At 43.1% G+C, this 243,793-nt stretch overlaps 3 protein-coding genes across 6 annotated transcripts; 2 read left to right on the top strand and 1 right to left on the bottom strand.

Moving 5' to 3' along the window:
* The first annotated feature begins 1,811 nt into the window (after positions 1-1,811).
* On the top strand, positions 1,812-79,785 carry LOC129708379 (protein phosphatase 1 regulatory subunit 7-like). The gene is made up of 17 exons (XM_055654076.1): positions 1,812-2,089; positions 15,729-15,849; positions 17,206-17,283; positions 19,955-20,085; positions 24,017-24,069; positions 26,787-26,929; positions 28,638-28,724; positions 43,919-43,990; positions 44,094-44,149; positions 51,302-51,425; positions 51,681-51,760; positions 55,435-55,486; positions 58,001-58,064; positions 61,572-61,659; positions 65,211-65,269; positions 69,582-69,651; positions 79,514-79,785. Exons 1-17 carry the CDS (start codon positions 1,827-1,829, stop codon positions 79,569-79,571), a joined length of 1,599 nt encoding a protein of 532 aa, XP_055510051.1. The 5' UTR covers positions 1,812-1,826; the 3' UTR covers positions 79,572-79,785.
* Positions 79,116-121,886, bottom strand: LOC129708380 (splicing factor U2AF 65 kDa subunit-like). 4 transcript variants are annotated; one of them, XM_055654081.1, is made up of 12 exons: positions 121,662-121,886; positions 120,548-120,655; positions 103,740-103,926; positions 102,128-102,231; positions 101,852-102,007; positions 98,707-98,819; positions 97,940-98,123; positions 96,268-96,347; positions 89,955-90,077; positions 88,070-88,156; positions 82,595-82,843; positions 79,116-80,184 (listed from the first exon to the last, which is right to left on the bottom strand). In XM_055654081.1, exons 4-12 carry the CDS (start codon positions 102,147-102,149, stop codon positions 80,053-80,055), a joined length of 1,146 nt encoding a protein of 381 aa, XP_055510056.1. In that variant the 5' UTR covers positions 102,150-102,231; positions 103,740-103,926; positions 120,548-120,655; positions 121,662-121,886; the 3' UTR covers positions 79,116-80,052. The 4 variants fall into 4 exon arrangements, with proteins under 4 accessions (XP_055510056.1, XP_055510052.1, XP_055510054.1 ...); XM_055654077.1 differs by lacking the exon at positions 120,548-120,655; XM_055654079.1 differs by lacking the exon at positions 120,548-120,655 and having other exon boundaries at positions 97,985-98,123; positions 121,662-121,885.
* A 10,443-nt stretch (positions 121,887-132,329) lies between these two features.
* Positions 132,330-171,557, top strand: dhrs7cb (dehydrogenase/reductase (SDR family) member 7Cb). Its single transcript, XM_055654075.1, has 7 exons — positions 132,330-132,529; positions 138,765-138,922; positions 156,998-157,110; positions 159,558-159,768; positions 164,331-164,423; positions 166,119-166,274; positions 170,113-171,557. The coding sequence occupies exons 2-7, from the start codon at positions 138,769-138,771 to the stop codon at positions 170,319-170,321; spliced, it is 936 nt and encodes a 311-aa protein (XP_055510050.1). The 5' UTR covers positions 132,330-132,529; positions 138,765-138,768; the 3' UTR covers positions 170,322-171,557.
* Positions 171,558-243,793: the final 72,236 nt, after the last annotated feature.

The following is a 243,793-nucleotide window of genomic DNA, read 5'->3' as shown; positions in this document are numbered from 1 at the left end:
AAGAAACTGGATTGACATCATATCCACTGTGCTTTAACAATTTTGTATCAGCTGTAAGAAGGTAAAAAATGCACATACATGAATAATTCAAACCTGAATTCTTTCACACCACTCCTTTTACACCCACTTAAAAAAAATACTTGCTTGCTATAACTTGGAACAGTCTCTGGCATTTCAATCAACTGACAATACTTTATGTGTAGATTTATGCATGTCTCTCATTTCACATTGTTTATAGTTGTCTATGTGGATAACCTACAGCATGAAATATAGATTTTATTAAAGTTACTTTAGAAACGATGTATAAAGAAGCAGCAACCGTAGAAATTAATAGATCCCTGATTGACAAATAGGTTCATGTTCAACCGATGGCTTGGCTGGCTTATCACCTTTCCATGAACGATGCATTAAAGTATTTTCTGGTATTGTTCTATCCATCTTTAAAATGTCAGTATTTTTTAAAATACCCAATGACGGCCTTCACAGCCTTCTGTGGAAATGAATTCCACAAATTCACCACTGTCTGCCTAAGGAAGTTCCTCCTCCTCCTCCATTATAAAGATATATCTTTTTATCCCGAGGCTGTGCCCTCTGAGACTTTCCCACTAGTGGCAACATCCTCTCTACATCCACTCTACCTAGACCTTTCATTATTCAGTATGTTTCAATGAGATCCCCCTCCACCTTCTAAACTCCAGCGAGTACAGGCCGACAGCCGTCAAAATCTTCACACACTGTACATTAACCTAATCACCCCCGGTTTCATCCTTCCTCAGAAGTTTCCCCAAAACAGCTCACAATATTCAAAATGTGGTCTGACCATCGTCATATCAAGCCTCAGCATTTCATGTGTGCGAAGGATCTGCAGCTGCCGACTTAAACAGAAGATAGACACAAAATGCTGGAGCAACTCAGCAGGACAGGCAACATCTCTGGAGAGAAGGAATGGGCTCTTATTCAGACCCGAAACGTCACCCATTCCTTCTCTTCAGAGATGACCCTTCTTCAGGCTGAGCGCCGGGGGAAAGGGAAACGAGAGATATAGATGGTGATGTAGAGAGATATAGAACAAATCAATGAAAGATATGCAAAAAGTATCAATGATTATTTTTACTTAACTTTTTTGCAGTTTTCTTTCAGGAATGGGTGACATTTTGGGTTGAGACCCTCGTTCAGACTGCATTACTTTGTATCCAGACACCAATGGTGAGTAGAGTATTTGCATCCCTTTGCTATATTTAGGAGGGAGTTAGATGTGGCCCTTGTGTCTAAAGGGATCAGGGGGAGAGAAGGCAGGCAGAGGATACTGAGTTGGATTATCAGCCATGATCATATTGAATGGCGGTGCAGGCTCGAAGGGCCGAATGGCCTACTCCTGCACCTATTTTCTATGTTTCTATGAATCCAGACAATAATGGTGCGCAGAGCATCTGCATCCCTTTGTACCCAGACACTAATAGTGAGCAGGGTATCAATAACCCATTGTACCTAGATACTAATAGTGAGTAGAGTATCTGCATCCCTTTGTACCCAGACACTAATAGTGAGCAGGGTATCAATATCCCATTGTACCTAGATACTAATAGTGAGTAGAGTATCTGCATCCCTTTGTACCCAGACATTAATAGTGAGCAGGGTATCAGTATCCCATTGTACCCAGACACTAATAGTGAGCAGGGTATCAATATCCCATTGTACCTAGATACTAATAGTGAGCAGGGTATCAGTATCCCATTGTACCCAGACACTAATAGTGAGCAGAGTATCTGCAAGCCATTGTATCAGTTTGGGAAGTTAACACATTGCGACCCTACATTCTGCAAGGGATGCTTATCACCGTCTTTGCTAATCACACGCGTGCGCACGTTGCCCCAAAGGCGGAGCAGCTTCCCATCATGCTCGGCGGGAGTTGCGGACGGCGCGCGTCTGTTGCCAGGCAACGGCGCCAGGGACCGGAGCCCACCCGCTCGCCGCCGCCGGATCCAGGCACAACCAACGATACTGGAGCAAGATCTATGATCTTTGGGCACAACGCTCCGTCTCGGGCAGCAATGGCGAAGAGTCAAGTTGGAGCCGCGTCCTCAGTGGAGTAAGGCAATCGAAATTCGGAACCCGTATATTGGGCAGTGGGGAAGAGCAGTGGAATTCGGTGGGATAGGGTCGAGGGCCAATACTGTGTCTTGATGGATGGTATGGGGTGGAGTGGGCTGGAGGGCAAATGCTGTGTCCAGGATCGTATGATGTGGATTGAGTGTGTTGGGGTGCCAGTACTGTATCTAGATGGATGGTATGATGTGGGTGAAGTGTGTTTCAAAGGTTTCAAAGGTATTTTATTAGCACATGTACCAATTAAGGTACAGTGATATGCGAATTACCATACAAAAAAAAGCACAAGACACACAAATACATAAAAATTAACATAAACATCCACCATAGTGGATTCACCACATTCCTCACTGTGATGGAAGGCAAAGAAGTCCAACCTTCTTCCTCTTTATTCTCCCGCGGTCGGGGCAGTCGAACTATCCGTCGGGACGATCAAAGCTCTCTCAGCCAGCGGTCGAAGCTCCCGCATCGGGCGGTCAAAACTCCTGCGGCTTGGAGTTCCCAATGTCTCTGACCAGAGACCGCGGGCTTCGTGAATTTAAGTCTACAAGCACCCACCCTGGCAAAGGGATCACGGGCTCCACGATGTTAAAGTCCCGCAGTGGAGCTCTCGAAATCGGCCTCTTGCAAAGAGGCCGCCAACTCCTCGATGTTAGGCCACAGTGTGGACGAACATATGAAACGGAAAGAAATTGCATCTCCTTCGAGGTAAGAGATTAGAAAAAGTTTCTCCTGACTACCTCCCCATAAAACAAGCTAAAGAACACTAAAAACATACATTTAACACATACTATTAAAAACACGGCAGACAGACTCTTGGTGAGGTAGCCATTGGAGTGCTTGTACCGTGTTTAGGTGGATGTATGTATGGAGTGGGTTGGGGGGCCAATACCGTATGTAGGTAGATGGTATGGGATGAGGTGGGGTGGAGTGTCAATACCGTGTCTGGATGGATGGCTGGGATGTGTTTAACCTTGTGTCTGGGTAAATGGGGTTGCTTGGAGTGCCCATCTGTGCCTGGGTGGTGGGGTGAGCAGAGGTGGAGTGGCAATACTCTGGACGGGGTGTGCTGGAGTGTCAACATTATGCCTGGGTTGATGGGATAGGTTGGTGCCCAGACTGTGCCTGGTTGGGGGGCTGCCTAATACTCAGATAAAATGGAATTGCCAGAACAGTACATGGCAGGAATGGAGTACCATTAATGTGCAAGTGAGATGGTGTTTGATCTTGTGCCTGGGGAGACATGGGACAATACTTTGCCGGGCTGATTCCAATATTGAGCCCAACTGGAGTGGAGAAAGGATTGTGCTAATGGGAAGTAGGGTGTGCAGCGTCCGTACCACAACCATTTGAGGGAGTGATGGTGAGCCCACAGCATATCTGGATAGGCCCAGTATTGTAGCCAGGTTGGAATGGTAGTTTATTGGTGGATTTATTATTAACAAATTAGGTAAGCCAAATGCCATGCTTGGATGAGACATATTGTACCTGCATAGGAAGTGGGCTTGATAATAAGTGGAAATTTGAATAGGCTAGACCACGACTATACCCGGATTCGCACAGTAGGCCTAATGTTGCGCCTGTTATCTGATAGGACTAACATAACATCTGGTTGAAAGTCAGCTCCATACTGGTTGTTCATGGGCTATACACATGGTTTGGATGAAGTACCGTTATGGGGGGGTATAATTTGGGCCCAGTACAGTATGGGTTTGTGTTAACCCAATACTGTACTTGGTGTTGTGGGATAATGGTTGGATTTAACACTGTAACCAATCACGCTCTGCTCAGTACTGCATTTGGATGGGTAGATGAGCAGGGGCCACAGCATGTCCAGGTCAAAGTGGAGGATGGGGCCAATACTGGGATTGTTAAAAGGAATCTTTAGTTAGCAAGACGGTTCTAGGGTGGGTGCGTAGCTCATTTTATGGACCTGTGTTTGGAGCGTAGTTAAAACATAAAAGAAGCAAGAGTGGGTCATTAGATTCCTTGAGCCTGTGCAATCACGCTGTAAGATCATGGCCCGGTTCATACCTCAGGTTTTGTTGGTTGTCATTTGTTCTTGAGTAAAACCATGACCACTAGTCTATGGTGATGCAGTATGTTCGGAGATGATCCATTGGTAGATAATTAGACCAATATGGGCTTAAAAATTCCTTCCACACTGTTAACAGAGGTGTACAGCTGCTGTACTTTCATTTAATTTAAGTTTAGAGATACAGCGTGGAAACAGACCTTCAGCTCACCGAGTCCACGCCAACCCGTACACTAGTTTTATGTTATCCCACTTACTCATCCTACATACTAGGGGCAATTTACAGAAGTCAATTAACCTACAAACCTGCACCACTTTGGACTGTGGAAGGAAGCCAGAGTACCCGGCGAAAACCCATGTGGTCACAGGCATAACGTGCAGACTCTGCACAAACAGCACCCATATTCAGGATCAAACCGAGGTCTCTGGCGCTGTGAGGCAGCAACTCTATTACTGTGCCACTGTAGCGCCCTGATTTCTTGATTCTAGTTCTTGATTGATAAGATTCTCTTTTCTACTTTATTTCCTCCAGTCTAGTTTCCTCATGTTAGCATGCACCAGTTTATATGTGGGGTTCGCTAAACAGCTTATTACTCTACTCACAGCGGTGTGTGTCAAATGTTGAAACTCTTCAGAGATGTTCTCGGATAATCTCTGAATCTGTTTCTTTCCACCCCATGATCGTTTACCCTCAGTCAGCTCTCCAAAAAGTAGCCGCCTCAGTATTTTGCCATCAGTCATTTTCCAGACTTGTCTTGCCCACCTGATCTGTGATTTTTTCAGTAATGTGTAGATGCAGGGGAGGTTTGGCTGAATCAGAATCTGTGTTTCTGGCATCCTGCCTTGCCACATGCTGTGAAGCATTCTGTACAGACAGGTTGTAAGGAAGTGGTTAACCTGTCTGGTATGTCTGCTGTATATTTGCCATGTCTCGCAATCATGTAGAAAGATGAGTATGACAACAGCACAATATCATCTTGGTCTTTAGGCTGATTCCTCTTTGTTCCCACACTTTACTTCTCGGTCTTCCAAAAGATAGATAGATATAGATAGATATGCCATTTATTGTCACTATACATGTACAATGAGATTAAAAGCAGCTCGTACTCAGTGCATACATATAATTTAGTACAAAAAACAAGAAACAGAAAACAAAACAAAAGGGGGAGGGGGGGGGGAGGATAGGTGCACAATTCTGCGGCGCTATATACATATCTATAAAGGCAAAATGGTGAAGGATGAATAGGTAGTATTCTTAGGCAGATGTTTAAAGACTATATTAAATATTTTTTTTTAAATTAAAAAATATTAAAAATTACAGTTACAATACACATTACAGTTCCAAATTTCAGTACGTGGATAGAATAGATGGAAGTCCGGGTGTTGGGCTGTGAAGTCAGTGCATGTGTGAATTAAGAGTAGTTATGACTTTCGGAAAACAACTATTCCTGAGTCTATTTGTCCTAGATTTGATGCATCTATAGCGCCTTCCAGAAGGCAGCAGGTCGAACAGTCCAAACGCAGGATGGGAGCTGTCCTTGATGATATTCTTTGCCCTGCTAAGGCAGCGGGAGGTGTAAATATCCATCAGGGAGGGGAGAGGGCAACCAATGATCTTCTGTGCTGTCCTAGTTACCCTCTGAAGCCTCTCCCTGTCTGCCATGGTGCAGCTGCCGTACCATGCTGTAATGCAGTATGTCAGCAGGCTCTCGATGGACGAACGGTAGAAGGTCAGCAGCAGGTTAGAGTCCAGGTTGTGTTTCCTCAGGAAGTGCAGCCGCTGCTGAGCCTTCTTGATGACCACTGAGTTTTCAGAGATAGCAGAGTTTTCTATCATTTCTTTGACTTCATCATCCGTGGTGATTGATGTTGTGGGACAAGGTTCATGAACTTGTTCACTACTAAAAAACCTCTGACCATTCACAAAGCTGTTTGGTTCTGTATACAAGATGTCTGGTATTGGTTGGGGTTAGTTTAGTTTCCGAGCAACAGTGATGAGATAGAGTTTACATTGAGGGCACAGTTTTCATAAAGAGGAAGTCCCTTAATGAGGTTTCTCATATTTTGGTTTTGGTTGAGTCTCCTTGGGTTAAAAAGAGCACCGCCAGTCTTGTTTCTAAGGTTCATTACATCTTCTTAATCAGGGTAGGTATCAGACAGCATTGCAGAGAACATCATATTAAACTGTATGTCGGCAAGCACATCACCTTGTTGCGCCTCACTGATGACTAGGAACGGGTCTGCAGACATTCTGTTATCCATTACTCTGGTCATCATACTGTTGAGGAATTGTCAGACAATTGACATGAACTTTTCGGTGCAGCCATCCTTTGCCATGATATTCCATTAGCCCTCATGACAAAGAGTGTTGAAAGCTTCTGTGGGATCGACAAAGATGGTGAACAAGTTGAAGTTTTATTTTTGTTACTTATCTTGGAGTTTTCTTGTTGTGAAGAGCATGTCTACTGTACCAACACTTTATTTAAAGCTTGCAGAGGATCTCCAGAGATGTTGCCTGACCTGCTGAGCCAATTCTGCACTTTGTGTCTTTTTTACGTAAATCAGCATCTGCAGTTCCTTTCCTCTATATAAAACCCACATTTGTTTTGTGGAGTAAGGAACTGCAGATGCTGGAAGTAGGTCTCCCTCAATGTGAGTGATCAGCCTATTTAACAGGATGCTAATAAGAATTTTACTAGTGATAAAAAGTAAAGAATTGTCTCTGATTATCACAGACGTTATGGTTCTTATGCTTGTATAGATGGGTAATTGAAGCATCCATAAAGTCCTGGATTGCTATTAATATGCAACATTGTAAAGGATAATTATGGATATGTTCAAGGATCCAGTGGAGTCAAAGGAACTAAGGTTGAAAGTGAAGCAGTAGAATTATAATGGATGGAGCTGCACAACAATAAAGGGCAGAAAATGTTCAAGGAAGAGATCCATAGGTCTCCAAACATAGTAGTATTGTCGGCCAATGTATAAAACAAGATATTTGGGGTACATGCAATAGGATAAAAGCATAATCATGGAGAATTTTAACCTACATGTTGAATTAGCAGTTGTGGTGTGAGGAATATATGTGTAAAAGATGACTTTCCACATTGGTATGTTGAGAAATATATAAGGAGACCTAATAATGGACACCCATAAAGGGTCGTAATAATCTGATATTTCAACACCTCGAGGAAAGTGTCACCATAATTTCATAGAATATTAAAATCAAAAATGAAAGTGATTTAATTCAATCTGAAACCAGATTTTAAATCTGAACACGTTAAAAGATGTGAAATGGCTTTTGTAAATTTGGAAACTACAATAAAAGACATAGTTATAAACAAGCAATAGTTAACAATTAAAACATGAATCCTTAGTTTACAACATATATCCCTTGAAGACACAGTTCAAAAGGAAAACAGGTCCAGCTGTGGCTAACGAGAAGTTAAGAGCTATTATTAGATCAAAGGGAAAGGCTTAAAAAGTTGCCAAAAGTGAAATAAGCCTGAGGATTAGAAACAATACAATACAATACAATATTTATTGTCATTTGAGCCTCAGTGAGGCTCAAACAAAATTCCGTTTCCACAGCCATACAAACAAAGACAATTTCCTACAGACATACACACAATTTAATTCACACAAACATCCATCACAGTGAACCCACTGTGATGGAAGGCAAAGTCTTTTCTCTCCCCTGTTCTCCATTTCTCTCGTGATGTCCAAGCCCCAGGCGGGCGATGATAAGTCCCACGGCCATTTTAGGCCGTGCCGGGCGATTTACGGCCCCGCTCCCGGTCTAAAAGTCACAATGTTGGAGCCCCCGGCGAGCGCTGTAATGTCCCACGGCCATGAAGCCGCGCCGGGCGATGTATGGCCCCGCTCCGTGTCGTTCCAACTCCGCGACACGGGCTGGAGAAGTCGCGTTGCGGGAACTCCGGAAAGCGGTCTCTCCACCCGGACCCGCGAGCTCCCGATGTCCCAGTCCACCGGACCTGCGGCTGCGTTGCTGGAGCCTCCGAGCCCCAGGAGTCGAGTCGCAGCAGCGAGTCACCGCCGCTCCCTACGCTCTGAGGCCGGCCAGATGGTGAGTAGTCCGCAGCTCCGCAGTCTCCCGAGCCCCCGGGTCGTTCAGGCTGGAGACCGCTCCACGGTGCTAGGCCCCAACGACAACGGAGACCCGGAGACCCGACAGGGAAAAGGTCGGGTCTCCCGGACAGGGAAGAGATTTTAAACAGTTTCCCCCTCCACCCCCGCCCCCCACATATACACATTTAAAACCAGTATTAAAAAAACACCAACACTACATTTAACTAGACAAAAAATTAAAAAAAAAGACAGACAGGCTGTAGGGGCCGCTGCCACGGGTGAGTCGCGCCGCCTATGACTTTTATGAACATTTATGTATTCACCAAAGGATAAGGAAAGGGAAAGTAGAATATGTGAGTAATTTAGCAAGTAACATAAAGTAGACCGCCAAAGCTTATTTTGGAAAGATTAGCTAAGTTTAACGGAGAGGAGAAATTGTATTACGGAAAAGCTAAAAAGCTAAAAGAAGATATGAGGTTGCTTTGGCAAGTAAGGTGAAAGTAAATCCAAAGGGTTTCTACAGCTATATTAATAGCAAAAGGATAACGAGGGATAAAATTGGTCCATTGGAGAGACAGAGTGGACAGTTATCTGCAGAGCCAAAAGAGATGGGGGAGATATTGAACAATTATTTTTCTTCGGTATTCACCAAGGAGAAGGATATTGAATTATGTGAGGTAAGGGAAACTAGTAGAGTAGCTATGGATACTATGAGGTTCAAAGTAAAAGAAGTACTGACACTTTTGAAAAATATAAAAGTGGATAAGTCTCCAGGTCCTGACAGGATATTCCCTAGGACATTGAGGGAAGTTAGTGTAGAAATAGCCGGGGCTATGACAGAAATATTTCAAATGTCATTAGAAACGGGAATAGTCCCCGAGGATTGGCGTACTGCGCATGTTGTTCCATTGTTTAAAAAGGGTTCTAAGAGTAAACCTAGCAATTATAGACCTGATAGTTTGACTTCAGTGGTGGGCAAATTAATGGAAAAGATACTTAGAGATAATATATATAAGCATCTAGATAACCAGGGTCTGATTAGGAACAGTCAACATGGATTTGTGCCTGGAAGGTCATGTTTGACTAATCTTCTTGAATTTTTTGAAGAGGTTACTAGGGAAATTGACGAGGGTAAAGCAGTGGATGTTGTCTATATGGACTTTAGTAAGGCCTTTGACAAGGTTGCTCATGGATGGTTGGTTAAGAAGGTTCAACTGTTGTGTATAAATGCAGGACTAGCAAGATTGATTCAAGAGTGGCAGAATGGGAGAAGCCAGAGGGTAATGGTGGATGGCTGTTTATCGGGTTGGAGGCAGGTGACTAGTGGGGTGCCTCAGGGATCTGTGTTGGGTCCTTTGTTGTTCGTCATGTACATCAATGATCTGGATGAAGGTGTGGTAAATTGGATTAGTAAGTATGCAGATGATACCAAGATAGGGGGTGTTGTGGATAATGAAAAGGATTTCCAAAGTCTACAGAGTGATTTAGGCCATTTGGAAAAATGGGCTGAAAGATGGCAGATGGAGTTTAATGCTGATAAATGTGAGGTGCTACACCTTGGCAGGCCAAATCAAAATAGGACGTACATGGTAAATGGTAGGGAATTGAAGAATACAGTTGAACAGAGGGATCTGGGTATAACCGTGCATAGTTCCTTGAAGGTGGAATCTCATATAGATAGGGTGGTAAAGAAAGCTTTTGGTATGCTAGCCTTTATAAAATCAGAGCATTGAGTATAGAAGCTGGGATGTAATGTTAAAATTGTACAAGGCATTGGTGAGACCAAATCTGGAGTATGGTGTACAATTTTGGTCGCCCAATTATAGGAAGGATGTCAACAAAAATAGAGAGAGTACAGAGGAGATTTACTAGAATGTTGCCTGGGTTTCAACAACTAAGTTACAGAGATAGGTTGAATAAGTTAGGTCTTTATTCTCTGGAGCGCAGAAGGTTAAGGGGGGACTTGATAGAGGTCTTTAAAATGATGAGAGGAATAGACAGAGTTGATGTGGACAAGCTTTTCCCTTTGAGAATAGGGAAGATTCAAACAAGAGGACATGACTTCAGAATTAAGGGACAGAAGTTTAGGGGTAATATGAGGGGGGACTTCTTTACTCAGAGAGTGGTAGCGGTGTGGAATGAGCTTCCAGTGGAAGTGGTGGAGGCAGGTTTCATTGGTATCATTTAAAAATAAATTGGATAGGCATATGGATGATAAGGGAATGGAGGGTTATGGTATGAGTGCAGGCAGGTGGGACTAAGGGGAAAAAAAAGTTGTTCGGCACGGACTTGTAGGGCCGAGATGGCCTGTTTCCGTGCTGTAATTGTTATATGGTTATATGGAAGAGAAGAGCAAGGTATCGGGTGCTGTTTGTGTTCAATTCTTATGTTCTCCTAGTTACCTCGTAGGTTTTCTCCGGTTTCCTCCCATATTCCAAAGACGTGCAAGTTTGTAGGTTTATTGGCCTCTGTAAATTGCCCTTAGTATGTAGGACACAAAAATGGGCCAGCATAGAACTAGTGTATGGGTGATCGATGGTCGATACAGACCCGGTGGGCTGAAGGACATGTTTACACTCTGTATCTCTACAGGGCTCTCACTTAACCTTTTTTCTCTGTTTCCAGCCAGGCAACCAAGGCAGCTTTTCAGGTTGCCAAATGACAGTTTAAGTGGTCATTTAAGACGGCTTGCAAGACGCGTGCGATAATGTGCTTGGACGAAGTGGTAGTTACAAGTCGGAATTATGCGTAATGAAGCATTCACATATTATTTCTGCTTCAAATAAAGTCACAAACCAAACATATTCAACAATCAAGACATGATATATACCACAATGACATGCAGCAAAATTAATACAATATCTCAACTCTATTTACACGTTGCAATTAATGCAATTTCTATTATTTCTTTCCACTTCCAAACAAAAATGTGGTTGGATTATTCAGCGTATCAACAATCTCGGTGAGACCAAGAATGAGGACATCTCCAATGCCCTGGTGTGGAACACCTCATCCTGGGTGCTGATGCGGCGTAAACGGAGGAATTGTGAGTAAGGGATGGAGTCCTTACAGGAAGCAGGGTGGAAAGAAGTGTAGCCACCCAGGATGAGGTGTTGCACACCAGGGCATCATTTTTCGGGGAACGAGGGTGCCCCTCTACTACGATAGAGGCTCTCACCGGGGTCTCTTCTATACCCCGTAACTCTGCTCTCACTCCCCATTCCCCCCCACTCATAACAAGGACTGAGACCCCCTTGTCCTCATCTTCCACCCTACCAGCCCTCACATACAACAAATAATCCACCAACATTTTCGTCACCTCCAACGGGATCCCACCACTGGCTACATCTCCCCATCTCCTCCCCTGTCTGCTTTCCGCAGAGACCACTACCTCCGTAACTCCCTGGTCAATTCGTCCCTTCCCACCCAAACCACCCCCTCTCCTGGCACTTTCCCGTGCAACCGCAGGAAATGCTACACTTGTCAATTTACCTCCCCACTTGACTCCATTCAAGAACCGAAGCAGTCTTTGCAGGTGTGGCAGAGGTTCACCTGCACCTCCTCCAAGCTCATCTATTGCATCCGCTGCTCTAGATGTCAGCTGCTCTACATTGGTGAGACCAATCGCAGGCTTGGCGATCGCTTCGCCCAACACCTCCGCTCGGTTCGCATTAACCTACCGGATCCACCGGTGGCTCAGCACTTCAACTCCCCCAGCCATTCCGAATCTGACCTTTCTGTCCTGGGCCTCCTCCATGGCCAGAGTGAGGACCACCGTAAATTGGAGGAGCAGCACCTCATATTTCGCTTGGGCAGTTTACACCCCAGCGGTATGAACATTGACTTCTCTAATTTCAGGTAGTCCCTGCTTTCTCCTCCCCTTCTCAGCTCTCCCTCAGCCCATTGTCTCAGCCTCTTCCTTTCTTCTTCCCCCCACCCACCCTCACATCAGTCTGAAGAAGGGCCTCGACCCGAAACGTTGCCTATTTCATTCGCTCAATAGATGCTGCCTCACCCGCTGAGTTTCTCCTGCATTTTTGTCTACCAATTCACACAAGTTCTGTTATCCTCACCCACTCACTACACATTAGGGGCAATTTTGCAGAGACAAGGTAACCTACAAAGCCAATGCGTCTTTAGGATGTGGGAGGAAACCCATACGCTTGCAGGGAGAATGTGTAAATTCATCACAGACGGTGCCCGAGGACAGGATCGAACACAGATCTCTGGCATGTGATGCAGCAAGTCCACTAGCTGTGCCACTGTATTTTGTTTTCCAACACACAAAAAATTATACGTTGATAACTTTGGTTACTAAAAAAAAAGAAATTATCCATTTTCAGTCTTAAATCACTAAGTGACACTGTCCCCCTTTACAGCTACTGTATGTTTTAATTCAGTTCAAGACTATGGGGCAGTACATTGGCCATAAAGTTGCTGCCTAAAAGTGCCAGAGACCCATAATTGATCCTGTATATGGGTGCTGTCTGTATGGAGTTTGCTCCTTTTCCCTTTGATGGCATGGGTTTTCTCCGGGTGCTCTTGTTACCTTACACATTCCAAAGGTTTGCAGGAACTTTTTTCAGACCCAACCCAAAACGTAATATTTTCCTTTTGTCCAGAGATTCTGTCTGACCTGTTGAGTTACTCCAGCTTTTTGTGTCTTCAGTTTACACCAGCAACTGCAGTTTCTTCCTACGCACACGAGACTATACGATAGAACTTTATTAATCCCAGGAGGGAAATTGTGTGTGTGTGTGTGGGTATATATATTATACACACACACACACACACACTCACACACACACACATATCTATATTACTAAAAGTAAGATCTTGACCGCTTTTGACTCACTGCGATGTGATTTCCAAGAGAACGGCGCCACATACAGCCGTTATTTTTGGCCACCACGCTCAGAGCCCCCCTCCGCCGGACTGGACCAGAGGATTTTTTCCATTGATGAAAAATCAGTGAGACATTAATGTTTTTAAAAAATGTTGCCATTCTCTCTGCTGCCCCTGCTGGTGGGAGGGGGGAGGGACTATAAAACCCAGAAGTGGTGTGCCTTACTCAGTCTCTGCAAGACGGAGGAAGCGAGAGGGTCATGTCTCTGAGCTCTGAATAACACTGAACACATGTCTACTCAACTGTGAGTGCCCTTAATGTGGTTTGAAAATGAAAATATAGTTGGTTTGAAGTAAAAGGCATTGCAAATGGTTGTTTCGGGAGGTTGGGTTTAAGTAAAAAGGCACTGCAAATGGTTGTTTCGGGGTGGGGGGTTGGGTTGAAGTAAAAAGGCACTTCAAATGGTTGTTAGGGGGGTTTGGGGTGAAGTAAAAAAGGCACTGCAAATGGTTGTTTGGGTTGAAGTAAAAAGGCACTGCAAATGGTTGCTTGGGGATTTTGGGTTGAAGTTAAAAGGCACTGCAAATGGTTGTTTGAGGGTTTTGGGTTGAAATAAAAAGGCACTGCAAATGGTTGTTTGGGGGTTTTTGGGTTGAAGTAAAAGGCACTGCAAATGGTTGTTTGTTTAAACTTGACAACTTCCTGTTTGCACTATATTGATTTTAGATAAAACGCTACCACTTACGGCTATGATTTTTGGCCATCTTAGTCCCCTGCTCATCAGATGCAGAGGATTCTTCCCATCAATAAAAAATAAAAGTGTTATTAGTGTTTAAAAATGTTGAGAATCTCTCTCCCGTCAATCACGCCATTAAGGCCACACCTTCATTAATTTCAAGGGGACTAGAATATAAAAGCAAAGATGTAGGTTCTGTGTGGTTGACTGCTGTGGAAGGTTGCATTGCATGGGGTCCAGTGAGAGCTAGATAGCTGGATAGTGATTTTTTTATTTTAATTGGTTACCTAAAATTTTTTAATCTTTGAATTTGATGTCTGTTAAATAATGGTAATTACAGTAAGTGCATGCTGCAACACTAGTGGAGATGGACATGAATGATTAAGGATGGGGTATAAATAAGTGGGCCATTTTGTTCTGGATGATGTCAAGTCTGCTTGAGGTTCTTTGGAGCTTTCAAGGAAGCAGGAAATATTCCACTGTGCTCCTGACTTCAGCCTTGTAGATGGTAAAAATACTTTATGGTGTCAATCTTGACTCACAGAATGTGGATGTTTAGTGCATGCAGGCATGACTTTTATTTACTGAGGAATTACAAATTGGGTGGAATTGGACATTACGCAATCGCCAGCAAACACTCCGACTTTGAGGACAGGTGAAAATGTTTAAACCTGGAATGCTGTCCTGAAGACCTGTTGCCTGGGCAGGAATGAAAGAATAATAACAATCATCTTCCTTTTGACAACCACAAAACTAGTTCCCCCTTGATGCCCAACGAAATGCAATAACTTCCTCTGGACTGGAATTCTGCTCTTTCATCCATTTTTGGACCTATGTTGTAGTGAAGTCTGAAGTTGATATATTCTGAAAAATCTTAAATTGGACATCAGTAACCAATTATTAAAATAAAAGGGGCCACTCAATAACAGTATCATGTGACAACATGGGCGGCACGGTGGCACAGTGGTAGAGTTGCTGCCTTACAGTGCTTACAGTACTAGAGACCCGGGTTCGATCCCGACTATGGGTGCTCTCTGTACGGAGTTTGTACATTCTCTCCATGAACGCGTGGGATTTCTCAGAGATCTTCAGTTTCCTCCCACAATCCAAAGACGTACAGGTTTGTAGGTTAATTGGCTTGGCATAAATGTAAAATTGCCCCTAGTGTGTGCAGGATGGTGTTAATGTGCAAGGATCGCTGGCCGGTGTGGGCCGAAGGGCCTGTTTCTGTGCTGTATCTTTAAACTAAACTAAACTAATCGGCAACAAATCTTCATCCATAACTATGCTCTCTGTAAAGATTTAGGTGATAGATTCTCTGGGCCCAGATGAATGAAGGTATGTGGGAATTGCAGATGGCAACTCCAGGTGGCTGGATGGGTTCAGCATGATATTAAAATGATTAAAAATAAATTAATCATATAGAAAATTCAAAACAAATAATTTAATTCACCTGAAACTTTATTATTTTCCTTTTACCCATTTCCTCTGCATCAGAATAGGTTGATGAATATGCATAAAGTTAGACCTATAGTAAATTTAGTGAGCTGATTTGTAAGTGTAGCATCTGGGAAATTGCATGACATTGTTGCTCTGCCACTGGACTCCACAGGAAGTCCAACTTCCATATGTATTTGGAGTGACTGCAGATTCAAGACTTCTGCACCTCTGAAAATATCTGCTGGAATTGTTTTTATTAGCCAGCTTGTCTCTCCCTGCAAAATAAAATGATTACCGCAGGTCCAATGTGTATGATTGCAGTAATTGTCTTTTCTCTTCAAGAGGCAAGGAAGGGTGGTAAATGGGAAGGTCAAATAAACAGAATAAGATCTTGGGGCTAACTATATTGTCTGTTAACTCTGATTTCTAATTAGTTTCAAAATTAATGTTGATGTATTTTATGTATTTCCAAAAAGCCAGACCAATGTGAAAAGAAAATATAGCACTCATGTTACACGATCAACCAATTCTGGAAGAAAGTCTTCTGCTTCTGTTAAAGGTGTTATGGCAACCAATAAGGATAATTCAAAATGCCAGGTTAGTGGAATGTTATTACAGCAACATTTGAACATTATTATAATTCATGTGCCTGTAATAATACCTGCATCTACCTGTAGTTGTCCTACACAAATTCACTATACTGCTCAATATGCCTTGCCTATTTCTTCCTGTCATTATACTACATTTCTGGTGGATCTATCTTGTGAGTGGAACAGGGCCAGCACAGAAATTGTGGTAAACAGCGCTTCTCCGCTCTCCGTGGCCCCCATCTTCGCGATGTGTTTGTGTGTGTGTGTGTGTATATGCCGTTGGTGGCAAAGATCCTATAGGATCTTTGGTCGGTAGATGCAGCTCATGCTTCGGTCGATCCAGGTCGAGGCTTTCCAGGCGAGTGACCAATACCTCCGGCGACCTCATGGAAACATTGGGTCGCGGGCAAGGTCACCAGAGTTTCCGTTCAGGTTTCCTAAGTGGGACAGGGGCATCAGAGGGTATGGAGAGAAGGCAGGTACGGGATACTGAGTTGGATGATCAGCCATGATCATATTGAATGGCGGTGCAGGCTCGAAGGGCCGAATGGCCTACTCCTGCACCTATTTTCTATGTTTCTATGTTTCTGTTAGTCTGGGCTTCAGCATAACTGGTCTGGTCTTCTTCTTGCATATGGCGTGCACAGCCTAAAGTTGTAGGTTACACAAAAAAGCTGGAGAAACTCAGCGGGTGCAGCAGCATCTTCACTCCATAGATGCTGCTGCACCCGCTGAGTTTCTCCAGCTTTTTTGTGTAACCTTCGATTCTCCAGCATCTGCAGTTCCCTCTTAAACACTAAAGTTGTAGGTCAACTTGTTTTATTTGATCTATTTGTTTGTGCACGTTGGGTTGATTGCATTAGTTGAAACAGGGTGGACCACGTGAAGGTTGCAATCTCCCACCCCACTGGTCTGGTAACTTATTCACTGTATAACTACAGATACACACCATAAAATATTTGATTACCAGTGCACACATACTTTGAATGGTGGCTGCATTTGGATTTGCTCTCTAAGCCAATTATGGTAGACAGAAAATCCTAGCTTTATAGCTGTCTACTGTAATTCTTTCCCTGCAGCTAATGCGTTCTAACAGCTGTTTTCCCTCCAGGCTCTTATCAGCAATGTGAAGGACATCTGTTTCTAAGTGAGATTGCCAATTAGGACGCTTTCATTCTTTCGGATACCGAAATGTAAATCCCAAACCCATTTCGTTTATAATCCTTGTGGCTTGTATGTTGGTGAAAATGATACAAAAAATGAAAAATGACTGATTGATCTGCTATATCCAGATGCGCTCTCAACTGTAAAGAATAATATTTAATTAACAGGCTGGTTGATTTTTTTCATGTTTTTGACACAGCAATTGGGTGGATGTGAGAGCACCAATATATTATATCTACATGGAAAAGGAATTAAGAAAATACAGAAGTTTGATATTGTAAGCTTTCACAACTTATTTATTATTCATGACTGCTTGTGAATTAAGTGTGAACTTTGGAATTATGGTTACAATTTTAAGTACTAATTTTCCCATAAGGAAAAACGCAAAATGCTGGAGTAATTCAGCAGGTCAGGCAGCATCTCTGAATTGGAGAATTCAATGTTCTGAAGAAGGGTCTCGATGGGAAACGTCACCCATTCCTTCTCTCCAAAGATGCTACCTGTCCCGTTCATTTACTCCAGCTTTTTGTGTCTATCATTGTATACCATTGGGTTGTAAGCGCTCAACCCAATGCTACTTACAATCCAGTGAACACTGAATTCTCCAATTTTAGATAACACCCCCTCTCCCTCCACCCTTCCCCTTCCCTCCACTCCCTTCCATATATTTGCCTTCCTCGTTTCATATTTCACTACTCTTCTCTCTTTATCTTACTCCCTTTTGTCTCCTTTTTATCTCTAGTTTTTGTCCACCCATCTGTCAATAAAACCTCCCTCACTTATATTCACCATTACTTGCCAGGTTTTGTCCCACTACCACCTATTTTCCAGCTGTCTCCCACTACTACAATCAGCCTAAAGAAGGGTCCAAACCCGAAACTCCACCTATTCATGACTTCTAGGGATGCTACCTGAGCCGCTGTGTTACACCAGCACTTTGTGGGGTTTTTTCTAGTTTCCTTTCACAAATTCACAAGGCTATTTGGCCCATCGAGTCTACTCCGCCATTCAATCATGGCTGATCACTGCCTCCTAATCCCATTTTCTTGTCTTCACCCCTTGACACCCTTGATATCCTTGGTAGATTTCTTCCTATTTGGGATGAAAAGATCCCGTGGCTTCTGAATTACTCTCGGGAAGTCCAGCCATTGCTTCTCCACTGTCATTCCTGCTAGGGTCCCCTTCCAATCAATGTAGCCAGCTCCTCCCTCGTGCCTCTGTTACCGTTGCTCAACATAACAGTATTACTGATACATCCGATTTCATCTTCTCCCTCTCAACTGCAGGTTAAATTCTACTATATTAGGATCACTGCCTCCGAGGAGTTCAGCTCCCTCATCAAGTCTGGTTGTTTACACAACACCAAATCCAGAATTGCATTTTTCCCCGAGTGGGCTTGACAACAAGCTGCTCTAAAAAACTATCTCATAGGCATTCTACAAATTCCTTATCTTGGAACCCTGTACCAACCTGATGTTTTCCCAGTCTACTTGCATGTTGGAATCCCCATGACGAATGTACCATTGTCTTTCTTACGTGCCTTTTGTATTTTCTGATGTACTTTGTGCCCTACAGCTTGACTGTTATTTGGCCTATATACAACTTCCATCAGGATATTATTACCCATCAATTTCTTAACTCTACCCAAAAGGATTCTACATATTCTCATCTTATGTTGTTTCTTGCTAAGGATTTAGATTTTGTCCCTTACCAACGGGGCACCCCACCCCCTCTGCCCACCTGCCTGTTTTTTCGATAGGATGTGATTCGTGGATAGTTAGCTCCCAGCCCTCTGATCCTCTTTCAGCCACGCCTCTGTGATGCCCACAATGTCGTACCTGCCAATTTCTAACTACGCTACAAGCTCATCCACCTTGTTTTGTACACTACATGCATTTAGATATAACACCTTTAGCGCACTATTTACCACCACTCTTCTCAAAATGGTTTCCACATTGCCTAACATTAGATTCTTATCCCTTTTTAAATTTCCAATGTACATTTCTTACACTGGAGACATCGGTAATCTCTGCTACGCTCTCCTTTATCCATATCTTTCCAAGGTGTTGAACTCCCGCCCATGCCATTTTGTATAAAGCCCTGCTTCCAGCCCTGTTTATGCAATTCACCAGGATCCTGCTCCCTGCATGGTTCAGGTGGAGTTCGTCCCATCGGAACAGCTTCCTCCTTCCCCAATACTAATGTAAATGTTTCACAAATTCAAACCCACTTCTCCCATACTAATCTTTGAGCCACACGTTTAACTTTCTAGTCTCATCGAATTTATGTCAATTCATTCGTGGCTCAGGTGGCAATGCAGAGATTATTATCGTTTTGGTTCTACTTGTTAATATAGTTTCTAGCTGCTCAAATGCCATCAGCAGAATCTTTTTCCTCGTTTTACCTTTGACATTGGTACTATGCCCCTGCGTCCATTCCCCTGACTCTACTGTCTCCAATTACAACTACGTGTCTCTTCTGCACCCTCCTCCCCCCCCCCCCCCCCCCCCCCCCCCCCCCCCCCCTTGAATGACTCCCTGATCCACAGTGCCATGGTTAAGTTGCTCATTCTTCCTGCAACCCCCACTCTTTTCCGCACAGGGTACAAGACCCTCAGATCTGTTAGACAAGCTCAGAAGAAAACAAAGCTACAGTAATCTTAATTTCATAAATGCATCTTATCATGTTTTATATGCCTGTCGTTTTATTACCAGTATTCCATATATCATAATTGTTTGAAGTTTTTCATGCCCCTGTGCTGCAGCATCTCTGTGATATTCTGAAATTCCTGTTTATTTGTTAATATAGACTGGAAGTAGGCTGATGTGAATAAATTATTAGTCTACGCATGTTGCAAAATTTTGCATCTAATTTTCTTATAACAGGCTCTGATAAATAAATTTAACTGTACTCTATATTCTGAAATCCTGTTGTTTATTTTGATGCAGTTGAAAGGAATAAAGATATTGGACCTTTCCTGTAACTTCATTGAAGAAATTGAGAATTTAGAGAATCCATGTGAAATTACTGAACTCAAACTATATGGTAACTACATCAGACACATCAAGAATCTAGACAGGTTGGTGTCAATGATCATAAGCATTATATGATGTATGGCTTTTTTGCCATCTCTCATTGTTTAAATTGCATTTATAATCTTAAATATTTAATCTGATATGATGTGACAGGTGGTCTTTAGATATTTAAAGGCAGCTTAAACTACACTGTATTTCAATGATGTCTATTCAGAAAACATTTGATGTACAACATGAGAATGTCATTATTTAAGACATAAATGACATTCCAATAAAATGGTCATGTATCTACCTGGATGTGGAAGCTGCTGGCTAGAAACAGAGGGGAATGGTTTGATTGCAAGGTTTTAAATATTTTTGAATATATTCCATCGTAAAGCATGACACTTTTACCAGTGAGGTAGGACATCTGATCATCCAGGAATATATTGCTATTTCTGGCTGAATCTCTGGATGCTTGCTATTTTAATTACAGGGGGAAGGGGATTTGCATCAAACAAAGAGAGATTTGCTCTGGTACATCATTAGCGGAGGGGGATCAAAGTTTATGAGAAGGCTAGAGTATGTGGTTGAGAGGAATGAATAGATCAGCCATGATTGATTGGAGGGTCGATGGGCTGAATGGCCTAATTCTGCTCCTAGTGTCTTATTTTAAACACACAACAGATGTTAAGACAAGCCTATAAATCAGAAAGCATATAAATGTTCTGGCAAGGAACGGGAGCTTGGCACCCACCCAGTGCTGGTGACATGTATTATTCCATAATTTGACCCATCCTTCATATTTTCTATTTACAAAATGTACATCTTATTAATTAATTGGTTGCAGATTTATATCCTACAATTTGATCACGTTAATGAAAAATTCACAGGGATAATAATTTTCAGGAAATGTCTTATTCGGTGTATTGAATGCTAAATATTGAGAGTAAAAAGGGAGATACATCACTATATCCATGATGTTTAGGAAGAAACTGCAGATGCTGGCTTACACCAAAGACAGCCATAAAATGCCAGAATAACTCAGTGCATCAGGCAGCATCTCTGGAGAAAAGGAATAGGTGACGTTTCAGGTCTGAAGAAAGGTCTCAACTCAAAACATCACCTATTCCTTTTCTACAGAGATGCTGCCTGACCAGCTGAGTTACTCCAGCATTTTGTGTCTATAAATGATGTTACATTCATAGTCCTTGTCCATCCCGCCCTATTCATATCTCTGAATGATAACGTTATCTCAATGCTCATATATTTTGAAGAAATGTGCTGAGAGCATTTGCACAAGATTACAAACATTGATAAAATTATTTGTTACATTGGAAACATTTGTTGTAAACACAGTGTACATAACATAATATGAATCATCTTTTCAATTATCCTGAAGACACGAGTTCCACGGTCGCTGACATGACTTAAGTGGTCATTATTCATATATTGAATTAAACAGCTTAACCAAGGATGGCTTTGAACCTGAGCCTGACCAGGTTGTTAAGCCTATGGGGCAAGTAAGAACAGGGTAACGCTTTGCAAAATATGCTTTTTAGAAAATAAATTCACTGGGTACAATTCAGAAACTGGCAAGCAAATTATTATTTTTTGCACTTCAAGAGTTAGTGGCATAATTTAAACATTATGTTACCATGACTGCTGCAATCAGATACAGCCATTCACTGTAAACAAATGTAATGTTTTTGCCGGGTTTTTTAAAGTGCCATATTAGTTGGTGCTTTGGCCTTCTGGGTTATGATAAGCCTCTCAATTGAACAATGTTGGTGTACTAGTGTTAGTGGCGGCGCCTAACGGCAGCGGCTCGACTACAGTCGTCTGCCTTTTTTTATTTTTGTCTTGTTAAATGTATGTCTTGAGTTAGTTTTTATTATTTTTTTTAGCTGTGTATATGTGGGGGGGCTGTGGGGGAAACCGTTTTAAATCTCTTCCCTATGCGGGGACCCGACTATTCCCTGTCGGGTCTCGTATGTCGTTGGGCCTAACATCGTGGAGCCGGCGGCGACCTCCGGCCGGGACTAACCTGGGGGCTCCAGTTGCAGAGCCTGCGGAACTGAGATCGCGGAACTGGCCAACTTCGGAGCGGGAAGAGCTGTGGTGGTGCGCGGCTGTGACCCGACCTTTGGAGTTCGGAGGCACTGGCCGCAGACCCGGTGGACGGGAACATCTGGAGCTCGCAGGTCCCTGGTGGGAGACCGCTTTTCCGAGCTCCGCAACGGCGACTTCTCCCGCTGGAATCGTGGGTTTAAGGTCATGGAGCCGGGGCCTAACATCGCCCCGCGTGGCTTAAACGGCCTCAGGACTTACCATCGCCCGCCGGGGGCTTTAACATCGGAGCCCCAGTTCGCCTCGACACAGCAGTTGGACTGCTGGACCACGGGAGAAGGAACAAAGGGAAGAGATAAAGACTTTGCCTTCCATCACAGTGAGGAGATGTTGGAGACTCACTGTGATGGATGTTTATGTAAAGTGTGTTAAGTGTGGGTCTTGGATTGTTTTGTAATGTAAAAAACTGTAGAAATGATATTTCGTTCAAACCTAGGTTTGAATGACAAAAAATTGCATTCTATTCTATTCTACTTGCTGCTCTGACTTGTCTCTCTGTGCCAGATTCTATAACTTTTGTGGTGCAGTAAAACAAAGTAACTGTATGTCACATAAATGTGGAGGGCTAGAATGTATTTATTTGTATGCAAAGTGCAAAATATTTAATAAAGGCATAATTGAATCCTTATTTTAGGGTTTTGATGTATTTTACATATCTACATATAGTCACAAGATCTTTGTATTTTATGTTTCAGGTAGTTATGCTTAATGGGCCCTAAATCTTGCTGACAGTTTATTATCTAAACAGGTGGCAGATATAAAGCATAAGAACATGGGAAATGAGAGCCGACATAAGAATTCTCTGGGCATATTTTGCCATTCATTTGCATCACGGCTAATCCTCTGCTCAACTCAATTTTTCTACACAATCCACACATCCCATGATTCCTTTCATCCAACAAAAAGAATCAGTCTTGGGTTTGTATATACTCAATAACATATCTGCGATAAACAATCCTCTGCTTGAATAAAGTTATTATTTTTCCCAAAAAAAGGATAGCTTCTAATCCTGTAGCTATTCTCACATCTGGTCAGACAGATGAAATAACCTCTCAGCAAAAGTCTCCCAAGTCCTCTCAAAATCTTGTTTGCTTCAATGGAATTGCTAAAGGTTTCAATGTGTTTTCTTTATGATTGCACGTTTTCTCACAGAGAGTGGTGAGTCTGTGGAATTCTCTGCAGGTTCTCTGGATGCTTTCAAAAGAGAGCTAGATAGAGCTCTTATAAATAGCGGAGTCAGGGGATATGGGGAGAAGGCAGGAATGGGGTACTGATTGGGGATGATCAGCCATGATCACATTGGCTCGAAGGCCAAATGTCCTACTCCTGCACCTATTGTCTATTGTCAATTGTCTATAATGTATATGACTCTGGACAGATCTTCAGTGATCATGACCATGAACATGAACTTATCGATTCTCTTCACCTCCAATCTATCAGTTCCTTGGTCTTGCGGACGTTGAGAGTAAGATTGTTCTGGCATCATTCAATCAGATTTTCAATCTACCTCCTATACGCTGTCTCATCATTACCCGTTATTCATCCAACAAAAGTGGTATTGTTGGCAAATTTTAAAATAGCATTAGAACTGTGTCTGGTTGCACTGTTATGGGTATCGAGTAAGTAGAGCATGGGATTGAATGTACAGCCCTTAGGTGGTGCTGTACTGATGGTTGATTAGGAAGAAGTGTTGGATAAATGGGAATGAACACACTGAAACTTAAGTTTAACAGATTGGAATTCAGAGAGGAAAAATAAGTTTTAAATAACTTTGTGGGATATATAATTTGTGTTATTTTTTAACGGTTTAAGGAGATGAAAATATGATTGTAACCGTTCTTCATTCCCTCATGTTTTTATTTATAGCCTTCAAGAGCTCCGTGTTCTTCAGTTGCAGTATAATCACATAACAAGTATAAGTAAGTAAAGCCAGCAATTTTCAGGGTCAGGAAAGGCAAGGAAAAGGAGGGACTGGTATATGTTTTAAATTAGGTTAGATTTTCAGTCACAAGTGTAGCAAATGTGCACAATGGATTGCATCTTGGGCTCAAATAATTCCATCAATGTAGGTCTTATACCCAATGTTTGTATTTGTGTTTGTGGTTAGTATCTAAATGAAATAACGCAACATAGACCTCCAAGAAAACCTAAGACTAAAGACTAATGCTCCCTACAATTTAGATTTCGGATTTCCCAATGTCATTTGCAATTAGAGTTGTTCTGTGTGACCTCTAATGTCCATAAACAAAAATATTAGCGAGCTAGCTGTAGAGCCAATCAAAACAAACATTTCTCATGGACACAAAATTAAAAAAAATTGAAGTAATTAAGTGTAATCAATCCTCACATATATAATGTTGTAATTTTATGGCAGACGATATTGTTAATCTAAATTAGATTTAGAATTAGATTTTTGGAACTTGCAGCATATGCATCAACGAATGTCGTTTTATAATTTTGGATATTGAGAATACTATGTATATATCTGAAATCCTTGTCCATTCACTAATGTCTTTAGATCATGCGGAGAAAAAGGAAATCCTGGACAGAAATTTCAGATTTCAGTATTAACTGCAAATGAGTACACTGCAGAAGTTGTTGTCAGACTCTCCCCATTATGGCAGCGGGTTCATAACTCCAGTATTGTTTCTTGTCATAAACTATGGGCTAAGGAGATTTTTAAGATGTTAACTCATCATTACTAGGATTCAGATAAATGTATTAATCAATTAAACCTACCTTTAATAAGCCGATAAGGTCATAATTATTTGGAACCAAATGATTGGAAGTGTGAGATCTTGTAAGAAAAATAAAAAAAACAGGTTATTATCCAAATGGAGAGTGACTGCACGTGAGTGCAGTATAGAGGGATCTAAGTGTTCTAGAGCATGGATCACAAAAAGGTGACAAGTAGTTGAGAAAGCAAATGGGATTTTGGCCTTCATTGGAAATGGGTTGGAATTTAAGAATACAAAAGTTTTGTTGCAATTGTACAGAGTGACAACAAGGCCTGGTTGGGAATAGTGTATACAGCTTTGGGCCCTTATCTAAAAATGGATGTAGGAACTTTGGAGGTAGTACAAATAAAATTTACCAGGCTATTCCTGGGATGAGAGGGTTGTCCCACAAAGGGAGACTAAATAGTTTGGATGTTTATTCCTTGGGAGTTTAGAAGAATGATAGTTGACCTTATTCAAACATATAAGATCCTAATTGGGTTTGATGTATGATTCTTTTCACGGACGGGGTGAATCTCGTTTCAGTTTTCAGCCTCAGTGGGTGGGGGATGCTGGATCATTAAAAATATTAAAAGTAGAGGTAAACAAAAATGTGATAGACTGAGAAATAGTATGGAGAAATTACACAGGCGATGAGTTGAGGCCAGCATTGATCAGCCATGATCATATTAAGGGTGGGGCTGCACCTGGTCCTACTTTCTTGTATCATTTCCTAGACTGCACCCATGTATTGTGTATGCAGTATCTACCTTGAAACCGTGCAATTCCAAAATAAGAACATTTGAAAGATTTTTTAAAGGAAACTGTGTATTAAAAAATATCCCTTGATATATTCAGGAATGGTAATTTGCTGACATTTGATTCATACATAGCATTTTAATCCAAATGTCTAACCCACCACATCTCAGTAACCTGATTATAAATTAGACATTTTTTGTTACCTTTGCTAGTTATGCTATAGTTATTAGGCACATTTAAAACAAGTATTCACAGCTAGGTGTCCTAACACCAACAAAAGGCTTACTTTTAAGAACTTCTTAATAGCCTGGAAATGGACAGTGAAAATGGACATAGTGAGAATTGTGATTACATTGATCAGAGGCATCACCAGTTTTGATAATGGAATAAGCTCTTATTGCATGTTTTTTTTTCAAAAGCTGGAAGGATTGTGAAAATTAATTTAATGCTGAATGCAATTTGCACCTCTTTCAATTATTCTTTTTAAGCCAAATACTGATGAATGTTAAACAAAAATATGGGTCTTAACAGAAAGTACGGTTCAACACAGTCGAGACTAATGAAATGTGCATGTTTTCTCAAAGAAGAGATTTTTTGGATTGAGAATGCCATGGAACAATTATTTAGGTGCTATGCAGTTGAAAATAGGCTTAATCCAGAGAAATGCAATATTGCCCTCACTGATGATTAATTGTGACTCCAAGAGTCACCATTGTTGCATTCCAGATATAAAAAGTCTATGGGGGCAACAATTGTTGTAGGCTTGTAGCTGGGGCATCACAAGATGCCCCATGATGTAACAGAGGTCCTGGGAACAGCTCAGGCTCATTGAGCCAAAAGGACTTGTAATTATGGATATTGTATGATGGAGAATAGAGAGTGTGTGAGCAAATGGAGCAGTGAGAGGAAGGCCAGGATATATCTTGGACTATTTTCAGGACAAGCTATGCTCTGTAATGGCTAATGTGTTTTCTCCAATAATTATATACCTTTAAAATTATCTCATTGATTGTAAGATACTTACTTGTTAAGCTCTTGTTGGAGCCCCAATGAGCATTTTTATTTATGCAAACAGTACTGAATACAAGAAATTCATTGCTGACTGCAGTATAGGATCAAGTATAAAATGTCATTTGTTCAACATTCTCTTTCACATTTAGGAAAAGGTTTGCTCAAACTCCGGAAACTGCAGAGATTGAGACTGGATAGTAACCAGCTGATATGTGTGGAGTCACGGGAGTTTTCAGGACTAAGTCAATTGACATCTCTGGATATCAGCCATAACCAGCTAACTGACATCACTGTAAGGATGACCAAAACAATGCAGGAGTCTGGCAAATGGTTTAACTTATTCTTCTCATCTTCTGACTTTTGTTTAGATATCACAAGTACATTTACTGCTTTTCAGAGGCTTAATTGATTTGAAGTTCACCAATCTTCATCAAGAACATTTTAAACCGATAATTGGAATTTAAGAAACATATTTTTGGTGTTTTAAAAACCCTGACCACAATCAATATCTCATCTATTCATTCATTCATTTCCATTTACCTTGCTACATACAGATAGGCCATGTCGCCCATCTAGTCTACACTGGGTCTCAAAGCAATTCCTTTCCCCTACTAATTGTCATGGTAATGTATTCCTCACATTTTTATTCTGCTTCCAAGAAAGGCAATCATCTTTCCAACTTGCTTGTCTTTGGGATGTGGGAAGAAACTGCAGTATCCAGAGGAAACCCATATGGTCGCAGAGAGAATGTGCAAACTCTGCTAGACAGCACAGAAGGTCTATAAAAGTGTCCAGAAAAGGAAACCATGAAGAAAAGGATATCTAATGAACAAATGTGCATTCAGTCGAGAAAGGCAATCCCCTCTTATGGATTCAGTTTTATCTATCCTTGTGCAATCCCTCCACCCTTTTTAAAATATTTATTTCATTTGTATTATTATACTCATCATGTCCCAGGATCTCTCCTTGGTTTCGTACTCAACCTAGATGAGTTTAGACTACTGACAGCAGTTATCTGGATCTGGCCTGAAGGTTTCATCAGCTTTGAGGTTGCATCTTTTGCTAAATCAGGTGGGATGCATACTAGACTTTTTAATTCATCGTGAGCTGAATCTTTAACTCCATACCTGAACAGGCACAAAGATGAACTGAACTAGCAGTCACGTATGAATTCCATGAATTTGTTAGAGACAAATCATGTTGAATATATTTGATAGTTTTTTGGTGTACCTGGAGAATTGATGTGGGAAATGCAGTTACTATTATTAAAGTACTATTATGATTATGAATATAGACTCGCAAAAAAAATTTGATAAAGTGGCATGTAATGGTCATCAATATTAAATCCATGGAACAAAGTGATCTAAAATAGCAAGACAGAACATGGGCTAAATAACAGAAAACAATGAGCTATAAGGAAAAATTGTAAAAGTGCAATGTTACCAGCTGCACCACTTTTCTGCCCACAAATTCAATGGTAGGCTTTAAAGGGAAGTTGTGTATGTATCTAAATTAAATGAATATGGTGAGTGGGCAGCATAATGAGCTTCAATGGATTTGATAGACTCTATAACCTCCTTCCATGCTATACTATTTTGTGATTGCAATAGTTCTCTGAAAACCCCTACAATATCCTTTCATCCTTTTTCTATTTTTATTTCATCTTCCCCTGCTGCAATCTTAGTTCAGGTTTTCATTTTTTTCTGGATTGTGTTCCCCAACTTTTGCCCGCCTGCCTACCAGATACATTCTTTATCTTCATGTCAATGTCCATGAGTTCATGTCATGTCAATATAACATGATCATTAACATGAATAATATTAGCTCCAATTTAAAATGAGATACACCTATTGGGTTTTTGGGTATTTCCAGGTTAATTTAAACCTAGTCTGTGTGGGAACAAAAGTTAGTCAGTGACCTCATTTACGTAACGTGCAAAAATCAAGTTTTGTAGAAATGGCATTTCACTGATAGTCATAAGTAAATTTTCCTTTATTCAGGCTGTGAATGGATTGCCCTGTCTCGAGGAGCTGTTTGCATCCCACAACAAGTTGTATGGGGTTGTTGATCTCAGTAGATGTAATAAGGTCAGTAGTGAAAGTACAAAATGCAAAAAAAAATCTGTTTATTTGTTTTATCTTAACTGTGACAATAACTGCATTGATAAATTGCATTGATCTGTTTGCAGAAGGACATTATGCAATTTTTGACCAGCTCATCGATATAATTTGAAGCCAAAGAGCATTTCAAATCATTTAACTCTGAATTAACCCTTTAATGTTCCAAGAGATTTATAAAGTATTCTGTGATTTTAAGAAGGTAGCCTGTCCAGTCCAAATAATCTCTGTCCTTAAATAGATTATGTAGGCCTTTCTTGGTAGTTAGTTATGGTTATGATTCTAATATATGACTTAAATACAGTAAACCCACAATTTAACAGACCCTTTTACAACGGACTTTGGTTATAGCGGACAGACTTGCCCACGCCATTCACAGTTCACACCACCTCCCCACCCTCTTCCAGCTTTGGCCACCCCCGGCCTGCACGGTCAAGTTGACGCAGCTGTTTTTGTGGCTCACATGTAGCCGCTGGGGACTACGCTTTCTTCAGGCCTTCGCCAATAACAGAACACCTCAGTCAGCGTGGGGCTTCATCCCCTCCCACCTGCTGCTGCTACTTCCTGTCCGTCCAAGGTCACTCCCCACTTCAATTCACCTCATCCTCCACCCATTGCTCTGATGACTCAGTCACTTCCGCCACCCTCCCCTCCACTTCTGCCTCTCCTCCTTCTTCCCCGGAGTTGCCGATATACTTCACTTTGGAAGATGTAGGTGACTGCAGGGGAGAAGGAAGAAAAGACAGCGGTGGAGCAAGGGGAGAGGCTGGATGGACAAAACAACGCACGAAGGAGGCGGTGGGGGGGTAGTGGTGGGTGGGGGGGGGGTCGTAGTGGGGTGGGTGGGCGGGCAGAGTAACAGAAAAAGGGTGCGGAGGGAACATGGAGCGAAGAAATCGTGAGGGAAGGAATTCCATGGTGACTGAGCATGTCCTGTCGGTGGCAGTGGCCAGAAGAAAGCATTGTACCTAGGGGCTACAGAGTGAACCGCAATAACAGCAGCTTAAACGGATGATGCGGTAACTGGTGAAGAAGGGCTTGCTGATATAGGTTATATATCCACTAGGGGCGCTGCCCTGGCAGCAGCCTCTACCTACAGCCTGTATGTCATTTCTATCTTTTTTATTATTTTTAGTTAGTCCAAAGTCTGTTTTAAGGGGAAACTTTTACTTTTCTATGTGGGGGAGGGGGGCAGGGTAAGGGGGAAACTGTCTCCAAGTCTCTTCCTGGCGGGGACGCGACTATTTCTCCGAGTCGCGTCCTCGCCCCCCACCTCGAGGCCTACCAGCTGGATCGGAGCGGCCTTTCCTGCCGGGGACCGGGATCCGGACCAGGGCTGCTACAGCGGCGGCACAGCGCTGGAGTCACCGCGGAGCGGGCGATGCCTACCTGGGTCGCCGTTGGAGCTCCGGAGCGTTGGGCCGCTGCTCAAACATCGTGGAGCTCTGGTGCGGAGAGCTTCCAACGCGGGCGGCGCTGAACGGCATCGTGGAGTCTTGGGGCGCCTTGCAGAGGGTCTCCAGCAGCAGTCTCCACCCGGCGCGGCCTGCGGACTTTGGAAGCCGCCAACTCCGGTAGGAGGGGGCCGACTCTGTGTCCACGCCGCTGAGGACGTCCCGCAGCCCCGAAGTCAGACTGGTATCATCCCGGCGTGCGGTCCTGGTCATCGGGCCGCCCGTAGCTGCAACTGCGGAGGGCTTGGGGAGACCCTGACCACGGGGAACAGTGGAGGAAGAAGACTGACTATGGTGCCTTCCCACACAGTGGGAAACTTTGATTCTGCTGTGTGGGGATGTTTTGTGTTAAATTCTATAGTGTGTTGAGTCCTGTTTATTTTTATTGTATGGCTGTATGGGAATTCATTTCACTGTGCCATCTGGCACATGTGACAATTAAATCTATCTTGTATCTTGTATCTTGCTGGCGCAGTCCAACAGCATTGGCACATAGTTTTAAGGTGAAAAATGCTGGAGTAACTTAGCAGACTGAATCAGTCTGAAGAATGGTCCCAACGTCACCTATCCATGTTTTCCAGAGATGCTGCCTGACCCGCTGAGTTACTCCAGCATTTTGTGTCCTTTTAACCAGCATCTGCAGTTCTTTACTTCAACTACATGCAATTATAATACCTTACTCAGTTATAGCGGACAATCGGCAATAACGGACACCATTCCCCTCTCCATGGTCTGTTACAAGGGTTTACTGTACAGTCAGGCGAAGCAGTTGTGCGTGCTCTAGTTTCCTGCCAGGTGAGAAACTATGCCAATGAACAATTTCAGTTTTGCGTGTCTTAGACTTCTCATGATTGATTCCTTGGCTGCATGAAGTACCTTCAAGAAACATGGAAGCCTGATATAGTTTCTCCTGAGCTAGCCAAGAGTGGAAATATGCACAAGGTGCCACTCAATACTTGAATGGTTCACCCAAACCTGGACCTCTTCTAAATGATGCCAGCAACCACCAGTTATTGTAACATAAAGATTCTTCAAGGCTTAACAATGTGGATTCTGAAAGGATGTTCGATCTAGAATTAAGAACTTTATAAACTCCACCATCAATAGTGTCACCTCCCTCAAACGGGTGACCATATTCCCGAATCAGAAGCCATGGATGAACAGCGAGGTCAGGCTACTGCTGAAAGCATGGGACACCGCTTTCAGGTCAGGTGATGCTCGAGCCTACAGTTCATCCAGGGCTAACCTGAAGAGGGGCATCAAGAAGGCCAAGCACTGCCATAAGCTCAGGATTGAGGACCACTTCAACAACAACTCCGACCCCCGACGCATGTGGCAAGGCATCCAGGCCATCACACATTATAGATCCACCAACGCCACCCCCACATCCAGCGACCCTCCTTCCTTGAGGAGCTTAACCACTTCTATGGCCGCTTCGACAGGGACAATCTAGAGACAGCCATCAAGGCCGTGCTCCCTGCTGATCACCAACCCCTCACTCTCACCCCCTACGACGTGTACGTGGCACTGAGTAGGACTAATGCACGTAAGGCTGCTGGCCCTGACGGCATCCCCAGGCGCGTCCTCAGGGCCTGTGCTGCGCAGCTGACAGACGTCTGGACTGACATCTTCAACCTGTCACTTGCCCCAGCAGTTGTTCTCACGTGCCTTAAAACCACCTCCATCGTGCCGGTGCCAAAACGCTCCACTGCGGCAAGCCTCAACGACTTCCGCCCAGTTGCACTTACCCCCATCATCACCAAGTGCTTCGAGAGGCTGGTCCTGGCACACCTCAAAAGCTGTCTACCCCCCACATTGGATCCCTATCAGTTTGCCTACCGCAAGAATAGGAGTACGGAGGATGCCATCTCAACGGCACTTCACTCCGCCCGCTCCCACCTCGACAACAAAGACACTTACGTAAGAATGTTGTTCATCGATTACAGCTCAGCATTCAACACCATTATACCCTCTAAACTGATCACCAAACTCGGTAACCCGGGCATCGACCCCTCCCTCTGCAACTGGATACTGGACTTTCTAACCAACAGACCCCAATCTGTTAGGTTAGACAAGCACACCTCTTCAACCCTCACCCTGAACACCGGCGTTCCACAGGGCTGTGTGCTGAGCCCCCCCCTCTACTCCCTCTTCACCTACGACTGCACACCTGTACATGGTACTAACACCATCATCAAGTATGCAGATGATACAACGGTGATTGGCCTCATCAGCAACAACGATAAGTCGGCCTATAGGGAGGAGGTCCAGCTCCTAGCAGCATGGTGCGCTGACAACAACCTGGCCCTTAACTCCAAGAAGACCAAGGAGCTCATTGTAGACTTCAGGAAGTCTAGGGGCGGCACGCACATCCCCATCCACATTAACGGGACGGAGGTGGAACGTGTTTCCAGCTTCAGGTTCCTGGGGGTCAACATCTCCGATGACCTCTCTTGGACCCACAATACCTCAACTCTGGTCAAGAAGGCTCACCAGCGTCTCTTCTTCCTGAGGAGACTGAAGAAGGTCCATCTGTCTCCTCAGATCCTGGTGAACTTCTACCGTTGCACTATCGAGAGCATCCTTACCAACTGTATCACAGTATGGTATGGCAACTGCTCTGTCTCCGACCGGAAAGCACTGCAGAGGGTGGTGAAAATTGCCCAACGCATCACCGGTTCCTCGCTCCCCTCCATTGAGTCTGTCCAAAGCAAGCGTTGTCTGCGGAGGGCGCTCAGCATCGCCAAGGACTGCTCTCACCCCAACCATGGACTGTTTACCCTCCTACTATCCGGGAGGCGCTACAGGTTTCTCCGTTGCTGGACCAGCAGGTCCAGGAACAGCTTCTTCCCTGCGGCTGTCACACTACTCAACAATGTACCTCGGTGACTGCCAATGCACACCCCCCCACCTCCCCCCCCGGACTGACAATGACAATTAAAGTTGAATCTGAATCTGAATCTGAAGAGTGCAATTTCAGAATAAGGGTTTGCACATTTTGGAGAGGCAGAGGAATTTCATCCCTCAGATGTTTGTCAATCTTTGGAGCCTTTTGTCCTGGATGCTAAATCTTTGAATATGGTTAACATTTAGATAGATATTTGGACTATAGGGTAACCACCAATTAAGAGAGCAGGCAGGAAATTGGAGCTGTGGCAAAATCAAATAAGCCATGAATTTATTAAATAGCAAAGCAGCTCAAGAGGAGATATGGCCTTCTGCTCACTCATATGTAACAAGCTGCAGGCAGCTACTGGGTGTCGCTAGGGACCTCATTGACGAAGACTATGGTACTCCATAGTTGGCAGTGGCTTACAAATGCTTACAAATGCTTACAAAGGAAATAATTAGGAGGGGCATCCAGGGCGAGTAGGTGTTTGGTAAAAGATTAGTGTTTAAAATCTGAGCCGTGTTTAGAGAAGCAGCTATAATATCACTTATACCAGCTCCACAATCAGGTCTTTATCTTTTAATGTTCCTTGGCAGTGATCCATTTTAGAACAATCAATAAGTGGCATGGCATATGTGATACCCTTGTGAAAAAGGGGAGAAAAACATAGCAGACAACTCCAAACCCGTCAGTTTAACCTTGGGAGTGAACCTTTTAAAAACAATAATAAAGGAAAAAATTGATAAGCGCTTAGAGAAGTTTGTGTTAAATGAGAGCCAATGTAAATTCACAGATCAAAGGCAAATTATGTTTGACTAATCTGATTAAATCTTTTAGGTAACAGAAAAGGTTGAGGCAAAAGTTGTTAAATTTTACAAAGGCAGTTGGCTAAACCCCACACAAAAAACTCCACACAAAAAGACCACGAGGTAAAAAATGAATTGTCAGCTTAGATAAGGAATTAACTCAAGGTCAACATGCAATGTGTCGTTGTAAATCATTGTTTTTCACACAGGAGCATAGTGGAAGTGATTTTCCTCGGAAGTTGGGGCAATGAATACAACTTATCAGATGTGGGCACAAGAGACTGTAGATGCTGGAATCTTGAGTAAAAAAACTGTTGGAGGAACTCAGCGAATCTGGCAGCATCTGTGGAGGGACATTGTCAGACAATGTTTTGTGTCCGGACCCTTCTTCAGATTGATGAAACATCCCAACCCAAAACGTTGTTTGCCCATTTCTCTGCACAGATGCGGCCTGACCCACTGAGTTCCTCCAGCAGTTTGTCTTTTACTTGTCGCATGTACTGTATATTAATAACTTCTATATGGATGTACAGGTTAAAAATTTGGAAGTTGCAGATGGCATTAAGCTGGAAATGTGTAGAAGATTAAAAAGCTTGTCCTCATAGGCCAAAATATTGAGTATAAGAATGAGACATCATGTTGCAGCTGTGCATAGCATTGATTAGACCGCACTCAGAGTAATATGTATAGTGTTGATCACCGCGCTGCGAGAAGGATCTGTTCGCAATAGAGAGTGCAGAAGAGCTTCACGATTATGGTCTTGAATGGAGGGCTGTTGCTTTAAGATACAAACATAGAAACATAGAAAATAGGTGCAGGAGTAGGCCATTCGGCCCTTCGAGCCTGCACCGCCATTCGATATGATCATGGCTGATCATCCAACTCAGTATCCCATCCCTGCCTTCTCTCCATACCCCCTGATCCCTTTAGCCACAAGGGCCACATCTAACTCCCTCTTAAATATAGCCAATGAACGGGCCTCAACTACCTTCTGTGGCAGAGAATTCCACAGATTCACCACTCTCTGTGTAAAAAATGATTTTCTCATCTCTGTCCTAAAAGACTTCCCTCTTATCCTTAAACTGTGACCCCTAGTTCTGGATTTCCCCAACATCGGGAATAATCTTCCTGCATCTAGCCTGTCTAACCCCTTAAGAATTTTGTAAGTTTCTATAAGATCCCCCCTCATTCTTCTAAATTCTAGCGTGTACAAGCCGAGTCTGTCCAGTCTTTCTTTATATGAAAGTCCTGCCATCCCAGGAATTAGTCTGGTGAACCTTCTCTGTACTCCCTCTATGGTAAGAATGTATTTCCTCAGATTAGGAACTGTACGCAATACTCCAGGTGTGGTCTCACCAAGACCCTGTACAACTGCAGTAGAACCTCCCTGCTCTTATATTCAAATCCTTTTGCTATGAATGCTAACATACCATTTGCTTTCTTCACTGCCTGCTGCACCTGCATTCCTACTTTCAATGACTGGTGTATCATGACACCCAGGTCTCGTTGCATATCCCCTTTTCCTAATCGGCCACCATTCAGATAATAGTCTACTTTCCTGTTTTTGCCACCAAAGTGGATAACCTCACATTTATCCACATTATACTGCATCTGCCATGCATTTGCCCACTCACCCAACCTATCCAAGTCACCTTGCAGCCTCCTAGCATCCTCCTCACAGCTAACTTTGCCCCCCAGCTTCGTGTCATCCGCAAACTTGGAGATGTTGCATTCAATTCCCTCATCCAGATCATTAATATATATTGTAAATAGCTGGGGTCCCAGCACTGAGCCTTGCGGTACCCCACTAGTCACTGCCTGCCATTCTGAAAAGGACCCGTTTACTCCTACTCTTTGCTTCCTGTCTGCCAGCCAGTTCTCGATCCACATCAATACTGAACCCCCAATATCGTGTGCTTTAAGTTTGTATACTAATCTCTTATGTGGGACCTTGTCGAAAGCCTGCTGAAAGTCCAGATATAACACATCCACTGGTTCTCCCTTAACCACTCTACTACTGGACGCCCGCAGCAACGGCTGCGGAGGGTTGAGGTCCCGACCAAGGGGGAAAATGGAGGAGGACTGCCAAATTGTGTGCCTTCCACCACAATGATGAATGCTGTGGTGGATGTTTATGTTAAATTTTTATTGTGTTTTTGTGTATGTTCTTTATCATTGTACCGCTGCTGACATATTCATTTCACTTGCACTTTATGTGCAATGTGACAATTAAACCGTATTGTATTGTATTGTAGTTACATCCTCGAAAAATTCTATAAGATTCGTCAGACATGATTTACCTTTCATAAATCCATGCTGACTTTGTCCAATGAATTCACCACTTTCCAAATGTGCTGCTATCCCATCTTTAATAACTGACTCCAGAATTTTCCCCACCACCGATGTTAGACTAACTGGTCTGTAATTCCCCGTTTTCTCTCTCCCTCCCTTTTTAAAAGTGGGGTTACATTACCTACCCTCCAGTCCTCAGGAACTACTCCAGAATCTAAAGAGTTTTGAAAAATTATCACTAATGCATCCACTATTTCTGCGGCTACTTCCTTAAGTACTCTGGGATGCAACTTATCTGGCCCTGGGGATTTATCGGCCTTTAATCCATTCAATTTAGCTAACACCACTTCCCGGCTAACCTGGATTTCACTCAGTTCCTCCATCTCATTTAACCCCCGGTCCCTTGCTATTTAAGGTGAGATTGAATAAGCTAGGTCTATTCTAGAGTGAAGATGGCTGGGAAGAAACTATACAGAGGTTTATAAGATTTTAAATTACATTGACTTCTTTGTTGCAGGTCAGCGGAGTTTAGAACTAGAGGGCACAGGTTTAAGGTGGAAGTGGAGAAAAATAAAGGTGCTCGGAGCAATAAATTTTTCACACAAAGGGTGGTGCTTAACTGGAATGAACTGCCAGGTTTAGTTTAGGTTAGACATAAAGCGTGGAAACCTACCTTTCGGCCCACTAAGTCTGCACCGACAAGCACTCACTGCACACTAGTTCTATCCAACACAATATGGACAAGTTTTTTACAGAAGCCAATTAACCTACAAAACTGCACATCTTTTGAATGCGGGAGGAAACCGGAACAGACTGCAAGAAGCCCATAATGAGAAGGTGGTCATGTGGCATTTAAAATCTAATACTTGAAGTGACACATTATGGCAGACAGATTCAGGAAAGATAAGATAGACTAAGAAGCATTGTTCCAAAGCGTGTGCAGTCACAGAGGGACTAGTGAATGTGAATACTTTTTTTGAAAGTGACAGGCATGATGAGAGAGTAGACAAAAATGCTGGAGAAACTCAGCGGGTGAGGCAGCATCAATGGAGCGAAGGAAATAGGCAACGTTTCAGGTCGAGTCCCTTCTGACTGATGTGAGGGTGGGAGGAGGGGGGCGGGAAGAAGAAAGGAAGATGCGGAGACAGTGGGCTGAGGGAGAGCTGAGAAGGGAAGGAGAAAGCAGGGATTACCTGAAATTAGAGAAGTCAATGTTCATACCGCTGGGGTGTAAACTGCCCAAGCGAAATATGAGGTGCTGCTCCTCCAATTTACTGTGGTCCTCACTCTGGCCATGGAGGAGGCCCAGGACAGAAAGGCCGGATTCGGAATGGGAGGGGGAGTTGAAGTGTTGAGCCACCGGGAGATCAGGTAGGTTAATGCGAACCGAGCGGAGATGTTGGGCGAAGCGATCGCCGAGCCTACGCTTGTCTCACCGATGTAGAGCAGCTGACACCTAGAGCAGGTGAACCTCTGCCGCACCTGGAAAGACTGCTTGGGTCCTTGAATGGAGTCAAGGGGGGAGATAAAGCGACAAGTGTAGCATTTCCTGCGGTTGCAAGGGAAAGGGACAAAATGACCATGGAGTTACAGAGGGAGCGATCTCTGCGGAAAGCAGACAGGGGAGGAGATGGGAAGATGTGGCCAGTGGTGGGATCCCGTTGGAGGTGACGAAAATGTCAGAGGATTATTTGTTGTATGTGATGGCTGGTAGGGTGGAAGGTGAGGATGGAAGGGTAGAAGAAGAGTCCTTAAAGGAAGCAGGGTAGAATCCTTACAGGAAGCAGGGTGGGAAGAAGTGTAGTCACCCAGGATGCTCCATAGATGCTGCCTCACCCGCTGCATTTCTCCAGCATTTTTGTCTACCTTCGATTTTCCAGCATCTGCAGTTCCTTCTTAAACATGATGAGAGAGTGTTTACTGAAGCATATGGAAATCTTGGCTTCATAAACAGAGGGCAGAAAAAGCAGGAAGGTTAAGATGTAGCAGTATAACATGGCAAAAATTCTGGTCTTCTCACGAAGGGAAAATGTGAAGGTCTTGGAGAGATGGAATGGATTCACCAGAATGGTTCCAGGGATGAGTATATATATTAGAGAAGCCGGGCTTGTTGTTTTTGGAGTAAAGAGGATTAGGTGGAGTAAAACAACAAAATGTGGAGAAACTCAGCAGGTCGGTCAGCATCTGTAGTGAGAAATGAACACTTTTCAGGTCAGACATTTCTTCAATTCAATTCAGTTTAATTCAACTGTAATGTCATCGCACAAATACAAGTATGAGTACAACGAAATGCAGTTTTGCGTCAGTCCGTAGTAGTTGTGCATAAAGAAATTTAAAAAATAGAAAGAGAGAAGATACAGAATAATCAAAAAATACAGAATAATTAAACAATGGGGATGGGGGGACCAGAGAAATCTATCGGCGGGACTCCGAGTTCAGCAGTGTAATTGTATTATTGTAGAAGCTGTTCCTCATCCTACTAGTACGTGACCTGAGGCTCCTGTACCGCCTCCCTGATGGGAGGAGGGCAAACAGTCCATGGTTGGGGTGTGAGGGGTCTTTGATGATCTTCCCAGCCCGTCTCAGACACCGTTTTCGGTGGAGGGCATCCATGGCAGGGAGCGGGGCACCGATGATGTGCTGCGCGGTTTTCACCACCCGTTGTAGTGCCTTCCTGTCCGCAGCAGTGCAGCTGCTGTACCATACCGTGAAGCAGGTGGTCAGGATACTCTCTATGGTACAGCGGTAAAAGTTGGTCAGGATCCGGGGGGACAGGTGGGCTTTCTTGAGCCTCCTCAGGAAGTAAAGGCGCTGCTGTGCCTTTTTGATCAGCTTGGAGGTGTTGAGGGACCAGGACAAATCCTCCGAGATATGTACTCCGAGGAATTTATAGCTGGAGACGCGCTCCACCTCAGTCCCGTTTATATGGATGGGGGTATGACTGCCTCCTCTGGTCTGCCTGAAGTCAACAATAATCTCCTTCGTCTTTTTGGAGTTGAGGACGAGGTTATTGTTGGCACACCAGGCTGTCAGGTGCTAGATCTCCTCCCTGTAGGCTGACTCATCGTTGTCGCTGATCAGTCCTACTACCGTGGTATCGTCAGCAAACTTAATAATGGCATTGGATCCGTACTTTGGGATGCAGTCGTAGGTGAAGAGGGAGTAGAGGAGAGGGCTGAGCACACAGCCCTGTGGCACTCCGGTGTTCAGTGTTATAGTGGAGGAGGTGAGGTTATTGACCCTAACAGACTGTGGTCTGTTAGTGAGGAAGTCCAGTGTCCAGTTGCAGAGGGAGGTGGAGATGCCAAGTCCACTGAGCTTGGTGATCAAGCTGGCGGGGATGACGGTGTTAAAGTCAATGAACAGCAGCCTGATGTAGGAGTTGTTGTAGTCCAGGTGGGTCAGGGCAGAGTGTAGGGCCGCCGATATGGCGTCCTCTGTAGACCTGTTGGTCCGGTAGGCAAACTGATGGGGGTCCAGTGTGGGGGGGGAGGCAGGCTTTGAGGTGAGCCAAGATCAGCCGCTCAAAGCACTTAGAAATGACAGGGGTGAGTGCCACTGAGCGGAAATCATTGAGACTCCCTGTAGCTGACTGTTTGGGCACTGGCACGATGGTTGATGTCTTGAGGCAAGTGGGGACAACACCCTGGGCCAGTGAGAGATTGAAAATGTCGGCGAGGACTGGGGATAGTTGTCCAGCACATGCCCTAAGCACCCGGCCAGGGATGCCATCGGGGCCGGCAGCTTTGCGCTCATTCACCTTGCTCAGTGCATCTTGTAAAGCAGAGGCGGAGAGGCTGAGAGGTTGTTCATTCGGGGGTGGGGCAACTTTAATGGCTGGGGTTTTGTTGTCCCGGTCAAGGCGAGCATAGAAGTGGTTTAGCTCATCAGGCAGGGTGGCGTTGTCTGGGGGAGGGGTGTTAACTTTCTGGTAATCGGCAAGGGATTTGATTCCTTGCCACATGCGCCTGGGGTCAGAGTTGTTATGGGAATGCTCCTCAATACGCCGTTTATGATTGAGTTTAGCCATCCTAATTCCCATTTTCAGATTGTCCCTGGATGTGCTGTATCCCTCAGCGTCGCCAGATCTGAAAGCGGCATCGCAAGCCTCCAGTAGGAGTCTGACCTCCCTGCTCATCCACGACTTCTGGTTAGGGAAGGGCTTTATCTCCTTGTGGGTAGTGACATTATCGGTGAACAGAATTTTATATAGTCCAGAACTGTTGAGGTGTACGAGTTGATGGGCTCCTCCTTTGTCACTTGTGAATTGAAGGTGGACTGAAACGTTGTAGCAAGATGAGACTCCAGCCTTTGTCTGATTCTGAAACTGCTCCAGTCTGTCTATAAAGTCAGAGACACAGCCCCTCAGGCCAAACCTTCACTGTCCTCATGGTAGGTTTCACACGTCTGATCAGAGGTGTGTATTTGGGGAGCAGGAACAGGGAGAGGTGGTCAGACTGTCCAAGGTGGGGGAGGGGGAGGGCTTTGTAGGCTTCAGTAATATTAGTGTAAACTAAGTCCAGAACATTGTTTCCTCTGGTTGGGCAGGAAACATGCTGATGGAACCTGGGGAGTACAGTTTTAAGGTCGGAGTGGTTGAAATCACCCGCAACAATAAATGCCCCCTCTGGGTGAGCAGATAGATGTTTGCTGATAGCAGCTTGCAGCTCTTCCATTGCTAGCCTGGCATTAGCGTCCGGGGGAACATAGACTGCAGTGATAACAGTCGATGTGAATTCCCTGGGCAAATAGAAGGGCCTGCACTTTAACATCAGGTATTCCAGGTCAGCAGAGCAGTGACTACCAATCTTAACAACGTCCGTGCACCATGTGTTATTCACATAAATGCATAGTCCGCCGCCCTTGGTCTTACCGGAGTCCTCCACTGATCTGTCGGCACTGAAGACAGTGCGTCCCTCCAGCTCAATGGCGTTGTCTGGGATGTTGTCCTTGAGCCATGTTTCAGTGAATACCATGGCGTTGCAGTCGGCGATCCTTCTGTGTGTGGTGATCCGCAGCCTTAGTTCGTCCATTTTACTCACGAAAGACCGGACATTCGCGAGGAAAATGCTGGGCAGAGCTGGCTGGTGAGGATTTGATTTCAGCCTAGCTCTATGGCCTCCCCGCTTCCCACGCCTTTGTTTGCGGTCCCTGCGCCGCCTCCGGGTACTTCCTGTCGGGGGCGCAGACCCGCTAGATCACGGTGTCCTGGCGATCTCCGGCGGCAGTTGAAAGTCGCTTCTGGGGCTCGTTGTGCAGAGACGGCCGTTCAGATCTTGTGTACCAAGTGATTTGCAATGAGGAATAAAAATGTAGCAGTTACTAAAGTAAAGCATATCACTAACATGATTTCATATCATGGTTTAAATGTCATAAAACTATGCATATCAAGCTGTTTTTCGTTGCATGTAATGAATATGCCTGATAACTTTTGCAAATTTAAATTTTGTTGAAGACATTGAGAGATATGAGGAAAGGAGGAGTATATGACGTTTGGACATAGGTCAGCTTACCTCATTGAATAGTGACAATATATCAGATTCAGATTCAATTTTAATTTTAATTGTCATTGTCAGTGTACAGTACAGAGACAACAAAATGCATTTAGCATCTCCCTGGAAGAGCGACATAGCAAATGATTTGAATAAATAATAATAAGTGTCCGGGGGGGGGGGGGGGGGTGATTGGCAGTCACCGAGGTACGTTGTTGAGTAGAGTGACAGCCGCTGGAAAGAAGCTGTTCCTCGACCTGCTGGTTCGGCAACGGAGAGACCTGTAGCGCCTCCCGGATGGTAGGAGGGTAAACAGTCCATGGTTGGGGTGAGAGCAGTCCTTGGCGATGCTGAGCGCCCTCCGCAGACAGCGCTTGCTTTGGACAGACTCAATGGAGGGGAGCGAGGAACCGGTGATGCGTTGGGCAATTTTCACCACCCTCTGCAATGCCTTCCGGTCGGAGACAGAGCAGTTGCCATACCATACTGTGATGCAGTTGGTAAGGATGCTCTCGATGGTGCAGCGGTAGAAGTTCACCAGGATCTGAGGAGACAGATGGACCTTCTTCAGTCTCCTCAGGAAGAAGAGAAGCTGATGAGCCTTCTTGATCAGAGTAGAGGTATTGTGGGTCCAAGAGAGGTCATCGGAGATGTTGACTCCCAGAAACCTGAAGCTAGAAACACGTTCCACCTCCGTCCCGTTAATGTGGATGGGGGTGTGCGTGCCGCCTCTGGACTTCCTGAAGTCTACAATGAGCTCCTTGGTCTTCTTGGAGTTAAGGGCCAGGTTGTTGTCAGCGCACCATGCTGCTAAGTGCTGGACCTCCTCCCTGTAGGCCAGCTCATCGTTGTTGATGATGAGGCCAATCACCGTTGTATCATCTGCATACTTGATGATGGTGTTAGTACCATGTACAGGTGTGCAGTCATAGGTGAAGAGGGAGTAGAGGAGGGGGCTCAGCACACAGCCCTGTGGAACGCCGGTGTTCAGGGTGAGGGTTGAAGAGGTGTGCTTATCTAACCTCACAGACTGGGGTCTGTTGGTTAGAAAGTCCAGTATCCAGTTGCAGAGGGAGGGGTCGATGCCCAGGTTACCGAGTTTGGTGATCAGATATATATAGCCTACTGTTCCTATGTTTGTTTTTAATTATTTGTGTGTGGATAGAATTTTTAGAACAAAGTGATTTGCAACCAGTGTACCACTATTTTAACCTGTATATCTATATATGGACATTTCATATGCTAATTTTGTTCCAAACAATTGTTCTGTTTTCGATAAATGAGAATAACTTGTAGGCCTGGATTTTGATTAATTCTATCTTTTTGATTGTTGGTGGATGTAGTGTGAATTCTGTATGAGCTGCAAACTACATGTTTTATGCAGTATATCTTCACCCTTTTCTGTGCAACCTAATTTGTATTCTATTTAATCACTGTGGCTACAATCTGTTGTAAACTATTAGTTTAGTTGAGTTTAGAGATACAGCGAGGAAACGGGCCTTTCGACCTAACGAGTCTGAGCCGACCAACAATTACCCCATACACTAGTTCTATCCGACACTTTGGGACAATTTACAGAAGCCAATTAACCTACAAACTCGCACATCTTTGGAATGTGGGAAGAACCCGGAGAAAACCCACGCAGTTATGGGGAGAATGTGTGAACGCCGTACAGACAGCACCCGTAATCAAAATCGAACCCCGGTCTCTGGCGCTGTAAGGCAGCAAATCTACCGCTATTCCACTGTGCCATCCCGATTGGTATAGAGTGTAATACCATTTAACAATCGCCAGTTCCTGTTAACTACTCATGATTATGTTGTGTGATTGTGCTAAAATCTGTAGTCAAGATATTCCACTGCACATTAAAGGATATGTTGGAATAGTGTTAATACCATGGAATAACAACCAGTTTGGTTGTGGTCACGTTGCATGAAAATTCACATGGCCAAAGTCTTTGTCACAAGATACTGGGTCTTGCACATTTCACATGTGAAAACGTGCCAGCCTGTACTCCATTCTTGAGATTGGATGTGGTTGTCTGTGATTGGTGAGTGTTACTTGGGGTGTGTTTACCATCATCAGGCGGTTCTGTTTTTTGGAGGTGAGATAGGGGATGGCAGGTGATGTGAATAGGCCAAACACCTGTGTGATGGGGAGAGGACTAAGTATAATGCAAATGTAAATTTTTATTCTTTACCTCATCTTTTAATGATCTTTTTCACATCAGTTACAGGAACTGGATTTATCCAACAACAAAATTTCAGAGGTCCATGGACTATCTTTGCTGGAAACTTTAACTGTAAGTGTTTGTAAAAAACTGTTATCCCATTGAAACAATTTCCATATATGTTGACAGACCTATCACTGTCGATGTGAATTATGATTTGTTGTCCTTTCCACAGTCCGTAGATCTGTCCAGCAATGTCATGTGCAGTACTGAAAGGCTTGGAATTTTGAGGTTTGTGGATTTATTCTATAAAACTATTGAGAAAACTTGGATCAAGAAAAGGCATCCTTCGTCCACCATCTGTGGTGTTGGCCTTAATCGTAAATTCGATTATCTTTCTCCCACATCTCTCACCTTCACCATGCCCCACCTAACACAAACTCTGAAAATGGTGGATCCAAATCAGTTAGAAAAAATCATATCAGAGAATAAATGCTACCTGTCCCGCTGAGTTACTCCAGTATTTTGTATCTACCTATCGAATATATTTCTAACTAAATGTAGCAAAACTGTAAAAATGTTTGTATATAATGTTGATTATTTGGATGCCCTTGTTGTGCAAGTGAAATATCCACAAGTATCTTAAGTCTCCCATTTTATTTTTTACATACTTATTGATCCAGTCTCTCTTCCCAGTGCAGCTGTTTATGTTTTAATATTATGTCCAGTCTTAGTATTTAATAATATTTACTTGATGGCATAAATTAATAGTATCAACTAAATAAGCTAACAAATCATTATTCCATCTCCATATTGGTAATTAGTCCACAGTAAATACTTGATATTGGACACATTTGTCATACTACTACGAGCCTTATCCAATCCTTATATACATAATAAAGCAATATTAAATTATCAAGAGTCCCATGATTTTATTTCAGGCATTCAGCAAGTATTATTAAAAAAACAATTATTTGAAATGTATTCCCCTTCTTGAGCTTTAATCTCCCCTATTTGATGTGTGCACCAGATGGAGGATTGGTAGATAATTAATCATCCTGTCCTCTGGCAGCCCCAGCTGCTTGCTGATGTACTGTTAGAAAAATTATTCATGCTTCACTTTACATTTCTTTCATGTGTCATAATTCTGGACTGAGGAGGCTGATGAACAAGCCAGAGGATCGCCACAATTGTTCCCGCTGTAAATTGTAAATGATGGCACATTTACAGAGTAAATGATGGCTACATTATACAGAGCATTTTTCATACTGCTTAAAGATAACCTATATTTTTAGGACAGATTTATCATTTGATTTGATGTAGAAATTTAGGATTTGTCTTCTAAATTGAGGTTGGTGAAGTGCAGCAGGGGTGTAAAATAGGGTAGAAGTTGAACATTGAAGCATTTTAAACAATCGGCGATTGGAAAGAGTGCCTGGTCCCCTCCAATGACTCGCTTAAAAGGTAATTGTTGATTGGTATATCCAGATGGTGATTTGATGCAGTATTTAATACAAACAGCCAGATTGAAACCAGATATTCACTCATGACTTCCCATTCCCCGCCCATCCTATGATGACTCAACAATCTCCAATGTTCGCTTTGTCCCATCATATGGATTTGGCTTCCCCCCCACCTCACTCTCTCCTTTCTCCCTTTTTCATTTTCATTGTTCTCCCCACACACTCTCCCACCCATCCCCCTCGCCCACCCACCTCCCCCTCGCTCTCCCACCTGTCCCCCCGCTCTCCCACCCCCCCCCCCCCGCTCCCCCATGCCTCCCCCTCGCTCCACCCCTCCCCGTTCTATCAATCCTCCCCCTCGCTCTCTCACCCCCCTCATTCTTCCACCCCCCGTCCCCCCACTCCCACCCCCTCCCCCCTCTGCCCCCCACTCTCCCCACCCCTCCACCTCGCTCTCCCCCACCCCTCCCCCTCGCACTCCCCACCCCTCCCCCTCGCTCTCCCACCCCCCTCCCGCGCACTCCCACCCCTCTCCCTCACTCTCCTCACCCCTCCCCCCCTCGCTCTCCCACCCCCCCCTCCCTCTCGCTCTCACGCCGCCTCTCCCTCACTCTCCCACCCTTCCCCTTTCATTTCCCCCTCTCACATTTCCCCCTTCGTATATCCCTCCCTGTCCGACACTCATTTCCCTTCCTGTCCTTCCTTTTTTTAGCTTTCCTCCCCCTCATTCTCTTGCTTCACAATCTCTCACCTTTCTCCTCTTCTCCCATTCGCCTTCGTCCCCTCTAACACTCGTCCCCATCTCCCCTCTTGCCTTCCTCCCCTCGCATTTCTCCCCCTCCCCCCCTCATCTTTCTCCCTCTTGCCCCTTCCTCCTTTCAATCCCCCTCTCGTCTTCCTCCCTCCCTGGTCCCTTCCTTTCCCTTCCCCTCTCCCTTCCCCCTCTCCCCCCCCCCTCTCTTCCCCTCTCCCTTTCCATCCTCTCTCTTCCTCTGCCACCATTTCCCTTCCCCCTCTCCCTTCCTCCCGTCCCCTCCCTTTCAACCCTCCCTCTCTCCCTCCCCACCCTTTCTCCCCAACCCACGCTCCCTTGTCTTCCTTTCTCTCCCCACCCCTTCCTTTCTCCCCCACCCCTCCCACCCCTCTCCCTTCCTCCCACTCCCCTTCACTTCCTCTCCCACCCCCTCCCTTCCTCCCCTCCCCTTTTTCACCTGCCTCTGTCCCTCTAGCCTACCTCCTCCCCGTTCACCTTCCTCCTCCCTCGTTCACCTTCCTCCCTTTCCTCCTCGCACACCTTCCACCCCTCTGCCTCGCTCGCTTTGCTTCTCGCTCACCTTCCCACCCCTTCCTAATGCATTTGCTCTTCCTTCCCCTTCACTTGATTTTATACCCGTCCTCTCTTTCCTCACTCACTTTCTGCCCTCTCCTTGCTCTGTTTCTCCTCTCCCTGTTGCTTGCTAGAGCAATCAAATATATTCATTAATAAGAACAGGGACTTGATTCTGTTTCAAGAGCCAAGTACACAAGGTTATATAGAGTTCAGATTCTAATCTCCAAAAACTACACTTTTAACTTTTCTCCCAAGATCCTTTTTGTCTGTTTCAAATGCCAAACGTCAGTGTCGTTGATGTGGAATGGGCAGTGACAATGGGATTATTTGAACTTTGAGAAATGCTTTGAAGTTCATTTTGTTCAGAGTTGTTGCCTTTCTGGTTTCCTTGGTGGGGCAATATTTTTGACTCTCTGTTTGAAATTTTCTGCAGTTTGGAATTGTTAGCTTTAAACTCCAGATATCAATTTGGCTCAAGTTCCAGTTCTACTTGCAGAAACAAAGAACTGTTAATACACAAAAGGACACAAAGTTCTGGAGTAACTCAGCAGGTCAGGCATTGTTTCTGGAGAACTTGGATGTGACGTTTCAATCGAGACCCTTCTCCATATTTAAAGAATGGTCTTGACCCGAAACGTCATCAAACCAGAACTAGGGGCCACAGTTTAAGAATAAGGAGTAAGCCATTTAGAACGGAGACGAGGAAACATTTTTTCTCACAGAGAGTGGTGAGTCTGTGGAATTCTCTGCTCAGAGGGCGGTGGAGGCGGGTTCTCTGGATGTTTTCAAGAGAGAGCTAGGTAGGGCTCTTAAAAATAGTGGAGTCAGGGGATATGGGGAGAAGGCAGGAATGGGATACTGATTGGGGATGATCAGCCATGATCACATTGAATGGTGGCGCTGGCTCGAAGGGCCGAATGGCCTACTCCTGCACCTATTTTCTATTGTCTATTGTCATAATCCATGTTCTCCAAAGATGCTGCCTGAACTGCTGAGTTACTCCAGCACATTGTGTCTATTCCAGTTCTACTTTCTTATTTAATTTTATGATCCATTGAAATCAGTATAACATTTGATGGGGTGCACAGGAAGGATGTAAAGTTCAAACAGAGCATAAGAACGTTTTTGAACAGTTCATTTTTCTCGTTCTATGATGAGCAACGTGGAAACAGTAGTTGTCCAATTTATTTAATATTTCAAATTAATTTCAATGAGAGTCGTCTTCATAATCAAGACATTATCTCACTTTCTTTCCTGTCCAAGATTGTCTTGGACAGAGAAAGGCAGGAAAGCAGTTGCAAATTAAACTGGCAAAGATTCTTAAAAATAAACTGCATTTGTGAAGACTAACCTAAGTCTCTGTGCTGCAGTACCTTGGCACCATTTGTTGATGGTGATGTATTGTTTAAACCTCCATTTATTGTGAAGTCTCTGAAGATTAAAATTTGTTTTTTGTGAATTCAGAGTTGAGAAGTTTAATATGAAATCTGCATACATGTATGAAATGACTGAAGTTTTATCATCTGCAGTCAAATCCCATTGATTTACAGCAACATTTGTTTCCATTAAATAAATATAAGAGCTGATTTCTTGAATATTTATTTGTTAGTTTTCCTCACAAGCTTACAGTTTGTTTTAATCCATTAGTTGATTTACAATTGATAATCTTGCCATTGATATTTCATTTGTTTGAGTTATAGTGGCTCTTTAAGGCATATTGTTCTTTATTATATTATAAAGTTGCTTAAGGGCCTGTCCCACAGGCGATTTTTTTAGGCGACAGACTAGGCTGTCGCCACATGGTCACCGGGGTGTTGCCTGTATGGTTGTGAGTACTCTCCTCAGCCGCCCAAAGAATCAGCGTTTTTCTGGTCACCGCTAGATTTTGAAATGTTCAAAAATTTTCGGCAACAGTTAGCTTGGCACCATTGATGGTAGCTTGACTTCTCCTGATGTAGGTGTAGGTTGTCGCCAGGATGACGTAGGTTGTTGCCAGGTGACGTGGGTTGTCGCCAGTGCTGACTTCGGTGAACTCTATTGGCGACTACCTACGTCAACCCACGTCATCCGGCGACAGGTACCGGCGATTGAATTTCTTAAGTAGTCCTCAGGTGTCGCCGACAAGGTCGAACCTTGTTGTAGCTTGTCGCGGGTTGACGTAGGTTGTTGTAGGTGTGGTCGTAGGTGGACATCCTAATGGGTCGCCGGTTGTCGGTAGTTTGTATAGCAAGCTATAGCTTGACGTCGACTAGGTGGTAGGTTGTTGTAGATATTGTCGTAGTGGGGTCCAGTCGCCGGTTTTTCGGCGACCAGCTACGACTATGACTGGTAGTCGCCGAAAAAATCGCCTAAGTGGGTCAGGCCCATTATGTTGTGTTGCCGGCAATTCAAGTCAAAGTTTATGTTCTGTCTTGACACCAGCCAAAGGATAAGAAATAATTGACAACCTTAGATCACAATGTTTTTAGCCAAGTCTTGGCTCAATCTTTTGCCTTTCTGGTAGATTAAAACCCAACCCCACTTGACAATCTTTGTTCACAATGCACTTCTTTCAGCTCAGTGTCAGTTGCGGTTAATGCTTTTGAGATGTGTGTTGAGTGGTTGTATGATGTTAAAGGTGCTATGAAATACAACTTGTTTTTCTTGTTGTGAGGAAAGTTCTTCTGAAAAGAATTTGTGTTTTCTTTTCCGGTTTTCCTCCTTGTTTGCTTGCAGGGTTTTTCTGGTTCATCATCCCACTCCCCCCAAATATTGCAAAGCAACCATAATACTGCAGAGATTACAAGTTCCGTAAATCAATCAAGATCCAAAAACTGATCCATTATCTCGCAGGATGATGAAAAGCATGATAAAATTATTTTTTTTTATCACTCTCCTGATCCAGGGGAGTTACAAGATGATGAGTTTCTTCATCTTATAAGATCGTCTTTGCATCATCTTTGGGTTCTTTACTTTTGCACACCAAAACCTGGCAGCTTATTACAGCATAATTTCTTTGTGTTATATATTCAGGCAAATCAAGTCTTGGGTGATCAAATTATTTTCAGCTACTACGTATATGTTACTTGTGATATTCATGTGATTAGCATTTTGGGAATAGAAATCTAGGTTAATGATTTTGAAGTATAATCTGCAAACCAAAAACGAAAATCACCCAAATGCCAAATACACAATGTTTTGTTGAATTATCTTTTACTGGCTCAATTTTTAATGCAAATGGCCCACTATGCAGTGCTGCAATGGAAAAATAATGTCTCAATGAATAGTTTTAAATGAATGGTTTTATTTTAAATTTGTAACGGTCACGAGATCATAAGTGATAGGAGCAGAATTAGGCCTTTCGGCCCATCAAGTCGACTCCGCCACTCAATCATGGCTGTTCTATCTCTCCCTCTGAACCCCATTCTCCTGCCTTCTCCCCATAACCCCTGACACCCGTACTAATCAAGAATCTATCTATCTATGCTTTAAAAATATCCATTGACTTGACCTCCACAGCCTTCTGTGACAAAGAATTCCACAGATTTACGACCACCATATTCCTTCTCATCTCCTTCCTAAAGGAACGAGCTTTAATTCTGAGGCTATGACCTCTGGTCCTAGAGTCTCCCACGTGGAAACATCCTTCCTACATCCACTCTATCCAAGCCTTTCACTATTTGCTACGTTTCAATGTGATCCCCCCTTATGCTTCTAAACTCCAGCGAGTACAGGCCTAGTGCCGTCAAACACTCGTTTCAGGGATCATTCTTGTAAACCTTTCTTGTACAACGGTAAATACCATTCAGTTTGGGTTTTGCTTGCATATAGATTTTTCAGCCAAAAACACTTAATTGGTGGAAGGTGGAGAATTGTAGGAATGGTGACCTTGTATCAAATATTGACATATTTGTGTCAGTAAGTGGTTGCTCAAAATGTACTTTGAATACACAAAATTAACCGACATCTATATATAGTTTTTGCTTAAGTGAATCGAGCAGATTCCATGGCACTGCTGGAAGAGCAGGGTCTTCCCTTGTATAACATTCTTTCTTCAATCAATTCCAGAGATTCTGCATTCACATGATGACAGTGAAACTTTGTTGTGTCCAGTTAAGTGATTCATTTCTAGAATAATCATTTTCTTGTAAGTAACCCTGGTAAAATTTAAAGTTGACTAATAAAAATAGATTTTATTTTTAACCATCTATTTGGATTTTTAAAATCAATTTGAACCCTTTTTATTTCCTGATTATGTTATTTTCTTAGAACTGAATACTGCAATTTTGTGGTGCAATTTTAAATTTCTACTTGACATTTCTATCATATCTAAATTACAGAATGGTCCTAAGTGGTGTTTTCATGCAGTGCAATAACCCACAGTAAACATTTTATTGATTTTATTTATCTTTTTTTATGAGGAAGCAGAATATCACAACATTCACTTGTCAATCTATACAATCAGCGTAAAAAAAAACATTATAAAAATCACTTTTCAGATAAATAAAAATATTAAAAGATTAATATTCAATAATGCACCTATAATACATTTGAAAGCTATTAATTTTATGATGTTTGCATATTTATTAAGAATGTACACATCCTTCCTTCCTGTGATTTCTCAGTCTCTTAGCTTTTATTTTTATGACACTCACAGTTGGTGCTTCTCAGTTCCTTGCAGGAGTTGAATCTTGCCAATAATCAGCTGAAGTCTGTTTGTAGCTTTTCCAAACAATTCCCTAATCTTGAAGTCCTTAACATAGCCAATAACTGCATTGACTTGAAGGGCGAACTTGTGAGTATTATTAAATCCTCTTATAGTGTGGGCGTTATAAATAGTTGTTTTATTATTTTAGTTTGCATGTGTGTTTATATTTTCAACCAAATTTGCAGCAAAAATAAATGTATTATGTGCATAGATTTGCATATTATGTAGATTGAAATGCCTGTCTAACGAGAACAGCATTTGACCTTTAAAAAACTCGATAAATTGCAGTTGCTAAGGGAGTGATGAAAGTGAAGTTATTTTTGTCATTCTTCCTTTCCTCAGAGATCGCTGGCACAGTGCTGCCACCTACAGGATCTACATTTAACTGGCAACGCTGGGACTTCCGAAGAAGAACAAAATGAGTGAGAACCATATTATGTACCTGTAGGAACTTTAATTTACTCACAAAGTATTACAGCAAGAATAGCGGCTACTGTATTGTTTTATAATTCTATATTATTTCCTTATAATGGAGCAATACCACAGGAATGATCATGTGTGTATAGCCTTTCATAATTGTTAGCTAGGTTAAAATGTGCAAATGGTTACTATATAATTGAGAATGACTATTATCTATTTCTTGGTTATAAGAGCTGATAGCCCACTACATAAGCTTGTCATAGAATCAGAGAAATGTAGAACCCAGGAGGAAGCCGTTTGTTCCAATGAATCCTTGATGACCAAGGGAATCTTTGTTCCAGAGTTTTGTAGGCTATAACACATTGGGCTCTCACTCAAATAGTGTTTAAATGGTTTCTACCACCTTTTTTCATTTCAGACCTACATCAGTCTTTAGGTGAAAAAATTCTTCAACTCTCCTCTAACCTAATTCTTCAACTATTTACATTAGGGTTATTAAATTCAGGGGCAGGAATCCCGGGGGGGGGGGGGGGGGGGGGGGGGGGGTTTGAGAGGTGGGGGACGATCCCCCCCATTTTATGTAATCCGGATTTTAAAACCCGGTGAAATCTCTTCTTAACCAATTTATCTTCCTGGTCCTAATACATTTGGGGTTTATGGATAGAGATTCTAAGAATCTTTTGCAGTCTTGCCTTGATTGTGTTCCCCAAAAAATCCATCGTGTTTTTCTGGACTGAAGTCCATTTGCCATTTTCATCTTTATTTGACTGGTTAATCAATTTTTTTTCCCCTCCTCACTTTTCAACCATTTCCGTACTATCCATTACATGGCCAGTTTTGATACTGTATGCATCATCTCTGGCATTTAAAAGTGTCATTGATATATACCTCAACAAGCAAGGGCAAATGCATTGAGCTCATTAATCTTCCAGTCAACAAAACACCACTTTTGCTGTGGTCACTATTTCTCTTTGCTTTCGGTCAGTCAATGATGATTTCAAGTTTCCTATTTCTCTTGAATCTGATGGGTTAAATTTTTTATGATCAGTCAGTTACATGGCGCCATACCTAAAGCCATGATAATATCCATGTAGACTACAACTGCGTTATGTTTATTGATTCTCATCATTGCCTCAAAATATTCAATTACTTTAATCAGATATACAAGATACAGATACAAGATACAAAGAATTTATTAGCCAAGTATGTAAGAACATACAAAGAATTTGATTTGCCATACAGTCATACCAAAAAAGCAGCAAGACGCACAACTACGTAAAAATTAACATAAACATCCACCACAGTATTATCTTCTTCCATCCTTTTCTCCCGCGGTCGGGGCAGTCGAACCATCTGCAGCCGGCGATCGAAGCTCCTGCATTGGGGCGATCGAAGCTCCTGTGGCTTGAAGCTCCCGAGGTCGGTCCCTAACCAAGAGACTGCCAGCTCCACGATATTAGGCTGCAGTCGGACTGAGATACGATACAGAAAAAGTTGCATCTCCGTCAAGGAAAGAGATAAAAAAAGTTTCCCCCACCCCCCACATAATACAAAATTAAAGATACACTAAAACATACATTAAACAATAAACTAAAAACAACAAAAGAAGAAAAGGACAAGACAGACTGTTAACGAGGCTGCCATCGTATGGCACCACCCGGTGGATAACCTTTTCATGCTGACTGCTCTTGATATTTGTCTTTCCAAATTATGATTTATATTGTTTCTCAGAATTTTTCAATAAGTTGTCTGACTGATTTATAATGAATCAGTCCATCGTATCTGAATAATACCACGTTTACTGCTTTCCATCCTCTGGCACCAGGCTTTGGCTTTTGGCTGGGGATGACTGAAAAATGATTGTTTTTTTTCCACCCCTGCTTCTTCAGTTAGGGAGATTTTTTATCCTAACCCGGCAATTTATCTAATTTTAAACATGTTAAATGCCTGAATATTTCCTTGCTCTCTATGTTTATCACATCTGGTATTTTTCACTTTTTAATTGCAAAGCCATCTTTTATGTAAATGGAAGTCATTCATTAAGTATCATGTCTATGCCTTCCGCCTACGTACACAGATTACCTTTGGTCCCTAAGAGCCCTTATTATTTCAATTGTTATCCTCCTGCTGTTTATATATTTATAGAACATTATTGGGTTTTTGTTGATTTTATTTGCTTATTTTTCAGATCCTCTCTTTGCCTCTTAATTACCATTTTAGTTTCAACCTTGCATGTTCTATACATCGAGCAACCCTGTAGGTTCAATGATCTCTGGGGTTTAAGAAAAAAGGTGGTAGGGGTGGTCCAGATTTAGGAATATCACCCTTTTTCTCTGAAGGGATGTATTTATTACAAAACTGCTATCTTTTGCTTGCTTGGTTTCTGATACTGATTTACTTCCAGTGCACCTTTGCTGAATTCCTTGCCAGTATATTAAAACTGGGCTTTTTACCAAATGAAAAATGTTACTCCCAGTCTTTCTTTGCTCTTTTCGTATCTACACCAAATCTGCTCTGTGAACATGATCATTGAAATGTGCTCACATTGATATCACTGCCAGCTGCCCAATTCACTAAAACTGTCTCTTTTAGTGTTTAGCCTATGACATGCTGATTAAAACGTGCTGAATGCATTTTAAGATATCTTCAGCTTCTCCAACGTTCTTCCTATTCCAGTTACTGTCAAGGTAGTAGTTGAAATTTCTCACTATTGGTATCTCAGAGATTTTTCAGACATACTTATTCTTCTTTCTTCCACTGATTGTTTGGGGATCTATAGAACATTTCCAGCTGTTAAATGTCTCTTTTAGGTTCCTTTGTTCAACCCATGCAGTCTAATTTGTTGATATTTCTTGCATATCACCCTTCTTAAGAGCCACATTTGCTTCCTTAACCAATATTGTAACCCTTCCTCTCCTTTTATTTTCTTCCCTCTCTCTATCTTGCCTGATAATCATGCATCTGGGAGTGAAAACAAGATGTTGAACAGTTGTAGACATGCTGCCAGCCAGCATCTGTGGAGAGTGAAGCAGTTATCTTTCAGGTTGATTACCTTGTATCAGAGCCTTTACCCTATTCTTTTGACAAGCCATCAACCTGAAAGGTTAATTCCGTTTCACTCTCCACAAATGCTGCCTGACTTGCTGATTATTTCTAACACTTTTTTGTTTAGATTAATTTAGAGATACAGCTTGGAAACACTCCTTTGGACCACGGAAACCATGCCGACCATTGATCACAAACTCACATCATTGGGATGTGGGAGGAAACCGGAGCACCCGGAGGAAACCCATGTGGTCATAGGGAGAATTTGCAAGCTCCACATAGATGGCACCTGAGACCTGGGTTTCTGGCATTGTGAAGTAGTAGCTCTACCAGCTGTACCACTTCTCTGTCCTTTCTCTTTTTTTTTTTGCTTCAGATTGCCAGTAACTCTAGTTTTTGGGGCCTTTAAATGTAACCAGGAGTTTTGAACTACCATTCTCTACTCAAGAGAGCTGTAGATGATCAATCACAGAACATATTTAAGACGTGATGTCTGAACACCATGGGAATTAACGGATAGGGCATAATTCAGATAGACTATAACCTACTTCTTAATCAATGGCAGAGCTGTTACACTGTTACATTTATTTAATCTAATGTAATCTCTTGTTTAATTAATGACTTTTCCTAGGCATCTGATGCAGATCTCCCTTCTCATGCCTCAGCTTAACAGTTTGGATGAGGTATGTTGAAGATTGTCATCATGATTAGATGAAACCTTAAAGTCTCATGAATTTGGATAAAAACTCCTTTTTCAGTTTGCTCTTTCTCATAAAATCATGATGCTGGTTGACCTTGGTTCCAGATGCATATGTAAAACAGAGCTACATCACACATGCATATCAGCACTTTGCACTGATGTACTTTTAATTAACTGATGATTCAATGTGCTGTTCAGTCCCAGTCCCTACAAGCTGTGGTTTCAATCTTTACTCTGTGCCAAAGTTAACCCATTTGATTTATTTAGGCAATTGGACACTGATGCTGACTGCAACTCCATGTGATGGCAGGAAGGGGGATTTGGGACTGCTGCTTATGATCAAGAAATGCTGACAAGGATGGTTGTGTAATGACAGCTGGTTTAGGTTTGACTGCAGTAATTTAGTTAAGTGGACCACATAGAACATACTACAGTACACTACAGGAACAGGCCCTTCAGCCCACAGTACCAAGCACGATGCCAAGACCAACTCTTATCTGCTTGCACATAATCCATATCTCTCCATTCCCTGCATATCCATATATCATTCCTAAAGTCTCTTAAATGCCACTGCATCCATGACAATCACTGGTAGCACATTCCAGGCACTCACCACCTTCTCTGAACAAAGAAACTTTAAACGTTGCCTCTCTCACAAAGCTGTGCCCTCTAAGATTTGATATTTTCATCCTGAGAAAACGTTCCCACTGTCTACCCTATCTATGCTTCCATAATTTTATATACACCCCTCAACCTCCAGTGTTTCAGTGAAAACAATCCAAGACTGTCGAACCTCCCCTTGTAACTATTTCCCCCTAATCCAGGCATCATTCTGGTAAACCACCCTTTCAAAAGCCTCCACATCCTTCCTTTATTAGGGCTAGGGTGCACCAGAACAGCATGCCATACTTCAAATAACCAAAGTCCTATAAAGCTGCATAAGGACTTCCTCATATGCATGCCCTGAACAATGAATGCAAGCACGCCATATGCTATCTTTATCTCTCTATCAACATATCTGGCCATTTGAGAGAGTTATGGACTTGGTTCCCAACATCTTTCTTTTCATCAATGCTGTTAAGGGTGTTAAGGGTCTTGCCGTTCATTCTATACTTTGCCCTTACATTTTACTTCCGCAAGTGCAACACTTCACACTAGCTCAGATTAAACTCCATCTGTCATTTCTTGACCCATTTCTGATTCTATACCCTGCTGTATTCTTTGACAGCCTTCCTCACACTCCGTGACGCCAGCAATCTTGGTGTCATCTGCAAACGTACTAACTGAACGTCTACACTGGTCAAAGTCCTCCAGTCTGAATATTCTCTTCCAACCATAACCATCTATCTTCTATCAGTAAACCAGTTCCAAATCCATACGACTAAGTCACGATTAATCCTGTGCACCTTAATCTTCTGGATCAGCCTACTATGGGGGAACTTATCAAATGCTTTATTAAAATCCATATAGACAACATACACCGTCCTGCCCTCAACAACCTCCCAAAGTTCACCACCTCACACTTGTTCAAATTAAACTCCATCTGCCATTTCTCCACCTATTTCTGTGGCTGATCTATATCCCATTGTATACCTTAGCAACCTTCCTTGCAATCCACAATCCTAGCAATCTTGCTGCGGAATTCCTCTGGTCACAGACCTCCAACCTGAATATTGTTCTTCCACCACAACCTGCTGTCTTCTATCAGTAAGCCCGTTTTGAAATCATACAACCAAGTCACTGTTAATCCCGTGCATTTTAATCTTCTGGATCAGTTTACCATGGGGAACTTGATCATATGTCTTACTGAAATTCCCTCCTTTATCTATTTTCAAATAATAAAAATAGAGGGATTCTCATATTGATAACCTTTAAAGGTTAGTCGCAAAATTGTTTGTACAAAAGTTGACAAGTCAGTATGGGAATGGGAAGAGGAATTAAACTGTCTCACAACCGGAAGCTGCAGTTGGCCCTGGCGGACTGAGTGCAAGTGTTTGGTGAACCAGTTGCCTCGTTTACACTTGGTCTCAGCGTTCATAGAGGAGGCCAAATGCTATAAATGAGGTTAGAGGGGCTGCATGTAAACCTCTGTCTCACCTGGAAGGGCTGTTGGGGTCCCTGAATGGAGGTGAGGGAGGAGATATAGCAACAGTGTTTCACCTCCTATGATTGCAGGGGAAAGTGCTTGGTAAGCGGTGGAGAGGAATGAGCAAATCAAGGAATCATGGAAAGAGTGGTCTCTGCGGAAAGCAGAAATGGGTGAGGGTGAGAAGATGTGACTCGTAGTGGTCATGTACTAGATACCCTAACTGATGAATGCAAATGTGCCAAACACCTGATTCCAATCTTCTCTACATGTTTTACTACTTTCATGGAATTATGTCCCAGCACCTCTTGGTTTCTGTTATACACGTATTTGCAACATTTATTGTGTGTGTTACAGCAGGTGGCAGCTATTGCTATAAGAGAGGGGTGACTAATTGTTGTTCTTTTGTAGGTTATTCTTAACCATTCTAACAAAGAGCAGAATGCTCCAGTTCCAAAAACAGCATTGGCCAATGGTAAGGTACCCTGTAAGAATGACAATGAAGCAAATGCATTTAATACAGTCATAATTTAGATTTAATTACAGTTAACCCCGAAACATTACTGGAGTCTCCATCATCTTTCACAGAACATAACACTTAAATCAGTAAAGCACAAGAACAGGCCCTTCTGTCCACATTAGGTTCAATTGAGTATGATGATAAGACCGTCGCTTGGCTCCCTGCACATAATCCATCTCCCTCCATTTCCTGCATATCCATATGCCGATCCAAAAGTCTCTTAGATGACACCGCATCTTAAGATGATTGCAAGATTATTTGGTGACATTTGAAGTTAACGATTATTTCTTTGGTTTTGTTGATGTTGAGTGAGAGGTTGGTGAGATACCACTCAAACAGGTGCTCTATTTCTGTATGCTGACTCATCACAATCTATGATTCGACCTATAGTTGTGGTGCCTTTGGACCTATGCTTAGTCACACAGTTGTGGGTGTTAAAAGAATAGAGCAGGGAGTGAAGCATGAATCCTTGAGGTGAACTTGTGTTGATAGTCAGTGAGGAGATGTTACCAATTTGCACAAATTGAGGTCTGCCAATAAGAAAGTCGAGGATCGAATTGTAAAGGGAGGTACAGAGTTCCAGGTATCGGATCTTAGTGATGAGTTTGGAGGGGATGATAGCATTGAATGTCGGCCTGTAGTTTAGTTAAGAGATACAACGTGGATACAGGGCCTTTTGGCCCACTGACCCTGCATCGAACAGCGATTCCCACACATTAACACAATCCTACACATAATAGGGACAATTTACATTTATACCAAGCCCATTAACCTACAAACCAGTACGTCTTTGAAGTGTGGGAGGAGACCGAAGATCTCGGAGAAAACCCACGCAGTCACGGGAAGAACATACAAACTCCGTACAGACAGCACCCATAGTCAGGATTGAACCCGGGTCTCCGGCATTGCAAGTGCTATAAGGCAGCAACTCTACCGCTGCGCCACCTTGCCACCCGTTGATGAATAGCAATCAGAGCAGAATGGAGAGCCAGTGAATTAGCATCCACTGTTGACCTTTTGTGGCAATAGGCAAATTGAAGCAGATCCAGGTAATTTCTAAGTCAGGGATTGATTTTGCCATAAACAACCCCTCAAAACACTTCATTATGGTGGATGTAAGTTCTATCAGACAGTGGTCATGGAGATCAGTTGCCATGCTCTTGTTGAGATCCAGCACAATAGATGCCCTTTTGATGCCCTTGCTCAAGTCAGAGGTTGAAAAATGTCCATGAATACTCCAGTCAGTTGGCTACACAGGTCTTTAGCACTCATCCAGATACACGATCTGGACCAGATGTTTTACGTAGATTTACACGCTTGAATCCACCGGGTGGCGTCAGCAAAGGCTGCCTCGCCAACAGTCTGTCCTTTCCTTCTTTGTGTTTTAATTGCATGTGTTAAATGTATGTTTTCGGTGTTCTTTAGCTTGTTTTATGTGGGGGGTGGGTGGTAGAGGGAAACTTTTTCTAATCTCTTACCTTGACGGAGATGGGATTATTTTCCGTATCATATCTCCGTCCGCACTGCGGCCTAACATCGAGGAGTTGGCTGGAGACTGATTTTGAGAGCTCAACCGCGGTCACCTACAGACTTACCATCGCGGATCCCGCGATCCCTTGGCCAGGAATCGACCTCGGAGTCTCCAACCATGGGTGCTTGCGGACTGATCGTAGACCGTCTATGGGAACTCCAAATCGTGGAAGTTTCGACCGCCCCGACGCGTGAGTTTTGATTGCCCCGACACAGGAGCTTCGATAGCCCCGAAGGATGGTTCGACTGGCCCGACTGCGGGAGAATAAAGAGGAAAAAGATTGGACTTTTTTGCCTTCCATCACAGTGAGGAATGTGGGGAATCCGCTGTGGTGGATGATTGTTAACTTCTATGAAGCTGTTGCTTTTTTTTCGTATGGCTGTACGGTAATTCACATATCACTGTATCTTAATTGGTACATGTCACAATAAAAGACCTTTGAAACCTTTCAAGGATGTTCTGACATTGGACGCAGAGACTGAGATCATAGGGTTGTCAAGGACTATCAGGGTTCATGTAAATGTGTAATTGTTGGTTATAAATTGAACCTAATGCAATATTGGTTGTTAACATTGTTTCTGCTATATTTTGTGTTATGTGCTTCTACCATATTTCAGATGAAAGCCATCAACTGTGATCTACTGATTGAAAGTGATGGGTGTGATTTACATAGAAACATAGAAATTAGGTGCAGGAGTAGGCCATTCGGCCCTTCGAGCCTGCACCGCCATTCAATATGATCATGGCTGATCATCCAACTCAGTATCCCGTACCTGCCTTCTCTCCATACCCCCTGATCCCCTTAGCCACAAGGGCCACATCTAACTCCCTCTTAAATAGAGCCAATGAACTGGCCTCAACTACCCTCTGTGGCAGAGAGTTCCAGAGATTCACCACTCTCTGATTTAGGGAAGTATTGATCCTATGTAGCTTATATTTCAATATTGTACCGATACCACAGATAGAAAGCGAGGCTCCTTGCCTATAACGCACACAAAGACTTTCCTGAGTAAAGGCAATTGGAAGTCTAGTTGTGCAGTTGTTGGTTTGATTTGACAGATTTCATCCAGCTCCAAGCCACATAGAGATTTATCTAATACCAACACCCACAGACACACCATCGACTGCCTCTGTACACCGAGCCCCAACCTTGCTGCACTGCACCTTCTGTATGTCTTTCATCCACATGAAGCAGCACCTTTCCATACTGATTGAAAAGCAAACAGACATTTGTCACATTTTGAATGATTCTTGGCTCAGTTATTCAACCTTTTTTTCTGAACTGCAATATGTTTATAATTAATAAATGTAAGCAATTAAAAGATCATTAAAAATCGTTTTTTTAATATTCTGCATTTTTTCTACAATATATTGGTTGAAGCTGTACTCTGGGGGTAAATCTTTAATTCCACCAGAGTCTAAGACAATCCTGGAGATTGTTCAGCTTCATGCCTAAGATAGACACAAAAAGCTGGAGTGACAGCAGGACAGGCAGCATTTCTGGAGAGAAGGAATAGGTGATGTTTCGAGACCCTTCTTCGTCTGTAGCCGCCTGTCCCGCTGAGTTACTCCTGGTTTTTGTGTCTATCTTCAGTTTAAACCAGCATCTGCAGTTCCTTCCTATATATTTTGCCAGCTTCATGCCTGCTGGATTCACACAAAGATTTCATCATTCACACGATCTATCACTTCAGTAATGGCTTTACAATCAGGCTGCCAACACCTTCTGCTCCCTCTGACAAATTCCTTGCCTCATTTCTAACAAGTATATATTTATAATTTATATAGCCATTACACATCAACATCTTTCAAGGTCAGAATCTACTCCATGATTTTTGTAATAAACTTCAGGAAATGTTTGTATGTCTTTGTGCATTGTGGCTTGCTTCCTTAGTTTCCAATTGCTAAAATTAAATATTTTAAAAACACAGTTTCCCTGGAGAGTGTGCAGAAAATCACAAGCTGTTTGATGGATTTTGAGTCTGAAATGGAGGATCTGCAACAATCAATTGTCGGAAGGTAATAAGTCCTCTAAAAGACAGAAATAACTACATTATTCGGTTTTCTTCAAGGAAGGCAACACATTGGCCATACCTGCAGGTTTTGATAAGAGTCCTTCGTAAATAAAGTGACATCGATGAAGAAGATAGGCTGAAGATCACACTCCTGTAATTATCATTGAATGTAAAAAGTTCTATCTGATGGAGGTTGAACAATCAGAATAGGATTTGTTTCCATTGTGAATACTAGAATTGATTGGTTGTAACTTTTTCTTAATTTTACGTTATTATTTACATAACATATCTTGGGATTTGGCATTATCAGACAGCTTCATAAGTGGATCTCAGCAGGCAACATCTCTGGAGAACAACTCTTCAAGGTAGTTTAGTTTATTGTCACATGTACCGAGGTACATTGATAAGCTTTGCAAGGTATGCCTACTTTGAAGATGGGATTTCTGTGAGAGCCTCTCTCACTAGTTCCCCTCTGATTACTGCTGCTCTCTAACCAGGTTCTGACCCAGATGCTGGTTAAGCCTGCTTTACAACCAGGTTCTGACCCAGGCTCGATATCACAGCCACATGTTCCTCAATACTTCCCTACACCGCCATCTATGCCTCGTGGCTTCCAGCTCCAGTTCCAGGACCCAAACCGGATTTCAGGTACCTGCAATCAATCTACTGCTTCTCACAACTGTTCTCCTTCCGTACTATCCATGTTCTCCAGAGATGCTGCCTGATCTGTTGAGTTACTCCAGCACTTTGTGTTCTTTTGCATATTAACCAGCATCTGCAGTTCCTTATTTCATCATTAGTGGACCACTGTTCTCTGCAATCTGGAGTCAATTGCATACTGACCTGAAATGCTAATCCAATTTCTCTCTCAACAAATGCTTCCTGAACCTGCTGCAGCGAGAGTTTCCTACATTTTCTATTTCACATTTTCAGCATCTGCTTAGCAATTATTAACTTTTTATTCATGGTCAATATTTATGCAATAGCATGATGTAGAGCATGCAATGTAAACCCTTGTTCTGTGCACCAGCTTTCACAATCACGGATACCACAAGATGCTGTTGGATAACATGTAATTTGCTGTCCAGATAGTATATAAACAAATAATGCTTAAGATTTGCTAATTTCCCAAATGCCTCCCTTAATGAAAGATTAAAAAAAACTATGCTCCAAGTGGTCTAGTGCAGAGGGGAGAGCCAATACTCATTGGCTCTCCCCTCTGCACCAGACCACTTGGACAATAAAATCACTTACGTCAGCTGTTGTTCATAGACTAAGCTTAGAGTTCAATACTATCATCCCCTCCAAGCTGGTTACCAAGCTCACGGAACTGGGTCTCTGCGTATCCCTCTGCAATTGGATCCTTGACTTCCGCATCCACAGACCACAGTCTGTTCGAATTGGCAGAAATACTTCTTCCTCATTAACAATCAGCACGGGAGCACCTCAAGGCTGCATGCTCAGCGCCCTGCTCTACTCACTCTAGAATCATGACTGTGTAGCTGGACACAGTGCGAACTCAATCTTCAAGTTCGCCAACGACATCACCGTCGTTGGACGAATTACAGATGGTGATGAGTCAGAGTATAGAAGTGAGATCTACAGAGTGATCAAATGGTGCCAGCAAACAACCTGGCTCTCAATATCAGTAAAACCAATGAACTGATCGTGGACTTTGGAAGAGGAAGGATGAGGACCCACAATCCTGTTTATATCAATGGGACAATGGTGGAGAGTGAAAGACTTTAAATTTCTGTGCATGCATATTTCCAAAGATCTTTCCTAGACCCAGCACACTGATGCAATTATAATTAAATCACGCCTCTACTTCCTGAGAAGATTACAGGATTCTGTATTGAGTGAGAACTTCTACAGGTGTACAGTAGAGAGCACATTGACTGGTTGCATCATGGCCTGGTTCGGCAACTTGAACGCCCGGGAGTGGAAAAGACTGCAAAAAGTTGTCACACTGCCCAGTCCATCACCGGCTCTGACCTCCCCACCATCAAAGAGATTTATCGGAGTTGCTGCCTTAAAAATCCAGCCAGCATCATCAGAGACCCACACTGGCCACATACTCATTTTACCCCTGCCATCGTGAAGAAGGTACAGGAGCCTGAAAAATAATGTCCAGGTTCAGGAACAGCTTCTTCCCTACTGTAATCAGGCTATTAAACACTACAACCCCAAATAAGCTCTGAACTACAATAGACATTATTATTATTGCAGTACTATTGTTTGTTTTTAAGTATATAATATATATATATATATATTATATGTGTGTGTGTGTGTGTGTGTGTGTGTACTTGTGAGCATATGTATTACACTGATTTTTTTTTCTCTTTCGTTTATCATATTGTTTACAGTGTGCTATGTTTACATATTCTGTTGTGCTGCAGCAATTGTTCTATCTGGGACATATGACAATAAAACACTCTTGACTTGATTCATTTGCGCACAGGCAGTTTTGCTTCACTTTCCTTTGATGTTTGAATAGGATATGCAAGCTGCTTCCACTCTCATTGTATATGTACCAATGCTCGTCTAAATATACTGTACCATAATAATCATGTCATCTTTTAACTGTTGCTGTGATTGAAATCCATGTTCTTTGAGTAATGCACTGCTGCCAGCGAAAACATTAGAAACATGAAGCACAGAAGGGGGCTATTCAGCTTATTGAGCCTCTACCAGCTTTACAAATGAATTATCCAGTATTTCTAAATTCACTGTTAATTCCCAAACCCGCAATATTTTCCATTTCAAATACAAACCTAATATGATTAAGTATGTGTACTATTGCCTCTGCTTTCACTTTTCTATTTTTTTTCAATCGTAGTGATCTCCAATTTTGATTAATTTATTTAAGGTTTTATTATTTTAAATAGTTATTTCAAGATTATGTGAATTAGATCTTAGTAAATACTGAAGCAAAGTAATTATTATTTCAATTACTCCCATTTGCTGGCTATGATGTTATCTCCAAGTTGTGTAATGAACCCATTCCCATCCTATTTGCATTTCTATGAATGCTGTGTTTATATACAAGCAATGTCTGCAAGCGACATATCAGTTTTATTCAGTAGTTTATCCTGCAGTTATGGAAAATAGTCTTGGTTCCACTGTGATGTAAATTATTATAAAAAAGTTTAAAAATGTATGTAAAATAAAATCACAAATATATATAAAATTAAAGTTAACTTAAAATATTAAACATTTACATGCCTTTAATTCATTAGTGGGTCCTCCAATCCTACATTAAGTTTGTCCTAGTAGAGGATCAGAGCAGTGATTTCCTCAGTATAATACTGGGGAAGTCTGCGCTCTACTGTTGGACAAGGGTAGTAAATCATGAACTTCCAGCAGGTCAGACTAAGTCTTAGATTCACTACAATACGAATGGCTGCATGCTGTTGTACTCCTGTAGAACTACTAATCTCAACCAGCATGATGACACAATTCAGTTCTTTGATCAGCTTCCTCTATGAATTCACACTTTATTTGCTGCATTTTGTCCGTTCTTTATTTGTTATGTTTTATGCTCTCTGAACTCAGGTTTAGTGAGGTGAAGAATTTGCTGGAGACTCTACCAAAGCAGTTGCCATGGAGTTCATGTGAGTAACTGTTTCATTTTTTAAAAACTTCTGGACCTTTATATTAAATGACAAATTCACGAACATGATATATAATGAAAAAAGGGTTTAAATGTCAACTGCAGCCCCAGGTTTATATTCTAATCTTCCTAGCATCATTAATTATTTCATGTACAATTTAACTTTGAAATCTGGCTATGTATAAAAGTAAGGTTTAGGACTTTTTAAAACCTTCAAGAGCAATAACAATAAATGAAAACATCAATTTAGGTAGTCAGAGTTATATATCACCGAAACAGGCTGTTTTGTTCAACTCGATAATGCTAATCAAGTTGTCTAACCAAGCTTGTCCCATTAGTCTGTACCTGGCTTGTATCCCTCCAAACATTTCCTATCTATGTGCCTATCGGAGTTTATTTTCAATGTTATAAATGAACCCCCTTCTACCATTTCTTCTGACAGCTCATTCCAAACTTGCTAATTACAAATTTGGTGGTAAAAGATGCCCTCGCATCCCTTTTAAGTCAAGTCAGGAGTGTTTAATTGCCGATAATGGAACAATGAAATTCTTACGTCGTAACATGGCAGGCCTGTAAACGCAATAAACAGATAATATAATAACCAAAAATTCAATAAATTAATAACCTTCTTTTTGCGAATTAATTAGATAAACAGGGTCTGATTAGGAACAGTCAACATGGATTTGTGCCTGGAAGGTCATGTTTGACTAATCTTCTTGAATTTTTTGAAGAGGTTACTCAGGAAATTGATGAGGGTAAAGCAGTGGATGTTGTCTATATGGACTTCAGTAAGGCCTTTGACAAGGTTCCTCATGGAAGGTTGGTTAAGAAGGTTCAATGGTTGGGTATTAATGGTGGAGTAGCAAGATGGATTCAACAGTGGCTGAATGGGAGAAGCCAGAGGGTAATGGTGGATGGCTGTTTATCGGGTTGGAGGCAGGTGGGTGTGCCTCAGGGATCTGTGTTGGGTCCTTTGTTGTTTGTCATGTACATCAATAATCTGGATGAAGGTGTGGTAAATTGGATTAGTAAGTATGCAGATGATACCAAGATAGTTGTGGATAATGAAGAGGATTTCCAAAGTCTACAGAGTGATTTAGGCCATTTGGAAAAATGGGCTGAAAGATGGCAGATGGAGTTTAATGCTGATAAATGTGAGGTGCTACACCTTGGCAGGACAAATCAAAATAGGACGTACATGGTAAATGGTAGGGAATTGAAGAATACAGTTGAACAGAGGGATCTGGGTATAACCGTGCATAGTTCCTTGAAGGTGGAATCTCATATAGATAGGGTGGTAAAGAAAGCTTTTGGTATGCTCGCCTTTATAAATCAGAGCATTGAGTATAGAAGCTGGGATGTAATGTTAAAATTGTACCAGGCATTAGTGAGACCAAATCTGGAGTATGGTGTACAATTTTGGTCGCCCAATTATAGGAAGGATGTCAACAAAATAGAGAGAGTACAGAGGAGATTTACCAGAATGTTGCCTGGGTTTCAACAACTAAGTTACAGAGATAGGTTGAATAAGTTAGGTCTTTATTCTCTGGAGCACAGAAGGTTAAGGGGGGACTTGATAGAGGTCTTTAAAATGATGAGAGGGATAGACAGAGTTGATGTGGACAAGCTTTTCCCTTTGAGAATAGGGAAGATTCAAACAAGAGGACATGACTTCAGAATTAAGAGACAGAAGTTTAGGGGTAATATGAGGGGGAACTTCTTTACTCAGAGAGTGGTAGCGGTGTGGAATGAGCTTCCAGTGGAAGTGGTGGAGGCAGGTTCATTGGTATCATTTAAAAATAAATTGGATAGGCATATGGATGAGAAGGGAATGGAGGGTTATGGTATGAGTGCAGGCAGATGGGACTAAGGGAAAAAAAGTTGTTCGGCACGGACTTGTAGGGCCGAGATGGCCTGTTTCCGTGCTGTAATTGTTATATATTAAACATAAACCAAAGGATTTTCCAAAAGTATCATGGAATCAGTTACATCCAGCTGAGAAAGCAGGCACTTCCAAAAGAGGGTACTTCCAACTATATGACATATTCTCCCAGGGCTGGAGTGTGAGTTCTGTGATATGGGCTCAACTCTACAGTAATACATTGATCTGCAACTTCCTGATTGAAAAGTGAAAATTCTACGTCAGAACCATGGCTAATGATATCAATGATGTGAATGGTGTTGATCAGGACACTAAAAGTTGTTAGGCTCTTCAAACAGTGGATTAATAGAGATCTAAATTACGAAATAGGTGCACTTGGAAATTGGTTTAAGTGAAAACCTATTGGTTTAGTGTGGAACAATGGCACAGCTAGGAAAGTCGTTGCTGTTCAACCATGACATAGAAACATAGAAAATAGGTGCAGGAGTAGGCCATTCGGCCCTTCGAGCCTGCAGCCATTCAATATGATCATGGCTGATCATCCAACTCAGTATCCTGTACCTGCCTTCTCTCCATACCCCCTGATCCCTTTAGCCACAAGGGCCACATCTAACTCCCTCTTAAATATAGGCAATGAATTGGCCTCGACTACCTTCTGTGGCAGAGAATTCCAGAGATTCACCACTTTCTGTGTGAAAAATGTTTTTCTCATCTCGGTCCTAAAAGATTTCCCCCTTATCCTTAAACTGTGACCCCTTGTTCTGGACTTCCCCAACATTGGGACCAATCTTCCTGCATCTAGCCTGTCCAACCCCTTAAGAATTTTGTAAGTTTCTATAAGATCCCTCCTCAATCTGACATCAGATGCTGTGTGGAATTTGCATGTTCTCACTTGAACACATGCATTACCTTCCACTTCTTGAAGATGTGTAGGTTGGTATGCTAATCAGTGACTGTAAATTGCCCATGGTATAGATGAGTGGTCGAGGATCTAAAATGTTGATGGGATTATGGGGAGAATAAAAATGGGATTGGTGTATGATGGTTCATATGGACTCATGGGTGGAAAGGCCTGCCTCTGTATGATTCTAAGAACAGTCATCATCACTATTGGTTTCAGTCTGGAACATAACTTTAATCAATAATCTTTGACTTGAAAGTGAAAAAAAAACCCAGAGGAACCAAGTCAATCCAATCTGGGTGGCAAAGAAATACATTTTCAGTCATAACTTATTTAATTATCAAGATGAGCTAGTAGAATTGCCACAAAAGTGTCACAGAGTCATAAATCTATAGAGCATGCATACTGGCCCTTCGGCCCAACTTGTCGTAGAGTCATAGTGTGATACAGTGTGGAAACGGGGCATTCGGCCCAACTTGCCCACACTGGCCAACATGTTCCAGCTACACTAGTCCCACCTGCCTGCATTTGGACCATATCCCACCAAACTTGTCCTAAACATGTAAATGTCTAACTGTTTCTTAAACGTTGGAATAGTCCCAACCTCAACTACCTCCTCCGGCAGCTTGTTCCATACACCCACCACCCTTTGTATGAAAGTTACCCCTCAAATTCCTATTCAATTTTTTCTCCTTCACCTCAAACCTGTCCCCTCTGGTCTTCGATTCCCCTACTCTGGGGAAGAGATTCTGTGGATCTACCCGAATTGTTCCTCTCATGATTTTATACATCTCTATAAGATCACCCCTCATCCTGTGCTCCAAGGAATAGACCCAGCCTTGTCAACCTCTCCCTATAGCTCAGACCCACTAGTCCTGGCATCTTCTCTGAACCATTTCAAGTTTGACAACATCTTTCCTATAACATGGTGCCCAAAACTGAACACAATACTCTAAATGCAGTCTCACCAATGTCTTATACAACTGCAACATGACCTCCCAACTTCTAATCATGTTGGCATTCTGCTAGTCCCATTTGCCTTTATTTGGCCCATGTTCTTCTTAACCCTTTTGAAAAAGGAAACGTTTAAGCAAATGAAACACTTCTGAAGGCAAACCCTAGTGCAAAGTAAGATGCAAAGGACTTTAGCTAAAAGAGACTTTCAATTTTAATTCTAGTTCAAAAATCACTCTTTCCATACATACACATAGCACTTTATTCTTTACCATTATTCCTGGAATATTGATTTCCCCAATGTTAAGGATTTTTCAGAACTTTATTCTTTCTGTACTTTTCATATATTTGAGGTCAGCATCCGGTTGCCGGCCTGATTAAAGGTCCGCTCATCCAATTTATTTTGTTTAATAAAGAACCTGGATATATTGTATGTTCCATCGAAAAACACCCGAGAGAATACTACAGCTAATGCTCGTGTTCTTTTTTCATTTAATAACTAGCACTTCCGATCCTTACTGATACAAGCTTTTTCTTGTGTTTACAATTATACTGTATGTGTACAAAAACCTGCAGATACAACAGCACCAGCAAGGTTGACCTCAGTGGAAAACTATGGACCCCGTCCACAGACACGCTGCAGCAGGTAAGGGTCACATTGAGCTGGAAAACACATATTATACTTATACTATATCTTAGGATTTATCTTTTATTATAGTGACTCAACTGGTGTGGTTTACTTACATGTTGTCCATTTGAGAGGCCAGATAGGATCTTGGTTTAATGTCTGTTCCAAAGAAAACAATTCTAATAATGTAGCACTGTGGAAGGCCAAGTATCTGGAGTGGAGCGTTCATAAATTTCTCAAAGTTGAGTTCAAGCTAATCCTTTGTGATGTAATTATAGCCCTGCATAAACCATATATAACCATATAACAATTACAGCACGGAAACAGGCCATCTCGACCCTTCTAGTTCGTGCCGAACACATATTCTCCCCTAGTCCCATATACCTGCGCTCAGACCATAACCTTCCATTCCCTTCCCGTCCATATAACTATCCAATTTATTTTTAAATGATAAAAGAGTCCACTAGCCCAGATTTGATTAGCACTCATTGAATAAATCAACGCTCACTAATCAGAACAGCAATGTAAATGTCTATTACTCATAATTGATATTCTGTCTATTACTTATCACAATCTTTGCTCGAAATAATAAGTTTAATGTTTTCATGGATAGTTCCTTTTTGTGGGATAGTTGTCCTTGCACCCATATTCAGAGACCACTGCACATAGGTTTGTCTCCAAATAAACATGCAATTAGTTCATGTTAAAGTTTTCCTGCTCAGTGGGAGGCAATCTCAGCATTCACTTCAATTGTATAGTCAGTTGGGAGTTACATAAATCATCTCCAGTCACCAGCAGATTCAGGTAGGGCTGTGTATAACCCCTACCTGTTTCAGTCGCTGACATGCTACAGACACGTTCCCCGACTGTGATACCAGGATTCAAACCAGATATTTGGCTGGTAACTAAACAATTGCTTAAATTATACATTTAATGAGGAATCCAGGCTGAGATATGTGCAGAATAAACTGATCATAGTTGATGCCACACTACCATTTGATGCAAGACTTAAAAGAGCAACTAGAAACAGTTCTGCACTCTGATAATGTGGAAAAAAACACATTTGGAGAGAAAGCCACAAGAACAGCATTGGTGACATATCCTACCTTTCCTCTCCACTTTTTTCTATCCCTGGTATGAATTAAAACAGGACCATCTGCCTTGAAACACTTACCTTGCAGTTTAAAACGCAGCTCTAAACGTGAAGCTGAATGGAGAGTGCTCCCAGTATGGAAGCAAAGGACAGGTTTTTGAAAGATCATGGCTAAATTTGCCCAATTGCTCGAGGATCTTTGTTGAGGATCATAACCTTGTTTCCTATACTGTTGTTGTAAACCAAAGTGACATAATTGATAAGCAAAAGCAAAGTGCTGGAATAATTCAGTGGGTCAGGCAACATCTGTGAAAGGAATGGACAATGTTACAGGTTGGGACCCTTCGACCCGAAACTTCATCTGCTTACTCCTCATCAAATACTGCCTGACTTGCTGAGTTTCTCAGACACTTTGCAGATGCTGGAATTGTGAGCAAAAAAGTTTTACATAGTTTAGACTTTTGTGAATCTATGAATTAAGTTACTGTTGTGAGACATCAGATTGAGGAGCTGTGGTGCTTTAGTTGACTGCAGCGCCTCTTGATTAAGACTTGCATTTACATATTGCCTTTGCTTAAAATAAGACAATTCAGCTATTTTGACCTGTGCTGAAATTCAGCAACATTTGGGGTAATTTCCCCCAAAGGCATCATAATTCTCATACCCTGTGCTAGAAATGTACTGAGAATTCTCCTGAATGTACTTCAGAAATTCTCCACCCCTCTGCCTTTCGCTTCAATACAATTCCAGTCAATACTGGTGCAATCAAAATTCCCCGTTAGAGACACTACTGTTATTGAACATCTGCAAATTCACAATTCACTTTGTGCCCTCCATAATGTTTGGGACAAAGAACGATCATTTATTTATTTGCCTACGTACTCCACAATTTGAGATTTGTAATAGAAAGAAAATCACATGTGGTTAAAGTGCACATTGTCATATTTTAATAAAGGCCATTTTTATACATTTTGGTTTCATCATTTAGAAATTACAGCAGTGTTTAAACATAGTCTCCCCATTTCAGGGCACCATAATGTTTTGGACACAGCAATGTCATGTATATGAAAGTGGTCATGTTTAGTATGTTGTTGCATATCCTTTGCTGCTTGAAGTCTGCGATTCATGGACATCACCAGTTGCTGGGTGTCTTCTCTGGTGATGCTCTGCCAGGCCTGTATTGCAGCCAGCTTTAGCTTATGCTTGTGTAGAAGAAATTAATTTAGAGAGAAATGAAAGGAAAAACGAAAAGTTACAGACTATGCAGGTTTGCTTCAAGAGATTTTATTGCATGATATCATGGAGAAATGGCGACAGAAAACTGCTCACCAGTTCTCTGACTTCACAGCAGAATTAGCCGACATTTATACTGTGCAGTAAACAACTTTTGTTTTCGATAAATACAGCTATACGAAAATATACCATCTCTTATCAATTATTTCATTATTCATAGCATACTTTTCACATGTTAATCTTATTCAACAACAGATGGTTAATACAAGTCAAACATTATTCTATCTCACCTTTCAGACGGCCCATGCCACCATCCCCTTTCCCAGCCAAGCCCCCCCCCCCCCCCCCATTTACATTAACATTTCTATGCAACACCTCACAAAGGAAAACAAACTTTCTTATCTCCTCTACTATTTCATGTTTACATTTACCATCCACACATTCCCAGAAGAGGTAATCTTACCTTGCCGATTCCCACAATCTCTTCTGCACCTGGTCAAACGAGAGCTGCCAATTGTCACATCCAAAACACCCTTTTGTTATCCTGTTCAATTCCAATCAAAATTAAGTAAGGAAGGATATTACGTTTCATCCACAGCTTGTTTTGGGCGCTAGTCCCCTTCAGTTTTCTCTTCAGCATATAAAAGACATGCCCAATAAGAGAGTTCAGTATTCCGATAAACGCAAGGAATCATGGGATTTGTCAAAGGTCATTCGGGAAATAAAGCAAACGCAGCGCTGTATAAGCTGTGTATAAATTGTTAACTATTCTACCAATTAATGAATCTAGAATTCTGTCAACTCAATAGCTTCCTTTCTTGTTCTGCTTTTCACACGCTACTTACAGTCCCAGTTCTAGTTCAGTTCATTGATCTGCAATTATGAGATATTCAAAAAGTTAAAGAATTTATTATTCATTTAAACCATAATGTGTTTGTAATGCTAGTGAAATAAGACAATATGACTTGTGTTTGTAACATTTTATGTTTATTCATAATTTATGTGTAAAAATATATTTAATCTGAAGCAGGCAGCAACCATATCAGTGTGATGTGGGCTGATGCTTTACCTACAGGCGGTGTGAATGTACTGTTAAGGCAGGGGTCGGCAACCTACGGCCCAAGGGCCGGATCCAGCCCATAACCCAAAATCATCCAGCCCGCAGGCGTATTTGTTTTAGTGACTAGAATGTTGTTCTTGTCTACAGTGGGACCTTGCCCAGAGTTGTCCCAGTGTTCGGGCAAGGCAGCTCTCTGGGACGGTTTTGACTGGGATGGTTCTACATTGTGAAGTTCACTGTGTCCGAGTTATTGATCAGAGTGAACACCCGCTCCTGTGGACACGTCTCACTGTGGAGTCTGTCATAGACGGATTCCGTCGCCTTTTGATCAATAATTAGATCGATCTCCTGAACTAGTGGCCGTAGAGCTACCGGCGTGTATTCTTTCCAAACTGAACTCACTGTGGAATGAATCCATTAACAGATCCACTCTGCTGCCGTATTCTAAGTTGTTTGTGCCTTCCCTCTGGAACCCTCCTCGTCCCCTCCACTCAGATGCCGAGTTCCCAGAGCCCTGGTTAAACACGGCCGGTCACGGTTAAGTCAGTGAAACCGGCTCCATCAGAGACTGCGGGCAGGATTAATGAAAGAAAGGACCATTCTGCCTATTGTAGCGGGTGGCTGTTCGTGAGGAGTGTGAGAGAGTGGAGTGAGATTTAATTTCCAGCGGCATGTAAATGATGGACCCACAAGGGTTAACACTGCAACAGCAGTAGCGAGAGCGTGTTTCAACAGTTTGTTAATTTTCAGCTGAGTTTTTAAAAAAGCGACCTGAATGATCGCCACATTTACAGCCAATGTCCTACATACTGCCATTGATAGTTACATTACTATACCGCAAAGAGTGAACAAATCCAAATACATCACAGAAAACTGTAAGTTTGTTTGCCAAAGTTCTTACCAGGCACACCAATAACTGCAATGAGCATATAACTGTTATAACAGTGTCTGAAACTAACTGCTATGTTCAGTAGACATAATATTGCTTAAAGCAATAAAACCAACAAAATCATCGTAGTTTTGTACAAATGAACCATAAATATACAGAGTTAATAATTTTGAAAGCAGTATTTTCTTACCTCAAAGAAGCAAAACTGGAAAACATGGATGCAACACATGTAGACAAAATGCATGAATACAGATGAAACGCAAGTAGACAGGTGGATAAACGCAAGTCTATATACACACAGCAACTCAGCTGGCGAGAATGTTTATCGCGAATGACCTAGGCATGCGTAGTTGAAATACCGAACTCGCTTATTCGGTTCAGATCAGTGATTGACTTGGCCACTTAAGAATTGACCATTTTGCTTTGACCTTTGTCGCTTTAGCAGTATGTTTGGGATCATTGTCTTGCTGCAGAATGAACTGCCGACCAATGAGTTTTGAGGCATTTGTTTGAACTTGAGCAGATAGGTTGTGTCTATACACTTCAGAATTCATTAAGCTACTATCATCAGCAGTTGTATCATCAGTGAAGATAAGTGAGCCAGTACCTTCGGCCATTAATACCCCCACCACTGTTTCACAGATGAGGTGGTATTCACCGGAAGTGGCGGCGCTGTTAACAGCTGCGGCTCGCCTGCAGTCCGTCTGTCTTTACTTTTTTCTGTTGTTTTTTTTTGTCTTGTTTTGGTTAAGTTTTAGTTTGTTGGGTTGTGTTAGAGGGGGTGGAACATGTTCTCTGTCTCTTCCTTCGGGGGAATGCGACTTTTTCATGTCGTATCCCCCTTCTCTGCCTCCGTCTGCGCTGAGGCCTAATGGCGGAGCTGGCGGCCTCCAGCCTGTGACCGACCCCGAGGCTCCGGAGGCAGAGCCAGCCAGGACTTACCAACGAGAGGCTGGCCGTCTTCGGGGCTGAGCAGCGGTGGCCCGACTTGCTGGTGCGGCGTTCTGGCTTTCGGCGGCGGCCTGGGGCTGATGCAGCGGGGCCCGGAGCTGGGGCAGTGGCCTGGAGCTGGGGCAGCGGCCCGGAGCGGAGACGGCGGGACCTGGAGCAGCGACTGCGGGACCAGAAGCTGGCGCGGCGGCCTGGAGCTGGGGCAGCGGCCCAGAGCGGAGACTGCAGGACCCGGAGCTGGGGCAGCGACCTGGAGCTGGGGCATCGGCCTGGAGCTGGGGCAGCGGCCCGGTGCGGAGACTGCAGGATCTGGAGCTGGGGCGGCGACCTGGAGCTGGGGCATCGACCTGGAGCTGGGGCGGCGGCCCGGAGCTGATGCTGTGGCGGGCCGTCTCGGAGCGGGGATGGCGTTCCGGCTATCGGCAGCGGCGACATCACCACGGAGGTCCGCTGGACTGGAGAGCGGCATCTCCGGCCTGGATCGACCGCCTCAGCGCAGAGGGAGAACAAGGAGGGAAGAGATGGAAACTAAGACTTTGCCTCCATCACAGTGAGGATGTGCTTGGTGAACTCACTGTGGTGGATGTTTAATTGGTGTTTATTGTATGTTTTGTTATTATTGATTCTGTGTATGACTGCAGGCAACATAGTTTCGTTCAGACCGTAAGGTCTGAATGACAATAAAGGATCTATCTATCTATCTATCTATGCTTAGGATCTTGTGAAGTTTCTTCTCTCCTCCATACTTTGCTCTTGCCATCACTCTGATATAAATTAATCTTCATCTCATCAGTCCACAAGACCCTTTTCCAGAACTGTGGTTGCTCTTTTAAGTACTTCTTGGCAAACTGTAACCTGGTTATCCTATTTTTGTGGCTAACTAGTGGATTGCATCTTGCAGTGTATTTCTCTGTATTTCTGTTCATGAAGTCTTCTGCAGACGATGGTCATTGACAAATCCACACCTGACTCCTGAAGAGTTTTTCTGATCCGTCACAGATGTTTGGGGATTTTTCTTTATTATAGAGAATTCTTCTGTCATCAGCTGCGGAGGTCTTCCTTGGCATGCCAGTCCCTTTGCCATTAGTATAAGCTCACCAGTGCTCTCTTTCTTCTTAATGGTTCCAAACAGTTGGTTTTGGTAAGCCTAAGGTTTGGCTGATGTCTCTAAGTTTTATTTGTGTTTCTCAGTCTCATAATGGCTTTGTTGACTTTCATTGGCACATTTGGTTCTCATGTTGATAAACAGCAACAGGTTTCCAAAGGTGATGAAGACTGGAGGAAAGACTAGGTGCTGAGAGCTCTCTCATACCTACATGAAAGAGGCAATTAAACACACCTGAGCATTTACCAACAACTGTGAAGCCATGCAATGACAAATAAATTGATTCTGATTCTGATGTGTCCCAAACATTATGGTGTCCTGAAATGGGGGACGGGGACTATGTATAAACACTGCTGTAGTTTCTACATGGTGAAACCAAAATGTATAAAAATGGCCTTTATTAAAATCTGACAATGCACTTTATCCACATCTGATTTTTTATATTAAAAATTTCAAAACTGTGGAGTACAAATGATAGGTCTTTGTCCCAAACATTATGGAGGGCATTAATATATTTTGATATTTATTGATACTAGAGGTAATTAATCCCTGTGTAACTAGATCAAAGGTAGACAAAATGCTGGAGTAACTCAGCGGGACAGGCAGCATCTCTGGAAAGAAGGAATGGGTGACGTTTCTGGTCGAGACCCTTCAGACTGATGTCTGTGGAGAGGGAGATACATAGATAAGGAAGTGTAAGGTGTGAAAATAGGGCAAAGAGAATGAAGTTCATGGAAACTAAAATAGATTATTGTTAGCTGGGAGAAGGTAACAGCAAAGCAAGCAGAGATAAAATGTAGTACGAGACAGTAAGACTACATTTAGGTGAGACTTAACAGTAAGGTGAGAGAACTGTAAAGAGGGAGGGATGGAGAGAGAGGAATAGCAAGGGTTGGAGAAGTTAATGTTCATACCGCTGGGGTATAAGCTTCCCAAGCGAAAAATGAGGTGTTGTTCCTCCAATTTGCGCAGGACCTCACTGTCAATGGAGGAGTCCCAGGATAGGGACGTCAGTGTGGGAATGGGAGGGGGAGTTAAAGTATTTAGCAACCAGGAGATCAGGTAGGTTTAAGCGGACTGAGCGGTGTTCAGCAAAACGGTTGCCAAGCCTGTGCCTGGTCACGCCAATATATAGGAGTGCACATCTAGAACAGTAGATGAGGTTGGAGGAGGTACATGTGAATCTTTGCCTCACCTGAAAAGACTGTGGGGGGGGGGGGTCATGGATGGAGTTGAGGGGGAGGTACAGGGACAGGCGTGGCATCCCCTTCGGTTGCAGGGAAATGTACCTGGGGAGGGGGTGGTTTGGGTTCTTTTTGCACAGTCTTTTTTTCTTTGCAGTCTTGCATTTAATTATATATGTATTTCACTGTGCTTGTGCATATGACAATAACCTGCAGATGGGAACCAAGTGTTAAGACTTGAAAATGACTAGGAGGAAAGACTGGAGGAACGTGTAACAAAGATCCTTGCAGTATCCCTTCAGTTACAAAGGCAAAATGTTGTGATTGATTGGAATCTGAAAAATGGTGCAAATGAAAAAGTGCAAAATGATGAGATCAGGCAGTTCTGTGGAACAGAAAAGGGGTAACAATTCAATGATCATTCAACAGGCAGGCTGTAAATTCTGGATAAGCCACTACGCTTTTATTTCAGATTTCTTGCATCCATCATATACTGATGATGTAAAAATATAGTTAGCAATATAATCACAAATTCATTGTCGAAACATAGTTTTTAATTGTAAGTATAAGTTCTTGTTTCATCAAGTTTGTAAAGAGCCCACTGTAATGGTGTCTGCATGTGCTATCAGTGTTAATGACAAAAATAATTCTGATACCTGTACTGTGAATTGGATACAACACAGCTGATGAATTAGGAAACACTATTTGCATTATAAAGACCAAATTGGTTATATTGCAATTTCAATTGGGAACTAGAGAACCACTATGGAAATTGATTAGTAGAAAAAACTTGCAAAGAAAAAATCCAGGAAAAAAAGGTTTCTATGTCATCTCTGGGCAATAATCAGTCACCATTGTCTCAAGAACCGTGTGTCAATTTCACCCAAGTGGCCATTGAAGTTAACAAACAATTCCTTCTATTGATACGTGCAAAGATTAAAAAATGCAATATACACCATTTAGTATTTTTAGCAGTAGCAAATATAAACAGCTAGTAAAAAACCTTTAGTTTTGAAAGTTCTGCAGGGATAAACTTACTGCATGTCTGAAATTCTCTAGCCCCTCGCCCCTTTTATGCAACTGTTTTCTAACGTGATTTTCTCCAACAAAGTGGTTCTATAATCGTGTTATAGCAGAAATACTTGTATTCCACATAAAAGCTGAAACAACTATACTGTACTTTTCTACCATTATATTTTATTTATATTTGTGTCCCAGAATTATAATTAGAAAAATAATCTATAGTTACGTGGTAAAGCAAACTGTGTACTGCTATCAATCAAATCATTTGTAGCTTAGTCCTACACAAGAGTTGTCAAATATGTTAAACTTGGTTTACAGTCGGCTCTTTGCACTCCACTATGTAGATAGCGCGAGGCAAATCTCCACTGTCTCAAATCTGCACTATCTCAAGTGTCATCCCACTCACATCCAACCCACTAGGTCCTTCTGGGAATTTTTCTGTCTTGTGAATGGAGGATATTTCTCTTCCTCAGAAACTGTCAGCTGCTGGCTTTTGAAGCAGGAATTGACGTAGAAGCGATACTACCCAGCACTCACCCCCTGTAAAATGTATTATGCTGTGGAACAAACACATATATCTACATAATCTGTACAAAATTATACCAATAACTAAATGTTTTAAAATTATGGATATTGTGCTCCTTTTTGAAGAATGCTAAACATTAAAAAAACATTTAAAAAAATACACAAAGCGATTGTTTGAAGCAAAGATAGGGTAGATGTTTTGCAGCTACCAGGTGCACTAAGCAACACCTAGAATAGCCTGTAACATTCTGTCATCATCTGTAGTGTCTAAAATACCAATGCCTTGATAAAAAGAGTACACCTTTCTTTTATAAATCATACAAATATATATATCATGATTCTAAAGATTTAAATCTAGGGAACATAAAACAAAACCACAGAAATTCTAGCATAAACACTTAAATAAAAAATGATAGCCAAGTTTGAAAAAATTGTTTATTCCACGGTTGTCAGACACAATGTGGGACTATTCCTCGTTTGGAGGAGGAATACAATTGGACTAATTTTAAATCTGCAAGGTGTTACTTGTTAGTTTGTCCTGTTTAAGAGAGAATTAGATATAGCTCTTAGAGCTAAGAGAATCAAGGGATATGGGGAGAAAGGAGGAACAGGGTCTGATTTTGGATGATCAGCCATGATCATATTGAATGGCGGTGCTGGCTTGAAGGGTCAATTGGCCTACTCCTGCACCTATTCTCTATGTTTCTATGAATTATCCGTTGTAGTGTTCCCACTGCTCGATAGTCTTGGTAGTACAGAACAATTTGATAAGCATTATTTCTGTCCTATTCCAGTAATAATACATGTTTGTTTGCAGTCGCTCCAGAATTGAAGACGCCAGATCGTATGCTGCCCAACACTTTGGGAAGAAATAACACGATCGCTGGAAGGGTTTGTGTCCAGAAGAATAAGAGTCAAAACAAAGATAGGAGAAAAGTTGTTACTGGTCCAGACTACCTTAACAAGCTTTGATGCATAACCAGCACAACGCATTTTCCATTCTAAAAGTTTATTAGTTGAAACCAGCTACAGTGTTCAAATACTGGTTTCACCAGGCTGACTGAATCAGCTATTACAGAATTTGCTGTTCTCCCCCCCCCACCCCACCCCACAAAAGCCAAAAGGCCCAACACTATAAAAAAGATACAATTCCATTTACAAGTTGTTTTGCTATTACAGTTCCTGCAACATGGATCTTCACCCAGAACACTAACGACATCAAGACATTCGTGCTAAAAATAAACGGAATTTGACTACTACAAACTACTCAAACCTCTGCCATTTTATACAAATCCTAGTTGTAACTATAAACAAAGCTTTAGTCAGAAATGTAGACAGCAAGGTGGCTGCATGTTGTTAGAAGTCACGTCTGTGGTACAGCTCTGGGTCATAATACTTAGTTACAACAACTCTGTTGGCAAACTTTCGCCCCGTTAGTGCTTGCATTGCTTTTTGGCAGTCCAGAGGAGAGATAAATTCTACAAATATCTGTTAAAAAAAACGACCAGTGAGCACAATGAACTGGAAATACAATGGTAAATGAACATTATAATAAAAGACGACCCAATCTCAACTATATAAACCCTAGACTTTGACCCGTTTTTTTAAGTTATTGCCCACGATAACGAATAAATTACTGACTGAATTTTCTCCTGTCTCCATTGAATTATTTACTCTATCACTGCTTTTACACAAGGCTCGTTCTCCATTCACCTTTACCCTAAAAACTAAATAATAAAGGCAGCATGCCCTGTTAAAATTAACCTCATCATCTTTAATCCCAAGTCTAAAGCTTGGAGCAGGGTGTGTTGGGGTGGATGGGAAAGATAAACAGTGAAAAGCCATGGATAAGCCTGCATTTAAGATCCAAGACAAAAAAAATCTGACGGAACTAATCAGAACATAAAATTTTTATTTTTATATTTGTATAAACAATATTAGAAAATAAAATGATGACAGAACCTTTTCCCCCAGGATGGAAAAAAAATCAAATACTAGAGGGCAAAGCTTTAGGGTGAGAGGGGCTTTTAAAAAATATATACCCAGAGGGTGGTGAATGCCTGGAACACCCTGTTTGGGGTACAGGTTGAGGCAGATATGACTGGCATCTAAGAGACTTCTGGAGAGGCATGTGGATATGGCAGATATAACCATATAACAATTACAGCACGGAAACAGGCCATCTCGGCCCTACAAGTCCGTGCCGAACATCTTTTTTCCCTTAGTCCCACCTGCCTGCACTCATACCATAACCCTCCATTCCCTTCTCATCCATATGCCTATCCAATTTATTTTTAAATGATACCAACGAACCTGCCTCCACCACTTCCACTGGAAGGTCATTCCACACCGCTACCACTCTCTGAGTAAAGAAGTTCCCCCTCATGTTACCCCTAAACTTCTGTCCCTTAATTCTGAAGTCATGTCCTCTTGTTTGAATCTTCCCTATTCTCAAAGGGAAAAGCTGATCCACATCAACTCTATCTATCCCTCTCATCATTTTAAAGACCTCTATCGTCCCCCCTTAACCTTCTGCCCTCCAGAGAATAAAGACCTAACTTATTCAACCTTTCTCTGTAACCTAGTTGTTGAAACCCAGGCAACATTCTAGTAAATCTCCTCTGTACTCTCTCTATTTTGTTGACATCCTTCTTATAATTGGGCGACCAAAATTGTACACCATACTCCAGATTTGGTCTCACCAATGCCTTGTACAATTTTAACATTACATCCCAGCTTCTATACTCAATGCTCTGATTTATAAAGGCTAGCATACCAAAAGCTTTCTTTACCACCCTATCTATATGAGATTCCACCTTCAAGGAACTATGCACGGTTATTCCCAGATCCCTCTGTTCATCTGTATTCTTCAATTCCCTACCGTTTACCATGTACGTCCTATTTTGATTTGTCCTGCCAAGGTGTAGCACCTCACATTTATCAGCATTAAACTCCATCTGCCATCTTTCAGCCCATTCTTCCAAATGGCCTAAATCACTCTGTAGACTTTGGAAATCCTTTTCATTATCCACAACACCCCCTATCTTGGTATCATCTGCATACTTACTAATCCAATTTACCACACCTTCATCCAGATCATTGATGTACATGACAAACAACAAAGGACCCAACACCGATCCCTGAGGCACCCCACTAGTCACCTGCCTCCAACCCGACAAACAACCATCCACCATTACCCTCTGGCTTCTCCCATTCAGCCACTGTTGAATCCATCTTGCTACTCCTGCATTTATACCCAACAGTTGAACCTTCTTAACCAACCTTCCATGAGCAACCTTGTCAAAGGCCTTACTAAAGTCCATATTGACAACATCCACTGCTTTACCCTCGTCAATTTCCCTAGTAACCTCTTCAAAAAATTCAAGAAGATTAGTCAAACATGACCTTCCAGGCACAAATCCATGCTGACTGTTCCTAATCAGACCCTGTTTATCCAGATGCTTATATATATTATCTCTAAGTATCTTTTCCATTAATTTGCCCACTACTGAAGTCAAACTAACAGGCCTATAATTGCTAGGTTTACTCTTAGAACCCTTTTTAAATAATGGAACAACATGCGCAGTACGCCAATCCTCGGGGACTATTCCCGTTTCTAATGACATTTGAAATATTTCTGTCATAGCCCCGGCTATTTCTACACTAACTTCCCTCAATGTCCTAGGGAATATCCTGTCAGGACCTGGACCAGGATATGAGATGCTCTTGGAAGAGATGGTATACAACTATAAAGTTAGTTGCACCAGAATAAAATCAATAAATAAGTGATCCTGATATTAACAATTTAAATCATCCTGCTGCTTGCCAACTTGATGTATACAGTAAAATGTTGCAATTTGAACATTGAAGCTTCAAATTCTGATTGCCATTCTTTTACCTTGCCACAGCCAGGCACTTCTAGTCCATCCAAAGGTCGAGGGATTTCAATTGATTTCACAGTTCCATATTTGCTGCACTCTTCTCTGATGTCTTCCAAGATTTCCTCATACTCTTCATCATCGATAAGTTCATCTGGTGACACCATGTTTAGCAGGCAGAGCACATCGGTGGGCAGCCCAGTGTTCTGAACTTGCATTGTCGGGAGGCCTGGTACCTGCACTGTCACTGGAGTTTGAATAATGGCATTCTGCAAAAACAACAACAGCAACTCTAAATCTGCAATTGCACATCTGATGGCGATCCCATGACATTGCACTGGGAGGGTGAGATTGGGAAGAAATAGTCTTTATTGCTGCTACTGAATATTCCCAGTAACAATGCTAAAAATAGAAGCGGTTAAAGTTCTGAGATCCATTCAAAGTAAAGCATTCCATTAAGCATCAAGCAAATATGTAACCCTGGTGGGAAATTCCAGTCAACCAAATGATATCTAGCATGTTTTGGGGGAAATTACTTTAATTTACTGTCACATTCAGAAAGTGTTATGTTAAAAATTGACTGGATTGCAAATCAAAACTGTACTTAAAAGGCACATGTTTTACCCGCTAAACTGACAAAGATGAAATGGCTGAAGAAAGATAAATCAAAAAAAACAAAATTGTATTATATTGTGTAACACATTAGCACCAATGGCTACAGTAGTGGGCAAGCTAAAAAATCTGATGAATTTTGATAGTAATCATTTGCCAACTCCTTGAAAGGGCTGTTCAATTTGGTCCTACAATGTTTTGCTCATTACCTGGCTTCTGAAGTTCTCAAGCGATCAGATTCCATGATGGAGGTGGAGTACTGCAGCCCCACCTCTACATGTTTCTCCTTTTTCACCCCCATCTAGTTCTATCAATTTTCAACAATGATCCCTAGGTATCCCCACTTGCCAGAGCAGTTCCCTGCATCCCCCAGCCCAATCAAACTCTTGATGATTTTATCACCATCAGTTTTTTCACAGCCTTCTCTGCAGAGGGAGAAGAGGAGGGAAGAGACTGCAGCCCTAAGATTTTTGCCTCCACCACAGTGAGGTGTTTGGAGGACTCCCTGTGGTGGATGTTAATTTGTGTTTGTTGTTGTTTATTATTGTATTATTGTATGTATGACTGCAGGCACAAAATTTTGTTCAGACCGTAAGGTCTATTCTATTCTATTCTATTCTATTAAAGAATCCAAGCTACTCTGGGCTTGTCACATAATTGGAATACCAATATGGTTTAGAGTACAATACATTGGGTATAAGAGTCAGGAAGTCATGTTGCAGCTTTATAAACATTTGGTCAGGCTGCATTTGGAGTATTGTGTGCAGTTCTGGTTGCCCTATTACAGGGAGGATGTTAAGGCTTGAGAGGGTGTAGTAGATTTATCAGATTGCTGCTTAAATTAGAATGCATTAGCTGCAAGGAGAAATTGAACAAACTTGGATTGGTTTCTCTGGAGCATTGAAAGTTAGGGGGCAACCCAAGTATATAAAATTACAAGAGGCATAAATAGGATACTGTCAGAAACATTTCTCCAAAGTGTAAATTTCAAAGACTAGAAGGTAAAAATATACTGTTGAAGAGGGAAAGTTTAAAGGAGACTTTAAAAAAAACATACAAAGTGGTGAGCACCTGGAACACGCTGCCAGGGATGGTGAAGGTATTAAGATAGTTCCATTTAAGATAGTCACATGGGTATGCAGGGAATGGGAAGGGATATGGATCACCTGCAGGTGGATGAGACTAACAGTATTATGTTAAAGGCCTATTCCTGTGCTGCACTGTTCTGTTTCTCATTCCCGACCCTTGCATCTTATTCAAACTAATTCTCAGGTGAAATGGTAAACAGTACCTCTCACTTCTCGATACAAACTAATTTAAATGGGGTTTTTTCTGCAAAAATTTTTGTTTATAAATATGCTCAGACGAGTTTGACTTTCTTCAAAATAAATATCCTTCAGCAGTACGAGGCCGAAGCTGGTCTTCTGCTGACGGATATTTATTTTGAATAAAGTCAACCTCGGCCGAGCATATTTATAAACGAGAAATATTTCAGAAAATATCAATTTCTTCAGGAGATGCTCTTGGTAGAAGAAGCTGGTCTTCTGCCTTGCTACGTAAAGGTGCCAGATTCCTTACGGACAAATTTTAAAAAACATTTGAGCAGCTGAACGTTATGATACCAAAACTTTCAATTTGGATTGCCACTCTGTGCTGAACTGACAGCAGTCAAAGTACTGCGACATATAACAATTGGCCTTGTTTCTTTCCTTTCCCAGACTTGAGAGTAACAAGTTCCATTACTGATTCCTAACTAGTGGCTTCTTATGAAAGCAGATGTAAACCATGGTCTTCAGGTTACCACATATTGCAGACAAGGAGACAACCTTTTAAAGTGTTTGTAATTAGCCACAAGAAAGTATTAAGACAAATATCTTCTTAGGCCCCCTTCGGTCATGGCTGACCATGGGTGTCTCCAGGGTGCTATTCTCTATATGGAGGATGCCTGTGTGTGACTTTGTTTAACATGGGGAGACTGGTGCACAGACAGCCACCCCACAGTCCTTGACAGATCTGGATCCAGTGCCATGGAGTCCAAGACGACCGGAGACCCTTTTCTGTTGCAGCCTTCATCCACCTTCCCAGCCGTTGGGACGCTCCACTAAGGTCAGCCATCGTCAATGGGCGCAGGAGTAGGCCATTCGGCTCTTCGAGCAGGCACTGCCCATCAATGTAATCGCAGCTAATCATCCACAATCAGTATACAAGCCCAGCCACTCCAATCTATGAACATATGACAGTCCCGCCATCTCGGGAATTAACCTCGTGAACCTATGCTGCACTCTCTTAATAGCAAGAATGTCCTTCCTCAAGTTGAGACCAAAACTGCACACAATACTCCAGGTGTGGTCTCACTAGGGCCCTGTGCAACTGCAGGAGGGCCTCTTTGCTCCTATACTCAACTCCTCTTGTCATGAAGGCCAACATGCCATTTGTTTTCTTCACTGCCTGCTGTACCTGCATGCTTACTTTCAGTGACTGATGAACAAAGGCCCTCAGATCTTGTTATACTTCCCCTTTTCCCAACTTGACACCATTTAGATAATAATCTGCCTTCCTGTTTTTTACCACCAAAGTGGAAAACCTCACATTTATCCACATTAAACTGCATCTGCCATGCATCTGCCCACTCTCCCAACCTGTCCAAGTCACTCTGCATCCTCATTACATCCTCCTCAGTTCACACTGCCACACAGCGTTGTGTCATCTGCAAATTTGCTAATGTCACTTTTAATCCCTTCATCCAAATCATTAATATGTTGTAAATAGATATGGTCCCAGCACGAGCCTTGGGGTACCCTACTAATCACTGCCTGCCATTCTGAAAGGGGCCCTTTTTTTTATGACAATTTTCTATCCATGTCAGCACCCTACCCACAATACCATGTTGTCTAATTTTGCCCACTAATCTCCAATGTGGGACCTTATCAAATGCTTTCTGAAAGTCCAGGTACATTATATCACTGGCTCTCCCTTGTCCATTATCCTGGTTACATCCTCAAAATATTCATCCTCCGCCTGCTCCACCATTGAGGACTTGGTTGGATTGCTCTTTGACAGAGACCTCCTCCCCGACCTTACCGCCATGGGTGGCCCTACCAGGAGCATAGCTCCAGACATCATCGCTCTCAGAATCTCAGGTCCACATAAGCATCTCCACCACGTCAAGGATAAAATGTGGCCACAGAAGTCAATGCAACTCACAAACCAAAACAGCCACGGTTACTAATTTTCTTTAGGTAACTGATTCTACTCAAAAATGTTTACTTCTAATTAATGACTTACATGTATTAATCCCATTTAAATGTGTCAGGTATTCTAGGTTGTATGAAAAAGTAGTATTTTAAGCACCCAACTAAACCAAACAGTGGATTCTAATAAGCACTTGTGTGCCAGTAAAAACGCATGTCAATTGCACGAAACTAGAATTATCAAATGTTGGTCTTGTGTGTACCCAAACACAAGGTTTCTGAGGGTTGCCACCTTGTCATGATGGAGACGTTTGGGCATGCCGAAGATCTGAGAGCTAAACCATCTGGAAATAGCAGGAAGGTTGGAGAGGTTCTTAACTAAAGCGTGGCCCATGCTGAAACAGTGGAAGATGGTGGCTGGCTAGTAGGTGGAACCCCACAACCTCTGAGATGGTGAAAGATGATTGCAGCTGGGAGAGTTTCCCAACTGTCATGGAATCCATGTAGTTGGACTGGATGTGTCTCTATCATGGACTGTGTGGTGGCTGTCCTTGCAGCAGTATCTTCAACATTAAAATATGTCAAGCACAGGGTCCACCTGGAGGGACATATCAAGTCTGTGGCTCCAGAATCGGCCTCTTCAACCTTCAAGACACACAGAAAGGAATCAATAGGAGAACAATCGTTGATGATGGTCGCATGTGTGCCCAGATAAACTTTTATTCAAGTCGACATACATACAAGATGTACAGTGAAATGAAAGTGGCAATGCTTGCGGGATTGTGCAAAAACAGAACAAGTATTTGCATTTAAAAAAAAGAAACAACAGTAATTACTCCCTGGTGAGATCAGTTTACAGTCCTGATGGCTGGTGGGAAGAAACTCTGTCTCGTCCTCTCTGTTTTCGCAGCGTGACAGCGGAGGCGCTTGCCTGGCTGTAGCAGCTGCAACAGTCTGTTGCTGGGGTGGTAGGGGTCCTTCATTATCTTGCTAGCTCTGGATCTGCACCTCCTGGTGTATAGGTCCTGCAGGGGGGTGAGTGTAGTTTCCATGGTGCATTCGGCCAAATGCACTACTCTCTGCAGAGCCTTCCTGTCCTGGGCAGAGCTGTTTCCAAACCAGATCAAGATGTTTCCAGACAGGATGCTTTCTACAGCACCAGAGTAGAAGGATTGAAGGATCCTCAGAGAGACTGAATTTCCTCAGCTGCCTGAGGTGATAAAGGCGCTGCCTTGCTTTTCTCACCAGTGCGGCAGTGTGTGTTGTCCATGTCAAATCCTCTGTGATGTGGACTCCCAGGTATTTAAAGCTGCTCACCCTATCCACAGTAGTCCCATTTATCCCCAGTGGCGTGTATGTCCCCGGTTGTTGTGCCCTTCTAAAGTCCACAATCAGCTCCTTCGTTTTAGTGACATTCAAGAGGAGGCTGTGTTCAGGGTGATGGGGTTGGAGGTATGTTTCCCCATTCTGTCACACAACTTTAATCATTTCTTCATATTTTCTTCAAAATGATTAAAATCAGATCAACCAGTCACAGGGGCAAATGTTTTGCCTTGGCGATGAATTTAAACAAAATAAACATTTTAAAACATAGGAGAAACAAAAGATGTAGATAGCAGGAAGAGCCCAATGGAGAAGACAACCTGTGGCACAACTGCAAGACTGAGAACATTTGGACCACAATTTAGTTACCGGGTTAGCATTCTTTGCACCAACACTGGCCCTCTGTACGATAAGCTTCTTATCCCCAAGCTGCATTCCATTCAATCCTGCAATAGCCTAAACAGAAAATATATTATTTAGGACCAGCAGGGAACAATTTTGTTAAAAAAAAAATATTATCAATTTCATCAGTTTTCTATTTTTAAGAATGAGGCTCAAAGTGTACATAATGGGGAAGATATTTGCGCTACTAATCTGTTTAATAAAAAAAAATCCAGTTTACAATTTCACAAAACATAACAAATCAGCATTCCCAAGATAATCTTCAATTTGATAAAAACCCGATGACTGAAAAATCACAAGCTGCAACAGATATTGCCGACTACAGCACCATGAGCATGAATTATGTTCCATGTCTCAAATTAGTTTTCTACAAACATTAGCAGTTCATTAGATTTTCATCTGCCCATTTTGAATCTAAATTCCCTGCCGATACTCATTGTACCTACCAATAGCAGACAAATGAAACTGTGGCTTCTCTGCAAGGAACAGCTGGTAAGAAGTAGACATACCTGAAGCCCCCGGTGGAGGCCCAGCAGAAAACCGATGAAACTCTTCATGCTCAAGATTGGCAGACTTGAGTGTTGGTCTCCACAGAAGTTTAAGCTTGCAACCAGAGATGCAATGTGATCCCAAGGCTGTAAGAACCAAACGGCTGGCCTCACCAAGCTCTCCTAGAAGCCAATGACTAAGGTATTCCTTAGGATGGTGGTCCTCTTACCTGTGGCCCACAGGAGATATCTGCCACTCCATCTACACAGGCCAGCGCAAAGAAACAAATATGAGCGTGTGCAGGAGTGCGGGAATGACTGGCAAGAGGACATTGCTCAGAGACAATGGCATCAGAAATTAAAACTACTGGCCACAGAATGACAGTAGTTTATGTTAGTAATAGATGACGCAAACAAAATGCATATTAGAGAGCCAGGTGTTCTGAAATGGCCTATACTTATTCCCAAATATTTTTTGTTCGCAAATATCTCTACATAATCCCACAAATTATAAATTATATACATAATGAGAATCCATGGTTATCCTGTGAACCTGCTCATCAACTCATGCATTTTCTCGAAGTATAAATAGCTGGGATTTCAAAAACGGAATTAGGCCCAGCTACACCAGGTTAGCACCATCGGTTTCAAGAGTTATTGTCGCCCATGTTATATGTTGGGATTCATGCAAGGATACCAGTTGCAGTCAGCTTAAATAAAAATGTGTTGGCCAAAAGCAACAAAAGTGAAGCGATACAGAGGGAAAATACCCAACATACAAAATAGTGGGAAGCATCTAGTGCGATCATTTATTACAGAAACCACAAGTAAATGCTGAAATGAAGAGCAGCTATGTAGTTTGGAGAGAAGCAGTGTGCCCAAAGAAAAATAAAAAAAGGTAGGATCAAAAATTCAAAAAGTTAAGAGAAGCACACACAGCATGAAAATTGGCATGCTGCAGCCTTGGAATTATACATTCCTTAATTTGAATAATTTAAATGGAAACATATTTAAAATATTTTCCTTACCTTTTGTATCTGGTACATCCCAGGTTCAATTGTTCATCATTTGGCCTCACTTACATTAGAAAATTACCTCCAAAATGCCACCACCCCTGACCAAAGTCATTTGAATTAGACAAAACTGGTTGTACTATGGGCACAACCACTCAAATTCTCAACATGAAATTACAACCTTTTTCACCGCGCAGGGTCACTGGTCCATGGCCTATACTTTGAATGGTATGCAAAGGGGTTTTCTCTCAAACTTATATTTATCCAATTACTTAAAATTGGATCTTCGATTATATTAATTCAGCTCTGATCTGAATGCCTGTGGCAATTCCAATAATAAATAAATTGTACCTGATCAGTAACATTGACATCCACATATTCACAGAAGGCATAGCCCTTGGACAGAGATGTTGCACTGTCCTTCACTAGGTTAAAAGCTTTCAGTGGGCCAAATGAAGTCAGAAGTTCTTTAACCTGTAAGCCAAAGGCAACAGCAGAACAGTGAATAAGAATCGATTCATAATCTGTTAAAAAACAAAATATGTGAAAAAATCGTAACTCTTAAACATTTGGGTTCATAAAGTCCTTTAAATTTTTCAGAGACGGCATTGAATGTTGGAACAGCCAATTCAAGAAACCATTTCTACCATTGGTATCACTGCAATTGAATTGTTGCTTAGTTAAAATTTCAGTTGTGGGTAGATAATCAGAAGTTTAAGAACAAGCCTTGGGTCAGCTCTTAGCAATTGAAATCAAGGTGAAAAAATTCCCAGCTTACTCAAAGCAACAAGACCCAGCACCAAACAATGTTACACATTTAGATTTGTTAGAACAGCGATCCTGTAATTCCATTTTGAACAAAAATAATCCAAATGCTAAAAATAAAACCAAGAGTTGGCCACCTCTTGCTTGCACATGACAAATCTCTTGGTGCTAAGCAACTTTATTAAAGAAGATTTGCAAGTCAGTTTAAAATAAAAACTATGACCCACTTAAATTATTGAATTTACTAAAAACTAAAATGCTATGTGCTATGCTACTGTGGAAATGCAAAATGAACAGTGCAATTCCACTAGCTAAACCTGACAGAAGTAATTTTCAAAGCGCAGTGAACTACAGTACAGGATTCACAGCAGTAAAGCCCAAAAGATGGACATCTTCAATCCAGCAACAATTATTTTGCCAAATATTTCCTATATGAATATATGTAATTTGATTGCAGACCACTTATTACGATTGATCGAATTAAAAGGAACTTAGGCAATAACCTAATGTGGACTATTTTAAGATATGCATGGACTAGAGGCATAGGAACATCCTGTGACCACAAAAGGGTTTACATGAAACCATATAATCAGACCAGATTTCAATCAGTTCTGACTAGTGAAACACAAACAATCAGAAAATGTTAAGCAACAGTCACCCCCATCAATTCCAACCCCATCCTTATGCTCAAACAGAACTTCAGGCTCCAATATTCTGCACGTCTTCCCCTTTCGCACTCAGCCATTAGCCTACATCAATATTAATTCAGCCAAATTAAATGCCTGACAAAGAGAATCCCACTAAAATTCACAATAGATGAAGAATCTCCATGGAAAACATGATCTGCTAACTAGCTTATACTCTATTTTTTTCTAAACACATGGCCATATCATGTAAAGATCTGCTAACTAGCTTATTCTCATCTTTTTCTAAACACATGGCCATATCATGTAAAGACAGCATAAGACATCAGACAGCATTTTTTCTGAAGGAAAAGCTAGTTTGTTTTAATTCCAGTCGATATCAACTTGGTTAACAATAAAATAGCAACACATTGGCTTCTTTAACAGACATGGCTGCAGTTGCCAGCATTTACAACAGTTATGAGATTCCCCAAAACAGCAGGTTGATTCGAGTTTGCTGCTGCTATTCTTCTCCCAACAGTTCAACCGAATGCATATATTCCATCTGAAGGCCAGCTTAAAAAAAAATTGTTGAAACTTAATTATCTTAATGACAGGGAGGTTGTCTACTGCTCAAGTTACCAGGCTACATACCAATGCAGATTAAAACAATCAAAAATGTAAACTAGCAAGTGTTCCTACAAGTCCTCAGAATCCATTAAAAAATTGAATCTCTTTTCAATATTGTCATTGCCCCAGATGTACTTCATTATTAAGGAAGTATTTCCATAATTATTCTGATCGGATCACAAATTTTGAAATGCAAGGCAAAAGTCATGGACATGAAGAACAAATACATTTTTACTTCACAAACTTATATGATTTCAAAGGGTTTTCATCATGGATCAAATCAAGCCCAGGGTTATCAAAATAAATGGCTTAATAGAAAAGCAAACATCAATCTAGATTTATTTTGTCTTCCTGCACATGCCTTCAACTCCCTCTTCTACACCCAAAATATTAAAAAGATTTTAGGTAAATTCATACTTTTACGGAACTCTGGACTCCAGACACAATTTTGTTTAGTTAAAGAAACTTCATTTCTGGCCTCCAACGATGAACCCATTGAGGACATCAATTTAGTTGAAGAATTTTATATTAATTATGCTATGGGCATTTTATTCTTGCTGTTTTATGCGATGAAACTGGAAAGTCATAACAACGTTCATAAAATCAACCAGCACAAAGTAAACCTGGTTGGCAAAGGGTCAATCATGGCATTTTTAGTTCACTAAGCTCAAAAATATAAAAATGTATGGAGAAAGAACACTGTTGAAGCAATCCTCAAATACAGAAAAATGGTTGGAAAAATCTTACCTCCTATAGGTATATATATATATATATATATATATATACCATAGGTATATGTACTACTTACACCACAACTTTCAGTGGTTTATTCATTTGTACCAAGAACAAATTAATTTGTTTTCTCTTTTTTAGGTGTACCCTCAAAGCCAGCAAATACTCTCAGGTAGGCTGGACAGGTTTTATAGTTGAGGGGAGTGCACAGCAACTGGCTCCGAGGGTATCCGAATGCGGGACATGAGCTCTTACTTGCCTTGTCTTACAGGTTGGCATGGCAGCAGTAGATCAGTACTACTGAACAAACTATGCGCCAAGACTTACGATCTTACAGGCCCCTAGCTGGGGACAAAGTGGGGGAACAAAAATGAAAGAGCCATGAGTATCAACCAGCAGTGACTACAAAGGAGTCAGTATAACACTGGCTCACAAATTTAGAATTAGAAAGCAAAACTCCCTGTTCTCAACAAACCGTGCATTTCAGACTTTCTAATGTCGAATATTAATTACAGATTTCATAAACCCAGTTTCTCCAATTGATTTCTCCGCCCAGTTTAGGTGAGTGTTAAGATAATTGATATAAATAGCTAAAAAAAATAAATAAAGTGCCAGCACGGATCATATCAAGTTTTTGTAATATAATTCAATACCTATTAAAAATTAAAATGAAGATTGGAAAGAGATTGCAGCTTAAAGATGCCACAACTACAAAGAATCCACGATCATTTCAGAATTAAAATAATCAAGGGAAAAAAAAAATGATTGATGCAAGGTACATAGATCAAGGCTTGAAATTAATAATGATGCGGTAAATTTTACATAGTACCAATAGTTTCTTTTTTTTTAAATAAAAAGATATCCTTAGCTTTCCATCAGCCAATCAACAAGTAGTAAACATTAATGTTTTAGGCTGTAGATTCAAGATCTACTTACAACTATCATCCATAATTAATTTACCTATCTATTTGACTGATAATGCTGCAGCTCCACTTTCCGATTTTAATTTATTACAAAAAATATTTTAGGCATGCACGAAGCTATCCTTTGGGAATATCAAATTATTTATGCAATTTACAGTGCCCTCAATAATGTTTGGGACAAAGACCTATCATTTATTTATCTGCCTCTGTACTCTACAATTTGAGATTTGTAATAGAAAAAAAATCACATGTGATTAAAGTGCACATTGTCAGATTTTAACAAATGCCATTTTTATACATTTTGGTTTCACCATGTAGAAATTACAGCAGTGTTTATACATAGTCCCCCCCGTTTCAGGGCACCATAATGTTTGGGACACAGCAATGTCATGTAAATGAAAGTAGTCATATTTAGTATTTTGTTGCATATCCTTTGCATGCAATGGCTGCTTGAAGTCTGTGATTCATGGACATCAACAATTACTGGGTGTCTTCTCTGGTGATGCTCTGCCAGACCTGTATTGCAGCCATCTTTAGCTTATGCTTGTTTTGGGGGCTGGTCCCTTTATAAAAGGCATGCTCAGCTCAGCTTCGGTGATTGATTTGGCCACTTAAGAATTCACCATTTTTTAGCTTTTGAAAAATTCCTTTCTTGCTTTAGCAGTATGTTTGGGATCATTGTCTTGGTGTAGGATGAACCGCCGGCCAATTAATTTTGAGGCATTTGTTTGAACTTGAGCAGATAGTATATGTCTATGCATGTCAGAATTCATTATGCTACTACCATCAATGAAGATAAGTGAGCCAGTACCTTCAGCAGCCTTACATGCCCAGGCCATAACACCCCCAACACCGTGTTTCACAGATAAGGTGGTATGCTTTGGATCTTGGGCAGTTCCTTTTCTCCTCCATGCTTTGCTCTTGCCATCTCTCTGATACAAGTTATTCTTCGTCTCATCTGTCCACGACCTTTCTCTAACTCTTTTAAGTACTTTTTGGCAAACTGTAACTTGGCCATCCTATTTTTGTGGCTAACCAGTGGTTTGCATCTTGCAATGTAGCCTCTATATTTCTGTTCATGAAGTCTTCTGTGGACAGTGGTCATTGACAAATCCACACCTGAGTCCTGAAGAGCGTTTCTGATCTGTCGGACAGGTGTTTGGGGATTTTTCTTTATTATAGAGAGAATTCTTCTGTCATCAGCTGTGGAGGTCTTCCTTGGCCTGCCAGTCCCTTTGCGATTAGTAAGCTCACCAGTGCTCTCTTTCGTCTTAATGATGTTCCAAACAGTTGATTTTGGTCAGCCTAAGGTTTGGCTGATGTCTCTTAACAGTTTTATTCTCGGTTCTCAGTGTCATAATGGCTTATTTGACTTTCATTGACACAACATTGGTCCTTGTGCTGATAAAGAGCAATGAAAGTTTCCAAAGGTGATGGAAAGACTGGAGGAAAGAATAGGTGCTGAGAGCTCTCTTATACCTGCATTAAAGAGGCAATTAAATACACCTGAGCAATTACAAACACCTATGAAGCCATGTGTCCCAAACATTATGGTGCCCTGAAACGGGGGGGGCTATACACAGCTGTAATTTCTACATGGTGAAACCAAAATGTATAAAAATGGCCTTTATTACAATCTGACAATGTGCACTTTAACCACATGTGATTTTTTTCTATTACAAATCGCAAATTGAGGAGTACAGAGGCAAATAAATAAACGATGGGTCTTTGTCCCAAACATTATGAAGAACACTGTTGGTAGCTAAGACTTTAATATTCATTAAAAAAGTCTGAACTTGTCAATGAGATAGTGATTTTAATATCATGGTCAGTGTACACAACTGGATTCAAGTTAATTTTCAGCTTCAGTCGTGTGTCCCCAACGCTGTGTTATTTTTAGTTTAAATTATATAAATAGGACATTATTAATTAGGAAAACAACTTGATATGACCCTTCAAAGGCAATTTTATTGTAAACCAAGCTTGAATACAAATTTATTGAAAAAGTGTTTTAAACACTGCATATCATAAGGTAGTAAAGAAATTGACTGTAATTGCATCTCACCTTTATGTGCCCAACGGTTTGGGGATAAAAAACCTGTAAAAACTGAACTGCTGTGAAAAGAAAAGGGGGGCTAGAACAAAAAGCTTTACCACTGTAAACAAAAAGGCCAACTTGGTGAACTAAATTCAATTAAAAATACCTACTCTATTTTACAACCAAAATCGAAACAATGTAAAAATCGTAAGCCACTTCCAACAGTCCTAAATGAATGAAATAAAGCAAATTCCTACAAAGGGGGAGAAAGGCCCTCATAGGATATAAATTATCTGGTAATGTTGATACAGAATGGATTTCACTTTCTGGTTTCATTTGTGGTGCTGGTTTTGCAGATCTGGATCTTTAAGGCATTTTGTCACCTTTCAGCGGCCCGAGTTGCTTTTTTTCCCCCTTGCTGCAAAAAGGAAGTGGTGAAGTTTGCTTGAACAAATATGACGATTTGTTTAGTTGGGTACAAATTCTCAGCCAGCCATTTTATGTAATCAAGATTTTCACACAAGCAATTTCACCTATTCAAATTTTTCAGGGAGGAAGTGAGGGGATGGGGTTGAGGCGGAGAAAGAACAAAACGAAAACAGGCAATGACAATCTGATTTACCCATCTTCATTGCAAAGTAGACATCCCTTGTTCAGTGTTTTGCCCACAAAAAATGTCTATCTTAGCCTAATTTTAAAGCTTCTCATGAGAAGGACTAGCCCAATTACACTGGTCAATAAGAACTTCAAAGTGGTTTGAGAAAAGCCTTCAAAATTTGCATTGGAAAAAGCGAACTCTCCTTGAACAGTCAACCAACTGCAACATAACCAAGATAACAGCCACGTTTGATCAATGGCTCAAATCAAGGCAGCTTTGGATATATGAAATCGAAGAGGAGAAAATGCAGAACAATATAGTCAGCTTTCTCCAAGTGGGTTATATCCGTAGCTACCTGATCATCATTGAGGTAATTGGGCAAACCGCCAATGAATAGCTTGTGCGGAGAATCTGGAACCACCGTGGAGACAACACCTAAAAGAAAAACAAGAGAAACAAACATGGCAATTTAAACAACTTGAACCAAAAGCTACAAAGAACATAACAAAACTATCTCTTAAAAAATATTTAAAAAAAAAAACAAAAAAAAAAACAGGATCACACAAAGCATCCACTTTGGGTGATAAGTAGGGGATTTGTAATATCTGTATCATCGTGCTACTTGCTGCATAGGAAGACATGCTGCAGGGAGATGAAAAGTAGCTACCATTAAGGAGCAAAACAATCGGTTTCCATGTGGTACACAAGTGCAGCTGAAAATATGATAATAGTCATGCTTGCGGATCGTGTCAGCCAAGACTGGTCCACGAAACCAACTGCAGGGGTACCAGATGTGTATCTTAAGGGGACAAAAGAAGGGTTCAGATAATGGACTTTATTTATGTTTTGCATTGTAGGCAAAAAGGTAAACATGGAACACTTAGGAAGTACATGTTGTCAGTTTTAGTTTGAATGAACTCACCCTTTTTTATGAAAAACAAAATAAAATAAGCAAGCCACATATGGTTCAGAGGCAAGCAGAAGCATAACTGGAAAAACCTTCTAACTTACAGTATTGCGAATGTGGCCCTAGTAACATGTACACGCTCCCAGGCTGGCGTAGAATCTTGCTGCGCCAGCTGCTCCAACCCGGAACATAAAGACTCTGCAGGTTTCCAAAATTCACAAGTGAGTGAACTTTAACAGATGCAGGGATTAAGAACTGGTGAGGATGGAAAGATTAAAATGAAGAAAGTCGAGAAAAATATTTCTAATGGGAAAAAAAATAAAACAAAAAAATGGAGCAAAAGTAAAGGTGAATTCTCAGTGTAGTCTCCCAACCACCCCATCCCCCTCCATACGACTCTAACAGTTTGTTTTTGTTTAATTGCAAACCTTAAATAGAGGCTAATGACTTTTGCATTATAAAAATTAAACATTATCTGAACCCATTTAGTATTATAACTGAATCTGTTCTTATCATTTAAGAGAAAGCATTGGGGCCAAGTCGAATAAATAGTTAAATCTCCTCATGACTTGGCTAAGGGTGCATTGATATACCCAAAGCAGACACTAAGAAATAAGTGCTGCTGGTGTTCTGGGCACTCGAGTTTGGCATTTATAACATTCCTTCTAAAATAGTAGCTGGCAAAATCAATGGCCTCCTGTGATGAGTGCCTCAGTACAAAAGTACAATACAATCTTTAATCAAGTTTTGATCATTGCAAATATAACTACCCCTCCAAAAAAACCCATCAGTTACCTGCTGCAACAAGAACAATGTACATGTTTTCCCGACCCAAAAATATCATTTCTGATGTCAACATAAAATGTTCCTCTTTTCAGGTTGCAACTCAGAATGTCCATGCATTCGAGCAGACAGCGACTGAGATTTTCATCCACAGAATTAAAATTCTGCTGTGCGTGTTCTGACACTGACTTTCCTTGCATATTGTTTGTAACAGTATCTGCATTGTTTAATTTTGTTTTGTAGGATTGAATTTTATCCATTTTAGCCAACAAATAGCTAATACAAATAACATTTTGGTGTCCTGGCACTACATCAGATACATGCAGTATACTTAAACCTGCAAAGGAAGTCCAGCACACAGATGTTGCATTTTTTGACGGACCTGGAACATGGAAAGAAGGTTGCTCAGACATGCCTGGCAGAGGTTGGTAATCATGGGGACGTCGGATCTTCAAAGATTGACCCTGGAAAATGATGCCATCGAATGCCATGGCTTGTGTAGTTTCATCAACCGAACGGAACTAAGAAAACATAATATTAGAAATACCATGAGAAAAATGAAACAGATCGAATGGAATTAAATACAGAGACACAAAATGTTGCATATTTTGATGAAGATGAACTGGACCACAAATCAAGCCAGCTTCCACTTCATGCAGTAACTGGTTCATGACCAGCACTGTCCGAGTTAGGAAACAGTTTGCCTATTTTCTAAAGCCAAATATAGCAATAAACAACCTAAGATGGAAAATGATGGAATTCTTACATTAAAATTGAAAAAGCGATTCTACTAGACACACAGAGAATAAATGCACTTTGCTAACAAATGTATTCATTCATTGCCTATGATATTTTCACCAGCTATCAATGTGTCTGCATAATGTACCATGATACTGCATTTTCAGTATATTTTGTTCTATAATTGGACATACAGATATCCTCAAAGGGTTATTCCAAGCTGTACATCTATATCTCTCTTTGGAAACAAACCATCTTTACCAATCAAACATATTGCTTTATTCAATTAACTATGTCACACCACTCAACGAATTGAACGTTTAACAAAGATGACAACAAATATAGGAATGGAAGACATAAGTTTACCTCAAGAAAAGCGAAATTTTTATCTTGGTTGATCTGCACAGCCAAGACAGGGTTCCCCGGAGCCTGCGACAACCCAGCAAGGCGCATCTGAGCATTAAAGAAGTCTGCCATGGCTTCCTAAAGGAAAAAAAAAAGATTATTCAGTCATTGAAATGCACTAATGTAGTATGAATTTCTACATTCCGACATGTTATCCGCATGATGCCAAAGTTAATGGCAGCTCAGTTTTCTACTAAATTTATACAGTTTTACCCAATGAAGAAACACTTTTGACAACTCCAGGATGTATGATAGTTGTTGTTTAGGACAAGTTAATATCTGCTGATGATGAAAACTTCTCAAATGGTTATCCTGTTCTGAATACCAATTCAATACCAATTTCAATTGCAGTGCATCCAAAAAGGCAAGTGCTAATAAAAGATTCATTCTTATGCCACGGTACTCTTCCACTGATGCCTTACTTAGAGCAAGATAGCATGAAAGCGACACAAGGAAAATGTTCACTTATGCCAAGGTTTGGTTGTTGAGCAATGCAAATAACATGGCTGATTTTTTTTTTTACTGGATCTAAAAACCCTAGTCAATTCTAACAATCACAGTACTAGATGGAGCAGCATAATAATCCATAGAAGAACTTTTTTTTGGAGAAAGTTTAGGACGGTAGCTTTTTTTTTTTAACTGCTTACAATCATGGTGATGTTTTTCAGGCATGAATGTTACCCGTATTATGTTATATCACCACAAACAGCAAAACAGAATTGAGAATGATCACGACAATGACTCACAGGATCAATTTCTTTAAAGTATCAAGTCACATCACTGACCTATACAGGCTCCTTGACCTCAAGGTTATGAATTTGAAATTCTTTACAAATTCTTTACACAAGACAAATCTCTCTTCAAATTTACCCAGCAACTAAGTTGTAAGTTTCCTCAGAGCTAAAAGTCAAAAGTTCAAAGCCCACGACTTAATCAGTACATTAATCAGCAGCGAACTGATATAATGCTGTTAAGAGCCACAGTCCCAACTATGCCGTGTCTGCCTCATGTGCCTAGAAAATATCACATGCCATTATTGAAAAGGACTCAGAAATTCACCGTGTCCAATTTTTATCCCTGAATTAATTTTGACAAGCAAAAATTGATCATCTTCGAATTATAGACAACATCATGGTGAATCTCTTCTGAACTCTCTCCAGAGCCAACAAACCCTTTCTACATCCCAACTGCATGTAGTACTCCAGCCAAGACATGACCGAGGTTCCATAGAGCAGAACCTCCCGATTTCTGTATTCAATGTCCCCACAGAGGTCAGCAGCATGTGTGTTTCCCTAACCACATCGTCTACTTACAATGCCACCTTCAAGGATCTATACTGAGGTTCCAGTGTTCCCCAAATACATCTACCATTGCTGTACATTCTAGCCTCATTAGCACTTCCAAAATACAAATCATATTTGTCTGGATTAAAATCTGCCAATTTTTCAGCCCATTTCATCAAAACTTCAATATCTCTATAATTTAAGGCTCCCTTCCACTACTATTCACAACTCCTTGTGCCAAAGGGCCTGTTTCCACGCTGTCTGACTAGATCCATAAACGCACAGATCTTGCCATCCACATAATTCACTTAAGATTACAAACATCCATTCGAGCACCAATCCTCAAACCAAATGCCTATGACTAGTGAAACAGTAGAATTGATCGGAGGTTTCGAGGAAAGCCAAAATCTTCACAATTTAAAAAGGCATCTTGAGCAAATGAAGAATCACATCTAAAATGCAACAGACAAATAGCTCAAAAATAGGATAACTAAAGCATCTATTTCCTGGCAAGTTAAGATTTTTCCTCTTCCATTATCAAGTTCCTAATGGGGCAGGAATGGCAGCTCGAGGAGCAGTATGCTGGGAGACGAGTCTAATGTCTCTGATTACTTAGTCTGCAGGGAAGTTTGTTCAGCTACAGCTCATCTCAGATCGCATGAATTATTTGCAACAGTGGTTGGACAATGAGGAGCATACAGGAGGCAGTGAGTGTTATAGATAAGAGTTTCAGAGAGGTGACCACATTACAATTTAGACAGCGAGATGGAAGATTGCCAGTGTTATAGGAATCTTTGTGGTTGTTCCCCTCTCAAACAACTGTGTTTTGGAGCCTTTTTTTTGTGTGTGTGGGGGGGAGGGGGAGAGAAAAGAAGAAAAGATGTCCCAGAGAAAGTGACAACAGCAACCAGGTCAGTGGCATCTCAACTGGCTCTGTTGCTCAGTTGGGTGAGTCAAAGACAAAGCTAGCAAGCTTGATAGGGGACTCAATAGTCAAGGCTTCAGACAGGCATATCTGTTGCGACAAACAAGACTTCCAGATGGTGTGTTGCTCTCCGGGTGCCAGGTTCAAGGACGTCTCTGAGTGGGCATAGGACATTCTGAAATGGGAGAGTGAGCAGTCAGAGGTCAAGGAAAAGCTGCCAGGGTAGTTGGTGGAAGCTGACACAAAAGCAATGTTCGAGGCATTTTTAGACTCACACGAGCAGAATGAATGAATGCTTTGTCACATGTGACAAGTCACCGTGAAATTCTTTGCTTGCATACCTTGCCAAGGTATGCAATAGTCACCCAGACAGGCAGTGAATGGAATATAGATTAAGTGCAGGCAGTATTAATTTAAATTGGCATCATGTTTGGCACAGACATGCCTGTTCCTGTAATGTACTGTTTGATGTTCTAGTCACACATACAGAATGGTCACCATGATAAATTTGATTCTCTGATCATCTAATTGCAAGAGCTTATGGTGCACAAATTGGCTACTTAATGCCTTGAGTTACAATAGCCAATACACTTCCGAAGCACTCATTGACTATACAGCACTTTGGAACACCCCAAAGTCGTAATAAATTCCAATAAATAAAATTATTTCTTCCCTAATAGTTTTGTGGTCCTTAGATCCAATTTAAACATAAAATAAGCCACAAATCACCCTTGCCTTTTCCCAATCACTTTTAATTGCAACCTTTAAATTCCGTTGTCCAACTCTAACTCGGTTAAATGAGAATGAAAACAGAGAAGTGTCTTGCAAACACAACGGTAGAATATTTGACAGCTACATCACAAACCAAAAGATATTAGCACATTTCGAAAATTTGCACTTGCCTCCGTGACACCAAAGGGGATGTTGCCAACATAGAGTCGCCTAGCTTGCCTGGTCATCTGACTGCCAATGATTGGAACTTGCGTGGGTGTGATCGTCACACCACCTACTGTAGAGGTTGCCAACAATGCTGTGGCTGGGATCTGTCCTGCAGCTAAAGAAAAACAAAGGTAGAGGCAGATTATTTTCCTTAGTATAATATAGATGCAGTCCGAGTGCATGTCTGGAACTAGTTTTCATTAAACCAGACATAATAAAAACAGGAAGAATTTACCTTGCATTGCCTTGTACTGCATTGGCGTAATGTGCTCAAAACCTGGCGGAGGTACATCCCAGTATCTATAGGGCTTCTTTCTCCGAGAACGACGAGGAGACCGACTATATTGACAAAACAAACACAATTCAGTCTCAGAGAAATGTGTGGTACCAATATCAGAGGCTATACCACACACCAATCATTTATCTGCAATATCATGTATATCCTGTAGACTGCAAATTGGAAAAAAGGTGTATCTTGTTCAAATAACCATACAATTAGGGTAGGAATATCCAAAAACCTCCCCAAGAATTAAAACTCCCAAAATTTAGGCTGACAGAATCAGGTATTTGATACTTTACAATCAAATAATGTAAACTCATCTATATTTGCTATCATACACTCTTTTTCCAAGTATATTTAAGGAATTAATTTAAGTCATAGATACAGCTAAAAACTTAAAATGTTCCAAACTTTCCAGTACCTTGACCAGAGTCCTTCAGATTGGGAAGTTTTGCTGCAATCTGAGAATTGTATCAGTTATCTTAATTTTGTAAAAGATGGTTCTTTTGCATTCATAACCATAATTCCTTGGTTTACCGCTCCTAGCTTCTCCTCAGTCATTCCACAGGCATTAGAAGATTCTACTCTAAAGTGCGTGACAATAAATCCATTGCATATGGACCAATGCATTATATTTTATCAAAGGTTTGCAGTGTTAATTGAAGAGTCAAAACCTGTTGGGAAGGCTCACAGATGTGACAGAAGGCCTCCCAATTTATCAGGATTTGTAACCTACTATGTACATTGAACCATTAAAAGTCAAGAGAGTCAAGAGTGTTTTATTGTCATATGTCCCAGATAGGACAATGAAATTCTTGCTTGCTGCAGCGCAACAGAATATGTAAACATAGTACATAACGGGAGAAGAAAAAAATGACGACGGTTATCAGAGATGTTTATAGTCATAACAACATTGGGGAAGGGGCAGATAATCATCGACCAGACACCTAGTTTCCTGAAAAGATACTCAATTCAGTGTAATTAAAGGTGTCAGTGTAACAGTAGACTACACAAAAACACTCTGTGCTGGCACTGGGTGACAAGCACAGGCAGTTTTGTTTACTGGTTCAGGTAGTGGCGCAGCGGTAGAGTGGCTCCCTTAGATCGCCAGAGACCCGGGTTTGATCCTGACTACGAGTGCTATCTGTACAGGATTTTAGGTTAATTGGGTTTGGTAAAAGTTATAAATCATTTCTAACGTGTAAGATAGTGCTACTATATGGGGCGATTACTGGTCAGCGCGGACAAGGTGGGGCAAAGGGCCTATTTCTACACTGTATCTCTAAAGTCTAAAGGCTCATCTGCAGCATGTTGCACGGAGTTTTATTCACTCGAAAACTACCTCACAGGTAGAAAAGAAAACAAGTATAGTTTATTGGTGAACATAATACTATAATTGCATACTGGTCACTGCAGCCAATTCACTTTCAGCACACTCTGATGCAGCAGTGGGACATCTGTTGGCAATAAGAATATCTCTTGTTGTTTGTGGGAACGCCCATTCTTTGTAAAGATTCTGTATTAACAATCTTGGTATGCAAATGTTTCAGAAATTTATAAAAATTACCTGTGTCGCTTTCGTTCTCGGGAAGTGCTTCGCTTATCTTTGCTTCTACTTCTCCCTCCTCGACTTCTACTTCTTTTGTCTCGACTACGACTGCGTTTGTCTCTGCTTCGACTTCTCCGTTTTTTATCCCGACTTCTACTTCTGGAAACGCTTCGACTCTTCTTCTTGTGACGCTCCCTTTCGCGTTCTAGAAAAAGTATTCGGATATCAGTATTCAATGAAACACTAATTATAATTGGGATATATTACTTTTACAAAATGAGAGTCAACATTAGCTCACGGAATGAAACCAAATTAAGTAATTTTGCTTGTTCCACTGGAAAGTGTTCACAACTCAAAACTTCCAAATGAGGGGTGAAAATTCTCAAAATTCCAATGTGCATGATTATCAGAGTTGTACTGTTGATTGCCAGTGAAGCAGTAAGAATCACAATGAACCTGCACAAGACTTGATAGAGGCTTTCCATGTTGAGGAAACAGACAGACCTCCAACATCCCTTAATTGGCTTTTGTTATTGCCGCAAAAATTCAGTCAGGTCATTCTATTAAATCCATGCCGAATATCTTTGGTTAATCAGTGGCTTTTTAAATGAAGGCATATATTGTTTAACAAAATTAATTTCACTGGTTTTCGTCAACATTGAAGTTGAATTGGCTGTGCTTACCTTTAAAAATTGGAGAGACAAAGGACACGCCATGGTACAACACCGGCAGTCCTCTAAACCTCTGGCATTATTCCTTTGGCCAGGAAAGATTGAAAAGAATACACGTCAGAGACTCTACAATTTCCTCACATATCTTTTAGCAATTTGGGATCATTTTCTTTGAGGCATGCTGATTTATCAAGATTTTCCTTTGTGACCAAAATGTCCAGCTAACGAAGAGATTGGACTCTATTCCCACTGACCTCGGTAAGTTCTTCAGTCACACTTAGTTAAGTGCATTTTAGTTTTGATATACAACGTGGAAACAGGCAATCGGCCCATCGAGTCTGTGCCAACCAATAATCACCTCAACACTAGTTCTATCCTACCCGCTAGGGACAATTTACAGAAACCAATTAACCTACAAACCTGCATGTCTTTGGAATGTGAGAGGAAACCAGAGAAACCCCAAGTGGTCACAGGGAGAACATACACACTCCATACAGACAGCACCCATAGTCAGGAATGAACCTAGGTCTCTGCAGCACTGTAGTATTTCCGGTGCTGCTGGTAGTATTTCCCCGATATTCAAGACAGTGATTTTCTTTTCTGGAATTCAACATTTGGATTAAGGCTGTGATATGCCCTTGGCAGAGTCCGAAATTACATTAGCAAACATGTTATTGATGATTAAGTACCACCCGACAGCAGAGCCGTTGAGATCTTCCAATACTTTGTGGTAAATTAATGGAGGAGCATTTAGTTCAATTGCATTCAATCTATTTTTTGTGGGACAAGGATGCATGCTATTTTTGTATATTATTACATAAAGTCCAAATTATTGGACCCAAACTATCACTTATGATTAACGGATCCAAGCATTAAACCAAGGTAGATCTATTGTAGACACAAAATGCTGGAGTAACTCAGCGGGACAGGCAGCATCTCTGAAGAGAAGGAATGGGTGACGTTTCGGGTCGAGACCCTTCCAAAATGTCACTAACAGTGTCTGGACAATCTTCTGGCGAGAATCACACCTGTCTACTTAGGACTCAAATGTTGTGATGCTATTTGGAAGAGAATCACAGCAATTCTGAGAAGATGATTAATGAAATGGTTAATAGCCAGTTCATTGGCTATATTTAAGTGGGAGTTAGATGTGGCCCGTGTGGCTAAAGAGAACGGAGAGAATGGAGGAACAGCTTCTTCCCTGCAGCCATCAGGCTATTAAACACAATGAATAACCTCTGAACTGAAAAATACTATATTATTATTGCACTATATTTGTTATTTATTGAACTTTTTCTTTTTTTTCCTCTTCCCCCGTTATGTACTATGTTTACATAGTCACATATTCTGTTGTGCTGCAGCAAGGAAGAATTTCATTGTCCCATCTGGGACATATGACAATAAAACACTCTTGACTATGGGTTCAAATGACATTACACCAGATTAGAATTTGTTTGCAGTACGGCTGAGGCCACACGCAAATCTAAGGAACAGCACCTGACATTTTGCTTGGATAAACATACTACCTGACGGTCTGAATTCCCCAATTTTAAACATCTGCTACAAAACCTCCCTCGCCTGTCCCTAACCAACAATGAGCTTATCAGGGAACCTCCTTGCCTGAAGTCATCTGTTGCCGGTCCCGAATTGTCCTGTTGTCTTCATCGTTTCCAGCTAATCTATCTCTCCCTACTAAACCCATTTTGCCCATAACTTCCGACACCTGCACTAATCAAAAATCTATCTATCTCTGCCTTAACAATATTCACTGACTTGGCCTCTTAAGCCTTCTGTGGCAAAGAATTCCAGTAAATGGGACTAACTTAGATGAGGCATCTTGGATGACATGGATGAGTTGGAGCAAAGAGCCTGTTTCGGTACTGATCATTCATTTGTCAAGGCTTTTACAGATCTGTAGCCTATTTGATCTCCACTCACCTGGCAAAGCCATTGTTCCTAGTCTACACTGCCTCTATTGCAAGTACCGTATTTCCCGGCAATGAAGACGCTATTTTTTACCCAAAAAGGCACGAAAATTTACCTGCATCTTGGAAGCCAAAGGTTAGGTTGTTAGCCAAGAAAGATAGACTTGGCTATCCCTCAGCACACCAACATCAAGACCGATGTTGCTGTACTGAGGGATAGCCAAGTCTATCCCTTATTGCTGGCAGCTGATGGGAAGCAGCAGTAAAAGGACAGCTCCGCTGGAGGGTGGGGAGGAGGAGTTCCTTCACAGCGTGTGGGGAGTCTGGCTAGGGGTAAAGTTGTGGGGAGGGCAGGAGCATTGAGAAGGAGGGGGTCGGGGATCATGCCAGCAACTTACTCACTCATCGCTGCCGTGGCACTTCGGGCGTGGAGCCACCCCATTGTGGCCAGGGAGGGAAGTAGCTCGGGTGGCTCGAGCGGCCGCCGGGACCGGACTGCGGAACCGCCCACCCGCCAGCCAGCCACGGTGTCCTTTGTCATATGCGTAACCAGTGGAGGTGGTTGTTGGTGGGAAGCTACTGGGCGTAAGGCTGGCTGTTCCGTCCCGGGCTCTCTCTCTCTCGCTCTACTAGTCCCGGGGCAGACGACCTGGGCGCTACAGCCAGTCCCGGGGCAGGTGATTTGGAAACTGCAGCTAGTCCCGGGGACGCGAGGGATCTGGGAACTGAAGCCAGCCCCGGGGCACGCAGTCGATGTTACCGACCAAACCGATGATCCTGCCCCACCATCCTTTTCTCAAAATTTAACAACTTAAATTGGGGGTGCGTCTTCATTGCCGGGAAATATGGTATATCCTTTTTTAAGTGGAGGCCCCAAAGATGTACTCCAGGTGCATTCTTACCAAAACCCTATACTCATTACAAGAGATTTACTACCAAAGCTTCTCGTAATTAAGGCCATTGAATCTTTTGCTTTCCAAATTCCTTCCGGCTCCTGCCCATTTGGGTTTCAGTGTGGTTTAAAGGACACGCTGGAGCTTTTGAACATCAACGTTACCTAATCTCTCATAATAAAAATAATACCTTTTTCATTTGCTTTGTGCACCAAAATGAATAACTTCACATTTTTTCCACATTATATTTTTGTAGTGTTCTTGCCCTCTAAAATTGACAGCGCTCTGTTGAATCATCATTGCATCCTCCTCCTTACTCAATTCCACTTAGTTATGCATCAGCAACAAACTTGGAGTTACGACATTTTGTTCTCCCAATATAAATTAAGAATGCAAATTATGAATGGCTTGGATTCAAGCACCATAACTATTAACAATGAAACAGAGCATTGGAGTTCAAAACATCAAAGCACAATGTGTGAGATCATGGGAGATTCAAAACAGACTTCCCCATAGGTTGTTGAAGAAACTGAGACCACTCTCTCCCAAATATTATTGAGATTGTGGAGGAACAGCTGAATGTTTTTGACCAAGAATTTAGCTGTAGAAAGCATGTGGCATTTAAACCTGGACATTTCTAAAATACATAAAAAGTGTTAATGTTTACCTATTACCAGGCTTCTGAACAATCCTTTCATAAACTAGGGCATAGCCCGATTCTCCTGTATCTCATTGGACTGTCTCGGAAACAGTTGCGCTACAATGATGCCAACAATATTCTGCGCTCTTATCTTTCTCTTTGCTTTACCTATTGTACGAGTTTGGCTTGGCTATATTTAAGGATTTATGTTTATAAGTTAGGCCACATTTGGTATATTGCATACACTTTATGTCACCCCATTACAGTAAGGATGTGAAAGCTTTGGAAAGGATGCAGAGGTTTACAGAATGATGCTTGGATTAAGGGGTATTAGCTTCAGAGAGAGGTTGGACAGACTTGGATTGTTTTCTCTGGAATAACAGAGGTTGCAGGGAGATCTGACTGAAGTACATAAAATTATGAGAGGCATAGGTAAGGTAGTCAGAATCTTTTTCCATAGATGAAAAAAATCAAATACTAGAGGGCATAGCATTATGGTGAGAGGTGCAAAGTTTAAAGGAGATGTACAAGGCAAGTTTTTAACACCAAGGGTGGTGAGTGCCTGGAACACGCTGGAGGAGGTGGTGGTTTATGCAGATACATTGGTGGCATCTAAAATACTTTTGTATGTGGATATGCAGGTAATGGAGGCATATGGGCTGTGTGAGGGTCTTGACACCATGTTTGGCATATACATTGTGGGCCGAAGGACCTGCTCTTGTGCTGTACCGTTCAATGTTCTATGAAACTTGATTGCCATAGAGGTCTCTGCAGTGACACAAGCAGGACAAATTTCTTTATGAATGCCTAAAACTTAGAAAGTTTGCAAAGCGGTAAATTCCTGGTTCATGTGGACTGATGATACAGTCAGTGAAGTGTTTTTTTCCGCTGGAATTTGCGTGTCTGCCCTAATGTAGCAGTTAGCAGTATTTCGTGAAATGTGGCGGAGAACAGCCATGGCATTCGAGAACTATCCCTCGGTTGTGAACATTAAGTGACGGACTCTGATCAAGGTATAAAGTTGCAGTTGAAGAAGGCATAAATCTCAAGGAGGACAAAGAATGTGTTCATAAGATCACGTGATAGTAAAAGAATTAGGCCATTTGGATATGCAATGGAAGACATTTAAAGACTGCATGGATGAACTACAAAAATTGTTCATCCCAGTTTGGCAAAAGAATAAATCAGGGAAGGTAGTACATCCGTGGATAACAAGGGAAATCAGGGATAGTATCAAAGCGAAGGATGATGCGTACAAATTAGCCAGAAAAAGCAGCATACCGGAGGACTGGGAGAAATTCAGAGACCAGCAGAAGAGGACAAAGGGCTTAATTAGGAAAGGAAAAATAGATTATGAAAGAAAACTGGCAGGGAACATAAAAACTGACTGCAAAACTTTTTATAGATATGTGAAAAGAAAGGGATTAGTTAAAACAAATTTAGGTCCCTTGCAGTCAGAAACAGGTGAGTTGATCATGGAGAACAAGGATATGGCGGACCAATTGAATAACTACTTTGGTTCCGTCTTTACTAAGGAAGACATAAATAATTTGCCGGAAATAGCAGGGGACCGCGGGTCAAAGGAGTTGGAGGAATTGAGTGAAATCCAGGTTAGCCGGGAAGTGGTGTTGGGTAAATTGAATGGATTAAAGGCCGATAAATCCCCAGGGCCAGATAGGCTGCATCCCAGAGTACTTAAGGAAGTAGCTCCAGAAATAGTGGATGCATTAGTAATAATCTTTCAAAACTCTTTAGATTCTGGAGTAGTTCCTGAGGATTGGCGGGTAGCAAACGTAACCCCACTTGTTAAGAAGGGAGGGAGAGAGAAAACGGGAAATTACAGACCAGTTAGTCTAACATCGGTAGTGGGGAAACTGCTAGAGTCAGTTATTAAAGATGGGATAGCAGCACATTTGGAAAGTGGTGAAATCATTGGACAAAGTCAGCATGGATTTACAAAAGGTAAATCATGTCTGACGAATCTTATAGAATTTTTCGAGGATGTAACTAGTAGCGTGGATAGGGGAGAATCAGTGGATGTGGTGCATCTGGACTTCCAGAAGGCTTTCGACAAGGTCCCACATAAGAGATTAGTATACAAACTTAAAGTACACGGCACTGGGGGTTCAGTATTGATGTGGATAGAGAACTGGCTGGCAAACAGGAAGCAAAGAGTAGGAGTAAACGGGTCCTTTTCACAATGGCAGGCAGTGACTAGTGGGGTACCGCAAGGCTCAGTGCTGGGACCCCAGCTATTTACAATATATATTAATGATCTGGATGAGGGAATTGAATGCAATATCTCCAAGTTTGCGGATGACACTAAGCTGGGGGGCAGGGTTAGCTGTGAGGAGGATGCTAGGAGACTGCAAGGTGACTTGGATAGGCTGGGTGAGTGGGCAAATGTTTGGCAGATGCAGTATAATGTGGATAAATGTGAGGTTATCCATTTTGGTGGCAAAAACAGGAAAGCAGACTATTATCTAAATGGTGGCCGACTAGGAAAAGGGGTGATGCAGCGAGACCTGGGTGTCATGGTACACCAGTCATTGAAAGTAGGCATGCAGGTGCAGCAGGCAGTAAAGAAAGCAAATGGTATGTTAGCTTTCATAGCAAAAGGATTTGAGTATAGGAGCAGGGAGGTTCTACTGCAGTTGTACAGGGTCTTGGTGAGACCACACCTGGAGTATTGCGTACAGTTTTGGTCTCCAAATCTGAGGAAGGACATTATTGCCATAGAGGGAGTGCAGAGAAGGTTCACCAGACTGATTCCTGGGATGTCAGGACTGTCTTATGAAGAAAGACTGGATAGACTTGGTTTATACTCTCTAGAATTTAGGAGATTGAGAGGGGATCTTATAGAAACTTACAAAATTCTTAAGGGGTTGGACAGGCTAAATGCAGGAAGATTGTTCCCGATGTTGGGGAAGTCCAGGACAAGGGGTCACAGCTTAAGGATAAGGGGGAAATCCTTTAAAACCGAGATGAGAACTTTTTTCACACAGAGAGTGGTGAATCTCTGGAACTCTCTGCCACAGAGGGTAGTCGAGGCCAGTTCATTGGCTATATTTAAGAGGGAGTTAGATGTGGCTAAGGGGATCAGAGGGTATGGAGAGAAGGCAGGTACGGGATACCGAGTTGGATGATCAGCCATGATCATATTGAATGGCGGTGCAGGCTCGAAGGGCCGAATGGCCTACTCCTGCACCTAATTTCTATGTTTCTATTCAGCCCATTAAGTCTACTCTGCCATTCAATCAGGGCTGATCTATCTCACTCCTAACTCCATTCTCCTGCCCTCTTCCCATACCCCCGTACTAATCAAGAATGTATCTATCTTGGCCAAAAATATCCCTTGACGGCCACCACTGCCTTTTCTGGCAATTAATTCCACAGATTCACCACCCTCTGACTAAATAAATTCCTCCTCATTTCCTTCCTAAAGGAACATCCTTTAATTCTGAGGCTATGACCTCTGGTCCTAGACTGTCCCACGAGTGGAAACATCCTCTCTACATCCACTCTATCCATGCCTTTCACTGTTCATCAGTGGGGAGTGGGTGTAGTCAACAACATGGAAGCGTATGCGTGCAGTTAACAGGAAAGAGAGTGTAGGAAAGATTACGCTTAAACTGATAGGGGAGGGGGGGGGGGGGGGGGGGGAACCAATGGAAGGTGATAGAGGGCCATAAAAGGAGGACAGAAGCAAAAGGTAGACGCAAGATGAGAAAAACAAATCTGAAAGGTTTGTGCCTTAATGCGAGGAGCATTCGTACTAAGGTGGATGAATTGAATGTGCAGTTAGCAGTTAAGGAGTTTGATATAGTTGGAATTACAGAGACATGGCTCCAGGGTGACCAGGGCTAGGAGCTAAACATGCTGGGTTTTCGATATTCAGGATGGATAGATAGAAAGGAAGAGGGGGGTGGCATTGCTGGTTAAAGAGATTCATGCAATAACAAGGAGAGACACTAGGTTGCTTACTGTTGAATCAGTATGGGTAGAATTGCGAAATAGCCAAGGGCAGAAAATGATTGTTGGAGTTGTATACAGACTACCAAACAGCAGTAGGGAGGTTGGGGATAGCACCAAGCAGGAAATTAGGGATGCGTGTCACAAAGATACAACAATTATCATGGGTGAATTTAATCTACATATAGATTGGTCCCACCAAATTGGTAGCAGCGCTGAGGATTTCCTGGAATGTACACAGGATGGTTTTTTAAACCAATATGCAGAGAAACCGACTAGAGGGAAGGCCATCCTTGACTGGGTATTGTGTAATGAGAAGGGATTAGTTAGCGATCTTGTTGTGCAGAGCCCCTTGGGCAACAGTGACCATAATAGGACAGAGAGTGACACGGTTAATTCAGAGACTAGGGTCCTGACCTTGAAGAAAGGAGATTTTGAAGGTACGAGACAGGAATTGGCTAGGACTGGCAAATTATATTTAAAGGGTTGACGGTGGAGATACAATGACAAATATTTAAAGACTGCATTGATGAACTCCAAAAATTATCAAGTCAAGTTTATTCGTCACATACACACACGAGATGTGCAGTGAAATGAAAAGTGGCAATGCTCGCGGACTTTGTGCAAAAAGACAAACAAACAAACAAACAGAATGTAACAGAATCACAGATTCTTTTTCATATTAAATATTGTGGGCGGAAGGAAAAAGGGAAAAAAACAGCGATTTTTAAAAAAAGCAGTAGAGTGGTACAGTAAAGTTAGTCCCTGGTGAGATAGGAGTTTACAGTCCTAATGGCCTCTGGGAAGAAGCTTCTTCTCAACCTCTCCGTTCTCACAGCATGGCAACGGAGGCGTTTGCCTGACGGTAGCAGCTGGAACAATCCGTTGCAAGGGTGGAAGGGGTCTCCCATGATTTTATTGGCTCTGGGGTTGCACCTCCTGATGTATATTTCCTGCAGGGGGGCTCTCTCTCTCTCTCATCTTGACAGCCAGAAGGCTGGCTACGTGAGGATGCTGTTCATAAACTTCAGTTCAGCCTTCAACACGATAATCTCCACCAGGCTGGCCGAGAAGCTACTGGAATTAGGGCTCAACACCTGTGTGCCTGGGCCCTGGACTTTCTCACCGCCAGGCCCCAGGTAGTCAAGATGGGAGGGAATACATCAAAGTCCCTCACCCTGAGCACAGGATCAGGGTGAAACGGGGAATGCGGGTCAACCATGGCTAACGAGGGAAATCAAGGATAGTGTTAAATTCAAGGAAGAGGCATATAAATTGGCCAGAGGAAGCAGAAAACCGGGGGACTGGGAGAAATTTAGAACTCAACAGGACAAAGGGGTTAATTAAGAGGGGGGGGGGTGAAGAGCATGAAAGAAGGCCTGTGGGGAATATAAAAATGGACTCTAAAAGCTTCTTTAGATGTGTAAAAAGGAAAAGATTAGTGACAACTAACTTACGTCCCTTACAATCAGAGACAGGTGACTTTATAATGGGAGACAAGGAAATGGCAGAACAGTTAAATGAGTACTTTGGTTCTGTCTTCACTAAGGAAGACACAAACAATCTCCCAGAAATACTAGGAGACCGAGGATCTAGTGGGAGGGAGGAACTGAAAGGAATCCAGTCAGGAAATGGTGTTAGGTAAAATGTTGGGACTGAAGGACAAATAAATCCTCAGGGCCTGATTATCTGTATCCAAGAGCACTCAAGGAGGTGGCCCTAGAAATCGTGGAGGCATTGGTGATCATTTTCCAATGTTCTCTCGATTCTGGATCAGTTCCTGTGGACTGAAAGGTAGCCACTCATTTTTTTTTTAAAAGACAGGAGGGAGAGAGAAAACAGGGATTTATGGACCAGTAGTGGGGAAGATGCTTGAGTCGATTATTAAAGATATTATAGCAGTGCATTTGAAAAACAGTGATAGGATCAGTCAAAGTCAGCATGGGTTTATGATGGGGAAATCATGCTTGACTAATCTTCTGGAATTTTTTGAGGATGTAACAAGTAGAATGGAATATGGAGAGCCAGTGCATGTTGTGTATCTGGAATTTCAAAAAGCCTTTGACAAGGCCCCACGCAAAAGATGAGTGTGCAAAATCAGAGCACATGGTATTGGGGGTAGGGTATTGACATAGATAGAGAACTGGTTGGCAGACAGGAAGCTAAGAGTAGGAATTAACATGTCCTTTTCAGAATGGCAGGCAGTGACTAGTGGGATGTCACAAATTTGCGGATGACAAAGCTGGGTGGTAGTGTGAGCTGCGAGGAGGATGCTATGAAGTTGGATAAGTGGGCAGATGCAGTATAATGTGGTTAAATGTGAGGTTATCCACTTTGGTGGCAAGAACACGAAGGCAGATTATCATCTGGTGTCAAATTAGGAAAATCTGAATGGTGTCAGATTAGCTGTGAGGCTGCAGGTTGACTTGCATAGGTTAGGTGAGTGGGCAGATGCAGTATAATGTGGATAAATGCGAGGTTATTCACTTTGGTGGCAAGAACAGGAAGGCACCTAATGGCGTCAGATTAGGAAATGGGGAGGTGCAACTAGACCTGGGCATGCTTGTGCTTGTACATCAGTCACTGAAAGTAAGCATGCAGATACAGCAGGCAGTGAAGAAAGCTAATGGCATGTTGGCCTTCATTGCGAAAGGATTTGAGTTTAGGAGCAAGGCGGTCCCACTGCAGTTGTACAGAGTATTGCACGCAATTTTGGTCTCCTAATTTGAGGAAGGACATTATTGCTATTGAGGTAGTGCAACGTAGGTTCATCAGGTTAACTCCCGGGATGGCGGGACTGACATATGACGAAAGAATGGGTCGACTGGGCTTGTATTCACTGGAATTTAGAAGGACGAGAGGGTATCTTATAGAAACATATGAAATTCTTAAAGGATTGGACAGGTTAGATGCAGGAAAAATGTTCCCGATGTTGGGGAGTCCAGAACCAGGGGCACAGTTTAAGAATAAGGGGTAATTTAGGGCTGAGATAAGGAAAAATGTCTTCACCCAGAGTTGTGAATCTGTGGAATTCTCTACCACTGAAACAGGGCTCGAAATTAAGTTGCCCGGGTGCCAATGGGGTCCGAAAGTGCCACGGGGCAACCTAAAACCCTGCCATTTTGCCCGGCTTGACAAGCACCCGGAACACCTATCGTTTAATTCTGAGCGGTCCCCCTCTCTGTCTCTCTCTCTGTAACTCTCCGTCTCCGCCCGCTATCCTTATCCGTGTCCGGGCTGTCGGGTCTCCGTTCTCCGCCCGCTACTCCTCTGCCGGCACGGCCGGCCGCCTTACACATGTGCACTGCCACGGCCTGCACATCCTCCCCTTCACATGCACACAACCACGGCCAGCACATCATTGGCCGCGGTTGTGCGCATGTGCCGCCCTGCACTTGCGCACTGCGACGGCAATTGGTCGGCGTCGGGCACTTTCTCCATCCCTTTGCATTTTGGGAGGTCTGGCTGCCATTGCCTCGCCGCGACCGCTGAAAACAAACGTAGAATCACTCCCTGGAGCTGGAGTAACTCTTGCTTCTTGGTTTCCTGGTCCTCCAAATGGAATTTAAATTGTAATGGACCCACCACCACCAAAATCCAAACTCTGAAAAATAACAGCCTATTGCACTTTATCTGTTTATTTATTGTGTATATACAGTGGCTTGCAAAAGTATTCATACCCCTTGAACTTTTCCACATTTTGTCACGTTACAACCACAAACGTAAATGTATTTTATTGGGGTTTTATGTGATAGACCAACACAAAGTGGTGCATAATTGTGAAGTGGAAGGAAAATGATACATGGTTTTCAAATTTTATTACAAATAAAAAACTGAAAAGTGTGGCGTGCAAAAGTATTCAGCCCCCCGAGTCAATACTTTGTAGAACCACCTTTCGCTGCAATTACAGCTGCAAGTCTTTTGGGGTATGTCTCTACCAGCTTTGCACACCTAGAGACTGAAATTTTTGCCCATTCTTCTTTGCAAAATAGCTCAAGCTCTGTCAGATTGGATGGAGAGCGTCTGTGAACAGCAATTTTCAAGTCTTGCCAGAGATTCTCAATTGGATTTAGGTCTGGACTTTGACTGGGCCATTCTAACACATGAATATGCTTTGATCTAAACCATTCCATTGTAGCTCTGGCTGTATGTTTAGGGTCGTTGTCCTGCTGGAAGGTGAACCTCCGCCCCAGTCTCAAGTCTTTTGCAGACTCTAACAGGTTTTCTTTCAAGATTGCCCTGTATTTGGCTCCATCCATCATCCCAGCTTCCCTGTCCCTGCTGAAGAAAAGCATCCCCACAGCATGATGTTGCCACCACCATGTTTCACAGTGGGGATGGTGTGTTCAAGGTGATGTGCAGTGTTAGTTTTCCGCCACATAGCGTTTTGCATTCAGGCCAAAAACTTAAATTTTGGTCTCATCTGACCAGAGCACCTTCCTCCACATTTGCTGTGTCCCCCACATGGCTTGTGGCAAACTGCAAACGGGACTTCTTATGGCTTTTTTTCAACAATGGCTTTCTTCTTGCCACTCCTGATTTGTGGAGTGCACGACTAATAGTTGTCCTGTGGACAGATTCTCCCGCCTGAGCTGTGGATCTCTGCAGCACCTCCAGAGTTACCATGGGCCTCTTGGCTGCTTCTACGATCAATGCTCTCCTTGCCTGGCCTGTCAGTTTAGGTGGACGGCCATGTCTTGGTAGGTTTGTAGTTGTTCCATACTCTTTCCATTTTCGGATGATGGATTGAACAGTGCTCCGTGAGATGTTCAAAGCTTGGGATATTTTTTTATAACCTAACCCCGCTTTAAACTTCTCCACAACTTTATCCCTAACCTGTCTGGTGTGTTCCTCGGGCTTCATGATGCTGTTTGTTCACTAATGTTCTCTAACAAACCTCTGAGGCCTTCACAGAACAGCTGTATTTAGACTGAGATTAGATTACACACAAGTGGACTCTATTTACTAATTAGGTGACTTCTGAAGGCAATTGGTTGCACTGGATTTTATTTAGGGGGATCAGAGTAAAGGTGGCTGAATACTTTTGCACGCCACACTTTTCAGTTTTTTATTTGTAAAAAAATTTGAAAACCATGTATCATTTCCCTTCCACTTCACAATTATGCGCCACTTTGTGTTGGTCTATCACATAAAATCCCAATAAAATACATTTACTTCTGTGGTTGTAACGTGACATAATGTGGAAACGTTCAAGGGGTATGAATACTTTTGCAAGCCACTGTATATGGTCTATGGTATATAGACACACTGAACTCTTATCTCCTGTTCTGTATTATGTTTAAATGTTCTGTTATGCTGCAGCAAGCAAGAATTTCATTGTCTTATCTGGGACACATGACAATAACTCTCTTGACTTGGACTTAAGCAAAAAAAGGGTTCTTGGGGAAAAAAGAATTTAGTTGCATCTGGTTGGGTAACTATGGTAGGGTGAAGACTATTCCATGCTTTAATTGTGCGGAGGAACTCCATGGAACAGCCAGCATCTCTGGTTAGAAGAAATTGGGTGACGTTTCGGGTAGAGACCCTTCTTTAGATTTCCTCTGGTTTTAGTGTTTTTAGTTTAATTTAAAGATACAGCGTGGAAACAGGGTCTTCAGCCCACCAACCACCCATACACTAGTTCTACCCCACACATTAGCGACGCGTCAAGAGTCTTTTATTCTCACGTCCCAGTTAGAAGAACAATGAAATCCTTACTTGCAGCAGCACAACAGAATATGTAAACATAGTACAGGTACTCTGTAAACAATGTTATAAACAAGAAAACAAAACAATACACGCATATATATATAACACACACACAAACACCCTCCTGGGATTAATAAAGTTATATCATATAGTATTGTGTGTATAGGAGAGAACTGCAGGTGCTGGTTTAAACTGAAGATAGACTCAAAAAGCTGGAGTAACTCAACAGGAAACCATTACGTTTTGGGTTGGGTCTGAAAAAGGTTCCTGCACACCTTTGGAATGCGGAAGGAAACAAGAGCACCCAGAAAAAAACGATCAAATGCAATCAAAGGGAAAAAGAGCAAACTCCATATGGACAGCACCCATATTCAGGATCAATTACAGGTCTGGCAATTTTAGGCAGCAACTTTATGGCCAATGTACTGCCCCATAGGCTTGAACTGAATTAAAACAGACAGTAGCTGTAAAAGGGGACATAGCGTCACTTTGAGATTTAAGACTGAAAATGGATAGGTTATTTTTTTTTTTTAGTAACCAAAGGTATTAACATATAATTTTTTGTGTGTTGGAAAACAAAATATAGTGGCACAGCTGGTGGACTTGCTGCCTCACACGCCAGAGATCTGTGTTTGATCCTGTCTTCTGACACCGTCTGTGTTGAATTTGCACATTCTCCCTGCAAGCGTGTGGGTTTCCTCCCACATTCCAAAGACACATTGGCTTTGTAGGTTAAGTTGTCTCTGTAAAATTGCCCCTAATGTGTAGGGAGTGGGTGAGGAAAGTAGGATAACAGAACTTGTGTGAATGGGTTGACAAAAATGCTGGAGAAACTCAGTGGGTGAGGCCGCATCTATGGAGCGAAGAAAATAGGGATGTTTTGGGACGAGACCCTTCTTCAGACTGATGTGAGGCTTGAGGTGGGGGGGGGGGGGGGGGGGGGGGGGGGGGAAGAAGAAAGGAAGAGGCAGAGGCAGAGGGCTGAGGGAGAGCTGGGAAGCGGAGAAGAAAGCAGGGACAACCTGAAATTGGAGAAGTCAATGTTCATACTGCTGGGATGTAAACTACCCAAGCGAAATATGAGGTGCTGTTCTTCTAATTTGCTGTGGGCCTCACTCGGGCCATGGAGGAGGCCCAGGACAGAAAGGTCGGATTCGGAATGGGAGGGGGAGTTGAAGTGCTGAGCCACCAAGAGATCAGGTTGGTTATTGCGAACTGAGTGGAGTTGTTGTGCGAAGCGATCGCCAAGCCTACACTTGGTCTCACCGAGGTTGATCATGCGCTGAATAATCCAACCAGATTTTTGTTTGGAAGTGGAAAGAGATAATAGAAATTGCATTCATTGCAACGTGTAAAAAGAGATGAGATGCTGTATTGTAATTTTGCTGCATGTCATTGTGGTATATATCAAGTCTTGATTGGTGAAGGTACACAAAAAAGCTGGAGAAACTCAGCAGGTGCAGCAGCATCTATGGAGCGAAAGGAAATAGGCAACGTTTCGGGCCGAAACCCTTCTTCAGACTTGATTGGTGAATACGTTTAGTTTGTGACTTCATTTGAAGCAGAAATAATATGCGAATGCTTAATTGACCATAATTCCGACTGGAAATGGTCCGAGCACATTATCGCACGCGTCATGCAAGCTGTCTTAAATGACCACCTAAACTATCATTTGGCAACCTAAATAGCTGCTGAGGTTGCCCGGCTGGCAACAGGGAAAAAAAGTCAAGTGAGAGCCCTGCTGAATTCACTGGATGTTTTCAAGAGTTAGATTTAGCTCCAAAGGCTAAAGGAATCAAGGGATATGGGGCGAAAAGCAGGAACGGGGTACTGATTTTAGATATATCAGCCATGAACATATTGAATCGTGGTGCTGGCTCGAAGGGCCAAATGTCCTCCTCTTTCACCTATTTCTCCGTCCTAAACTCCAGCAAGTAGAGGCCCAGTGCCATCAAACACTCATCATGTTAACCCACTCATATCTGGGAAAATTATCCTAATCTTCCTCTCGACCCTCTCCAGCACCAGCACCTCAAATAAGGGGCCCAAAATTGCTCACAATACTCGAAATGCAGTCTGGCCAGCACCTTAGAGCCTCAGCATTACATGTTTTAATATTCTAGTCCACTCGAAATAAATGCGAGCATTGCATTTACCATCCTTACTACCTATTCGACTTGCAAATTAACTTTTTGGGAATATAGTATTATCTGATATGATAGCATGCAAAACAAAGCCTATCACGATACCCACTGTACAAGTGAAAATGAGCCTAATTCTAATTCTGCTGCAAACTACAGTAAAACTCCAATAATCCAGCAACCCTCAGGATGAAATGCCAGACTAAAATATTCCAGTCTATAGGATGTCACTCCAATGCTTTGTTGTTACCTTCTCCCAACTAAAAATGATCTATTCTACATTTTCCTTGACCACCATTCTCTTTGTCTTGTTTTCACACCTTTCACTTCCTTATCTATACACTTCCTTATCCATGTTCCCCTGATATCAGTCTGAAGAAAGGTCTTGGACTGAAACATCACCCATTCCTCCTCTCCAGATGCTGCCTGTCCTGCATTTTGTGCCCATCATCACTACAGATCCTGAGCACCAACTGACCCCATTGCATGCATGATTCCAGCACTGGCCACATAACCAGCTCAATGTATTTGGTTGTACACCCTGCTTGTCTTCCCGCTTCCACTTCCACAGTTATTTCTCCCCTCCCCTTGCACCCACACTACTTCCACTCGCTTCACAATTCAATCCTTATCTCACATCTTTTCACCTCTGGTCTTTGTCCTACCATCTGCCTATCACCCCTTCCTTCCTTCCACCTGTATACACTTATCATTTGCCAGGCTTTATCCTGCCTGTTCTCTCTTCCATCATTCCATCTACCCCCCCCCCCCCCCCCATCACTCTGAAGGGTCGCGACCCGAAACGTCACCCATTTCTTCTCTTCAGAGATGCTGTCTGTCCCCCTGAGTTACTCTAAAGGGCCTGTCCCACTTACACGACTTTTCAGTGGACTGTCTGCGACCTTCGAGCTCGGGGGCACTCGCCTGAAAAACCACGAGCAGGAACGACCGTCAGCGCGGAACACACACACACACGGTAAGTCCTTTAAAAGAGCGGGAAGGGGAGGGGAGAAGGGGAGACACTTTTAAGAAGCCAGACAACTTTTAATAAGCCAGAGATACACAGCTGTGAAGTTTAGCAGGCATTTAACATTACCAGTCGGTTTTCCTTGGTTCTGAAAACTCGTGCTTACGTTTTTTTCCCTCCAATGAGCCAATTAAAATGCCCGGTCAGCAAAGGAGATTTCCTACAGCTACCTCGACTACCTACAACGACATGGCGACCCCACTACCACTGCACTTCGTTCTCAAAAGTACCAATGTTCTCCACGGCGCCGCTCTCCACCAATCGCGGAAAACTTTTGAATGGTGAAAAATGTTGCGCACCCATACTGAGGCCGCGAATAGTTACCACCATGCGGGAACTCTTCTCGACCATGAAGGAGACTGGTGAGACTACCTACGAACATGTGGTGACCATATGGCGAGCGCAGTTTCCTGAACTCGCAAATAAGGTCCCCTAAGTGGGACAGGCCCTTCACTTTTTGTGTCTACTCCACAGATGCTGCTGGCCCGTTAAGTTACTCCAGCACTTTGTGTTTTTGTTTGTAAGCCAGCATCTGCAGTTCCTTTTGCTGTACACTGGGCCTCTGTGGCACATATTTTGAAATAACGGGTGAGCCAAATGCCCATCCATCATAATTTGTAGAAAATCTGAGTTTACTTTGAATATTTCTCCCACTATTATGAAACCGATTGCAGATAAGTGAAATAATAAATTTGCAGTCGATTTTTAACTAACTGGTCAAATATCAAGTAACGAGTAGGGTTAGGATTTTGCAAAATGGAATAAGGAGTCTGAGAGGCAGCAAACACTTGTCTCATTGATGGGGCCTGCGCGTCCCGCTCGGCCTCACCCTCCCCCTCTCTCGGACACGAGTTTTAATCAAACATTGAATGGAACCTTTAACGGCCATTTCCCGACAACATCATCTAATTAAAAGGACAACTCCAAGCAAAACGCCTCGTCTCTCGAGCCCACCCGCTCACCTTGCCGGTTCTCCAACAGCTGTTTCTCAAAATCGTCAAAATCTGACATCTGCCTATTCTCACTTGAACGTATCTTAATTGAGAAATAAAACCCGTTATCTTTGTGTCGGATGGTCTCTTCATCCACCGTTAAAAGCGGCGTCCAAAGCCCGTCACCTCCCTCATACAATGGCCGCCTCGCCACCAGCTCCCGGCTTGCGCTCGCCTCAGCCTAACTTTACTTTCTGAGTGACAGCGACGCTGGCCAACCGGTGCCCGCGCAGCTCCTATCGGCGCCGCTCTCCACCAATCGTTGCAGCACGGAGGCGGGACAATGATAGTCACGGTTGGTTGAAGCGCAAGTGAACGCGCAGAGGGACAAACATCACATCTCCCGTCCACCTGCAACAAAGGCGAAATTCACACCAAATTTAAACCCTTATATCCCCTCACATATCCCCCCTCCACGCCAACACTCCACAGAAAATCCCATCGTCCTAGTTACACCTAGAGAGCTGTAAAGATTTTTACCAGGTTTAGAAACATAGAAACATAGAAATTAGGTGCAGGAATAGGCCATTCGGCCCTTCGAGCCTGCACTGCCATTCAATATGATCATGGCTGATCATCCAACTCAGTATCCCGTACCTGCCTTCTCTCCATACCCTCTGATCCCCTTAGCCACAAGGGCCACATCTAACTCCCTTTTAAATATAGCCAATGAACTGGCCTCAACTACCCTCTGTGGCAGAGAGTTCCAGAGATTCACTGTGTGAAAAAAGTTTTTCTCATCTCGGTTTTAAAGGATTTTTCCCCCTTATCCTTGTGAGATTCAAAAATCACAAATGCTCTTGAGCCAAATTCAGACAAAGAAGTGTTTTTATTAATTTCATATTCTGCAGAATAGGTGCCTCTCCTCTGATGTCCCCTAGAGGCACAAAGAAGATGGAGATGCTTTCTATCTTTATACCTTTCTTCACTATGGTCACTACCTCATGTCTCCCCATCGAGTTTCGTCCAATCATAACATAAAGCCCACATTCCCACGAGAAAGTCCAGGAACGTCTCGGACCATCTCCTGACGTCAAAGGCTCCCAAGGCTTCTGCTGAAGTTTTTATCTTTGTTACTTTCTTTATCTAGAATTTCTCTCTGTTCTGTATATTGTTACTTTATTCTACCAGCAGTCTGGCTTCTGCTGACACCTTATTTCTTTCTAAGTTATATTTTTCAGAGTTCTGGTATAAATCAACCATCCTTATTAACCCTTTTCTCACATCCTTAAGCTGTGACCCCTTGTCCTGGACTTCCCCAACATCGGGAACAATCTTCCTGCATCTAGCCTGTCCAACCCATTAAGAATTTTGTAAGTTTCTATAAGATCCCCTCTCAATCTCCTAAATTCTAGAGAGTATAAACCAAGTCTATCCAGTCTTTCTTCATAAGACAGTCCTGACATCCCACGAATCAGTCTGGTGAACCTTCTCTGCACTCCCTCTATGGCAATAATGTCCTTCCTCAGATTTGGAGACCAAAACTGTACGCAATATTCCAGGTGTGGTCTCACCAAGCCCCTGTACAACTGCAGTAGAACCTCCCTGCTCCTATACTCAAATCCTTTTGCTATGAAAGCTAACATACCATTCGCTTTCTTCACTGCCTGCTGCACCTGCATGCCTACTTTCAATGACTGGTGTACCATGACACCCAGGTCTCGCAGCATCAATAATCTATCAGTTCAGTCTTACACTCTTCTATGCCCAATGGAACCTGTCCTCATTCTTAACAACTGTTCATCGGATTCCTCTCACTCTCTTCAAGTCAAAGGTATGCCATGTGCCTTCTCATGGGCCACCAGCAGTTGTAGATAAAGCCTTCACCCGTGTTTCCTCCATTTCCTGCAGTTCTGCTCTTGATCCTCGTCCCTCCAGACAGCATAAGGATGGTGTAACCCTGGTCTTCACATTTCATTGCACCAGCCTCCATGTCCAAAACATCATTCAGCCTGAAGAAGGGTCCTGACCTGAAACTCAATCTGTCCTTTTCCCTCGACAGATGTTGCGTAGTCTTCTGACATCTGCCAGCACTTTGTCTTTTGTTGTGATTTATTGATATTTTATAAGGAGTTACAAAATGATCTACTTCAATAAGCTTTAAATTCAACCTTTTATTAGGAACCAGACTAAGTGTCACACAGGAGGACTGGTCCCCCAACGCAATATTCCACCTCTCCACCAATTCCAATATTGGTGGCCAGTGGGGAGGGGGCTTTCTGAGGTGCTAGTATGGGTGTTGTGGGCTGAAGGGACTGATTTCCAGAGGGCTAGTATGGACATTGTGGGACGAATGGATTCTTGGTCTGGCAGCTCAGTCACTCAAGCCTGTTGTGCTGGCAGCTCACTCACTCACGGCTGGTGGGCTGGCAGTTGACTCACGGCTATTCCTTGAAATTCCACTTCCAGCAGGGTGCAATGCCACCAAATTCAAGTGCAGTTTCATACCATTTCAAGCAAGGTGCAAGGCCATTAAAGACAGCAAGTCGTGACCTCTCCCTCCGCCATCTTGCAGAGACTGAGCCACGCCCACACTTCTGGGTTTTATAGCCCCTCCTACCCTCCCACCAGAAGGGACGTGGTCTTCATGGCGTGATTGACAGGAGAGAGAATCTCAACATTTTTTAAACACTAATAACTCTTTTATTTTACATCGATGGGAAAATTCCTTGACACCTGATGAGCGGAGGGGGACCGAGTAAGATGGCCAAAAATCACAGCCGTACGTGGGAGCATTTTTTCTAAAATCAATATAAAGCACAAACAGGAAGTTGTCAAGATTAGACTTTTAATTATATAGAAGGCAAGGCAACTTTAATTAGACAAGGTAATTTTAAAAAGGCAACACAGCTTTAGCATTTCCAAACCAAAGGCAACCCAGCTTTAGCATTTCCAAACCAAAGGCAAACCAGCTTTAGCATTTCCAAACCAAAGGCAACAACAGACTATTATCTAAATGATGGCCGATTAGGAAAAGGGGAGATGCAGCGAGACTTGGGTGTCATGGTACACCAGTCATTGAAAGTAGGCATGCAGGTGCAGCAGGCAGTGAAGAAAGCGAATGGTATGTTAGCTTTCATAGCAAAAGGATTTGAGTATAGGAGCAGGGAGGTTCTACTGCAGTTGTACAGGGTCTTGGTGAGACCACACCTGGAGTATTGCGTACAGTTTTGGTCTCCTAATCTGAGGAAGGACATTCTTGCCATAGAGGGAGTGCAGAGAAGGTTCACCAGACTGATTCCTGGGATGTCAGGACTGTCTTATGAAGAAAGACTGGATAGACTTGGGTTATACTCTCTAGAATTTAGGAGATTGAGAGGGGATATTATAGAAACTTACAAAACTCTTAAGGGGTTGGACAGGCTAGATGCAGGAAGATTGTTCCCGATGTTGGGGAAGTCCAGGACAAGGGGTCACAGCTTAAGGATAAGGGGAAAATCCTTTAAAACCGAGATGAGAAAAACTTTTTTTCACACAGAGAGTGGTGAATCTCTGGAACTCTCTGCCACAGAGGGTAGTCGAAGCCACAGTTCATTGGCTATATTTAAGAGGGAGTTAGATGTGGCCCTTGTGGCTAAAGGGATCAGAAGGTATGGAGAGAAGACAGGTACGGGATACTGAGTTGGATGATCAGCCATGATCATATTGAATGGCGGTGCAGGCTCGAAGGGCCGAATGGCCTACTCCTGCACCTAATTTCTATGTTTCTATGTTTCTAACACAGCTTCAGCATTTCCAAACCAAAGGCAACACTGCTTTAATATTTCCAAACTATATTTTCTAACCACATTAAGGGCACTGACAGGTCAGTAAAACCACTCACAGTTTTGTAGATATGTGGTCAGTGTTATTCACAGCTCAGAGACCTCTCGCTCCCCCATCTTGCAGAGACTGACTGAGGCACTCAACACTTCCGGGTTTTATAGTCCCTCCGGGAGGGGCGTGGCCAGGAGGGAGAATCTCAACATTTTTAAACGCTAATAACTCTTTTATTTTTCATCGATGGAGAAAATCCTCTTCTACTGCGCAGCGGAGGGGGACTCTGAGTAAGATGGCCAAAAATCACAGTCGTAAGTGGCAACGTTTTTTCTAAAATCAAAATACAGAACAACAGTAAGTGGTTAAGATCAGACTTTTAGTAATATAGATTTCAAAACCAGGAATGTTATATAGTTATATCGTTTACTCCAATCAATATGAGTAAAATAAATAATAATAAAAAGTGTTGGAAATGCGACAACGGGTCAGGCAGCAACTATGAAAAGAAACAGAGGGCATGATTCAGGTGTATCATAACTACAAATATCATGATATTGCTTGGTTCCTGTGATTTAGACTGGTTTCAATTGCCTGATAGGATTAGAGATGGATTTTTCAGTGCATTTTCTGACATTTGCCACACCCTTTTCTCAATTTCTTGATGTTTTTTCCTGAACATATGAATGAGGGCTGTGACCATGTATTGTGGAGGGCCTGGCTGCCTATCCATTTCATATTAAAAAATAAACTCACTCAGGCATCTTTGAAATCTTGTAGATTTAGAGAAACCCTGCAGCATTTCATTTTTGAGTGAAATTTCAAGGCTTTTCGGTATACCATGCAAAGGAATTTGGAATAAACATCCGAATCCTCCTCCTCCCATCAAATATTGAAATTTATTCAGACCATTTTACACCCATTTTTGGATTGTACTTCCTTTATTCCCATTGGCAGTGGAATCATAAAAAAATATGTAAACGGTAGAGGAGGAGTGGATTGGAAGGAGCAGCCAACATTTCTGTTCTAGACTAGTCACAAGGTTTCTGATTTTTCCGAGGATATTTGATGTCAGTTCGATTTGAGTTAGAGACATTTGAGTAGCAGAAAACTGAAAAAGTAAGTTATGTTAAACCTATATAAATCACTGATTAGGCTTCACTTTGAGCATTTTTGTTCGATTCAGTTTGGAGAGTGTAAGAGAAATATACTAGAATGGTTATGATACCATGGATATGATACCATTGTTGTTTGAGAAATATATACAAAATTCCGAATGTCAAGAAAATGTAAAAAGTTTTCAATTGTCGTAGTACCATAACAGAACAATTAAATTATTCCCTGCAGCACTACAACAGGTTTGTAAACACAGTATGTTCAATATCTATATATTACTAAAATTCTCATCTTGATCGTTTGTGAGTGTGTGATATGCCAAAACCCCACCAAAACGGTACACGACTGTGCTACAATTTTTGGCCCACCTTATAACCATATAACAATTACAGCACGGAAACAGGCCATCTCGGCCCTACAAGTCCGTGCCGAACAACTTTTTTCCCTTAGTCCCACCTGCCTGCACTCATACCATAACCCTCCATTCTCTTCTCATCCATATGCCTATCCAATTTATTTTTAAATGATACCAACGAACCTGCCGCCACCACTTCCACTGGAAGCTCATTCCACACCGCTACCACTCTCTGAGTAAAGAAGTTTCCCCTCATGTTACCCCTAAACTTCTGTCCCTTAATTCTGAAGTCATGTCCTCTTGTTTGAATCTTCCCTATTCTCAAAGGGAAAAGCTTGTCCACATCAACTCTATCTATCCCTCTCATCATTTTAAAGACCTCTATCAAGTCCCCCCTTAACCTTCTGTGCTCCAGAGAATAAAGACCTAACTTATTCAACCTATCTCTGTAACTTAGTTGTTGAAACCCAGGCAACATTCTAGTAAATCTCCTCTGTACTCTCTATTTTGTTGACATCCTTCCTATAATTGGGCGACCAAAATTGTACACCATACTCCAGATTTGGTCTCACCAATGCCTTGTACAATTTTAACATTACATCCCAGCTTCTATACTCAATGCTCTGATTTATAAAGGCTAGCATACCAAAAGCTTTCTTTACCACCCTGTCTATATGAGATTCCACCTTCAAGGAACTATGCACGGTTATTCCCAGATCCCTCTGTTCAACTGTATTCTTCAATTCCCTACCATTTACCATGTACGTCCTATTTTGATTTGTCCTGCCAAGGTGTAGCACCTCACATTTATCAGCATTAAACACCATCTGCCATCTTTCAGCCCATTCTTCCAAATGGCCTAAATCACTCTGTAGACTTTGGAAATCCTCTTCATTATCCACAACACCCCCTATCTTGGTATCATCTGCATACTTACTAATCCAATTTACCACCCCTTCATCCAGATCATTGATGTACATGACAAACAACAAAGGACCCAATACAGATCCCTGAGGCACCCCACTAGTCACCTGCCTCCAACCCGACAAACAGCCATCCACCATTACCCTCTGGCTTCTCCCATTCAGCCACTGTTGAATCCATCTTGCTATTCCTGCATTTATACCCAACAGTTTAACCTTCTTAACCAACCTTTCCTGAGGAACCTTGTCAAAGGCCTTACTAAAATCCATATAGACAACATCCACTGCTTTACCCTCGTCAATTTCCCTAGTAACCTCTTCAAAAAATTCAAGAAGATTAGTCAAACATGACCTTCCAGGCACAAATCCATGTTGACTGTTCCTAATCAGACCCTGTTTATCCAGATGCTTATATATATTATCTCTAAGTATCTTTTCCATTAATTTGCCCACCACTGAAGTCAAACTAACAGGTCTATAATTGCTAGGTTTACTCTTAGAACCCTTTTTAAACAATGGAACAACATGCGCAGTACGCCAATCCTCGGGGACTATTCCCGTTTCTAATGACATTTGAAATATTTCTGTCATAGCCCCGGTTATTTCTACACTAACTTCCCTCAATGTCCTAGGGAATATCCTGTCAGGACCTGGAGACTTATCCAGTTATATTTTTCAAAAGTGTCAGTACAGGTGCACAACCTTTTATCCGAAGATCCAAATAACGAAAACCTCCGAATAGCGACATTTTTTCGGTCCTTGAAGAAAGGTCCTTGAAAACGTTCACCGAGGGCGGCCCGCAGAGGTGACAGCGGAACCTCCGGTCGGTCCTCGAAGAAAGGGGAACTAAATCCCCATTCATAAAAGAGAAGGTGAGGGTATATTGCGCGGGAGGGTTAATAATTGACAATATGCTGCTACCTGCCAGCTGAGTTAAAAAAGTTCCCACGGTAGACTCACGATACACAGTGTATCGTGAGTCTTGCGTGGGAACCTTTTAACTCAGGGTGCAGGCAGCAGTAGATTGCCGCTCCCTTCAGTTTCACCCCACCTACACCCCTCTGCTTCCCGGCCATGTGTGTGACCCCTTCCCTCCCCTCTCCAGCTCCCCGCTCATTGCACCGGCGCGGGGGCTTTGTACTGTCTTCACGTCGCGATGCTAGCAGCACAGTGCCAGTCACCAGAGACGTCAGGACCAACGGAACACCGACCCCCAGGCCCACTGCAAGCACGGAGATCCCAGATCAGCAACTCCAGCCCAGCCCCGTTCCAACTCCAGAGGAACACGCTCCCCGTATGGGCAGAAGCTGATGGTGTGCAAGGGGTACGTCTTGTTCTTGGGGTGGCGCAGCTCGGGCTGTGGGCGAACTGCCACTTGTCGCCGTAGCGGCCCATCGGGGAGCGGATTCCTCTGGAGTTGGAGGGGGAGGGGGGTGTTGTGCTGTTTGATCGCCCCCTACTATTCCAGGGACAGGGAGACAGGACGTTCACCGAGGGCGGCCCGCAGAGGTGACAGCGGAACCTCAGGTCGGTCCTCGAAGAAAGGGGAACTAAATCCCCATCCATAAAAGAGAAGGTGAGGGTATATTGCGCGGGAGGGTTAATAATTGACAATATGCTGCTACCTGCCCGCTGAGTTTAAAAGTTCCCACGGTAGACTCACGATACACAGTGTATCGTGAGTCTTGCGTGGGAACTTTCAAACTCAGCGTGCAGGCAGCAGCAGATTGTCGCTCCCCATTCAGTTTATGCTACACCCCTCTGCTTCCCGGCCATGACCGTGACCCCTTCCCTCCCCTCTCCGCTCCCCGTGTCATCGCACCGGCGTGGGGGCTTTGTACCGTCTTCACGTCGGCGATGGCAGCCAGCAGGCTAGTGCAGTCACCGGAGACGTCAGGACCAATTGGACGTCGACCACCAGGCCTCACCGCAAGCATGGAGATCCCTTGGTGAATACCAGCCAACAGCAGCCCAGCAATAGCCCCCCCTCCAACTACAGAGGAACTCTGCAGATATCACGGGGCGCAGCTCTCGGGCGTCTCCCATCGGGGACCGGGTTCCTGTTGGTCCTGACGTCTCCGGCCACCTGCTATCCTCCGGGAACTGTACCGCCCTTGCAGGAGAGTGGGGTTGTTTGCAGTTGCAGAGGGAGGGGGCAAGGGTGGTACAGTTCCCATCTCAGCTCCAGGCCAGGGGGGTGGCCGGAGACGTCAGGACCAACGGGACAGCGACCCCCAGGCCCACGCCATTTAACGGAGATCCCAGAGACCCACAGCCAGCAGCAACTCCAGCCCAGCCCCGCTCCAACTCCAGAGGAACACGTAGGGGCAGAACATGACGCTCTGCCAAGTACGTCTTGTTCTAGGGGTGGCGGATGATGGGGCGCAGCTCGGGCTGTGGCAAACTGCCACTTGTCGCCGTAGCGGCCCATCGGGGAGCGGATTCCTCTGGAGTTGGAGGGGGAGGGGGGTATTGTGCTGTTTGATCGCCCCCTGCTATCCCAGGGACAGGGAGACACAGCGGCGTGTTAGACTGGTGGGCAATCACTTCCAAAGTTCTGCCCACACAGTCAGTACACCTCTCCTACACTGCATTTCATACAAACATTTATGCAAAAAAACAATCTGCATGAAAAAACGACATTGAAGACTCAAACTCGCGACCGAGTAACTGCCGGGATCAAGGCGCAAACTCGCGACCTTGCGGATATGAGCCGAGCACTCTACCACTGAGCCAGCCATTAAAATCTATGCTAAAAAAATTCCATTCCGAAGACCGACAAATTCTGAATTACGAAAAGTGTCTGGTCCCAAGGCTGTCGGATCAAAGGTTGTGCACCTGTACTTCTTTTACTTTGAAACTCATAGTATCCATAGCTACGCTACTCGTTTCCCTTACCTCACATAATTCAATATCCTTCTCCTTGGTGAATACCGAAGAAAAGAAATTGTTCAATATCTCCCCCATCTCTTTTGGCTCTGCAGATAGCTGCCCACTCTGTCTCTCCAATGGACCAATTTTATCCCTCGTTATCCTTTTTATTTAAAAAAACATTGCTATTTTCATTGTGAAGGGGTGGGATAGGTGGGAGTCGAGGAGTGGGTGAGCAGGGGAACAGAGGGAAAGGAGGGGGTAGGGAGGGGAGAGGGGAAGGGAAAGTGGGGGAGATGAGGAGAGAGTGTGGGGGAGGTGGGGGATAGAGGGAGAGGAGGGCAGTGGGGGAGGTGAGATGGGGGAGTGGGATAGGGAAGGTGAGGAATGAGGGAGCTAGGAGATAGAGGGAGAGGAGCGCGGTAAGGAGAGGGGAGGAGGGGAGGGGAAAGAAGAGGGAGGGTGAAGAGGAGGGGGAGGGAATGCTGGGGGATGAGGGGGAATGGAGGAGGATAGGGGTAGGAAGAAGGATGGCGAGGCGCAGTTGGGGGAGGGTTGCTGTGGCTCGCGTCACAAAGGGCATCTCTAGCAACACAACAGGAACCCCTCAGCCGCGCCTGCGCAGTTGGGGGCTATGGGTCAGTGTTGGAATATTGCCTTGGGGGACGGGCTCAACAGGTCCGCACCTGGTCTTGTATAATATAATAACCAACAAAAATGATCAATACATTAAAAAAAACAAAAACAGTATAGTGGGAAACAAAACAAAAGCCTGAAGACCTTTGTGCAACCAGGACAGTTCACAGTTCTAAGTTTACTTAGAGTTTGTAGTGTTCAGTAGCCTGGTGGTTGTTGGGAAGAAGCTGTTCCTGAACCTGGAGGTAACGGTTTTCAGACTCCCATAGCGTCTTCCTGATGGCAGGAGTGAAATGAGAGTGTTATCTGGGTGGTGTGGGTCCTTGATGATGCTGACTGCCCTTTTGAGGCAGGATGTGCTGTAGATTCCTTCAATGGTGGGGAGGTCAGTATTTGTTCTGGATTAGGTACGGTAAATAATTATAGACTAAATAAGGATAATCTCTTTCAAGTGGCAAAAACGTCAGAAATCAAATGCACAGGTTTAATTATTTTGGAACAAAATTAAATGATGGCAGATTTTAACATGATTTTTTACACCAGTAAGGATTTGTGGTTTGCAATGTATTGAAAGAGAGTCGAGAGCAGATTCGGTAGTAACTTTTAAAAAAGGATAATTGAATGGGAAGAATTTACAGGGTATTGGACATAACGTACGATGGAATTAATTGGATACCTCCAACAAAAAAAGAAACAGACGCAATAGGTTTCCCCCCGTGTTCTATTCATTATTGCCAGAACTGACCAATTCAATGCGATGGCAGTTATTTTATACTAGATGTGGCTCTAAATTTAACTGTTCATTTGGAAAAGCAGAGTGATTAAATTAAATAATTCTTGCAGCTGAAAAGCTTTCCAAAGGTTTGCATGTTCATAAGTAGCATGTAGCTGTTTTTGGCTTGTATATTATTAGAACAACATGACACTCAGAAGGGGAGCCAAGGTTGGAATTTGGTGGAGGGTTCATCACAGCTTTGCAGAAATGACTGACTCAGCGTATAGCTATTAAAAAACTTTTAAAGATCTACTTTGGTGCACAGCACACTGGAAGCTGAAAAGAGTGAATGTTTAAATGTGAACAGATAAGCATATCCAACTGACTTTCTTGGGACTATTATTTTTATTCTGCAACAATCCACAAGGGCAATTACTGTATTTTTACCCTTGGATCAGTTACTGCAGTAAGTAAACCTTACAATTATTTTTTAAATGTGCCTGTAGGTTTCCATATCTGCGCAAATAATTCAGTAAAAATACAATATTTCGTTAAATACTGTTTTATGTTGTATTTCGGTTTCTGTGTAAATAGGCTCTTCTCATTTGGGGAAAGATTGTGAATCTATTTTGTAGAGATAAACGGATTATATTAATTAAAAAGTGATTAGTTTGTATTTAATCCCACACTTTTTGCCACTGAAGTAGAATTCTCACTTTTTGGGAGGAGTGGATTATGTCACAAGTTCATAAAGTCCTTGCTAAAGAATACAATAATGCTTTACAAATTAGACATATGAAGTCTGCACATAAAAAATTAGAAAGCAAGAACAGGTGTTTATAAATAGCTTTACATTTCCTTTGCTCTCCTTTCCAGTTCTGACGACCGTCTTTCACCTGAAATGTTAACTCTATTTCTCTTCCCACAGACATGTCTGACCATCATTTTCTGTTTCTATATTAGCTTCTCATGTTCTCAGTATATTCCAAATTGCATTTCAGGCACAAGCATCCCTCTGAAATGCACTGTTTCAATGTGGGAGCATTATCTGGTAAATTATATAAAGCAAGTCCCCAGAGATGCCAACAAGTCCTTTTTCAGCTGTGTTCTTGAGGAATAAATATTAGCCTGAACACTGGTAGATTGCCCCTACTTTTTGAAGATTATTATGAGATCTTTTACTTCCATCTGAGACGTCTTCTGGAAGGGTGGGGTAGGTTTGCTTTTTGTGTAATCGTCAACAAAGTAACTGTTCCAACAGTGCAGCAGACCTTCAGTGCAGCTTGAGTGTCATCCCAGGTTAAATATTCAAACGTATAAAATGATAGATTTAAAAATATATTTGTCTTGTTATTAACATGCATTGATTATACTAACATCAGAGATATTAAGGCAGAGCTGGCAAAAAAAGAAAGCGGAATAATTTAAGGGAGGACTTCAATGGAAATTGTGCACAAAAAAAGGAGAGAGCATTAGAGGTAAGAGCATTAAAGTAAGGTATTTTGACACATTTCAAGGAGTTCACATTTATTTGAAATTCATTTTAGTTCAATTGGTATAATTTTGGCTTTTAATATAAAACTAGACTAAGTGGGACCCGTTGGACCCCATGTTCACACGGGAGGGCTGGTCCCCCGACGCAATATTCCACCTCTCCACCAATTTCAATATTGGTGGCAGTGGGGGGGCTTTCTGGAGTGCTGGTATGGGTTCTTGGGGTGGCAGCTCAGTCCCTCAAACCTGATCTGCTGGCAGCTCACACACGGCTGGTGGGCTGGCAGTTGACTCATGACTATTCCTTGAAATTCCATTTCAAGCAGAGTGCAAGGCCACCAAATTCAAGTGCAGTTTCCAATCACTTCATGCAGGGTGCAAGGCCACCGAATTCAAGTACAGTTTCATACCACTTCAAACAGGATGCAAGGCTGCCAAATTCAAGAGCAGTTTCATTCCACTTCAAGCAGGGGCGAAACCACCATAAAACCACACAAAATACCAAACTCACAGTTCAGTAGACATTAAGAGTAGTTCAGTTGATTCACAGCTCAGACAGTCATGACCTCTCCCTCCCCCACCATGCAGAGATTGAGCCACACCCACACTTCCGGGTATTATAACCCCTCTCCCTCCCACCGGAAAAGGTATGGCTTTCAGAACGTTATTGACAGGAGAGAGATTCTCAACATTTATTAAACACTAACACTTTTATTTTTCATTGATGGGAAGAATTCTCTGCACCTGCTCAGCGGAGGGGGGACTGAGTAAGATGGCCAAAAATCACAGCCGTAAGTGGTAACCTTTTATCTAAAATCAATATACAGTGCAAACAGGAAGTGAGTGCCTTTTAACTTCAAGCCAAAGCACCCAAGCTGCCATTTGCAGTAAGTAGTGCCACCTTTCAACTTCAAGCCAAAGCACCCAAGCCACCATTTGCAGTACGTAGTGCCTTTCAACTTCAAGCCAAAGCACCCAAGCCACCATTTGCAGTACGTAGTGCCTTTCAACTTCATGCCACCATTTGCAGTAAGTAGTACCTTTAAACTTCAAGCCAAAGCACCCAAGCCACCATTTGCAGTAAGTAGTACCTTTCAACTTCAAGCCAAAGCACCCAAGCCACCATTTGCAGTAAGTAGTGACCTTTCAACTTCAAGCCAAAGAACCCAAGCCACCATTTGCAGTAAGTAGTGCCTTTCACTTCATGCCACCATTTGCAGTAAGTAGTGCCTTTCATCTTCATGCCACCATTTGCAGCAAGTGGTGCCTTTCAACTTCAAGCAAAGCACCCAAGCCACCATTTGCAGTAAGTAGCGACTTTCAACTTCAAGCCAAAGAACCCAAGCCAACACTTGCAGTAAATAGTGCCTTTTAACATCAAGCCAAAGCAGCCAAGCTACAATTTGCAGTAAGTATTGCCTTTCAACTTCAAGCCAAAGCACCGAAACAACCATTTGTAGGCAGTGCCTTTTTACTTCAAACAAACCATATTTTCATTTTCAAACCACATTAAGGGTACTCACAGTTGTGTAGACATTTGTTATTCAGAGCTCATAGAGACGTGACCCTTGGCTTCATCCATCTTGCAGAGACTGAGTGAGGCACACCACTTCCTGGTTTTATAGTCCCTCCCCCTCCCTGCAGCAGGTGCAGCAGAGAGAATGGTGATTTTTTATAAACTTCAAGCCAAAGCTCCCAAGCCACCATTTGCAGTAAGTAGTGCCTTTCAACTTCAAAGCACCCAAGCCAAGTAAGTAGTGCAAGCAAAGCACCCAAGCCACCATTTGCAGTAAGTAGTGCTTTTCAACCTCATGCCACCATTTGCAGTAAGTAGTGCCTTTCAACTTGAAGTCAAAGCACCCAAGCCACCATTTGCAGTAAGTAGTGCCTTTTCAACTTCAAGCCAAAGCACTTAAGCCACCATTTGCAGTAAATAGTGCCTTTCAACTTCAAGCCAAAGCACCCAAGCCACCATGTGCAGTAAGTAGTGCCTTTCCACTTCAAGCAAATCACCCGCCACCATTTGCAGTAAGTAGTGCCTTTCAACTTCAAGCCAAAGCTCCCAAGCCACCATTTGCAGTAAGTAGTGCCTTTCAACTTCAAGCCAAAGCACCCAAACAACCATTTGCAGGCAGTGCCTTTTTACTTCAAACAAACCATATATTCATTTTCAAACCACATTAAGGGTACTCACAGTTGTGTAGACATTTGTTCAGTGTTATTCGGAGCTCAGAGAGACGTGACCCTTGGTTTCATCCATCTTGCAGAGACTGATTGAGGCACACCACTTCCTGGTTTTATAGTCCCTCCGCCTCCTTCCAGCAGGTGCAGCAGAGAGAATGGTGATTTTTTTAAACTTCAAGCCAAAGCTCCCAAGCCACCATTTTCAGTAAGAAGTGCCATTCAACTTCAAGCCAAATCACCCAAGTCATCAATTGCAGTAAGTAGTGCCTTTCAACTTCAAGCAAAGCACCCAAGCCATCATTTGCAGTAAGTAGTGCCTTTCAACTTCAAGCCAAAGCACCCAAGCCACCATTTGCAGTAGTAGTGCCTTTCAACTTCAAGCCTTTCAACTTCAAGCAAAGCACCCAAGCCACCATTTGCAGTAAGTAGTGTCCTTTCAACTTCCAGCTAAAGCACCCAAGCCACCATTGTGCAGTAAGTAGTGCCTTTCAACTTCAAGCAAAGCACCCAAGCCACCATTTGCAGTAAGTAGTGCCTTTCAACTTCAAGCCAAATCACCCAAGCCACCATTTGCAGTAAGTAGTGCCTTTCAACCTCATGCCACTATTTGCAGTAAGTAGTGCCTTTCAACATCATATATGTCCCACCCCCTCCGAGTAAGTCCAGCAGGTGCAGCAGAAATGGTGATTTTTTTAAAACTTCAAGCAAAAGCACCCAAGCCGCCATTTGCAGTAAGAAGTGCCTTTCAACTTCAAGGCAAAGCACCCAAGCCACCATTTGCAGTAAGTAGTGCCTTTCTACTTCCAGCCAAAGCACCCAAGCCACCATTTGCAGTAAGTAGTGCCTTTCAACTTCATGCCAAGCCATTTGCAGTAAGTAGCCTTTCAACTTCAAGCCAAAGCACCCAAGCCACCATTTGCAGTAAGTGGTGCCTTTCAACTTCATGCCACCATTTGCAGTAAGTAGTGCCTTTCAACTTCTACCCAAAGCACCCAAGCCACCATTTGCAGTAAGAAGTGCCTTTCAACTTCAAGCCCAAGCACCCAAGCCACCATTTGCAGTAAGTAGTGCCTTTCATCTTCAAGGCAAAGCACCCAAGCCACCAGTTGCAGTAAGTAGTGCCTTTCCACTTCGAGCCAAAGCACCCAAGCCACCATTTGCAGTAAGTAGTGCCTTTCAACTTCATGCCACCATTTGCAGTAAGTAGTGCCTTTCAACTTCATGCCAAAGCACCCAAGCCACCATTTGCAGTAAGTAGTGCCTTTCAACTTCATGCCACCATTTGCAGTAAGTAGTGCCTTTCAACTTCATGCCACCATTTGCAGTAAGTAGTGCCTTTCAACTTCATGCCACCATTTGCAGTAAGTAGTGCCTTTCAACTTCTACCCAAAGCACCCAAGCCACCATTTGCAGTAAGTAGTGCCTTTCATCTTCAAGCCAAAACACCCAAGACACCATGTGCAGTAAGTAGTGCCTTTCAACTTCATGCCACCATTTGCAGTAAGTAGTGCATTTCAACTTCAAGCCAAAGCACCCAAGCCACCATTTGCAGTAAGTAGTGCATTTCAACTTCAAGCCAAAACACCCAAGCCACCATTTGCAGTAAGTAGTGCCTTTCAACTTTAAACCAAAGCTCCCAAGCCACCATTTGCAGTAAGTAGTGCCTTTCAACCAAGTCAAAGCATCCAAGCCACCATTTGCAGTAAGTAGTGCCTTTTAACTTCAAGCCAAAGCACCCAAACAACCATTTGCAGGCAGTGCCTTTTCACTTCAAACAAACCATATTTTCATTTTCAAACCACATTAAGGGTACTCACAGTTGTGTAGACATTTGTTCAGTGTTATTCAGAGCTCAGAGAGATGTGACCCTTGGCTTCATCAATCTTGCAGAGACTGAGTGATGCGCATCACTTCCTGGTTTTATAGTCCCTCCGCCTCCTTCCAGCAGGGGCAGCAGAGAGAATGGTGAATTTAAAAAAAACATTAATATCTCTCTGATTTGTCATCTGCACCCGTAAGGCGGAGGGGGGCTCTGAGCGAGGTGGCCAAAAATGACGGCCGTAGGTGGCGGTGTTCTGTCGGAAATCGCAGCACAGTGGGCCAAAAGCGGTCAAGGTCAGAGATTTAGTAATATAGATATTCCCAAAACTCCAGTGAATAATTTAAGTTGGCAATACGCTTTAGGATTAAAGGTCTCTGCAAAATTAGATGTTCTAAATTAGACGAGGTTAAAATTGGATTCCATTCTGATATATATTAAACATTCTACAGCAGTATTCAAAGAACATCATGGATGTTGTTATAGTATCTTTATCAGTATTCTTACTTTAACTAATACCAATAGGTTAACCAATGGAAATGGTAATTCTGTGTGTTGGGATCACGATGCATGCAAAATGGATGTACTAGGCACGTCTGTATTAAAATTGTGGCAGTGTAAACTAGCTGTATTTAGAATATTTTGAATATTACTAAGATACAAATTATTTTTATTTTCTGACTGAGAACATTTTATAGCACAAAAAACTCTCAAGTCACACTTTGTAGCACAATTCTATAAGCTCTGCACCTATTTTGTTCTATTTGATAAGTGCAGCCCTATTATTTGACTCAACAGCGACTGCTACCACAGATGTCAATCAATCAATCAATCAATCAATCAATCAATCAATCAATCAATCAGTTTTTATTCGTCACATTGCACATAAAGTGCAGGTGTGACGTAGAAACAAGAAATCGAAGCAGTTGTAGCGCATTTGGCCAGGAACCTGCTCGATAAAGCAATGAGATTGCGGCAAATGTACAATTCGGTTCTCTTCCCAATCCCATATCCCTCAATTTCATTGTAGTCCAAAAATCTATTGGATCTCAGCCTTGAATGTTGTAATTGACTGACCACCCACCTTACATAATAGAGTACTGCAAAGATTCATAACTGTTTCTCGCAATAACATTACTGCATTTATAATGTGTATTATAATGTGTATTAATGATACTATTCTCTATGCTTTTGCTAATTGCAGAGAAATGGGTATCCTGGCTTTTTTGATTCTCCCTGTACTGGTGATTGGCATTGCTGGCATTGTTTATATTTACAAGCGAATAATGCGTCTGATGTCCAAATCAGCTGTGAGGAACAAAGTGGTTGTGATAACTGATGCTGTATCAGGCTTTGGGAAAGGTAAGCAATCAAGTGTTCTTTGATAATTGGTCCTAGATTTTAGGTGCTCTTTTCATGCAAAATAAATAAATTATATAACAAACTGCATTCACATACTGCTTTTAATATAATAAATTGTTTTTTGAATTATATTTTACACAATTTACATGTCAACAGATACTAGGATGGATGATCAGAAGTTGGTGTTAAAATCTTCTTAAGGAAATGGGATAGCGTGGTAGAAATGCTGATAGGGGTTACGGGGCATATGGAGGAGAATGTTGTTGAGAGGAAAAGATAGATAAGCCATGATTTAATGGCGGAGTAGAATTACCTAATTCTGCTCCTAGAACTTATGAACTTATGAAATGTCTATAGGTTGTGGGAGAACTTTGAAAGTTTAGAATCCAGAAGTTGAAGGCACGGTTATCAGTGGTGGAATGAGTAAAGTCAGGGATGTACAAGAGGCCAGAATTGCAGGAATACAAAGATCCCAGAGGTTGAAGTGCAGGATGTGTTTGCAACGGTCAAGTTATGGGAAGATTGACACTAATTTTCATAGTCTGGTGTCTCTTCATTTTTTATATCCTCAAATTTTGCATCTTCTTTATGAAATGGTTTCTTCAAACGATTCTCTTAAAAATGTGACCCTTGCCAAGATACTAACCATCTAGTATCAGGTAACCCTAATTATACTAAACCTTTGTTCAGGGAGACAGAAAGGATATGGACGACAGCCCATTCCCACGAAAGGCAAATGCACTGTCGCCGTTTCCTGTAATGGTATGACATAGATGTTGCCGCTGATCGCCATTGGTAAAGAAGGTACATCCCTGTGTGCCATCGACTGGATCCAAGCTTTCAAGCTTGACATGAACGCCTTGATCTACAATGGATCAACTATGGCATTGTCATCTACCACAGATTGTACCACGGAATGTGTGAACAACCTGCGAAAACAGGACGTCGAATGGCACGGGTCCAAAGAGTGTGACCATGCATTCATCAGGTTGCAGGAGATGCTCGCCCAGAACTTGTGTTTGGTCCACTATGACCCATCAAAGCTGATTTTGCTGGTCGCCGATGCATCGCCGTCTGGTCTTGGAGCTGTAATCTCACAAACGGTGCTGAACGGCAAGGAAGAACCAATCGCGTTTGCATCCAAAACGCTGATGACCACCGAGAAAAAACTACAGCCAAGTGGAGAAATAACCATATACAGATAAAGCAAATACTGATATCTCTTCAAAAAAGAACACTGAGGTAAACTCTGTTGATTCTGAGCCTTTAGCAAGAGTTGTGAACACACATAAAAGGCTGGAAAAAAAGAGTGAAGCGAGGTCCAGCCAAATAGAGACGTTCAAACTGGAAAGGGGGAATATGATGTTTGGTGGACTGTGGCGTCAGAGGACCCGTTGCTCCTCCCGTGCAGCAGGTGGCACTGCACAGGACAAAGGGAGATGTTTTGTATATAGTTCTCTCCTGTCCAAAGATACTAGAGGAGCTTTTTTCCTGTCCAAAGATACCAGAGGAGTGCTCCTCTAGGATCTTTGCTCCTGTCTGTCTGTGTGTTTTTTGTGCAGCCTTTTTGACGTCTTGCTGCCAGCATTGAGTAATATATTAAAGACTTCTGTTGTACTTTGAAGACTCTCAGGTTTCATGCAGACTTAGAAAACGAACATGAAAAATATACCCAGGAAATAGATGGGTGCCCACTAGGAAAGGGAGGAGGCAGAAAGTGCAAGAATCCACTGGGGTCATTCCCCTTGACAGCACATGTGCTCCTATGAATACTGTGGTGGGGGTCCAGTCAGGGGAAAGCAGTAGCAGTAGTAGCAGCAGCAGTGCTGAGGCTGGTTTTGAAACACAGTTGGGAAGGGAAATTTCAAACATAGCCATAGTGAAAGGAGTTAGGGGCACACTCAGGAGATTCTGTGGCAGCAAATGAGACTCCAGGTTGGTGTGTGGTCCCGTGGTACCAGGGTCCAGAACATCTCCAAGTGGTTGTAGAACATTCTCAAAGGGGAGGGGGAGCAGCCAGAAATTGTTGTGCCCATAGGCACAATGGACAAAGGTAGGGAAAGGGATAAGGTCCAACGAAGAGGTGACCTGTACAAGAGGGATGGGTTGCATCTGAACTGGAAGGGGACCAACATCCTTGCAGGAAGGTTTGAAAGTGCTAGTCAGGAAGGTATATACTGGAGAGGCAGGGGGGTGGGAACCAGAGCAGTCAGAAATTAGAAGGAGTGTTGGGAAAGTAGAGGTTAGGACTTGTAAGCCTCAAAGGAAAAACAGGTGAAATAATATGGTGACTGAAGGGCTGTAGTGTTTTTCGTTCAATGAAAGGAGAATTGTGGAGAAGGCAGATGAACAGAGCCTGGATTGATGCTTGGGACCATGATGTTGTAGCCATTGTGGGAACATGGTTGTGGGACGGACATGACTGGCAACTCAATGTTCTGAGATTTGATGTTTCAAATGGGATTGAGAGGGAGACAAAAGATGGAGAAGTTGCGCTAATAATCAAGGAGACTGTCATGGCAACACTTGGAGAAGACATACTGCAGGGTTGTTCTGCTGAGGCAGTATGGGTGGAGATTAGAAATGATAGAAATTCAAGCACTCTAAAGAGATTGAACTGTAAATCCCCAATGGCATGCGGGAAATGGAGGAACAGATATGTAGCCAAATTACCGAAAGATGGCAAAGCAACCGGGTTGTTTTAGTGTGTGATTTTAACTTTCCCAATATTGACTGGGATTTGTTTAGTACCAAAAGCTAGGACAGGGCAGATTTTATGCAGTGTATCCAAGAGAGTTTCTTGACAAAGTATGTGAATAGTCCAGCCCGAGAAGGGAACACACTGGACCTTGTGTTGGGAAATGAGGTCTAATAGGTGCTAAATTGGAGTAAGGCAAACTACCATGTTATTGGACATGAACTGTGGGGAGGGGGTACTCTGGGAGCAATTGTTATTGGGTAAGTGCAGAGATGACATGTGGGAGTCGTTTAAAGGCCAGATCCTCAAAACGCAGGATCAGTGTGTACCAGTAAGGAGGAGGGGTAAGGAAGGTCAGGGAATGTTGAATGACCAAAGAGGTTGTAAATTATGGTAAAAGGAAATAGGAAGTGCATGCAAGGTTTAAGAGGTTGGAATCAGTCACAGGTCTTTGAGGAATATAAAGAAGGGAGGAAAGAACAAGTGGGCGATTAGAAGGGGAAACAGGAGAGTTGTATTAAAGAAAAACCCCAAACTCTTTAGTGCTATATTATAAACATGTGAATAACCATGGAGAAGGTAGGACTGCTCAAGGATAAAGGAGGGAATTTGTGCTTGGAATTTGGGGATGTAGGTACGTTAATAAACAAATACTTTACATCTGTTTTCACCAAGGAGAAGGATGTGGAAGCCAGAGAGATCAGTGTGGTGAATATTGGTATACAAGAACAGTTTGAGATTAAGGAGAGCGAGGTGTTAGGATTCTTGATGAGCGTTAAGGTGGATAAATCCCCAGGACCTGATGGGATTATTTACAAATTATTGAGAGAGGCAAGAGAGGCGATTGCGGGAGCCTTAACCATATAACCATATAACAATTACAGCACGGAAACAGGCCATCTCGGCCCTACAAGTCCGTGCCGAACAACTTTTTTTCCCTTAGCCCCACCTGCCTGCACTCATACCATAACCCTCCATTCCCTTCTCATCCATATGTCTATCCAATTTATTTTTAAATTATACCAACGAATCTGCCTCCACCACTTCCACTGGAAGCTCATTCCACACCGCTACCACTCTCTGAGTAAAGAAGTTCCCCCTCATGTTACCCCTAAACTTCTGTCCCTTAATTCTCAAGTCATGTCCTCTTGTTTGAATCTTCCCTATTCTCAAAGGGAAAAGCTTGTCCACATCAACTCTGTCTATCCCTCTCATCATTTTAAAGACATCTATCAAGTCCCCCGTTAACCTTCTGCGCTCCAGAGAATAAAGACCTAACTTATTCAACCTATCTCTGTAACTTAGTTTTATTGAAACCCAGGCAACATTCTAGTAAATCTCCTCTGTACTCTCTCTATTTTGTTGACATCCTTCCTATAATTGGGCGACCAAAATTGTACACCATACTCCAGATTTGGTCTCACCAATGCCTTGTACAATTTTAACATTACATCCCAGCTTCTATACCATATAACCATATAACAATTACAGCACGGAAACAGGCCATCTCGACCCTTCTAGTCCGTGCCGAACACATAATCTCCCCTAGTCCCAAATACCCGCGCTCAGACCATAACCCTCCATTCCCTTCTCATTCATATGCCTATCCAATTTATTTTTAAATGATACCAATGAACCTGCCTCCACCACCTTCACTGGAAGCTCATTCCACACAGCTACCACTCTCTGAGTAAAGAAGTTCCCCCTCATGTTACCCCTAAACTTCAGTCCCTTAATTCTCAAGTCATGTCCCCTTGTTTGAATCTTCCCTACTCTCAGTGGTAAAAGCTTTTCCACGTAAACTCTGTCTATCCCTCTCATCATTTTAAAAACCTCTATCAAGTCCCCCCTTAACCTTCTGCGCTCCAAAGAATAAAGCCCTAACTTGTTCAACCTTTCTCTGTAACTTAGTTGCTGAAACCCAGGAAACATTCTAGTAAATCTCCTCTGTACTCTCTCTATTTTGTTGACATCCTTCCTATAATTAGGCGACCAAAATTGTACACCATACTCCAGAATTGGCCTCACCAATGCCTTGTACAATTTTAACATTACATCCCAACTTCTATACTCAATGCTCTGATTTATAAAGGCCAGCACACCAAAAGCTTTCTTTACCACCCTATCTACATGAGATTCCACTTTCAGGGAACTGTGCACAGTTATTCCCAGATCCCTCTGTTCACTTACATTCTTCAATTCCTACCATTTACCATGTACGTCCTATTTTGATTTGTCCTGCCAAGATGTAGCACCTCACACTTATCAGCATTAAACTCCATCTGCCATCTTTCAGCCCACTCTTCCAACTGGCATAAATCTCTCTGTAGACTTTGAAACTCTACTTCATTACCCGCAACCCCACATATCTTAGTATCATCTGCATACTTACTAATCCAATTTACCACACCATCATCCAGATCATTGATGTACATGACAAACAACAGTGGACCCAACACAGATCCCTGTGGCACCCCACTCGTCACTGGCCTCCAACCTGACTCAATGATCTGATTTATAAAGGCTAGCATACCAAAAGCTTTCTTTACCACCCTATCTATATGAGATTCCACCTTCAAGGAACTATGCACGGTTAAACCCAGATCCCTCTGTTCAACTGTATTCTTCAATTCCCTACTATTTACCATGTACGTCCTATTTTGATGTGTCCTGCCAAGGTGTAGCACCTCACATTTATCAGCATTAAACTCCATCTGCCATCTTTCAGCCCATTTTTCCAAATGGCCTAAATCACTCTGTAGACTTCGGAAATTCTCTTCATTATCCACAACACCCCCTATCTTGGTATCATCTGCATACTTACTAATCCAATTTACCACCCCTTCATCCAGATCATTGATGTACATGACAAACAACAAAGGACCCAACACAGATCCCTGAGGCACCCCACTAGTCACCTGCCTCCAACCCGATAAACAACCATCCACCGTTACTCTGGCTTCTCCCATTCAGCCACTGATGAAAATATTTGTCAAAATATTTGATGAAAGTAGAGAGAATCCAGGGAGTTATAGGCCTGTGAGCTTCGGCAGTGGATACTGTCTATATGTATGTTAGTTAGGCATTTGATAAAGTTCCCCATGGTAGGCTGATCTAGATGATTAAGATACACGGGATTAATAGTGACATTGCTATATGGATTTGGAATTGGCTTACTGATAGAAAATAGAGGATTGGGGCGGAAGGAAGAAATACAGGCTGGAGGTTTGTGACCAGTGGAGTTCAGCAGGAATCTGTGCTGAGATCAATGCTATTTATGATATACTAGACCAAGCCCTCCCTTCACCACCTCCAGTTTAAATTCCATTTGGAATATTTTGGAGGACCAAGAAACCAAGAACCAAGTGGTTTCTTGGTCCCTGTCAGATGCGAGGCCTGGTCCCCCAATGCAACCCGTTCCCCCAACCCAATATTCCACCACTCATCCATATCCCCTAGCACTGGACTTTAAAAAAAAATTCCAATTGCACTTCCTCTACCTCCCGCAGCACTTCCAATCAAGGATTATAGAGGAGCTTTATATATATATTTATAATCTTTGCTTCCACTGCCAATTCCACTTCCCCTGGCCCTTCCCCCCTCAGGTGCTGGCAGGAGCAGGATTAAGTGTTGGCAACTTTGGCAACATTGTTGCAAATGTCAGGGGACTGTGAGATTCCATTCAGGTGAAAACTTGGTGGAAGCACAGAGTGTTCCTGGATCGCAACTTTGTATGGAAGTTTGTTGTAAACTGGGGCTGCAAGGATTTAACAATTAAAATATTTTTAAAGTGACCTTTTTAAACCTTTAAATATCAATAACCCGAAATATAACATCAAATCTGAAGGAAACTTGACAAGGGTGACGACGGGAAAAAGCTGAGTAAGGTTCGTAGATGGGCTGGTTAGTAATTTTGTAGATGCCACCAAGATTGCTGGAGTCGCGGACTATGAGGAAGGCTGTCAAAGTATACAGCAGGATTTAAATCAGCTACAGCAATCGGTGGAGAAATGGCAGATGGAGTTTACTCAAAGCACATGAGAGGTGTTGCATTGTGGAGGGTCAAATCTAAGGGGAAAATCTATATTACTAATAGTCTGATCTTGACCACTTTCTGTTGTCCTGTATATTGATTTTAGAAAAAAACGCTGCCACTTACCGCTGTGAATTTTGGCCATCTAACTCAGAGCCCCCCTCCGCTGTGCAGGACGAGGATTTTTCCCATCAATGAAAAATAAAAGAGTTATTAGTGTTTAAAAAATGTTGAGATTCTCTCTCCTGAAGGCCACGCCCCTTCCGGAGGGACTATAAAACCCGGAAGTGTTGAGTGCCTCAGTCAGTCTCTGCAAGATGGGGGAGCGAGAGGGTCACATCTCTCAGTCTGAGCTGTGAATAACACTGAACACATGTCTACTAAACTGTGAATGCTTTTACTGACCTTAATATGGTTTGAAAATATAATTTGGAAATGCTAAAGCTGTGTTGCCTTTGGTTTGGAAATGCTAAAGCTGTGTTGCCTAATAGTAAGATTAAACGAGTACTTACCAGTACGAAGTTTGATCTGTATTTTATGAGGAGTTACGATGAGGGATTACGTGAAGAACCCACCCAGCGCGCAGGCGCGGCATACTTCCAAGCAGCGGTGTGGAATCACAGATAGACACTAGTTGAAGTAAAGATAGTGAAGACCAACGAGACATTAGTCCGAATTTGATCTATATAATGAGGGTGGGAGCGGAGGGCACGTAATCCCTCATCGTAACTCCTCATAAAATACAGATCAAACTTCGTACTGGTAAGTACTCGTTTAATCTTACTATTTTACTTCGGAGTCACGTGAGTGACTACGTGAAGACTTCAAAGGTCTGTGATTTCAAACCGTGTAACAGTTATATCACTCACTGCCGAAAGATCATCGAGGGAGGAAGTGGTAGCTAGAGACCAACAAGTTTGTTTAGTTATAAAAGAAATATTTATTAACTATAACAAAAAACAAAATAGCTCCCATGGGCTTTAAATCATAACTTTGCGGTTTTTAAAACGGTATCCGCAAAGACGTCCTGTTCCATCAGCGGTTTGTTGTAAAATCGTTGGAATGTCGATTCCCTTGACCATCCCGCTGCTCTGAGGATGTGGTCGAGGGGAACCTGCATCCTATCCGCCGCTGAGGTGGACGCTGCCCTGGTTGAATGGGATTTAAAAACATTTGTGTTAATCCCTGCCATGCTGAGGACCTGTTTCAACCATCTGGATAATGTTTGGCTGGTTACCCGTCCAAAAGGCTTTCTGTGGCTAACCCATAAGGCTTTCTCTCTCCCTCTTAGCGTTTGGGTTGTGTCTAGGTAATGATGAAGGTGGGTCACCACACACAGCCTAGGATCTGGAGGGTAAGCCCGGAAGATCAACGGGGAGTTTGATGTACCTGGTCTACTTTGTTTTACCAACCCCGGCATGGTGAAAGTAATGGTATCTGGGGTGGTCACCATGTAGTTCAGATTAAGCTGATGGAGCGAATGGACCCTTTGAGCTGAGACAAGCGCCATGAGCATGAGGGTTTTGTAAGTGGCCTGTTCCAGGCTCAGGGATCCCACCGGAGGCCAACCTCGAAGGTGTGTAAGAACTACACTCACATCCCACATGTGAGTGTATCTAGGTGTAGGGGGTTTGGTATTAAAGATCCCCTTAAGGAGTCTGATGACTAGAGGGTGGGATCCCACACTATGCTGTTCTATCGGCATGAGGTATGCGGACAGTGCGCTCCGAGCCGTATTGATGGCACTGTAGCTCATCTTGAGGTCATGGTGCAGGTGGGCCAGGAACTCCAGCACATCCGAGATCGAAGTCGTCGTGTAGGATGTCCCTGCGTCCAGACAGTACTGTTCCCATTTCCTGATGAAGGTCAGGTACTGTTTCTTGGTGGAAACTCGCAGGGATGCCGACATGGTGGTGATTGTTCTGTCTGATAACCCCAATCCCCGGTAAGGCCTGTTCAAAATCTGGAAACCAGGAGTTTCAATTTTTGGTGGCATGGATGGCTAATGCCAGTTACCGGGTGAGTCAATAATTGGGGGTGGTGTTGAAGGACCATTGGTGTCTCTACCACCATGTCGTGGAACATTGGGAACCATGGTTGGGTAGGCCAGTCGGGCACGACCAGAATGCCAGAGGCTGAGTCTGCCTGAATTTTCTGGAGTACCCGACTGATGAGGCAGAAGGGAGGGAAAGCATAGAAAAAGAAATTTCCCCAGTCCAGCGTGAAGGCATCTACCGCTGCTGCCTCTGGGTCTGGTTCCCAAGCCACATACATGGGTAGTTGGTGATTTAACCTAGACGCAAACAAATCTATATCTGGCGTACCATATTGCTTGATAATTTTAGCAAATAATTTTGGGTCCAACATCCATTCGATGTTGTCGTTGAATTTTCGTGACCTGGTGTCCGCCACTAAATTTAGTTTGCCTGGTAAATAGGCAGCTGATAGCCAAATATGTCTCTCGACACACCATTGCCAGATTATAGCAGTTAATTTGTCGCATGATACTGATTTAATGCCACCCATGTGCTGGATATAAGATACTGCCGTAGTGTTGTCGATCATAATTCTAACATGCACGTGTCGCATACCAGATGCATATGCTTTTAGCCCATAAAAGGCGGCGAGCATTTCCAAAAAGTTAATGCCCAGTGATTGTAGTAGCGATGCCTCTGAGTTAGTCCATCTGCCACCTGTGCTGTCTTTGGAGTTAGTAGCTCCCCAGCCTAAAGCACTGGCATCCGTCCCAATGGTTATGTTAGGATTGGTTACGGTGGTAGGGACTGTGACTGTGCCAAATATTGTCAACCCACCACTGAAGTTCTAATTTGGCTTCAGCGGGTAAATCCATTTTGCGATCATAATGCCCCCTATGAAGGCGTAATGCATGAGTCCTTGCTCTTTGTAAATTTTGATAATGCAAGGGCCCATGTTGGGCAGCCGGAAATGCTGCTACTATAGAGCCAATAACTCTGGCTACATGCCGTATTCTAGGTTGTGGTGTGGCAATTAAATGGCTACAAGCTTCAATGAGTGAAACTGTTTTGTTTCTGGGCAGAGTGACAGTCATGTGAATCGTGTCAATAGTGAAGCCTAAGTAATCCATGTTAGTAGTAGGCTCCAATATTGATTTATCTGGGTGGAGGATAAAACCCAAAGTTTCAAGGAGTTGTTTAGTGGCTAACACTCCTGCGACAGCTTGTTCCCGTGTTCTTCCTAATATGAGAACATCGTCCAGATAGGCCATTACTAAATGTTTTAGTTCTCTCAATTTCTTCATGGCCACTTTAAGAATTTTCGTAAATAGTCTGGGAGCTGTCGTTAAACCATTGGGCAAAGCTCGGTACTGCCATAGCTGGCCCCTCCAGATAAATTTCAGATATTTAAAGTAATCTTTATGAATGGGTACCAAATAGTAAGCATCTTTGATATCTATGCTTGCCATGTAGTATCCCTTGGAGATCAGTTGTCTGGCAGTGACAAATGTCTCCATTTTGAAATGTTGATACTCAACAGACTGATTGAGTGATGTCAGATCAATAATAATGCGACATCCACCATCTTTTTTGGTTTTGAGAAAAATATTTGATACAAATTCTTGCGGCTCGTGTGTGGTCATTTCTATGATGCCTTTAGCCACGAGCCGATCAAGTTCAGCTTGTCCTTCTACCTTCTCAACTGCCGAGGGAAGGAACACCCTTTGGGGCATGTGCTGAACTGGCGGTTCTACGCCTGGTTTGAATTCAATCTTGTATCCACTAATACTGTTGAGTATAAACTGATTGTTAGTAAGGGAGCACCAAACATGCTTGAAGAACCTCAACCGTCCCCCTGTTAATACTACACCCTTTGTCTGTGTATGTTGACAGGAACCAGACCCACCTACCTCCATGTTCACTTGTGGAGTCGTTTCCGGTGGGTCTGGCCCAAGGTTGTCCGTGTTGGTGCTGCGGTGGGGCGGCGCATCTTCCCACGGCTCCGCCCTGGGCCCCGCTCTAAAAAAGAGCTCTGGGGGTAGTGGGAGGCGGTCACCAGGCTTTCACCAGCTCGGTATCTGCTGGTGGCTGCCGAGGCGTGCGGCCAACTGGGTGTCTTCGCCCTGCTCGGTCCTGGCCCTGCCCTCATGAGGCCTACTGGTTTTGCCGCCTCTTCCAACTCCTTGAGCCTTTTGGCCAGATCCGCACCAAATAGCAGCGCCTGTCGTTCGGGCGCTGGAGCTTTACAGAGGCCGGCATATGTTGGGTTGAGGGCAGGCCTGATGTTGTCCCGCCGTAGGTTGTTTAGCTCATACGTGGTGCTGCACATCAGTGCGAGGGCATCCTGCTGGGGTATGGTCAAGTCTTCATCCCCAACGGACCGAGCAAAGGCGGTGACGGCTGCTGAGTGGAGCTTCAGGACTCGCTGCATTTTGACCTCGTGAGCCCTTATGTGCTGCCCCAGCTGGTTCCAGATCTGCCCATTTACCGTCTTGACCCTCAGCGCCTCGCAATTTTCGGGCGCGATGTAGTTGTCAAGGGCCTGCTGGACAGCCTTGTCCTGCAGCGGGTTGTTGGACAGCCTGTTTATAGTTGCCGCCATTCTGGGTGGCAACACCATCCCAGTTGTTGGTGGTGCCGCATATCGGCCCACTACACCCAGTAGCTCTTCTTCCGGCCCGCCTGGCATGCTGACGATATCCTCCGCCTGCCCTTGGGATAGGCCAGCCCAGTCCTGGCCTCCCTTACTGCCCTCGAATATAGAGGGTACAGAAGGGTGTGGAGAGGAGGAGGCCAAAGCCCGTCCTCCTGGGAGATGCCGCATCTCCTCATTGATCATACGCTCGAGGAGCTGCCTCATGCAGCTTATCCGAGCGTCTCCCCTTTTCGGTGGGGGAGAGTGTTCCCGTTCCTCCGAATCATCGGAGGACACCGGCCGGTCGGTTTTCTGTGTCGCCTTCCTCCCTGTGCGGGGCGTTGAGATCTGCAGCACTGGGGGCGGCTCGGTGTCGGGTGAGCGGGAGCGTTGAAAAAGCTCCTCCGCTGCGAGAGGCTGCCGTCCCGCTATGGACCCGTCCTCGGGTGGAGTAGGGCAGGCAGTCCTCCTGGCTGGTCGCTTGCGAGAGGCCATTATTCTCTCTAGCGCGACTCTGTAACAAAAAAGACACTTACCTGAGGTCTCGTCTTTATGCTGCAGCTGGAGAACCTGGCTCCAGCTGCTGCCGCTGTTGCACTGCTGACGTAATGCCGCGCCTACGCGCTGGGTGGGTTCTTCACGTAGTCACTCACGTGACTCCGAAGTAAAATTAAAGTTGCCTTGCCTAATTAAAGTTGCCTTGCCTAATTAAAGTTGCCTTGCCTAATTAAAGTTGCCTTGCCTAATTAAAGTTGCTTTACCTAATTCAAGTTGCTTTGCCTTCTATATAACTAAAAGTCTAATCTTGACCACTTCCTGTTTGTGCTTTATATTGATTTTAGAATAAACGCTACCACATACGGCTGTGATTTTAGGCCATCTTACTCAGAGTCCCCCTCATCAGGTGCCAAGGATTTTTCCCATCGATGAAAAATAAAAGAGTTATTAGTGTTTAAAAAATGTTGAGATTCTCTCTCCAGTCAATCATGCCATGAAGGCCACACCCCTTCTGGTGGGAGGAAGGGAGGGACTATAAAACCCAGAAGTGTGGGCGTGGGTCAGTCTCTGCAAGATGGAGGAGGGAGAGGTCATGACTTGCTGTCTTTAGTGGCCTTGCACCCTGCTTGAAGTGGTATGAAACTGCACTTGAATTTGCTGGCCTTGCCAGCCCACCAGTCGTGAGTGAGTGAGCTTCCAGCATAACAGGCTTGAGTGATGAGCCGCCAGCCCAAGAATCCATTCGGCCCACAATGTCCATACTAGCCCTCTGGAAACCAGTCCCTTCAGCCCACAACACCAATACTAGCGCTCCAGAAAGCCCACCCCCTCCCTCCCCTCCACTGGCCACCAATATTGGAATTGGTGGAGAGGTGGAACATTGTGTTGGGGGACCAGCCCTCCCATGAGATGCTAGGAGAACCCAACGGGTCCCACTTAGTCTAGTGTACAATTCATGGCCTGACCCTCAGGAGCATTGAAGTACATGATCTTGGGTTCAAGTCCATAATGGTCTGAAAATGGCAACACAATTACACCGAGTGGTAAAGAAAGCCATTTCTTATCACGCTAACTTTCGTATGTCAGGCCATTGAGTAAGGAAGTTATGTTGATTTTTTTTATAGGACTTTTAGGATGTTTGACCACATTTGGAATATTGCATGCACTTCTTGTCGCCCCATTACAGGAAGGATGGGGAATCTTTGGAAAGGATGCAGTTTACAGAATGATGCTTGGATTAGGGGTATTAGCTTCAGCTAGAGGTTAGACAGACTTGAATTGTTTTCTCTGGAATATCAGAGGCTGCGGGGGAATCTGATAGAAGTACATAAAATTATGAGAGGCATAGACACGGTAGAGAGTCAGAATCTTTTTCCCAGGATGAAAAAAATCAAATACTAGAGGGCATAACATTATGGTGAGAGGTGCAAAGTTTAAAGGAGATGTGCAGGGCAAATTTTTAATACAAAGGGTGGTGAGTGCCTTGAACGCGCTGGAGGGGTAGTGGTTTAAACAGATACGTTAGTGGCATCTAAAAGACTTTTGTATGTGGATATGCAGGCAATGGAGGGATGTGGGTTGTGTCACGGTCTTAACATCATGTTTGGCATATACATTGTGGGCTGAAGGGCCTGCTCATGTGCTGTACCGTTCTATGTTCTATGAATCTTGATTGCAAAAAAGGCCTATGTGACACGTGGGACAAATTAACTGGAATTTGAGTGGCTGCCCTAATGTAGCAGTCAATAGTATTTTATGAGATGTGGCGGAGAACGCCATGGTATGCTGGGACTATCCCTAGGTTGTGAACATTAAGTGATGGACTCTGATTTCCAGGGCAGAACAATCAAGGTGTAAAGTTGCATTTGTGGTTGAAGAAGGCACAAATCTCAAGGACAAAGAATGTGTTCATAAGATCATAAGTGATAGGTGTAGAATTAGGCCATTCGGCCCATAAAGTCTACTCCCCAACTCAATCATGATTGATCTGCCTCTCCCTCCTAACCCCATTCTAATGTCTTCTCATAACCTCTGACACCCGTACTAATCAAGAATCTGATGCAACGGCAACAGAATGAGCAAATCCTGTCTTCTCTGCGAGCATATAGGAACAGTTTAGTTTCAGATGTAGGAGTTTGTAAAGCTTACTGCAGATAAACTTTTGGGTTGCTTAAACACTGACTTTAATTTGGGATTTTATGTTTGAATAAAGATATGAAGGCAAATAAAATGTTCAGCAAAAAAATAGGGGATACATTTCTTGATGGATGTAAGATATTCAGAAAGTTAGTCATTAAACCAATTTTGTGTTGGTTGGAAAATTGTTTTGGATTTGTACAAATGAATTTCTATGCCATGTTGTCCTGGAATCATTCTGTTTGAGACCATCCCAGGACTTGATATGTGCAGTTCAGAAAAATTGAATAGAAAAATGGCATTCCATATTTTAATTGTACTGGACAGCTAATTTCCCTTTAAAGTTTTGTCGAGGAGAATCCAAGATAGGATGTTGGTAAACCTATTCATTTGATTAATCCTCCCTGTCCATCTCTCTCTCTCTCTCAGACTTTATTCCTTCATTTGTATGTCAGTCCATGCCACCAATTCAACTGGCTTCCAAAGATGGGCATTTACCTGCTGTTTGGATTTGGTGGTTGTGGACAACCCAGAGAGACCCCTCCTTTCTTCTAATTCCTTTGCTCCACCTTTTCAGTGGTTAGTTTTAAATTTGGAGACGAGGGTTGAACACGTGTTGGCGAATTTGTGCAATGGACAATAAAACACCATGCATGTTATGACCTGCTCTGTTGAGTTCTGCAGCGCAATTAGTGAGTTAAGCCCACCAGTAGTCTATTTTCCCCGACTATATTGGATATCAGGCCATTCGGTAAATGCAGATAGCCCTTGTGAGCACAGATTGCGGCCAAATGCCATGTCATTAATAGATAGTCCCTACTGCCCATTATGGCCATAATGGGCAGTAGGGACTATTAAAGTAGGGACTGTAGTGGCATTAAATATTTCGAAACGGTAGATGAGGGAAATCTGAAATAAAGTCAGAAAACACGGGGGGTGTGCAACAGAACAGGAAATAACTGTGGAGAGAGAAATAGAGTTAAATTTTTGACTAAATCGGCCTGTAGATTAAATTGATTATTCTTTACAATAAGAATATTTCCATAATTTTCTGCTTTTATCATTTTATTTATACAATAATTTTGCAGGACCATTCCAGTTGTTTTAAATTCACTTATTGGTCAGACAAAGTACAGGTATTCTCTGAGCAAATCCATCTCAATTGTCTCTGATTACCTTATGCCTTTAAAAAAATCAAGTTTTTTAAGTGTTCGCTTGAGTGGATTTCAATAATTTGTACTCCATCAAAGTAAAACAAATTGGCCTCTAATTATTTGGTGTGAGCCTGCCTCCCTTTTCATAGGCAGGCTCACACTTTTCATACAATGCCTTTTCATACAATGGTTTTACATTATCAGACCTCTGTACCTATGAAATCACTTCCTATGAAATAGCTAGAGATGATTGAAAAATTGTAGTCAGAGCCTCTTTAATTTTCTTCCTTTGCTTCTCTTAACAGCCTGAGAATTATTTATTCTGGGCCTGGCAAATTATCAATATTCAAAGATTTCAAAGCCCTTAATGCATCCTTTTTTACTAAAGTTACTCTAATGAACATTTCACACTCAATGTCCTTAATTACAATATCAACATCGGCCCCTTATTTTGTGCATCCTATGAGTAAAAATATATTCAAAACCGTACCCGTAATATACCTTCAGGCTTGCCAGTTTATTAAGTTCTTAGTATCTGATATATGCTTGCTAATTTTCCCTTATCTTAAACATTCCAGGGTCTGTAGATTTGGCAGACCAATTTTGTTTTGTGTGGTTTTTACCTTGAACCTCTTCATAAAAACATAGAAACATAGAAAATAAATGCAGGAGTAGGCCATTTGGCCCTTTGAGCTAGCACCGTCATTCAATATGATCATGGTTGATCATCCAAAATCAGTAGCCCGTCCCTGCTTTCTCCCCATATCCCTTGATTCCTTTAGCCTTAAGAGCTACATCTAACTCTCTCTTGAAAACATCCAGCGAATTGGCCTCTGTGGCAGAGAATTCCTCAGAATCACAACTCTCTGGGTGAAAAAGTATTTCCTCATCTCAGTCCTAAATGGCCTCACCCTTATTCTTGAACTGTGACCCTTGGTTCTGGACTCCCCCAACATCGAGAACATTTCTGCTGCATTTAGCCTGTCCAATCCCTTAAGAATTTTATATGTTTCTATAAAATCTTTAATCTTTCATACAGATCATCTTAAATGCCTGATTATAGCTCCAGGATTCACAAGTTTGAATACCAAGATTGAACGCCAAAATTGTTCATTATGATGGTGCCAAGGTTTGAACTAATGCCATACAGTAGTTTAAAAAAAAAACTTGAACTCGTGGGGGGTGAAATTATTTTTGGTCATTGGCACTAAACACTTTGGGAACGTCACATGGTGGTTTTACTCACCTTCTCACTTGCAACCTCATTGAACTCAGTGGAACTGAATATTGAGAATGGATGACAGTATTGCATGTATTTAATCCTTTGGATAAAGACAGAATTCTCTCCCAGATTTGCCAATTTAGTTAATGCCTGTTACTCATACGACTACGTATTAAAAAAGCACGAGAACACCCTTGGAAGTGATATGATCAAAGTCACTGACAGTTGATATCTGTGTCAGCCAGGCAGTTTTTCATCAGCATAAATGGTTTAAAACTATATATAGGGTTGATCAAACAGCCTGTTGGACAGTTGTAAAGCCTATATTTGGATACACAGTCCTCTTTTCCTGCTCATGGCAATCAACGTGTGATGTTTTGTGAATAAAGGATGCCCTAGTCCTACATTATTGTTTGCTTTTATGTATCTAACGTTGGGACCTAAATTGATGAGGTACATCAAAAGGTTGAGTAAACAGTAAGCATGTCTACAAGCAAATAGTGAAGAAACATAATTAGTTTAGTTTAGAGAAACAGGCCCTTTGGCCCACCGGGTCCACGCAGACCAACGATTCCCACACATTAACACTATCCTACACATACTAGTGACAAACAATTTGCAAGTAATTTTAATGATTGAACCAATGGTTCACAAATCGAGGGAGTAGACAGATGTTTGAAGGAAAGTAATAAAAATGTGTAAGTTTCCAGAGTGAGAAATTGTGCTGAAAACTCTTGTAAGTTCACTTGCAGAAAGGCCTTGAAGGATCTCACTCGAAAGATAGCAGGTTCACCAGTCCTTCAATGTAGAGATTGTGTACATAAATATACTAGTTTGGAGTTCTGGACATAGAGACAATGGGAATTGTGAAAAAAAAAAGATTTAGGCGGTGTAAAATAGTCATGAAAGGAATTTCAGCAGGTTTTTTTAACAGGGAGGTTAACAGGGAGGTTCAGGGGTGACCTGATACAAGCATATAAAACCAGTGAAGTGTTCGATAGTGTAGGTATAAATGAAATGTTTCTGCCTTTGAAGAAGGCAAAATAATAAACACACATAAATTAACCATCAATAAATTTGGAGGAAATGTTTTGATTCAAATGTTGATTAAAATAAAAGATTATTAGGTAGAGTAAAAATGAATAATGTTGATGTATTTAAGTGGAAGCTGGGTAGGTGTATGAAAAAGAAAGGAAAAAAAGATATAGTTATGGATAGATGAAGAAGCTTTTGTGGAGCATTAATAGCAGCAAATATCAGAGAAGCCAAATATCAGCCAAATGAGCTATTTTGTCACGTAGACTCTTTACAGCTTCATGGAAATCTCTATCGTGGGACTTGAACCTATAACCTTTGATTTAAAGATGAGTCTGCTAATAATGAGACAAGGCTGATGTCATAGGATTTGACCTACTGTTATCCAGGTACAGAAAAGGTACCAACAAGGATTCAACTAAAACAAACAACACTGAAAATACACAGCAGCTCAGACGGCATCTTTGGAAGAGAAACAATTAATGGAATGGAATGGAATACTTTATTGTCACATGTGACTAGGCACAGTGACATTATCTGCTTGCATACCCAACGTATACAAATGTTTCAGGTTGTCTGAGCCTCCAAAGTTAGAAACCAACATTTACATTGGATTAAAATAAAAATGAACTGTGTTTTAAGTCCATTTTTACTTTGTATCAGTCCTTTGCTTTTTAACACTCAACAGAATGCTCCAGAGTATTTCACAGTGGAGGAGGCCGTGTGGTCTTGTGTGGCAACGACTGGGATAAGTTAGAAGCCCTGCAAGAGGCCCTACTTGATGTTGCAGACCCGAGCCAGGTGAGTATTGTCCACATCTGTCTTCCTGACAATTACAGCATTGATTTCAAACAGCAAAACGCAAAGTGCTGGTGGAACTACAAGAAACTAGGTTATATTTAGATACAAACGTGGCGCGCTGTCATTTCAAATTTATTTAAAAAGAAAAAAACCGAGGTGAAAGGCAAAACTGATTAGCAGGACACTATCACAGATAAAAAGGGAACAAAATAAATACATATCAATATGTTGTGAAGAATGCAGTATATAGAGCCAGATATTTGCAGGGTATAAAATTCAAGGAAACTATGCTGATGTAACAAACTTGTACCACATTTCTGGGTACTATTTATACACAGGTGAGAAACTACTTTAAAGAAATATTTAGAGAATGCCAGCATGCCAGAAATAGCAGGGGCTATGGCAGAAATATTTCAAATGTCATTAGAAACGGGAATAGTGCCGGAGGATTGGCATACTGCGCATGTTGTTCGATTGTTTAAAAAGGGGTCTAAGAGTAAACTTAGCAATTATAGACCTGTTAGTTTGACGTCAGTGGTGGGCAAATTAATGGAAAGAATACTTAAAGATAATATATATAAGCATCTGGATAAACAGGGTCTGATTAGGAACAGTCAACATGGATTTGTGCCTGGAAGGCCATGTTTGACTAATCTTCTTGAATTTTTTGAAGATGTTTCTCGGGAAATTGATGAGGGTAAAGCAGTGGATGTTGTGTATATGGACTTCAGTAAGGCCTTTGACAAGGTTCCTCATGGAAGGTTGGTTAAGAAGGTTCAATGGTTGGGTATTAATGGTGGAGTAGCAAGATGGATTCAACAGTGGCTGAATGGGAGAAGCCAGAGAGTAATGGTGGATGGTTGTTTGTCAGGTTGGAGGCCAGTGACGAGTGGGGTGCCACAGGGATCTGTGTTGGGTCCACTGTTGTTTGTCATGTACATCAATGATCTGGATGATGGTGTGGTAAATTGGATTAGTAAGTATGCAGATGACACTAAGATAGGTGGGGTTGCGGGTAATGAAGTAGAGTTTCAAAGTCTACAGAGAGATTTATGCCAGTTGGAAGAGTGGGCTGAAAGATGGCAGATGGAGTTTAATGCTGATAAGTGTGAGGTGCTACATCTTGGCAGGACAAATCAAAATAGGACGTACATGGTAAATGGTAGGGAATTGAAGAATGTAGGTGAACAGAGGGATCTGGGAATAACTGTGCACAGTTCCCTGAAAGTGGAATCTCATGTAGATAGGGTGGTAAAGAAAGCTTTTGGTGTGCTGTCCTTTATAAATCAGAGCATTGAGTATAGAAGTTGGGATGTAATGTTAAAATTGTACAAGGCATTGGTGAGGCAAATTCTGGAGTATGGTGTACAATTTTGGTCGCCTAATTATAGGAAGGATGTCAACAAAATAGAGAGAGTACAGAGGAGATTTACTAGAATGTTGCCTGGGTTTCAGCAACTAAGTTACAGAGAAAGATTGAACAAGTTAGGGCTTTATTCTTTGGAGCGCAGAAGGTTAAGGGGGGACTTGATAGAGGTTTTTAAAATGATGAGAGGGATAGACAGAGTTGACGTGGATAAGCTTTTCCCACTGAGAGTAGGGAAGATTCAAACAAGGGGACATGACTTGAGAATTAAGGGACTGAAGTTTAGGGGTAACATGAGGGGGAACTTCTTTACTCAGAGAGTGGTAGCTGTGTGGAATGAGCTTTCAGTGAAGGTGGTGGAGGCAGGTTCGTTTTTGTCATTTAAAAATAAATTGGATAGTTATATGGATGGGAAGGGAATGGAGGGTTATGGTCTGAGCGCAGGTATATGGGACTAGGGGAGATTATGTGTTTGGCATGGACTAGAAGGGTCGAGATGGCCTGTTTCCGTGCTGTAATTGTTATATGGTTATATGGTTATATTTACTACTTACTTGAAGTGCATCGACTAAGAGCATTCTTCGTGAATCTGTGCAGTCTGCATGGCAATTGTAATCCTAGTGTACTGTTAGTTAGCAATTTCTTGGATTTTGACCAGCAGTCATGGAAAAAAAAAGATGTCCTCGCTTAGATGTTATGTGCTGAGGGGAATTTCATGGTGATAGAATTTCACGTGCAATTTTAACATGTATTTATTACACTGTATCGCCAATTTGTGGAAAGTGACAGATTCCCTGATCAGCATCTCTGCCTGCCTGCAAATAAAGCCGGAGGAGAAAATAATTATTTAAAATATGTCAGTAAAAATATATTTACCAAATGTAACTGCACTAACATGGGGGTCAGCTGCACTCGTATGCGACAAGATTTTTATATGGAATAAAAGTAAATTTACTTGTTTTGTATTTCGTGATATTTTTTTCATTTAATCAATTTTTATCAAAGTGTAGAAACTCTTTATTGGGATCTTCGATGCTGCTGCAATGCAAAAATAACTAATTGGTGATTTTTTGTTTTGTAGACATTCAGTCCAAAGATAGTGCTTTTGGATCTAAGTGACACAGAGAGCATCCCCGAGAAAGCCAAGGAAATCCTTGAATCATTTGGGTGTGTGGATGTGCTCATTAACAACAGCAGTCTGAAAGTTAAAGGAGGTGCCCTCAATGTCCCTTTGGAATTGGACAAGAAGATAATGGATGCTAATTATTTTGGACCCATTTCTCTAACCAAAGGTATCCTGTTGCATTAACCTTAGTGCCAGTGAGATGATAAAACACCATTTTCTTACATGGTGAAAATAATATTTAATTGTGCTATCAAATCCACAATTTCCTCAAGTATCAAATTGAATTTAAAATAAACATATGGAACCCGGAGACATGCATGGAATATTGGGGCAGATAATTAAATGAACGGGGAAGGTGGAGGGCAGAGATAAAACTGGAAATGAAATAACTCCAACCAGGGAAGCTTTTGGTCAACAAATGGGCTTGTACATAGTAATTAAGTTCCTAGAAACAGGCTGTCTCGGGGCTGGAAGTGAACGTTTAGTTTATTTTAGTTTAGAGATGTAGTTTAGTTTAAAGGTGTATTTACCTGAATGCCAAATGAGTTGGAAATGAAGTTCCCAACTGCTTTTCAGCAGTTAGAAATGTAATCAACTTGGTTTAAACCCTGAAAATAGTAATCAATACAACATTCATGACTACAGGCTGTTGAATAAATACACAGGGTACTGGACAGAACAGATAATGCATATGTGAGATGGTATTGATTACCCAGTAGGTATGTTACAAAACCTACCTGAATCGTCATTGGGAATCTGCCCTCAGCCATGTCGGCGATTTTGGCGCTGTTTGGAGGGGGCTGGTTTAAAACGCGATTTTTACTAGGCTGTACTAATCGCACATGTTCAGCCTAGTAAATCATTAACGAAAAATCGTTGCAAGACCCGGTCGCAAAAGGTATTATTAGTTTTATAGGCCTCGATAATATAGTTCTAATAGTTTTAAAATTACTCTCTGATTTCGCAACCTCTCGCAGCCCCAGGGTTTTATAAAGCAAACAATTAAAGGTATGTACCTTATTTTTACATTAAATGGGGCATATATATAACTCTGAATATCAAGTTATCTATAACGAATAGTTCATTTTGGGCTTTTTATATCCCGCAGTATTTTTCTCGGCATTTGAAGGCACTAATCCAGCGCTATGTCAACGTTCTAAACCAGCGCGTTCCACATGAACCCACTAGAAAGCCGATTTAAATGGGCATTTATTTACAGCAATTGAACACTAAATTCCTTCCATTTGGCTATAAATTAATGTAAATTAGATATAAAAATCATGTTATATTGTGAATTATTTGTGAATAATCTTTGGACACTTAGGCTATTTAAAAATGTTAATCTTTCCTTAAGAAATGGGCGTTTGACTATCCAAGATCACAGCTTTTTTGTAATGTCCATTGAAAATCAATAGGGAACAAGATGCTAATTTCCGAGTATGAAAATGGTCATAACGTTTTTAATACTTGAGATATGAAAGTGAATTTGGTGTCAAATTAAACTTATTGTTATGCTTTATCTGATGGGATAAATTGCAGACTTGATTTTTTAAATCTCAAAATGTTGTAACATTGCTATACCCAGGATGTAGAAAATATGAAATTAATTACTCCGATTGATATCTTGAGTATGAAATGAGAATTATTCACAGTGTAGCGTGGTGATATGCCCAACATGAAGGCGAGGAGTCAGGTATTTCGGGAGGACTTTTATTAGGTGTGGTTCTCTTGTTCAGTAGGGTCTGCAAGAGAAAGATTGCGCCTAAACCCCTGCCCTTTATTCCCATCCCCGGACTAGTCCATTCTCGTGCCGAGGGGTTCGACAGTGGAATGGCCCAAACCTTGGGAGCCGCAACAGAACCCCCCCCCCCCCCCCACCCCCCCAGAACAGGAGGCACGAAACGCACCGACGGGGTACAACCCGGCCGGACCGCTTACGGAAGTCGGCCGACAGAGGGGCCAGCGGAGGCACAGGTGGAGGGAGCCGCGAAGAGGGGTGACCTCATGGCCGAGGCTGGGCAACCAGCACCGGCTGGTCAATGTCCAAATGTGCCGCCTTTAACCGGTCAATCGACACGGCATCCGGCCGGCACCCCCATGTCAAACACAAAGGTGGCCTGTCCGTGCTCCAGCACGCAGAATGGGCCCTCATACGGCCTCTGGAGTGGCGTCCGGTGGGCGTCATGGCACAGGAAAACATAGGACAGTCCCGGAGGGCTGATGGCACATGCGGGCGGAATGTCCCATGGCGGGACGTTGGCACGGGTGCAAGCCTGCCAACACGCTCGTGAAGGCGCTGTAGGGTGGATGAGGGCGTTCCCTGCTGCCCCGGCGCTGACGGTAGGAACTCCCCGGGCACCGTGAGTGGCGACCCATAAACGAGCTCCTCTGGGGATAAGGCCAAGTTCTCCTTATGTGCAGTTCCGATGCCCAGCTCAGAGGTGAACTGTGGCACCCGGTCTGAGGAGATGTCCACCGGACCCATAGCGAGCAATCCAGCGCACGAGCGCACGTAGCTGTCGAAGTATTGGCCAGCGATATGGCCTCCGGCAACCGTGTGAAGTGGTCCACAATTGAGGAGGTGGGCGATGCCCCGGGACGACGGGAGAGGCCCCACAATGTCCACGTGGGGGTGATCGAACCGCCGGTGTGATAGACTGAACTCCTGGAGGGGGGTCCGGACGTGGCGCTGAATTTTTGCCGTCTGGCACAGAATGCAGGTGCGGGCCCATTGGCCAACCTGCTTGCGCAGACCGTGCCACATGGACTGAGCAACCACAAGTGCCGTTGTCGCCCGGATGGATGGGTGAGCCAGCCCGTGGATCACGTCGAAAACCCTCTGGCGCCACGTTCGAAGGGCGGACGATCCCCAAGGACTCCATCGTGCGGACCTCCTACCATGACAGGCGTAGCTTCTCAGGCGGCAGTCAGCGTGCTCGTGCATGGAAGGTTGGGCTGGTAGTCGGTATGAAATGCACCACCCCGTGCTCGGGAGTCGATGACCAGACCTGTGGGGCCAGGATGTCCGGGAACGCGGTCAAGACATGAGCAAAACAGGAATCCACGGACGACAGGGGCGTGCAATCGGTTCACTCAGATGCAGTGTGATTGGTTCCATTGTTGCGGCGTGAACAAGCGCTGCCGCCTGACATCCACCAGGAGGGAGTGAACCCGGAGGAATTCGGCACCGAGCAACGGCTGGGAGACATCGGCGATGATAAACTGCCACGAGAAATGACAGGAGCCAAAAACGATCGGGACCGTGCAAACCCCATTCGTACGGATGGGGCTGCCATTCGCCATGGTGAGGATGGTACCCCGCTTACCGGAATGAATGTCCGCCAGTGAAGGGAGCAGGATGCGCAGTTCTGACCCATCCACGAGGAAGCAACTCCCGGAGTGCCGATCCCAGGCGAAGAGGCGGTGAATCTGGCCGGCAGCGGCGGGGACTATTGGCAGTCGGCACCGGCATTTCCCGGGAACATGCACGGCTGGCAGCATTGTCGTGCTGCAACACCCCAGCATTGGTGGTAATAGCACCAGTGCCTCCTGCCGGTGGCGCTTGGAGCCTGCTGATGTGGGACTGCAGGTGCGGTATCCGCCACGGCCACGGGGGGCGATCACACAGGCCTCCGGAGCGCAGCTGTCACTCCCTCCACGGCTCCCTCGCCAAACTGGAGGGAATCGGGTGCTGCTGTAGTGACAGCCAGCGCGCTGACATCATCCCGGTGCGCCATCCACAGCGCGTCAGTGAACGAGTCGTCAGTGAGCTGCAGGCGGATGTAGGCCGGCAGCAGATGCAGGTACGTGTACTCAAACAGGAGGAACGGCGTGTGCCCATCCAGGAGCGCGACCATATCGTTCAGGAGGCTTGATGGTCATCAGTCATCTAGACCCTCCATGTGCAGGATCTGGCTGAGCCCGTAAACCTGGAGCAGGAGCTCCTTAAGGCCGAGGTATTTCTCGGCCGCCGGGGGGTTCTTTGAAGAACTGAGTGACTGCTCCGGCCGTGTCCTAGTTGAGGGCCCCCACCAGGTAGAAGTAGCGGGTGTCGTCCGCTGTAATGCCCCGCAGCTGGAATTGGGCCTCCGCCTGCTGAAACCAGACGCGAGACCGGGCGATCCAGAACGTAGGTAGTTTAACAGAGACCGCGTCAAGAGACAGGGCCCGGTCGGCCTGTGAGGCGAATGACCAGGCGGCTCTGTCCTTTGACTTCATTATGACACCAATGGAGCATCGAGGTCACCAATGTAGCGCGGTGATAAGCCCGAAATGAAGGCGAGGAGCCAGGTATTTCGGGAGGACTTTTATTAGGTGTTGTTCTCTTGACCAGTCTGGTCTGAAAGAGAAAGATCGCACCTAAACACCTGCCCTTTATCCCTGTAGCTAAGGGCCACCCCCGGACTAGTGCCGAAGGGTTCGATGGTGGAATGGCCCGACTCTTGGGAGCCGCCACAACAGGAATATCACAGAGACCATAAGAAGATAATGGTAGGAGGATCAGACTACACAACCCCGCAATAGAATAAGGATAATTGTGAGATAAGATGAGGTAATTCCATTATGTTATAGTCCTGAAGGAACAGGATTTGAAAGGAGTCAATTCAATCATATTGATGTAATGTTTAACATTTCATTTGTGGACGATGTCACGAGAGACATATAGATTTACAATAAATTCGACACAGATTGTTTTAATCGTTGAACAGCATCTCTTCTTCTTCACAGAGCTTCTTCCACCGATGATCGCTAGACATAATGGTCAAATTGTGCTGGTCAACAGTATCCAAGGAAAATTAGGACTTCCATTCCGTGCAGCCTGTAAGATTTACACAGAATTTGCTCAGTATGTTCATTAATAAAATAAAAAGGAAATATCAGTGCATGCAAATATCATGCATAAGACATCACACTAACTGCATGCAAAACATGGAGCATTCTTCTGACCTGTGGTTCAGTAACACTGAGTTGAAACACATCCATTCTTTACCTTACTGCTCATACAGGAATTTGACGTTAGACACTGTGGAAAATGTAATGACTGAATAACCTGCAGTTTGTTCTTAACTAAGGTTTAACATAACAACCTTGAGTTGTATTTTAGTAGGATAATTCAGTATTACATGCTAACACAATCTTTCACTGCATTTCAACCAAGCTAATATGATCAAAATAATGAATGATCAATTGTGCTTTCTTAAAAATTCTCAAGAGTCAAGAGTGTTTTTTTGTCATGAGTCCCAGATACAACAATGAAACTCTTACTTGCTGCAGCACAACAGAATAAGTAAACATAGTACACTGAAAATAATATGATAAAAGAGAGAGAAAAAAAGTTCAGTGTGTATATATACACATACCCACAAGTACGTGCACACACACGCACACACACACACACACACACACACACACACACACACACACACACACACACACACACACACACACACACACACACACACACACACATATCACACACACACACACGCACACACACACACATACACACACACACACACATATATATATATATATATATATATACAGTACATACACACCCATACTCAAAAAATAAACAATAGTGCAATAATGAGAATAATAATAATAATAATGATTGTCTATTGAAGTTCAGAGCTTATTTGAGGTTGTAGTGTTTAATAGCCTGATGGCTGTGGGGGAGAAGATGTTCCTGAACCTGGACTTTACAGTTTTCAGGCTCCTGTACCTTCTTCCCGATGGCAGGGGTGAAATGAGTGTGTGGCCAGGGTGGTGTGGGTCTGATGATGCTGGCTGCCTTTTTGAAGCAGCGACTCCGATAAATCCCTTAGATGGTGGGGAGGTCAGAGTCTGTGATGGACTGGGCAGTGTTCACAACCTTTTGCAGTCTTTTCTGCTCCCGAGCGTTCAAGTTGCTGAACCAGGCCATGATGTAACCAGTCAATGTGCTCTCTACTGTACACCTGTAGAAGTTCAAGAGAATCCTCTCTGACATACCAAATCTCCGTAATCTTCTCAGGAAGTAGAGGCATTGATGTACTTTATTCATAATTGCATCAGTGTGCTGGGTCCAGGAAAGATCTTCGGAAAGATGCACGCCCAGGAATTTGAAGTTTTTGACTCTCTCCACCATAATAAACAGGATTGTGGGTCCTCATCTTTCCTCTTCCAAAGTCCACAATCAGTTCATTGGTTTTACTGATATTGAGAGCCAGGTTGTTGTGCTGGCACCATTTGGTCAATCGGTCAATCTCACTTCTATACTCTGACTCATCACCATCTGTAATTCGTCCAACAACGGTGATGTCGTCGGCGAAGTTGAAGATGGAGTTCGCACTGTGTCCGGCTACACAGTCATGAGTATAGAGTGAGTAGAGCAGGGGGGGGGCTGAGCACACAGCCTTGAGGTGCTCCCGTACTGATTATTAATGAGGAAGAAGTATTTCTGCCATTTCGAACAGTTATTAAAATCTTGCTGTAGTTTAGAATATTCTGACAATGTTTTATATCTCTTTCAAGATGCTGCTTCAAAGCATGCACTGCAAGCTTTTTTTGATTGCCTCCGGGCTGAATTTGCAGAATATGGCATTACTGTCAACACTGTGAGCCCAACATTCATCCGTTCTTATCATCAAATGCCAGAAGCTGGGAATTGGGAGGCATCCATTTGGAAATGTAAGAACCATCATAATTATTCACTTGTTTTAAAAAGGATCAGGAGATTTAAAAAAAGGGGGAAAATAAATCTATCTGCAAGAAAATTCCTTGCGTTGAAATAGATCCTGCATCCACAGGTGTGACTGAGCCTGAGACTTCAGACAGTTAAGACCAATTTATTTTGCTAATGATTTTACCTTTGCAGAGCAATTGAGTTAATTTCTAAAATAATTTCGCTTTGGTATTTCAAGGAGCAAGAAATTTTACAAATGCAAAATGCCACAAATGCTAGAAAGTGAAATAAAAGAAGAAAATGTGGAAATGTACAAAAAGGTCAGGCAGTATCAGCAGCAAGGCAAATGGAGGTAGCATTTGGATCGATGATCTCTCATTAGAGTCGGGAATAGTGAGAGATTATGTTAATTTTCAGATACAGGGAATGAGGGAGAGATCGAAAGGAAAGGTAATTGACAAGGTTAGGGTTATCAACAGTTCTGCATAATAGTTCTGCTATTAGGAAAATGAGCTGTCTCGTGACTTTGATATGCCACGTCAAATTTATTGTAATAACATAGAGAAGGCTGTAGGGCAGGGATAGGGATCTCCAGGCCAAACCAAACATCTTAAAATGAGTTACTGTGATGTTATTATGCAATTCATTGTGAGCCTTGAAGCCTTCCTCCCTGTCATGAAGCAATACTGTGGCTGTGGAGGTTGGAAAATATTGTGACTCCAGACTGAGCTTTCTTTGTTATTATTAATTCAGCCTTGTCAATATGAGGCACTTCCTTGACTGCAAAATTATATTCTGAATTTATCTCTGCTCATGTTCAACATTTGACTATTGCCAGTGTCCCTTGTTCAAGCTGGGTAACAGGGGCCAGAGATCCAGGGGGCAGGCCTCGTCTGGAGCGTAGGACTGGAGATCAAATGAAACCTGGAACCAGAGATCTGATAAGGCATGTGCCCAAATCCTGAACCATATTCAGCTCTATTCTTAGGGATATAAGATGATGGGCCCAGGTCTATCACTGCCTACATCCAGTTTGTTCCTTTATAACACGGGTACGGTATAGATGGGAATAATACTGTCACTGAATACCACTATGTGACACTATAATAGGGTTCAGATCTTTCACTCTTTAGCAGTACAGTATTGCTATTTACAACACATTCATTGAATAAGGCAGGTACAATATTGCTGGGTATGATCTATCATTCTTTCACACTGGGATAAAATACTTTTCGTATATTGGTGTGTTACTGGGTACAAGTATATTATAGTGTGCAGATAGAGTACAAACCTGTACCCACTAAATCAGGGATACGGTGCTGATGGAAACAGTTACTTCCCCCAGATAATCATGGATTAAGCCAGTGTTACAGATTGGAATGCAATGCCTCCAAGTGCAGGTGTGTCATGGCATAATGCCAGTGTGAGAACAGGACATTCACTTTATAACATTGGGGTAGAATATTGTGTAACACTGGGCTCCAGTATTAGTAGCTACTGGCCTGTCTCTGTACACCATTGGGTTATAGAATTACAATTGATATACATGATATACTTACAGTATCTCATTAATTTTGAAGTTTAGCTGCACTCCCATGGGAACTTTGTTGGAGGTGGATGTAATACTGTGGCATGAAAAATTAAAAACATTGTTGGGGCAATAAAGCAGTCTACTTCAGGACTGCACTCTGCCTAATTAAATGACCATTCAGTTGCCTGTAAACAGCTGGGAAGAAACTGTTCCTGAATCTGGAGGTGTGTGTTTTTGATCTTTGTACCTCTTGCTTGATGGGAGAGAGGAGAAGAGGGAGTGACTGAGGTGAGACTAGTCCTTGATTATGCTGGTGGGCTTTCTAAGACAGTGTGAAGAGTGGATGGAGTCAATGGAAGGAAGGCTAGTTTGTGCAATGGTCTGAGTTACGTCTATAGCTCTCTGCAATTTCTTACGGTCTTGGATGTTCCCAAACCAGGCTGTGATGCATCCCGAAAAGATGCTTTCTAGCGTGCATCTGTAGAAGTTGGTGAGGGTGGTTAGGTAATAGGTACATGCCGAACTTCCTCAACCTTCTAAGGAAATAGAGGCATTGGTGTGCTTTCTTGGCCATAGCTTTGATGTAGCTGGTGATATTTATTCCTAGGAACTTGAAGCTTTCGACCATCTCTGCTTCGGTGCCATCAGTATAGATTGGGGTGTGTGTACTGCTTCGTTTCCTGAAGACATCACAATCTCCTTTATCTTGCTGACATTGAGGGAGAGGCTTGGCACCATGTTACAAGATTCTCAATCTCCTTTTTATACTCGGTCGCGTTATTGTTTGACATCAGCCCACTACAGTGTGTTGTCTGCGAACTTGTAGATTATGTTGGACTGGTATTTGGCTGCACATTCATGGGAGTATCAGGAGCATAGTAGAGGGTTGAGCACGCATCTATGTGGGGCACCAGTGTGAGAATGATTGTAGAGAATGATTTGTCACCTACCCTCAATGATTGTGGTCTGTGGGTTAGGAAGTCGAAGATCCAGTAGCAGAGGGGTGTACAACATTTTATGCGGGGTGCTGACTCTGGCTTCCATAGGTTTGCAGATGTGTTTAGTTGAGATAATGGTTCAGGTCGTATGCAGAACTGCCTTCCCTTCCATCTTAACTAGATGCAAGCTGGATACAATATTTGCACATTTAAACTGTGATTTGCAAAGTCTCAGAGCTAATACTGCAATCAGTCACACCCTGGGATTCAAAGCAATTCTTAATTTGGGAAATGTGGTATTTTTAATAATTACAAACCATTCATAATAATCGCTGTGGATTGCAATACTAAGTGACCAATCTTTCTAACTCAGTAGTAAGACTTGAATTTATTTAGTTGCATGTGATTTGTCAGAGATATATACAGAAATGTTTCAATTTCAAGAAATTGCTTAAAAGTACAATAATGACATGCAAAAATGGGCAAGATTTTAGTTTGTGGAACATTTAACAATGGAATTATCATGAATAACCCCAAGATAGTGTTTTTTTTGAGGAATTAATCCTTTTCCATGCATATGATCAAGGAGATTGAAAATATCCTTTGCTCTTCCATGAATTATACTGCATTATTTAAAATTCAATTTTTAATCAATGAAACAAACATGAAAAATCGCTTTTATGAAGGTTTGAGAATAACTACTGAAATAAAGCACGGGGCTAAGAGGGAAAATTAAATTGGAAGAGATGTTAATTGTTTTTTGATTGATTGTTAATTGAACACCACTCAGTCCGCCTAAACCTACCTGATCTCCCGGTTGCTGAACACTTGAACTCCCCCTCCCATTTCCACACTGACCTTTCTGTCCTGGGCCTCCTCCATTGTCAGAGTGAGGCCCAGCGCAAATTGGAGGAACAGCATCTCATATTTCGCTTGGGCAATTTACACCTCAGTGGTATGAATATTGACTTTTCTAACTTCAAGTAACCCTTGCTTTCCTTCTTTTTCCATGTCTCTCCCATTCCAGTTCTCCGACTGGTCTGACTGTCCCTGATTACACTTTATCTCAGTATGCTTTGTTGTTACTTTCTCCTAGCTAACAATGATCTATTCTACATTTTCATTGATCTTCACCCACTTTGATGTCTCGTTCTCACACCTTACACTTCCTTATTTCTGTATCTCCTCCTCCCCATCCCCTGACTCAGTCTGAAGAAGGGTCTCGACCTGAAACGTCACCCATTCCTTCTCTCCAGAGATGCTGCCTGTCCCGCTGAGTTACACCAGCTTTTTGTGTCTATCTTCGGTTTAAACCAGCATCTGCAGTTCCTTCCTACACATTAATTGTTTCTTTATTTGTTTTATGCTGCTTAGTTTTCTTCAGGAAGTTGGCGTATGGTGTCCACCCAGTGGAAGTAGCTGAGGAAGTGTTGTACACAGTGAACAGAGGCAGCAAGGAAGTGATGATTGGAAATCCTGTTTCAAAGGCATTTGTCTATTTAAGGACATTTTTTCCTGAAATATTTTTTGCAATTGTTGCTGCTGGAATCTCAAGCCAACCCATTACAGAGGAAGAACAATAACTTTCCTTTTTTAAGCCTTATTCTATGAAATTACTTCTCCCTCTCTCCTGCTATCTCTGCCATGTATTATGCTTATTATTTTCTGACTTATTTACCTCTTAACTCGCTTTTAGAATTGCTTTTTACCTAACCATTATCCCATTTCTCCTTTCTTCGTCTGTGTTCTATTCTGACAAATTATGGAGGTTTGGTGGATTAAGTTATGAGGGCAAATTGGATACATTTAGTTTGTATTCCCTTGAGATAAGGAAGTTGAGGGATGATCTTACTGAGGTATTGAAAGTAACATAAGGATTTGGTAGGGGAAAGTACACATTATCTAACTTTTAGTTGGATTATAAAGAAGAAGGGACACAATCTTATAATTAGAACTAAAATAACCAGGAGCAAAATCAGAAAATACTTCCTATATTAAATGTGTCAGGAATCTGGAAGTGTCTTCACCTGACAACATTGTGAATGCTGCAACGTTGGAGCTTTCAGGAGTTAGGCAGATTTATTGTAGTCAAAGATATTAAGGGAAATGGTGCAAAGACAGATAGTGGAATTGAGAAACAAACCAGTATGGTAGATTTGCAATGCTGAAAACCCTACTATGCTCGATCTTTGCATTTTCTATAGTCTCACTTTTATTCTAACATCAGTGAGAGTTAAGCTGCATTCAATCAATCCTATTGGATAATTCACTGTGATATTTAAGTTGACTGATAGACCAGCACTGATAGATCTTTGTAGGTCAGAAGGTCAATCTGGCCTTCCATGTTCAAACCGAACCGTTTGACAATGTAATAAAGGATATACAAGAGTTTTAGGTGCACTGAATGGACTAAAGTGCAAAGACAGAAGTTTTTATTGCTCAGATCTCTAATATATTTTAGTTCTGAAATCTCCAGGAATTTTGCTACTTTTGTCATATGCGAATAAGGTAAAAAGCAAAGTGCTGGAGGAACTCAGCAGGCCAGGCAGCATCTGTGGGAAGAAATGGACACAGTGTCTTGCGTTGTGACCCTCTTCAGATTGATGGAGTAGAGGGGAGAAAGCTGGTAGAGAAGTGAGGGAAGGGGTGGGACAAAAACTGACAATGGTGTGGCAGGTTCAGGTGAAGAGGGGTGATAAGCAGATTGGTGTAGTTGGTAACAAAGGCTGGAGCCGAAATGGAGGCAAAAGAATACAAATATGGAATAAGATAGAGAAGGAGTGAAATGTATATTGGAGGGAGGGATAGTAAGAGAAAGGGAAGAGGGGGAAGAGAAGAGTGGGGGAATGGTGTGGGGGGAGACAAGGTGTGGATAATGTGCTATCACACTTTAGCATTTCCACAAACATGTATCTTAATGCAGTTGGTATTGTTTCATATGGTTTTCATGTAATTGTTGTTCGAGACCAATCATATGAGTCTCAGAACATTGCTGTAGAAGTTTGTTCATCATCAGCTGTATTATCTCTTAAGTTCAGAATGGTGATGTTCACTGTTAGTTGCGTAATGTTCAATTCCATTTGCACCCTCAAATAAAGAAGCAACCCCTTCTAAAGACAAGAGATAATCTGTCCAGAAGAACACCTAACCTCCTATATTTGACAATGAACATCCATACCATCCCTGTCAAATCCCTACCATCAACACATAATGTGAGTCACTGCAGCAGCCACATGCAAGCTGTGGCCCTAAGGTTAAATGCTAGGTATTCCATGGTGAGCAGTTCACCTCCTGGCTTGTCAAAGCTGTTCCATTGTGTCAAGAAAGGAGTGTGACTTCAGTGTTATTACAGCTCCAAAAGCAACCCAATATATCAGCACAATTTAGGATAAAGCAACCTAAAGCAACCTAACCCCATCTGATTAGCACCCATTCACTGCAGGAAACATTCACTTGGTACAGTGCTATGGTCCCATGTACAAAATTCATTCAAGTTACTTGTCAAGGCAACTGGAATTGCAGTCAGCTCTCCTCTGTCACATTCCATCCTGACTTGGAAATATATTGATCAAAGGAAAATGATCAAGACCGGGCAAATGAGAGTAGCATGGTGGGCATCTTGGTTGGCAAGGATGAGTAGGGCCAAAGTATCTGTTCCTGTGCTGCATGGCTAAGACTACAGCTCTAAAGTCTCTATCGAACAACATGTAAATACCTTTACCCGAAGAACAATTGTAGAAGATGGCTGAGGCGTTAGAGAACATTTCTGCTTTGCTGACTATGTACATGAATAATTAAAAAAATCACAGACTTGATAATCACCGTATTAATGCTTGTTGTTTCTCTGTTTCTATCAGATATTTGTTTAAGGCATTATATTTTGGCACCTGTCTTCATATTTGTAAAAATAATCTCAATACAAATGTCATTGTGACATCATATCACAAAATGTGTTATTTAGCAATTAAACTAGGGGTCACAGTTTAAGGATAAGAGGGAAGTATTTTAGGACCGAGATGAGAAAATCATTTTTTACACAGAGAGTGGTGAATCTGTGGAATTCTCTGCCACAGAAGGTAGTTGAGGCCAGTTCATTGGCTATATTTAAGAGGGAGTTAGATGTAGCCCTTGTGGCTAAAGGGATCAGGGGGTATGGAAAGAAGGCAGGGATGGGATACTGAGTTGGATGATCAGCCATGATCATATCGAATGGCGGTACAGGCTCGAAGGGCCGAATGGCTTACTCCTGCACCTATTTTCTATGTTTCTATGTAATTATAAAAAGTATTTTTTTGTACCACCCATGCACCCCTATTTTCTTCATTCCTCCTGATGATGGTGATTCCTACCGATATGTAGTTCTGAAGTGAACCTAGCTGGCTATTCATCTTTTAAAGGTGGCGTGGGTGTATCTGCTGCAATTTTTGACAGTATCCCATGCACATACATTTCCAACTCGCATCATGACTAAATATTTTGCTTCCTTTGGTCCACTGTTAAGTAATTGCATACTTTCACCTTGACTGAGATAAGCCAACACAATATCGTTTGAATATTGAAGCTGAATTTGAGGAGCTTCATTCCACATCATGAAGTAAATCACGTCTCCTATTAGGTCAGAAAACACCTTCCCCATTTTAAAGTCATAAAACATGTCATAAGTGCAGTTAATTATGGATTTTTCAAAATTCCAAGCAGTGATATTAGAGAACAAAACAGGGCATCTTACAGAAATTCCATCTGATAATTTGATGTAAGATTTAAACCACTTAAAATAAATGGGTATTGCGAGCATTTAGAATGGAGCCAGAAAAACAAGAGAAACCGACTTTGCTTTCATGTATTAGTTCTGCCAATTGTGATTTCAATCCACAATGTGTAATTAACTGATTTGCATGCAGTCTAATATAAGACTAAATATATGTAATTTGTGTAGGGAATCTCAATGTCTCAATGTTATTCTGCAAACTTTGGCACTATCACTAATAAAGCAACATACTATCTTAATGACCTTATCTATAAATTATTGTCTTTCTGCTGACTGGTTAGATAATGTATTGTCTTTCTGCTGGCTGGTTAGCACGGAACAAAGGCTTTTAACTCTACCTTGGTACACGTGACAGTAAACTAAACTGAACTGAACTGAAAATGACAGGGAAATAGCCAATTAGTATTTCCTGAAATGTCAACTGGGCTTGTTATACTCCAAGTACAAACAGAAACAATCTGGAAATATGCAATGGATCAAGCAGTATAAGTGGAGAGCTAAACAGTGTGAATGTTTCAGGTTGATTACCCTAATCTGTAGGTACTGTTAATAATGAGTGCTTAGATTGGTGGGAGTTTGCAACAGTTAGTTACATTTTACTGTTATTAAGTCTATAGCACTGGTCTTTAGTTAAGGCAAAGCAGAATGTGACCATGAAACCCTGAGCATATTAGGATTTCTACTGAACTCTGCTCTGCTCACTGACACACAAGCAACAATTCACAACCATAAAGCACAAGGAGAAAGCAACAAATAATGTAGATTGATTGGTCTAACTTCAGGTCTAGTGAAATTACTAATGTTTGCTTTGGCCAATCAGACATGTAATTAGACCAATGTTTACAATACGTTTGCTCAATATTAATGTGTAGGAAAGAACTGCAGATGCTGGTTTAAATCGAAGGTAGACACAAAATGCTGGAGTAACTCAGCGAGGCAGGCAGCATCTCTGGAGAGAAGGAATGGGTGACGTTTCTGGTCGAGACCCTTCTTCAGACTGATGTCAGGGGAGGTGGCGGGACAAAGATAGAATGTAGTCAGAGACAGTAAGACTAATGGGAGAACTGGGAAGGGGGAGGGGATAGAGATGGAAAGCAAGGGCTATCTGAAGTTAGAAAAGTCAATGTTCATACCACTGGGGTGTAAACCCAGGTGCTGTTCCTCCAATTTATGCTGGGCCTCACTCTGACAATAAAGGAGGCCCAGGGCAGAAAGGTCAGATTGGGAATGGGAGGGGGAATTGAAATGCTGAGCCATGTTGATTAAGACGGACTGAGTGAAAGTGTTCAGCGAAACTATTGTCGAGCCTGCGCTTGTCTCGCCGATGCAGAGAAGATGACACCTGGAACAGCGGATACAGTAGACTTCTCTACATTGGCGAGACCAAGAGTCATAGTGATATAGTGTGGAAACAGGCCCTTCAGCACAACATGCCCACACCGACCAACTTGTTCCAGCTACACTAGTCCCACCTGCATGCGTTTGATCCATATCCCTCCAAACTTGTCCTATCCATGTATCTGTCCAACTGTTTCTTAAACGTTGGAATAGTCCCAGCCTCAACTACTTCCTCTGGCAGCTTGTTCCATACGCCCACAACCCTTTGTGTGAAAACGTTACCCCTCAGATTCCTATTAAATATTTTTCCCTTCACCTTGAGCCTATGTCCTCTAGTCCTCGATTTCCCTACTCTGGGCAAGAGATTCTGTGCATCTGATTTATTCCTCTCATGATCTTATACACCTCTATAAGACCACCTTTCAAACTCCTGTGCAGCAAGGAATAAAGACTCGGCCTACTCAACCTCTCCCTATAGATCAGACCCTCTAGTCCTGGCAACATTCTCGTAAATCTTCTCTGAACCCTTTCAAGCTTGACAATATCTTTCCTATAACATGGTGCCCAGAACCGAACACAATATTCTAAATGCACTGACCAATGTCTTATACAAATGCAATATGACCTCCCAACTTCTATACACAATATTCTGACTGATAAAGGCCAATGTGCCAAAAGCCGTTTTGAGCACCTTATCTACCTGCGACTCGACCTTCAAGGAACCATGCACCTGCATTCCTAGATCCCTCTGCTCTGCAACATTCTTCAGAGGCCTATCGTTCACTGTGTAGGTCCTGCCCAAAGATCTTATAGCGAAGCTTCGCTATAAGATCTTTGGTCCTGCCCTTGTTCGGCGTCCCAAGATGCAACACCTCACGTTTTTTCTATATTGCATTTTCTCTGAGATGAAGGCCTTCCACTACTTGATGTAACACTAAAATGCTGCCATGAAGCCTCTGCTGTGTTGCTTGTATTCAGATAGGTCTTTGGCTTGATATCTAGCAATAAGACTCATTACTTCCAAAACTTCAGAAATACCGGATTTGCAGCTGAGAGGAAAAAAGGCTCCAGAACGAAATTCAAAAGAACCGTTTGGTAAGGTCATGCTGAAGGTTGCCATCTACACTTAGTTTTCTGGAAAATTCCTAAACTATTTGACTCAGAGTGTGACATTGAAAAAGGGACTGCTGCAGAATGGCAGAAATGTTGATAGGGTTTGCCACTCTGAAGTATTGCTTCTCAAGTACAGTAATAGCTGCTTACATTATGGCCTAAAGCTGCAATATTATTCATGGAATTAATGATCCTTGAGACACAGGTTAGCTCATGAAAGTGGCTTTCAAAATGATGTTCATGCTATTAAACCTTCTTGCTGATGCTAGAATCCTACAGTAATAGTAAAATAGGGATAAAATGGCAAAATTATATCTGCTTTCTGGGGGGGGGGGGGGGGGGGGGGGGTTATGGTGTGCAAGTATAATCACTACACCCTGAAGAGTTAAATATTCAAAATATTCTGGCTTGAAATTTGCACAGGTATTCTCAATACCAGCAAAGGGAATAGACAGCCCACAAGAGCATAAATGAATGGAAAGTCATCCAATTATAATATGCCTGGATTTCTTAAATCTTTATTGATCATTTTGTGGTCTTTTTACGCAAAGATGTCCGGTGTCCTGAATTTAAGCAGTGTAATGGGTGCACTGCGTGGTCACAGGCGAAGTGGGGTGCAAATGGCTATTTCCATCCATCCACGTTGTAAACGTCAGCACATGAGGCTGTTCACCACAGCCTTTCATAGGCCAGGCTTAGGATGGCTTGCAGCCACAGTCTCAAATGGTTATATACTTTAGTTGAAATTAGTGGAATTGCATGGGATTAAATATCAAAACCCAATCGGCTTATTAGGGGTGACCAACATGACTTTGTACTTGGCAGCTCTTTCAATATGTTTCAAGAATCATTAGAGTCAGGGGTGGTTACAGACGATTGGGAAAATGCAAATAATACTCTGCTGTCCAAGAAGGGAGCGAAGCAGCAGAGTAGAAACTATAGGCCGGTTAGTCTGAATTCAGTGGTTGGTGAGATTTTATTATATCCATTATAGTCCATTATAAAAGATAAGGTTTCTGAGTACTTAGAAGCACACAATAAAATAGGCTGAAGTCAACATGGTTTTGGCCAAGTGAGATCTTGCCTAACGAACCTTTGGAATTCCTGGAATTTCCTGAAAACCTGGATTTTCAGGCGGCCTTTGATAAAGTGCTGCACGTGAGTGCAAAAGAAGATGAGAGCCCATGGTATCAGAGGGAAGATACTGGATGGCAGGTTGGCTGGAGTGCAAAAGGCAAAGAGTAGAAATAAAGGGGGCTTTCTCTGCCAGTGACTAGCAGAGTTCAGCAGAGGTAGGTGCTGGGGCCATTATTCTTCATGGTGTATATAAACGATTTGGCTGAGGGAATTGAAGGCTTTGTGGCCACATTTGCAGATGATATGAAGATAGGTGTAGAGGCAGGTAGTGTAGAGAAACCAGGGACTCTGCAGAAGGACTTGGGCAGTTTGGGAGAGTGGGCTGAGAAGTGGCAGTTGGAATACAGCGTAGCAAAGTGTGGGCATGCATTTTAATGGTAGGAATAAAGACATAGACTATTTTCAAATGGGGAGAGAATTCAGAAATCTGAGGTGCAAAGGGACTTGGGAGTGCTGGTACAGGATTCCCAAAAAGTCGAATCAGTAATAAGTCGAATCAGTAATAAGAAAGGCAAATACAATGCTAGCATTTATGTCGAGAGGGCTACAATACAAAAACAGGAATATAATTCTGAAGTTTTATAATTAATTGCCATATAAATGCAGTGTTATGCATTTGGAGTTTGTGAGCAATTTTGGGCCCAATATCTGAGGAAGGATATGCTGGCATTGGAGAGGGTTGAGAGGAGATTTTACGAGAATGATCACAGGAATGATTGGGTTAACACCTGATGAGCATTTGACGGCTCTGGGCCTGTACTCCCTGTGTTTAGAAGGATGGGGGGGGGAGGGGTGGGGGGGGGGGGGGGGGGAGACCTCAGAGAAACTTACCTACTAAAGAAAGGACTAATTGGAGTGAATGTGGAGAAGATGTTTCCACTAGTGAAAGGCTCTAGTACCAGAGGCCATAGTCTCAGAATAAAAGATCGTACCTTTAGAAAGGAGACAAGGAAGAATTTATTTAGTCAGAGGGTGGTGAATCTGTGGAATTCTTTGCCACGGAATGCTGTGGAGGCCAATTCAGTGCATATATTTATGGCAGAGATAGATAGATTCTTGAGTAGTATGGGTGTCAGGAGTTATGGGGCGTAGGCAGGAGAATGGAGTTGAGAGGGAAAGATAGATCAGCCATGATTGAATGGCGGAGTAGACTTGATGGGCTGAATGGCCTACTTCTGCTTCTAGAACTTATGAACTTATGAGCTCATGTCTCACGAACTTGACTGAGTTTTTTTGAGAGACAAAGATTTGGGCAGCGGATGTTGTATACATGGATTTTAGTAAGGCTTTTGATAAGGTCCTTCATGGTAGGCTGATCCAGAAGTTAAGATGTTTGGAATTCCCAATGGTCCCGCTGAGCCGTAGCTGTGTCCCAACCGCAGGCCTGTCTCACCCGAGGGAAGGCCGCCGAGCCGGGCCCCTGCTCGTCCCTGAAGATGGAGAATCAGAGAGGAGGACAGAGGGAGGCAGCGATGGCAGTGGACTGGATAAAAGGTTCGGTGAGAAGAACCAGGGGTCTTATCTCCACGCCCTCAAGATTGGCTGTGGGAGGTGCCCACTGGGGCACATGGGCCGAAGAGGGCCAGGCCAGGATAGCGACATCGGTTTGTGCGACGACCAAAAGATAGGCAATGGCTGCAATTGGCCTTCGTGGCCGACTGAAGCTCGAAATATAAAATGGCGCCAAAATGACACAGAACCTATTTCCCAGGGTAGAAATGTCTAACATTAGAGGACATAGCTATAGGTGTGAGGGAAAAGTTTAATGGAGATGTGCAGGGCAAGTATTATACACAGAGGGTGATGGGGGGCTTGCACGCATTGTCAGGGGTGGTGTCACTGGATAGTGGCGTTTAAGAAGCTTTTGGATAGGCACATGGAAGTGCAGGGAATAAATGGATAGAGATCATGTGCAGGCAGACGAGATCAGTTCAACAAAGCGTCATATTCGGCACAGACGTTGTGGACCAAAGGGCCCGTTCCTGTGCTGTACTGTTCTATGTTATTTTAGTTTTAGCTTACTTTAGTTTAGGGATACAGCCCTTCGGCCCATCGAGTCCGCACTGACCAGTGATCCCCACCCGCTAACACTATCCTAGATACACTAGCGACAATTTTACATTGTCATCAGGAAGAACATATAGAGGCATACTTAAAAAATAAAATTACTTTAGATAAGCATCAGAATGCTTATTTTTCTTCTAAACAATCCAAATAAATTAGCATTAAATGTGATGTTGATACTGTGCCGATAAGCAGGTAGTTACATTGCACAGACATCTGTGGAATAATTCCAAAGGTGTGTAATTTCCCCAGGTATTTTGTTTAATTTACGCAGAGTTCAGCAGTGGCCATTGCTCAAGCTTTTTCAGTGTTGAACACATTTCAATATTCTATAGTGAACAAATAGGTTAATGAATCATAGCATTTGCCTATTTTATTCATGATGATTTTGGAGTGGGGGAATAGTAACACACATGGTGTAGCACGGAGATTAGTTTAGTTTAAACAGGCCCTTTTGGATTATCCGTTTTTCTGGATCAACTGGGGTCATGCCCTCCGAGAGGAGCCCAACGGGACTGGAACGGTCCGCCTAGGCCAAGATACCGACCCGCAAAGTCAGTCACAGAATTTGGCTATGGGAATGGATCTGCAGGCTCTGGCCAAGCCAGAGTTCCAGAGCTCCAGCCGTAGGGGATAAATCCGACCCACTGATCGATGTGGAACTCCCGATGAGGCCGCACCAGTCTAGATGTCACATATTCGGGGGGGACATCTGAAGAACGAGGACATTTCCGATGCCTTGGTGTGGAACGTCTCATCCTGGGAACAGATGCGGCGTAGGCGGAGGAATTGGGAGTAGGGGATGGAGTCTTTACAGGGGGCAGGGTGGGAAGACGTGTAATCCAGATAGCCATGTGAATCAGTTGGTTTGTAGTGTATGTCGATCAGAAGTCTGTCCCCTGCGATGGAGATTGTGAGGTCAAGGAATGGTAGGGAAGTGTCGGAAATGGTCCAGGTGTATTGGAGTGCCGGATGGAAGTTGGTGGTGAAGTGGATGAAGTCAGTCAGTTGTGTGTAGGTGCAGGAGGTGGCCCCAAAGCAGTCGTCAATGTAACGGAGGTAGAGGTCGGGGATGGGGCCCTGGTACGTATTGAGCAAGGATTGTTCAACGTACCCGACAAAGAGGCAGGCGTAGCTGGGGCCCATGCGTGTGCCCATAGCTACGCCTTGTGTTTGGAGGAAATGGGAGGAGTCAAATGTAAAGTTGTTGAGGGTGAGGACCAACTCCGCTAGGCAGAGGAGAGTGTCAGTGGCTGGGTATAGGTTGCTCCTCTGGTCGAGGAAGAACCGGAGGGCTTTGAGGCCATCCTGGTGGGGGATGGAGGTGTAGAGTGACTGGACATCCATGGTGAAGATGAGGAGGTGGGGGCCTAGAGAGTGGAATGCGTGGAGGCGGCGGAGGGTGTCTGAGGTGTCTAGAACATAGGTGGGAAGGGATTCCACTCCGCCACCATAGATGAGGCTCGCACCAGGGTCTCTTCCACACTCTGTCATCTTTTAGAAACAAGTGCCGTTAGATTGAGATGCTCTTTAATGCTCTCCGAAAGGTTTATAAATAGTTGTTTTCCACCATGTCCCCAAATTCCTCTGATGGCCACACCCCTATAAATGCATCCTTTCACCTTATGTGTATGGTGTTTTTTCTGAAATTGCAAATTATTATGCACATCTGCTAAAGTATAAACCTTGAGTGCCAATAACACTTGGGATCGAGGTGGATCTTAGGGAAATTAAAGCTATAATCCTATATGTTGAAGAAAAATTACCCACAATGTTTCCAAGTGGCCATAGTTTTGATTCAGGTCTGGAAATGGCTAACTGAGGCAATCCATGCACATGCAAAGGCAACATAGCCCACCTAGTGGCAGAATATTGGTACCACGCAAAAACTGCACATAGCAACCTGTAGATTTTTGGGATCTGAGAGGAAACAGGTATACCTGGACGAAATCTAAGTGCTAACAGAGAGAAAAAAAATCTCAGACACTGAGCACTAGAGGTCAGGCTTGAACCTGGGTCCCTGGAGCATGAGTATTGCACTGCAGTCACTGTTGTAATACTAGAATGCCCAAATTTCACTATGACCTAACATGGAATGTCACACTCATATTTATAAATGTGCTGGATTTGAATATAAAGCTGGTGTCCAAGTCATTATTTTCTTTAGAAACAAGGAGAACCGTGGGCGGGTCTTACCGTCTGCACTATCAAGGTCGGCTATGGGAAGTACCCCCCCGCGGGGAACAAGGGCTGAAAAGAGCCAGGCGTGGAGAGAGGCATTGGTTCGCAGGACGATCGGAATGGAGGCGATGGCTACAACGGGTCTTTGTGGCCAGCTGCAGCTGAAACTGTAAAATGGTGTCAAAATGACACCTCTTGCATATGGACCCAGTGGGCTGTTCTGTGCATACTGGACACATCTGAGTGATTGTGCTTATGTATGGTACTAGTTTTGCTGAGCCATTTGCAAAAATTGTATTTCACTGTACCCGGTAGATGTGACAATAAAGAAACCATTGAACCATGGGACCATTGAACTGCAGATGTTGCTGGACCAGAAGGACACTAACTAGTAAGGGGGGGGGGGGGGAAAACAACGGGGGGGGGGGGGGGGGAGGGAGGGGGGGGGGAGGGTGGGGGGGGGGAGGGGGGGGGGGGAGGGGGGGGGGGGAGGGGGGGGGGGGGGGGGGGAGGGGGGGGGGGGGGGGGGGGGGGGGGAGGAGGGGGGGGGGGGGGGGGGGGGGGGGGGGGGGAGGGGGGGGGGGGGGGGGAAAGGGCAGTAGGTGGAAAGCATAAAGAGAGGGAAAGGGGAGACATGGATAGAGGGGGAAGCCGGAATGGGGAGGGAAGATGGAGGGGGATTTGGGAGGAGGGATCAGAGCAGGGCAGGAGGAGGGGGGGGGGGGGAAAAGGGGTGGGGCGAGGAGAGGAGGGCGGAGGTGAAGAGGGGAAAGGAGGATATAGGTGAGGAGGAATTAGGGGGGGGGGGGGGGGGGGGAGTAGGACAGGGAAGGGAGGGGAGGGGGGGTGAGGGAAGGAGGGGAAGGGGGGGAAGAGGGGGAGAAAAGGAGGGGAGGGGGGCGAGATGGCATTCAGAAAAGAAGACAGGGTGGAGGCATGTGGGGAGGGGGCAAGGAGGAGGACATGGGACGGGGAGGAGTGACAGATGAGGAAGAGAGGGAGGGGGAGAAGGGGGACAGGAAGAGAGGGACTTGACAACAGAGGGGGGGATGGGATATTGGCCAGGTGGGAAGGAGATTAGGAAAGGCCAGGAAGAGAAAAGGGAGGGGAAAGAGAGGGAAGAGTAGAGGTGGGTCAAAAGTGGGAGAGGGCTAGGGGAGGGGAAGCGAAAAAAGGGAGAGGAGAAGAGAGGAGGGAGGGAAGAGAGAAGGGTAGCTAGGAGGGGGAGGGGAAGGGAAAGAGGGGAGGGGACCAGGGAGCGGATAGAGGAGAGGAGGAAGAAAGGGGGAAGGAAGGGGAGAAGAAAGGGAAGGGGGGCAGATAGTTGGAGGAGAGGGAAGGGAGAAGGGAGAAGAAAGAAAGGCCAGGAGAAGGGAGGGGGGTAGGGGAGAGGGGGGGGAGGAAGAGGGAGGGGAAGGAACGGGGGGAAAGGTGAGAGGAAAGGATGGGAGGAGAAGGGGGGGAAGGGACGGACAAGAGAAAAGGGGGGGAGAAGAGAAGGGGGGAGGGGAAAGAGAGGGAGAGGGAAGGGGGAGGAAGGGGCGGGGGAAGAAGAGGGAGGGGGAGTGAAGGGAGAGAGAAAGGGGAGAGGGGTGGGAGAATAAAGAGGGGAATAAGGGAGGAGGGGGAATAGGGGATGGATGGGAAGAGGGGAGAAGGCACGGAGGAGGAAAGTCGAAGAGAGAAGGAAGAGAAAGAAGGGAAGGCGAAAAACGCCAGGGAGGGGAAGGGGGTCTAGAAGGGAGGGGAAGAGGGGGGGGGAGGGCGGGAGGGAAGGGGGGGGGAGGGAGAAGGGGAAGGAAGGGAGAGAGAGGGGGAAGAATGGGGGAAGAAAAAGGGAAGAAGTGGGGAAAGGGGAGGGAAGGGAGGGAGAGAAGTAAGAGGGAAGGAGAAGGGACAGGGAAAGGGAAAGGGGGGAGGGGGGGGGGGAGAGAGTAGGAGAGGGAGAAGAACGAGAAGGGACAGAGGGAAAAAAAGGGAGGAGAGAGAAGGAAGGGGGAGAAAGGAAGGAGTGGGATGGGAGAGGAAAGGAGAGAGGGAGGAAAAGGGGGGGGGGGGAGGACAGGAAGGGGGGAAGGGGAAGAAAGGAGAGAAAAGGGGGGAAAGGGGAGGGGGGCGGGGGGAAGGGGAGGAAGAGAGAAGGGAGAAGGAGGGAGAGGGGAAGGGGGGGGAGGAGAAGAGAGGGCGAAAGGGAGGGGAGAGGGGGAGAGGAAGAGAACAGAAAGGAGAAAAAAGAGAGGGGAAGGAGGGAGGGAGGAAGGGGAAGGAGAAGGGGTGGGGAAAGGGAAGGAGGGGGAAGGAAGAAGAGAAGGAGAGAGGAAGAAGAGAGAGGGGGTGAAGGAAGGCCTTCCGGGGGCGAGAGATTTCCCTGTCAAAAAAAAGAGACTTGTGAAACAGGGAGAGAGTTCTCAAAAAAACTAGAGAGAGGGATAGACAGGAAAGGGAGGATTCCAAAGGTGTCTACCCAGAGGGGGGGAAGGGAAACTAAGGGGCTGTTTCTGAATGGGAGGGGGAAAAAAAGGAGGAGAGTTCTCAGAGAGGGGGGGGGGGGAAGAAAGAGAAAGGAGGGAGGAGAAAAAGGGGGAGGGGGGAGAAAAGGGGGGGGGGGGGGGGAGGGGGAGGTGGGGGGGAGGAGAGGGGGGGGATGTGGAAGGGGGAGGGAGGGAAGAGAGGAGAAGGTAAGGAAGGGGGAGGTAGGGGTGGAAAGGAAGTAGAGGGGAGAGGAGGGAAGGGACACCCGTGTTGGTCGGAATGGAAAGAGTGGAGGAGAGGGGGGGGGGGAGGGGGGGAAGGAAAGAAAGGTCGGTTCATGAGGAGATGGTTGGACAAAGAATGCCCCTTATGGACCCAAGGTGGCGTAAGCGTCGATTCCTAGCATTTTAGTTGGGGAGAGGAGGGTTTATAGAAAATCTTAGCTGGGGCTTGGTAGAGGGGATACAGGAGGGGGGGGAATCATGGTTGACCTAGTCATGGTCTAGTACAGTTGGACACTGCTGAGTAGGATTCATAGACACCGGGGGGAGAGGTAATTCCTTAGTGGAGGAGGTAGCATCCCCCTCTGTATCAAAATGGATGGAGCGAAGACAGAGTGGGTCGCTAATGGTCTATAGTGGGGGATTAAACAGGTTAGTGGCCATAGGGGGGGAACAAGGGAGCATCTAGACCGCTGGGACAAAGCATGGCAGCTAATAGGTGAATGAAGGCGATAGGGGATTTTGATATGCAGATGGTTGGAACAAAGGCCAGTTTTTAAAGGCAGAAGGTGTGTGCCAAGGTTGAAGAGTTCTGAAGCTAGGAAAAAAAGTAGCAGAGAGGAAAATAGGTGGGAGTCTGGGTGGGGCATAGGGGAGGAGAGAGGAGAAAAGAGTTGAGGGGAGGGTGTGGCTTGCTAGAAGGTTACCTAAAACTGGAAAATTCAGTCTGAAGAAGGGTCTCGACCCGAAATGTCGCCCATTCCTTCTCTCCAGAGATGCTGCCTGTCCTGCTGAGTTTCTCCAGCATTTTGTGTCTACCTTCGATTTAAACCAGCATCTGGAGTTCTTTCCTTCACAATTCAACATTCATACCATTTGGTTGTAAGCTACCCAAGAATATAAGGTGCTGTTCCTCCAGGTTGCGTGTGGCCTCAATCTAGCAATGGAGGAAGCCCAAGACAGAAAGGTCGGTCCGGGAATGAGAATGGGGAATTAAACAGGTTAGAAAATGGGAAATCCAGTAGGCCTAGGTGGACCGCGCGTAAGTGTTTAGCAAAATGGTTGACGAATCTGTGCTTGATCTCGTCAATGTACAGGTGGCCACTATTCTAGGCCTCTTCCTTCTGTAAATGTAGTTTCTCCCTTCTGTTATAGATGGATCCCTTACCCGTGCTCCTCTGTGTCCTATAGTTATGCTCTTGCTCCCCCTCCCCCCAGATGGAAGAAGGATAGAGTTCCCCTGGTCTCACCTTTCACCGCATCAATCTATGATCCTCCAACATTTCCGTTACCTCCAATGTGATCCCAACACCAGTCACGTCTTCCCAGCTCCACACATTTCCATCATCTGCAGAGACTGCTCCCTCCACAACTCCATCGGGAGCAATCTTCCTGCATCTAGCCTGTCCAACCCCTTAAGAATTTTGTAAGTTTCTATAAGATCCCCTCCCAATCTCCTAAATTCTAGAGAGTATAAACCAAGTCTATCCAGTCTTTCTTCATAAGACAGTCCTGACATCCCAGGAATCAGTCTAGTGAACCTTCTCTGCACTCCCTCTATGGCAATAATGTCCTTCCTCAGATTTGGAGACCAAAACTGTACGCAATACTCCAGGTGTGGTCTCACCAAGACCCTGTACAACTGTAGTAGAACCTCCCTGCTCCTATACTCAAATCCTTTTGCTATGAAAGCTAACATACCATTCGCTTTCTTCACTGCCTGCTACACCTGCATGCCTACTTTCAATGACTGGTGTACCATGACACCCAGGTCTCGCTGCATCTCCCCTTTTCCTAGTCGGCCACCATTTCGAAAATAGTCTACTTTCCTGTTTTTGCCACCAAAATGGATAACCTCACATTTATCCACATTATACTGCATCTGCCAAACATTTGCCCACTCACCCAGCCTATCCAAGTCACCTTGCAGTCTCCTAGCATCCTCCTCACAGCTAACACTGCCCCCCAGCTTAGTGTCATCTGCAAACTTGGAGATATTGCCTTCAATTCCCTCATCCAGATCATTAATATATATTGTAAATAGCTGGGGTCCCAGCACTGAGCCTTGCGGTACCCCACTAGTCACTGCCTGCCATTGTGAAAAGGACCCGTTTACTCCTACTCTTTGCTTCCTGTTTGCCAGCCAGTTCTCTATCCACATCAATACTGAACCCCCAATGCCGTGTACTTTAAGTTTGTATACTAATCTCTTATGTGGGAACTTGTCGAAAGCCTTCTGGAAGTCCAGATACACCATATCCACTGGTTCTCCCCTATCCACGCTACTAGTTACATCCTCGAAAAATTCTATAAGATTCGTCAGACATGATTTACCTTTCGTAACTCCATGCTGACTTTGTCCAATGATTTCACCACTTTCCAAATGTGCTGCTATCCCTTCTTTAATAACTGACTCTAGCAGTTTCCCCACTACCGATGTTAGACTAACTGGTCTGTAATTCCCCGTTTCTCTCTCCCTCCCTTCTTAAAAAGTGGGGTTACGTTTGCTACCCGTCAATCCTCAGGAACTACTCCAGAATCTAAAGAGTTTTGAAAGATTATTACTAATGCATCCACTATTTCTGGAGCTACTTCCTTAAGTACTCTGGGATGCAGCCTATCTGGCCCTGGGGATTTATCGGCCTTTAATCCATTCAATTTACCCAACACCACTTCCCGGCTAACCTGGATTTCACTCAATTCCTCCAATTCCTTTGACCCGCGGTCCCCTGCTATTTCCGGCAAATTATTTATGTCTTCCTTAGTGAAGACGGAACCAAAGTAGTTATTCAATTGGTCTGCCATATCCTTGTTCCCCATGATCAACTCACCTGTTTCTGACTGCAAGGGACCTACATTTGTTTTAACTAATCTCTTTCTTTTCACATATCTATAAAAACTTTTGCAGTCAGTTTTTATGTTCCCTGCCTGTTTTCTTTCATAATCTATTTTTCCTTTCCTAATTAAGCCCTTTGTCCTCCTCTGCTGGTCTCTGAATTTCTCCCAGTCCTCCAGTATGCTGCTTTTTCTGGCTAATTTGTACGCATCATCCTTCGCTTTGATACTATCCCTGATTTCCCTTGTTATCCACGGATGTACTACCTTCCCTGATTTATTCTTTTGCCAAACTGGGATGAACAATTTTTGTAGTTCATCCATGCAGTCTTTAAATGTCTTCCATTGCATATCCACCGTCAACCCTTTTAGAATTAATTGCCAGTCAATCTTGGCCAATTCACGTCTCATACCCTCAAAGTTACCTTTCTTTAAGTTCAGAACCATTGTTTCTGAATTACCAATGTCACTCTCCATCCTAATGAAGAACTCAACCATATTATGGTCACTCTTGCCCAAGGGGGCACGTACAACAAGATTGCTAACTAACCCTTCCTCATTACTCAATACCCAGTCTAAAATAGCCTGCTCTCTCGTTGGTTCCTCTACATGTTGATTTAGATAACTATCCCGCATACATTCCAAGAAATCCTCTTCCTCAGCACCCCTGCCAATTTGATTCACCCAATCTATATGTAGATTGAAGTCACCCATTATAACTGTTTTGCCTTTGTCGCACACATTTCTAATTTCCTGTTTGATACCATCTCCAACTTCACTACTACTGTTAGGTGGCCTGTACACAACACCCACCAGCGTTTTCTGCCCCTTAGTGTTTCGCAGCTCTACCCATACCGATTCCACATCCTCCAAACTAATGTCCTTCCTTTCCATTGCATTTATCTCCTCTCTAATCAGTAACGCTACCCCACCTCCTTTTCCTTTCTCTCTATCCCTCCTGAATATTGAATATCCCTGGATGTTCAGCTCCCAGCCTTGGTCACCCTGGAGCCATGTCTCCGTGATCCCAACTATATCATAGTCATTAATAGCTATCGCCAGACACCGGTAGGCGGCGCGGCTCTGGCCAGCAGCGGCCTCTGCAGCCTGTCCGCGTTTTTGTTATTTTTTGTCTGTGTTTCTGTGTAGTTTTTGTTATTTTATGTTGGGGGGTGTGTGCGGGGGGGGGGGGTGGGGTGGGAGGGGGGGGGGGGAAACCTTTTGAATCTCTCCCTGCACTGAGACCCGACCTTTTCTCGTCGGGTCTCAGTCATCGTTGAGGCCGTAACGAGGAGCGGCCTCCAACAGGAAGAGACCGGGGACTCAGGTGTCGACTCACCTCACCGTCGCGGAGCTGGCCGGGTCCGGAGCGGTGGAGGAGCGCTGCTGCTGCTGATGCTGTTGCTGCTGCTGCTGCTGCTGCTGCTGCCGGAGAGTCGGAGGCTCTCTACAGGTCTGTGGACGGCGGCACCGGGAGCCCACGGCTCCCTGGGGGGGAGACCGCTTTTCGGGGCTTCTGCGGCGGCGACTTCTCCCGCCCGAGTTGTGGGGTCGAAGAGCTCCTGGAGCGGGGCCTAGCACCGCTGCCCCGCGTGGCTGGAATGGCCGCGGACTCTGCGAGCGCACACCGGGGGCTTCAACACCAAGACCCGGTGTGCGACCTCGCACCACCTGGCGTGGCTTCAATGGCCGCGGGACAATCGCCATCGCCAGCCGGGGGCTATGACTTTGACTCTGACATCGGGGGGGGGGGAGAGTGCAGTGGAGAGATAAGTTTTTTTGGCCTCCATCACAGTTATGTGATGGATGTTTATGTTAAATGTAATTATGTTGTGTCTGGGGTCTATTTGTGTGTTATGTATGGCTGCAGAAACGGCATTTCGTTTGGACCTCCAGGGGTCCAAATGACAATTAAATTGATTCTGATTCTGATTCTGATTCTGATTCTATCTGCACATTCAACTCATCCACCTTATTACGAATGCTCCTTGCATTGAGACACAAAGCCTTCAGGCTTGTTTTTAGAGGTGTATGTGCACCTCCTCTAATCTCATCCACTGCAACCGGTGGTGCTGATGTGTCCTCCAGTACATTGTCGAGGCCAAGCGTAGACATGACATCCAATTAGCTGAACACATGTGCTCGGTCCACCAAGGCCTACTGAATCACCTGGTTGATAACCATTTTAATTCCCTTCCTATTCTCATTCTGACCTTTCTGTCCTAGGCCTCCTCCATTGTCAGAGTGAGGCCACATGCAATCTAGAGGAACAGTGCCTCATCTATATTACTAAAAGTGTGTTCTTGACTGGTTTTGGTCATCTCTGCTGCGATTTCCGAGAGAACGCCGCCACCTACGGCCGTCATTTTTGGCCACCTTGCTCAGAGCCCCCCCCTCCCGCCGTATGTGTGCTGAGGGTTTTTCCCGTCGATGAAAAATGACAGCGATATTAATGATAAGGGACTGTGGTAACGGTGAAATCGACAGAAGGATGGAGGGTTGGGTGTGTATGCGTGCTTTGTCTGTGATTTTTATTTATTTGCTTATCTTTATTATTTTACCGTGGATGTTTCGTTAGCTTTAGAAATGTTTGAATGCTGCACTGACTGGCTGACATTTTAAATTTCGTTGTACATGGCCCATGTTACAATGACAATAAAGAAACTATTCTATTCTATTCTATTCTATTTTACAAAATTCCCCATTCTCTCTGCTGCCCCTGCTGGCGGCAGGGGGGAGGGACTATAAAACCAGGACGTGGTGTGCCCCAATCAGTCTCTTCATGATGGAGGAAGGCAGAGGGTCACGTTTCTCTGAGCTGTGAATAACACTGAACACATGTCTACTCAAATGTAAGTGCCCTTAGTGGTCCTAAAACGTTTGCAGAATGTGTCTATTGGTTCTAAAACGTTTGCAAAAAGTGTTTATTGGTTCTAAAATGTTTGCAAAAAGTGTCTCTTTTGGTTCTACAATGCTTGCAAAATGTGTCTTTTTTGGTTCTAAAATGTTTTTTAAGTTCTCCCCCCCTTTCCTCCCCCCTCTCCTCCCCCCCCCCCCCCTATTCTCCCCCCCCTCTCCACTCCCTCCCCCCTCTCCACTCCCTCCCCCCCCTGCCCTCCTCTCCCCCCCTCTCCTCTACCTCCGTCCCACCCCTTCTCTAGATGTGACTGCAAGTTGGGGGCTATGCATCAGTAGATAGGGTGTGCATGGGGTAAAAGGAGAAAATTAATAATATTAATATAATATCAAGGGGGGTAATTAGCGTGAGTGCGGGGGGTTAGTTAGTGTGTGTGACGCTGCATGCCGCCTCCCCCCCCACAACCGCATGTTGGGGGAACAGACCCAACGGGTCTGCACTTGGTCTAATATTCTATATAGGTTGTTTGCAACCCAACGGTATGAACATTAAATTCACCAATTTAAAGTAACCTCCTCCCAACACCTCCCCACCTTCTCTCCCACACATCTCCCTTTTTCACCCCCCCTCCACCTCTATGTCCCACCGAGACTTTCACCTATTTCTCTCGTCTCCTGCTTCTTTCTTCCCTCTAGCTTCGCAATTTGCAACTAACCCTGCCTCACACCTTTTGCTTTTATCTCTCGCCTTTGTTCCAACCACCAGCTAATCAAACCTGCTCATACCCATTGCCTACACCTGCCTGCCATTCTTTGTCCTGCCTCTTCCCTCTTCTAGTTTTCTTCTCCCCCCCTACTATCAGTCTGAAGAAGGGTCTCAACCCAAGATGCCACCTATCCATGTACTCCAGAGATGCAGCAACTTGTGACGTTACAGACTGAGGAGGTGTACATTTGTGTTACTGCTCTTGGTCCGCCACACTATATGGATGGTTCACTTTAAAATGCCAGGTCTATTCTCAGTTTATCCAATTGAGCAGGATTGTAGTACCACACAACATCAGGAAACTAGGTTATAGAAGCATTCAGTTTGTGAGAGAGAAGAATGGGTCCAAGACTAGATTTAAACTTCATACTATCCCCCTTGGTCAAATCCCTTCCCACCTATGTTCTAGACACCTCAGACACTCTCCGCCGCCTCCACGCATTCCACTCTCTAGGCCCCCACCCCCTCATCTTCACCATGGATGTCCAGTCACTCTACACCTCCATCCCCCACCAGGATGGCCTCAAAGCCCTCCGGTTCTTCCTCGACCAGAGGAGCAACCTATACCCAGCCACTGACACCCTCCTCCGCCTAGCGGAGTTGGTCCTCACCCTCAACAACTTTACATTTGACTCCTCCCATTTCCTCCAAACACAAGGCATAGCTATGGGCACACGCATGGGCCCCAGCTACGCCTGCCTCTTTGTCAGGTACGTTGAACAATCCTTGTTCAATACGTACCAGGGCCCCATCCCCGACCTCTACCTCCGTTACATTGACGACTGCTTTGGGGCCACCTCCTGCACCTACACACAACTCACTGACTTCATCCACTTCACCACCAACTTCCATCCGGCACTCCAATACACCTGGACCATTTCCGACACTTCCCTACCATTCCTTGACCTCACCATCTCCATCGCAGGGGACAGACTTCTGACCGACATACACTACAAACCAACTGACTCACATGGCTATCTGGACTACACGTCTTCCCACCCTGCCCCCTGTAAAGACTCCATCCCCTACTGCCAATTCCTCCGCCTACGCCGCATCTGTTCCCAGGATGAGATATTCCATACCAGGGCATCGGAAATGTCCTCGTTCTTCAGGGAACGGGGATTCCCCTCCGCCACCATAGATGAGGCTCGCACCAGGGTCTCATCCATACCCCGCAACACTGCTCTCTCTCCCCATCCCCGCACTCGCAACAAGGGCAGAGTCCCCCTGGTCCTCACCTTTCACCCCACCAGCCGGCAAATACAACACATAATCCTCCGCCATTTCCGCCACCTCCAACGTGACCCCACCACTCGCCACATCTTCCCATCTCCCCCCATGCCTGCCTTCCGCAAAGATCGCTCCCTCCGCAACTCCCTTGTCAATTCTTCCCTTCCCTCCCGTACCACCCCCTCCCCGGGCACTTTCCGTTGCAACCGCAAGAAATGCAACACCTGTCCCTTCACCTCCCCCCTCGACTCCATTCAAGGTCCCAAGCAGTCGTTCCAGGTGCGACAAAGATTCACCTGTATCTCCTCCAACCTCATCTACTGCATCCGCTGCTCAAGATGTCAGCTGATTTACATCGGGGAGACTAAGCGGCGGTTAGTTTTCCATTAGTTTTCTTATTGCATTGGAGACATTGATGATGAAGATATTATATAGAGCAGGAAAGTGTGCCCTTGAATTGTGTTGTGTGATTGATTTGTTTGTTTAAGGGGAGAAGGCACACTGAGCTCGTTCTCCAAGCTCACTATTAATTCTTATTTAACGTGAGTGACTGAGGTTATTGCCTCAGTGCAAATACACAGGGTTGCATTTCCTGAGTGTCTGGCGCAAGTTGAAACCAGCAATTGCCGTAATTTTGCAGCTTTTGGCTAGAAGGTGAAAATAGGATGCCTGGTTCTTTTGTTCATCTGTGGCTCGAGATGCCTTGGAGATGACCTGATAGATGTGTATTAAATTTTGAGGGCTGTAAATAGAGTAGACAATGAGAACCTTTTTCCCAGGGTGGAAATAGAGAGTAGAGGGCATAGCTTTAAACTCAGAGGGGAAAAGTTTAAAGGAGATGTATGGGGCAAATGTTTCACACAGAGAATGGTGTGACAATGCACAGCCGGGGGTGGCAGTGGAAGCAGGTATGATAGTGACGTTTAAGAGACTCTTTTTAAGAGGCATTTTGATGTGCAGGAAATGGAGGGATATGGATCATGTGCAGGCAGAGGAGATTGGTGTAACTTTGCATCGTGTTTGGCACAGACACTGTGGGTCGAAGAGCCTACTCCTATGTTGTACTGTTCTCTGTACCATGAGGTAGAGCAATGGAAGTAGGTCCTCTACCTGCAGAGATACAGGAAGCCCCTCAGGTTCATTGAAAAGTGGCAGATGAATGGGTTTGAATTCAAACAATGGCATGAGTGATTCATCAGAGGCAATTCTCCAGAAATGTTATGTTCTAACAGATGTTCAAAGTTGGTGAATATATCAACTGTTTTTAATAAGTGCACCGCCAGCTCACACTCTGCCCCAATTACTGCCGTCGCCTACGTAATATTTCACTCAAACCACTGAATCCTCACTTACCATGATTCTAAACCTCACTGACACACTTCACTGTTTACAAACAGGGTCAATTGTTCAACCGCATCCAGCACATCAACCTGTCACGTGGCAAGACATTCACTAACACAGTTCCACTTCTTGCACGATTGAGGTTGTGTGTAACGGGTACCAGCAATAGCAGACAGGCTGAACCAACAGGCGCCAAATTGGCTCACTGCCCTGTATGACAGTCGTTGATTGCAAGGGCTTGAACTGTATGGTTAGTGGTAACTGATAGACCATTGAAGATGACATTATGCTCAGACCAGTTCTTTCCCTTACACTCCCCATCCCTCTAACCCCGCTACGTCATCTCATCTGATCCGTAAAATGTGGATTATTTAACTATCCATTTCTTCTTACCTTCGCTGACCAAGGCCCCCTCTCCTGCTCCATTTTTCCTTTGGTTGGCTGATAAAAGCTGGAGGTGTTGACAAACATGTGTCGCCTGGACAAGTCAGAGAACCACATAATTGAAGCCTTAGTCAGCCCTCTGAAAAGCTGCTATAGATTCACTTCTAGGCTAAGATGGCATTGGTGCAATAGCTTATATATATTTTAGGCTAATATGCAATTTCTTAATGTATCTTTGTAATTCTTTGTACTGTTTGATGTGTATATGGACCTGTGTCTGAAATAAAGCTTTAATAATTAATAATAATAATAATAATAAAAACCACCACAAATCAAGACAACCACCCAAAAATCTAAAAGGCCACTAATTTGCCCAACCTTGTGGCCAAATTGCTTCTACAACTGTTTTTGCTCTGCTTTCTCCTCTCCATTAAGGTATTTAGATCTGAATATTCCTAATATATGTTTGTTAAGTAGCTTTGAAATTTGCCATAAATATGCTCATTTGACACCTCACTTAAAAAGCTCTAGCAACTCACTAGTTCCCCTTCTGTTCCTCAATTCAAGCCATCAAATTGATTCAGTCCTAAAACTGTCTACTATATCCTTTCCATGTAGAAGTGAATACTTAATAACTAGGAATATTACATTTACTCCTGGCCTTGTATTTTTGAGCCATGTCCTTGTTAATGAACCACGTCATAATCGTAAGTAACAATTTGTGGTTTTAGCTCTCGGATCTTATTAGATACAGAAATGCATACAGTTTAATTTTTCCTTTGTCACTAGTTTGATCCATGTTTCAGTTAATGAATTACATTATAATTCCTTGTTAGACAAAAATGCTGGAGAAACTCAGCGGGTGAGGCAGCATCTATGGAGCGAAGGAAATAGGTAACGTTTCAGGTCGGGACCCTTCTTCAGACACTTCGCTCCATAGATGCTGCCTCACCCATTGAGTTTCTCCAGCATTTTTGTCTTCCTTCGATTTTCCAGCATCTGCAGTTCCTTCTTAAACATTATAATTCCTTGTGGTAATTTTTGCCTACAGCAATTGCCTGCTGCTTGCCAATTTTATTTGTTCCACGGTAGATATTGGTAGTATATACCAATTCACACCTCCTTTGCCAATTCTGATATTTTCCTCAATCTGGTCCCTGTGATAATTGGGATATTTCTGATGTTTTTCCCATTTATATTCCTGCCCTAATTTCTCCTGCTTTCTGGCTCCCAGCCCCAGCCAAATTGATTTAAACCTCCCACGGCCACCTGTCCTCATGTTCTTATATCATTTTATCTTTCATATAAATTCCAACTCCCAGGATAATGGAGGGCATCTTAGATTCTCAAATAAAAACAGAAAATAAATAAGTACAAAAAAAAATCCACTAGGCCAGGCAGCATCTATGGAAAGAGAAACAATTAATGTTGCAGGTCAAAGGCTGCAACCTGAAACTTTAACTGTTTTGTGTAGGGAGGAACTGTTGAATCTGGTTTAAATCAAAGATGGACACAAAAAGCTGGAGTAACTCAGCATGTCAGACAGCATCTCTGCAGAAAAGGAATAGGTGATGTTCGGGATGATACCCTTCTTCCGAAAATTGTTTCTCTTTTTGCAGATGTTACCTGATTAGTTTTACCAGAATTTTCTGTATTTATTTCCATTTAAAAAAAAAATTTTTAATCTAAAATCATCCTATTTGGGCAACTTTTAATAATCTGATGTAATATCAGTAACAAATAAGAAATAAAACACTTTAAATACCAGAAAAAAAGCTGGAAATATTCCACAAATCAGCAAGCACCTGTCGGAAGAGAAACAGAGTTTATTTTTCATTTCAATTACATTTCTTTAGATCTGTGACATCTTAGAAATCAGGCATGTTTAAACTTGCAGAACAGGAGGAGGCTTGGGGAGGGGGAAGAACAAAGGGAATATTTGCACTCGGGTGGAGATCAGGAGAACACGGATAGTGCAGGTTGGTGTCTTCCTTGAGTGGGCAATGAAGGCTTGTTAATGTCGGCAACTCTATCTGTATGAGTGTAAATCCAGGAGGATGTGGGGGAGAGAAACGTCTGTCGGAGCTATCAGGTGAAGGACCCGGGAAGCTGCAGGAAGCCTGAAATAAATGAGAAATGCCCAGCAAGTCAGGCAGCATCCATGGAGAGAGAAAAAGACTTAAGTTACAACAGAAGTGGCTGCGGATTGAAAACTAAATGCTGAAAACCTGAAACCAAATCTGGAATTGATAGAAACATTCAGCAGGCCAGTCAGCATCTGCAGGTACAGAAGCAGGATGAACCATACACATTTGCAGCTCCCTCCACCATCAGCAGTCACAAACCACCAACATGCTCGCCATTCAAAGATGTTACCTGACTTACCAGAAACCTAGCGTTTCCTGCTCCTACACCAAATTTGGTCATCTTTGACACAAACTGACAGTTAAAGGGATGTCGTACTTTGAATTGACATTGGACATCATTAGAACAGTGTGAGATGTTAGAGAAAGAGAAGTCGGAGAAAGAGAAGTCAGAGTGGGAGTGGGATGGAGAAAAAAAGTGCTAGCTAAGTAAGGACGTCTTCTTTGAAAATGGCACATAAATGTTCTGCTAAACGGTGACCCAAATGGAGGATAATTTGTCCATCGCAGATGAAACCACATTGTGAGAACCCACAGGATTTCCCGAGTTTCCAATTCTAAGATCTTTGATTTAAAACATTAAAACAGTTTATTTTTCCATGACCTGACCTGACCTGCTGAGTATTTCCAGCACTCCTAGTCCTCAATGATTAATAACTTTTTAACCCACTGGTATATTATTATTCGATCTTTCTTGCATTTGATAACCGAATATAGTTTCACCTTCTCAGATTTTAATTTAAAGACACCAGGAACTTAGAGACATAGAGTCATAGTCATACGGTGAGGAAACAAGCCCTTTGGCCCCACTTGCCCACACCAGCCAACATGTCCCATCTACACTAGTCCCACCTGCCTGCATTTGGCCCATATCCTTCTAAACCTCTCCTATCTGTCTAAATGTTGCAATAGCACCTGCCTCCACTATATCCTCTGGCAGCATGTTCCAGACACCTACTACCTTTTGTGTGAAAAAGTTACCCCTCAGATACCTATTAAATCTTTCCCCCTTCACCTTAAACCTATGTCCGCTGGTTCTTGTTTCCCCTACTCTGGGCAAGAGGCTCGCTGCATCTACCCAATCCATTCCTCTCATGATTTTATAGATCCCTATAAGATCATCCCTCATCCTCCTGCGTTCCAAAGAATAAAGTCCTAGCCTCCCCAACCTCTCCCTATAGCTCAGGCTCCCTTGACCTGGCAACATCCTAATAAATCTTCTCTGCACCTTTTCTAGCTTGATGACATCTTTCCTATAACATACCCAAAACTGAACTGAAATGCTGCCTCACCAACATCTTATATAACTGCAACATGACCTCCCAACTTCTTTACTCAATGCTCTGACTCTATTCAGCTATCTCTCCTTGAACCTTGTCAAATGTCAAATCCATGTATACAATGTCTACAGCTCTGCCATCATTGACCTATTTGGTCACATATTCAAAAAACTCGATCAGATTTGTGAGACACGACCTCCCGCATACAAATCCATGTTGACTATCCCTAATCAGTCCTTGTCCATCTAAGTGCATGTGTATCCTATCCTTCAGAATACTTTCTCGTAACTTTCTGACCACAGATGCGAAGTTCACTGACCTGTAGTTCCCAGCCATTCCCCATGCAGTCTTCTGGCACCTCGCCTGTATTTAACGACGACTCATAAATCTCAGCAAGGGCTCCTGCAATTTCTTCTCTAGCTTCCTCCAGTCTCCAGCCCTCGGATATATCTGATCAGGCCCGGAAGATTTGTCTATCTTCATACGTGTCAGGACCTTCAGCACATCTACAATCGTCATCTTCCAAGATTCTTTCTGAATGACGCACTGTGCTCAAGTAGAGATATATTGGCATTCCTGCATTATCGGCAAGTTAAAATCTTATTAGCATCATAGAGAACCCTTCACCACCCAGACTTCCACAAGCTTTTCTCTTTTTCAAGAGTTATAAATTGATTTTTTTCATCTCCAAAGAATCTCCCAATGAACTGCACACCATCATTTCCCACAAGATAACAAGCGCGAGGCAATAAATGTCAGTGAGAACTACAAACCAGGAATTATTATTTTCTGGACACATTAGCTTAATGAAGATTAACAATTAATACCAGCAAAGCAAAAATAAGAAACTGAAGATGTGGGAAGTCTGAAATAATATAAGTTTAGAAACACACAAAAGGTTGGAGAACATCCATGGAGAGAGACACGGAATTATTTTTTTCAGATTGATAATTTTACATCAGAACAGTCATATATTAATAAAAGACCATCTAATACCTTGTGTGGATGAAAAATTAAGCTATTACATTTCTAAGCTAATCCTATGCACAACTTTCAACTATCCTATTTCTGCTGTCTCTTTGAACTCTTTATTGTTATCAGACCCATCACTAAAGTAAAGTTTATGAAAAAAACTCATAGGTTTTTCTCTTTATCAAGAATTTTAAACTGACTCATCCCATCTTGAAATAATCTCTCAGTGTACTGTCTTTTTTAAGAAAACAGTCAATTTCTTACAATTTAGAAATAACATGGTACTTTGAGATTCAGTATATCTGACTATTATATTATAGCAAAATCTGTCATGACATACAAACTAAACCAAGTACAGGGTAATGTTTATGTATGATTGATTGATCCAATCTTTCAAAGAGAAAGCTTGCATGATTTGGAAAAGCTTGGTACAGGAATCTGAACCGTGAGCAACATTAATCTTCTGTAATTGACTACGCTTGAAAGAACACGACAACATCAAAATTAAATAAAAATATTTCACATTCAGCAAATTATCTAAATACTCTGCTTCCACTTTCAACGCTATTTTCTTTTGCTAGTATTAGTTAAACCATCTGAACATAATTGCTTTTATCATCATTTTCATTTAATTATTAAATCAATTTACATTTAACCAGTTAATGCTTATAATGCTTACAGCTCCAATGGAATTCTATAGAGCAAGAATGATCAGAACTGAACAAGGAGGAGGACACATATGCAGGCTCAGACACAGGGCAGATCAGTCTTCAGAGTTTAATCGGTCCAAGTCGGTACACAGGTAAGCAAAACAGAGGCAACAGTACAATCTAGGAGCAGGCAAAAAACAGAGGTCGAAGAACAGGCAATGGTCACAAGATTTCTAGAGCTGGAACGAAGTGATACCAAGTAGCATACACAACGAACTGGCAATGAGAACTAAAACACAAAGGGCTTAAATACAGACTAGCAGGGGATAACGAGACACAGGTGAAACACATCAGGGCGGGGCCAATAATCACATGAGGGTAAACGACCTGACAGGAAATGGGACCTGAAACAAGAGGAGATGCGAGACACCAAAATAAAACAAGAATGCACACTCTAATACTAAAAAACAATAAGAAACAGAAACTAGATCAAACCCGAGACCTGACAAGAACAGAAGATTGACGAGCATGGGTAGACTCTTATTCTCCTGAAGCCTGCTCTGCCATTCATCAAGATTGTAGTTCACTGTTTAACTCAACACCATTTTCCAGCACTATCCTCTTATTCCATGCTATCCTTAAAAGTCCAGAATTCTATTGATCTCTCTTTTAAATGAACTCAATGATTGAAAACCCATCGCCCTCAGGAGTAGAGAATTCCAAAGTTATAATTAACCGTCCTCTGTTTTCTATCTAATATCTATGAATTCTTAAACCAAGCCAATGTCAAGCTCTTAATTCCATTGCTATAATCTCAATACCTTATCTAGGTCTTATTGAAAGTCTTCTGATAATCCCAATATATGATATCAACTGGCTCTGCTTTATCTATTCTACTAGCCACACCCTCAAAGAACTCCTAGTTGCCAAGCATGAATTCCCTTTTATCAACCCATGCTGACTCTGCACAATCCTATTATTCCTTTCCAAATTCTGTTATTCCATCCTTCATAATACACCCCAACACTTTCCCTTCTACCACATAGGACGTGAGTCAGTCACTCTGGAAGATCGCGAGGGGAGGCCACAACTGTGATTCTAAGCTGTGAATCAACTGATCTGTGAGTCTGCAATGTAGCCATTAATGACAATACCATGAGTTGTTTGGCCTGTCTTGCCTGTGCTTGAAACTGCAATGCAAAATAGTAAGATTAAACGAGAACTTACCAGTTTGAAGTTTGATCTTTATTTTATGAGGAGGAACGTTGAGGGAATACGTGAAGAACTCCGCTTCCAACGCATGCGTGTCATTCTTCAAAGCAGCGGTGTGAGGTCACAGAAACTATAATGACCTAACATAGTAAGATTATCAAAGAGATACCAGTTTTTGATATGATCATAGGAGGGTGGGAGCGGAGGGCACGTATTCCCTCAACGTTCCTCCTCATAAAATACAGATCAAACTTCAAACTGGTAAGTTCTAGTTTAATCTTACTATTTTACTTCGGAGTCACGTGAGTGACTACGTGAAGATTTCAAAGCTCTGTGACCTCATGCCGTGGAACGAGTCCATGCTTCACAACTGCCTTGGGTATTGGGAGAGAGTATCATTAGCAATTTTAAACACACTCATACAAAGATTGTGTGATATAATGAAAAATAAATTTATTAATTGAAATCATAGCCCTGTAACCTTTCGGGCAAATTATAATAATGAACGTAAAATGCTTTCCGAAAATGACGATGGCTCCACAACTGGTTTGTTATAAAACCTTTGGAAAGTCCTTTCGGATGACCATCCTGCCATTCTGAGGATTTGGTCTGTGGGCACATCCAGAATTTTTGCTGCGGATGTTGCTGCAGCCCTGGTGGAATGAGATTTAAAAACATTAGTGTCTATTCCTGCCATCTTTAGGACACATTTGAGCCACCTTGAGATAGTTTGGGTCGTGACCCTTTTGTGCGGTTTCTTGTAAGAAATTAACAAAGTCATTTCATGACCTCGAATGCTCTTAGTATATTCCATGTATAATTGGATACGTCTTGCTATACACAGGCGTTCGTCATATGGATATGCCATAAATTCAATCACTTGACCCGATGAACCCGGTCTGTTTTGTTTTATTAACTCATTTATGACAAACACCAGTTCTCGGGTGAGATAATCAAGGAGTCCAGGCTCAGTTTGCTTAATGACTGGACTCGTCGTGCGGTAACTAACGCCATGAGCATAACCATCTTCATGGTCAGTTTCCGAAGTGATAATGCTGTTATGGGCGACCAGCTCCTCAGCATGTTCAAAACGACACCCACATCCCAGATTTTTGAGTACCTGGTTTTAGGGGGATTTGCATTGAATATGCCCCTCATAAGTTTTGTTACCAGGGGGTGCGTTCCCACTGTGTGCTGCTCCATTCCTTGTGATAGGTAATTGGAGAGTGCACTTCTGGCACTATTGATGGCACTGTAGCCCAATCGTTTATCACAATGGAGGCTTGTTAAAAATTCCAATACGGCCGGAATGTTCTTGGCCCTTTGGTCGAGGTTGTTGTCAAAGCAGTATATGCCCCATTTCTTGATGTGTCCGAGGTACTGCTTCCGTGTTGACAGTCTTTGTGCGGATGTGATGAGATTCATCGTCCTGTCTGACAGCCCCATGCCGTGTAGTGGGTCTTTCAGACTCTACAAATCAACAAATCCATAGTCTTATGGCATGGGTGACTTCCCCCACAGTTCATCCCCACTGGATGAATTAATAAATTCGGGCTATGTCCAATAAGGGAACATGGTTCTAACACCATCCCCTGTATGACCAAATACCACGGTTGAGTAGGCCAATCGGGTACTATGAGAATCCCAGATGCCGAATCTTGTTGAATTTTCCTTAGTACCCGATTGATGAGGCAGAACGGGGGAAATGCATAAAAAAGCCATTTCCCCCAATGCAGTGAGGAAGCATCTGTAGCTTCTGCCCCAGGGTCTGGTTCCCAGGACACATACCTTGGTAATTGGTGATTCAACCCGGATGCAAAAAGATCAATATCTGGTCTACCATATTTTGCTGTACTTTCAGCAAATACATTTTTATTTAACATCCATTCCGTGTTTTCGTTAAATTTGCGTGACCTGGTGTCTGCCACTGAATTTAGCTTACCTGGTAGGTATGTTGCCGATATCCAAATGTTTCTTTGGATACACCATTGCCAAATTAAATTTGCAATTGATCACAAGATGTCGATATATTTCCACCCATGTGATTAATATATGCCACCGCGGTGGTATTATCAATTTGTAATCGTACATGCTGGTGCTTAATTGCTGAGCAATATGACTTAAGGCTATAAAATGCCCCTAGCATCTCTAGGTAATTAATACCATGTGTGTTAAGTAATACTGCCTCTTCTTTCTTCCACCTCCCTCCACAACTGGAAACAGAATTAGTGGCTCCCCAACCAATGGCGCTGGCATCTGTTTGTAATACCATAGACGGGTTGTCAATAATGATGGGGTTGGAGCAATACCTAATGTTATGTTCCCACCACTGTAGTTCAATTATAGCTTCCGTAGGCAGCTCCATAGGTCTATCAAAATGACCCTTGTTAAATTTGAGTGCTCTAATTTTTGCTCTTTGTAAATTTTGATAATGTAATGGCCCAAATTGTGTGGCCGGGAATGTAGCCACAATCTTCCCAATTATCCGGGCTACTCGTCTAATGGAGGGTCTGTTGGTGTTAAGAAGCTCGCTGCAATCCTCCTGTAGGGCTGCGGCTTTATCTATTGGTAAAGTTACTAACATATTGACCGTGTTAATGGTGAATCCTAAATAATCCATATTAGTTGCTGGTATCAATTTACACTTAACTGGATGGATGATAAACTCTAGTTGTTCAAAGAATTGTTTTGTGGCAAGTACTGTTTGATGTGCCAATTCATAAGTTGTGCCAACAATAAAAATGTCGTCTAAATATGCCATCACCCTATGGCTTTGTTTACGTAACAATGCCAAAGCTGGTTTCAGAATTTTAGTAAATAATCTGGGGGCTGATGTTAGCCCATTTGATAAGGCTCTATATTGCCAAAGTTCCCCCATCCAGTTAAATTTCAAATACCGTCTGTGTTCCCCTCTGATGGGTACTGTATAGTATGCATCTTTTAAGTCAATGCTTGCCATATAGAACCCAGCTGACACTAATTCTTTAGCAGTGATAAAGGTATCCATCTTAAAATGAACATATTGAACAAATGTGTTTAGGGTTGAAAGGTCAATGATAATCCTGCAACCCCCATCTTTTTTATTTTTAATAAATATGTTTGATACAAATTCTAATTGTTCATGAATAGTATGCTCAATCACACCTTTTGTATACAATCGTTGTAGCTCCATTTGGGCTTTAGATTGTTCGGTTTTTGTAAGGACGAAATGCCTTTCTGGTGTATGTTGTACTGGGGGGTTATTGGAATTAGTAAATTCTATCAGATAACCCTGAATACTGCTGAGAATATACGAGTCTGTAGTGATTTTACACCATTCGCAACTGTAGTATTGCAACCTCCCCCCCACCGTCGTGGGTCCCTTTTTTACAAAAGAACCACACCCACCTACCTCCATGGTTACTGGTGGTTGTATTATTTTCTTGGTTTTTTGAAAAAGGGGGGTTCTGTTTTTATTGATCGTGTTCGAGGTTGTACTGGAGGTTGAGGCTTCCGCATCTTCCAGGGTGGGCGTCCCTGGCCATACCCTAAAAAAGGCTGCTGCGGGTTGTATTGGTTTCTGGCACTGCCACTGGTATGAGCCACACTTTTCAGTCTTCCATGTGGCTGGTACCGTGATCCAAAATAAGCCTTTGCACTGGCTTTGATGAGCCCCAGTGTCTTGGCTTCTTCGTCCAGTTTCTTGACCTGTTTGCACAAGTCTTGCCCAAACAAAAGGGTTGGGGTTTTAATGGCTCTTTGTTTGCAAATTGTTGCATATTTGGGATCCAGTGCTGGCTGAATAGCAGCCTTCCGCATGCTATTCAGCTCATATTGTACATTACAAAACTAGTGGGTCTTGGTGGTCTTTAGTTAGCTCTGTTTTGTCCAGGGTGCGGGTGTATGCTGTGATCCCTGCCGTAAGCCCCTTTAAGGTTTTCTGGATTTTGAGGTCATGGTTCCTGATGTCCCTCCCCATATGCTTCCAAATGCATTGGTTGACACTGGGGACTTGTAATGCATCACAGTTACCAGGTGAATATTTGTTGTTGGAGTTGATGGCCAGACATATAATTAATACTGGCTGCCATCCTGGAATCCAAGTCTGTCCCTGTTTGACTTGGTTTGAAGTAATCTGCCACCATGTCCAGCAGTGTATCTTTTTCTGCAGATTCAGGATCATGGGAAGCTGTGTGATCAGGGTCTGGCCCATCAGGGTCCTGCCCACTCTCCTCCGAAGAGTTTGAGATTTCAGGGGGTCCCTCACGGGGTACCCATATGGGGCTTGCCTGCCCACTGTGGCTAGTCTCCACATTCATGGGACTGCCACTGTGAAGGAGCTCCTCCAGCAGCTCCTTTAGACGGTCTTTATGTTGAGCTGCACTTGCCATTTTTGGCTGCTCTCATTCCTGCAGCCTTTCAGCAGTGTGCTGCTCTTTCCTGCATCCCCGCTGTTCCCGTCCCCCGGTACTCACGGGTGCTGGTTTGCGGGCTTCCCTCATCCCGCCGCTGGCCATACCGGTCCTGACAGTAGGTCCACGTCTGTTCCCGTTCAGCTGTTTCTCCTGGCTGCTCCGTATGCAGCCACTCATAGCGGGTTTGTTCCGTCTCCCGCACCCGCTCAGCCCTGGTCCGATATTGATACGGGCTGGTCGCCCGCTGCTGCTCCAAGTCGGGCTCTTCTAGATGGTGAGTTTTGTGTTGAACTTTACCTCCCGGCCGGGAAGTAAATTTCGTCGGTGCCAGAACGATTTCTGGCACAGCTGATTCCTCTACCGAGGTATCTAGTGCCGACGGCTGCTGTCTCTGCCCTTCATCCACGTTTTCAACGCTTTTCTCGGGCAGCTTTTTAGCAGACCGCTTCCTTTTTACTCTGTCCATTTTGCTGTAAATAAAAATGCAGAGTGCCTTACCTGCCTTTTGCTGGCCCTTTTGTCTTCTTCCGTTACTGGGGGACGTCCTCCCCCTCCCGTTGACTCGTGCAATGCGTGTAGCGATATGACATGCATGCGTTGGAAGCGGGGTTCTTCACGTAGTCACTCACGTGACTCCGAAGTAAAATTGGAAATGAAATGGCAATGCCATGAGTTGTTTGGCCTGCCCTGCCTGTGCTTGAAACAGCAATGCAAAATTGAAAATGAAATGACAATGCCATGAGTGGTTTGGCCTGCCCTGCCCGTGCTTGAAACTGCAATGCAAAATTGAAAATGAAATGACAATGCCATGAGTTGTTTGGCCTGCCCTTGAAATGGATTTACTTGACTTGACTTGACTTGAAATGGGTTGACTCACCTGAAATGGATTGACTTGACTTGAAGTGGATTGACTTGACTTGAAATGGATTGACTTGACTTGAAGTGGATTGTTGGCCCTGAACTCACTGTGCTTGACCCCCCCCCCCCACCACTATGCTCAACTGAAGCTTTGGATATGGTCTATAGGACATTATTGGTGTATCTATCTTGAAGGATTTAAGGGATGGAGAAGGTTACGTTAATGAGAAAAGGTAAGACCAAGGGCCAGTGGATTTAAAAAATGGGTATGAGAGAAACCTGGGGCATTGTTTGATTGAGTATTGATGGAGACTAAGAAACATGGGCTTGAGAGGTGAATAGTTGGTGTGAGCTAGGACAGGCCAGTTTCACTCTACAGAAGGTGGGTAAGGAAGTTAAGTGTGGAGTGCATTGGCATTATTGTGACAAGATGATAACAATTACAGTATGTTAATAAGTAATAGCAGGCTTGGAAGAGGAATTGGGATAAAAAAGGGGAAAAAAGGCTAATAAAAATCAATTGGACCATCGAGTCGACAGCATTTTTCACAGTAACCCAGTTTCGTTCACTCTCAGTCCCAATGGCCCTGGACATTTTTCTGGTTTATTTTTACCTTGTTCCCATTGTAATCTACTTCCAACATCCTATATCAAACTTTAACCATTCATGGCATAGATGTTATCCTTTACATTGTGTATTTCTCTCTCCCAATTACTGTGATTAAGTGTCCTTTGGAAGACAACCCTTCAATAACGGAAAAAACTTTACTTTATTTAACCTAGCTAACTCCTTCTGGAGTTTTAACACTGCTGTCGAGTCTCCTCTTCGACTTCTCAGCTCTATGAACCACAGCTTCTCTCGTCAGGCAGTGTAACTGTATTCCCTCTTTGCTGGAACCATTTCAATAAATCTCATCTGTACTTGCTTCAAAGTCTTCTCATCTTTCGTGAAGTGAAGTGCCCAGATTTAACACGGTACTCCAGCTGGAAATGAACTAGTATTTTATGTGTGCTTAGAATTACATTCTGGCTTTTATGCTCTGAGACTCTAATCTTTAAGGCCCAGGCTCTCGTATTTGTTATTAAATGCTCTAGCAGCCTATCCTTTCATTGTTCTGCATTAACACACCTAGATATTTATTCTTACACCCTTTTGAAAATTGTACCAATTATCTTCAATTGCCTTTTCCCATACTTTTGACTAAAGGGTATCACCTGCCCATGTCCATTTTAAGTCCATCACTACCTTCCTTACTAGTAACACCAGTTTCAAGTTTAGTGCCAGCTACAGACTGATATATTGTGCCCTCAAGCCCATCTTATATGTGTCCAGTAATTGCCTCAATATTAAATTCTGGGGAACACCATGTACAGCTCTCCAGAGTCCGATAAACTGCAAGTTCCCTAAGCTTCCATTTTCTATTGCTCTGCTATTTTCATTTCCATTCTACTACTTTCCCATTTATTCCATCGGCTTTAATTCTAATAACAAACCTATCACACACTGTTTACCAATACCTGTACCTCTAAACTTAATAAATTTCACATACACCACAACAGTTATACTTCCTCATGCACTCAGAATCTAATCTCTTCAAAGTGGCTAAAACATGATTTATCATGAGCAACTTTGGTTCAACTTTGATTGGCCATGTGGCAGATACTTATTGTTTTTGAAAGACCCCACCACAGTTATGAAACTAAATAGTCAAGTAATTTCAAGTTTTATTCCTCCAATCCTTCAGCACCATCCATATGTCTAAGGAGGATATGAAAATGTTAGCTACCATCCCCAAAATTCATAAGCTTCTCTCAGAAACGCTGAAATGGATTCCATCTGGACCAGGTGATGCATCTACTTTAGGAACTGACACATTTAGAAATGGATAAATGAGATATTCCGCAATCTTATCCAGAAGCCTGGTGACTTCCTTAGAGATTATCCTGCAACTTCAGAACTCTTGTGGTGCCAGACTGGCAGTTTTTTTTGCATTACTGGATTTTACTTGTATTGATACCTGCAACACACATTAAATTCCTTTTCTATTAAATGTATACACAGAACTATAGTGAAATTTCCACTGAATCCAATACGTTCAAAGGGAGCAGTGGAATGGAGGCCTAGTGAGTTTAAAGTGAACAAGGGAATAAGACCCCGATACAGTTATAGTTAATGTAGGAAGCGTGGTTCTGGTGAGTTTAAAGGGAATGCGGGAAACTGAGGAGCTGGTGAGTTTAAAGGGAATGAGCAAAAGGGGTCATTGGTGAGTTTAAAGGAGGCATGGCCATGATAAGTTTAAAGGCAGATATGAATGTCCTATGAGTTTAAAGTAACTGTAGGAAAGGGAAACAGGTGAGCCAGATACCAGATCATTGGATTTACTATCTAACTGGATAGTGGATTATCAGAAGTTTAGCTTAAACAATAATGTTGATAAATTCCCCTTTATTGTTAAATGGACTACAAATTATTCATTTAATATATTATCCAGGGCTTCTGCAATTTTACCGAAAAAAATCTCCATGAATAGCCCACCAACTATAGTAACACTTTCTTTTTATTTCAAATAGTAATTTATACACTACCTCTTAAAAATACCCTTAATTACTTGTAGATGTGTTGGGAATTGTCTTGATGGAAAGATTGAACCATATAGGACTTCACCTTCTCAGGTCAGGGGTTGCAGACTATTTTTCCATTGAGTTGCTCTTCATAAGCCACTGCAGTCCCGGAGAAAATACTCCCTGAAATATTAGGTAGGGTTTTTCAGGATTTATACTAAGCAACAATAAAGGAACGAGAATAATTTTCCAAGTATGAATAGTATGTAGATTGGAGAGGAACTATTTTGCCCGGTGTTTTTTCCTTCTAGGTTGTAGAACATGTGTTTGGGAGGTTCTGTGGAAGAAGCTTTGGGAAGCTACTGCAATGTATTTTGTAGATGCTATGCACTAAAGCTACTGAGTGCCAGTGATGGAGGGGGGACGTGTTTATGAAGGTGGATGAGATACCAATCATCCATTAATCAATATTGAGGTGTATTTTCCAGTTGTGTTTCGGGTAATAGGGACCTACCACATTCCCACCCCACCATATGGTGGGAAATTCGTAGTTAAATATCAAGGGTTATTGTTTAGAATCTCTCATCATGAAGATGGTAATTGCCTGGCATAATCATGGCAGGGATATTATTAACTCCATGTTTGAGTGTTGTACAGTTGTTACTACATGCTACTGCACTATCTCAGGAGATGCAAATGGAATCAAATATCAGGCAATTGAAAGCCAACATTTCCAAATCTTACTTTAAAATGGAGAAAAGTTATTTGATGAAGTAGCTGATGTTGGTTGAGTCTAGGACGATGTCTTCGGGGACGATGCAATTATTTCTAGTGGAGCGAGATGATAGAATTCTACAACCACAATTTTGGGTAAGATGTAAAACTCTCTGTGTAGATTTACTTTTGGTTCACATTGACTTCAGTTACACCAAGGTTTCTTTGTGATATATCTATCATAATCTGTGCTGCAGTGCTCTGACGTGTTCAGTTCTATTCTGAGAAATTCAGAATATTAATACAATATTTCATTCCACACAGTATATGATACTCACAATTGTGCATTGTCAGATAAGTACCCAGAATGGAGCATGAGGTAACTGTCTAGTGGATGTAATATATACTGTTAGTGGCATCATCTCAGTACATCATGAACTCTCTCAAATCTATTTCATATGCCCAAGATCCTTGACACTACTCGGTCAAGTGGTACCTTGATGACAACTTGTTTGTGGAATTGAGTTCTCTGGTCTATGTTGTACCAGTGATTTCTGGTGCCCAGTGGTATTGGTGAAGCTAAGGATGGGTGAGCAGGTAGTGGCTGAGTTAGTGTCACCAATATTCACTGCTAATAATACCTTCCTTCATTATTGTGACTGATAAATGATTGATTGTCGATTGATGGGATGAGAATTGCATTTATCCTGCTTCTGATAGGACATACCTGGACAATTTCCCCACGGCTAGTTAGGTGTTTCTGTTTTAGTTGTGATGGAACAGATGGTACACAAATCTTTACATTAGAGTCCGGATGTTGCCTGGTCTCATAGTCTTTGCTGTATTCAGTTGACTCAGCCATTTCCCGATTATACGTGGACCTCACTAGGAGGCTCCAAAAGGCTGAAAATGATTGAAAATACTTCAGTCTAGCATTGGGTATTTAAGTAAGGGTGCCACGTCCCTTTGGCTTCTGTATCTTCTAGGAAGTAAGACCTTCCTTCTGACATTCACCTCTTCCATACAGATTTCCAGACTGACATATGAGAATTGGGATGCCTGTTCCAGTGTCTTGCTCATCGTGGTTGATATCCGTTTTCCAAGCTGTGCTGTGGCTTCCAGCAGTCGTTATAACCATATAACCATATAACAATTACAGCACGGAAACAGGCCATCTCGGCCCTACAAGTCCGTGCCGAACAAACAAGTCAGTTATGGTCACCACTTCCAATTTAAGAGGCATATCCTCGACTACAATCTACACAGATTAATTTAAAACAGTGTGCATGCATCCTGAACTTAATCCTGTAGGACACTAATCCAAAAACAATGAACATTTCTTGCTAGTTTTAAGGAAACAAATCATGGCATTAAGTGTACACACTAATTTCCAATATTAATTCCATGGGGAGAAACTAATGTAAGTCCCATTTGAATCACCATTTTTGCCCATTTTTCTGCAGAAACCGATTTCTACCCTTGAGTATTTGACATTGAGGAAAGACTTTTGTGGTTTAAATTCCTATCTAAGGCCAGGAGTGAAGAGAAATGTGTTTCCTCTGTTGAAATCACCAGCGGTGAGTTATCTCCTTTGGTTTTGATTTGTTTCACAATTCCAGACGGTTAAAAATAAATTGTAGTTTTCCCAGAAGCTCCCAAAGGAACTCTATTAAAAAAGATGATTAAAAATGGTGCCAACAATAAAATGACCATTCTTACAGCTGCTTGTTCATAATAAAATTAAATGTGCGGCAGTTGATCATCCGTGCCATGGCTGTATCTGAGACAGTTGTATGATTAGATCCAGGATACAGGCTGTCTCCTGGTTACAAATGCCTGACTTATGGACACTCCTGCATTCAAACAAGCTTCCATAATATTACATTGAAAAGTCAGATGCACTAACTGAAATATCCTTCACCAGCATCACTGAAATAGATCACTTGATCATTAGCTCATTTGTTTTTTTGTGAGTCCAACCCTTTCTACTGGAGATCGATACACGTTCAAAGAACAACCTCTAAACTTCCAGGTTAAACAATAAATTTGTTCTCTCTCCATGGACGCTGATAGCTTGTTAAGCATTTCTAGCATTTTCTGGTTTTGTTTCAGATTTCCAGCATTTGCATTATTTTATTTTTCAATTCCTTCTGATATACAGGTTCTGATATACAGATTGAACACCGATTTTCAGGCAACCGATGGCTTGGGCCCGCTCCCCTCGCCTCCCCCAGCCGCCAGGGCCCAAGCCATCTTCCCCCCACACCATCTCCGCTGGGCCCACGCCACCACCGCTGGGCCCAAGCCACCCCTGCTGGGCCCATGCCACCCCCGCTGACCCCCGCTGGATCCACGCCACCCTCGCTGACCCCGCTGGGTCCACGCCACCCTCGCTGACCCCCACTGGACCTACGCCACCCCCGCTGGGTCCACGCCACCCCCGCTGGGCCCACGCCACCCCCACTGACCCCCGCGGGGCCCACTCCACCCTCGCCACCCCCGCCACCCCTGCTGGGCCCGCGCCACCTTCATCTTCGCCCCCCCCCACCAGAAAGAGGGGGGATGTGGGAGGGGGAGGGGGAGAGAGAGAGAGAGGAAGGGAGGGGAGTGAGAGATGGGGAGGGGAGAGGGAAAGGAGGATTATTTTTAGTGAGATTGCAAAATTAAGGTAGGTTTTGGAGCTATTATATTTTCTCCTCCATATGAATAATATTAAACAATATCAAATAATATCAAACAATTGGAACTGCTTTCTTTTCCTTGATAACAATACTGAAAAATGTGAATTCTATAGTCTGTGACATAAATACACATTTTAATGGGATCATTATATACGGATGTAACATTTCCATTTCGAGATCTGGGGGTTGGGGGAACATATGCGTCAAGCCGATAACCTAATCGTTAAAGAGTTAAAAGATAGCCTAATCGATAAAGAGCTGAGAAGAGGAATCAGAGCAGCCAAGGAAAGGTACTCTGAGAAGTTGAGGAGCAAGTTCTCAGCTAATGACTCTTCTTCAGTTTGGAAGGACATGCAAGAAATCACCAGCTATAGGAGGAAAGCCCCCCGCTCTTTGGACAATCGTCAGCTGACGAACGACCTGAATGAGTTTTACTGCAGGTTTGAAAATCATAACCCTGGTTATGTAACCCTGGTACCCCTTCCCCAACAAATACAGCCAGACCCCAGTCTGCAAAGAATGGACCCTGCACCCTCTCCTTCCCATTCACCACTTCACACCTACTTAAGGCAAGACTCCAGAATGAAAAGAGTGGACCCTTTCCCACCCGAACCAACACTTCACACCCACTCACAGCCTAACCTCAGTCTGTAAAGACTGGGCCCTTCTACACCCACCCCACTCCAATCACCACTTCAATCCCAATTAGTCATTTTTAACCAGTACCTGCAAAGATGCACTGTCCCTGCCTACTTCAAAGTCTCCACTATTGTCCCTGTACCCAAAAAGGTAAGGATTACTGGTCTTAACGACTACAGGCTTGTCACACTGACCTCTGTAGTCATGAAGACCGTTGAAAGGCTTGTGCTGGCCAAGCTGAAAAATATCACAATCCCTCTGATGGACCCTCTGCATTTTGCATATTGGGCCAATAGATCTGTGGATGACACAGTCAATCTTGGCCTGCACTTCATCCTTCAGCACCTAGACTGCCAGGGGACTTATGCGAGGATTTTGTTTTATTGATTTTACCTCTGCATTCAACAGCATTGTGCCAGAGCTACTATGCTCCAAACCTTCTGAGTTGACTGTGCCTGAACCCCTCTGTCGGTGGATCACCAGCTTTCTGACAGACAGGAAGCAGCATGTGAGGTGGGAAAGCATATCTTGAACCCGCAAACGCTCAGCATAGGAGCACCGCAAGATGCGTACTCTCCCCTCTCCTCTACTCTCGCCACACCAATGACTGCACCTCTACAGACACCTCTGTCAAGCTTCTCAAGTTTGCGGATGACACAACCCTGATTGGACTGATCTAGGATGGGGATCTCTGTACTCTTTTCAGTTTGACATCTTTCCTGTAACATTGTGCCCAGAACTGAACACAATATTCTAAATGCGGTCTCACCAACGTCTATACTCTGCATCTGCAACATGACCTCCCAACTTCTATACTCAATATTCTGACTGATGAAGGCCAAAGTGCCAAAATACTTTTTGACCACCTGATATACCTGTGACACGACCTTCAAGGAACCATGCAACCATCAACCATTCCTCTGCCCACTTGGCTAATTGATCCAGATCCTGCTGCAATCTTCCACAACCTTCTTCACTATATGCAAAACCACTCACATCTGTATCATCAGCAAACTTGCTAATCTTGCCCTGTTCTGTGACGTTTCACAAAGTGCTGGAGTAACTCAGTGGGTCAGACTGAGTGTGGAGGTTGGGAGGTCATGTTGCAGTTGCATAAGAAGTTGGTGAGGCTGCATTCAGAGTATTATATTCAGTTCTGGGCACCATGTTAAAGGAAAGATGTCATCAAACTGGAAAGGGTACAGTGAAGATTTACGAGGGTGTTGTCAGGACTAGAGGGCCAGAGTTATAGGGAGAGGTTGAGTAGGCTGGGACTCTATTTCATGGAGCACAGGAGGATGAGGGATGATCTAATAGAGGTGTATAAAATCATGATTTGAATAGATATGGTTGAGTCTTTTGCCCAGAGTAGGTGAATTGAGGAGCAGAGGACATAAGTTTAAGGTGAAGGGCAAAAGATTTAATAGGAATCTGTGGGGTATGTTTTTCACACAAAGGGTGGTAGGTGTATGGAACAAACTGCCAGAGGAGGTAGTTGTGGCAGGGACTATCGCAACATTTAAGAAACAGTTAGACAGGTACATGGATAGGACAGGTTCGGATGAATATGGATCAAACGTGGGCAGGTGGGACTAGTGCAGATGGGACATGCTGGGCCGAAGGGCCTGTTTCCACACTGTATCACTATGACTATATCTTTCCCTCTCAAGCCCATTCTCCTGCCCTCCCCATTACCTCTGACACCCGTATCAATCAAGAATCTATCAATCTCCTCCTGAAAAATGTCCATTGACTTGACATCCACAGTTGTCTGTGGGAATGAATTCCACAGTTCACCACCCTCTGACTTAAGAAATTCCTGCTCATCTCCTTCCTAAAGGAATGTCTTTTAATTCTGAGGCTGTGGCCACTGGTCCTAGACTCTCCCACTAGTGGAAACATCCTCTCCAAATCCACTCCATCCAGGTTTTTACCAGGCTGGGACAGACGGCAACAGCTTCACACCGTGTCCCAAAGCTTGTGTCCTGTCCTGCATCACCCAAGGCAGCAGAGATGTTATAGGAGAGGGCAAGCACCGTAACAAAGTAGCTCACGATGGTTTGGGTAACATTCAGGAATGTCTATGCATGTCACATCATGAATATTACTGAAGAACGGTCTTGACCCGAAATATAATCTATACCTTTTCTCCAGAGATGCTGCCTGACCCACTGAGTTACTCCAGCACTCTGTGACATGTCACCTATCCATGTTCTCCACAGATGTTGCCTGACCCGCTGAGTTACTCCAACACTTTGTGACTATTTTCCATTCACCCATTTGCCCAAGCCCACTGTCCCCCCTCCTTTCCTATGTTCCTTTCCACCCATAAACCTCTCTCTGCCTTTACATTTCACTCCTCTTTCAAATCTGCTCTACTTATGTACATGCATTTTTCTTCTTCGCTTTTTAGTCATAGAATGATGCAGTGTGGAAACAAGCCCTTCAGCCCAACTTGCCCACACCGACCGACATGTCCCATCTAAACTAGTCCCACTCACACGCGTTTGGCCCATATCCATCTAAATCTGTCCTATTCATGTACGTGTCCAAATGTCTCTTAAACATTAGGGTAGTCCCAGCCTTAACCACCTCCTCTGGCAGCTCGTTACGTACACCCAGCACCCTTTGTGTGAAAAAGCTACCTCTCAGAATCCTGTTAATTTCTGAAATATTGGTCATAAATTTGGTGCACAAATGCTCCAAAATAAGGCTCAGAATGGATCAGAGAGCATCTAAAACCCCTGAGCTTCCAGGGTCCTTAAGCGGGACCTGGACCCCGGCATCGAGGGATGCAGCACGCACATTATTTCACATTAAGTTTTTTGTAATCCTGTCATGCCACCCCCCTTTTTGAAAAGCTTCGTACGGGCCTGCTTCAGATTGCCTTCTGCGTCTCATGGTTCCAGCATATATTTTGATGTTTTTTTCTCTCCTTTATTCCCCTTTTTTGGGGGAGGTGCGGTCATGGAAACTGTGGGAGCCAGTGGCTTTGATCAATGTTCTTGTACAAATGTATTTTAAATGTTGTAATTGTACCAGCCTCTGCATCTTCCTACACCTCCAATATACCTGCCACCCTTTGGGTGAAAAACTTGCCCCCTCAAATCCCCTATAAATATTTCTCCTCTCAAATTAAACCTGCATCTTTTAGTTTTGGACGACCTTCTGCTGGGGAAAAGACTGTGACTATCCGTCTTACCTATGTCCTGCATGATTTCATATACCTGGATAAGTTCACTCCGCAGCCTCCTTCGCTCCAGGGAAGATAGTCACCCATTCTGGTTTCCATGTTTATAATCATCACTTTTTGCTTCACCTTTCCTGTTTCTCTACAACTTCAACCATGTCTATTTTCCAAGTTACCTAATTTTGATGAATGGTCATTAAACTAAAATATTAATTCTATTTCACTTTGTACAGATGCTACCTGACTTGCTGAGATTTCTGGCATATCTCAGCCGGGGCTGACATATGATGAGGGACTGACATATGATGAGGGATTAATATATGATGACAGAATGGGTCGACTGGGGTTGTATTCACTGGAATTTAGAAGGATGAGAAGTTGGGTCCCAGCTTCACACGGGAGGGCTGGTCCCCCAATGCAATATTCCATCTCTGCACCAATTCCAATATTGTTGGCCAGTTGAGGGGGGGCTTTCTGGAGCGCTAGTATGTGTGTTGTGGGTCAAAGGGACTGGTTTCCAGAGGGCTAGTATGGACATTGTGGGCTGAATGGATTCTTGGGCTGGCAGCTCAGTCACTCTGGCCAAGCAGCTCAGTCACTCAGTCTGTTGTGCGCTGAAGGGACTGGTTTCCAGAGGGCTAGTATGGACATTGTGGACTGAATGGATTTTTGGACTTGCAGTTCAGTGAGTCATGGCAGGTGGGCTGGCATTTCACTTACTCATGGCTGGTGGACTTGCAGCCCAGTCTCTCATGGCTGGTGGTGGCAGTTCACTCAGTCATCCATCCTCCCTTCACCCCCCACTCTGCTCCATGCCATTCCCCTCCCCCACAGGCATTCAGTCCATCTCCCCTCAATCTCCCCCCCCATGCACTTTTAGTGGCACTTTCCGACAGCGCAACCCTTCCTGCCTGTTAGGTTATTATTGTGATGAAGAGCACGCAGGCATGGCAAGTGGAAAAAAGATTTATTAAAGTTTAAAATGTGAATGACTTAAAATATAACAACAATTTAAATGTTAAAGATGAGATTTATTAAGTTATTTTTTGTTGTGTCTCTTGCTGTGTTCTGTTGCTCACTGCCTCTTGATAACACTTTGCTTTTGATATAAAATAGAATAGAATAGAATAGAATAGCCTTTTATTTGTCATTCAGACTGAAGTCTGAACGAAATTTAAGCAGTCATACATACAATAAAAAACAACAATAAACACATATTAACATCCACCACAGTGAGACCACCCAATATCTCCTCACTGTGATGGAGGCAAAAGTCTTAGGTCTGCAGTCTCTTCCCTCCTCTTCTCCCTCTGCGCTGAGGCGATACCCCCCGGGCGATGTTATAACAGTCCCGCGGCTCAACACCGCGGCCCGGGGTGGTCGTAGCTGCCGCCCACCCAGACCTGCAGACGCAGCCGCTGGCCTGCGGCCGAACCCCGGACTCAGGCCACCGCCGCCAGAACACCGTCCCAGCCACCCTCACGTGAGTATCTGTCGACTTCAGCCTCGGGCCGGGCCGCCCCGACATGGGCGCCGAACCTCCCCCGGGCCGGGCCGCCCCGACTCGGGCGTTGCTCCTCCCTTCGGCCGGGCCGCCCCGACATGGGCGCCGAACCTCCCTCAGGCTGTGAGCGCTGCACCTCCCTGAGCTCGGCCTCTCCGACGGGAGCCTCATTCCATCTCGGGCTGGCCGCTCCTCTCCTGTGCCTCACCCTCACGGGAGCAAACTCAGGGCGAGTCTTGACGGTCTCTGCCTCCGGAGCCTCGAGGTCGCCAGCTCCATTTAGGCCTCAGCGCCGACGGAGGCAGAGAAGGGGAATACGACAGAAAAGTCGCATTCCCCCGCAGGGAGAGACTGCACACCCCGTTCCACCCCCCCCCCCCCCCCCCACACAAAAACACCACTATATAGGGAGATTAAGTATTAGGTCAAAGTTTAACAAAGAAAATCTGAGAATTTACCTCAAAAGTCATCACGGAGTGCAGGCAGTAAGTCCAACCTCACAGCACTCCAAGCCAAGTCCAACAGCATTTCAAGCAGCATTTCAAGCCGAACACGAACACACACACACACACACACACACACACACACACACACACACACACACACACACACACACACACACACACACACACACACACACACACACACACACACACACACACACACAGACACACACACAGACACTCATACACAGAGACAGTCAAACACTCACACACATACACAGATACTCACACAGACACTCATATACAGACACTCACACAGACACTCACACTCATACACTGACACTCACACATACACACACTCACACACTCATCCACAGACACTCACACATACACACGCACAGACAGACGACGCGCACACACATATTTTAGCATTGGCGACCCTTTTTACAACTAATAGCGACAATTTTTGCACCATTTGCACCAATAGAGACACTTTTTGCAACCATTTTGGAACCAATAGCCACTTTTTGCAAGCATTTAGAACCAATAGAGACACTTTTTGCAAGCATTTTAGAACCATTAGACACCTTTTGCAACCATTTTAGAACCAATAGAGACACTTTTTGCAACCATTTTAGAACCAAAAGTGACACTTTCTGCAACCATTTCAGAACCAATAAATACACTTTTTGTGAGCATTTTAGAACCAATAGACACTTTTTGCAAGCATTTTAGAACCAATAGAGAAACATTTGGCAACCATTTTAGAACCAATAGAGGCACTTTTTGCAAGCATTTTAGAACCAATAGAGACACTTTTTGCAAGTATTTTAGAACCAATAGACACTTTCTGCATGCATTGTAGAACCAAAAAAGACCACTTTGTAGAACCAAAAAAGACCACTTTTGCAATCATTTTAGAACCAAAAAAGACACTTTCTGCACGCATTGTAGAACCAATAGAGACACTTTTTGCAAGCATTTTAGAACCTAGAGACACTTTTTGCAAGCATTTTAGAACCTAGAGACACTTTTTGCAAGCATTTTAGAACCAATAGACACTTTTTGCAAGCATTTTAGAACCAATAGGCACTCTTTGCAAGCATTTTAGAACCAATAGACACTTTCTTGCAAGCTTTAGAATCAATATACACTTTTTTGCAAGCATTTGAACCAATAGACATTGTTTGCTAGCTGTGGATCCAATAGAGGCACTTTTTGCAAGCTTTTTAGAACCAATAGATACACTTTTTGCAAGCATTTTAGAACCAATAGACATTTTTGCAATCATTTTAGAATCAAAAAAGACACTTTCTGCATTCATTGTAGAACCAAAAAAGGAGGAGAGAGGGGGGAGGAGAGAGGGGGGGGGAGGAGAGAGGGGGGGGGGAGGGGGGAGGGGGGGGGGAGAGGGAGGGGGGAGTGAGAGGGGGAGGGGAGAGGGGGGTGAGGGGGGGGGGGGGAGAGGGGGGGGGGGGGGGGGGGGGGGGGGAGGGAGGGAGGGGGGGGGGAAGGAGAGGGAGGGGGGGAGTTAGAGAGGGAAAGAGAGGAGAGAGAGAGGAGGGGAGAGAGGGGGGGGGAGAGAGAGGGGGGGGAGAGAGAGGGAGAGAGAGAGGGGGGGAGAGAGGGGAGGGGAGAGAGAGAGAGAGAGAGAGAGAGGGGAGAGGAGGGGGGGGGAGAGGGGGGAGAGAGAGAGGGGAGGGGGGGGGGGGGGTGAGAGGGGGGGGAGAGGAGATGAGGGGGAGAGGAGGGGGGAGGGGAGAGAGGGAGGAGGAGAGGGGGGGGGGGGAGAGGAGAGGAGAGGGGAAGAGGTGAGGAGAGGGGGCGAGAGGAGAGGAGAAGGGGGAGGAGGGGGGGGGAGAGAGAGGAGAGAGGAGGGGGGAGAGGAGGGGGGGGGAGGAGAGGGGGGAGAGGAGGGGGGAGAGGAGAGGGGGGAGAGGTGAGGTGAGGGGGAGAGGTGAGGGGGAGAGGTGAGGGGGAGAGGTGAGGGGGAGAGGAGAGGAGGGGGGAGAGGAGAGGGGAGGTGGTGAATCTGTAGGAGAAGAGGGAGAGGAGAGGAGAGGGGGAGGTGGGAGAGGAGACGGAGGTGGGTGGGAAGAGGAGAGGACTGGGGAGAGAGAGAGAGAAAGAGACAGGGGGGGAGAGAGAGAGAAAGAGAGAGGGATAGGGAGAGGAACCCAAACAACCATTTGCAGGTGGTTGTTTTTTTAAATTTCAAATTAACCATATTTTATTTTAGAATCAATAGACACCCTTGGCAAGCATTCTAGAACCAAAAAAAACACTTTTTGCAAGCATTGTAGAAACAATAGACACTATTTGCAAGCATTTTAGAACCAATAGATACACTTTTTGCAAGCATTTTAGAACCAATAGACACTCTTTGCAAGCATTTTAGAACCAATAGAGACACTCTTTGCAAGCATTGTAGAACCAATAGAGACACTTTTTGCAAGCATTTTAGAAACAATAGACACTTTTTGCAACCTTTTTTGAACTAATAGACACCTTTTGCAAACATTTTAGAACCAATAGAGACACTTTGCAAACATTTTAGAACCAATAGTCACTCTTTGCAAGCATTGTAGAACCAATAGACACGTTTTGCAAACATTTTAGAACCAATAGACACTTTTTGCAAGCATTTTAGAACCAATAGAGACACTCTTTGCAAGCATTTTACAACTAAGAGACACTTTTAGAACCAATAGACTCTTTTTGCAAGCATTTTAGAAACAATAGACACTTTTTGCAAGCATTTTAGAACTAATAGACACTTTTTGCAAGCATTTCAGAACCAATAGAGACATTCTGCAAGCATTTTAGAACCATTAGAGACACTTTTTGCAAACATTATAGAACCAATAGACACTTTTTGCAAGCATTGTAGAACCAATAGACACTTTTTGCAAGCATTTTTGAACTAAGAGACACTTTTTGCAAGCATTTTAGAACCAAAAAAGACACTTTCTGCAAACATTTTAGAACCAATAGACACTTTTTGCCAGCATTTTAGAACTAATAGACACTTTTTGCAAGCATTTTAGAACCAATAGATACTTTTTGCCAGCATTTTAGAACTAATAGACACTCTTTGCAAGCATTTTAGCACCAATAGACACTCTTTGCAAGCATTTTAGAACCAATAGAGACACTCTTTGCAAGCATTTTAGAACCAATAGAGACACTCTTTGCAAGCATTTTAGAACTAAGAGACACTTTTTGCAAGCATTTTAGAACCAATTGAGACACGTTTTGCAAGCATTTTAGAACCAATAGAGACACTTTTTGCAAGCATTTTTGAACCACATTAAGGGCTCTCACAATTGAGTAGACATGTGTTCAGTGTTATTCACAGCTCAGAGAAACGTGACCCTCTGGCTTCCTCCATCTTGAAGAGTGAGTGAGGCACACCACTTCCTGGTTTTATAGTCCCCCTCCCACCGGCAGGGGCAGCAGAGAGAATGGCAAATCTTTTAAAAACATTAATATCTCTCTGATTTTTCATCGATGGGAAAAATCCTCCAGTCCCGAAAGGCAGAGGGGGGCTCTGAGCGAGGTGGCCAAAAATGACGGCCATAGGTGGCGCAGTTCTCTCGGAAATCACGCCACAGTGTGCCAAAAGCGGTCAAGATCAGAGTTTTAGTAATATAGATATAACATTCTTAAAGGATTGGACAGGCTAGATGCAGGAAAAATGTTCCTGATGTTGGGGGGGGGGTCCAGAACCAGGGGTCACAGTTTAGGAATAAGGAATAGGCCATGTAGGACTGCGATGAGGAAAAACATTTTCACCCAGAGAGTTGTGATTCTGTGGAACTCTTTGCCACAGACGGCAGTGGAGGCCAATTCATTGGATGTTTTCAAGATAGTTAGATTTAGCTCTTAGGGCTGAAGGAACCAATGGATATAGGGAAAAAGCAGGAATGGGGTACTGATTATAGATGATCAGCCATGATCATATTGAATGGCGGTGCTGGATCGAAGGGCCGAACGGCCTACTCCTACTATTTTTCTATGTCTCTGTTTCTATGTTTTTGTTTCTCATTCAAATTTAAAACCTCACGAGTTTTGTTTTTTTATTTCTGCTTACAAATTAATTTGCTTGATAAAGCACAGCACTCCCCATTCAAAGCAATAGAGGATATCAGCTACCAGGAGAAAAATTGTTAGACATTTTTCATTATTAATTTGTTATTTTCAATGTTTTAGACTATTTCTTTCAAATGGTTGGATTTTTTGCATTTAATATTTTTTAAAATGCTGATTCTTTTCAATATTAATTTTATGTTTTTTAACATGCCCTATGTGTTAATGACTATAAATGTCAAAGATATTCACAGTCAATAAAGCTGATTGCTTTGACAGCTGGTGAGCTTGGGGCAGACTGTCACCGGCTGTCAAAGTTGTTCCTTACTTCCGTTATCTCCACTCAGCCGTGGCAAATTGCAACAAACCGAAGATGACACCAGAGACCATGCTAATACACGGGAGTAAATGGCCCACAACTAGGGCAGCACAGTGGCACAGCCGTAGAGCTGTTGGCTCAGAGATCCAGGTTCGATCCCGACTATGGGTGCTGTTTGTACGTTCTTCCGATGACATTGCGGGTTTTTTCCAGCTGCTCCGGTTTCATCCCACATTTCAAAGACATGCAGGTTAATCAGCTTTTGTAAATTACCCTGAGTATATAGGATAGAACTAGTGTACGGGTGATCAATGTTCAGCATGGATTCAGTGAGCCAAAGGGCTTGTTTCCATGCTGTTTCTCTAAACTAAGCTAAACTCCGGGAACACTGGAGATGCAGTATGCCCTAATGAGATATCCTGCGACTGAATCGTATTATAGAAACGCAACGTATTTCTTCTTCGCTCATCTTACTTTCAAGTCCACAAGAGAGGGCTGAAGAGCCTTACATCTTATCCAATAGATGGCACTTGTACAACATAGGGCTTACACAGAACTACAAGGGCAGCACATGGGTACAGCTGGCAGAGACGCTGTCTCACAGCACCAGAGACCTTAGATCGATCCTGAACGCGTGGTATCCCTCCAAGTGCTCCAGTTTGCTCCCACAACCCAAGGACGGGTGGGTTTGTGGGTTAATTGGTCTCTGTAAATTGGCTCTAATGTGTAGGGAGCGAATGAGAAGGTGGAATAACATAGAAATAGTGTGATCAATGGCTGACGTGGACTCAGTGGGACGAAGGGCCCGTTTCCATGCTGTAAACTAAACTGAAGTAAAATTAAATGTCAGTCTAGAATATTGTGCAACTATGTGAATTACTTCAATCCACGATCAATCTGAGATTTTCCAATTTGTATTTTTGCACAAATGCATTGTTTTTTTTTGCAGACTTTTACTTTTCACTGCCTTGTAGAATTTATGTGTAATTCTTGTAGAATTTATATTTTACATAAGCCATAAATATTACAGCTCAGAACCAATCAATATATCCATGCACATTGTAGTCCAGTAATCGGCATGAAATTTTATTGGCACGTACATGTCGATTCTATTTAGCTGAGCGTTGAAATTTTCTGCAATTTATACCATATAAATTACACCTTCCCGATGGATTATATCTATCAGCATTACTTAATGCTGTTTTACATGTCACTTATGCACCACAACGTTATCAACAGTGTTTCTTGTCACCCACCATTAGAAACCAGTGCTCCCCTTTCCATCTATGGCTAGCCAAATGGGTTTAAAATTCCTCAGGCTATTTTAGTTAAAAAATAACATTTATTCAGTTAACTTTCAGTTAATGCACAACTTGTGTAAAAACGCCCAATTGCATGAACCTTGCAAAAGACATTTTGGTTTATGAATTATTATCCAAATTAGTGCATTCAACGTGTAAAGTGGCTTTTCATTGCTTCACGATTAAAGAATTAAAGCAGTTAATCATTATTGCTAGACATCCCCCGAAACATTGCCTGACCATTCCCTCCACAGACCCTGCCTGACCGGTTGCATTCCGCCATCACTTTGCATTTTATTTAACATTTCATGTCTGATGCTGTTACATGACATAAAACTTCCAAATAAATGTGAACCAAGGGCAGTAATTCTGCTGATAGTCCATGCAGAGCAGAAATCTCATCTCGATACATCTGCCATTGCACTAAATACCAATATATCTGGCATCATTGCATTTTAAGAGCATGTTTCGATGTGCAAGCAATTGATCATTCCTCTTTGTACAAAAAGCATCATAGACCCACTGAAATGGTTACAGCAGTCATTTCCAACTTCCTAGTGGTATCTAGGGAGTATTACAGTGTATTGCTGACAAATTACACCACTTTCATTAACTCTTTATCAATAATTAGTCAATTCACTATAGTTCTAGCTGTGGCCTCTACATTGATAATTCCTATATGCATGGTATGTAGCCCATCTAGAATCTTTTCTTAATAACGCTTGGAATGATGATTAAATGTACCAATTTTAAATGGAAGCACAAGAACTGCAGATGCTGGAATTTTGAGCAAAATACAAAATACTGGAGTAACTCAGCAGGCCAGGCAGCATCTGAGGAGGGATTGAATGGTTGACGTTTTGCATCTTCTTCTTCAGTCCCTTCTTCTTCAGAAGATGCTGCCTGACCCACTGAGGTAATCCAGTACTTTGTGTTTTGCTCCCTATTTTAAAAGATCTTAGTTAACAATTCAAATCTGTGATAACAGAAAAGCAAAAACTTTCATTGGACCAGGCTAATCCATCCTCTCAAAGTGTGTCTATATACTTGCTTTACCACTACATCCTGCTGAATCAGCTGAAGAAACCCTATTTAATTGTTACTGGAAAATATCCATCTACAAATTGCAGTGCAAAAACTAAATGTACACTAATGAGAGCAAATGATCCATGTGGTAATCTGCTTGAACCATTACCATTAGCAGGAAATACTTTCAGCCAAACATATTCTGATCTTGTCAATACAATTTCTGATCCTGCTACCTGTACCCCATCTGGACTATTTCCTCCCACCCCCTCCCCATCCACCTACAATCCTTGCTCGAGCATCACAATTTGCTCCTCAATCTTGTCTCACACTTGTCTTTTCATCTCTGGCCTTTGTCCAACCATCTTCCTATCAAAGAACCCTCCTCACCTGCATCAACCTATTACCTGCCCGGCTCTGCCCTGCCCCTCCTCTCAGGTTTCTTTTACCCACCTTACAATGAATCTGAAGAAGGATCCCGACCTGAAATGTTACCTATCCATGTTCTCTTGAGATGCTGCCTGACCTGCCATGTTGCTCCAGCACTTTGAATCTTCTTTTGTAAACCAGCATCTGCAGTTTCTAGTTTCTTCTGATGTTACTCACCAGGCTTTAATAATTACTGCTGGTTGCCCAGTGCAGAACACTCTGCAGGAGAAGAGATATCACCCCAGGGGCCACAACGGTATTTTGCTTTGCTTAAAGATATGTGCAAACACTACTGAGTGTGACACTAATTAATGTATAGATGTATAGATGGCGATGCTGAGAAACGTCTGAAGAGTTTTTGACTTTACGTTATCTTAGACTTTAGTTTTCAGAGATGCAGCATGGAAACAGGCCCTTCTGCCCACAAAGCTGCAATCGGCCCATACACTAGCACTATCCTACACACGAGGGACAATTTACAGGTTAATTAACCTACAGACCTGCACGTCTTTGGAATGCGGGAGGAAAGCCCGGAGAAAACCCATGTGGTCACAGGGATATATACATATATTTATATATTTAATTCTGAATATATAATATTTAATGTTTATTTTTGGAAAGAAAAAGTTTATTTTGCAGAATAAAGACTTCTTTCAGTAGCCTTTTAAGTATACTCGTTCTCTACACTGATGAAACTACACTCCCTCCTGCCTGTTGCCAAAAAGCAAAAACACACTGATGCTGGGAATGTGAAATAAAAAGTCTTGAAACATTGAGTCTGTTTCACTTTCCACCGCGGTGGTTTGACCTGGTGAGTAAATGGAGCATTTTCTGTCCTTTTGTGTTTCATATTGCACACTAGGTGTCCTATCTATTGACAAATGAAACTCAGGCTCTTTCAAAGAACGATGCATCAGAAATGACCAGAGGTAAGGTGGTCATAAATGGTGTCTCTGTTCTGGATGTTTCGAGTCCGGACAGAGAAGTGGGTGAAGGGAAAACACCCTGACCTGAAACATCCATTTCCCTCCACTGATGCAGTCTGACCCACTGAGTTCCTCCAGCAATTTGTGTATTGTTGAGACATTGTTCAATATTCTAAAATTTTCTGAAGACAAAAACCTCAAAGTGTTGTGAGAGCTGACTCTCTGGGTACATGAACATCCCAATTATCCCAAAAATCCAGAACAGACAGAACTCCCGTGGATTTTGAAGCAACAGCAACAAAGAGAAGCAGGAGATAGCACTGATTGGATCTAGCCCGAGTGGGATGAGAGTTAGAGGGGAGAAAGTTAAAAACTGAGGGATTTGGTTTGTAAATTGATAAATTAGGCAATTTATCAGTTAATATAAGCAAGACGGCTCTTAGGGAGCGGCCTTGTGAGGGAAGTGCCCTGTGAGTAAAGTGTGAGTCTTTGGCTCGAGAGTCTTGTGAGTAAAGTGTGAGTCTTTGGCTCTAGAATCTTCAGCGAGGAGGTTACACATAAAGTGCGGGAGGACGGAACGTGGTGAACACATGTCGGGGCAGATGAGACAGTGTGAAGCTTGCAGAATGTGGGAGCCCAGGGACACAGATGGAGCCTCTGGCTGCGACAACTGTGGCAAGTGCGTCCAGCTTCAGCTCCTAAAGGATCGTGTTGGGGCACTGGAGAAGCAGCTGGATGACCTCAGGGCCATCTGGGACAACGAGAGTTTTCTGGACAGGACCTACAGTGAGGTAGTCACGCCGAGGTTACGGGAAGAACGAAGGTGTATGACTGAGAGAAAGGGTGGAAATCGTGGAGTGCAGAAGACCCAGGTGGCTGTGCCTAATGAAAACAGGTACGCCCTCTTGGGAATTGTCCGGGGAGACGATGTTTCCAGTCCGAGCGGCGGACACGGCGGTGGCTCCAATCCTGGAGATGGGACTCGACCGACGAGACCGACGTCGGGCAGAGCCCTAGTGGTGGGTGACTCCATTGTCCGAGGAGTGGACAGGAGATTCTGTGGTGGCAGAAGAGATGCGAGGATGGTCTGTTGCCTCTCTGGTGCCAGGGTTCAGGATGTCACGAGCCGAATTCAGAACATCCTCGAGAGAGAAGGTGAACAGCTGGCAGTAGTTGTGCACATAGGCACAAACAACACGGGAAGAAGAGGAAGGAGGTTCTCCAACATGAGTTCGGAGAGCTGGGAAGAAGACTGAAAGGCCGGACTTCTAGGGTGGTTATCTCTGGATTGCTTCCAGTACCTCGTGCTAGTGAGAACAGGAATAGGGAGTTAGGGGATCTGGATGTGTGGCTGAGGGGCTGGAGCAGGGAGCAATGATTTAGATTTATAGACCACTGGAATCTCTTCTGGGATAGGGGTGACCTGTACAAAAGGGACGTCTTGCACCGTAACTGGAGGGGGACCAACGTTCTGGCAGGCAGGTTTGCTCGGGCTACAAGTGTTGGGTTTAAACTAAATAATGGGGGGGGGGGGGGGGGGGATTGACAAATTGGGAGTATAAAGATAGAGTTGAAGGGGAAGTGGCTACAGGAAAAATTACGAGTGGGGAAGTGAATACGGAGTTCAAAGTGCTGTATATGAATGCGCGAAGTATAAGGAATAAAGTGGACGAGCTTGAGGCTCAGTTAGAAACTGGCAAGCATGATGTTGTGGGAATTACTGAGACGTGGCTGGGAACTGAATATTCAAGGATATACCTCTCATTGAAAAGACAGACAGGTGGGCAGAGGGGATGGGGTTGCCCTGTTGGTGAGGAATGAAATTCAGTCCCTTGCAAGGGGTGACATTGAAACAGGAGATATGGAGTCAGTATGGATAGAACTAAGGAAATGTAAGGGTAAAAAGACCCTAATGGGAATAATCTACAGGCCCCCAAACAGTAGTCTGGACATAGGGCGCAAGTTGAATCAGGAGTTAAAATTAGCATGTAGTAAAAGTAATGCTGTGGTTGTCATGGGAGATTTCACCATGCAGGTAGACTGGGAAAATCAGGTTGGTACTGGAACACAAGAAAGGGACTTTGTAGAGTGCCTTTGTGATGGATTCTTTGAACAGCTTGTATTGGAGCCTACCAGGGAGAAGGCAATTCTGGATTTAGTGTTACGTAATGATAAAGGACCTCGAGGTTAATGGGCCATTAGGAGGCAGTGACCATAACATGGTCAGGTTTAATTTACAATTGGAGAGGGAGAAGAGTAGATTGGAGGTGTCAGTGTTGCAGTTGAATAAAAGGGACTATGGGGCCATGAGAGAGAAGCTGGCCAAAGTTGACTGGAAAGATGCACTAACAGGGATGACAGTGGAACAAAAATGGCAGGTGTTTTTAGGAATAATACAGAAGGTGCAGGATCAGTTTATTCCTAGGAGGAAGAAAGATTCCAAGGGGAGAAAGGGATGACCATGGCTGACAAGGGACGTCAGGGACAAGGGAGTAGGGAGAGTATAAAAATTAAAGCAAAGAAGTACAACGTAGCAAAGATGAGCGGGAAGCAAGAGGATGTTGTAATGTTTGGATTACATATGTTGTAATTGGGTAATGTTTAAAGAACAACAGAAGATAACCAAAAAGACAATACGGGGAGAAAAGATGAGATACGAAGGTAAGCTAGCCAAGAATATAAAGCAGGATAGTAAAAGCTTATTTAGGTATGTGAAGAGGAAAAAATTAGTTAAGACCAAAGTTGGACCCTTGAAGATCAAAAAGGATGAATTTATTATGGGGAACAAGGAAATGGCAGATGAGTTGAACAGGTACTTTGGATGAAGGGATTCAAAGTAACATTAGGAAATTTGCAGGTGACACAAAGCTGGGTTGCAGTGTGAACTGTGAGGAGGATGCTATGAGAATGCAGGGTGACTTGGACAGGTTGGGGGAGTGGGTAGATGCATGGCAGATGAAGTTTAATGCGGATAATACTTTGGATCTGTCTTCGATAAGGAGGACACAAACAATCTTCCTGATATAGTAGTGGCCAGAGGATCTGGGTGACGGAGGAACTGAAGGAAATCCACATTGGGCAGGAAATGGTGTTGGATAGACTGATGGGAGTGAAGGCTGATAAATTCACAGGGCCTGATGGTCTGCATCCCAGGGTACTTAAGGAAGTGGCTCTAGAAATCGTGGATGCATTGGTGATAATTTTCCAATGTTCTATAGACTCAGGATCAGTTTCTGGGGATTGGAGGGTAACTAATGTTATCCCACTTTTTAAGAAAGGTGGGAGAGAGAAAACGGGGAATTATAGACCAGTTAGCCTGACATCGGTGGTGGGGAAGATGCTGGAGTCAATTATAAAAGATGAGATAGCCGCATATTTGGATAGCAGTAACAGGATCGTTCCAAGTCAGCATGGATTTACGAAGGGGAAATTTGATAGGGTCCCACATAGGGGATTAGTGGGCAAAATTAGGGCACATGGTATTGGGGGTAGAGTGCTGACATGGATACAGAAGTGGTTGGCAGGCAGGAAACAAAGAGTAGGGATTAACGGGTCCCTTTCAGAATGGCAGGCAGTGACAAGTGGGGTACCGCAAGGCTCAGTGCTGGGACCGCAGCTATTTACAATGTACATCAATGATTTGGATGAAGGGATTCAAAGTAACATTAGGAAATTTGCAGATGACACAAAGCTGGGTTGCAGTGTGAACTGTGAGGAGGATGCTATGAGAATGCAGGGTGACTTGGACAGGTTGGGGGAGTGGGAAGATGCATGGCAGATGAAGTTTAATGCGGATAAATGTGAGGTTATCCACTTTGGGAGCAAAAACCGGAAGGCAGATTACTATCTAAATGGCGTCAAGTTGGGAAAAGGGGAAGTTCAACGGGATCTGGGGGTCCTTGTACAAGAATATGTGTGTTATGATTGTGTTTATAATTTGTTTGGTTGTTTTGTTGTTTGTCTTTTGCACAAAAGTCCGCAAGCATTGCCACTTTCATTTCACTGCACATCTCGTATGTGTATGTGACAAATAAACTTGACTTGACTTGACTTGACTTGACATCAGTCTATGAAAGTAAACATGCAGGTACAGCAGGCAGTGAAGAAAGCGAATGGCATGTTGGCCTTTATAACAAGAGGAATCGTATATTGGAGCAAAGAGGTCCTTCTGCAGTTGTACAGAGCCCTAGTGAAACCACATCTGGAGTATTGTGTGCAGTTTTGGTCCCCTAATTTGAGGAAGGACATTCTTGCTGTTGAGGGAGTGCAGCGTAGGTTTACAAGGTTAATTCCCGGGATGGCGGGACTGTCATATGCTGAGAGAATGGAGCAGCTGGACTTGTACACTCTGGTGTTTAGAAGGATGAGAGGGAATCTCATTGAAACATATAAGATTGTTAAGGGCTTGGACATGCTAGAGGCAGGAAACATGTTCCCGATGTTGGGGGAGTCCAGAACCAGGGACCACAGTTTAAGAATAAGGAGTAAGCCATTTAGAACGGAGACAAGGAAACACTTTTTCTCACAGAGAGTGGTGAGTCTGTGGAATTCTCTGCCTCAGAGGGCAGTGGAGGCAGGTTCTCTGGATGCTTTCAAGAGAGAGGTAGATAGGGTTCTTAATGATAGTGGAGTCAGGGGATATGGGGAGAAGGGAAGAACGGGGTACTGATTGGGGATGATCAGTCATGATCACATTGAATGGCGGTGCTGGCTCGAACGGCCAAATGGCCTACTCCTGCACCTATTGTCTATTGTCTATTGTCTATTTATTGACAGAACAAACCTGCTGTGACCATGTTTGATGTGCTTAGTGGCAACATAACCAGCCTGATATTTTGTTCTGTGACACAATGCTGCAAACTATGTCAACTGAAGTTGTCTGCATGGTCTGGTGTAGGCCAATGCGAATGAGAATGTCTCATGGAGGTGTCAGTTTCCAAACCATATCTCCAAAGTGGCCTTGGGCTGCGAGCTCGTACCTTTGTCTATTCAAACAGTGTATTTATTTATACTGTCCTTGCAGTTTCAAAACTGATGACTGTGAAGGTTTTATTTGAATTTGAAGACTGGTTCGCCATTGTATTAAAAAAAAGACACAAATTGCTGGAGTAACTCAGCGGGTCAGGTAGCACCTCTGGAGCACATGAATCGTCAATGTTTTAGGTTGGGACCCTTCTTCAGACTGATTGTATTGGGGGGGGAGAAAGCTGGAAGAGAGTTGGGGGCAGGATATTTCAGGGGAGTTGGTTGGACAAAAGGCCAAAGATGAAAACACATAAGGTTGTGAAATAAGGGGTGAAGACGTGTGAAATATGTAGCTTGAGAAAAGTATATAGGTGGGTGGATGTGGAAAATGGGGTGGGATTGTAGGAGAAATTAGTGTGCATCCAGGTGTGACATATAGAAGGTGGGGGGGGGGGGGGGCTGTGGGAAGGGTTGTTTATTGATTAGTTACCTAAATTTTGAGAATTTAAAATTCAAACTGTTGAGTTGTAAGCTATCCAAGTGGAATATGAGGTGCTGTTCCTCCAGTTCGTGCGAGAGAGTTGTGAATTTATGGAATTCCCTGCCAGAGAGGGCAGTGGAGGCCATGTCACTGGATTTGCATGAAGTGGAAGAGAGTGATGAAGTTGCTCGTGCTGATGAGGGGAGCATCATGGAATTTCCAAGAGTGTTGGTTGAAATCATTCACACCTGGCCTGGTTTGCCTGGGCAAGTGTTTTATTCTGACAAGTTAATCCTGGAAGAAGTATTTGATGCTAAATTCGGAAGGAGTAGAAATTAATGCCCACATTTAGATCAGCCAGTGCTTGCTGGTGGATGTGGGGGAAATGCAGGTGGAGACAAGTTAAGATCCTCTTCTTGCATATCAAGCTGAATGTCATTCGCCATTAAAATGACCGGGTAAGCACTCTCTCCCCATTGTCACTTTCCACAGATACTGCCTGACACCCCGAATGTTTTCACCATCTTTGGCTCTTATACACATTGATCTCTGCCCCAGCCGGCATTTGCCCTCATTTGAGCAGTTTATAGACCCACCCTGTAGGTAGTTTGTTCACAGGTTCTCTGTTCTCTGGTGATTATAGCATCACCTAACATCCAACCCAGTTCTGCCTGTCCCTTGCTAAAGTTTGTGATCTTTTCTTTACCCTAATCTATTTAGTTGAAATGAAAGTTGAAATGTATTCTTTTCTTTATCCTATAAAAATCCGATACACGAGAAGTTTTAATACTAATAAGAAAGGAGTTCAGGCAAAAACCATCCTTTAATGTGGGACCTATTGCAATCTGATCAGAAGTCACAGGAAATGGACAAGTAGTTGGTCTGGTGGGAGGTAAATGTTTTGCCGAGGTTGCAGCTGTAATATAGTGGGTGAAGAACACAGGGAGTTGTACTCTGTTAGACAGTTTCATGATGAGTGCAGTGCTCAACTTTGTTGGTCCTGACTGAATGGAGCAGTCTGGATCTTTCCATCGATAATCGGCCTTAAGAGGTTAGTGACCTTTTCTACTGAGGGAGAGTAATATTTTCTCACATTGAATAACTATTGTGGGGAAACATCTATACATTCATGGCATATTGTGCAGTGGTTGCAGATGTTATTTTGTGATCGTCAAACTTTCATTGCATTTGTGAGATTACTGTTGGTGAGCAAAGGAAGTAATTTAGATTCAGGAAACTATTTGGAAGGGTTTAGTAAGGCTGATCACAGTCATAGATCAGGGGCGTGATTGCTTTTCTAGACCCTCTCAACACCAATACAGACCCAGCTGATTTTGACACTGTTTAATGAGGGCCCAAACTGAAGCAGATCAGAGATTACATTTTATATATATATTTCTACCTTAATGGCTTGGCCTAATATTATACAATTATCAACTAAAGAGCTGGAATGAACTCTTTATAACTCAAACCATTTTAATTCAACCAGAGAGTTCTAATGTGCTCCAGACATCTAATTAATGTGTACAATTTCTATAAGCATTGGGTTATAAACACTTGCCTTGCCTAAGGCACTTACATTAAAAAAAAAATAGGCATGACATTTGAGCATAAAACTCAATTTAATTATCAAACACTCTGCAATTCTCTTTTCTTTTTAGGCACTTTGCGCCATATACAAGTAATTCATTGCAATTTCAAATGAGTAGTGTTGCATTTTTGAATTTCAATCACTTCAGTTTAAAATGCACTATTTGTTGAGCTTCCTGTATATGGATTGCAAAAGGAAAACTTTCAAACAGGAAAGGGAATTTACAAGACTCTTTCATGACCTCAGGCCATCCCAAAATATACGTTGCCTCAGAATTACTCTTTGTGCAATAGAGGTTGCACACAAGGCAATCTCAGCCAAGGATCCCCCTTCTAGCTCTGGAGTCAAGTCAATTCAATTGTCATATGTAGCGACAAAGGAACAATGAAATTCTTACTTGCAGCAGCTTAACATTCCTGTGAATACCAGTACTCAGAGATGGTATAATAAACGGAAAATTGTCCGTTCCAATGATGTTGGCTGAATGATAAATAATGAGCCACATAGAAAGGGAATTTCTCTACAAAATAGTGGCACCTTTTATAACCAGTTGAGAGTGAAGATACTTATAATTTCACTACATCAGAAAGACTAATTCCTAAAATGAACTGGAGGTGAGGCATTGCTGATACTACTGATGAAAAACAAGTTACAAAATTAATTGGATTTAATTTGTGTGTAGTAATATTAATATTTTTTGTGAATATTACATACAATAATGTAACATTTAATAATCTCAGTCTGATATTTCATTTGACTCTGTTTGATTGCATTTCAGTTTCCCTGCTACATGCATTAGGCATTATTCTGGTTCTTCTAATATAGATCGGCCTGGTAATTACTAGAAATGTCATAAAAATGATTGTTAGAAGGCACAGCAAGAATTTCCTATTATATTAATATAATTACACAGATTGGAAGGAAAACACATCAATAAAGACCCCAGCAATTTAAAATTGATTATGTGATAAAGAATCCTCAAGAACTAGCAAAGGGAAGTTTGGATTATTGATTGTATAAAAAATATATTTCTGGTGAATTGTGATCTATGAAGTATCTGCATACATTTTGATTAGTTGTATCATTGGAAACATCTGTCATAATATCCCTTTATTGCTCCAACAGGGATACTGTTAATAGTGAGTCACTTTTACGTATATGATATAACATCACAGAATATGACTCACTGGCATTAATATTATTAAAAAGAAAGGACTTGGATTAATATAGCATCTTTCACATTCCAAAACGTTGCACAGATAAGTTTAGTTGAAGTGGAATGTAGATGTTGTAGAGAGGCACAGTGGCCAATCTTCACTCTACACTGTCCGCAAACATCATGAGATCAAAGAACAACCAACATATTTTAAAGGTAGACGAAAATGCTGGAGAAACTCAGCAGGTGAGGTAGCATCTATGGAGCGAAGGAAATAGGCGATGTTTTGGGTCGAGACCCTTCTTCAACATATTTTAAATTTTGCCAAAGGAATTGGAAAAACCTTGTTGAGATTCTTCATTTAGTGCTGTCAAGCATTACATGGCCAGTTTGCTTATGGTCGCATTTAAAATATCTCTGTGAAATAATTTTAATCAGTACTGCACATAAATCTCAGCCGAGGATTGCCCGTCCAGCCTCTGGAGAGGCATTTAAACTCAAGAAATAAATCAAAGGCAAGAATTCTACCAACAGGCCAAGGAAAATTCTACCAAAGACACATTATCTGGTCATTGCCTCATTGCTGCAAATCTCACACAGGGCTTTGTTTAAATTGTCTAGTCCATCTTTAATGTGAATTAACTTTCACAAGAAACATTACACAGATATTCGCTTTGCCTCGCTGCGGTCAAATACAACCTCATTACCTCTTTTGACATATCATATTCTTCCCTCTATATACCCAATATGCTGTATCAGTGCTGTACAACCTTTGTTGTCGCAAGGGTCAGATTTACAATACAAACCTCATCTGTGGGTCATTCACTCAAATCATTTTATTTGATCCATACATAACCGGACATTGACAATTTTAGTCCCATTTAGTCATGGTCACTGCTGCTCCACTCCCCTTGCTGCTGTAGTTACTGACCACTGCACTCCTCTATCCACCAATACTCTACTTCAGTGTTATCGCAGCAAACCTGTGGGTAGAGTGGCAAACTACGTCAACAAGGCTGTCCACAATTCCAGAAATCGTCCGTGCAGTATCCCAGTGTATCTTAATAGAACTCAGACTAGGTGAATGCAGAAGTTGTGAAACTGTGTGACGGTGGCAGAGAGAGAGAGAAACAGAAGAGAAAGAAACAGAAGAGAAAGGAAAATGCTTGATCTCTTGGGATTTCTAATTATAAGAGCACAGAAACTGGCCATTCGGCTCAGTATGTCTATCCCGACCATTGTACTTATCCCATCCATATCCTATTTAGCCACATTTGGATTTGGGGCTATACTGTCAACGGGACCACGGAATTGAAAGTACTGTTATAAAATAGAGCTCAATGTCTGATTTTTATTCCAATGAGTTTTAGAAATACTAATATGGAGGAGCTTAGTTTTGTTTACTTTCGAGAAACAGTGGGGAAACAGGCCCTTTGGCCCACGGAGTCCGCACCAACCAGTGATCCCGCACATTAGCACTATCCTGCACACACCAGGAACTATTTACATTTATAGCGAGCCAATTAGCTTACAAACCTGTATGTCTTAGGAGTGTGCAAGGAAATCGAAGATCTCGAAGAAAACCCACGCAGGTCACGAGGAGAATGTACAAACTCCGTACAGACAAGCACCTGTAGTCAGGGTCAAACCCGGGTCGCCAGCGCTGTAAGGCAGTAACTCTACCACTGCACCACCATGCCACCCTATCGACCGTGCCGAGCTGTCCCTATTTACATGGCCTTTTATATCAATCTGGTGTTAAAGTTGCATTTAACAACAGAAGAACAGGTGTTGGGAAGATTTTAAAGCTTTTAATTTTCCACCTAGAATGTATCCCATTGTGAATGTGTAATTCCATTGAATTGGCTTCTCGCCAGAAGGATTACTGCAGTAAAGGCAGCCCTATTTTAAATACCGAAATTATATTTAATCACCTTGAATGTGATTCAAAGTTATGAATTTATAACAGGAGAGAGGGGTGCCAAAATACTGTTCATTGAGGCCAATGGGAAGAAACAGTCTGAAACTTATTTTCGGAGTGAAAGGAAACTGCAATTTCTATTGTTTAAAGCAACAGAGTCTTTCCATAAAAATAGGATTTCTCAACCACAAAGTTTCTGCAGACAGGGAAATGCAGCTTTTCCAGTTGCTAGATATCATGCATCAGAGGATTGTTGATGGATTGACCTCTGGGGATGTCGTGGCAGAGGGGTAGAGTGAAATGAAAGAGCTTCTGAGAGTCGACTGTTACTTTGAGATTACAGTAATCTCTCAACTTCAAGTAAAGATATTTCTCCATGGAATCAGGAATTCTGGGTCTTTGCTATTTACTAAAACTTAGCAGCATCTGCCAATAATTCAATTGTATGCTTTTCTGAATGTATGCAGACTGTGAGAGGTGTCAATAATGTGGATCCGTGTCCATGAGTACTATACACCTCATTATTCAGCGACAGACCTGAGCTCAGCTGCATAAGAAAATCTAAGGTTGTTCTCTTAGGGCCAGAGGAATTTTCAAGGAGATCAGCAAGGCACTTAGAATCATAAAGGCATACACAGTAGAGGAAAACTATTCCCACTGGCAGAATGGTGAAGACAAGGTAACGGAAAATAAAGCCACAAAGTGCTGGAACAACTCAGCGGGACAGGCAGCGTCTCTGGAGACCATAGCCAGGCAACTTTTCAGGTCGCAAACTTTCTGCCGACCTGATCCACTGCTTGCTTCAGCACTTTGTGTATGTTTTTGTTAACCAGCATCTGTAGTTCCTTGTTTCTAACATAAAATAAAGGGGGCTGTCAAAAGAACTAGAACTAGTGTGTTGAGAAACATCTTTACACCGTGAGTGGGCTACATTGCCAATGGTAGAAGTGGAGCATTTCACTCTAAAAGGAGAGAATTTCTTAGAACGGAGAGAGCAAGGGACATGGGATTAGCTCAATTTCTTTTTTGCAGGGTTGATGAACATGGGTTCATGAGTTGATGTGTTGAATGGCTCCTTCTGTGCTGAAAGTATTCAGTGATATTGTAGCAGAGCTGTTTAATCGTGACAGACCCATGCCCATCTGTAAAGTTTCCCTAGATGTAGAGCTGGATGCAGTCTTACATCTGGGCTCAGGCCAGGATTAGAGTGGCCTGGAAATATTATCACATCCTTGGGTTCCTTATGCTCCAAGTTCCTAGTTCTGGGGCTGTGGCCAGTCTCAGTTGGGTCCTTGGTGTCTGACCGATCGAGTCTGAGGTCCGTGATCGATACTTGTTCCAGGCCCACCGTTGGGTAGGCCCAGCTTTGGTCTCTGGCATTGAGGAGCTAGAAGACCCAACACTGGGTGGGCCCCAGTGAATCAGCAGGGCAGGCAGCATCTGTGAAGGGAATATGTGAGCTTTGGTACACGGGTGGACAGTTGGCATGGATTGGGTTGCCCTAACCTGATTCTTCAGCCATAGCCTCCCTCATAGTTCACACGCATCCCTTGATAATGTTGATGGCCACTCCTTCTAAGGAGTTGGGGCTATGCCAGGGAGCGCCAGTAGAGTCAGCAATCGGTCTCTAGGCCAGTTAGTACAGAAGGGCAATGCAAGGATGTGTGTGGGGTGAATGGACCTATCCTGCAGTTGACATTTTCCCTGGGCTAGAGTTTTTCACTATTGCTATATACTATTTGTTTTCTGCATTAATGTTGAACTCTTAAATGTTTTGATGATCTTTCCAAGAAAACTTCCAAACCTTTTTGTACTTTTTTATTTCAAGTACTCTGCCCTTATAATATGGAACCTATATTCATACATTTTAGTCCCAATATCATGTGGTTAATTAAACCCCCTCTCAAATCTGTTATTTTGTTCTCAGTGGGTTTACTATTTGTTTTTCTTAAACTAATGATTTAAACTAATTCTGAACATATTTCTCATGTGCAAAAAATAATTTGTCGTTAAGCCCAAAATATATGGTACATTAGCAGTGTATTTTCCCATGATTGCAGAGTTCAAGATTATATGGCAGGCAATCCATTATACACTTGTTAGCAATCCAATTTCTTTGAAAAAGATTAGATTGTTAACCTGTGGTGAATTATATCACATTCACTACACAGAGGAGATTAGCTTTGGCTTATAGACCTGCTTTTGAATGTTTATTTTATATAGTATGCTCGTATAAAGAGCACTAATAAGAAAAATAGCTTAATTATATTGTTGCCCAAGCAGTCTGTCCCATGAAAATTTAAATGGAATAAGCCAATGTATATTTTAGACAATATGCAGGACGTATGCACTCTTCTTAATTCAGATGCTCTGAAGGTGAGAACTTGCAAATGCAATACTTCCCGAGAGGATGAAAATATTTTGGAATTGTGGCTTCTACAGATTTTTCCAACATCCTGTTTTGTTGGATGAAGCACTAAGAAGGTATTTAATCTGCTCCTGAGAGGCGGGGAGCGCGTCAATGCCTTACCGGGTCCTCAGTGATATCATTCATAGTGGTTTAGCTATAGGATCCATCCAGTGTTTTTCAAGCGGGCAATGGTTGCGGCAAGCTCCGGAGCGCTGTGGCCGCCGACACACAACATCGCGGAGCGTCGCTGGATTTGGAGCCGCGCAGCCTTATAGGTTTTCTCCAGAACACGCAAGGGGCAGGGATTCATCAAAATCTATGAGACATTTGCATACAGGAATGTTCATTTGTTGAATTGGGTAAAGGAATCAGAGATAGTCATGTCTAAATTTATATCAGAATTCTGCAAAGTGTGATTTTATCCATGTCATGCTTTTCAAGAGAGTCAAGAGTCAAGTCAAGAGTGTTTTATTTATTATATGTACCAACATGCAACAATGACATTCTTATTTGCATCAGCACAACAGGTTTGTAAACACTGTACTCAATGCATAACATTATAAACATATTAATAAAGTTCAATAAGTAAAGTGACCATATATACTGCAAAACAAAACAAAAGCTGAAAGTCCCAAATGCAACCAAGACAGTTTGCAATTTAAAGTTTAATTGGTGTTTCAATAGCCTGATGGTTGTTTGGAAGAAGCTGTTTCTGAGCTGGGAGGTCATTGTTTTCAGATCCTACATCTTCTTTCCAATGGCAGGAGTGAAATGAGAGCGTGGCCAGAATGGTGTGGGGACTTGATGAGGGGCAACATTTTTACACAAAGGGTGGCAGATACATGGAATGAGCTGCCTGAGAACGTAGTTGAGGCAGCTACTGTCACAACATTTAATAAATATTTGGACAGGTACATGAATAGGATAGGTTTAGAGGGATATGGGCCAAACACAGGCAGGGGGGACTAGTGCAGATGAGTCACGTTGGTTGGCGTGGGCAAGTTGGGCTAAGGGCCTATTTCCACATAATATCACTCTCCCTCTATTTCAGCAAAACTAAGGAGGTCCTCATTGATTTCTTGAGTACATGCCCTGGTCTGTATTAGTGCTGAAGGGGGGTTGATCACGACCTTCAACTTCCTAGGTTCATAGTGATAGGAACAGAATTAGGCCATTCGACCCATCAAGTCTACTCCGCCATTCAATCATGGTTGATCGATCTCTTCCTCTCAACCCCATTCTCCTGCCTTCTCCCCATAACCCCTGATACACATACCAATCAAGAATCTATCTATCTCTGCCTTACAAATGTCAATTGACAGCTTCCACATCCTTCTGTGGCAATGAATTCCACAGATTCACCACCCTTTGGCTAAAGACAACTACCAACAATGTATACTATTCACAAAACCACACCAACACCACTACTTCCTCAGAAGACATAGGGACTTCAGCATGTCTTCAATGACTCTTCCCAATGTCTACAGATGTACTATAGAAAGCATCCTATCCAGATGCATCATAGCTTGGTGTGGCAACTGCTTTGCCCAAACCATAAGAAATTCTAGGGAGTTGTGAACATAGTAAGCCCATAACACAAACCAACCTCTCCTCTTTGACTCCATCTACACTGCATGCTGCTTAGGGAAAGTAGCTAACATAATCAAGGACCACTCATATCCCAGACATTCTCTCTTCTCCCATCTCCTGCTGGGCATAAGATACAATGGCTTGAAAGCAGCTACCACCAGATTCAAGAACAGCTTCTTTCCTACTGTTATCTGACTTTTGAACAGACCTCACCTAAAGATGATTTCTTGATCTTCCAATCCACCTCAGTGCAGCCCTTGCATTTTCTCTGTAGCTGCCAATGCTACATTTGCCATTCTGTTTCTGTTTCTCTCTTGCACAACTATGATGATGGAATATGGAATGATTAGCCTGGATAGCCCATAATCAGTACACATGACACCAATAATGGATGGTAGAAATATGTAAAATCAACAGGATCTTGGAATAGGTGATTATAATGTCCCCAACATTGGCTGCTACTCCCTACCACTAGGAGTTCAGATGAGGCAGAACCTGGTTAAACCTAGGAGGGTTTCTTGAAATAATCTCTAGATAGTCCAACCAAAGAAAGTGCTGTAGTGAAATTTGTGTTGGAGAATGAGCCTTGCAGGTAATCAAGGTTTTTGAGAACACTGATCATAACTCTGCAAGTTTTGGGATAGCCATGGATAAGGCAGGTGAAAGTGCAAAACTGGAGGAAGGCCAATTACAACAGTGTTAAGCATGAACTAGGGAACATGGATTGGGAGCAATTGTTCCAGGGTATATGCAAATCTGAATAGAGGTATAGAATCATAGATGGACACAAAGAGCTGGAGTAACTCGGCAGGACAGGCAGCATTTCTGGAGAGAAGGAATGTGTGACGTTTCCGGTCAAGACCCATCTTCAGACATGGAATCATAGAGTTACGGAGCACAGAAACAGGCTCTTTGGCTCAATTCATCCATGTTAACCAAGGTGGCTACCTGAGCTAGTCCTGTTTGACTGCATGTGGCCCGTATCACCCTAAACCATTCCCATCCACGTAGCTGGCCCAATGGTTTCTAAACTTTATATCTTTATCCACCTCACGTATTTCCTCTGGAAGCTCCATCCTTATACACCTCCCCCTCTATGTAAACAAGTGCACCTCAGAACTCTCTAAATCTTTCCCATCTCACCTTAAATCTACAGCCTATAGCATTTGACTCACCTACCCTGGGAAAAAGACTGTGTCCATCCACATTTTCTGTGCCCCTTGTGATTTTAGAAACATACCCTTTGGCCTCCTTCACTCCAAGGAAAACAGTCCCAAGTTATCCAGTCTTTCCTTCTAACTCAGCCCTCTCCAAATCCTGGCCACATCCTTGTGAATCTTTTCTGCAGGCTCTCTAGCTTCGAGATGTGACATGAGGGAGGAAGGAACTGCAGGTGTTGGTTTACACCGAGGATAGACACAAAGTGCTGAAGCAACTCGGCGGGTCAGGCAGCATCTCTGGAAAAAAAGATAAATGTGGAAGAAGGGTTCCTTTTCTCCAGAGATGCTGCCTGACCCGTTGAGTTACTCCAGAACTTTTTGTCTATCTTCTGTGATGTGTGGGAGTTGTTCATTGGCCAGCTGATCACAACCGGCATGTTCCTGTGAGGATGAAAGATAAGAATGGAACCTTGGATGACGAGATACATTGTGAGTATAATAAAAAAATAAAGGGAAGCATGTGTAACGTTTATGAAGCTGAAATCAGACAACGCCCTCAAGGAATATAAAGGAAGCACAAAAGAATGTGAACATGAAATTTAGAAGGGCTAAAAGAGGCCAGGCAAAGGACAATGCATAGGCCTGTACAACAGAAGAATACAGGACAATATAGGAACAGGCCATTCGGCACAACATGTCTGCACCAACCATGACACTCATCCAGGCCAGTTCCAATTTCTTTCAGGAACATCAGGGCTGTGTTGTGACCTGATAGAAGTATATGAATTCTTGAGAAGCAGAGATAGGGTGATAGAATCTTTTTCTCATGGTGGATAAGTCATACACTAGAGGGCATTAGTTTAAGCTGAGAGGAAGATTGATTAAAGGAGATTTATGAAGCATGTATATTACATAGAGAGTTTTCGGCGCCTGGAACGTGCTGCCAGGGGAGGTAGGTACAAAAGTGATAATAGCATTTAAGAAGCACATGGGTAACCAGGCAGGGAATACCATGATACGAACGATATGCAGGCTGGTGGGATTAGTTTAGATTAGTATCATGGTCGGTGCAGACATAGTGTGCTGAATCCAAGATGGCGGCGCTGGCTTAACAGCTGCGGCCCACCTGCAGTCCGTCTTTTTTTTCTTTCTTTTTGTTCCATTGTCATGTTTTAGTTAATTTTGTTTTAATTAAGTTGTGTATGTGTGTGGGTGGGTCTCTACCCACATTTTGTGGCTCTCTACCTACATACCCATTTTTTGGTCTCTACCTTCGGGGGATGCGACTTTTTTTCTGTCGTATTCCCCGTCCCCGTCTCTGTCTGCGCCAAGACCTAATGGCGGAGCTGGCAGCCTCGGAGCTGTGGCAGCGGCTGCAGCGGCAGCGGAGACCCGACTCGGCCACAGAGCTGTAGCAGCAGCAGCGGCAGCGGAGACGTGACTTGGCCCCGAAACCGTGGCGGCGGCAGCGGAGACCCGACTCGGCCCCGGAACCCTGGTGGCGGCAGCGACCATCCGCGGAGTTTGAACTGGCCCGTTCACGGAGCACGGTTGAGCCGCGGGATTTACCATCACCTGGTGATGGTAAATCCCATTTTTATTATACTCACAATGTATCTCTGCTTCTCAAGAATTCACAACATCTGGAGCCTGGATCGCCTCGGCGCAGAGGGAGAACGAAGAGAGAAGAGAGACAGAGACTTTAAGATTTTGCCTTCCATCACAGTGAGGAGGTGTTTGGTGAACTCACTGTGGTGGATGTTAAATTTGTGTTGATTGTGTGATTTTGTCATTTTTTATTATATGTATGACTGCAGGGAAACGAAATTTCGTTCAGACCGAAAGGTCTGAATGATAATAAAGGAATCTAATCTAATCTAATCGAATGGCCTGTTCCTGTGCTGTAATCTTATGTTGTTCATCCCTGTGCATTAACTTTACCCATGAGAGACCTAGTGTTTATGTGCCGCTTTAGCTGTTGTTTGGTTGTAGTTTTATTGTTGTTTCAATAAATATTATTCTCATAATTTTACATTGTTTGAGTTCATTACATGTAAGAGATATAGACAGTGATATAGAGAGATATAGAACAAATGAATGATTGTTCTATATTTCTCTATATCACCGTCTCTATCTATTTCCCTTTCCCCTGATTCTCAGTCTGAAGAAGGGTCTTGACCCAAAACATCACCTATTCCATTTCTCCAGAGATGCTGTCTGACCCACTGAGCTACTTCAGCTTATTGTGTCTATCTTTGGTGTTTTTTAAGCTTATGTTGGGCCTCATTATAACAGTGTAGTTGACCACAGGCAGATGGATTGCTGGGAATGGGATGGTGAAGCCATGTCAGATAACAGGAAGTTTGGGGGCATCCCTGCAGACTGAATGCAGGTACTTCAATAAATGGTCACCATTTTGTGTTTGATTTCTCCAATGTTGTCAACACCAAAATTGGAAGAAGTGCAAGTGAATTGTTGGTCTGCTTGGAAGGACCGTTTGGGGAAGAGCCAAAGAGAAAGGTAGTGCAGCTCTACCAGTTGCTGGGGAAAATGCCGTGAAAAAAGAAATAGGTTGATGGAGATGGAAGACCAGAGAGTTGTGAATGGCATTGGCCCGTCTGAAGAAGGGGCTCGATCCAAAACATCACCCATTCCTCCAGAGATGCTGCCTGTCCCGCTGAGTTACTCCAGCATGTTGTGTCTATCTTCATGTCCCTTTGAAATGTTGAAATGGGAGGAAAGGTAAGATTGATGGAAATTGTAAAGGATGATCCATTGAAAGTGAAGGTTCGTGCAGTAGGAGGTGAGGACGGTGGTAACTCCAGTTTAGTTCAAAATGTTGTTTTGACTTTCTGAATTAAGATAGAAAATAAATTCAAAGCATGAAATATATTCATAAAAAGATGCACCCAATGCTGTCTGAACCAAAAAACCCGGCAGTCATTGACTAGGCAAATGGAGCAGGACATCCCAATGATTCTGCTGTTGTTTGCAGCACACTTTGTAAAACTCCTTTGTTACCACTGTGGTTTACAATACAACTGCTGCACATATAAAATCTCCACATATAGATACTGAGGAAAGATAGGAATATTCTGCATAAACCCAGCAATGTCTAAATGAGTAGATATTGGGGCTCGTGGAGTCAAGGGATATGGGGAGAAGGCAGGCACGGGTTATTGATAGGGGGCGATCAGCCATGATCACAATGAATGGCAGTGCTGGCTCGAAGGGCCGAATGGCCTCATTCTGCACCTATGTTCTATGTTTCTATGTTTCTAGTACCGAGTAATTGTGCACTGTCGTAGTAGCTTTTCTTGCAATCTCACTTTGTAGGAGGTACCAGATCAGTGGAACATTAGGAAAAGCACTGCAACATGACAGCTCATCCCCTACTTACAGCTTGTGCTAATTTGCTCTTGGCTAACACTTGTGAGTAGATTTTTGTGTTGCTTATTGAAACACACGCAGGAATTTCATTGAAAGATTCAGTTAACAGCATCGTTATTCCGGCTTCTGGTGCGATGTGAACGATGCAATCTGTTAGCATAGTCAGTGTACGACCAGATTCTCATGAATCAATCATGCAGACACACACTCATCAAAGTCAAATGAAAAGTTGCCAAAATAAAACATGGGTATCAGATTTCCAGGGCAGATTTATGAAGTAAGGAAATAAGATATTTCAAAACATTTACAGCCAATGAAGTATTTTTGAAGTGTGGCCACTGACGTAATGCAG

Source organism: Leucoraja erinacea, chromosome 23 (genome assembly GCF_028641065.1).
Source record: "Leucoraja erinacea ecotype New England chromosome 23, Leri_hhj_1, whole genome shotgun sequence".
Classification (NCBI taxonomy): domain Eukaryota; kingdom Metazoa; phylum Chordata; class Chondrichthyes; order Rajiformes; family Rajidae; genus Leucoraja; species Leucoraja erinaceus.
Note: the sequence above shows the minus strand (reverse complement) of the source record. Positions and strands in the feature narration are given on the sequence as shown.

Bases quoted from the DNA above. Each gene is read 5' to 3' on its own strand.
- LOC129708379 (XM_055654076.1), top strand. From the start codon at position 1,827: ATGCTTATCACCGTCTTTGCTAATCACACGCGTGCGCACGTTGCCCCA. The intron at 43,991-44,093 runs GTAAGTGTTTGT...TCCTTTCCACAG, and splicing joins CTTTGCTGGAAACTTTAACT to TCCGTAGATCTGTCCAGCAA. The intron at 69,652-79,513 runs GTAAGGGTCACA...GTTTGTTTGCAG, and splicing joins CCACAGACACGCTGCAGCAG to TCGCTCCAGAATTGAAGACG.
- LOC129708380 (XM_055654077.1), bottom strand. From the start codon at position 121,710: ATGTCAGATTTTGACGATTTTGAGAAACAGCTGTTGGAGAACCGGCAA. The intron at 96,348-97,939 runs GTTTAAGTATAC...TTTTTCTTTTAG, and splicing joins GTGCTGGACTTCCTTTGCAG to GTGTTGTCTCCACGGTGGTT. The intron at 88,157-89,954 runs GTACAATTTATT...TTTTCTGTTTAG, and splicing joins ATGTCAATGTTACTGATCAG to GCTATTGCAGGATTGAATGG.
- dhrs7cb (XM_055654075.1), top strand. From the start codon at position 138,769: ATGGGTATCCTGGCTTTTTTGATTCTCCCTGTACTGGTGATTGGCATT. The intron at 138,923-156,997 runs GTAAGCAATCAA...AACACTCAACAG, and splicing joins TGTATCAGGCTTTGGGAAAG to AATGCTCCAGAGTATTTCAC. The intron at 157,111-159,557 runs GTGAGTATTGTC...TTTGTTTTGTAG, and splicing joins ATGTTGCAGACCCGAGCCAG to ACATTCAGTCCAAAGATAGT.